This window comes from Vidua macroura, chromosome 17 (assembly GCF_024509145.1).
Source record: "Vidua macroura isolate BioBank_ID:100142 chromosome 17, ASM2450914v1, whole genome shotgun sequence".
Taxonomy (NCBI): Eukaryota; Metazoa; Chordata; class Aves; order Passeriformes; family Viduidae; genus Vidua; species Vidua macroura.
In genome coordinates this window covers 7609437-7849857 of record NC_071587.1, presented here as the reverse complement: position 1 = coordinate 7849857, position 240421 = coordinate 7609437, and the positions used below count along the sequence as shown (strand labels likewise).

Below are 240421 nucleotides of genomic sequence, written 5' to 3'. Positions count from 1 at the left end.
TTGCCAGAGATGGAGGGTTATGATCATCTCTCCTGCTTATGTGTTCCACAGCAGTGCCCCATCAGCACCAATAAACTTCCTCCCAGAGTGGTTTGGCTGCCAGCAATGAACATCACCAGGTCCATGGTGCACTGACTGAGATGCAGGCCAGGAACTGAGGGTACTTAACAACAAAAAGCCCCTTTAAAACAGAATTTGACTTGGTTGGTTTTGTTTGTTTGTTTTTTAACACAGGTTTTTTTCCCTAGTTAAGTGAAAAATATTTATTGTGAAATTCAGCTGAAATTCTCAGAAATTTATCTGCTAGCTTCACAACCCAAGTATTGCAACAGCAGAAACCTGAGAACGCAACTGATTTGTCATTACAAGAGTTGAGAGAAACAGAAACAGCAAATAGCACTACAAAAATGACAAGCAAAAATACGATTATTATTCTTTCAGTCTTAGTCATGTAAAGAGCAAGCAGAAGCATAGGTAAGGCAATTTCCCTTAGATGTGACTTATATTGATGGTGCTCTCCTATGAAATGCCTCTAAATTAACTCTTCTAACAAGATGTGGTCACTGGTATTACTTGTTACAGCACTGTGTCCTGTCAGCTTCAGCCCAATATTTCACATGGTGCCACTGGGGACAGTTTTATTTCAAATGAACAAATAAATTAAGCTCATTTCTGGTCTGGAATAGCTCTAATGTGCACAATCTACTATGTTCACAGCCTCAAACAAAATTACTGCTAAGGCAGCCTGCAGGTAAAGGGCCAAAGTAACTTCAGTTAGTCAGGAAAGAAATTAATTGGAATGAAAGTCCTTGATGTCATCACAGTGCTGCTGGGCTCTCAGAGAGATATCTGAACACTCTGCTGGGAACCTGTTCCCTGCAGACACCCACATCTGCAATTAAAAAGGGTTAATGATCATTCTGTGAATCTTCCTTAGCACTTACTGCTTCAGCATGATTTTTTTTTTTTCTTTTCTTTCTGGAAGCCAAAGGGATTTTTTTTTTTCTTTAGTATCATCAAGAACAGGAATAGAAACTTTGCAACAAGCTCAGAATGTTCTTTGGCTCAGCATATGGGAAAGAGATTTAGGGTTGGATTTCCTATTGCTTCACACTCACTCCTGCCTGCTAGCAGGGTAATGATTTTGTGGTCAGGCATTTTTCTTAATGAGCCATTGGTAAAACTGCCTGTTTCTCCCTAATTTACTGTTATATCTCCTCAGCTGGGTTCTGGAGGTAAACACTTCACCTTCGCGCACTGCCAGCTGCCAGGGAGACTCTGAACTCAAGTTCATCTTCTGAAAGACTCACTTTGCATTGTGAACAGAGAGAGCAGGGGGGTGAAGATGTTTATCACTTTCTGAGGGGTTTTATTACACTGTTTGGGATGGATGGTCTGGTTTCATGATTTTCTTGGCAACTGATCATAATCCTCTAACCTTCATAGTGATTAAATGATGAATATCCAGAAGCAGAGCAAAGTAAGGAAGCAAGTTGCCCCTTCAGAGTGGGAAAACAAGGCAGCATGGGGCTGCCAAGGGACTGGAGCCCATGTTGGAGCCAGGACTTGCACAAGAGCTCTCTGACAGAGGTCCTTGTGCACTGTGCCTCCCACTCATGCTGCTGCTGGAGCACTCTGTTCCCAGCAGCTGGTCTTGCAGCATTTTGTCATTGACTATAGAACTGTGCTAACCCCAGATATTAATAGCAGAGAGATGTCCCCTGCTTTCAGCTGTTCAGCTGTGTCCCTGGTTGTCTGGGAGTTGATTCCTGCATGCAGCTGGGGTATTGTCATTGCTCAGGTACTTCAGTCCATGAGTTTGATGCTGCAGGCTGACAGGGAAGGAGCAGCATGGTGGAGGCTTTGACCTGGTCTGGAATGAGAGGCCTGTCAGCAGAGGGGGAGATCTGGGTGTTCTGTGAATGAGAACGTCATGGCAAACACACATTTAGGTGCAGAATTCATCCAGTGCTGGCAGGTGTCCTGCTGGGTCCTGAAGCTGTTGGCACAGGAGGGGAATGCACATCTTCACTGGGGAGCAAGAAAGGGTGTGGGAGCTCTTATGGAATTAGGAGACCAAAAGGACCAAATGTTTTCTGAAATGACTCTGCAGGCTCTGTGGTAACTGTTTATTGGGCACTTTCCTGAAGCTAGTTGTGTATTTTACTGATGGGAAGCAATACTTGGATTCTCTGTACTTGGAGAAGCTGACCCACATTGTTCCTTTTGCCATGCACACCTCAGTGTGTCCAGCATCATCTCTGGCTGTGGATTCTAACTAACAACCCATGAGTAGAGCCTCACCTGAAAGTGAAACATCACCTTGCCTCTACAGGCAGGAAGAGGAAGATGCTGTGTAACTTGCCTGTTAATGCTTTCATTGTGGCTGCTGTGTCCTAGGAAGAAACAGATAAGAAACAGGAATTTGGCTGCACAGCAGCAAGTGTGGTGCTGATCCCAAGCCTGGGGTGGGAGACACCCTCATGGATGAAGTTCACTCTCCCCTCGTGTCGGGCAGCAGCAGCTCCCACTTCTCTCTGGACACCACTGGCACAAGGCACTGGCTGCCTTGCTTCTGAGAGTTTCCTAGTTTGGAAGCTGCAGTGGGCTGGAATGAGGAATTTTAGCTGACACAGGGATGCTTGGCTGCTCAGCTGGCCCTCTGCACTGCAGAGCTTAATTCTGTTCCATGTAAGAAAACAAAGGGGCTAAACACATTCTGCACAGCAAAACAAAGCTTTTAGGGCAGGCAGGCAGGCAACTGATCCTCCTCCTGCTACTACTATGGAAACATGTCAGAGCAGAAAACCTGTTGCCATGAGACTGTAAAAATAACCCTGCCATCACATTATGGAGACACGGACTGGCTGCACCACATGGCTTATGTAAGAGCAGCTCCAGCACTGGGATGTGGCACTGTGAGCTGCCTCCTGCTCCCAGGAGACAGGCAAGCTTCTGAAAAAGCTGCAGGCAAGACAGTTTGGGTAGTAAGTCTGTTATTTTTAGTCTGTGTATCTGAAATATAAGCCTGAAGTGGACAGAGACACATTAAGGGTATGTAATGTCAGCAGCAGAATTTTAAGTTACACCAGGCAATGGTAGTTGGGTTTTTTGGTTTAAAGAAATCACACCTTGGTTTTAAGGGGTCAGATACAGGGTATTTTTTGGAACTTTATGTAATTTGAAGTGTGTTGGAACTGGCCAGGGCAGGAGAAGGCCTTGCTAAGTTGGAAGGTGGTCAGGGAGCCAGGGAAATGGTGGTGCTGTGTTTGATGTTGTCATGGCTGGGAAAAAGGAAAGAGAGCAAGGGACCACACCCAGGAGCCAGGCCCAGCTCTGTTGCTCATGCAAGATTTGGTAGAATAGGTGAGCAGCCTCAGGGCTGGAGAAAGGACAACAGCCATGTTTACCGTTCTGAAACTCTGCCCAGAAATATCTCTACAGAAGATGAAAAAATTAAGGGCTTGGCTGGACCCAGACACTTCCCTGTATGGAGGAAAAAAACCAAACTCACTGTGCAGTCATGTACTAGTAATCACTAATTTTTTAAAAAACGTATGCTCTTGACCAAGTTAAGCACTTGGGGGAGCACAGAAAACAGCAAATTTTAAACCTTTGCAGAAACTACTACTAGTTACATCAATTGTCCTTTTACTACAAGACAAACTCAGCGACTATTCCTGCTCAGCCCTCCTCAGGCTGCTTTTTAAAACATACCCAAGTTTTATCCCTTCATCCAGTCCTGAAAGCCTCATTTCTGTCGTCTCCTGCCTTCCAACAGTGGAACATGTTTTCCCAGCAAGACTGAAAGGATGCTGTCTCCTCCTGCTCCTCCCTACACATCCTTAGAGATTCCTGACGTGCCTCAGATGTACAGCTTTGCTTTGTTTGAATGCCACGGGCGTGCACAACTCCTCTTCTGTGCTTCAGGCATGTGGAGGATTCCCAATCCCTCCTACTCCTGTTCCTAGCGTGACAAAGGAGCAGCTCTGAAGCCGAACCCCAGAAGCCTTCACATAAACCCCCGACAAGGAACACACACACGGAGTCAGGAATGTCCCACTGCTCTGATTTTAATGATCCCACTTCCACCCCAGCCGTGGGCCTTTGCCCAGCACTGTGTCAAGATCCAGCACAGAGCAGGAAAGGGTTTGTGGTCCAAAGAAACTGCAGAGCTGCAGCTGAGGAGCCAAACAATTCCCAGGGCCCTCACCTGGGTGGGCTCTGGACACACCAACGTCCTGCAAATCCCAAGGGCTGTGGCTACTGCAACGTGAGCCCGCAGTGACAGCCAAACACGCAGTGACAACGGCACGGCCACCTCAGCCCTCCAGGATGCGGCTGATGAGCTTCATTTCCTCAGCAGACATGGGATTCAGGTTAAACCCTTTCAGCTCAGGCTTACCTGAGAAAACACATTGAAAACATTGGGATTTTGTCACCAAAGAAGTGCAGCTGTTCATGGTAAACTCGAGAGGGGCTGTGGGGAGGGCAGGGACAGCCCTGGAAGCTGAAGTGGGGCCACCCCAGCACAGGGTCGCAGGGGGTTTAGGGTGCTGCTGGGTGACAGCTCCACACAGAGACAGACAACGCTGCTGGGACAGGGAGGGAACTGCAAAACCAGTGGAAAAGAGGCTGCAGGAACACATGGAACTAAGGAATCTCCTGATACACGAGTCAGCTCCCAGGCACTGAGCAGGTTCCAGTGGGAGAGTTTACCTTGAGCTTCATAGAGGCGGTTGACCTTCACCCGCAGCTCTTTCCGGAGGTTGTTTATCTCCTCATCCAGCTCTTCCTGGTCTGGGATAAGAGGCGGGAGTGAGGAGGACTGCGGTGGGCTCTGGGATGAAGGCTCCATTTCCCACGGGACAGAACTCAGGCACAGGGGAGTCCCACCCGGCCTCCACCACCCCCGGGGCCGAGCAGCTTCCACAAGTGCTTCCCAAGGCACAGCGCGGGCCAGAATCAGCCCCTCGAGAGGTTCTGGGCACCTCAAACCCATCCCTGGACACAAGTCCGTTAATTGAGCCAACGTCTTGTTAATTATGGTGCTGATTAAAACACTTATAACTGCACGGAGCCCCCGGGGTGAGCTCACCCTGCTGCAGCATCTCCCGGGTCTTCGCCTTCGGCAGCTCGATGAACATGCCCCCGAAGCAGACCATGGCCTTCTCTGCGGGAGAGGGGGAACGGAAGGGAACGGAAGGGAACGGAAGGGAAGCGGCTGTCAGCGGAGCCGTTCCCCGACCCGCGTCCACGAGGTCACGGTGGGCGCAGCCAGCCCGGCCTCACCGTCGGGCTCCGGGTCCTTATGCAGCGCCCGCAGGGCCTCGCGGTTGCGGTTCCGCTTCACGTCCAGGTCCACGATCTGCAACGGGAGCGAGAGAGGCAGGAGCGGCCGGGACTCGGGGCTACCGGCGGCGGGACAGAGCGGGGAGGCCCGCCGGAGCTGGGCCGTACCTGCTGCCGTGCCGCCAGCACGTCCTCGGCCAGCTCCTCCACCTCGGCCAGGTAGCGCAGCACGAAGGCCGGGTCCCGGGCCATGGCGGGGCCGAGCGGGGCCGCCACCGGGGGCCGCTCCGGGTCCGCCGCCGTTCGACTCCGGGCCGCAGCCGCAGCCGAGCGGGCGGGTTCCGCGGCGGGAGGGGCCGGGCTCAGCGCGCCCTCTCGCGGCCGCCGCCGGGAGCGCCGCCCGGTTCGGGCCCGCGGGGGGTCGCGGCGGGGACCGAGCGGGGCTGCGAACAGGCGAGGCCGGGGGCGCGAGAGCGGCCGTGAATGGCCGTGGGCTGGGAAGGACGTGCCCGGTGCCAGCGTGGGATCTCGTCCGTAGTGCGGACTGACGGCGCCGGGGCTGGCTCCGGGCCGCCTCTGTGCCCACGGGACTCCCCGCCCGGCCAAAGGATGGAGGGTTCAGTGTGGCCGTGTGGCGCTGAGCCCCTGAGTGGCGGTCCTGGCCCCGCAGCCGGCCCCCGACCCACCCCGCTCGGCACAGCCCTGAGGGACAGGGGCTGAGAGCCCTGCCTCGCCTGGTCCCCTTGTGTGTGAATTATTTATCACTTTTCACAGCCCATCCCCTCGCCCCCAGCACCACCGTCTGTCTCCTCTTCCTCGCTGCTTCCCAGCACGGTGCCGCTGTTGGCAGCTGGGCCCTTGGAGCAGCAGGTGACCTCTCTGTCATCCCAGAAAGCAATAAAGGGCACTCAAAGCGCGGGGCGATTAGCTCAGGTTTCCTTTCGTGCAGCTGGTGGCTCATCTGTAGCTCAGCGTCCAGGACCTGCCATCTCCAGGGACCGGAGCCAATTGTGGTCCCGGCAGCTTGACTCACCCTCAGCCAGCCCTGGTGCCCCCCAGTCTGTGTCAGGCAAGGGCTGGTCCCGGGAATGCTCTGGCAGGGGACCATATCCATCTGCTGCCCTGAACGACCCTGCCTGCAGGAAGGCAAATATGTTGCTCCTCAAAACTCTTTTTATCCCTTTCTTTCTGCCCCACCCAGCCATGAGCAAGAGGAGCTGGAAAAATGGGGTGTGGGAGATGCAGAGAGACACAGCACTGGTGATGAGGACTGGCAGACCCTCACCGTGTGCACTCTGCAATGGGAAAGGGGCCCCAGGAGCACACCCAGGGCTGGTGGGTAACGGGGGACACAGGTTCTCATGTCCCATGTCCCTTCTCTGGACAGAGCCCTGAAACAGCATCTCAAGTTTCTCAATGCAGCCCTGTCCCCAGCTGTCCATCTCTGCCACCCTGGCTGTGCCACACAGCTGCTGCTTACCTGGTGATGGTGAGGGGACCTCTGATCTGGTTTAGATCAGTGCTTTGAAGGGAGGGAGCCTCAAGAACCTGCCTGAAGCAGCAAACAGGGGCCGGGGAGAGGAGAAGCCCCAGCACTTGGGGGCCCTGGCACATGCACTTCGTGAAACTCATTTGACAAGGAGCTCCCCAAAGGTGGTGACCCCAGTGCTGTGGCCCCTCTGCGCTGCCAGAGATGAGGACCACAGGGGACGGGGATGGAGGGAGTGAGGCAGCAGCTGGCTGGTGGTCACCACACTTCTGTGGGCAAATAATCCCTTAAGGGAGATTACCCAGATCGGAAGATTACTGGCCCTAATCCCATAAGGTCATTTGTTTCAGTTAACTGAGATCTCTCTCTGTGGCAGCATCGAATGAAGTACGGCAGCTTCAGGGGAGCAGTGGGAGCCAGTGCTAGGGCACACACAGGCACTCCAGGCTGGGAATAATCCACACTCAGGTTAGATTCCTTCCTGACATCAACCAGAAAATGTACTGGGATTGGGGCTGGATGCCAATGCTGGGAAATGCTCATTTGTCGGTGGGAGCAGCTGGCTGGAGATCTGAAAAAGCAGGAAGGAGGGAGGGCTTTCAGAGTCTGGGCAGGAGGAATGGAGATGGGGATGGGGATGGGGAAGGGGAAGGGGAAGGGGCTGGGAAGGGGATGGGATGAGATGTGGCATGGGAACAGGGATGGGAGCAGGCTGACTGTGTCCTGGCAGCAGTGGAAGGAAGCGGTGACTCTGGGGTTGCCAATGACAGTGCAGTGAAGGCAGGGTTTTGCCAGGAATGTTGGGCTGCATGGAAGGGCGGGGGCTGCTCTCCCTGGGAAGGTGGGGTCCAGCTCAGCACAGGCATGGGGGAAGCACAGCTGAGGGATTGCCAAGCCATGGGCATCTGGAAAACATTTTCAGGGCAGTGAGAAGTAGCTGGTGCTGCACTCTGCGGCCTCTCCCCAGCCAAGCTCTGAGCCAGCCACAAATCATCATGGATTTCTCCTCCTGGAGCCAGTGCCAGGGGCAGACATTCTGCTTGGAAGCTGGACTCAGACTGGAACCAGAGGTCCATTTGGACCAGTTCCCCTGGGAAGTGGGCAGTCAGAGGAAGCAGCCACCCGCCCGCTGCCGGGAGCTGCTTTGCTTTGCTGTGTGTTTTGTGGAAAGAGCAGGTTTGGTTTCATCATGTTCCTTTTTCTTCCTTGCAGCCCTTTTCTGTATGCAGCCAGAAACCCTCCCTGCCTGCTGGCAGCTGCACAGGAAGCTTCAGGGATGTTTATAAGGTTTTTTTTCTCTCTTCTCTTTTCATGTGGCTGCTGGGGCCTGTTGTTAAGATAAATCAGACTTCAAACCACGGTCTCCATGTTCTCAGGCTGTGGATCTTTAACTGCTGCTTCAGAGGGGGTGTTTCAGGGTCAGGGGAGAAAGGTGGGTCTGTCTCTCCCTGATTTCCAAATCCCCTCTCCCTGGTGCTGTGCCCACTGTCATGGTAACGTGGTCTGTGCTCCATCACCCAGCCAAGACAGAGTGTCCCCAGGGACCAAGCCCAAAGAGGTCTGGAGTGGCCAAATGTTGATAGGGGCTCTGGCCAGTGGACTCCATTCTTGGAAGGGGCCCTGCCCTGCCTGGTTGTTGATGAAAGGCTGCTTTCTTCAGGCTTTGGGATGCTGGGAGCATCCCCTCCCCCAGGCAGGCATTTGTGGAGGGGATCTGTCAGGAGCATCTCAAGGTGAGGTGTTTCATTATCAATGCTAATACATGCAGCACGGGGAGAGCCTTGCCGAGGGCCCGGCGGCTCCCTTGTGCTGAGTAACATCTTCACCCCCTGGATTTCATCCCAGGAATGCAGGCTTACCCCACCCTCGGTTTGTGCTCATCCCTCTGGGCACCCTGCAAGGCAGAATTTGGAAGTTAGCTGTGTTCCCCGGGATCAGACACGCCCCCCCTCTCAATGTGGCACAGTGTGCTGACCACGGGCCAGGCTCCAGCCAGGCTCCTCCGCAGGCCGACGCACCAGGCTGAGCCTCGGGGGCTGAGCCGCAGAGCCAGAGCCCGGCCCCGTGGGCTGGGGGCTGGGGCTGCCTCCAGGAGGCAGCTGCCTGTATGCAGTCACCCTCCCTGGAGACCCGCCACAAAGGACAGAAAGCCCTTTCCCTCGCAGCCCTTTCCCCCCCCAGCAGTGCCAGGGATGCCGGCACAGCGCTGCTCCTCCTTTGAGCGCGTGTCCCGGGGTGCGGCCCCTCGCTCTGCCATTGTGTCCGAACTCCCGCGGGCAAGAAGCGGAGGAGAGGTGGAGCGGCAGAGCAGGGCAGCATCAGGGCTCTTGTGCACCCAAGGCTCCAGTGCCCTCGGTACTTCACTTTCAGGGACATTCCCAAGGCTGGGGAATAACATATGTAACTCTTTCACGAGTTTCATTTCGGTAACAACAAAAGCCTACTCCCAAATCCCCATCTTTGGTCTTCTCAAAGAGGATACAACTTCTTCGAGCAGCCTGGTCTAGTGGAAGATGTCCCTGCCCTTGGCAAGGGGTTGGCACAAATTGATCTTTGAGGTCCCTTCTAACCCAAACCATCCTACGATGATTCCATGACTCTCCCTCCAAAGCAGGGCTCAGGTCCAGCCCAGCCAGTCCCTGCCGGGTCTCTCTCTGGCTGCATCGGGCAGGGTTTTGGTGGTCTGTGGTCCTGTCTCAGCCCAAGGGAAGAAGAGGCACCCACATCTCCACCCACCCGGACCTCGGCCCAAGCCTGTACCCACGGGCAGGGTCTTGCCTGGGCTGAGCCTCGGGGCTGGGGGGCCGCGGGGCCCAGGATCTTCCCGGGAAGCTCCGGTACTCGGTGGGCTGGGAAGGGGTGGTCGGACAGCACGGACAACGTGGTTCCGCCGGGACGGGGTGGGGCGCACCGTGCGGGGCTCGGCGGGTCCGGGCGGTCCTTGCCGGCGGGGACCCGGGGGGTGGGGGCCGCTCGGGGGAGGGGCCGGTTGCCCTTCCCAGCGCGGGGCGGCGCCCAGCGGCACCGAGCGCTCCTCCGGGACCCCGCGGCGCCGGCGGGGGGGCGGCTGCCCCTTCCGGCGGGGGAGCGGCGGGACCCGCCGGGCGCTCCCGGCGCCGGGCGGGGGGGAGCCGGTGTCGGCGGGCGCGGGGCGAGGCCGGCGGGGGCGGGCGCTGCCGGGGCGGGCTCCATCCCTCCGGAAGTCTCTCCCGCTCCCTCCTTTCTCCTCCTTTCCCCCGACAACATGGCCGCGAAGTCGGACGGCGGCGGCGGCGGCCCGGCCGTGCTGCTGGAGAGCCCCGAGGACGGCGGCGGGCGGCGGGAGGCGGGCGCGGAGCCCCCGGCGCGGCGGGTACCGGCTGCGGGACGGGTGCTGGGTGTTCTGCGCGCTCCTCGTCTGCTTCGCGGACGGTGCCTCGGACCTGTGGCTGGCGGCCCATTACTACGTGCGGGGGCAGCGCTGGTGGTTCGGGCTGACGCTGCTGTTCGTGCTGCTGCCCTCGCTCGTGGTGCAGATGCTCAGCCTCAGGTGGTTCGTCTACGACTTCGCCGCCAGCACCAAGGACAGCGGCGGCGGCACCAAGGACAGCGGCCCCCGCGGCTGCTGCCGCCTCTGCGTCTGGCTGCTGCAGGGCCTGATCCACCTGCTGCAGCTGGGGCAGGTCTGGAGGTACGGGGGTACCCGGGGCGTGGGGGTGCCTAGGGGGTGGGGGCACAGCGGGGATGCAGCGGCTGCAGGGCCTGATTCACCTGCTGCTGCTGGGGCAGGTCTGGCTGTATGGGAAGCTATGGGAGTACAGGGGGCATGGGGGTATCGGGGTGATAGGGGTGTGAGGGGATGGGGATGCTTCTGGGCTTGACACACCTGCTGCAGCTGGGGCAGGTCTGGAGGTACGAGGGTACCTGGGGGTGAGGGTACAGGGGGCTGGGATGGGACTGCTGCAGGGCCTGATCCACCTGCTAAAGCTCAGGCAGGGCTGGAGGTACAGCGGGAGGGGGGCACATGGGGGTCATGGAGCCAGGCGGGGCCTGGAGGGAGCGGCACAGTGCAGCAGGGACATGGGTGGGGATAACAGCATGGAGACTTCAGGAGGGGCTGGCAGGGCATGGGGAAATGGGTGGGGATGGAGAGGTGAAGAAGGGGCCCAGACAGCTGGGGGAGGCACAGGGATCAATCTCTCTGCAGCCCCAGAAAGATGGGTGGTAGAGAAGAGCTCTCAGCCATGGGCACAGGGGAGTTTGGGTAGCAGCTGTGGGTGTGGGTAGGAGCTGTGGGTGTGGGTGAGGAGCCGCAGCCCAGCTCGGTGCCACAGCCTTACCATCCCTGCTGCCAGGTGGTGCTGGGCCTGGTGGGGACTTGCCTAGCCATGGCAGTATGGTCCTGGGGGTGTGAAGTGATTATGCTGGGCCCTGAACACCTCGAGGCTCCTGTCCTGATCTCACTTGTATTTGTGGAGTGGTGGGCAAGGAGGTGCTGGTGGTTCCCAGCCTGTTCAGTCTCTGTTGCTGCCCCATGGCAGTCCTGAGGACATGCTGGTGGTGTGGGCAGGGCAAGCAGCAGACATACAGGCTGGGACAGCTCAAGGCCCTTCATCCTCCTCTCTGCAGACCCCCCAGCTGCACAAGGTGATGTTTTCTTGGCACCTTCCTCCTCTGTGCCGCAGACCCAGCCCCACACCCTCCCAGCTCCAACCCCACGCGCTGGGGGAGAGCCGGGTGCTGGCACCGAGCGGCTCTCGAGGAGCTGGTGCCGGGAGGGCAGACAAAGGCAATGCCCGGAACAATGCGTGGAGCCAGCAGCACTCCCCGCTCGGGTTTCCATCCTGTTTCCCCTCCCAGGTGCTGTAGTAGAGGCTCTTTGCTCGTTCCCTCTTGGTGTTTGCATGTTCATTCCTCTGCTGCTCCTTCTGGGATGCTCCGGGCTGTTTAACTTTGTTTGACAGCCGTGCTCAGCACACCTGCCAGCACACCTGCCCTCCCCCATCCCCCTGACCGTGGGGCCACTCTCAGGGTACTCTGGCTGCAGGGTGGGTGCAAAACCTGCTTTGGTGTGCGAGGGGAGCTGGTGAGGGAGAGGACAGGAACTCTCTGGCCCTGCCTGCAGCTGGCATGAGCCTGACACACCTGATTCCGTCCCAAGCTGGAGCTGAGCCGCAGCCGGGGGCTTTGCTCCTGGGGGTGTCAGTCCCGCTCTTGGATCGGCTGCGCCATGGAGACTCCTAAGCCAATTAAAGCGGTAACTCTCAGCACTCACCCTCCAGGACATGTTGGTCTCAAGCAGCAGCTGAGGCTCTTTCTAATCTCTGGATTTGGGATTAGTTCGGGTGACCAGTTAAATGCAGTTTGTTAAACCCATTAGTGGGGTTGGATCCGGTGCAGGAGGATGTGGCAGTTAGAGAAGGCTTGGATAAATGCTGCAGGTGAAAGAAAGGATTTTTCCTGGTCAGAGCACTGTGCCCCTTGCCAAACATCTCCCCCTTCCTGATTTACCTGCCTCCTCCCTGACTTCTGCAGATGTTACCTCTACCAATATCACTGCACAGTGCCGAGCCACACCTTTGATAAAGACCCCCAGTCCCCAAAAAGAAAGCTACTTCCCACTGCAAAAGCAGCTCTGAGCACTGGCTCTGTGGTTATCCCTAATTAAAGCTGTTGAAGTTTGCTGTCGCTGGTATGTTCATGGTGCACATGCACAAGCTCCATCACGGGTGGTCTCTGGAGATGCTGCCGGTGGCATGACCATGTGCCCGTGTAAGCAGCAGCAGCATGGGCCTGTCCCCAGCTGGTTCCACACCACCACTGTGCTTCTGGGCCATGCTTGGGTGGTTTTGCAGCTCAGGAATTGTTTTCCGCTCACAAAGTCCTCAGCTTCTTCACCAAAGCAGCTATGCAGGGCAGGGGTGCTGCACATGCCAGTGTGCCTCCTGCCCAGAAGTGTGTCAGGGTCCCCTGCCACCTCCGTGGGCTGGCAGCTGGCCAGAGTGTGCTGCAGGTCCCACTGGGCTGGGGACAGCCCTATCTGTGCCTGTGTCTGTGTTAGCTCAGGGTCACACAGGGTTTGGCTGCCTGGGGTCACTGGGGCCAGTCTGGCCATTCCCTCTCTTCCTGAAATCTCCCATCAGCCTGTGTACCCCAATCCTCTGCTGGCTTGGGGACCCAGTGCCACCCCTCAGTCCTGGTGCCAGTCTGGTAGTAGTGCAGGAGGGCAAGGTCATCCTGGGTGGGCTCATGAGGGGTGGCAGAGCTGCAACCTGCAGGTTTCCCCACCACTCTGCTCTCTAGAGCTTTGCTCTGTCTGTGTGGGGGCAGGAGCCCTCCCAGTGCTTGGGGCCCCCAGCTTCGGGGTCATCTTGTCCTGCTGCAGGACCCAGTGCTGGCAGTTCCCACCTGGCCCCGGTGCAAAGGACAAGGGGTTTTTAGGGCCAGACAAAACCTTTCCCTGAGCACAGGTGCCCTCAGGTACTTCCATCTGCCCCGAGTAGCCAGGGCATCTTGGGCTGTGGGGCTGGTGGGACACAGTGAGTGCAGTGACATTGGCACATGTGCAGCTCTCCCTGATGGCCTGACTTGGTAGGATGTGTAAGGGATTAAAATGGCTGTAACAGAGAAGCAATTTTCTCCTTGTTTAAATACAGGATTAAGGGATGAGATCCCAAATTATCTTCTAGGAAAATCACACTTCCTATTGCTCACTCTGGGACCAGAGGGTCCCTCATCCTTTTCTGTCTGAGGATGATGATTAGGGGATTTGTTTGTAACCAGAGTGGGGCTTTTCTCCTCATTCATTTTTTTTCAACACCTGAAAACTGGGCTCAGTAGTTGGGAGCTGGGGGCAAACAGTGACACTGGTGACAAATCCAGCTTGTCACCAGTAGTGGGGCTCTGACAAAACCAGTGCCCAACCAAGCCACCACCTTCCTGCTGCAGGGTTTTTGTTAGATCACTCTTTGCAATACAAAGGAGGGAGCAATTAGCCCTGAGAGCTCTCGCTGTCGGTTTCTGCCTCATCATCAGTTTTTTTGAAAATTAAATGATTTTTTTTTCAAGTGATTGATTCTGTGTTTCCCGTGCAGCTGCCGTGGCGCAGGGCTGGGGAGTGCCCGCCGTGCTGGCAGCGCCGGGATCACTCGCTGGGCTGAAACACCACGGGATGATCAAATGCAGAACAAATAAGAATCAACATTTCATTCGGGCGAGTTGATGGGAGATGAAATCTCGTTTTAATGAGACTTACGGAGCTGGCAGACAGAGGCATAATTGTGCCCTTGCTGAAAGCTAGGGAGGCCATGGGTCACTTGTTGAGCAGTGCAGGACCCAGGGCTGGGGCTCTGGAGTGTATGTGCGGGGGCTGCTCTGTGCCATGGACAGTGGGATCACTGATGAGCCCAATTACCAAGACTAATTACAGGGACAGGATGAGGTCACCAGCTCCCAAGCCTGGTTCATGCATGGGTGCCCTGGGACAGCAGTGGCCAAAGCCCTACAGCAGCCAGGGCTTTGCATTGATTCCCCTGTTTTTTCCCCCTATGCTGTGCCTTCCACCCCTGGGCTGCCCACCGGTTTGCTCCCCACCAGAGAGGAGGGTCCTTCACCGGGCCCTTCTGAAGGGCTGTGGCCCTGGTGGTGCCACAATGGCAGCACTGGCCTGGCTGCCGTGAGCAGGTGGCACTGGGATGCAGATCTGTGCCAGGAGCCAGGAGCCAGGTGGCCACAGCCTCTCCCCACCCCAAGCAGTGAGGGACAGGCTGCAGCAAAGGCTAAAATTAGGTGCTGCCCCGGAGGTGGAGGTTAAAACGTCACTTTGACACCAGCACAGAGAAGCCAGTGAGAGCTGGGAGTGGGGCTGTCAGGGCAGAGCAGATGGCAGCCGTGTCCTGAGGGCTCGGTGGCCCCAGCTGATGGCCCTCACTGTGCTCTCCGGGCTGTGCAGCCCCGGGGGTGGGAGCACTCTGCTGTCCCTGCAGCGGGAGCAGGGCTGGCTCCTGCCTCCTCCTGCTGACGGATGAGCTGAAAGTGCTGCGATCAGGTTTTCTGCCATGCTCTGGGCTGATGGAGTTGTCTGGCAGCACATTCTGGAGCTGATGGAGAAGCTGTTGCTCTGCCAGAGGATTTTATTCTCTGGGAGGAATCTGTGGCCTGATGTCCTCCTGCTGCACCTGTTTTCCTCCTCACCCAGCTCCTCCTCCTTGCCAGCAGAGCCCTGGCTGTGGTGCAGGCAGGACTGCCCGGGAAAGCCCTGCCTGGCCAGCCCTGTGTCCCCTCCTGTGGTGCCAGATCTGGCCCGGTGCCGTGGGGAGGGTCCCTGGTGGCGGTGACTCAGCCGGGCGTGCGTCGGTGCCACGCACACCTCCCCTGACCCCCGGCCGACGACCAGATGGCCAGGGCCAGCGTGTGGCTGCACCCACAGCCCTGCCAAGAGCCCAGGCAACACCGGCATGAGCTCCAGGAGCTTCCTGTGGGCAGCACGGCACAACCAGCTGGTTCCTCCATCCTGGCCGGGGCAGGAGGAAGCAGGGTGGGCACTGCGCCAGCTGGGACCAAAATATCCCTTTTGAGAAGCAGCCGGATGTGGTGCTGGGTTGGGGCAGCCTGAATCCATGGGTGGCCGGAAAGTGAAGCTGGGGATGGGATCCCTGGCTGGGGGAAGCCAGACCCTGCATGGGTGGTTAAGGATGAGTAGGGGATGGATGGGTAGGCAGTGTATGGCTGGGTGGGCAGCGTGGTGATAGCCTGGGGTTCTGGGGTTCTGAGCTGGCTTTGCACAAGCTGCCCCTTCCCAAACTGGAACCCTGGCCTGGGACAGGGATGCGTTCGTCATTGCTGCTGCCCTGCAGCTCCAGGCACCCCTGGCCTAGGGGGCATTCCATGGTCCCAAATCAGCAGGAACAGGTGGGTAGGAGTCACAGGGCATTGCCTGGAGTGGACAGAGTGGGGTGAGCTCACCTGGCAGCGTGGGCTGATCTCACCCTTCCCCTGCCTCGCACAGGTACCTCCGCACGCTGTACCTGGGGCTGCAGAGCCGGTGGCAGGCCGAGCACCGCCGCCGCCACTTCTACTGGCGGATGATGTTCGAGAGCGCAGACATCAGCATGCTGCGGCTGCTGGAGGCCTTCCTCAAGAGCGCGCCCCAGCTCGTGCTGCAGCTCAGCATCATGGTGCAGCAGAACAGCATCGAGCCGTTGCAGGGTAAGGGACTGTGCTGGCAGGGGACAGGGTGGGGGGAGGGAGGTCCCTGGCTTCTGTGGGCTCTCATGGCGCTCCCTGCAGGACTCTCAGCCTCAGCCTCTCTGGTCTCGCTGGCCTGGATGATCGCGTCCTACCAGAAAGTGCTGCGGGACTCGCGGGAGGACAAGATGCCCATGTCCTACAAGGGCGCCGTGGTGCAGATCCTCTGGCACCTCTTCACCATCGCCGCCCGTGCCATCGCCTTTGCCCTCTTCGCCTCCGTGTTCCAGCTCTACTTCGGCATCTTCATCGTCACCCACTGGTGCATCATGACCTTCTGGATCATCCAGGGTGAGACGGATTTCTGCATGTCCAAGTGGGAGGAGATCATCTACAACATGGTGGTGGGCATCATCTACATCTTCTGCTGGTTCAACGTCAAGGAGGGACGGAGCCGTTACCGCATGTGCATCTACTACATCATCACGCTGTCAGAGAACGCCGCCCTCACCATCCTCTGGTTCCTGTACTACGACCGCAAGGCCACCTCCGACTTCAACGCCTTAATCCTCGTCTGCGTGGTTAGCTCCAGCTTCGCCCTCGGCATCTTCTTCATGTTCATCTACTACTGCCTCTTGCACCCCAACGGCCCCATCTTCAGCCACCGCTCCGTGGGCTGCATCTTCCGGCAGGAGCCACCCCCGGTGCCGGTGTCCCCCGTGGAAGCCGTCACCAGCCCCCCGCGCTCGCTGCCGCGGACTACAGGGGGGGAGCGGGACGGGGCGCCGGGGGAGCGGGACAGCTGCGTGCCCGTCTTCCAGGTGAGACCCTGTGCCCCGCCGGCGCCGGCCGCCCGCGCCCCGCGGACAGAGGGGCCCGTCATCCGCATTGACCTGCCCAGGAAGAAGTACCCGGCCTGGGATGCCCACTTCATCGACCGGCGCCTCCGGAAGACCATCCTGGCGCTGGAGTACGCGTCGCCCACCACCCCCCGCCTGCAGTACCGCACCCCCGGCGCCCCGCAGGAGGTGCTGGAGTACGAGACCACCGTGTAGGTTGCGGGGCGTGAGGCTGCGGCGGGAGCGCCGGTGCCACCAGGCCACCCTGTGTCTCCAGAGCTGTTTGCCTTCCTTCGGGTTTGCCGGCGCTGCCGTGTCGCCATGCCAAGCATCTCGTGGGCGGTGGCCGGGGAGGTCTCTTGGTGCTATCCCCTCCCCGCGCTGCCTTTCCGCAGTCCAGACCCGTCCCACCCGACGGCGGCCGCCCCCACACTCTCCAGGGCTCGTCCTTGCCAAAATACCTCACCGGTGCCTGAGCCCAGGCGGTGGGTGCTGTGGCCCGTATCAGTGGTGCACGATGGGGACCGGGGGCACCCTGGGATGGGGGCTGGCAGCTGCCAGAGGCACGGTGGGGCACGGTGGGGCACGGTGGGCAGCACACGGGAACAGAGGTGCCTGTGCCACGGCAGAGCCGTGGGGATGGAACATGGCTGCACTGGGGTGTGCATGGGGCTTGTGACCCCCAGGGAGCTGGGGCAGGGACAGCCGGGGCTCCATTCAGTCCCCCATGTTTCCCACTTCCCCCACACTCTGCCACGCCAACACGAAGTGAGCCCCTTCATATCTATCCTCAGTCCCCCTGGCTTAGGGTTGAGCCATGTCCCCAACTCCATGGGGTCTCCAGTATCCTGTGGGGTGTAGACCCTGGCCTGGGGGGGCCCCTCATGGGTGGGCATGAACCTTGCACCCCAGCTGCGGCCAGGATGGCTGCACCCCATCCTCTCCCCCATCCCCACAGGAACTGCTTCATCTCATTGGGTTTGTTTTCACCTGAATGGTGACATTTTGTGTGACATTTTCTACCTCCGCTGGGGCCGGGGGTGGCAGGGCCTGTCTGGCACCACTGAGGGGTTTGTGCGGGGCCGCCGGCGTTCCCCGGATTCCCCAAAGTGGGATTCACCCCCAGCCGTTCTCCTCTCCTGGGCTGGCATCCCTTCCCACCCAGGAGCATTTCCATTCACTCCTTCATCAGCATCACCCCGCTCCAGCTCCGCAGTATAAACCTGAGCTGGGACCTTCCCTCCCCTGACCTCACCCTGTGCCCCCCCTGCCTCTCCCCTGCCTGTCCCCGGTCCCTGCCCCGCCTGCCCCTGTCTGCTCCTGCCTCCCCAGAGGAGTGGGGCTGCTTGGGCTCTGGGTTTGAATGTGTCCCTGGTCCTGCCCAGATCCACCGGCCCCCACCGAGGGGCTGTGCTGAATGTACCCTGTGCCCCCCAGGCTGGGACTGTCCTGGGGGGTTGTGTGTGTGTGTCTCTGTGTGTGTGTGTGTGTGTGTGTGTGTATGTGAGCAGGGGCTGGCAGGGGTTGGCAGGGCAGAGGAGCTGTTGGACCCCTCAGCCTTGTGCTGCTCCCCCTTGCCCCCCACACCCATGGCCCCTGTGCCTTCCCTGCCTCCCCTGTGCCCCTGCCATGGCTCCAAAGGGTTCTGGCCTCTGGCTGCCCCGAGCCACAGTGCCAAGCCCTGCCCGGGCTGGGGAGCGTGGGCAGCACTGAGAGCCCCTCTGTGCCATGGGGCACCGTGTGAGGCACTAGAGGATGGGAGGAGTGGGATGGGAGAGCTGCAGCTGGGAACGGCTGGGATGTGGGGTCCCTGAGGGCCAGTGTGGGTGCCCGGCCCTGTGACACGGCCTGGGTGGGAGGGTGTGTGGTGGCAGTGGTGGTGGCATCACGTTGCTTTTGTTTCCCATTTCTTGGTAGCTGGGGTGACAGCAGGCTGGGCTGGCCATCGCTGGGTTCACTGGTGCTAACTGGTGCTAACTGGAAGCCTTGGAAACCCTTTAGGAGGAGGGTGCAGAGCATGGCAGAGGCTGGGCAGTGGGCTGGGCCCCTGCCACCTGCACCCCTCCTTCACTGCCGTCACGGCAGCCCCCGGTGGTGTGTGCTGGTCGTGCTGGGGCAGCCCCGGCGTGGGGCGGCTCTAGGGCGGGGTCTCTTTTCCTCAGGGAAGGTGGGGGCAGCAGCCAGGGGTGCCAGGCTGGCCCGGGGGCTCACCACTGCAGTGTCACCGCAGCCCCTGAACGGTGCCCAGGTGGTGGCAGCTCCTCCCTGGGTCCAGCTCACAGAGGATCTGGGGATGGGCCAGATGGGGACTGTGTGCCAGCACGGGGCGGCTCCTCTGGGCTCCCCCTGCCCCTGCCCCTGTCCACCCCAGGTCAGAGATGCCATTTGGGCATGCCCTTCATGCCGGGGTTTGTGTGGGGACCCCAGGGCCACGCTGGTGGGTCAAAGGGACACTTTTCTATGCACTCAAGCCACGGTACCCTCAGCTCTGGGCTGCTCTGGGCAGAGGAGTCTGGCCACGTGTGGGGTTTGGGGGGACCCCTCAGTCTCACTCCTGCCCCAGGTCACCCCCCTGCCCCCCACCCAGCCTGTGCCACAGCGGCAGCCAAACCCAGCACCCTGTCCCCCCCGCCTACCGGGGTGGCAGCTCCTGCCCTCTGGGATGACAGGGGGGCACGACCAGGGGCCAGGATGGGCACAGCTCCAGTGGTGCTCGAGCTCCCACTGGGGATGGCGGGGTTCTGGCCCCTGGGGGTGTCACCCAGGGGTGGCAGCAGGGCTGCTCCAGCTTCAGGGAGTGAGAGAAGTTCGTTCTGGCAGGGGCTGCCGCGGGGTCTCAGCCGCATCCCTGAACCCCCCCAGCGCTGGGACCCGGCGGCTGCTGTCACGTACTGTAAATACTCTGTGTGCCACCTTCTTCTCTGCGACCCTCGGCGCGGGCGGGGGCGAGCGGGAGGCCGGGGTCCGTCCCGAGACTTTTTTGTATACCACAAACTTTTTGTATATTTTTAATTTTGCTGCAACATGAGATATTAAATTCATTTCAATAAGCCCTGCCTGTGGGATCCTGTCCTTGTCGGCACCTCCAGCTCACAGCTGGAGCTCCAAAGCAGGGCAGGATGATGCCTCCCTGTCCCGGACTGCTCGGGGACATCATTAGCAGAGCAGGATGGCTGTAGCAGCGCTGGTGTCGGTGGCCCTGGCCGGTGCCTGGCCCTGGCGCGGTGGCCGGCAGGGAAGGGGTGCACAGGCAGGATGCAGCATCTCGGGGAGGAAGCTGCCGGACACGGCCACTGCTGGGCCAGCCTCCTCCCTGCCGGAGGCCCTGATCCCTCGGCCAACCCCCAGACTCACGGTGGGTTTAGACCCCATGGGCAGCTGTGGGGACGGAGTGCTGGATGCAGCTGTGTGAGCTCCTGCCAGTGCTGCTCCCAGTGCCAGGGCCGTTCCCAGTGCCAGGGCCCCGGGTAAGCAGGACAGCATGTGGGCAGTGAGGGCTGGAAGCCCCCAGGACTGCCCCATGTGGATGGGGCTGATGTGGGATCATAGGGAAGCAGAACCAGCCCCACGAAAGAGCCCCACAGTGAGGGGCAGGGGCTGCTCCATAGCGAAGTCCCACAGGCACCATCAGCACCTGCTTTGGTCCCAGCACCTGCTCCAGTCCCATCTCAGCCCACTTCAACCCCAGTCTGCCAAATCCCAGCCCCAGTCTCGGTATAAGTATGAACCCCAGTCCCAGCACCAGTCCCAGCACCAGCATAGTCCAAGTCCCTGCTCCAGTCCCATCTCAGCCAACTTCAGCCCCTGCTTCTGCTCAAGTAACAGCTCAGTCCGTATCCCAGTGCCAGTCCTGTCCCAGTCCCAGTGCCAGCCCAGTCCCAGTCTCAGTGCCAGCCCAGCCCAGCCCGGTCCCAGCAGCCCCCAGGAGAGGCAGGAACTCACATCCCAGCTATCCTGGTGGAGTTTCCGACACAGGAAAGCGCCGCGGCGCCGAGCGGGGCAGTGGGGGCGGCCGCAGCACCGCGTCCTGCCATGGACAGCGAGGCCAAGAAGGGGAAGAAGGTGCGTGGGGCCGGGGCTGGTGTCCGGGGGGCTGGCAGGAGGGTGGGAGCGGGTGAGATGCACATGTTTGAGAGGCTCCGCACCCCTCCCACGGCACAGTGGGGAGAAGTGGATCCACCCAAATAGTGCGAAGAGCCAGCAGAGAGGTGCTCAGCTGTTACCCACCGCCCCTCCCAGGGGCTGGGTGCCACGAACCCCGTGTGTGGGGCCAGGGTTGGGTGCCCGGTGCTGACCCGTCCCCGTGCCCGTTCCCCTGCCAGGGTTTCGTGTCGCCCATCAAGCGGCTGGTTTTCCCGAAGGCTGCGCGGAGGGCGGCGCTCCGCAGCAGCGTCTATCGGCGCCCGCTGCACTCCGTGCCCCTCTACCCCCCCGACTACCTGATCGACCCCCAGATCCTGCTGCACGACTACGTGGAGAAGGAGGTGAAGGTAAAGGGATCCCCCAAAAATGCCCGGGGTCACTGCTTGCTTGGGGTGGGGTTATGAGGCCACTATACCATGCTGAGATCCACACACAGAGTGGCCAGAAGGGTCCGGGTCCCCTCCCTGCCCTGGCAAACACCCAGGGAGGAGGAGGGTGCGCTGGCGGTGCAGGGAGGACCCCCTAGCTGCGGGGTGTCCCTGAACCCCAGGGAGATGTGTCCTGACCTTGGGGCCATGCCTCCCCAGGCTGCCCTCGGCTTTTCCCTCCCCAGTTTTTAGGTCATCTGACATGGGTGACATCGTCCCTGAACCCCTCCAGCCGGGATGAGGTGCTGCAGCTGCTGGACACGGCCAGGGTAAAAGGGGTCCCCACTCCCCAGAGGGTGGGCACCGGGTACCCCACACTGCCGGGTGCCCCACGCACGCCCCTGCACTCTGTCCATGCAGCAGCTGAAGGAGCTGCCGCTGCAGACGACGCCAGAGCAGGACAGCATCCTCAGCCTCTCGGCGCGCTGCCTCCTGCTTACCTGGCGCGACAACGAGGAGCTGATCCTGCGAATTCCCACACACGAGATCGCAGCGGCCTCCTACTTGCGCGACGATGCCCTGCACCTCCTCATCCTCAAAACCGGTGCGGGCGGCCGGCCGGGGGCCACCAGCCGAGGCACAGCCGGCGCCGAGTGGCTGTGAGGGGCTGGAGCACTGCGGGTGATGGGTGTCAGAGTCTGTCAGGGTGACAAAACCCTGCGTTGTCCCCGTCTTGGTGTGTCCCATCCCCTCCTACATACAGAGTCCCGGAGGAGTGTCCCCAACCTACTGGGCCTTCCACATCCCTATCCCACACCCCCATCCCTCTGTATCCCACTGGGCTGGAGGGACGGGGAGGCCAGGGCAGGGGCTGGGGGCCAGGCAGGGTGGGCAGCGCAGCCCCCCGCCCTGACGCCCTGCGTGTCCCCGTCCCCTCAGGCCTGGGAGTGGACCCGGTCCCCGCCGGGGCGCACCCCGAGGCAGCCCCGGCCGGCTTGCCGGAGGCGTTTCCCGCAGAGAAGCGTGCGGGGGGCTCGTGGCCGGAGGGGCGGCTCGGGGGCCCGATGGAGCGGCGGCACACGATCTGCAGCCTGGACTGGCGGGCGGCGCGGGGCGGGCAGGAGGGCCGGCAGGGCGGCAGCCTGGAGCGGCGGCGAGGCGGCAGCTGGGAGCGGCGGCAGCGCGGGCGGCCCTCGGGCAGCTGGGAGCGGCGGCAGCCGTGCGGCGGCAGCTGGGAGCGGCGGCGGGCCGGCACCGCCGGCGGCAGCTGGGAGCGCGGCACCGGCTTCGGCAGCTGGGAGCGGCGGCACGCCGGCAGCAACCCCCTGGACCCCCAGGAGCCCTGCCCTGACGCTTACTCCAACCTCATTATCCTCGCCGTGCCCAACAGGGTGAGAGGTCCCGGCGTGTGCCACCCACCGGCCGCTCGCCCACCCACCGGCACTCACTGCCCGCGTCCCTCCCCGCTGCAGGATGCTGGGGAGGAGTCCTGTGCGCTCATCTGCCAGGTGTTCCAGATCATCTACGGCGACCAGAGCATCGAGTGCGTGGACCGCGCCGGGTACCACTACACCTCCACACCCACACGGCCCTGGCTCTCCAGCAGGAGTGAGTGGCTGCGGACAGGAGTGGGAACATCAAGTGGGATATCATGGGGCTGATGGGTGGGGGTACGTGGACACATCGTGGGGAGTTTGTCTCTGCTATGAGGTCTCAGCTCTCCCTCCCCAGGCGAGAGCTGCCGCACAGATGGGACATACGGCTACGATGCCGACTACAGCTGCTGCAGCTCCTTGTGAGTCTGGCTTCCCCAGGGTGTCCTTGGACTGGGGTGGGTCCCACCGAACCGGTGTGGGATCCCCCTGCCCCTGTGTGCCAGTCCCCACTGCAGTGATGTCCCAGCCCTACCTGATGGTGGGTGCTGTGCAGTGGGTGGGGAGCAGCTGGGCACACAAGGGGTGCAGGGACCCACTGACCCGTGTCCTCCCACAGCAATGGCTCCCACGAGACCTTTGAAGCGTATTATAGTGGCACCTCCTCGCCCTCCTTCCACCGCTCCCACCACAGCCTGGCCACCGCTTGCAGTGGCAGTGACCAGAGCGGCGCAGGGCTGGAGCAGCTGCAGGACTACATGGTGACGGTGAGGGCACAGGGATGGGCACAGGGACAAGCAGCAGGCCAGCAGTGCCAGCAGCTGGGGCAGGGGCAGAAGGCAGGTGTGGGCTCCCTGTGCCAGAGAGCAGCAGCGGGACACACTGTGGGGCTGGGGGCTGTGTGCAGCTGGTGTCCCAAAGCCCAAACCTGTCCCCGTGTCACCACAGCTGCGCAACAAGTTGTCACCACAGGAGATCCAGCAGTTTGCCATCCTGCTCCGTGAGTACCGGCTGGGCACGCCGGTGCAGGAATACTGCACAGAGCTCCTGCGCCTCTATGGGGACCGCAGGAAGTTCCTCCTCCTGGGTGAGTGTCTGCAGCCACCCTGTGTCACCCTGGTGATGTCTGTGCATCCCTTGGGGACATGGGGCTGGTGCTGGGTGTGCTTCAGGGGACGTCAGGACCCTGTTGCTTACTGGGGGCAGGATGGGACAAACCAGTAGGGCTGGCATTGCTCCCCAGTGCTGCCCAGCTGGGCAGCCTCCCAAGGCTTACGGTGCCTATGACAGGAATGAGGCCCTTCATCCCTGACCAAGACATTGGGTACTTTGAGACGTTCCTGGAGAGCATCGGGATCCGGGAGGGCGGGATCCTCACCGACAGCTTCGGCCGCATCAAGCGCAGCATGAGCAACACGTCGGCCTCGGCCGTGCGCAGCTACGACAGCTGGTCCCTGCGCTCCGAGTCCGAGTCCTTCAACCGCATGATCACGGACATCACCCACGACATCGAGGCGCTGGCACGGGATGAGGAAGAGGAGGAGGAGGAAGAGGACAACTACCTGTAAGCCAGTGCCAAAACTCAGCTCCTCTCCCTGCTCGTTGGTGTGGTGCTGCACCTCCAGGACCAGACTCAGCAGGTGCCTGGCTCTGCCCCTGAACCATGGGGAGTGAATTTGTCACCATGGGAGGGGACAGGCCTCTGCGCTGCCCTGTCAGCTCTTGTCAAGGCTGTTGGAATCACAGGGCAGCTGTGGCTGTGGGAGAGACACGTGTTGTAATTTTTGCAGATTTCAATTAAATGCTGGGGCTGGGAGCAGAGCAGTTTCTTCTGTAGGGGTTGCTGCAGTGTGGGGGTGAGCTGAGGCAGGGGGCTGCTGGGCTGGGCTGGGCTGGGCACCTGCCCACTCCAGTGTCACCTGGAGGTCACCACCAGTGTCAGGGTGCTGCCAGCTGTTCCTGGCTGGCTCCAGGGGATGCTCAGAGCCATGGAGGGGGTCAGCAGAAATGTGCTGCGGGAGTAAAGGGCTGGTGGCTGCAGCTGGCCCGCTGCTGCCTGCGACGCCTGTGCAGGACTCGTCCGGCAGCGGGCTGCGGGTGTTTCACAAAAGGAAGTTCCTGCCCCGGGACCCGGCTTCCTGCAGTCCCGCCCTGCAGCCCCTCCGCCGCCGAGGGACAGGCCGTGCTCCCCGCCGCCCGATGGACCTCAGCTGATGTTCCCTGGCCACCGTCCCCGAGCCGATTCCCCCCGGCCACTGTACCCCACTGTACCCCACGGCTGCTGGCCCTTGGCTGATGGCCCTGAGCCAACGTTCCCTGGCCCAATGTCCCTTGGCGGGGACTACGGTTCGATGCTGCAGCCCCAGGGTGCTGTGTGGGCAGCAGACGCTGGGGCTACCGGATCAAATTATTTTTTCTACAAAAAAAAATTTACATATGCAAACCCTCATGAGGTGAGACGCTCTCCCACCCTGGCTGCTTCCTCTGAACCCGAGCAGCCCATGGTCAGGGTCACACAGAGCCGTGGGTCCCCTTGCTGATGCTGCCTCCATCCCGAATTCAGGGGCTGTCCAGGCAATCCAGAAGAAAGGCTGGAACACTGCGGGGCTGGGTAGGGCGCCAAGAGGGGCTTTGGCACGGGAATACCAGGGCCAGCAGGGACACCACAAAGGCCAGGGATACCCAGACCTCTCTGAGCTGTGCTTCACAAAGCCAGTCCCATGCACCCCAGTGTGTCCTGGGTGCCCTCATGTCCTGCACCCCAGCACGGATGCTCAGGGCTTTCTTTCCTCCTTCCTGGGACAGAGAACCAGGCTGACACCGTGTCCTGTGCTCCCCCCGTGCCCCCCCGCCCCCGCTCTCCGTGGCCCTGCAGCAGGCGGGGAAACATCCTGGGGGCTGCTCTGGGGTGCGGGACCCAAACCCGTCCGGTGTCCCGGGGACGGCAGATGGACAGACGGGCTCTGGCACCCGTCGGGGGTCCCTAAGGGCAGTGGGGTCACCCAGGGCTGGGATGTCCTTGCTGGTGCGGTTCGTGGGATGGTGATCTCCGTTCCTAGCGCGGCACAGGAGGCACCGGCCGCACCCGCCCCGTCGCAGTCGGGGGCGGGACCGCACCGGGAGGGGCGTGGCCGTACCGGGCAGGCGGCGGGAGAGCAGCCGGGCAGAGCGGAGCGGCAGCGGCAGCCGGGGCTCCGCGACGGGGACTGGGAGCGGGACCGGCGACAGGGACGTGCCTCAGGGCGGCAGCGAAGGTGAGAGCTCCGGGGTCGGAACCGTGCGCGGAGCCCCGAGGGCGGCGAGGGAGCCCCGCAGCCAGTCCCGGGCAGCCCGGTGGGTCCGACCCCGCGCCGGGCCGGTCGCGGTCAGAGCGGCGGACCCTGGGTGACCGGGATGAGGCGATGGCCGGGAATCTCACGGGTCCCGGTGCAGCCCCGGTTGGGCACAGTGTAGCCCCGACGAGGGGGTCCTTGCCGGTGGCTTTGCAGGGGCTGTCGGGGACTGAAGGCACGGGCTGCGGGCAGCAAGAGCAGGGGGCTGCGGGCAGCCTTGCTCTGGGAACGAAGGCACCTTCATCCAACCTGGTCCTCATGGCTGGGGACACCACATGAGCCTCGGGACCTGGCTCTCCAGGGTGGGACACATCAGGAATGCCAGCTATGCCACAGGAGCCAGCGGGAATGACCCTTGGACCACCCCGGGTGTTTGTGCTCTGTAGGGCTGGATGCGCTGAGGCGGTGTGGGAACAGCAAATACCTGCAGTGGTGATGGTGTGAGCCACGTCTGAGTTTAAGCTGGGCACCAGTGGGTTTGCCAGGATGGATCTGGCACAGCCCCCAGCCTGTGCCCAGTGAGGGTGATGGGCTGTCGTGGCTGCCACCGCTGCTCCTGCTCTGCCCTCGGGAGCAAGGCTGGCCCAGGCTTTGGAAGGACAAGGAGTGACCATGGCGTGTTACGTGACAGTGATGTTCCTCAAGAGCTGTGCTATGCACATCGAGGCTTCAGCCCTGAGCTTCCTCCTTCACTGTCACCACCAGCACCTTCTGCTTTCTCTGCACCCAGGTCTCCCTGGCCAAGGGAAGTACATTTGCAAGGGGTTTACCACTCTTGCTGCTTCTTGCAGCTTTTGTTTTCCCACTGAATTTCTTGGCGTACTGGAGCAAGTTGAGCATTTGTCTTTGCCCTGGACTGGCTGTTTGGGGCAGCTCCCACCCAGCAGAGATCAGGGGAGCACAGTGTGGAGTGGTGACCTGTGGTGATGGGGGGGCCATGGGCACCAGGGGTGCTGTGTGGGGACCCCCAAGCTGCAGCAAAGCTCACCATGATCAGGGCCCCTCTTTGCAAGAAGATGCCGAGTGTGACTCTCTGCTGCAATGGTGCCCAGTGCCTGCACCTTGTCCTGCATCCCACAAGGGCAGAGAAGCTGCTCCATGGCTGTGGCTCTTGTCTCCCCAAACTTTATCTGATATGATGTCTCCAGGAGATCCTTTTTCCTCTGAAGTGTCCCTGGGCACCCCAGTAACCTGAAGCTGTGGGAGGAGCAAAGTTTCTCTGTCACAGCAGAGAACTGGGGTGGGCACTGGGGCCCTGTGCTGGGTGGGAGCTGATGGGAACGGGGCTGGACTGGGGTTGGAACGGGACTTTCACCTCTGTTGCAATGGCCTCACTTCCCCTTCCTTGGCTGCAGCATGGGTTGTGTGAAGTCAAAGGAAGCTGGTGTCCAAGAGAAGATGATAAAAACTGATCCCGACCCTGATCCTGGCCCCACCATCCAGCAGGGCCACTATGTGAGGGACCCCACAGCCACCAACAAGAGGGTGAGTGATGAGAGATTTGAGGGCTGAGCTGTCACAAGGGGTTCAGCCCCTCTTCTCACAGTGCCACCAGCACTGAGAGTGGAGCCAGCTGAAGGTACTGGCAGTACCCATGCCCCAGGACAAGGACTTGGCTATGGGGTGGAAGAAGCCCAGGCCTCACTGAGACAAAGCATGGAGTGGACCTGATGGGAATCCAGGAATTATGGAGAAAGAGAGAAAAATGAAGGTGTTGGGAAGGGGTGGAGATGCTTGTGCTGGGCGGGTTGTCGTGTCAGGTGGTGCTGGTGCTGCCCCTTGGGTCCCCTCCTGCTCCTGCCATTACTGTTGGGGCCAAGACCCACCATGGGAAACGGGTCTCTGCCACCTGTGATGTCACTCTGTGGTTTTGTTGCACTTTCCAGAACAATAATGTCCCCAGCATGGCTGTGCCCCTGCCCGAGGATGGTAGGTACAAAGGGGCTGCCAAGTGGGTGCAGGGGGTTGGAGTGTGTGGGGGCAGCATGGCCAGATCCTCTCTGACCTAGGGGTGAACATCTTGGAGGGATGGGAGCTCTGGGTTCCCCTGAAGGGCCAGATGTGACACGATGAAGATGGAGGTGCTGGGTGCTGTGGGGGTCCTGGCCAATGTCCTGGTCAGTGTTCATGGCAGGAGTGGCCAGGCACCCCATCCCAGCATGGGGAGGGGTGCCCAGGCAGCTCCCTCACTGCAGGCCTGGGGGACAGCGTGGTGCTGGCACTCTACGACTACGAGGCGATGAATGTTGGGGACCTCAGCTTCCAGAAGGGGGAGAGGATGAAGGTCCTGGAGAAGTAAGTGCTGCTGGCAGACTCCTGTCCAGGGTCTCCTGATGGCTTGTGTGACCCTGTTGGGATTTTTTTCTGGAATTTGCCCTGGAGGAGCTGCTGATGCCCAGGTCCAGGTGCCAATGCCACTTCTGTCATAGGTCAGGGGAATGGTGGCAAGCACGGTCGCTGGTGACAGGTCGTGAAGGCTTCATCCCCAGCAATTACGTTGCCCAAGAAAACTCTCTGGAGACAGAGGAGTGAGTCCACCCCTGCATGCCAGATCCTGGCCCCATGCTGTCCCACACTTCCCCACTGCCACTGTTCCCACTCCTGCCTCATGTCCTGCCCCCAGCCCTGCCCCACTCCAGCATTCCTTGGTTCATTTGGTTCTGCTGCAGGTGGTTTTTCAAGGACATCAGCCGGAAGGATGCGGAGCGGCAGCTCCTTGGCCCTGGGAACATGATTGGGTCCTTCATGATAAGGGACAGCGAGACAACGAAAGGTGTGGAGAGTGGTGGGGGAACAGCTGCCCAAAGGGCTTCCCTCATCCACCTTTGCCTGGAAGAGGAGCTCCTTCCCCAGCCCTGGGGATCTGCTGTGCTGCAGGGAGGGACGGGGGGGGCCATGCTCTGGCTGGAAGTGCCCCTGCAATGTGGTGCTGCCACATGTCTGAATCCCACAGCAGGGATAGGGTGATGTGTCCCTTTGAGGCTGCTTTGGGTGTTGGGGGCTGGCCTGGGGCTGAAGGGGTGGTGGCAGCACAGTGGGATGGGTGCTGCTGGCTCTGCTGGGCGATGGCTCTGTGCGTGCCAGGATGGCCAGGTGCAGCAGGAATGTGCTCCCGTGGGAGATGCCAGCTCACCCCTTCCTGCCCAGGCTCTTACTCGCTCTCGGTGCGGGACGGGGACGAGCTGCGGGGCGGGGCAGTGAAGCATTACAAGATCCGGACCCTGGACAGCGGTGGCTTCTACATCTCCCCACGAAACAACTTCAACACGCTGCAGGAGCTGGTCCAGCACTACAAGGGTGAGCCCTGGGGTGGTTGGCCCCCCTTCCCAAATGGGGCTTTGTCCCTGAGCCAAGCGGCCGGGCAGCTGGGGGTGTGCAGAGGCTGAGGGGCTCCTGCCCATCACCCCTGGGCTCCTGCTGCGACTCTGCAACATGCAGTGACTTCCAGACCTTCCCCTATTGCCATGGCTGGCCTGCTGGCTGTCACAGCTGTGGTGCTGGTGTCCCTGAACACCCAGGTGGCCAGAACTCCTCCTTGAAGCACAGTGTGGCCAATGAGACAGGCTGGCTGATGGCCCTGGATCTCTCCTCAGGTCAGAGTGATGGGCTGTGCCAGAAGCTCACCCACCCCTGCTGTGTACCCAAACCAGAGAAGCCCTGGGAGAAAGATGCCTGGGAGATCCCTCGGGAGTCACTGAGTCTGGAGAGGAAGCTGGGAGCCGGGCAGTTTGGAGAAGTGTGGATGGGTGAGAGTGAGGGGGAGGTGGCAGGGATGATGATGAAGGTGATGGTGGAGGAGGAAGGGTGAGGGATGTGTGAGAAGGTAGAGGGGTGGTGGGGTGGGAAAGACAAGGAAGGAGTGACCTGAGGGAGGGAAGCAGAGGGACATGGAGGTGACCCTGCTTTAATGCAGGGGATGTTGGGGCTGGGCATGTGGGGACAGCCCTGGGCTGTGTGTGGCCTTCAACCTTCCCACAGCAGCTCTGTCTGCAGGGCTGGGACTTTGGCTGCAAAGCTCAGTGCTCCCAGGGCAGTGTGGGAATGATCTGTTGTGGCACCCCCAGCTACCTACAACAAGCACACCAAGGTGGCGGTGAAGACGATGAAGCCGGGCAGCATGTCCGTGGAAGCCTTCCTGGAGGAGGCAAACCTGATGAAGACGCTGCAGCATGACAAGCTGGTGAAGCTGCACGCGGTGGTCACCAGGGAGGAACCCATCTTCATCATCACCGAATTCATGGAGAAAGGTGCAATCCGCATCCCTGAGTGATGTCTGTGGCCCAGGCCAAGTGGCAGCACTCGGGTTCCCTGAGTGCAGGATCAATCCCTTCCACATCCCCAGGCTCAGCTGTGGGCTCTGCACCAGCTCCCAGGACTCTGGGAGCAGTTCTGGCTCCTACCACAGCGTGTCAGTGCTCTGGGGCAGGGTGCTGGGAGAGGGGATGTGATGACAGCACTGGGACAGGAGGAACACCTAAGAGGGGATAAATGAGTACAAGCACTCTGCAAGGCAGGAGGGAGCCTGTGGAGGTGTTCCGCCCATGGCCTAGCCATGGGAGTGGGATGGGGGATCAGGTGTGTTTCCAGAGTTCCCTTGTCCTGCTTGGCTCCTCAGGACCCTGTGCCACCCAAAGGATGGGTGCAGGCTCCAGTTAAACCAACAGCCCTGGCACCTTTCCCTGTCTGCAGGGAGCTTGCTGGATTTCCTGAAGAGTGATGAGGGGAACAAGCTGCTGCTCCCGAAGCTGATTGACTTCTCTGCCCAGGTGAGGAAGGAGCAGACCTCCCCTAGCTCCGAGTGCCCCTTGTCCCCCTGAAAAGGGTGAGTGAGGAGCCTGGGAACTTACCTGGGGCTTGTGCAGCACCAGCCAGGAGCCTGGACTGAACAGTGCTGGGGGTGCAGTGAGGTTTTCCTGTGGGCAGCCACTGCCTGCTCACCATCCCCATCCCACTGACCTCGCAGGAGCAGGGGTGTGTGAAAAGAGAAGTGGCAGCTTCCCCCTCACCACACCAATATCTGCAGCACTCAGCTAGCCCACCTGCACCTAAGCTGTGCACAGCAGAGCTGCACAGATCCTGGAGAGGATTGGTTATTGACTTCTATGTCTGCCACGGTTCCTGTAGCCCCCACAGCCCATGGGGTGACTGTGCTTTGTGCAGAAAGTAAGGATGAGGATGGGGTTGGTTTCCACAGCTCACATTGGCACAGTCCCTTCTCTGGAATGTGCCAGTGCTGGTTGGTGTGGCCCAACCAAACCCAGGGCAATGTTGTCAATTTCTATAATTGATAAATATTGATACTGATAACTGATAATTTCTAATTTGCTGCTGCTGTGACAGTTACCTGCAAACCTTACCTGCAAACCTGGCCAAAGCCCCACAAACCCAGCAGGGCCACACGCCCACCCCATCCCACCCCACTCCCAGCACTGCTTCAGGACAGTGCCACGGGGGTGTGAAGCCCTGTGGGTTTAACAGGAATCCTGCAGCATGATCCTGTGTGCTGCCAACACCCGAGAGGCTGAGCCAGGCACGGTTCCCAGTCTCCTGGAGGGAGCATAGCAGGCTGTGTTGCCCTAGGAGAATGCCTATGGGAGGGCTGTGGTTCAGTAAAGTCACCAGAGGGCTGTCATGGGCAGGGGAAGGCAGCTGGAGGGGCAGGAGGACTCCGAGATAATTATTTCTGAGCTGACTTTGAGTACAGCAGAACAGGCTGCTAAACACCTCACTCCATGTGCAACCATTTGCACAACCACTGAGTCCCTGCTGCCTCTCCAGTGGCCCTGGGTGAGGACTGAACCCAGAGACCCTTTGTGCTGAGCTCAAATATTTCATAGAAGCACCTGAGCAACAGGAAAGCCAGGATGGGAGCCCTGTGGGCTTAGACCAGGTCACTGGCTGCTGGAGCTGGCTGTGCTGGGGTCTGTGGATCAGCTGTGCACTCCTGCACCATCTGTTCTCAGCAAGCTGGCTTGTGCCAAGCCTGGCTCAGCTCACGGCTCTGAGGGGCTGCTCGGAGAAGCTCTGGGGAGCAAAGGCTGAAGGGCTGTCACGGGCAGGCAGCAGCCTGGCCCTTGTGCTGGGGCTGAGTCACTGCGGGCAGAAATGCATCTGTGGTCATGGAAATGATCCTTCCGCTCTTGCGCTGCCTGGTTACTTCTGTATTTAGTGGGGAGAGCTCTGTGAGAGCTGCACCTCACCCAGGCCAGCTTGTGTGGGTGTGATAAGGAGGGGAGGGTCTCCCCTCTGGCTGCTCCAGCCCCTTCACGTTCTGGATTCTGTTATGGGGCAACAGTACAGCTTTGGGGTTTGGTTGTGCACACACTGGGTCACCTCTGCCTGATCAGGGCTGAGACCTGCACACACAGCACTGAGTGCGGAGACTTCAGAAGGCAGAGTGGTGAGGGGGGATTGTCAGGGGCCATCACAGCCCCATCTCCACAGGCAGAGATGACTTCAAAAACTAGTCTGGAAGAACTCAGGCATCTTCCCCTATGCTTTTCTGCCCTGGCTAAGGAAGCTCTGGAATGCCAACCTTCACTGCAGCAATTAGTGAGCCATTGTGGGTGTATTGGAGACTGGTCTCATGTCTTCCCTGAGAAGAGAATTATTTGCTCCTCCTCCACATCCTCATGCCTGTGGATGAAGCACTTACACCTTGCCCTGCAAACACTCACAGGCACTCTCTGGTGATCACTTGAGCTCCTCAGCTGCCAATTCTCACAGATTTTCTCACACAGCATCTTAAAGGTGTCATGTTGGGCTGGTCACCCAAACCCCAACCTCTTCTGCAAGGGATTCCCAGCTTGGAGAGCAGTTTCCATGCAGGAAAGTCACAGAATGGTTTTGATTGGAAGGAACCTTGAAGCTCATCTCATCCCAACCCCTTGCCATGGGCAGGGACACTTTCCACTAGACCAGGTTGCTCCAAGCCCTGTCCAGCCTGACCTTGAACACTTCCAGGGATGGGATATTCATCTCCTGCTGTGGCTCAGCCTCCTTTCACCATTTTCTGAGTGATGGCCAGAAGCAGTTGACTTCTTTGGTGTTGAGGGGGTGTGTGTTATTTCAAGCAGCCTGTTTGCATTTGCTTTTTTCCCCTGTGGCAGATTGCAGAAGGAATGGCTTTTATTGAGAAGAGGAACTACATCCACAGAGACCTGAGAGCTGCCAACATCCTGGTGTCAGCAGTGCTGGTGTGCAAGATTGCAGACTTCGGGCTGGCCAGGGTGATCGAGGACACCGAGTACACGGCCCGGGAAGGTGCTGGGGGCAAAAGTTGAGGGGGTTCTCTTAGGGCCACTTGCCACCATGGTGGTCCCAACCCTGGGAGGGATGTGCTGGGTACATGGGCAGAGGGAAGCTCCTCTCATTTGCATCACTTCATTTGTTCCTCTTCTGTTTGTGTCTTGTTCCCCATATTTCACCACCCATTTCTCAGCAGTTGGGGTTGAGCTCATGTTTCCATTGGATGTCTTTGTCCAGGTGCCAAGTTTCCCATTAAATGGACTGCACCTGAGGCCATCAACTACGGATCTTTCACTATAAAATCGGATGTCTGGTCCTTTGGGATCCTCCTGACTGAGATCATTACCTATGGACGCATCCCCTACCCAGGTAAGGAGGTGAAATGTCTCCTCTAATCTGGTTCCAAAAGACACATTCCACCTTCTGGGCCCCATGCATGTGACCTGAGGTTCTTCAGCTCCATGGGAAAACCCTGTAAATCCTTATCATTAGGGACCATCCTATATCTTATTCTAATAATTATTTTGGTACTGTTTTTTCAATGGGAAATTACTCTGTAAATGCTACCACAAATGGACCATGAAGGATCTGGGTGGCACAACAGGCTGTTCTGAGGAGCAGCTCTGCCCTCACACTGACTTTTCATTGGAAGCAATGGTCATCACAGACTTAGCATTTTAATTTATACAAAGCGATTTTAACTTATACAAAGTAATTATAAACCCCATCTGTCCTGGGGCACAAAACTCCATCCTGCAATAACCCAGCATCTCCTTTGTCCATGTTTCCCTGACCAGGAACAGCAGTTCCCCCTTCCCAGCCCCTCTAACCACTTTACCCTTCCTGGAGACATTGCCCAAAGGGAGAGAAGCTCTGGGTTTGGGGATTTTATGACTTTTAAAGACACCAATGATAAACCAGGTGATGTTCACCTGTCCCACCCCGTCTCCCCAGGGATGTCGAGCGTGGAGGTGATCAGGGCGCTGGAGCGTGGATACCGGATGCCGCGCACGGACAACTGCCCCGAGGAGCTGTACGACATCATGATGAGGTGCTGGAAGATCAAACCCGAGGATCGCCCCACTTTTGAGTACATACAAAGTGTTTTGGAGGATTTCTTCACTGCAACAGAGAGCCAGTACCAGCAGCAGCCATAGCACGGGATGCTCGGGGCGGACACTGCCAGCTCTTCCCTGTCTCACCTGTGCCCTGCTTTCTCTGCCAGCCTGGTCCAGGAACCACAGCCTTCCTGGAGTGGCTGGGCTGGAGGAAGCACATGATGGAGGGAGAAGAGACGTGGCCGTACCTTGTGCCTTTCCCAGGAGCTTGAATGTCGGTGGGGCAGTGGCTCCAGGAAGTGCTGGCTGGACAGTGGATGCTCAGACCCCAGGAGGATGGACAGGGATGGGGCCAGGTCTGCTTTTGCTGCAAGGAAAAACCCAGATCCGTATTTTTTTAATCCTTCTGAGATCTTATCACATTGTTCTGCAGAAGTAAGTGCCTTAGTGTGCTGGCCTTGGCAAAATGCCCTGCAGTGCCTGCCTGTGCTCCCTGTGTGATTGATCCCAGGGGATCTCCCCGGGGCACGCTGCAGTGCAGCCCGTGGGCTCATCATCAGCTCAGGATTCTGGGGTTTGGATGTCGAGTGTCACAGACCCTTGTCCTCCTCCTTCTCTCCCTCCTGGGTTTCCTTCCCCAGTATTTTCATGGCAGCCCCTGTGCAGAGTGCAGGTTTGGTGAGGCTGTGCCGCAGGGGCAGGTGGACATAGACAGCGCTTTTCCAGGCCATCCCTGCATGGATCCCCCTCCACTTGCCTTGGGAGGAACCTCTGGAGCCCAAAGCCATGGCAAAAGGAGCCTTCTCCCCCATGGCAAAGCTTACAGGCAACATTCGTTGTCTGCTGGGGCATTTGCAGTGTCAGCAGGGGCCAGGTGCTCCCTGCACACTTACTTGATGTTATTGTTTATTTTTAGTATTTCACAAGGTTATTTGGGGAAAAGGAATAAACAATATTTTTTTCTAAGATAGCCCTGTACCTCTTATAGCAGGGAGACTGGTGCCTGTGATTATTTTTGATACCAAGAAGCAAATGCCGTCGCTTCTGCTTTGGGATCTTTCTCTTTGTGGGGTTTTTTTTTTTTTTTGTAATCAATAAAGTATTTATCAGCCTTTCCACTTCTGGCCGGTCCTGCTCCTCCGCAGCCCGGGCGGGGGAGACGCGGATCAGTTGGGGCCCGCAGCGCCCCTCGGAACGGGGGCTCCAGAGCCGGGCAGCGCCCTTTAAGCAGGCCCCGGGCCGCGGACCGCCCGGGTGGGGCCGCAGGGAGCGGGAGGCTCGGGACGGTCCGGGCGCCTCCCGGCCCCGCCGCCCCGGCGCCCTCACCAAACATGGCGGCCGCAGCGTCGCGCCCGCTCTCCGTCCAAAGGCCGCTGCCCTCAGCAAAGATGTCGGTGCGGACCGCCCCTTCCCCGGCCGGCTTCGCGGAGCCGGAGACCCCCGGGAGCGGAGACCCCCGCCTCGGCCTGTCCGGCGGGAGAGCTGTGCCGATCCGAGCTGCGCTGGGCCCGGCCCCGGCAGCGCGGAGCGCGGCCGCCCGGCGCGGTCCTGCCCGGCCGCCGCGGTCGCCATGGCGATCGGCCCCGCAGCCAACCGTGAGCTGCTTCCGGTGGCGTCAGCGCCGACACGTGGATCCAAGATGGCGGCGTCGGCGGCGATGGTGAGTGCGGCGGGGCCCGGCCCGGCCCCGCGTCCCGCCCGCTGTGCCCCGGCCCGGCCCGGCGGCCGTCCCGCCGCGGAGCTCGGTTCGGGGGCTGCGGTCGGGCCTGCACCGCGCTGGGAGGGATGCGGGCTCGGCCTCTGGGGGGAGGAGGCTCCTCGGTCCCGCCCGGGGCCTTGCAGCTGCCCCGCGTCTCCCGGAGGTGTCACCTGTGGAGGGCAGGGCTCGGGCCGCTGCTCGGTGCCCAGGGGAGCCCAGCGGGTTCCTGTCCCGCCTGCCCGGCGCTCCCTCGGCAGCAAAATTGGCTCCCTTATGCGGTTCACGGCGGTGTCTGGGCAGGAGGGGCCGGGCGGGGGGCTCGGAGCGGTGTGGGTTGTAGGGAGCACCGGCACGTCCTTTTGCCTTCCCTTGCGAGGTGTCAGCCTGGGCCCGGGGCTGGTGCCAAGCACGGAGGCTGTTGCTCTGTGTGGTTTTCACAAATGTTTGGTGGTGGTTGTCGGGTCCGGGTTTGAGCAGCTTCTTCAGCTTCCCGCGTCCCAGCATCCCTGTTATTACTCTTGAATGATTCCTTGGATCCTCAGAGAACTGAAGGTGTTCCTGGTGAGCATCAGTGCTACCTCACAGAGGAGAAAACAAGCTGCTGAGACATTTGTTATCTGCCTTGAAGTCTTGTAGGAGTCAAACGGATTTCCTCCTTGCTTTCACAGGAGGATATTTTTGTGGCAGTGCATTGCAGGACTAGTGATGTGGATAAAGGATGTGTACTGATACAAAGGTCGCTGCTGGCTGGGCTGTGAGGTGACTCACTGAGAGATTGGGAGAGCCAAGGTTTTCCTTTAATTTGCTTTAAGCATCTTCACTCCCTGCTGGCTTTCCCCCAGGCAGGAGGGAGGGAGTGCTCAGCTGGCTCTGAGAGCTAGGGATGGTCCTACTGGGAATTTCCTCGTGGCTCTCTTGTTGTGTGAAGGGCAGAGAAGGCTGCCAGCAGCTCTTCTGGTGTCAGAGGATCTCTGAAGTCAATGTGAATGCAGCACTTGCCCCCTTCTGAAGGGCTCTTGGTGTTTCTTCCAGTGCAAGGTGAGAGGGGCAGGGATGTAATAAAGATGAGCTTATCCAAACAGTTGTCAGGATCATCCCAGGAGGCAGCCCTGGAAGAGGGGATGAGTGTCAGGGTAGCATTAGCACTGTTCTGTCCTGCTAATGTGCCTGAGGGCAGAATGAAGGTTACATGTGTGAGAGAGCTTGTTGGTTTTTTTTGCTCCCACAGAGTAGTGGGCTGTAGCTTTCCTCCCTTTCTGTCACCATTGTAAAAAAGTTTCAGTAAATTGAATGGGATGGGAGAGCTGTGTGAATCCATTTGGACAAATGGCTCTGCACAGGTAGTTTTCCTTGTTTTTCTTCAGAGCTGTCTTTGAAAGTTAAAAAGCTCTTGATTATGGCTCTTTGATGTCCCTCCTGCCTTTCTCTGCCAAAAAGAGATGGGACAAGTCATGATATCCATCACTGTCATTTCCTATTTCCTTTTCTTCTCTTTGAACAAATCCTGTGTTCTGTTCTTCAGTTCCTATGTGGATTGGGAAACCCTTAAGACCTAAACCAGCCCTGGTACAGCACCAGCTCAGTTCAGATGCTTGAAATTGCTGCTGCTTGAGGGTCTCTTCGAGTTGTTGGCAGTAACCTGGGCAGGAATATCCTGGGTGCACATGGCCAGGCCATGGACCCTCTGGAGCATGCTGGAGCTGTTGCAGAGTGCCCCAGGGAACAGCTGCTGTTTCTCCTTTCCCTTAAATAAATGTCAGACTCTGGCAGTGGTAGCTGGAGGGACCACGAGTCCGAGGGAGGGACAAGTGTGGTAATAACTGGATGTTTTAGGGCTTTTTCATGCTGGGTCAGACTGGGGTTTAGAGAACAAGTCCTCTGTTTTGGCAGCGTGGTTTGTGAACCTTCTGTGAATTCACAGAAAGTGGCAAGTCACAGAAAATTATAAGTCTTTCTGAATGGGATAAATCTGGGATTGTCTGCAAGCCCCAAGACTGGTGATAATTATCCAGAAGTGCCTTCTTGGAGAGGGTTTGTGTGTGAACTTTTGATCTGAGGGACAGGAATGGGGGTGATAGTTCTCCTGCAGTTACTTCTTTTATTTAGATCATATTCTCCTAAGAAAGGGTGTCTCTGCATGTCTGCAGATAGGAAAATAATCAGGCTTAGACAATCTGAACTATTTTTGCCTACTTGGAGCTGGGTTTTTCTCAGTCTGGGGTTGTGCATATTTGTTATGCTAGTTGTTGCACCATTACACGATTTTCTAGCACCTCAGATGCAAGACTATAATTTGAGGGGGCTTTTTGCATGTTTTTCAAATGTAAATGGAAAAGGCTGTGAAGCTGTGTGTCCTGTTTGCTGGAAGTCTGGGCTTGCCAGGGCTCCGTGACCGCACCAAAACAGAGCTCCCTTCTGGAAGTTCTGACCTGGCACAGGAGAGAACTCAGCTTGCAGGCATCCCCTGTGTGAGACAATCACCTGGCCAGGCCCATGAGTTACACAGGTGTTTTGAGGGGTGTCCATGTTGCCATTTCTGAGCTGCTGCCTTTGTTTGGAGAAAATGAGGCACATTTGTCAGTACAAGAGCAAAGGTCCTGATGAGTAAGGCCCCTGGCTGCAGCTTCCCTGTGCTCTGCCAGCTCAGGAGCCTGCACTGGGCATTTCTTCATATTTCGCTTCCAAAGCTTCCCACACCTGTTGCATAGCAGCTTCCCCCTTTCTTGCTACCAACTGTTCTTTCCTGGCAAGGCTTTACAGAGTCGCCCTCTTGTCTTTCCTGTTGCCTGGTGCTGTCTGAGTCATCATCATCTGTATGCAAAGACAACCTGATTTCTGCCAAAATTGTCATCAAAAATGCCATCTTCTTCATGCTCATGTGTCTCCTGAGTGTCTGCCAAAGTTCTGTCTTGGTCTTTTCACCTCCCAGCCTGCTGGGGCATGGGTGGCAGTGGTGTGGTTTTGATTTTTGAGTAACATTGTGTAGGTCTGTCACTTCAGTGACAAATGAGATAAGGGCTGCAGGTTGCTGGAGTGCAGTGTGGGACAAGAGTGCAGATTCCTTCCACTGCTTCCCCTGTGCAGAAGACCTTTTCCTACTCTGTGGAGAGCCAATGAACACTCCCTTTAAAGACTGTAAAGGCAAAATTTAGTGGAGCACAGAAAATAAGCCCCATGTTGCCTCAAGGCAGATCAGTATTGAAGGTCAGGCAGTTTTAGCAAGAGTGTTTCCTGGGGCTTTATGCCTGCTCCAAGTGTATTTGGCTATGCTTAGAATAGATCTGAAAATCCCCTTTGTAAGCAAAAAAGATCACAGAATCACAGCATGGTGTGGGTTGGCAGGGTCCTTAAAACTCATCTCATTCCATGGACAGGGAAACGTTCCACTATCCCAGGCTGCTCCAAACTCCATCCAACCTGGTCTTGAACAATTCCAGGGATGGGGCAGCCACAGCTTCTCTGGGCAGTCTGTGCCAATGCCTCACCACCCTCACAAGGAAGAATTTCTTCCTAATATACAATCTAACCCTACTCTGTCAGTTTAAAGCTGTTCCCCCTTGTCCTGTACTCCATGGTCTTGTAAATAGTCTCTCTCAATTTTTCTTGTAGGCTCCCTTCAGGTACTGGAAGGCCATATGTATCTGATTATTCAGTTTTCATATTTTCTGTAGGTGCCTAGCATTTGCATCTTAAATACATTTTAGGCTTTCAACCCCCTGATATTTCTCCCTTTTTTTTTTTTTCCTCTCCATCCTGCTCAGTTCCACTAATTCTGCGTGCTCTGGTTGGCCCTCACAGGTGTCCAGGCCAAATATATTTTCCTTGCCTTAGAATGAGACAGGAGGAAGGTGATGAAGAAGAAGAGGTGTGGGGGCAATAAACACAGATTTTTTTTTTTTCTCCCCCTCCAACCTGAGGAAAGGTTTCCATGATAGAGCTGTCATTTGTCACACCTGGCCTGTGGTGTGTTCCCTCTGGTATTGTCTGACTGATGGTGCTGAGGACACACAGGGACAGTGGGGATTTTGTTTCTTATGTCTGCAGCATTAGCTCAAGAGTTGTCCCAAACCAAACCAGGTTTTGTGTGGTTTTCCAGTGGTGTCATACACACAGGGAGTTCAAGAGAGGGGACTGAAACTAGTGAGACTATACCAGAGCTGATGTCCTAATCCAGGCAGGCTGCTGCTGGCTAATACTCTTTAAAGCTGAATTTTCATTTCACAGCCTTCCTGCCCATGCTCAGCTGGGTTACCTGCGGTAATGGGAGGGGCTGAGGAGGCAGCAAGGTGTGTTAAAGAAAGGGTTTGCTGTGGCTGTCTTAGGGTCTGGGTTCTCCTGGAACCCTCATAGAGTTAATTGAACCTTCCAGCCTGACTTGTCACCCTGCTCCCTAAAAAAGGGCTGAAAAAGTTTTTGCCATGTTACTGAGCTGTGCTGTGGCCTGGAGGGGCAAGGAGAGCAGAGTGGTGATGGAGCAGGAGGGAGGGGTGATGTGACTGTCCCTTTGGGTGCAGTTACTGCTGTCACACCTGACTCTGCAGTAACTACTCCTCTGCTGGTAGTGGCCTGTGAGCATCTATCTGTAATCAGCTCCAGGGTAACTGCTGCTGTGCAGAGCTGACACACATCCAGTGCCAGGGCTACAGCCCTCTTCTCTACTAGTCCATGGAGTTTTCTAACACAGGAAGCTCAGTGGGGGTGAGCAGAAAAGTAAAATGATGGCCTGCTTGATGCCCCAAGGTGCAGATAAAAATGGCATTTTTCTTATGGTTGAGCAAAGCCAAAGTTTTCCTAATTGCAGATGAAGAGGCAGAGACATGCTGAGTGGAAGGTGACTTGATGAGGATCACAAAACAAAGCTAAGAACAGCTTTTGTGAATTTAATTTCTGTTTAGTCACCTGACTTTGCAGCCTTTCTGATGTCTGGGATGAACATTTCCAGTGTTATTGCCCATCTCTGATGTTGTTCCAGTGTTTCTGTTGTATTTTACCGTTCCTTCTCCTTTTTGCAGGAAAGGCTGAGATATGTGCTGGGCCTGCTGTTGTTGCTGCACAGCACAGACTCGTTCTATGTACCTGGGGTGGCTCCCATCAACTTCCACCGCAATGATCCCGTAGAAATAAAGGTAGGATAAACTCAGTGCTGTTAATCTGTTTGGTTTGGGGTATTTTGTCTTTTGGGTTTTTTCTTTTTTATACCATAGCAGCAAAGATGGGCTGGAAAGTTAAGTTTGGGGATCCTGTTGCTCAAGTTTTGTGTTCAGATATGTCCCCTGCTTCACAGCACTCGGGTCTCAACACAATTCCTGTTCTTGCCCCTGATCTCTTCTACCAAATTCCTTCAGCAGTTGCCCCGAAGTCCTCAAGATGTTGCTTTGTTTGGGAAAAGGGTTCCTTTCTCATAGTGACTTTGAAGTGAATTTATTTTCTCCAGCATTATACTGACTCTAAATGTGCTTATGCAGAGTGTGCCTTTAGGTGGAAGGTGAATGGTGGAATAAGGTCTGAATCAGACCTTCTCAATACCCAGTTTGCTCATGTTGTGCCTTCAGGGAAATCCATGAGAAGCTCTTCCCAGGTGGAGGTGTTTGTGCTTGAGCCTTGCAGGTCTTTCAGCCCAACCTTGCTGAGAGCTGTTCCTGTGCAGCGTTGCTAGTACTCAATGACAGAGCTGCTACACCTATCCACGAGGAAGCCAGGCTTTGCTTTCAGACATCAGTGATTTATAGCTCATTTCATTTATTTTCTTAAGCTGTGGCCTCTGTCTCAGCAAATCCAGCACCCTTGGGACTGCTGAGGTTGGCTGCTCTCACGTGAAGCTCCAGCACAGCTTTTTCTTTGGCCACAGACTGCCAGACGTAGGCTATTTTTAAGCAAATGAGACTTGCCTGTGGCTACAGTAAGCTTCCCAGCAGAAGAGGGTTTTGGAATAGCTGTTCTCAAAGGGATTTCAGGAGCTAAATGCTTCCTCAAGTGCCTAGGCAAGTCAGTGTGTTTGCCAGCACTCTTCCAATAAACAAGCTTGGCTGTGTGACAAAACACTTCTGTTTTTCAGAGGAACTGTGGTCTTGGCTGTTGTGGTATGTCTCTGCACTTCCCTTGTACCCTGTGATTTGTGGAAACTCTCCAGGAATGTTTGTGGTTGGTCACCTTGTCTTCCCAGACTGATGGCTCTCTTGCTTTCCTTGCAGAGATTAAAACTGTTGAACTCTTCATAGCACTGGAGGCCAGACCTCTAGGTCCAGTGGGATATGAATTTTTGTTTGAGGAAATCTTGTATGAAATGTGACTCTTGAATCTCTTTTGAGCTCTTTGTTGTTTCTTAGGACTCCACTGAGACATAAATTTGTGAAACCACCATGTTTTGTTCTTTGAATGTTTCTCTGCGAATGAATTGCTACTGGAAGTCTCTCAGGAACATCTGTCTCTGTTACTATTTTTAATATTAGTAGTAGTAATAGTATCTTCTGGAAGTGAGCTTTATGGAAGGTGTCTTGAAGAAAGCATCAGCTTCAGGATGATGCTGAGAGGACAGGAAATTATCTGGAGTTTTTTCCTGGGGATAATCCTTCCATTCTTCCTGCAGGCTGTGAAGCTGACGAGCTCCCGAACCCAGCTGCCCTATGAGTACTACTCACTGCCCTTCTGCCAGCCCAGCAAGATCACATACAAGGCTGAGAACCTCGGTGTGTACCTGTCAGACAGTGTGGGGGGGGTGTTTAAAGGGGTAAAAGCAATTGCAAGTGTCACTTCTGCTGAGCTGAGAGAAGCTGCTTCCTCTGATTCACTGCATGCTGGCTGTCTGCAAATGGCAGTGTCCATGTGTTGGACAGAGGAAGTGCCTGTCCTGAAGGAGAGCGTGTATCCTGCTTCATAAGCAGGGCTTGATACTTCCAACAAAGTATCCATGCTCGCAAGTATACTGACTTGCAATCTTATCCTTGCAGCTTGGCAGCAAAGGAGACTTGCTGTGGTCCCTGCAGCTGCACAATGCCTGGCAGCAGGATCAGCAGCAGGAAACCTGGCAGTCTCCAACCCTGCTCATGTTTTCCTGTTTTCCAGGTGAGGTTCTTCGAGGGGACCGAATTGTAAATACACCTTTCCAGGTTTCCATGAATGTGGAGAAGAAATGTGAAGTTCTGTGCAACTTTCCCAACAAGCCAGTCACTCTGACAGTGGAGCAGAGCAAGCTCATCGCCGAGCGCATCAGGGAGGATTACTACGTCCACCTGTGAGTCACTCGAGCATGGGTTTGTGTCGGGGGAGTTTGGTGCTGTGGACAAATTTGATCTGAAATCTGTGTTTTCAGCATTGCTGATAACCTCCCTGTGGCAACACGGCTGGAGTTTTATTCCAATCGTGAGGAAGAGGAGAAGAAGAAGGAGAAGGATGTGCAGTTCGAGCATGGATATAGGCTTGGGTTTATGGACGGTAACAAGGTAGAGAACTGAGGTGCTGTGTGAGGGTGCCTGGAGGAGATGTGGGTGTCTGTTAGAGGTCTGTCAGAGAGTATCAGAATTGGGAATGCAACCAAAAGGTTTTATTAATAGTGTAAATATGAGAGAGGGGTCTCTTGTGGGCAGGAGAGGGTGGGTGGGAAGGTGGGAAAGCCAGGAGTCCTTGCTTTTATTCACTGTGTAACTTTGGACAGGCTCATGCAGTGGTTTCCTCTCAACAGAGCAAAGGCACTGTGCCCCCAAGACTGGCTGATCTCTGGTGTTGGAGTCTTTAGTTTTCCCCCACTGAAGCTGTTTTCTGCAGTTGTTGCTTCTCAGCTTTGCCTCTTCCTCCCATAGGGTGCTGATGTTTTACTTTATGTCACTATTTCAGTTCTACCTGCACAACCACCTCTCCTTCATCCTTTACTACCACAGAGAGGATGTGGAAGAGAGCCAGGAGCACACCTACAGGGTGGTGCGCTTTGAGGTGATTCCCCAGAGCATTAAACTGGAAGGTAAGAGACCCTTGAGGAGGGGAGCAAGGGGGAAGAATCTCCTGTATGGACAAAAGGCAGATGCCACTGATGTAGCAGGGTGCCAGTTGTTGCCTCACAGGGCACAGAAATGAGTCTAAATTACAAGAATAATAAACCACTTTGTTATTAAGGAAGTACCAACAACAGAGACATATCCATGAACTGCAATCCATGGAAAATCAATTCCTGTAAAAAGATCTGAGTTTGAGGTTTTGGGGTTGGATTTTTTTGCACTGTGTCATCTGGTATGAGGCATGTCTGGCATTCTAGCTATTAGCTGTGGCACAGATCTCCCTGACTGGGACACTCTGTGCTGGTTCAGGGACACACAGGATGTTTGGAACTGTTCTGGGGGATTGAAATTTAAAAATAATGCTTAGGGGAAAACACTCCTACTTCAGTGAGCCCAATGGAAAAGGGTGTCTAGAAGGGCAGTTGCTCATGCTGTAGATCACCCCATGCAGCTCCCCTCTGGCAGGGCAAGCACTGCTGCAGAGGTCTTGTTTCTCACCATATCATGTGGAATAGAGGATTTGTTCATGGTCTAGATCCTTGGCTTCAGAACCTCTGGCTTTTATCCTTCCAGTTAAGGAGAGCCCTGTGCATAGCTTTCCTGAAAGCTTGTTAATGGTGCTCCACTGCTGGTCAGGAGAATAGTTTTGCAAACTGCAGAGCAGAGCAGGTAATTCCCCACCTGGAATTACTGCAACCCGATGCCCTCAGAGTGATGCTCAGTAGGAGAGGTGGTCCCTGAGGGAAGGGCTCACTGTGTGCTCTGCTTTCCCTTACAGACTTGAAGGCTGATGAGAAGAGCATGTGCACCCTGCCCGAAGCCACGGGCTCTGCCCCTCAGGAAATAGATCCTACTAAAGAGAATCAGTTGCTCTTCACCTACTCTGTGCACTGGGAGGTGAGGCAGTACTGGGGAGCTGGCTGGCAGTGATGCTCCAAGTGTCTGTCACTGGAGTTGTGGAAGACATTGGGAATGTGCTGGTGTGAGAACTCTCCTGTTCTTTCAGGAAAGTGACATTAAGTGGGCTTCCCGCTGGGACACATACCTGACCATGAGTGACGTGCAGATCCACTGGTTTTCTATCATTAACTCGGTTGTGGTCGTCTTTTTCCTTTCAGGTGAGAGTGTGTGTGGGGAGAGGAAGGCTTTACCATTATCTGCAGGGAATTTTCTTTAAGCCTTAGCTGCAGGTAGCTCAAGGAGCATGTGGCCACATCTGAACCTGGTCAGAAGGAGCGGGAAACAAATTTAAGCCCCCCCGTTCAAGCAGTGTCCTGTGGGGTCAGGCAGTTACCAGCCTTTCTCATACTGGGGTTATTAAGGGAGTAAAAAAACCCATACGAAAGCCACAATGCCCCATTTCTGCTGGAATACTGCCTTCCCTGCTCCTTGGGGTTTTGTTTCTGTCTTTGCTGATGACTCAAGACCTCCTGTCCCAGCCAGAACAGAGTGCTGGTGCATGAAAGCAGCACAGCCATGTGGGAGCCTTGGAGCTGAACTCTGTGCTTGTTTTCAGGGATTCTCAGCATGATCATCATCCGGACTCTGCGGAAGGACATTGCCAACTACAACAAAGAAGATGACATTGTATGTGTTTGTTCCTTGGGCTGGGATTAGAGGGAGGGAAGCACAGGCCAGGAGGGCTCTAGTGTGCAGATTTGGCTGTATTGTCTCTTCCCTTGCCCCTGTTTTCCTTTGAGCCCTGGCCATGGGATGGGCAGTTGTGTTGTGCTGTCACACACCTTTTTCTGCCTGAACAGTCACATGCTAGTTAGGATGTCTTCAGACCTAAGGAGTGACTGCAAATGTAAATGCTGAAGCTCTGTAAATGTGTGTCCTGACACTGACAATTCAGGTCTCAGAGGTTTTTTAGCCCAAGAACAAAGAAGTTTCTCGGCTAGAATGGTAAAATTCAGTAGAAAAACAGGATCCAGGAAAGTTAACTTCTTAGACTGGCTGTCTAGGACCTTAATTTCCACTGGTGTATCACATCTAAATAACCTCCTTTTTCTGTTGTTGCTATAGGAAGATACCATGGAGGAATCTGGTTGGAAACTTGTGCATGGAGATGTCTTCAGGCCTCCACAGTACCCTATGATCCTCAGCTCTCTTCTGGGTTCTGGAATTCAGCTCTTCTGTATGATCCTGATTGTCATCTGTAAGTGGCACATGTTGCATGGGGTGGCTGTAACATGAATGATGCTTGAGGATGTTTGACTTCACCCTGTGCTCACCTTAGCTGGAGTGAAGCCCATGAAGCTGCTTCCTGTTGCCACCAGCCTGGGCTGCAGAGCTGCTGGATGACATTGCCCAGCTGAAGGCAGCTTTGTGTGATTTTATTTCCTTTGCCAAGCTGTGAGCCCTGGCTTATAGTGGGCGGGGAGACTTTTGTACAGGTGTGCCTTGCCTGCTGAGCTGCACCTACTCCCATTCCTGGGGAAGCTGAGGCTGAAGCATGGTCTGTAGCTGAGATCAAAGCTGTGCCTTCCTCTCTGGCCAGTGCTGGAGGCTATGGATTCATTATGCTGTGGAGGAAACCAGGCCTGTGCAGGCATTACAGGCAGCTATGGGCTGCAGATGGGACAGGCCCCTGTCCTTGAGCTGCTGCAGCACATGTCCCTCAGAGCTGCTGTTCCTTGTCCTGTTTCCCTCTGCAGTTGTTGCTATGCTGGGGATGCTGTCGCCTTCGAGCCGGGGCGCGCTGATGACAACTGCCTGCTTCCTCTTCATGTTCATGGGGTAGGTGTCTCCACGGCTTCCCCCTGTGCTGTCCTGCCTCTCCCCAGCAACAGCAGCTCATTTTTGTTGACTTGGCTTGTTTCTGTCCAGGGTTTTTGGTGGATTCTTTGCTGGCCGCTTATACCGGACTCTGAAAGGCCATCGATGGAAGAAGGGAGCCTTTTGTGTGAGTCTTGGATGTTCTGTGCTGTTTATCCAGGTGTGCTGATGGCAAAATGTGTGGCTAAGCTCCACACATTTGTGGTAGCTGGACACAGTCTGGCTGTGCTGCACATTTACTGTGGGTTGAGTCCTTGTAGCTGTACAGAAAAGGCACCACCAGAGCACATACTAGAGCAAAGAGGATTGTCCAAGATCCTCCCCACAGCCCAGCTCTGTGTCCTTGTCCTGTAACAAAAGGGGCACTTCTCCACATGTGCCTTGTCTCAGGGATAGACTCATTCCATAGGAACATGTGGCTGATGAATCAGGTGCTTTCTCTTATGCTGTGGTTTCCTCTTGCAGACAGCGACGCTGTACCCAGGTGTTGTCTTTGGCATCTGCTTTGTCCTCAACTGCTTCATCTGGGGGAAACACTCCTCTGGTGCGGTAGGTGCCACCCTCAGCCTGGGGCCTGCTGGGTGGGAGAGGGTCACTGGGCTGATAGGGACTCACTTGGCTTCCCAGACCTTTCCAAGTGGGTGACTGGAGGTTTGGCTTGGCCAATGACATCCGTCCCCAGGACAAGAGAGCTGTCAGCCTCACTTCTGTGGCTCTTGGTGTGATTCCAGGTGCCTTTCCCTACCATGGTGGCCTTGCTCTGCATGTGGTTTGGGATCTCCTTGCCTTTGGTCTACCTGGGTTACTACTTTGGATTTCGCAAGCAGCCGTATGACAATCCTGTACGGACAAATCAGATTCCCAGGCAGATCCCGGAGCAGAGGTGGTATATGAACAAATTTGTGGGGTGAGTGATAAGTGTCTGGGAAATATGGTGAGTTAAGCCCTCTCCCCTTGGTCCCCTTGGGTTGCTGAATGTCACCTGCTGCTCTTGGGACATGGACAGATGGCAGATCGGGTTCCTTGAGACCACATCAATAATTTGGATGTGGTATGAGGGGTACTTGTAGCCGTGGTACGTGCTCAACAGTGGGAGCAGCTGTGCCATTGCCTGTGAAATGTAGTAATCTGGAAATGTAGAGCCTTTGCTTGGAGTGTTCAAGGAATTTTTAATGTCCAGACAGTTATATTGTGCTGCTTATGGTTTTTGTTTCTGCTCTGTAGGATCCTCATGGCTGGTATTCTGCCTTTCGGAGCCATGTTCATCGAACTGTTCTTCATTTTCAGTGTAAGCATTTAACCCACTTTCCTCCTCAATAGGATCACTTTCATGCCAAAGCTTTTGAAAGGGAGGGGGCTTCCACTGGAGCAGTCTCCTGTTCCTTTGTTCTCTGAAACGGGTAGCTGGTTTCTTCCAGGCCATTCAGTAGTTTCCAGAGAGAGCTGTGGGGCTCTCCTGGTGGTTTTGTGGTAAAGACAAGATTTACTGTAACATTACATCAAGGAGGGGTCCTGGTCTTGAGACAGTCACTCAGGTTCTGCTGCTACCCGTTTTCACCTTGTGTGGATGGGGAAGAATTTGCTGTTCCATTGCTTGGGAGATGCCGGGGAATGAACAAGCTATCTCAGAGGTGTCCTTGTGCACCTTTTTGCAACCTGAATCCTCTGAAGTGATATTGTGAAATGCATTAGATTTGTGGTTTCATCTAGGTGAGGCTGAGGGGCTCCTCATCTTCCCCTGGCTGGCTGCCAGAAGTTAGTCTCATGTTCAGTGATTGATCACAGTAACATGGAAATAAATTCATGCTGTGTGTTTATTTCAGGCAATCTGGGAGAACCAGTTCTATTACCTTTTTGGCTTCCTCTTCCTGGTGTTTATAATTCTGGTGGTATCCTGCTCCCAGATCAGCATTGTCATGGTGTATTTCCAGCTCTGTGCTGAGGTGAGATTTCCATGTTTGTAATTTGGGTAGCATGGGGTACTTGCTTCTGGAAAAGCACAGATCCCATTATTGCTGCTGCTAGCAAAGATTAGTGTGGCCCAGCTTCACAGGTGTGATTGTCCCCAATGTCTCTTCACTCTAAAGGGAATTAAAGCTCCTTGGTTATCTGTTAGGCTGGGAACTGTGGTTTCATACCAGGAATTTTGCTGGGCACAGGGTGTTTTGAGCTGTTCCCAAACTGTTCCATTCCATCCACATACAAAACAAACTGCAGGACCAAAGGTGAGCCATGTCGTTGTGCAGCAGGTGCTTTGAGCCTGACTGTCAGCATCACATCTCTTGCTTTAGAAACACTTTTGTGACAGAAAAAGTTCCCCAGTCCCAAATTGTGGATTTCCTTTGAAGGAAGATGGGTGGTGTTCTCCCTGTCCTGGAATGGTCACAGCTTCCCTGAGGCAGTGCCTGGGGAGAAGAAAGTCAGGGGGATAATGAGGCTCTTTATCCTGTCAGGATTACCGCTGGTGGTGGAGGACCTTCCTGGTGTCTGGAGGATCTGCCTTCTACGTGCTGATCTATGCTGTCTTCTACTTTGTGAACAAGGTATTCCTCCTGGGTGAAAGTGCCACGTTTTTGGGGGTGACTGTGGGATTTGGGAAAGGAAATGGTGGGCCTGCTAAGTCCCAGTCTGCCTATGTCAGCCCAAGGCAGGGCTCACAGACCTTCCAGACAGGAGAGGAGGGTGTAGGTGCCCCAGGACTTGCACAGAGCAGCATTCCCTGACCCCACCTCAAAGGGGATCTCCCGCCAGCTGGACAAAAATGAAAGTTTTCCTCCCTCTGCCAGAGCTCCCCTTGCAGAGGTTGGTTTGTCATCTCTGTGTGTTATTTCGCTGACTTTTTTCATCCTCTTCTGTTTCAGCTGGATATTGTTGAGTTCATTCCCTCCTTACTGTACTTTGGCTACACTGCCCTCATGGTCCTGTCCTTCTGGCTCCTGACGGGCACCATTGGCTTCTACGCAGCCTACATGTTCGTGAGGAAGATCTACGCTGCCGTGAAAATCGACTGAAGCTGGAATCCCCCAGCAGGAATCAGACACCTCTGAACACGTGTCCTCCTGGGAGGGACAGGGACATCTTCTCCCAGCTCTTTTTAAGGAAACAAAAATCCAGTGGGAGAGTCACAAGAGAAATAATTAACTCCTCGATTTGGAATGTAACTTTGGCACAGTGTACATGGATTCTGGGCTACTTCTGCGGGGAAAAGGGGTCTGTAGATAACTTACATTTTAACTTTATTATCCTGTTCCATATTTGAGGGAGTTTTTTAGCAGAGAAATATCCCTCTGTATAAGTAAACCCCCTTTTTGCTAATCCATCCTTTTTTTTATGTTGATGATGAACGGATTTGAGACAGCAGTGGAAACACTTGTGAAAACGTTTTCTTCCAGCCCCTGGGGTGCTCTAGGATTCAGGGAGACTCTTCAGACAAGTATCAGACTGGGTTTTTTTCTCCTGCCTTCGTGTCTGCACAGAAGAGGGAGCTTGACTACGGCAGAATAACCGGAGCCTAAAGGCTCACCCAGCGGGAGTCCGGCGCACTCCGATCACTGAAGTCCCGGCTTCGGCTTGTTTACAATTTGCTGGAGGTGCCATTCAGAGCCTGGGAAGTGCAATTTCACCCTGAGAGAGCTTCAGCAACCTTCAGCATCACTTCTTCCTCCCTCCAGCCTCGGACAGCACAGGCCGCTGTGGGAGGGTGGGATTGCCTCTCCTTCAGAAGGCAGGACAAAAGGTCCTGGTGGAAGTGACGTGGTTGTGCTGGAATACAGGACTGGAAGGAGGTGTGAGGTAACTACAGGAGTTTGTTCTGTCAATAGCTCTGCTCTGGATGTGAGGAATCAGGTCAGGCTCCTTCCTGGGAATGCCACTGGGATCCTGAAGAGCCTGCAGGAGATGGCTGTGGTGCCGCGGTGTCAGTGCCAAGTGATCTGAGGCAGTGTTGGGCCCGAGCTGCCCAAGGGTGGTGCAGGCCATGCTGAAGGGGCTGGCACAGGCAGGTGGCCCCGTGAGCTGTCCCATGGCTGGGAGCGGGGCTCTCTCACTGGCCCTGTGCTCCGGCTGCCCTTGCTGCTCTCTGCTCCTCCTCTGAAATTCTCTACCTCCAGGGAACAGGAAAAGTGTACACCCCATAGCTGTATTTTGTTCTTCTCCACAAAAAACAGTCCAGGCTCTCCTGGATAGCTGACATGGGCTCTTCTTTTCCCATGGCTGGATGCCTGAATCGGCCCATGGGAAGCTCTTTTTAAAAGAGGTTGAAGTTGGGTTGTGGGTTTTTTTTTTTTTTTTTTTGGTCTCTTCAGTGATGTTTATCAGTAAAAAGGTTCCACGTTGCAATGTTGCAATGAAGGTTCCCTCCATCCCCAGACTCACTGGATTCAGCCAAGACTACAGAGGAGAGTTTTTTTTAGTGAGAGCTATGAAAATTTTTCTTCTTCGAGTAAGGTCTTCCAATGACCAGCTGCCACAGGTCACATCATTCCAACCCAAAACTGTCCAAAGCCCTCCTTGCTCCCAGGGAGGGCTTTGGGGCCTTTTTAAACCCCAACTTCCGTAAGTTTCCAACAGGTCCATGGAAGGGCCTGTGTCCCTTCCTTTGACATGCCCTGCCTGTCATGCCGAAGTCTAATCAGCCAGGAATCATGGATGGAAAAAAGGAGGAGGGGATGTGTGAGCCAACTGTGATGTGGAATTCTGTGTCAGTTCTGATTTGAGGTCCCTCTCTGAGATTTTAGTTGATTTTTTTTTTTTTTTCTTCTGCCCCTGCCCCAGTGGAGAGGCTCAGCCAGCATTGATTTCTCTCCCTTCCCTGAAGTGTTTTCTCTGTATTCTTTGTAATTTTTAATTAATGTATGTATTCTTTGTGTCCTATTGTAAATAAATCTGCCATTGTCCTGTCATCCTGCTCTCTTGGGTTCTCCTAAGCCACTTCTGGAGAATTTATTTTTGTAACACTTGGCCTGTTTGACACCCGTGTGTGTGATGTGTGGCTTCAGCCAGAAGCAGAGCTTGGACTACTCTGGCTTGCTTTGTAATATTTTTCTCCTGGTAAGCTAAGTTTCTCCCAGTGTGGCATGCCCTGAATGCTGCCATATATTGTAATTATGCCACCAGTTGAGGCATTTGGATCTGCTGCTGCTGTGCTGCTGGGTAAGATCACTTGAACAACTCGTGTCTTGTGTGAGACACATTGTTTGATGTGTGGCACTGATGGGCAGAGCAGCAGTACTGTTGGATGGCAGTGCTGGGCAGTGCTTTAGAGCAGCAGAGGGGAGAGGACAGCTCGGAAGGGAGATTGAGGAGTGCTGCTGCTGCAGAAGCTGAGCCCTCAGCGTTGGCTTCCAGCTCCATTGGCTTCCCAGGGCTTGTGTGTTTCTGCAGGGGGGGTGTGTGGCAGATCAATGAGTCCCTGTTGGAGAGCTGGTCGAGGGAGGCAAAGCAAATTCCCTTTTCCTGAGATGGTTTGCCTGGCAGAGCAATGGATGTGATTCCCCCAGGTTACAGAGTCCAGTGTCGGGGGCTGCTGAGTGTCTGAGTGAGACCAGAGCTACAAATACTTGAATTAAAACTCAGAAATTATCAGAATAATCCCTTCTCCCTTTAAAAAGGCAAAGGAAGCTTCAGCTCCAGCACCAGGACAATCCATGCTGAACTTATTTCTCGTTTTTGGCAGATGAGTGTACTCACGTTCTGTCACAGTCCTCAGCGCCAGGGGAAAGCTGCTGAGGAAAGGGCACGTTTAAATGGTGGCTGAATTAGGAATGAAAACTAGAACTGAAAACTAGATCATTCTTAGACAAGCACCTAACACTGATCATGGCTGTCAGCTTTTAATCCATGTTCTGAAGGAGAATCCCAAGAGGGCCCTGTGTGCTTTGCCCTGTTTCATCTACAAATGCTGCTGGTGCCTGCAGCCAGTTGTAGCTTAAGCTGAGGTTTGGTCCTTGTTCTCCTGCCTGTGGGGAGCAGAGCATGTTGGGGTTATTTGGGAGGGGGAATGGGCTGAACTTGTCTGAAATGCTGCCACATGGGCTGGAAATTTTAGTGAAACCAAGCGACCAGAACTTTCTGTCTAACAAACATTCTCCTTGACAGGGGATAATGGTGTCTGCTGTGGCTGCCTCCCCAGTGGGGTGCTGGGTTTTTTTCTTGTGGGTCTATTTCTTTGCTTGGCAGAAATTTAAAAACCTCTGTGGCTTCATGTAGAGAACTGTGTCTTTGACCTGCTTCATGATTCTATCCTGTCTTAATCCAACCAAAACTGAACTCCCCTCCATGAAGACATCTGGGGTAGGTGATCCAAATGCTTTTAATAAACAACTTCATTATAAAAGATGCTCTCAATTTGAACTTCATTTTGCAAGAGCTAATTTTAGTGATGAACCATACATTTCCTAATGGCACTTAATTACAATTTAAAAACCTTGTTTACAGCCCCCAAAACACTCCTTTAAAAAAGGTTATTCACTCTGTGTAAAAGTGCTAGAAAGTTTGTTTTTAGAAAACCAGTTGAGCTTTAACAATGGGAAGTTTCTGGCTTTGGCAGCTGTAGCTGCAGGGAGGGAGGTCAGGCACGGGGCCTGTCCAGAACCAGTGCAAGAAGGGACAGTGTGAATGGAGGGACACTGTGGCTTTCCCATCCCCTCCCATGGCTAATTCCAAACCCTTCACGTTCCAATGGGATGTTTACAGGCTCCTGTGGGAGATGGCAGAGCTTGTGCTGGGAGAGGGTTCTTGGCATGACTTGTGGCTGCAAAGGCCACTCGGTAGCTTTTCTTCCAGCAGCAGTTTTGGAGCTTGGCTGCTCCCAGAGGTTCCACAGGTTCTTCTTTGTCCTGCTTGTAGCCACCCTGGGTCTCAAGAGTACATCAGTAGCCAGCTCCGTGTTCTTCAATATCCTCATTTAAGGAAAACACTGGTTCAAATGTTACAAAACAGTCTTTCTAAAAATTGCTCCTAGATATCAGGAATCACTAAAGTGGGAAAGCTCCACAAAGCATCAAGGCTGAGGCACTCAGTAGGGTGAGGAGATCTGAGACTCCAGAGCAGCTTCTAGCAGAAGTTCTGGGATGCAGTGTTCTGTAGCAGCGTGCAAGCTGCTACATCCTTGTGTGGCACCCTGAAGTGGGCTCTGAGGGCTGTGAGCAAAGCTCATGTGTTACCTTCAAGTGCAAGACACTGACTACAGAGGGAGAAGGGCTGCAGACAAGTCCCTGGCCTGTTCACCTGGACACTCAGGCAGCCTGGCCTGTCCCAGGTGTTGGAGGCTGTCCCTGTCCTGCAGGCCCTGGAGCTGTCCCCAATCCACTCAGTGCATTCCATGCTAGAGCTGGTTATCCCCTTGCACAGTAGTTCAAAACAAAGACACAAAAGTGGGGGATGGTTGGTTTGTAACAAGACACTTCAATATTGAGGGTTCTTCCCCCAGCTGAAGAGCTGACCTATTTGTAGTAATAAAAAAAATTAATTCCAAATTCCCCGGTTATCTTTTGCAATGCTTTTAACTTCCCTTGTCTGTGTGATCTGATAGAGAGAAGCTCCCTCTCTCTCATGTATGCTCTATTTCCATGCTGGTATTTAGGCACTGGTGGAAAGGACCACACAGACCTGGCTTCAACCACAAGCACAAAGTGAGGAAGGTGCTTCAGGCTCCTCCTGCAGCCCACCTGTGCACATGGAAATAAAATGTACCTTGAACAGGAAAGCCAAGCTCATCTCCTGGTGTGGATTTGTGAGAAGCAGAATGTGATCTGTTTTCTGGTCTCATTTCTGAACACCAGTTCTGTTTTTCCTCGACCTGTTTGCGTGCTAGTGTGATTAGTGGTGTGTGGCCTGTGGGAAGACGTAGAGCTGGCTCCAGGTAGAAATTGCAGACAGTACCCCAGGAGAAAACTCCTTACCTGCAGCCACAAGAACAGCTCAAACCTGTAGGATTCCTAGGGGATCCCAGTTATTCACTAGAAGGAAGCAAGTCCATCACTGGGAATAGCCAGAGGTGAGCCTAATGTGAGTGTGCATGGATTGTGCAGCAGGGACAACAGAACCTGAGAGGTGGTGGGGAATAGGAATAGTGGTCCTATAAGGCAGCTGGATTAGTGGTAATGGCATTACCCTGGAAGCTTCCAGCTGCTTTCCAAGAGGCTTAGTATGGCTGTGGCATGTTGAGTAAACAGGCATGGAAAGGGTGAGAGGTGCCAGAGCTGGGGATTGGGTTGAAAAGACTCTGGGCTTGCCATTTCCAGCAGACCAGGCTAAACCAAACCACCTTCTCCTGCTGCACAGGGGTTGGCCAGGATGGGATTCAGAGCTTCAGGTGGCAGCTCCCATCTCTAGGAACTGGGAAAAATACAAGAAGTAAGTTATGGAAAAGACACAAATTTTGTATGGGGATAGAAACCTGAAGTGGTTCTGTTCGAACCGTTCAGCCACTTCACTGTTCAGTGGCAGAATAGCTCCAGGGCTTGGGCAGGCAATTAACTAAAAATAGGCACCTGAGGGAGAATTCAGTCAGCCTGACTAACTGGGATTAGAGGATAAGCAAGAAGGTAGGGTGATGGGAAGCACATCTTTGAAGATTTATTTGTGGAAATTTTAATTGCAGGCAGCAGAAAGTACCTCTGTGGAGTTGTTCTGTCCAGAGAGCAAAGGTGGTGCAATGGTAGAGAAAGGAAAAGGGGATTTTTTCAGTGAACTGCAGGAAATCTTCCCAGCAGCTGCTGTTCACCTGTCAGCAAGGAAGGAATTAAAGAACAAAGAGCTGAGCTCAACAAAAGTACTGAAATCATCAATCTACCAGAGGCAAAAAAAGGATTCCAGTTGAAGTGACACCATTTTTCAACACTGAGGCTAAAGAGCAGCAATGTTGCGAGACAGAGAACGGGGTCTGTCACAATGTGGTGTGTGGGTATTCTGTCATGTGAAATTCAGTGGAAGCAAATGCAAGATAACATGTTGTTCCTTCCTACAAATGGATTTTGAGTGAGCTGTAATCCCAGAGGGGAAAAAAGATCTTCAGCCTTTCACAGGGTTCTGACAATCTGAGCCTGGAAGGATGGGCAAGAGTTAACCCTCTGCTGCCAGGGAGTGCTTTGGCTATTTGTTAGTTTTTATTTCTAGGGAGCATTAGGTCCTTGGCTTTCTGAGAATCCAGGGTCTGATTTATAAGGGCTGGCAAGTTCATGTCCTGTTCTTTTACTGACTGGAGGTCTATGGGTTTATTATCTTAGTTGACTGCACTGTTCCTATTGCTTTGGACACCCCCAAGCCAGCCAGTTTAAAACATTCCTTTATTTAACTAAACCCTCCTGTACAATTATGTGCTGTAGTTGCTGCCCTTGGGCTCAATCTGGTGCAGTCTTCCTGCTACAGGTGTGCCAGGAAGAGAGGGATCACAGTGGAATGGTTTGCTGGGCTCTGCCTGCCTGACTCTTAGCTGTGTCCTGGACCTGCAGCCCCAAACTCGTGGTCCAAAACAAAAACCAAACCCAAACTCTTTCTGGGATGACTTTTTTTATATTACATAACCAGCAGAGTGGCTGCCACAAAGCCCTGCACATACACCACAGAACAGACTGCAGGCTGTGCTGCCTCACAGCATGACAGAGTTACCCTTGTCCCTCACTTGAGCTGCATCAGCAAGAGCTTAGTTAAGATGACTTTCACTGACTTGCCTAAGAGCTTGGTACACACATCCTAGTGGACTGGGATTCCCAAGTGCTGTAAGCTTGGATGCTCAAAGTATTTTCTTATAAACAGGTAGAAGTTGTTCACTATATTTGTTCTGTGCATTGCATACTTGCTATTTCAAATGGAATTAGTCTCTGGTAAAATATTTTCTGATTACAAGCTGTTGTGGTAGAGGAACTTCGAATCCATTTTTCCTGTGCAAACACCTGGAATCAGCTCCAATGCTGTCTCTCACCATGCTGCCATTGCTGGGTTAGATTTTCCTTGTATTGACAAAGGTTACTGCAGTTCTGCTTGTTAAAGTAGCTGTGGAAAGCAAATCACACGTGCAAATCATAGCAAAATGAATTCCATTTATTCTTTGACAGACTACTGGTAGGAAAAAGATGCCTGGCTCTAAGTTTAGCTACCACTGCTAAAGGAATTCCAGTGATGACATCTGTTCAGAGTACAATGCAGGCAGGAAGCAAAAAAGCTGAATGTTCTGCAGTGGGAGAAGGTGTGTGATGGCATTGCATAAATCTGATCATCCTCACTGGCAGTGAGTGATCAGTTATGACCATTTACTTCTCAAAAAATAATAATCCTCTCAACTGAAGACAGGGATAAGGCTTGCATATCATTGATAACAGTGTGAAACTCTTTTAATTTGCAAAGAGCAAAGCAATAGAAGACAGGCCTGAGGTATTCAATGCTGGTAAACAGACTGGCTGCAATGCCCTGTTTACCTTTGCTAGGTTAGAGAACAAGAAGGCACTCGTTGGACTTGGAAAGGCAACATTTTCCAGTGGAGAAAAGGAAAAAGTACTGCATTCAACTAGGGGAGATCATTGCCACAGGATATTGCTGAGGTAAATAAATCTTATATTACATTTTGATACAAAAGTCTTATTTGCAGCATTGCTGGCTAACCTAAAAAACCGATCTATGTTCTGGAGAATCAATGGATTGCTAAAGAGTCATTCTGGGAAGAATTACTAAGCTAAATTAAAATTAAAATTCTGGAGTAAAATGGAAGGGGGACAAGCCTGTGACCAAAAGAGGCACAGCTGATGTCACAGAGTGGGATCATGGCTCAGCAGGAAGGAATCTGCATCAACTGAGGTGGATGTGCTGTGGGGAGACAAGGGAGGACAGCATCTGGCTTCACCCAAGGAGCTGAGATAACAGAGTAGAGGTAGATTTTGCATTTCCTAGATTTATGGAGAACAATATTGACAGATTTCCTGGTTTATACTGGCCTACAATGGTTCCTCCATGCTGAGGTATGAAGATCTGCCCATCCATAGTCATAAACATGCACCAGTGCAGAGTAACCTCTGTATGTCCCCATCTGCAGTATAAGCCCCAGGAGAACAGGAGCAGGAGACAATACAGGTGCTAAGTGACACCAGCAGCTGGCTGCCTCTTCCCAGCATAACCCTTCTGCCCTGGTAGGTAGACAGCCCATGGAAGAGTTGAAGAGGTAGGGCAGGGAGCAAGGGAAGCAGGACTTTAACTTCAGGAGGCAAGGCTCAAACAGGAGAGAACAAAAAAAAGGCCAGTGGAACCAAATCCAAAGTGAAAAGTTGACTGCAGGCCCCAAACCTCAGCATTTGTTAGAACTATTGGTGTTGGGAGAAATGCTTCAAATACACTGATAGTATGTACATGAAGCTGGGACCAATTTTTCCTTGATTCTTGGATGTTATCACCATTGAGGTTAAAATATACCTTTGAGATTGCTTCCTGCATAAGCCAAAAAGGGTACTGACCTCAATGAGTGGTTAAAAAACTCCAAACCCCAGAAACTCATACTCTGTTTCTCATCCCAAGGGAACCTATGGAGCAGGGCCTGCAGCTTGTTCTCACCCATGCCTGGTGTGCCAGTGCTTGATGTGCTGAGCTCCTCACCCAGCTCTCTCACGTGCTTTGGTTTCCAGATCTGTTTGCCTGGGGGAGATATTTGAAAGGGCTCTGTCCATACATCGCACACCAAGCTAAGCTGTGAGAGCTGCTCCGTCCCCTTCACTCGGGACAGCCAGCGAGAAAAGGCAGGAAGCTGCTGCCTACAGGGGCAGAGGCTGAAGTGGTCCAAAAGCAGTGTATTTCCCCATGGGGGAAGAACATGATAAGTGAAGAGAAATCAGTGCAACCTGACTTCGTTGTGTAAACAGTGTTCTAGCTACACCAGAGATGAACCCAGTGTATTCTGGTGCCTCCTATTTTTGCAATGGCAGAAACAGATTTGTGTTGTGTAAACAATGTTCACCATAAGGAGTTTATCCTAACAGCTCCAAAGAGGTGATGTTGAATTCACTATGTAAACGGGCTTGTTGCTTAACACTGATGTGGAGTAAGCTGTGTTGGGTGATGGGATGAGAGGTAGCAGGGAAGGACAGCCTCTTCCCCATTGGCTTCATACAGAGCGGTATCAGGACTTCTTCTCCATGTGGAGGTGTTGGCTGGTTTGCCAGAATTGCAGTGTGGTAACATGAAATGGAAGCTGGACTCTTCAAAAGTTTAGCCCAGGATGAAAGAGTCTCAACTCCTTCTGAGGGACAGTCCCTTCCCAGAGAGGAATACAGCTCCAGCATTCTCAGGGAAGGTCAGTGCTAAGCGCGGCTCCTGATTCACAGATTAAAAATTAGATAAAATATATCCAGTCTATCAGCTGAAATCTTTCTGCTGTACAGGACTGGGACTTGCACAGGTTCCAGTCTACAAGTGCTCCCTCCGAGATCAGAAACCTCCTGTCTGACCCAGCTCTGCCAGAGCTTTCACACCCCCAAGGAAGGAAGAGTTGTGCGTTTTTAAGGCTCTCCACAAAAGGGTGACTGAAAGATCTGTTCTCCAGTGCTATTTCCAGCCTATTGGAATGCCTGGTGGAACCGTGGCAGCGTGGTTGTGCTCAAGCTGGAGGTGAAGACGGGGGGCAGTGAATGAAGGGGCCCAAAGTTCAGCGAGGCCCCGGCTCCGGGAGACTCTTGAGGTTGATGTTGCAAAGTGGTGAGCAGTGGCTGCGCCTCCCCCTGCGAGTAGCCCATGACCAATCCCCCCGATGAGACAGGTGGATTGCAAGGAGGAAGATTTAGGGGAAGGAAGCCAAGAAGATGAGAAAAGTCCATGTTAGCAGCACAGAGAGCCTCTGAGAGGTTAGCAGGGCTCTTGGAAAGCAAAGCCTCATCCAGGGCGGGTGGCTGAGGCGAAGAGGACTGAGGATCACCAGATGAGAGAGACAGACTGCCAGGGAAGTCTGACAAAAAGCTGTCCACCTCTACTTTGGGTAGTTTCTCAGGCAAATATGAGGTAGATCCAAGCTGATACTTTGGAGGAGGTTGCGGTGGGGAGGAGATGGGAGAAGAAGACTCCAGAGGATAGCTCATTCCCATTGGAAGAGAATTAGGAACCAAAGAATGGGGCATCCCTGAGCTTGGCATGGTTTGGAGATGTGTGCTGTACATGCCCACCGGCAGCATGCCAGGGAAGCTCTTACCACCCATCATGTCTCTGGATGCCATACACAGGACAGGACTCAGCTCTTCCTTCACTGCCACAGAGGAGCTGCAGCTGAGCAGACCCAACATGTCCACTGGCTCCGTCTTAATCTTCAGCAGTTCCTGGGAGTGGCTTTTCTTCATGTGCCTGGTCAAGTGGTCCTTCCTCCCAAACCTCTGAGCACAGTACTGGCACAAGAAGTCCTTCCGCCCCGTGTGCACTACCAGGTGTCTCCGCACGTCCTTCCGGGTGTAGAAGCGCCGATCGCAGTGGTCACACGGATGCTTCTTCTCCTTCGCCCCGCCGGAAGCCCGCCTGGAATGAGCTTTGAGGTGCTCCAGCAGGACCTGGGTGCTCTCAAAGGTCTGGAGGCACACCTTGCAGCTGAGGTCACCGCTGGCAGCCGCGTGCATGGCCAGGTGTCGCCTGAAGCCCAGTTTGGTGTTGTAGTTCTTGCCGCACTCGGGACAGTGCAGGGCCTCCTTGTTGGGATCGTGGGTCTGCAGGTGGTTCCGAAGGTGATCCTTCCGGTGGAACATCTTCTCGCAGTACATGCACTGGTGGGGCTTCTGAGCAGAGTGCGTGGCCATATGCCTTAGGAAAAAAGGCAGGAAAGGTCAAACATCCAGCCCCTGAGGGAACACATGCTAGTTTTCCAACATTATCCTTGTGTCCTACACTTTATGCCACAAAAATCCCAGATTTACCTCCATTAAACAAGGAGCACAGGAGCACAATGCTTTAGACAAAACCTACAGTCTGTCCCAGCAGCTGTGTCTCCTCAGCTCCTGCTCTCTGCTGAGGCTGCCAAAGAAAACCTCCCTAGTTTGTGACACTAGGTGAGAAAACTTCAGTTCATCAGGAGGGTCAGGCTGTGCCCAAGTCTGCTGACAGCCACTGTGGTCAGATTTCACCTTGGTATCTCACACTCTCCCACACTGTGGTTCACCTCGTTTCAAGTTCTCAGCCATCACAGTTTAATTATTTTGTGTTGTACTTCACTACATAAATGGGAACTCTACTTCTCCATACTGGAGCAACAGCTGCCATGGAATTATCCCTGTGGTTAGAAGCAGGATTTATGAATGCAAACGCTATTCTTGCTTTTCATTTTGTTTTTTAATCTGTGGACTTCACTTTCTGTTTCTATTTCCTCCTCAATGAAACATAAAACAGCTTGAGCTCAGGATACAGCATTAGCTGAAGCTCTCTGGAAGGCACCTAAAGAGATGCCAAGTATGGTAATGTCTAGGACTCAACTGCTTTGCAAGGTAAAAGGGCATTTCCCCTCCTCCAGCTTCTCAGAAATTCAAGCAAAGACACATGAAGGAGGGGATTTCCCCTCTCTTCTGGCAGTTCTGGGCAGAGGCACTTACAGATACCTACCTATAGAGCTTGTACTTGGAGGCAAAGGCCTTGCCACAGTGCAGCTGGGGGCAGTTGTAGGGCCTCTGCTCCGAATGGGAAAGTGTGTGAGTTCTCAGCTTGTCCACGTGAGGGAAGGAGGGCTCTGATAGTTCACACTGGCATTTTCCCTGACTTTCGGTTTCTTCACCTCTTGGTCTGGGGACTAATTTCCAGCCTGTCTCTTCCTCCTCCTGCTTTGCATCTTGAATCCAGTTGGGAACAGTGGGAAAAAATGCCGTCATGGCAGGTCTAGTAGAACATGGCCATGTCAAGCAGAACTCGAGCCTGTGGGTGTCTCGCTGTGATGTTGTCCCGGTGCAGTTTTCTGTTGGAGCCTCCTGTGACCAAACTGCTTTAATAGCAAAACTTCTTCATCTGAAATCACAGAAGGCTGGTGGTAAGATACTGCAACCTTCACCTGTGTACACAGTGAACATGTGAAGATGTGTGTTCCCAGTCATGGGGACCTCCAATCAATAATGTTTTTCTGTCTCTTCCCCCTTAACCTGTTACCTGAGTAACAGTTGAACTTTTTCTGAATTGCATTTTTTGCCACTATTAAGAGCCAGTGTTACATGTTGGATGTATTTTCTCCTGAGATATCATAAAAGGTGTCTATTGTAGCTCTAAATACCTTTCTCTGTGTGTTTTGCAGATCACTTCTCATCCCATTTTTTATATTCTCACTTGCTCTTGGTCTCTGCCTACATGGAATTCCCTCTCAGAGATTCTCAGAGAAACCAAGGTTCTCTTGTATTTTCTTTTCCCATCCTTTCTGCTACCAACCTGGTGCACTGGGCAAAACCATCTCCAGAGCAAATAATTCTGAACCCCCACATGTGGCTGAACAGGGCTGAGGAAGAAAACTCACAGTTATCATCAACATCACACCTTTTTCTGGAAGGCAACGGATGCTGCTCCTCTTCAGGGTGGGATTACTCATTGTATTTTCACTTTTCGATTGTGAGGCAGATTCTGCCTCTCTGGATCAGCAAGTTTTGTACTGTAATGAGCAATTTTTAACACTTTTTTTTTTTTCTTTGATGCTCTCATCCATTAATAATGGAAGCTCAAACTGTTTCCTGTTCAAATACACCTCCTGTAAGCTCTTCTGGCTTTCATGTTGATGAGGTTCTCTCAATAAATCTCTCTTAGCAGGTTGTTCTTGAGTTGTTGGTTTTTATAGGGTTCTACTGCCAGCTCAACTGGTAAACGGTCAGCTGAAATAAAACCAACCTCTTTCACTCAATTTGGCTGCCTGAGAAACTCTACTTAAAAATAGCATCAAACCCTCACTCCATGATTGCTTCAGAGGAGGAACTTCCTGCTGCACATCAACATGAGTGCGAGTTGTGGGCAGGATGTGCAACTGCGAGGGAACAAACCAACCCCCAAGAAAGTGCTCAGGGAACGTTACAAAGAGCTGAAATAACAACTACTGTGACTGTACCATCACCCCAGATACCATGGATGGCTCCCTCAGGGTGGAAAACACTGGGAAACAGGATGACTCCAAGAAAACAGATCACTGTGAGCTTGGGGAATGCCTGTTAAGAACAAAACTTGGTTTTGTGCAGGCTAAATCTACGTGGTCAGAGCAGAACAATAAAGGACCAGAACTGCTGAGGTGCCACTTTGGGACAAACCATCGTGATGTGACAGCTGCTCTGACCCCTCAGGGTGCAGGAGGCCTGTGGTTCAGAGCAATCTGTCTTTCTGTGTGCTAAAAGCATGACTATTTCACCTCTCTATGAAATACGTCCCAGAAAAGATCAGTGTTCCCTACCTCTTGCTCCAGAGCTGTGCAGGTGTCCCGAGAGTCTCCACCACTGCTCCTTTCCCTCCGAAAAAGCCTGGCCATCTGGGCCAGTTTCAGAGCTACCTGGAAGAAGACAAGAGTTTGAACGTTGATGTTTTTAACAGTAAGGTGTGTAAACGATCACGCTGGAATTTTAGGGAGTTCAGAGGTGCTGCTTCAACCGCCTTGCAAACGGCGGAGGTGCCGGGGGGTGGCCGCGAGGGGCAACTCGCTCCTCCCTCCGGCACCTCCGCCGTTCGCCTCGGAAGCCAGCCGGGAGACCCCCACCCCCGGGAGCGCTCCGTGGATAATGCAGCCCCGGTGGAGCGGGATCACACATCCCACCCCCGCCCCGCAGCCCTGAGGGGAGGGAGGCGGGCCCGGCCTACGCCCCCCGCTACTCCCCGCATCCTCCTCCTCCTCACACGCCCCCCTGTCCCCTGAGGGGACCCCGCCACCGAGGGGAGGGTACGGCCGTGCCACCGCCCCTCGCTGCGGTGCCGCCTCCCTGCCTCGCCCCCCCGCGCTCACCCCGTTCCCCCGGGCCCCGCCAAGCGCGGCTCCGCTCCCGGCCCCGGCGGCGCCATTGCGCGGGGCCTTGTGGGAGTGACGTCACGCCTCGGTGGTGGCCGCCAGAGCGGCGCGCCGCGGGGCATGCCGGGATGGTGGCGCCGGGCTCTGGCAGCCGACGAGCCGCCATGGCGGTGCCGCCGGCCCCGGTGCTCCTCGTCCTCCTCCTGCTCCTCCCGGTGATGGCGGCGGGAGGCGGCGCGGCACCCGCCTGGGACGAGGCCGGGTACCTGCTCTACTGTCCCTGCATGGGTGAGGCTCTCCGGGTGCAGGCCCCTGTGCATCTCCCGGTTGCATCCCCCGGTGCTGCAGACCCCGTTTCATCCCCCGGCGCGGTCCGCGGCTCGTTCCCCGCTGCGTCCCCTGGTCCGTTCCCCGCTGCGTCTCCCGGTCCGTTCCCCGCTGCATTCCCCGGTCCGTTCCCCGCTGCATTCCCCGGTCCGTTCCCCGCTGCATCTCCCGGTCCGTGCCCGATCCGTCCCCGGCGCGGTCCCCGCCTGAGCCCCGTCTCTCGCAGGCCGCTTCGGGAACCAAGCCGAGCACTTCCTGGGAGCCCTGGCCTTCGCCCGCGCCCTCAACCGGACCCTGGCCGTGCCGCCCTGGATCGAGTACCGGCACCACCGCCCGCCCTACACCAACGTGAGCCCCCGGCGGGCGCGGGGAGGGAGCGGGGGCGCGGCGGGCAGGGCTGGGAGCTCTCCGGGCCCCGGGTAAGGGGACCCCCGGCCCACGGGCTCTGTTCCCCCACAGCTGCACGTCCCCTACTCGGAGCACTTCAGGCTGGAGCCGCTCCGGCGGTACCACCGCGTGATCAGCCTGGAGCAGTTCATGGAGCATCTGGCGCCCCGGCACTGGCCGCCCGGCAGGAGAGTGGCTTATTGCTTCGAGGCTGCTGCCCAGAGAAGCGCGGACAAAAGCACGTGTCCCATGAAGGTGAGCTCCTCCTCAGCCCCGCGGGCACGGCTTTATTCCAAAGGCTATGACTGACTCATTCAGGTCGCCATTGATTTGCAAATTTAGGAGTTACCCACCGCAAATCGGTCTGTGTGGCATTGCTTTCACCACTCGTGGAGTGTGCCGTCATCAGTTTTCTTTGTCTACAAGTGCTTGGGGATCAGGGATACGGTCTGTGCAAGTGCACTTTATCACTTCAGATTTAATTGAGACTGTAGCTTATATCCTGCTCTCTGTTTTCCAGCTGGTGTTAAAGCAACCTCTCTTAACTACAAGTTTGGAAGCTGTGGTGTCCTTGTTCTTTAAGACAACCTTTGCAACCTTCTCAGTGAACTTCCCTTAATGTATTTCGCTGTCTCCTTCCTGTGGAGCTGGTGTGTCAAACAGGCAATTCCAGCTGCTTCCATCCTGGAACAGGCTTCTGCTTTGCACTTCAGGATCTTGCTACATCCATCTTTCAGGCTCTGTGTGTGCACTAAATGAACACTTGTCTTTTCTTTGCAGGATGGAAATCCATTTGGTCCCTTCTGGGATCAGTTCCAAGTGGATTTTGATAAGTCTGAGCTCTTCAAGGGCATTTCCTTCAGTCCTGCATACAAGGACCATTGGATCCAAAGGTAGCAAAAAGATGGAAAAGTGCTGGCAAAATGTCACTGTGGGCATTTAGAGTCATTCATGAAAGCAGCTGGGACTTTATGTTTTGGGGGAGAGATTGAAGTGGTTAGTTAGTAATATAGTTAAAAATATTAATGCTTTTTTCATTAAATATTTGCTGAGCACTTCATGTGGGCATTATTTTAGGTAAGAACTCTGTTTAGGCTGATTGACTTCTGAGCCAGGAATAGTTAATTTATCGAGTATTCATTAAATATGTAATTAATCATCAAAGAGAATTTGGTTCTCATTTGGGGGTTATGAACTGTATTTTGCTGCTTACCGTGTGTTTTCAGAACCATGAGTGACTTTAGTGGTTATCAGTTAGTTTGGGTGACGGAATTGGTCTAGTTTGGGCCGAAAATGTAACATCCCATTGCTTGGTGGCTCCTCACTGCATGTTTGAGGTTCTTCTCCTATTGTCTGTCAGATAAAAGGTCTGAGGTAAAATACAGTCCCTGAGATTTCTTCAGTTCAGATGGCAAACCAGCTAAAATTATCTCAATTTGGAGCAATAAATGCTGCATTTTTTAGGGTGTTCTTGGTTTCTACTCTGACCTTCACAGCAGCCTTCGTGCAGGTTCGGTCCCATTTCAGACTGCTGGGGTTTGGTTTTCTGTAGGTTTCCAGCCTCTGAGCACCCTGTTCTCGCCTTACCTGGAGCTCCAGCCCAGTTTCCTGTCCTGGAGGAGCACCGGCCCCTGCAGAAGTACATGGAGTGGTCGGATGCAATGGTGAAGAAGGGAGAAGCCTATATCCAGTCTCTGCTGCTCCGGCCCTACGTCGGAATTCACCTGAGGATCGGCTCCGACTGGGTACGGCAGCGCCTGGGGGCTGGTGACAACGGGATGTGGGCAAAGCTACTCAAAAAAGGAGCTGTGCTGGGAGAGCCACCTGATGCCTGCTGGCATCCAGGAGCTCCCTGTGTGTTAGCACTGGTGCTGGGATTCTTTCAGACAGGCAGAGGTGGGGGATGTGGTGGTGTTTTCTCACTTGAATGTGGTACGAAAAAAACAAAAATGTTCTGGTGAGGTGGGGTTCAGCCTCTCCTCCCAGGGACAGAACAAAGGGAAATGGCCTCAGGTTGCACCAGGGGAGGTTCAGGTTGAATATTAGGGGAAAATTCTTCACTGAAAGAATGCTTGAACACTAGCCCAGCCTGCTCAGGGCTGTGGTGGAATTGCCATTCCTGGAAGTATCCAGAACACAAGTAGAGGTTGTGCTTTCTAGTAAGGTGTAGTAGGCATGGGGTATCTGTTCCAAGTTTGGAGCTGATAATCTCAGAGGTCTTCAACTTTGATGATTCTGTGATTCTCTTTTCCTCTTCCAATAGAAAAATGCCTGCAACATGTTAAAGGACGGGACGGCCGGGCCACACTTCATGGCTTCACCACAGTGTGTGGGCTACGACCGCAGTGCTGCCGTGCCTCTCACCATGGACATGTGCCTGCCAGACCTCCGAGAGATCAAACGGGCTCTCAAGCTCTGGGTGGCAAAGATTGAAGCTAAATCTGTTTATATTGCTACTGATTCCGAGCCCTACACAACGGAAATACAGCAGTTCTTCCAGGAAAAGGTGAGTCTTCCAGAAACATCTTCTGGCAGGAGTGCTTGGATGAAAACCTTCTTTGGCTTCTGGCCCGAGGCTGTCATGGATAGCAGACAGGCAGTTGTGGAACAGGTTATTCACAGCCAAATATTGGCATCTCAAAGTGAATTTGGCTCATAGCGATAAAAATTATCCTGTAAAATTCTTTTTTTTCCCAGGAGATTGAAGAGCATTGTCTGGCATGGTAGTAAATATTTCCATGAAAAGGGTTTAAATTAAATAAACCTAAGTGATTTTCAGAAATGCTCTGACATTGATCTAATCATAAATGAGTTATAGGGCAGAGAAAGACAAAACTCATTCTCCTTCTGTTGTGTATTCCATTTCTAATATTATGCCAAGACATTGGATTGTGATAATAGCTGACTGGATTCACCTGCTCTCCTCGTTTCTCTGCAGCTCAAGGTTGTCAGCTTGCAGCCAGAAGTGCCTCAGATTGATCTGTACATCCTTGGCCAGTCTGACCACTTCATCGGGAACTGTGTCTCTTCCTTCACTGCCTTTGTGAAAAGAGAACGTGACATCCATGGGAAACCCTCCTCGTTTTTTGGCATGGACCACCCACCGAGGCTGCGGGATGAGTTCTGACCGACGGAGGAAGAGGCTCCGTGGTTCCAGGGCTCTGAGCTGGGTCTTTGGTGCTGCAGCATTCCCTGTGGGCAGTGAGAGAGCTCCTGCCCTCCAATGCTCCTCACAGCCCCTTCCAGACTGTTCTGTCTGATCTCTCCTGTGTTTCCAGTGTGAGCTCAGATAGAAATTTAAATCGTGTAGTTTATAGGAAACTATAAACTATATATAGTTTTTTAAGATGTAGCTTTTATAGCTCTCGATTCTCACTACTTGGGATTCACCAGCAATCATGATGAAGCAGCTGCTCAGATTTCCTCCTCTTTTCTTTCTCTGTTAATTCTAAATTCTCACCTGGAGATGTTTTGAAGTTTTGTGTCCAAAACTGACCATAGTTAGTTCTCTTTGAGTGTAAAACTTCTGTCAGGCATATCAGGTTCCCTGGAAAGGGTGTGCAAGGTGAAGCTCAGGACTGAAAAAGCTCTGGAGTTTATCAAGGACCACAGTTTTCTTACTAGACTTGTCACCACAGTGCCTCAGTGTCCCTTCTCCTGTGCAGAGAGATTCCATCCCCTGTCCTATGGGGCCCTGGATCTCTTTGGTGGTGCTGGAGGAGTGCAGTGGGACATGGTGTGACGTGGCAGCTGCCTGTTCAGCTTCTCTGCATCAGCCTGGGCAAGGTGTGTGCAGGGACATGGGAGGAGATTTGTCACAGCCAGGCCAGAACTGGAATTGAGGGCTCATAGCTTTGTAGCTGTTGATGTCAGTGAGGTCTGTGGTAGAGGAGAAACTTTGAGCCAAGGTTATTAAAATAGCTATAGTGGGGTTGGGTATGTCATACCTGGGTCTATGGTATTGTATTGTTTTTGTACTTTATAAGATAACCCCTCTGAGAGCATTACCCTTGTCTGGGGCAGTTCTCAGTGGAGGTAACCCTGGATAATTATTCACTGATGGGGGAGCAACAGCCCAAACCCTTCTGTTTGGCCTGGTGTGGTTTGCTGCTGGTAACACTGATAATCCCAACATGGTGAGACTCAACTTGACCAATGCCTTTTGGTGCTTCTGTGACTTCATTTTCTGGTCCAAAGATTGAGTACAGAATGGTTCACTTTTCAAAAATGCCACTTAGGTGAGTCTGTGGTACCAGAGCTGCTGCCTCTAGTGCACTGCTACAGTCCAGGCAAGGCTGTTATGAGCAGTTAACTCCAAATGTCTCTTTTTATGGTGGTCTTTTTCTCCTTGGAATGTTTCTGAGCTTTTAAGGAGTTTGAGGGCTCAGGGGAGAGGCCAAAATGAGAAGGTCCCCAGTTGTCAGGGTGGCAATAACTCATCTCTTGTTTCCTCAGGGCTGGCTTCAAAAATCATGGGGTTTGGGGGAAAATTACCTGGTTTTGGGCCTTTGGAAGCCGGGCTTTTGAAGACTGAATCTCCTTGTGTCATACAGTTTACTGATCTTGGGTGATGCCCTTGGGGCTGCCTTGCCTTGCTGTGGAGCAGGGGAAGCCTTTCCCCACACTGTTGGGAAGACAAAGTATTAAAACAAAATGTTGGGGTGGGGTGGGTTTGTTTTTTGTTTTAAATAAGGTATTTTTGTAGTAATAAAAACTTGATTTTGTATTCACTCGTAGTGCACCAACATTCCTTCCTCCACTGCAGGAGCTGCAGCCTGCACTGCACTGCTGCGGTCCAGACAGCTCTGATTAAGGGGCTTTAACTCTGAAATGTCTTCTTTATGATGGTCTTTTTCTCCTTGGAAATACTCCCGAGCTTTGCAGGATTTTGAAAACCGCAGCCTGGGTGCGGCAGAGCGGCGGGGCCCACCCGGCTGGGGCAAAACCCGGCATTTTCGGGATCGGCGGCGTGCGGGGATGCCCGCGGCGGGGCCCCTTTGTCCCGGCTGCATCCGGGAGCGGCGGCGCGGGGCGGGCGCGCCCGTTGCCAGGGAAGCGCGTCACGGGCGGGCGGAGCGGCCGCGCCGCTTCCGGGGCCGCGGGAGGAGCGGCCGAGCGGCTCCATGGTGACGGCGCAGGTGAGTCCGGCCCGGCCCCGCACCCCGCCCCGAGCATCCCCCGCAGCCCGGCCCCGGGCTGGCACACCGCGGGCCGCTGGCAGCCCGCTGCCCCCGGTGCCGGCCGTGGGCACGGCCCGGACCGCGCTGGGGCGGCCGGGGCAGCGGGAGCGGGAGGCGGCGGGACCCGCCCGCGGCCGGGCTGCGGGGGCGATGCCGCGGGCGGGTGGCCCCGTTCGGGTGGGTGTCCCCCGCTCCCGGTGCTTCTCCCCCGCGGTCCTTCCCCCTCTCCACGGGCGCTCTCCGCTGTCCCCGGGCTCCCTTCCCTGCAGCGCCCGGTGTCGCAGCCGCGAGGGCGGTGGGTGATGCTCGGGTGAATCCGCGGTGCCGGCTCTCCGGGGGAGGGAGCACCCGTGGGGTGCCGCGCTGAGGCGACAGCGGTGACGCAGGTGACCACAGGTGACCCCAGGCGCCGAGTGAAATCAGGGCTCACAGGTGGCACCGCCGGCCCTGCTCCAGCGGCAGCACCGGGATGTCCTGCCCGGCCTGCGGAGCGTTTGGCAGGGAGGCGAGAGGAAAACAGCAGCACCGAGGGTGGTTTGGCTTGGGACGGAGGGAAGGACACCATTCAACCGTGACATTATGAAACCACAAATATTTGAAAGATTTGAATGGCGAGAAGCAATGGAATGTTTTGAGTGGTATGTGCAGAGATGCAAGGGAAGGGTTTGGGCAGTTCCAAGAAAATCTTTCAGAGATATTTAGGGCAGGAAGCAGAGCAGCTTCGGGATGTCACCTGTCAGGGCAGGTGGCTGGGTGAGCACAGTGCCTGGGGTACAGCTGTCCAAGACAGCACCTCCCAGTCCTGGAAATTTCTGAAGAAAAGTGGTTGCCCCAGCTTGTATTCAAGTTGTGGCATTGCTCCTTTTTTCAGACATAACCTTTGTGTTGGCTGAAATAAAAAAAAAAAAAAAAGCTTCAATTTCTGCCCATCCTCCCCTCTTGGTCATCAGGGACACATTTGCAAGTGTATCCATCTCAGCTTTGACCTTGACCTTGACTTGCAGAGACCTGGCCCAGGTCACTTGAGGCTGAACTAATTTCATGAAAAAATTCCCATCTTTGATGGAGAAGAATCGGTGGCACAGCAGCATTCCCAGCTTTCTTGCCATTCATGTCCAGCCACTCTGGCAGTTCAAACATTGCCCAGGAGTTTCTGGGGAATACAAACGCTGCCAACTAATTGGTTTTATTTTCCAGTTACACACTTGGATAAATCTGAGAAGAACCATAATTTGTTATGCTTCCAGTAAACTTCACTGCAGTAGCTAAAATAATTGGAGATGATTCAGGATGGGTTGTTATGAAAATAGCCCACATCAGGGGTAAAATCAGTTGTTTGTGACTATAAAAAGAGGCTTGCAAGTGTAGTGGGGAAAGGTGTCAAAAGCTGATGGCGAGGAGGTACACCCAGAGGAGCAGCAAATGTGCAGCATCATTTTTGTTCAAGGTGTACCTCTGGCAAGGCTAACTTAACTCTGATCATTTAATATTTGTCATAGTTGCTTACAAAAGTGGCACTTCTCATCAGAATAGTATTTTAGATACTCAATATATAAAATAAATCCATGCTTTCCTTGTCAGAACTTGTGCCTAATTTGAGTATTTGCCAGTGTGAACATGCAGATACGTGACACATTGGTTGTCATGTGACCTTGTCAGAAAATTGTCTCTTGTGAACTTGAATTTCTGGAATGTCTCTCAGAGCTGTGGAAGGGGAAGCGTGTGTTAATGTATACAACTCCTCAGGATGAACAGAAGAAGAGGTGTTCTTTGTGATTCTGCCAAGACTTGTCCTCATTTCACTCATTCTTTCTGTGTTTGTGCTCCAGAATTCGTGTTTGCTGTGGGTCAGACAGGAAGGTCACCTTTATCTGGAGCTGTCAGTTAGGAGGGAAATGGTTTTATTCAGTAGCTACCCAAAATTCCTGTAACAGTTTGAGCTCACTGTGCAGGGTGTGGTGTGAATTCTGAATGAGTGTCCAGTTCAGTGCTTTCATGGGGAGAGCGACAAGCAAAGAGTTTCCCCCCACAGACCCAAGGAAATTCCCAGGGCCATATTGAGGTTTCTGTACAATTCTTAACCATGTTTATCTGTTACTTCTCTTACTTTTTTGCCAGTCTGACTGTCTGTATATTGAGATGGAATTGTGCTTCCTTTTCCATCCAGTAGCTCTAGCCCTGCAGTTCTCTGCCACCTTGTTGGAGAAGCTCTCCTGAGACATGCAATTATCAAGTGAAAAAACAATTAGACAAAAATTCCTGTTTCCTGCTGATCCAGCTGGGAAGGGAACAGTGAACACATTCCAAGGAGGCCACACCTGAACCTGTGCCAGCACTACCTGGACTTCCCTGTGTGTATTAGTTTTACACTTAGTTCTAGTTGGCAGAGGGACCTCAGGGCTCTTCTTGGAAGACATTTTGGAAATAAAAAGGGTTCTTAGAAATTGCATGGCATTCCCCAAGTTGTGCCATTGAGATCTGCCATGTGAGGCTTTAGCAGTGACTGTTTCAGCAGTTTAGGACCCCAGGCTTTTTGCTCCATTTTCAATGGCAGCTCATCTTGCTGATGACTGGAGGATGCACCAGTGTGTTCTCCCTCTCTACCCAGAGTCATGAACAAGTTGGATCTGTGATCTGGGTTTATGCAACATGAATTTAGGTTGATGGTGATCCTGTAAACCTGATGCAGCTGGAACACCAGAGCAGGAGTGATGTCAGTAGGTCAGTGTAGCTGAGCAGGGCTGGCTTTTGTGGGGAATCCTGATAGAAGTATATTGCCAAAAGAAAAGATAATAGCAGACTTGTGCTCCAGAGAGAGCAAGGCTGTACTATATTTTCAGAATGGGAGATTTAAAACAAAAGGCCTGACTGCAAAGAAAATGATTGGCAAAATACTTCTCAAAAATAGTTTAAAAAGGTTTATTGTTATTTTTAAGGGTCAAGAAAAGGATCTTTATCAGCTGTAAAGATGTGATCTGATTATGAGTTTTTGCAGCAGAGCTTGTAAAAATGATACCATTTGATGCACAGCCTTTGGTAAAATAATTCTCAGTCAGGCCTTTACAGGGTTTTCATGTTGTACATTATTTTAGTACTTCAAAATCCCTTGCAACTTAATGAACGCAAAATGCTGCTCAAATTGATGAGGCGAGTCTTTGGCTTTGTGAAAAGCTGTCCCCTGCAGAAAACTGCCTTCAGACAATTCCTGCTTTGTTTTTGTTTCAGGTTTGTAGCACGGGATCATCCATCAATAGGATCACACCAGGCACAGCCCCGCCGTCATGTCCAAGTCAAAGAGCTCCGAGTCCGTGCGGGTGGTCGTGCGCTGCCGGCCCATGAACAGCAAAGAGCAAACTGCTTCCTATGAAAAGGTTGTCAATGTGGATGTCAAGTTAGGGCAGGTCTCAGTGAAGAATCCACGGGGATCATCTCATGAACTGCCTAAAACATTCACCTTTGATGCTGTGTATGACTGGAATTCCAAACAGGTCGAACTCTACGATGAGACCTTCAGACCTCTCGTGGACTCTGTTCTGCAAGGGTTTAATGGGACAATCTTTGCCTATGGGCAGACTGGGACAGGGAAAACATATACGATGGAAGGGGTGCGTGGTGATCCCGAAAAGAGAGGGGTCATCCCCAATTCATTCGACCACATCTTCACCCACATCTCTAGATCTCAAAATCAGCAATACTTAGTTAGAGCGTCTTATTTGGAAATATACCAAGAAGAAATCAGAGACTTGTTATCAAAGGATCAGTCCAAGCGGCTGGAGTTGAAGGAGAGACCAGACACAGGGGTTTTTGTTAAGGATCTGACCACCATTGTTACGAAAAGTGTCAAAGAGATAGAGCACATCATGAATTTGGGAAACCAGAACCGCTCCGTTGGTGCCACCAACATGAACGAGCACAGCTCTCGATCTCACGCCATTTTCCAGATCACTATCGAGTGCAGCGAGTTGGGACTGGATGGAGAGAACCACATCCGTGTTGGGAAGCTCAACCTGGTCGACCTGGCAGGCAGCGAGCGGCAAGCAAAGACTGGAGCACAGGGGGAAAGGCTGAAGGAAGCCACTAAAATCAATCTGTCCCTCTCAGCTTTGGGCAATGTTATCTCTGCCCTGGTAGATGGCAAAAGCACGCACATACCCTACCGGGACTCCAAGCTGACCAGGCTACTTCAGGACTCATTAGGTGGCAATGCCAAAACTGTGATGGTGGCCAATATAGGCCCTGCCTCTTACAATGTAGAGGAGACCCTGACCACACTGAGATATGCCAACCGTGCCAAAAACATCAAGAACAAGCCACAAGTGAATGAGGATCCTAAGGAGGCTCTGCTGCGGGAATTCCAGGAAGAGATTGCTCGACTCAAGGCACAGTTGGAAAAACGGTCTATTGGCAAAAGAAGGAGGAGGGAAAGGAGGAGGGAGGGTGGGGAAGAGGAGGAGGACACTGAAGAGGGTGAGGATGAAGGAGATGACAAAGATGACTATTGGAGGGAGCAGCAAGAAAAGTTGGAGATTGAGAAGAAAGCTATAGTCGAGGATCACAGCTTGGTAGCAGAAGAAAAGATGAGGCTGCTGAAAGAGAAGGAGAAGAAAATGGAGGACCTGAAGCGAGAGAAAGAAGCAACAGAGATGCTGAGTGCTAAAATCAAGGTAGAATTCTTCCTCGTCATACCCTTGGAAAGCAATTTCCTTAGGCTGTGGGGAAAATAAAGGGTTTCCCAATTTGGAAAGATATTTCATAGAAAGTTTCCAAGATAGTGATTTGTGTTTAGGTTGGAAGATTTTGAAATAAACCATTTCTAGCAAGAAGTTGAAATTTCCACCATTAATCACATATTTCAATATTCATGAGTTGTTTCATTGTTCTTACGTGCTGATCTTAAGCATTGGCACAGTAAAAGACAACGCATCTTTTCACAAGCTGTGGCACTAAAAATGTTTCCTTCTGTCACAGATCATTAACAAGTTATTTACAGGGGAGCACATATTTTGATTTTCCAGCTTTGCCACACATTGCAGTGGTGCCTTATTCTAAACAAGTTACTGTTGCGTTAATCCCACAGTTTTATAGGAATTTTAAGAAATAGTGATTCCTGTAGAAGCTGTCTTGAAAGAGAAGGTTAAATAAGGGAGCTGCCCTGAAGAAGTTGTATCCATAGGAGAGAAAATTACCCTCTGAGTAGTCACTGAGACAAACTTCTGACCCTGGTTTTTCTTTTCAGACAATGGAAAGCAAGCTGCTGGTGGGAGGGAAAAATATTGTGGATCATACAAATGAACAGCAGAAAATCCTGGAACAGAAACGACAGGAAATTGCAGAACAGGTACAAGGAAGGAGATTTGTTATTTTGTATAAAATGCCTTGCTCCTGAACTTTTGTAAAACATTGTGTCAGGGAAATTACCAGAAAGTTTTCCCAGGGTTAACCCTAAAATTGGTTTAATGGCAATCATTTATTGAAAAGAAGGGGGAAGGGCTTGTGTCATATTTGTCATTATTTGAAATATGTAAAGAAGGTTTATAAAAGTTTTCTTCTAGCTCTTCATGGTAAAGATTTACCTCCTATCTTGATTAGAGCTGTTTGTAAGTGAAGAAATGTTTGTAAGACCTCTAAGAGTACCAGTTCAGCCTTTAGCTCAAGGGAGGGGTCTTTATTCTGTACTAAAAATTTATTTTCTGTTATTCAAATTCTGTTGGTGATTCTTAAACGTAATAACCAGTTCGAACTGATAAAAAGGAAAGAAAAAAAATTCTAAAAATGACATTTGATTCCTTTAATTGAAGCTTGAACCTTGTTCACACTACCTGATTTTAATAGCAAAATAAGGACAAATAAGATGTTTCTGGTATTTCTATAGCAAGAGATATGAAGAACTGGAAGGCAGGGAAGAAAACCCATCCTGAGCATGGCTGTCAGCTGGAGGTGACAAGGTAATTGAGGTCTTTAATGCCATATTTTCACATTCTTCAGAAACGTCGAGAGCGAGAAATCCAGCAACAGATGGAAAGTCAGGATGAGGAAACACTAGAACTGAAGGAGACCTACAGTTCTCTTCAGCAAGAGGTGGACATAAAGACCAAAAAACTCAAAAAGGTAAAAAGAAAATGATTCCCTGTCTGCCAGGCTGGGAATAAAATCAACTTGTGTGTGAAAGTGAGAGGAGCTTTGGCAAGTGATGGATTTTGGCTCTTGTTGTGTGCTCCAGTTATTTTCCAAGCTGCAAGCTGTGAAGGCAGAGATCCATGATCTCCAAGAAGAGCACATCAAGGGGCGCCAGGAAATGGAACAGACCCAGAATGAACTCACCAGGGAACTAAAGCTAAAGTAAGCCCCATCACTTAAGTCAGCTATTAACTGTAACAGAGAGGGTTTCTCAGGGCAGGGAGTGGAGGGACTGCCTTGCACATCCTTGTGGAATAAGATTTAACCATGAGAAAACGAAACCATTCCTCCTTTTCCAGGGTTGTATTACATCAGTGGGAGAGGAGCAGTGAGGAAAGTCATTGCTAATTTTGTTTCTTATATATTTCTCATTTTTCTGGTTGCATGTAGGCACCTGATTATTGAAAACTTTATTCCCTTGGAAGAAAAGAATAAGATCATGAACAGATCATTCCTTGATGAAGAGGAAGACAACTGGAAACTACATCCCATAACCCGTCTGGAGTGAGTGTACTTCTGCTCTTGGGATGGAAATACATGTCACAGGAAACCCTCTAGCTGTCAAGAACAAAAGAGGGATTGGATTGGGGATTTAAACTGACCCTCTAGAGTTCACAGCTTCTTGATGCATAATAAAATAAAATAAATAAATTTATTCCTCTTAATAGGTGCTATAAAATACGAATGTACAGTTAGGAGAATTCTTGAGATATTATGATTTTTCTAATAGGCAAACCTAATAATTATATGTAAAATACATGTAATAGTGCATTCACCCTTAAAATAGCAGTGCATTCCTATCATACTTCTTTCCTGCTCCTACAAACGCAGCCTGGGTGGTTTCTGCTGCATTGAAACAGATTTCTGCATGGAATTTGCAGATGTTGTAGCTCATAAACTCCAAGAGGAGCCTTTGGTTTTAGGGTATAACAGCCTGAGTCTGTTTTTCTCCAGTAACCAGCAGATGATGAAAAGACCAGTGTCTGCTGTGGGGTACAAAAGGCCCCTGAGCCAACACGCCAGGACGTCCATGATGAATCACACAGCAGCTCGGTACAGGGTAAGCCCAGATGTGGTTGAACCTTTGCCTCTTCACCCTGTGATCCGGGGAATGTGAATTCCAGAGGGGATTGTGTGTTCTTCTTTGAGATGTAAATTTGTAGTGTCCTGCATACATTTATAAAGTACTTCAGATTAAGTTTCTGGAGGGCAAAGTAACAGTTTGTGTGAAAATATGGAGACTTTGGTTCTGCTTTTCCTGTCTCAGGCAGAGAACATCGTGTTACTGGAAATGGACGTGCCCAGCCGGACGACGAGGAACTATGAGGGTCCAGCCATCGCTCCCAAGGTTCAGGCAGCTCTGGAAGCAGCTCTGCAGGATGAAGATGAGATTCAAGTGGACGCCTCAACTTTTGAGAGCTCTTCAAATAAAAAATCAAAACCCAGGTGAGTTGGACTTTCCCTGAGCAGACTGGTCCACAGGAGAGGTGCAAGTACAGTTGGCTGTCGGTCAGCACTTCTCATCAGTGAAGTGAAGCTGAGCTTCATAGTAAAGCAGAGAGAAAAAGGAGCATAGAATCGTTAAGGTTAGAAAAGACCTTTAAGATTTGAGTCCAACCTCCAACTGAATCCCACCATGTTACTAAACCTTATCTTGAAGTGCTACATCTTCTCATTTTTTGAACACTGCAGGGGATGGAGATTCCACCCCTGCCTTGAGCAGCCTGTGCCGGGGCTCAACCACTCTTTTAGTGACGAAATTTTTCCTAATATCCAGCCTCAACCTCCCCTTGTAGAACTTGAAGCTGTTTAACCTTGGCCTGTCACTTGCTACTTGGAAGAAGAGGCCAACCCCTACCTCACACAACCTTCTTTCAGGGTGTAGGACATAGGACAGAAGAAAAAGCTGAAACTGTTTATTAGAGAATAACTCCAGTTTAAAAAAATCAGCTTTTTGCAGATTAATTTTGGAAAGTAACAGGTGACATTGTTAGAGCTTCTCTTGTTTATATTTTAATTTTTCCTTCAGACCGAAAACTGGAAGGAAATCGGTGGGATCCGCATCAGGATCAGGCACCCCCAGTTCTCAGCTCTACCCACAGTCACGAGGGCTGGTTCCAAAATAAAACCAGCAATGGCTCTCCAGGGAGGGAACAGCCTTTACCTTCTGGGAGCAGAGACAAGGACAAACCTGCAGAGAGAGCTCCTGGCCAGCCTCCAGCCCCTTTCCCTGGAGATGGCTTTGTTGCTGTTTAACTGACTCGGGCCAGTCCAGGGGCACTGAGCCATGGGAAGATCCATGCTTGCAATTCAGCATTTGGCCTCTGTGGGAAATGGATTTTAGTTAGGAAATCAAAAATGCATGAGGTACGTTACAGTGTGTTAGGAGCAATGGGAAGCATGGGGATCACCTCACAGCGTCACCGTCCTCCTCCTGCACCAGCCCTTCCGCTGCACGGCGCTTTTTGGCTGTTGGGCACTAAGAAGACAGAGTTGAAAGTCATCTCCACAGAACCATCACTCTGCAGCTCCACAGTGAGAACCAAAAGAGGCTAAAAAGCAGAGGATCTGTTCAAACTCGACAAGGTGTAAGGTTCTTCCTCTTCCTGCTTGAGAGACTGGCATCACCACCTGGGGTTCAGGCATTGGCCTGAACAGGCAGGATGGCAGTGGCCAGCGTGTCCTCACCACCACACAGCTGTGCCTCCCCAAAGGGCTGTAGAACAGAAAAGGGTCTCAAAACAGCTCTGTGGTCTCTAGAAAGGAAGCAGTAGAATCTGAAGTCCTTTCTTTGTTTACAGGCATAAGTGAGAGCTCCTCTAAGCTGACCTACAGACCTCCCCCCTACCAACAGGAGCCACCTTGTCAAGGAACACCTCTGCATGCCAGTGTTGGCTCCACAGCTTTCCTCCTCTCTCTTGCCTCCATCTTTACCCCTGGCATTTAAAACCAGTGTCCATATGACATCTTTAATGGCATATGACCATTTTTTCTCATGCCTCCCACTGTTGATGGAAAACATAGCACTGGCTCAGAGCGCTCCCTGCCAGGCTCAGACTCTCAGCTGGGCAGAGCACTGGAACTTGGAGCTGCCTTTGAATGCACTCCTGGGAATTTGGTCCCTTCCCTTGGTGTCTAAGGAGGTTTAGCATTCAGTGCCTCTTGTGCCTCACCTGTTCCATGTTAAGCAGCTTTCTCTCTGCACCTCCCAGCCCACTCAGAGCCTGCTGGGAGTGAACCTGACCTAACTGAGGCTGGTGATGGAAGCTGGTGTTAATTCCAGGGGTTTTACTCTGAAAACAAGGGAGGGTGAACTCCTGCTTTTGACAGTCTCATTGCAAAGCTGCCCTATGACTAAAGCAGGCTTGTGTAGCAGGGCAGAGGGAGGTGGAACTCCACACTAAGGACAGAGTAAGGTGTCCCAGTCTAGTGTCCCACAGCTCATTCGTAAGTTTTAGTTCACTGTATATTGAGACTTGGGATGTTACTTTTTCTGGTTGCTCTTGGCTGTCATCCTGTGAACGTTTTTACCTGTTTTCCCTCACTGATGACTCCCTCCAGACTGACACGTGTGAGTGTGTGAGGACTTGCCTGGCTGTAGACATGCTCTGATGTGTGGACTCTGCCTTGTGCTCGTTAAGTGTCCACGGAGTGACTTCATCCAGGCTGGAGAGCTCCTTTCTACTGACCCCCTGAGCAGGAGGAACTGAGTGCTCAGCACAGCTCACCTGTGCATCCTGCAGGCATGGTGCCCAGGTGAGCCAGGTGGGCCCCTTAAACACCAACTTGGCTGCTGCATTCCACGGACTGCTTTCCTGGGCCACAAGGTTAAAATATGTATACACATATATGCACACATACATATATATAATAGTTTTGGTGGAGGAAGGAGGGATTTACTTATAACTGAGAGAGCAGACACATGACCTATTTCTTTCAACCTGAACATGGAAACCCAGCATAATATTTGTTTTCACAAAGCACTGTTCATATCCAGAGAGCCTTTTAACTGGCTTTTGTTGCATAGTATAACATCACCTTCTCTTCCCTCTCTTCCTTCTTTCTCTCCAGCACATAATCTTCTGTACTATGATATTTTAAAAGATGATTGTATGGTTTAAGTGCTCAGAGAATTGAAATTAAATGGCGGGGGGGAGGTTTAAAACCCTGAGACAGCAGCACAATATATAACCACACGTTTGTACATACCTATGTACATGTTTTATGTGAATAATGCATACACAGACACATCTGTGTCTGCACATGTGCACACTTTTCCTCAGTTGCTACTATTCCATCGGGAATTCTATTCTATATTAAACTCATATGCTGGAAACTGCCTTTGTGGCAGGGCTGGTACCATGGAGCTCTGCAGTGCAAACCTGTTTTCATGTTGATGAGCCAGTGTCAGAAAGGCTCTGCTTTTAACTCTGTAGAAATTCATTAGCAAGGTGAAAGAAACTCAGTAGAGTGGAAAAGAATAAATCTGCATATTTAGTCATTGTATGTAAACTGGGGCTTTGGTGGAGATTTGGTCAGTGTATTCATGGGCAATCTCGGCCTGTTACAGAAGCCTTTGGATTCTCATTCCAAAGGACTTAACCCTCACCAGGTGCTCAGTGGCACTGATATTAAGATACATTGTCTTAAGCTGTACAAAACATACTGAGCTCTGGGTTGAAGCTTTTAAGAAACATTCCTGCCGAGTTTGCCCTTCTTTGGTGTTATCTGAACCATCTGGGCTTCCTGCTGGTTAACCAAAGGCAGGAAATCCAGCTGGACTCCTGGAAGAGGCCCTGGGACAACCTTGCACCATCACCTTTTCTTCACAGGAATGTTTAACATTCAACATAATCGTCTTTGCTCTGATCTGTATAATGGGATCTTTTTTTTAAAAAAGTGGCATGGAGCAGGAGTCAGCCGTGGGAGCAAGCACACCAGACACTGAAGCATAGGAATTAAAGCACTTTCTTAAATCCTTAACTTAGGTCTAGCGCCTTTTTAAAAATATTTGCATGCTGCTTGAATCTTCTAAAACACATACCTCTGCCAGAGCACCTGGGGCTGTGCAGGTGCCTTATACAGATCAGAGCAGGCAGTGTTCAGTCACTTTGAGGTGTGTAAGTCTGCCCTCGCTGAACACGCAGCGCTGGAGTTTCAGTGAAACACCTGGACCTGTCCTCTCTCCTGTCTGTGCTGGGCAACGTGCACCAGTCTTTAAACAGTTCAGTGGAATTCCTGGGGGTCTGTTCCTGCTGTGTTCAAACACAGACTGGAAAAGAGAACCTGCAAAAGCCATAATTAGCTACAGAGATGGAACTGAAATGAGAACACTGGTGCTGCCTGCTGCACTGTGCAGTGGGGGGTTGACTCGCTGCGATCCAGGTGCTTACTGCCTTCTCCAGGCCCCTTTCTTTTTGAAGAGGTGACCCAGGATCCTTCTATGGGCACAGCTGTCAATGACAACTCTCAGCTCCTTGGAGATACACCCACCTCCACCTTCTCTTAGGTGATCTGTAGAAAAAGAATCTGTCCATAGTTCTGTCCATAGTTTTACAGCTTATATTTATTTGTATCATCTCTTTTGTCTAGGAATGTAAAGTGATCCTAAAATACAATGTGTAATAAAGTCAATAAGATTTATTGCATCTATCAAAACGTGTGGTTTTCATTGTTAATTTGGGGCGGGGCTCAGTGACTTCATGTTTTACAAAGCCTCATGTTATTTTTCTTTCATAAAAAAAAAGTCTCCACAAAGTTAGTGGAAAAATGTAATTATGAGTAGAATCACAATGAGTATTGTAATATATATTTGTGTGTGTGTGTGTGTGTATGTGAGCAGAAGGTGCTGATGCCTTCATGTGGCACCTTGGGAACCAGAAGTGCTAGTGAAACCCTGCTAGAATCCCAGTCCAGGGTGGGCCCCTGGCCTCGGTTTTTCCTTACTTACTGCAATGGCTGGTGCTGATTTAAACCAGTCTTTTATTGGTGCCGTGGGGAGAAGGAGCCTCAGAATATAACCATGATGTCCAGAGAATGGAAACAAAGATGGGGAAGAGTCTGTAGCACATGTCCTGTGAGGAGCGGCTGAAGGACCCAGGAGTGTTTACCCTGGAAAAGGAGGCTCCAGGGTGACCTTAGCTCTCTCCACCTCTGTGAAAGGAGGCTGTAGCCACAGGGGAGTCAGGCTCTTCTGCCAACCAGTGACAAGAGAACACAGTGTTAAACTGTGCCAGGGGAGGTGTAGTTTGGACGTCAGGAAGAATTTCTTAACAGGAAGGGTCATTAGGTATTGCAAGGCGCTGGCCAGGGAGGTGGGGGAGTCACCGTCCCTGCAGGGGTTTAAGGAAAGCCTGGACGTGGCCCTCAGCGCCCTGGTCTGGGGGACATGGTGGTGCTGGGTCATAGGTTGGACTCGCTGATCTCAGAGGTCTTTTCCAGCCTAATTGATTCTGTGATAGCCGGGGTGCTGGAACACCAATAGCCGCAGCCCTCAGCCGCGGGGGCTCAATCTCGAGCCCTCAGCTCCAGCTCGGTCCCACAGCCGCCCCCGGCCCGGGCGGTGCCACTTCCCCGCCGCGGCCATGCGGCGGCAGCGGCCTCTCCCGCCATGCGACGCGGCGGCCGCCGGGACTTGTAGTCCGCGGGCCACAGCGGTGCCGCGCCGGGGTTACGCAGGAAAACTACAACTCCCGGCGGTCGTTGCGGTTTGTTTTCCTTCAAACCAGCCCCAGGCCCGCCCCTCCAGCCCCTCCCCTCCGGTCGCTCCGTGTCCCGCCGCGGCCACCGTCGCCGGGCCCCGCCGCCCCGCCCCGCTCCCGGCCCTTTGACCCCGTTGTTATGCCGGGCCCGAGCCGCCGCCGCCGCCGCCGTCTCCCGTAGCGCCCGGAGTCGCCCCCGCCTCGCGCCCCGCCCGCCGCGCCCGCCGCGCCCACCCCGCCCCGGTCGCCGCCGCCCGCCTGCCGCCCGCGCGCCCAACGGTCCGCGCCCGCCGCGCCCGCCCGCGCGGGAGGAGGAGGAGGAGGAGGAGGAGGAGGATGAAGGAGATGAAGCAGAGGAGGAAGAAGGAGCGCACGTGGGCCGAGGCCGCCCGCCTGGTGAGGCCGGGGGGGCGTCCAGGGAGGGGGCGCGGGGGCTCCACCGTGCTCCGGGGCCTCCCCGCCGCGTCCGGCCCCTCCCCGAGTAACGGGGTCGGCGGCGCCGCCATCGCTTTCGAGGGGGTAAAAGCGGGGGCCGGGTCCGCCTGGAGGGCGCGGGCGGTGTTGCCGTTTCCCCGCTCGGTCCCGCGGCTTCCCGCAGTTCCCCCACCGGCCGCTGTGGCCGGGGTCTCCTGCACGGTTGTTTTTCTTCCTCAGCCCGGTGGGACGGAGATGCGCCCCGGGGCGGTGCGAGCGCGGCCCCCGGCCCTCAGTGGCGAGCTGCCCGCCCCCCGGGGGTCCCAGCGGCCTCCGCCGCCTCCCGCCGGGCGGGGCTGCAGCGGCTCCCGGGACGGGACGCGGGAGGTGCCGTCCCGCAGCGGTTCCCTGCGTGCCGGGCAGGGCTGCGGGAGCGGTCCCGCTCATTCTCTTCCTTTCAGATGGTTTTAAAGCTCTTTGGGAGGAACCGGAGCCTCCGGAGAGGGCACGGCCGCTGTCAAAAGTTTCTGGTTTAATTACCGAGGGTGCGGGGTCCTTCTGTGCACCGGCAGCGCCTGAGGGCCGGTGGCGTGTGCTGGGCTGCTGTAGCAGCAGCTGGACTGAACATCCCTGAATCAGCCCGTATTTGGTCACTTTTGGGTTTAGGAGACGTGGCCACGGAGATGTCTCAGTCCTTTTGTCTTAAAGAATATCCTTGTTGAAGGCTTCAACTTCCAAGCCCAGCTCTGCTCTGGTGGTGTCTGTGGGAATGCTGCTGTCATTGGACTGTTGCAGTGGGAGGAAGGTGACTTCCCTCTGTGAAGCCTTTGAGCTGGATCTGTCCCGAACCTCAGTTATGAAGTAGGAAATCTAAAAAAGAAGAAGAACTTCCGTTTCTTTCAGTGAGCTAGTCAGAGGTTTGATTTAAGGGCTGCATGCTGAGGTGTTTAGGCTGGCTGGCATTTGGGTGGAAGGAGCTGGCTCTCTCCTGGTGACCCAGTGACACAGGTACAGCAGTGCCAGGGATGGAGTGAGGGATGATCGAGCTACTTGGATGTAAATGGATCCCGTGGTTCCTCCGCATACCCTGTCAGCAGTGTACAACTCGTTAGGATACATGTGCTCCTTCTTTGTAACCCCTGGACTTCTGCAGAAATGGATTTATAGAGCTTGAGGGTGGTTTGTTTCCTTGTTTTTTCTGTTGTGTGTGTTTGTTTTGGTTTTGCCAGCCCAGGTTATGTATTGAAGCATGTAAACATTCAGAAGGAGCAGTGTGGGTGAGTCCAATGAGGCTCATGTCTTGTACTGAGGATGTTCAGGATAACTCTTGGTGCTTCTGAGTAAGATTTCTTTTGGCTATTGGAGTGTTTTCTTACTGCTTGCCAGGAGAAAACCTAATCAGAAAAGCATCTGACTTCCAGCAACTTGCATCATCTTTTGTGTGTGAATGATAATATTTTAGACCCATGTGGCTTTGCTTGAAAAACTGGAGAAGGGCATAAGGCAGCTACTGTGGAACTTCACAGCAGGAGCCTGGTGGTTTCGTTCTCCATCCTGCATTTCTTCTTGGGATCCAGGTTCTTTGAACCAGGTGTGTCACTGCAGATGGCAGGGATGCTTTCCTGGCAGGTGACCCTGGGGGCAGAGGCTGTGTTATGTGACCTTGCACAAAGTCAGCTCATTGAAACCTCCTGAGCCCTGACAGGTAAAAAAAAAATCAGTATTTCTAGGCTGCCTAAAGCAGCACATGAGACTGTAACTCTAAAGCAGTCACCTAATACACCTCCTCACGCTTGTGTGATGGGGAAGGCATTTCTTCACACACTTCCTCTCACCTGTCTTCTGGCCAGGACCTCGGGCACAGTGGGTGCATGAGATGTCTAAGCCTCAACAGCATCTTAGAGCCATTGATGAACCAGAAATAGAACGATCTCATACTAGATTATCCACTTAAAGAGACCTACAGTTGCGTAGCTGCACTCCAGCTTGCAGGACTGATTGTAAATCCACTAAAAATAGATCTTTATTTCACACTAGGCTTACACATGCTCCCTGTCAAATGCTTTTAATTTCCCTCTCTGACGTGTGCTGGTGTATTTTGTATTCTGCTCAACGTTTCTGAGAATCACAGGCAAAAATGTTCTTCAGTCTTGCTCCTCCTACAGTGCCAAAACTCTGCACGTTCCATAAAATAAACTTTAAAGGTTCATGTGGATGCCCAAAGCCATGGCAGGATCCCACAAGGGCTGTCAGAGCTAAATGACCTGTAAATTGAGGAAGTGATAGAAACTTCCATAATTAGGGGCATAGGAACCGTCAGCTACCACCGCTATAAATAGTGGAGGGGGAAAATTCTGTTTTGGAGGTAAAGTATAGCCAATATTGAAGTTGTAGCTCTGGGTGGAAGGCTGATGTGGTGCTGGAAGTGTCAGGTTGGAGAGGGATAGAAGGGGCAGTGCTGGAGACTGGGATTTGGTGTCTAAAGCTTGCAGAATCCTCTCCTCCAGTTCTTCCATTAAGTGCTCTGTATACTTACTACAGCTCTTGATTGGAAATTGTTCCCCTGAGCATAGATTCTTTTATCCGTATGTAAATGCTCCTTTGTGCTCAGTTTTAGGCCACATACTTCACTTGCTGTGTCTGTCACTGGAGAGAGGTTTGAATAATTCCCTGATTTTTTGGAGCAGATATGTTGTATTTTGCAGATCTCCCTGGGCTCGGGAGCAATGAGTTTCCCTGTGTCAGCTGTCTGCAGCCTTTGAGTGATGGGTGATAGCTCAGGAGGGAGGCATGGAGACCTCATAACCTTTGGAGGGAGGAAAAAGTGTGATGGAGCTGTATGGAATTTAATTAGTTTACTCTCTCTGAATATGGCTCATCACTTGCTTTCATTTTTCTTTACACTCTTTGTGTTTTCATTGGGTTTTAACTCAAATTAGTTCTCTAATTCTCTTCCCCATGAGATTCTTACCTCATTCTCAGAAGCTTGTGAGCTTCAAGCATCTGCAGAATACCTGTTGGGTGGATATGATTTGAGAAATTCCATTTGTAGAATCAAGGTTTAGATTGGAAGGACCTTTAAAGATCATCTTGTTCCACCCCCCTGCCACAGGCAGGGACAATTTCCACTAGTCCAGGCTGCTCCAAGCCCTGTCCAGCCCAGCCATATCACAAGACACAGTTGAAATGCAGAACTGCAATTGGGTTTTTCGTTACTTTTAGAGTCTGGGGTGTAAACGTTGGCCTGCACAACTTTGGGGTGATTTTGCTCATGTCCCATTGGTGTGGCTGCTGCAGTGACTCACTTCTAGATGTTACTGATAGAAATGGGCATCTAGGTCCTTCCTCTGGCTTCCCACACGAGTCAGACTGAGAGACAGCACCATGTTGCTGACTCCTAAGACGTGGGGATAAATGACACCAGGGCTGTACGTTGTGTGGCCATGATGCTGGGGAAATTTAGACCACGGTTATGATCAAAAAGTTCCTGAGTGAATTCCTGTTGCTGCTTTCCATGTCTGTTCCAGGCTATGGCCTGTGCCTGTCTCAGCCTCTTTTTGCTCGTGGCCCCAGGTCTGTGGAGCTGGGTGCCTTTGCATTCCAAGAGCAGCGCTGTCTGCTGCCGCGGAAGGCGCAGGAGCCGGCGCGTGGTCGGCAGCTGTAGGGTAATCTGCTCCCAAAGAAACTGCGCGGTTTACATCTACTGCAGCTTATTTTTGCTCATTGTTTCCTGTTTATGTGGATAAGCTTCTTATCCACAGAAATGTCCGGTCCTCTCTTTGAATCCTTGAGTTTTTGCTTCTAGACATTTCGGAGCAGTAAGTTCCACAGGCTTAAAAAAAAAGAAAGTAATAACCTCTCTACTTCTTTGTATATAAGTGACAATTCTATTCTTGATATAATATATGAAAGGATGAGTTGTTACTTATTGTGTTGCCTTTTAATATCTGATTTTCTTCATTTTATGTCAAAGGCAAGCCCTCTTAAGTCTTTTTAGTGTCTCTAGCCAGATTTTTTTTTCCCAAATCCTTTACTGTTTTTTTGTCCTTTTCTGAATTCTGTCCTTCTCTGACACGAATTCTGACTCTTAACTTGTGGTTCCTTTCTTGGGATGGAGTGAAGATGAAAGTAATTCGGTAATCTAAGGAAGGTACAGTATTGGATTGTATAGCTGCACAGTAATACTTTTAGTGACAAAAAACCACTGGATGCTTTGTGGAGAGGTAGGAAAAGGTTTTACACTGTTACGGGTCACTGACCACTGTTCAGTTTGGAAGGTTTATGTGGCAGCAGCTCCATCTAATGTGTAGTGAAGTCTGGTAAAGCTTCCACTGGGGTCAAGGCCAAATTCTGCTGCTTTTTCTCCTCCATGTTTATATTTCAGTTAGTTGGGGAAGAGATGAAGGTGAAGCCTTTTGTGGCTTTGACCCATGTTCAGCAGGATCTTGAGGTAGCCTGAAATTTTACTGTGTGTCTTTGCAGGTGAATGAAGTTTGAAGGGGCACATTATTGGGTCTGGGCCACAGCTGATGGAGTAGTTCTGGGAATGCACAAGCCAATTCTATAATGACACTTGGTCTTTCTGTCTTTTCAGGTGCTGGAAAATTACTCAGATGCTCCTATGACCCCAAAACAGATTCTGCAGGTCATAGAGGCTGAAGGTCTAAAGGAAATGAGGTTAGTATTGATGATTTTGTCTAAACCAGTGTGCAGCATGGGGGAGGCAGTGTATGAAGGCTGGTGTTGCTTCATACAGTTCTGCCTCATCCCCAGCCCACTTTGCTTCCCTTTTTCTCTTTTCAGCCTGGTAATTTCAGATGACAGTACAGACATTTATATACAGATTGTGAGGGTTTTGTTTTTTTTTTTTCACTGATAATAACTGGAAGATGTTCTTGGATTTTTAGGTAATATACAGAGTCCCTTCATCCATCTATTGTGCAGTAAATGCCTCTTGCAGATCAGGCCCCTGCATTGTGCTGTACTAACCACTCACTCCCATGGTTCTCACATAAGTAGCTCCCAGCAGTTTCTGCTATTGTGACTTGAGTTTGAGAACAGTTTAAGTTTTATCTCCTCTGATTCATTTCTAGAGGAGACATTATGTTTTAGAAGAGACTTGTCACTGGCTTGTGCTCAGATTCTTGAGCACCAGGAGAGTGCAGCTCACATCACACGGTTGTGGCTCTTGACATTGTATGAGGAGATGCCCATCTCAGAGTGGATTTCATGTGGAAAAGAACCTGATACAAAGCCTTGGAAAGGGCAAAAGTGGGAGACTGCTTTCCTTGCTTAAGTTCCTGTGAGCTTCTATCTGTTTCCATGACAGTAGTAGAAATACAGAGTGTCTTGCAGCTCAAAGAAAGTGGGTAACTGTGATAGTCCAAATGCCTCAGTTACTGCTGCCTAGCAAAAAAAAAAAAAAAAAGGAAGTTTGAAAAGCTGCTGTCCAGGGAGGGACTTCTGACAAATCCAGATGCAAGGACTGTTTCTAGTCTTGCTTCTCCCTCCCTTTGTTTCTGTGGACTGTTTTTCACTGTGGTTTTTGCATTTCCCGAACCTGTAATTTACCCAGCTACAGAAGGTAAACTGATTTTTTCTGGGACCTAAATGTTAGCTTGTTTCTGCTCCTTGTTTGTGTGAAATCAGGAAACAGCTGGGGTGTTTTGAATAGTGAAAATCAGTGACGTGTACAGAGGTGTTGGGTGTGGGACCTGCTGTTGTTTGGAGAGGCATGAGGCTGACGTGTGCTGCTGCATCAGATTTGGAACTGTTGGAACACCCACCTTCCATGGGCTTTCAAGAAGGCTGGGGAGGGACTTTTCACAGGGCCATGTAGTGGTAGGACAAGGGGCAATGGACTTCAGGTGAAGGAGAATAGATTTAGATTGGATGTTAGGAAGAAATTCTTCCCTGTGAGGGTGGTGAGGTCATGGTACAAGTTGCCCAGAGAAGCTGGGGCTACTCCATTCTTGGAAGTTTCCAAGGCCAGGCTGGACAGGGCTTGGAGCAACCTGATCTGGTGGAAGGTGTCTCCCCTGTTCTGTGATTCTGTGATGCTTTCTGAGATCTTCTCTGGTTTGGATATGGGCAGTGGTTTCAGTAGAATTCAGAGAGGTTTTAATGAGGATCTTCATAAGAGGAGCTTTGCTTTAATCAATCTTCTACAACTCTCTCACATAAGTCCTGTTACCTAAGCAGGCAGTTGAAGGTCTCTGTGCACAGGCTGTCCCCTGCCAAAGATAATAGCAGGGCTCTTCACACACATAAATTATCCTGTGCTTTCCCAGATTTTACAAGTGACCTGTCACACTGTGTAAGTAAAGACCAGACTTTGGAACATGTGTCATGTTAAATCCCACAAACCTAACTCATTCCTTTAAAGGTCGATGGTTTCCCTTGGGATATCTGCTTTTCCTTCCCTGGTCATTAATTCTCTGCTTTAAGAAAAGATTGTTTTTTTCAGAGCGTGATTGTTTGCAGAATAAAGGCAGTGAGCCTGCCTGGCTGAACGTGCAGCCGGCTTTGCTGGTGCTTGTATAGAAGCTCTTCCTGAAACTCCATTTCCTGAAGGAAATAGCTCAGTGCCTTGAGATGTTTTTCCTTCTGAATCAATTCTGAGGTGGGGCTCCTTGGTTGGGGGGTCATGCTGCTCTGCTGGGAGGGCTGTGTTCCATACCAGGCACTGACATTCCCATGAGCCAGTACCATGCTGAGTTTAGCTCCTGGTAGAGTTTTAACTGCTTGGTTTTTTTCTTGTTTTGGGGAAAATTACTTAGTTTGCTGTTTTAAGAGAGCTCTGTGGCTGGTGAGTGTGCTTGGAGTGTCTGGTAAACACAGAGGGGAAAACACTGTCTAGCAGGAGAGAAGGCTGGAAATTTTGTTCACATGATCTGAAAGTGATACAGGGAAACTTTGCCTGTTGCTGTGGCATGTGAAGAAATGTCCAAAACCCAAGCACATACACCATGGAAACAGAAATTATTCTATGTTTTCAATTTGACAGTGGTTTTCTTTGAAATATTTTATCTCAGTCCAGTTTTCAGTTTCACTTTTAGTAGGAATGCAGTCAATAGTGCTGTAATGTGTCTTCCAGACAACTTTCCGCCTGTATGTGTGGGACTTACTGGAAAACACCGTATTACATGGCATAGCAGTTCCATCAGTGTGAGTGTAGGATAGGGCTTTAACCAGGAAGTTATGTAGGAATTAACAAATGAGAGCATAAGAGCCTTTGTATCGAGCTCTGCTCAAGTAGCTTGGTCAGTGACATAACAGGGAGACATTCCAGTAACATGTGTATCTACAGTTTATGACATCTTTCTACTGCTGAATAAATCTGGGGGTTTTATAAAATCAATCCAACATTGAAGGATTCCAGGAAAGGAGGGGAGGAAACAGGTAATAAAAGTTAGAAATGTCTAAAACAGACGAGGATAGCTTTAAAATTAGTATCATGTTTATTGTTCGCTGTGATGTGCAAGGCTGATGTACAGGTCAGCATGAAACCAGTGACACTGTTCTGACTGAAGTGCCTGTCCCATAAAGTTAATAGCATCACCTCTGTTCCCCTCATCAGCTAAGGGATGCCCATTTAATCAGGCTGTTTTCTTGATAATCTGTTTCTTAAGCGCTCTCCTTTCTCTGTCTCTGTTGCAGTGGCACATCTCCCCTGGCCTGCCTCAACGCCATGCTCCACTCCAATTCCCGGGGAGGGGATGGGCTCTTTTACAAACTGCCTGGACGCATCAGCCTTTTCACACTCAAGGTAAATGCTGAGCTCTGCTCCCAGCTGAGAGCCCAGGGGTGAGTTCTGCTCCTTGTGCAGGGCTCGGTGTTACCCTGTCTTTGAGCATCATGAGCAGTGAAATCATCATGTGAGAGAGGGTCTGGAATTCATTCTTTTCTTGGAGCTTGTACCTTTCAGCTGTGTTCAGCCATCTATGATAAATTCCTTAAAAAAAACCCAAGTATTATTTCTTGAATTGCACAGGCAAGATGAAGCCTCTTACTGCAGTACCTGGTGTCCAGGTCAGGTGGCTGTTCATCAGAACAGATCTGTGCACTCCCTTGCTGCCTGCCACAAGGGAAAACAGCCAACCAAGGATTTGGTCCAAGAGCTTGTAGCAACAAGTAAAATCTTGATAGGAAAATGTATATTCATTCTTTTGGCTGCTTGTTCTGTGTTCTGCTACATTCAGTGTTACTTTACATTAGTATTTTCCTCAGATCTTGAAATCTCTCTGGAATACTTTTTTATTTTTAGTTTATTGTTATAGTAATATTAAATATTGAAAATGTTTCTAGTCTTGAGCTTTTCTTTTGCATTGTTTTGTACTGTTGGATTCCCTGATAAATATTAACTTGATAGATCTCAGCTACTTCATTTCCATCTTTTTTCTGCTGTTAGAAAATCCTGTTGAATTGACACATTTTGCTGAAAATAGATGGCATTGAAATTACTTTTATTGTACACGTAGGAAATACATCTCCTAAGCTTGCTGTCTTAGTGTTTGGCCACTCTGATGTTACTTGTTCTTTCATAGTGAGATGCTTCTCTTTAATATGAACTCATTACTTACAGAAAATGATGACATATTATGAACCTTTCTATTAAATTAATTATTATTAACCTGGTATTTTGGATATGTACTTGTCTAGGAAGGGGCTATGAAGTGCTCCTAGTTTAGCTGACTTCTGTTCCGCTATGGGCCCAAATATACTAAAATACCTTTCTGCATCAAGGGAAAAACTTGAAGGTTAAAGTATATCCAGTAAACTGTCTGGTCCCATTGGTGTAGATTTGGGAGAGAGGGAGGGCTGTAGCCACCCCAGTTCTGTTCCCCCTCTAGAAAGATGCCTTGCAGTGGTCCCGGAACCTGTCAGTGCCAGAAGGGGAGGAGCTGGAGGACACAGCAGATGCAGAAAGCTGTGGGTCCAACGAAGCCAGCACTGTGAGTGGTGACAATGATGGTAAGTGTCTGGTGACATTAACCTTAAACTCCAGGACCTACTTCTGTGTCTGACTGAGAGCTCATCTCTTTCAGTGTCTCTTGATGAAACTTCTTCTAACGCCTCGTGTTCCACTGAATCTCAGAGCAAGGGACCTGCTACCAGAGAGAGCTACAGAACTGCTTCCCAGGTAGGAAAAAGTGGGACTAATGGGAAGCTTCCATTACTATTGGGGTGGTAAGACAGGGATTATTTGTACATAAGTGCCTCAGAGATACTTACGAGTCTATCTCATTGGAGAAGAAGTGGCAGGATGGTGAGGGATCCTGTATGGGAACACAATTTTGAATTCTCTGCTAGTCCTAAATGTAGTGTTGCCTGAAGATTCAGCTAGGAGGAATCAGGCAGCTCTTTAACTGAGGAACATGCTGCTTAGAAGATTACTATACTCTTCCATAATGCCTTCATTCCCTTGTTTTGTTTTTGGTTTCTCTCTGGTCTGCAGACAACCAAACAGAAGAAAAAGACAGGTGTGATGCTGCCACGGGTGGTGTTAACCCCACTGAAAGTAAATGGGGCACACATGGAGTCTGCCTCAGGTGAGCATGGCTTTGGGGAGGGTCCTAATGACCTCACAGATTTCTCTCAGTCAGTCCCCAGTCATCTGTGTTTGCTTGAGGATTTCTGTAGCACCTGCTGAGAAATGAGTGAGACTGCAGAGTTGTGTGTGTGTTTAACTCACTCAAAATAGTTGGTACCTGGACAATACCCTGTAGCAGATTTGTTAGTAACAGAGAATTCCCGTATGTTAAACCACTCTCCCAGCTGGGCTTTGACTGTTCTTTGCATATTTGTATGATGTTGTTTTGCATTTAGGCTTCACAGGAAGGCATGCTGATGGGGAGAGCAGCAGCACATCCAGCAGCAGCAGCAGCTCCTTGGCCCTGTGCAAAACCAGCCTGCGCAGCAGGACAGAGATAAACAGGGATCCTCCACAGCTGCTGAGGGGCATCCGAAAGCCCACAGCTGGTATGTGCTCCTGGGTAAAGGTGGGAGAATAATTGGTGATGGTGAAGTCCACGAGTATCTGAGAAAAGAGCCCCAGGAGGCATTTGATGACCTGAGGTCACAAACCAGGCTTTCCACCTTGAGTGTTAGTGATAGAATTGTTTAAAAGTTTGCCTGGTCTGAAGAGCAGCATTGAGAATCATACCTGAATATGGCAAAACTGTGACCTCATGTCAGAATTCCAGATGTGGGTTTATTAATTACTGCGCTGGAGAATCATTCTTCACACTTGAATACTGCAGTCTTTATCATCTCTCTCGCTTCTTTTGTTGTTGTAGCTTGACACAAATTTCAGCCCATAATGCTGAAATACTTTTGTACAACAATTTTAATTTTATTTGCCTGTTCTTAAACTCCAGGACAAATGAAACGGAACAGGGGTGAGGATATTGACTTTGAAACCCCAGGCTCCATCCTTGTCAACACAAACCTGCGAGCGCTGATCAACTCCAGGACCTTTAACGCGCTTCCATCACACTTCCAGCAGCAGCTGCTTTACCTCCTGCCTGAAGTTGATAGACAGGTATGAGCACTCAGGTGTTTTCCCTTCCCTGATTACCTCTTCAGTGTGGAACAGCTGGAGCAGATGTGTTCTCTTTGTCCTGGGTCTGTCTTGCTAGGTGGGGGCTGATGGGCTGATGCGCCTCAGTGGCAGCGCTCTGAACAACGAGTTCTTCACCCACGCTGCGCAGAGCTGGAGGGAGCGGCTCGCTGACGGTGAGTGGCTTTGCTTTCCTGAGTGCCTGGGGAATAGCTGCTCATTTGGTAGGATTTTTGGTTTTCTTTTGCAGCTAATGAGCGGGAACTTAGTACAGTTTTGCTGCATATCTAGCTGTGTTGCACCCAACTTTTTTTGTCTTTAAAATCAAAGATAAAATTTCTTTTGGTACCATAGGACTTTCAGCACCTAGGGCCAGAAGTAGTGCCAGACTTATTTTTCATTAAATAGTGGCCTGTCTGTTAAAACATGATTTTTTTTCTGGAGCCAGAGGCAGCACATGGATCCAGAGTGGGATGGGGAGCAGGGTGTTAACAGCAGGTCTGTCTTTCATATATTTAGCTGCTGTACTGTTCAAACACTAGAGGCTGCATTTGCAGAATGAGTTTTGTTTGGAACTGAATTCTAGTCTCTTGCTTCCATATAGGTGAATTCACCCATGAGATGCAAGTTCGAATCCGGCAGGAGATGGAAAAGGAAAAGAGAGTGGAGCAATGGAAAGAGAAGTTCTTCGAGGACTACTATGGGCAAAAGTGAGAAATGTCCTGTTTTATCCACGTTCATGCAGGTGGCAGAGTGTGTTTCTGTTTGTGGATACCTGAGCAGTTGCAGCATAAACTCCTTGAAAAACACAGGTTGTGGGGTGAATTGTTCCAACTGTTGGTCTGGGAAAATCCTTAGTGGAATTGGCTGGGTTCAGCAGAATTTTGTAGCCCATTTCTTTTGTTTCCAAGAAAAGCTGATGGTGTTTTCCATCACAAATTTTTGGTTTTTTTTTCTCATTCCATGTGATAGCAATGTGGAATGTGTGGGTTCTCCCCTTGCAGGGTGAGTTAATAAGGCTTTGATGACTCTCTTCCATGTTGGCACTATTCAGTAACACTGAAAATGGGGTGATCTTTATCTTTTAGCTGGCTTTTGTGTTTGCCTTATAGGTTGGGCTTGACCCAGGAAGAATCCCAGGCGCAGAATTCGGTGCAGGAGGACGCTGAGAACAGGACAGAGCTGTCTGTTAAAGGAGAAGCAAGGCTGCCGCGCGGGCCGACCACGCGCCAGAGGGATGGGCGCTTCCGGAAACGCTCCCGGGCCGACCTGCGGTGCCGGGCCAGGAGGAGCCTGTACAGACTGCGGGAACCTGAGCACACGGAGACTCCCAAAGAGCCTGCTCCCGTGGGGCCAGATCCCTCACTTCATAAAGAGCCAAAGCCCGAGACAGACCTAAAGAAAGATGATCTGACCAGCCCCTCGCCTGCAGGATTGAAGGCAGAGAGTACCGAACTACACCGCTCTCCCGAGACTTCCAAATCAAACAGCAAATCAGAAGATCCATCATTGGCAGCTGCCAGCAGAATTCCCAGTTTGCCCCAGGAGAACTCTGCTCAGGAGTCCAAGGAGCAGAAGAGGAAAAGCTTTGAGGAGGCTGCCTCTGCGTCCTTCCCCGAAAAGAAGCCCCGGCTTGAAGATCGTCAGTCCTTTCGTAACACAATTGAAAGTGTTCACCCAGAAAAGCCACAGCCTACTAAAGAGGAGCCCAAAGTCCCACCCATCCGGGTAAGTAAAAGAGCTTTAGAGCTGCAGTGTCTCAGGGCTGCCATGCTCAGTAGCATCAAAACGTTATTAAAATGTCAAGTGTTGCCATCTTATAAGGGAAGGAGTCGAAGGGTTTCATTGGTAGAGCTGGTGAAGTGCCTCTGACTGCCACGGTTTGCTGTTGTATTTAGACAGGCAAAGAATGGAAAATCATCCCAAGGTCTTTGCACAAGAGCACATGGTAACCTTGACTTACTCCCTTCATTTGCATTTCTGTGGCTACAGAAACACTGCCTGAAATGAGCTGACTGACTGCAAAAGACCTTGAAATCGTGTTCTTTATCCTGTATAGTTTCTGAGTTCTTTTCCTTTGCTTTTGGACAGAATCTCAGTGTTCCTGACTTTTCCCATTTTGACCAGGATAACCATTTTGGTAGCTTCAGGGCAGTCATCCTGGTGTAGAGAAGACCAGTTTGATCTCTGAAGACATGAATATAAATAACTTATTTCATATTTGCCTGCAGGCTCTGGTAAAACAATATTAGTGTGAACTGAGCTTTACAGATCACAGAGCAGAGCTTGTGGGACCATGCTACTTCTCTGCCCAAATTAGTTTCTAAGTTGAAATTTTTGTTGAATTTTTGTGCTAAGAATGGTGATGAGCAGTTTCCAGTAAGACACATTTCGCTGGAGATGGTTGGTGTTAGAACTTACCGCATTTCCCTTTCTTTCAGATTCAACTTTCACGTATTAAACCACCCTGGGTGGTTAAAGGTCAGCCCACTTACCAGATCTGCCCCCGGATCATCCCCAGCACGGAGCCCTCCGGCCGGGGCCGCCCCGGGGCCCGGACCCTCGCAGACATTAAGGCCCGTGCTCTGCAAGCCCGAGCCCAGCGCGAAGCCGCCACCGCCGCCATCGGAGGAGGGGGCGGCCCAGGCGGGGGGAGAGGCACCGATGAAGGAGGCGGTGGAGGAGAATCCAGCAGCCGTTCCCAGCACAGGAGATCCAAGAGAGCTCATGGAAAACGTGCGTCAGATCTACAGCGAGCACAACTACAGTTGTCTGTTCATCTGAGCAGAGGGAAGGCTGACTCCAAAGCGGCTGCTCAGGAAGCCAGCGTGAATTCCTGCCTCTCTTCCAGACAAGATCACTCTCCTTCAAAAAGCGAAAGGAGCAGCATTCCAGGCTGTGCCACAGGCTCAGGGGACACTCAGCCTGGTGATGGGTCACCTAGGAGGCCGTTCTATGGTTCTCTGAGTGTGTCATCCTTGGACAAAGCAACTCCTGAGAGGCAGGAGGAGAGTCCTGAACAGCTCCTCCATGACCCAAGGACCAAGCTCCCATCTTGTGCTGCATCACAGGAGAGCACAAAGCTGGGATGTGTGGTTCCTGTGGTGACCAGTCTGTCGTGTTCTGTGGGGCAGGGAGCTGGGGTCAGTCCCACGGGACACAGGGCTGTGGTGGAACTCGGAGATGTTGGTGCTCCCACCATACAGCTGGATTATCCTTCTGATGTAAAGCAAAATTCCTCCAGTTGTCCTTTTCCACCAGAATTGTCATCGTGTGTCACAGAATGCCATGATACAGAAAAGGTGTCTGGTTTTAGATATAACAACTCCCAAACATTTCTGGAAAAATGTGGTGCTGATAATACCTCCAAAACAGTGACTGTTGGAGTGAAGAAAGTGATCCCTGCAGTGTATGATGCTGCACAGCTGCAGACAGGGAAAGGCAGTGATGGCAAACTGAGTAATGAGGACCAAAAGGCAGAGGCTCTACTGCAGCCCTCTGTGCATGGTGACTTTGTTTCTCAGAACAGGATAGATACCTCTGAAAAACTCCTGCAGCCAAGGGAGCGGTGCCCCAGAACCGAACCAGAAAACACACATCAGCCCCTGGGAGAGACTCGGGAGTTGAAGAGAAGTGGAGATGAAGAAATACAGAGTACACACAGTGAAACAACAGACACTGCTTCCGATTGGGAAGGGGACATGGCTGATGAGAATGTGGAGGTGGAGATGTGTTTCAGAAGTGTCAGCTGTAGGGAGGTGGCTGAGAAAGGCTCTTCCTGTCACAGCAGCAGTGAGAAGCGCAGTGGGATTAGGTCAAAATTGTCTGTGGAGACGGAGAGTCCAGCCTGTTCTGGGGACTTCGTTGCACCCCCACCTCAGAAGTGGGGACCCCAAAAAGCCGAGCATCCGGCCAGCTCTGCTCGGCCCGTGTCCTCCATCGAGACAAACAACCCTTTAGTGATGCAGTTGCTGAAAGGGAAGCTTCCACTGGAAGAAGTTCTCCCAGTGTCTCACGTCAACATCAAGCTGGAAATTGCACAGCCAGTGCTGCAGAAGCAGTCAGAAAACCTCTCCCTACAACTGGACGGCGGTCACTGTTTTGGCAAAGAATCTTCTCCAGATGTAGGAATAAAGACGAGTGCCCCAAGCAGGAGCGATGATGTTAGCTCAGTGAGATCTTCCATAGATTCCCAGGAAAAAACCTGTGGATCAGGAGCAGCATTGCCTAGAGCAGAGGGTGTAGAGGATCAGGCTGTCCCAGAAAAACATTCCAAAGTTGGTTCGACTTTAAGCTGCCAAGACCAACTGGCAAACGTGGCAAGTGCCTCTCTGAAGTCTGAAGATGTGGACCCTCGGGAAAGAGCATTTTCTTCCTGTAGCTTTGAGGAGCAGAAGGAGTTGCCCAAGGTCCACCGGATGCCACAGCTCAACCCATTAGCAAGTGTCACGGCAAGTAAAAGCCCGGAGAAGCTGAATGCCTCTACAGAGCCTCGGTTTTTATCTCCAGGTGTAACTTCTCTTGGACCAAACCAGACAGGAGGTGCATTAGTCAATAAAAACTATGGTGGGGTTCAAGGCAAAAAGCTCTTTGGTTCTGGTTTTTCTTCCAGCCCCAGCGTGAGGCTGCATCACTCCAGGGCTTTGGAACACAGTTCAGCCATGGAAACCTTGTCCCCTGGCAAACAGATTCCCTTGGACAAGGGCTGTGCACTGGGAGAAGGAATCCCAGCTGCCAGGGAGGAATGGACTTCAAAGCAGCACAGCAGCAATCCGGGAGGGATCAGAAGTGAGAAAGTGCTGGTGTGTGGCAGCCCAGCCAAGAGTAATGCGGAGAACCGGGGGGATGTGGCCCAGCAGCCCACGGAACTGGCTGGGCACACACAGAGAGAGCCACTGGTCATGGACTGGCCTTTCTTTAAGTTTTCAAGGGATCCAGGAAAAGGACAGTGTCACCCTTTGGAGCCTTCATCCATCCCCTCTCAGCTCAATATCAAGCAAGCGTTTTATGGGAAGCTTTCAAAGCTGCAGCTTAATTCCACCAGCTTTAATTATTCATCCAACACTCCGGCTTTCCCCCGAGGCCTTGCTGGGAGTGTGGTGCAGCTCACCCACAAAGCGAACTTTGCTGCGAGCCGGAACACGGCCCTGGCTGTGCAGATGTTTGCTGACAGCAGCAGCGTCGACGAGATCTCGTTCCAGTGCTCCTGCAGCCTCAAAGCCATGATCATGTGCAAAGGCTGCGGCGCCTTCTGCCACGACGACTGTATAGGACCCTCTAAGCTCTGTGTATTGTGCCTTGTGGTGAGATAATAAATTATGGCCATGGGACAGGTTGTATATTCAGTGTGTGTATTTTGATAAGGACTGATCCTAACGCCTGTACACAAAGTACACAAAGTACTCTCTGTTCATAGTAGAAACGCTGTTACACTTTGTTTTGGTGAGGAACCTTGAGCTGCCTTCCCACGGAGGTCGACAGTGCAGAGCTCATTCCTGCTCATGGGGACACCCTGCTCTGGGTGGGCTGTGCCCCATGGGAGCGATCCTGCTGCTTCCTGCTATCGTGGAAATTCCAGCTGTGCTCTGGTATCGCGCTGAGGCTGACGCCGGGGGGAGAGGCCGTTCACTGTGGCAATCCCTGGACCTTCTGTGGAGGAAATCCTTACATCCAAAGGAACTGGAAGATGGTGTTTGCTATTTCAGGGCTGCACAAGGTGAGGCCCTACAGTCTTCCACTCTCCCCTTCTGCCATCTCCATTCCCAGTTTGTGTGGGAAGTGCTGCTGTGCAGTGAGTGTAAGCAGAAGAGCTGCCCTGCAGGGATGGTCCCATGCAGTCTTTGGATGCTACAGCAGGATGTGGTGCCCAGGGATGTGCTCTGCAGGTGGTTGTGGAGCCATGTACAGCCCACCATGTGCCACATGGAACCCACGTGGAGGATGCAAGATGAAGAGGAAAAAAAATTTTGGGGCAAGTGCCAAGCAAATGCCTTCTGCTGGCCTGCAGGAAGCTGTGTGGCCAGGGAACTGTTCCTGGCTGAACTGGCCCAGCGGCTCTGCCTGCCTCCTTTGGCCAACTTCCACAAACTGCTGTGGAACACTGGAGGTTCCCTGGAGCTCAGTGATAGGGTCAGTGAGCTCTGCACTGCAGCTTTGTGGTGAGGACCTGAAACCCCACAGCAGCTGAGCACCTGCGAGCATCGAGCTGTGCATCTGTGTGACCATCACCTAACATTTAAAGCAGTGTTCTTTCCTCTTTTTTATTTTCCTTTTTTTTTTTTATATATTTTCATTCTTGGATGTATAAAGTGAGTTATTTGGCTCCTGTAAGTATCCTCTCTGCATCTGTTTGATCATATATTTATATGTTGTACACAGTACTGGCCAACTTTGTAAATGGATGTAATGTACATAGAGCATAAAGGGGTCTTTTTTTTTCCTTGGATTTCCAGGCTCTACAGCAGTATTGCATTAAAGTGGTGTTAGTTATTGTCAGAGCCACTGTATTCCGTCTTGCCTGACGTGAGGCTCACCACACTGGGGTCTTGGTTCCAACAGCCTCCCCGTGCCCGTGGTGCCCGGCTGGACTGTGCTGTGCAGGCTCAAGGATGACCAGGTGGGATTTGCTGAGCCGAGCTCACTCCCCCGTTGCTCATTTAAGCTCTTGCCAGTTGTTGCTGCACCTGAGCTCCCAGGGCATGGCTGTACCTGCACTGCAAGGAGGTGAATGAACATCCATGTGCATCCAGAGAGGGAGAGCAAAACTGCAGTTCTCTTCCTCCTTGGAGCAATTCCTAATCAAGAGTTAATTGCTTCAGCGAGGGGGAGAAGCCGCTGGCTTATTCAAGCGGGCAGTAGCAAGAATTTTAGGGAGTTTCTTTTCATTTTTTTCTTCTTGTCCCTTTTCCAGCTCCATCCTACCTCCCTTCACCATGCACTTTCTTTCAGCCGTGCAAGTTCCTCGTTCAGCCACAATTGTGAGGGGTGGAACGAGTTCAGTCCCTGAGACGGTTTTATCCTCAATGCATCCACCAGCCTCATCCCATGAGAATGAGAGCCCGGTGCAGCGGCACCCCGGCCTGGGCAGGGCTGCGGTGCCGGTGGGGGCGAGCGGAGGTGTGGAACCTGCTTACCAAAGATGGGGAGCGGAGCAGGGGGCTGGCTCTGCCTCCTGGGGGGCCACTGCAGTGTTCAGCTCGGACTGGTCTGGGGGGCAGAGCCCTCGGGGGGGCCTGCTCGTGTCTGTCCCTTGTGCTATTGGAAAAATAAACACTGTAAAATCTGCTTGTGTGGTTTCAGTCCTTTCTCTGAAATCCTCCTCCATTCTAAGGCAGTGTGGCTTTTCCTTTCCTCTCTTTTAACTGCAGCTGTTCGAGTGCTGCTCAAGTCACTAAGGGCTGTGTTGCTGCTTGACTTTGTTAAATCTGGTTTTATGCATTTAGAGAGCACTGAAGATGGTGCAGCTCCTGCAGAGATGCTGTGTGGCTCTTGGGGAATGGACACCCTGGAGGCTCTGAGAGCCACGGGGCTTGTGGGACACTGCAGGGGCCCCCCACAGTCCCAGGGGCTCCCTGTCCTCCTGGGGTGATATCTGTGGGCAGCAGCACTGAGACTTTTCCCAGTCTCAGGGCAGGTCCTGCTGTTACTGCCCTCATTGTTGGATAAATGGACTAAAAATGTTTCTCAAGAGCATAAATGCGATACCAATTGCAGTTGATTGAAACTACTTGGAAACTCACTTTATGGCTGAGTCCTTTCTCTTTTCTGGGCAGTAAGGAAATAACATGAATTATGATTCATGTGTCTGGGTTCTGCAGGGCGAGCAGGGATCTCCTGCCTGGGGCTGTGGGGGTGCTGAGATCTGTGTGGTGACACAATCCCTGACTTCCTGGCATTCCACAGCGCTGCCATTGCAGAACAGCAGCGATGGCCTCACACACGAGCTGGGGCTGGGGCAGCAGATGGTCTGGCACCAGCATTTGGGGTGAAAAAGGACTTCTGTGGTTTTTGGTGGTTCACTGATGTTCTGACTCTGGCAGGCTATCTGCACACAGAATACCTGGATAATCTAAAAAAGCTAAATACAGGGAATGCAAAAAAATGAGTAGAGTTGTTACTTAGCCAAGCTTTAAAACTCAGTATTTAATCCTTTCCTGTTTTATTGCGGTGGGGGGGGTGATGGCTTCAGGATTAGCTGTTTCTGGAATAGGGGAGCTTGGGGGTTTCAAGAGTAAAACCCATTAACATCAGAATTTCATGAAGAGCAATACACTTTTTTCCTTTTTTTTCTCTCTATGGTACTTGTTTGCCATGTAACAGATTTTCTCTCTCCCAGCCTGGCTGCTGTTTGGCTCTGGCTCTGCCATTTTTGGCGGGGCCATCTGCAGGCATGGGGACATCCTGAATCAGTCTGGCCACGGGGCTGTGGAAGCCTCAGCAGGTGATGCCAACTGGTTTGCAGCTGGTGTGGCCCAGCATTGCTTATCCCTGTGGCTCCCATGCTCCCTTGGAAATGTGGAAGCAAAGCTCAGTCATAGACACAACGGTGTCAGGGACACAGGGCCGCTGGTGCTGTGCTGTCAGACATAAATGAATTCTGTGGATGCTCCATTTGGGATGTGCTGTCCCAGGTGGTCGTTTACAAGCACAAACATTCAGGTGGGTCCTCCTGGCCTCGCTCCCGGCTGCAGCCACAAGAAATCCCAGGAAGGGGCAGCCCACCCGCCTGCCCGGCCAGCATCCCCACACCCTTGGCAGCTGCATTTCCACGGAAGCTGCAAACCCCTTGGACCCTCTGGGTCTCCTGATGACCAAACCAGGAGATGGTATCTATACAGCGCTTGAAGAGGAACAGTTATGGATGCAAAGGTTTATTATACTTAGTGAATAAAGCTGATAACGAAAAATCAGTATTTTCCATGAGGGAGAACTTTGCACAAACTTCAATGAAAACTTTTTTTTTCTTTTTTCTTTTTTTTTTTCTCACAAAAACCAGACACTTCACAAAATTAATTTTGTCAAAATATAAGTTAAGCATAAAACTGGTGCCTTGCCCCCTTTGTGAGTGCTGCCACTGCTCTCTCTGGTACCCGCGCTGTCTGTTACGGAATGGAAAGCACAGCTTATGTCAACAGGAATGAGACATGTTTTGGTTTGGTTTTTTTTTTCTTCCTTTTAACACCTAAATTTAGATCCCGCTCTGGTGACTGATGGCACCAACCTCTCGCACAGGGCCTGGGACGAGGGGCAGCGCTGGGGCCAGCAGCACCCAGCGGGGCTCGACAGTGGAGGAGAAAGCCCTTTTTGTTATACAGTGTTTATTAAGTAGATTCAGTCTTATATATGATATACAGATTCAAAAAAAAAAAAAAAAAGGATTCCACATACTTATGAAATCAGTGCATTTAGCAAGTAATACCATGGAGATAACAGCTCGATTAACAGCTCATTGGTCTTTGTTAAGTGAGGGGACAGGGAGTTGGCCTGTGCTAATCATTCCACAAACAGAACAGAATTAAGTTGCATCACATATATAATAGACACACATTCTAAGAATTAAAATATTAAGCCACATTTACTGGAAAAATCCACAGTATATAACACAAATAACTCTTATCAAGCTCGTTGAGGAGGAAGTGCTCATCTGCTTAAGAGCCACATGAAGTTGCATAGGTGCCTATCTGCAAAAATATCATTTCCAAAGGAATCAATTGATTAAGCAATAAAGTGTCACCTTAGAAGCTGGATTAAGTGCCATACGCTTTCTCTCTGAGCCCTCGGGAAAGCACCAGCTTCCCAAAGAGCCTCTTCTGCCTCGCTGGGAGCCTCCCGTGGGACCGCGCTCCCACCTCCACCCCAAGCCAGCAGCTGGCTTGGGTGAGCTCACCCCCTTCCCTAAAATATTCCCAATTCTGCTCAGGAGTGTTTTTCCCCTGCTCCCCCCACTGCTCCCCTACATCAGCTGGACCCCACGGGCAGCACCGCCCTCCCGCCCGTGTGGGAGGAGGAGGACGGGGAGGCAGCAGCACTGCCCAGATCTGGTGCTTCAGAGCTCCGGATCAGCTCCCAATTGGAATTGCAGCCGATCTGCAAAATTACTGGGGGAAAAAAAATACAACAGCTTGTGCAAAACCCAAAATTGCTTAAAGGGTGTCTGGGTTTGGTGGGGTGTCCCTCGGGGCGGGCGCATGGCGGTGGGTGGGTGAGGCTGTGGCTGGGTTAAGCAGACGAACTGGGTGAGGGGCAGCTTCCTCTTCAACAGCAGGTCTGGCAGAACACACGGGGTCGGGAGTTCTGTACATGTAAACAGTACACTTTCACTGAGTCCAAAATTAGGAGCAAAAATACAAAGGTTCACATTGGTCTTAGGTAGATACAGGCGAAGAACTGAGCTGTGCAGCTCTGAAACAACCGAACAAAAGTTTCTAAAGCACCACTAAATTATATAAAAATCAGACCATGGACGGATTGTAGTTGGTGTCTGGTGAAATACTATGCTACCTTGTAAAAAGTTTTACAAAAAATTACAAATCAAATGTATATTAACCCTCTGAGTTCAAAGCAGCATTTTTTTTTTTCATGAACTGGTACTAAATCCGACGGCCGCTCCGGGAGGGAAGTGGCCCTTGGGATCGGGGAGGTACAAGTTACATCTGCTCACAACCCTGGGGAACGCTCCCCCATAGAGAAACAGTGTCACGGGAACCGCACATCCAGGGCAGGATGGGTGTGTTGAAATAAAATAAAATTTAAAAAAAAATCTCTTTTTTTCGACCAGTGATCAGCTTTTCTTAACCAAACCCAAGACCATCCAGACCGTTTGCTAACCCAGCATTCTCCTTCCACCTCTCAGATATCCGGAAAGCCGGTCTATTCTGCTCCTGCTTGTTCCTTCTTCTTGAGAACCTGGACTAGCAATTCCTGACCCCGTTCTGCCCAGTGAGAGTGCAGGAATGTGGCTGTGAACAGTCCTGGAGCACAGGGAGCCACGGTGGAACACGGAGCAGCTGCAGAGCATGGAGATGTCTGTGGAGCTCATGTCAAAGGAACCAGAACACTGTGGCTCACCAAAAAAAAAAAAAAAAAAAAAAAAAAAAAAAAAAAAAAAAAAAAAAAAAAAAAAAAAAGGGAAAAAAAAGATCCCTGACAGAAATTCGGAGTCAATCCCGTTTGTTTTACAACTTGTCCCAGATTTGGCTGTCACCAGGGCTTTGGGAATCTGAGTCTGTACCATTCAGCTGCAGGTTATGAACATCAGGTGCTGGGACAGGGCGGTGTTGGGCACCCTCCTTCACGACGTGGCCTCGGTGTCCTCTACAGCAGTTTGACCACGTGTGAGAGCTCCTGAACTTCCACATGTGCCGAGACAGGTTCAGAGGTGATCAGGAATGACTTGGATAAATGAAACTTAACCCAACTGTGGCTGTTGGTGGTCTGTCCATGTGCCCCCGGGTTACCTCTGTTTCAGTACAAGCTGATGGCAAACTTATGGCTAAAGGTTCCGCTGCCTCTGCCGAGGAGGGAGGCACCGGCGTGGGTGGGAGACCACGGAGAGGGAGAATCCCAGGACAGCGATTGTCTCTGCCTCTCCTGCCTGAACGGTAAGACTTTCACAAATGGCTGCAGTTACAGATTTTGTCAAAGGTTTGTTACTTCATGGTATTCACACAAAAATAAATATTTACATAAATTCCAAGTATGGGAGGATGCAGTGGACAAACCAAGCAGGCTTCTGAAGTGCTGGGGAAAGCGTTAAGTCTGAACCCTGGCCGGGGGCTGGCATCCCCGGGGCCCCCTCCCCACGCTCCGCTGCTGCGGGCAGGAGGGGATGGGTGTGGCCACGATGCTCCTGGTTCCAGCATCAGGTCAGGTCTAAGAGCCACCATCACCTCGTCTCTGCACTGACCCCTCAGCTGCACCCGTGGTGAGGGGCTGGGTCCCTTTTCTCCAAATGCTACGGAAAGTTTAAGGTTTGGGGAAAACAGTCAATGCAACGGTTGATCCCTTCTGCTGTGGGGCCAGGCACACCTGGCCTCAGGAGCCAGCAGCTTTTTTCTGTTCTGAGACTAAGAGCAGGGTAAAGTTTTGCTTTTCTTCCAGTGTGTGGAGCATCATGGGGTACAGAGGGTACAGGGGAACTGCCCAGGCCTGCTCCTGGCCAGACCGGCGGCTGCTCAAGCCTGTGCCACCAGTGTTGGCCACCGGAGCAGCAGCCCCCAGCCACTGGCTCCAAGTAGTCAAAAAATAAGATAAAAACCGGCTCCAAACCAAGAAAGTTTCTACCTACAAAACAGCTTTACACTTATCGAGTTTCTATCTCATGGTGTGGACTTCAGCCAAGCGGGGGGGGCTGCAGGGGACAGGGAGCAGCGGGACCCTCGCTGGTCTCTGCACAGCTCCAGAGCACGTTGCATTGCTGGGCTGGGCTCAGCACCCCTGGCCGGAGCGAGGTCCCTGGGTTAGCAGCACTGGCAGTAGGTATTGCACTGAGCAAAACGAAGTGCATCGTTGTGGGGGGGGTGGAAATAGGGCAGAATGGTCATTGGACTACGGTTCTTCCACACTTTGGGAACTGCGGGCTTGTTCCAGGACTGTGAGCAGGGAGGGGGAAGGATCCTGGGCCCCAGAGAGGACTTGGTCAGTTCTGCTGCTCAGTGCTGCCGGTCTCTCCCTCAGAAGCCGGCTGTCACCACTCCAGCTCACCTCTGGGGTGAGCCCTGGGGCTGCCGTGCCTCACACCCCGCGGGATGTTCATCTCCCCTGCTCCCCGGGCTGGCTGCAGACGGAGCGGAGCGCACGGCCGGGCGCAGCAGGACCCAGCCGGAGGTTCCAGCCTCCTCGGCACGATCCCCATGTCTGCAACACTCACTGACCCCCGGGACCGGCGCCGCCAGTCCTGGAAGAAGCCCACAATGGAGTGTGAGGTAGAGTACGGATGGTGACCGCAATACAGTGTTTCTCAGGTATCTCCTTCCTTTCTTCCTTCCTTCTCTTATCTGCAATGACTTTAATGAGTGCGAGATGTCCTTCCAGCCGGAGGTCTGCTGAGCTTGCCGAGTCTCTGCAGGAGGTTCAGACCCCACTGCTGCTACGGGACCTCTTAGAACAAAGGCCTAAGCAGGACGCTTGCGCTGCTGTTCAGCTCCCACCTACGCTCACTGGAGGCTGAGCAGCCTCGATGTCAAGGGCTGGATGGCAAACTTGCTCCCTGTGGGACAAGGGTTCACCAGAGAAACAGGCAGAGCTGCCTGGAAATTAGTAGTGTAGTGATATGGAATGTGTTATTTCACAGGAATAAATTCCTTCTGATCAGACAGACAAAAAACTGGCAATCTGTACAAACTCAAAAGAATCCATTTTCAGAAAAATAAATTACTAAGGGGAGAGGAGGGTCCATTTCTCAATAAATATGTGATTCAGCTCACCTAAGACTTGGAAATTATCCAGGGATGGGAATCTAACATTTGGGTCCACAAAGGTTATTCTAAATACATCTGCAGCCCCAAACCTCCCCAGGCTCCCTTTTGCCCTTCAAAGTCCCACATCCTTCCAAGCTCCAGGGTTGGCTTCTGGTCGGCCGGAGGCACGGGTGTTGGTACGGATCCAAAACGTGTCCTTGTGCCTGAAGTCCCAGGTGCTTGGAGTGTAAAAGAAAACAGGTCTTTTGGATCCCACCTTCTAAAACTACATGTGCCCACCACGTGGTGGGAGGACGATGGTGGTCCTGAGCAGGACACCGCTGGGAGCCTCTTTCTAGCAGGTATAAATTGTCTTGTTGACCGAGGAGCGACGCAGACACGGGGAGTCAGTTCTGCTGTAAAATGAGGTTTTCCAGTTCGTCTGCAGAGCGGAGCAGGAATGCCGCCGACTCCCGGTATCCGGCGATGAGCTGCCGCACGGCGCTGATCTCCGTGGGGCTGAGCTGGGCCGCCTGCATGCCCCGGCTGGTGCTGTTGGAAGGGGCTGTGCTGGAGGCCCCACCTTTCATGCTGAGATCGGTCGGACCTGCCAAGGAAAAGTGAGAGGGAAACTCAGGCACAACAACCTTTTCCATGCTCATCCTGTTGTGATTCCAGACCTCTGCACCACTTGGAAGGCCCCCGCTGTGCCCAGATAACGTGAGGAGCTCCTGCTCCCACAGACACCAGAGCAGCCACTCACTGCCTCTGCAACAGGAACACAGGTCCAGAGGAGCCCACAGAGGTGCTACAAAGGTTGGAGCACCTCTGCTAGGGAGACAGGCTGAGGGAATTGTGGTTGTTCAGCCCGAAGAGAAGGCTCTGGGGAGACCTCAGAGCTCCTTTCAGTGCCTAAAGGGGCTCCAAGAGAGCTGGAGAGGGATTTTGGACAAGGGCATGGAATGACAGAACAAGGGGCAATGGCTTCAACCTTACAGAGGGCAGGCTTAGATGGATACTGGGAAGAAATTCTTCTCTGTGAGATTGGTGAATTTCTGGCACAGGTTGCCCAGAGAAGCTGTGGCTGCCCCATCTCTGGAAGTGTTCAAGGCCAGGTTGGACAGGGCTTGGAGCAATCTGCTCTAGTGGAAATTGTCCCTGCCTGTGGCAGGGGGTTGGAGTGAAGTCAACTTCAAGGCTTCTTCCAAACCAAACAATTTTGCAATTCTATAAAAGAGGTCTCAGAGCCAATATTACAAAATCCTATCCTGCAGCCTGGTTCACAGTTCTGTGAAGAGAGGGTCTGCTGGGAGGCAAGCCAGCTCCTGTTGGCACCTGCACCATCAAAATCACCTTCCAGGTTCTGGTTTTCCCTCTGCATATGGGGACTAACATCCCACAAGGGCTGTGCTTCCCTGGTTTATCTTGATGAGTGACACCAGAAAGTTAAGGCAGGGGAAAGAGTGGACTTAGCTTTATGTTGGACAAAGTAAGAGAAGCAAAACAAAGAGCAAGAAACACACAATCAATTGGAAATGAGGAGAGAAGTGCCAAGAGATGTATTACAGATGAGATAGTAGTCAGGGAGAGGAGGCTGCTGAGGCTGCAGCCTGGAGGGAAGGTGAGAAGACACTGAACTAATCCCTGGGCTGTGAGCTGAAATGCTGCAGGCGGATGCAGCAGTTGATGATGCTGGAGAAAGGCTTTGGGATGGCTGAGTCCCTGCTGGGTGGCCTGATGCAGCCATGGGACACCAGGGACACGGAGCAAGGACTGAGAGTTGTGGCTGTTGCAAACGAGGATGGGAGAATTCAGCTGCCCCCAAGTCCAGGTGGTGGCAGTGGTGATGGCGGCAGGGAGGGAAGCTCATTGCCCCGGGTGGAATGGAAAGCATTCAAGGAAAGCAATGCTGGAGCTGCGGGAGGAGCAGCACCAGCAGAAGTGTTCCATGCCAAGAGAACCAGAGCTTCAAAGCGGGGGAGGAGGAGGAGAAGGAGGAGGAGGAGGAGAAGGAGGAGGCTCTCATGCGAAAGCAATTTCACTGGGCAGAAAAGGCAGCAGTAAACTGAGCCTGAGCTTGTTTCCCAGCTCACCAAGGGGGAAGGAGCTGGGAACAGGGATGTGGGCTTGAGCAAGAATTGCCTGAGGTGGGGGATGGAGGGTGAAGACACTTCTGGGCAGCAAAGCCCTGTGGGGCCTCTGCTCAGAGGGAGGAGAAGACGCAACTCCTTGCAGAGTGTTCTTCCCTCTGAAGGACTGGGCAAGAGCTTGGGAAAAAGACAACTGCAAAACAGAGGTTTAAAAATCCCCTAGAAAGAAAAAAGGCTGGGTGCCGCACCTGGGACCTGTTTGTTCCTCCAGGGACCTTCCTGCATGTTCACTGTCTCACATGGAGGAGCCGAAGGAGGGTGCCTGGCAGTGGGGACCGGGTGCCTGTGCTGCTCTGGGGAGGAACCATTGCTGTGAGGATTAGGTCTCAGCAGCTGGAGGCCGGGACAGGATCTTTATTCAGGGTTAAGAAGCATTAGGAAGGGATGATAAGAGTTAATCCCAGACAGGCATCTCTCAGGCCTCCGGAAATCACATCCTTCCAAATCCTGGCTCCGGTCGGGGTGGGCTGGGGCAGGAGCCCAGAGCGCACCAGGACAGACAATGGCAACCCGGGGACTGCAGAAGGCCTGGACAAGGACTGGCAAGGGATCCAGCCCCTCCTGCCACCACTGCTGCAGGACAGAGCCAGAGGGAGCACTTGGTCTCATCCCATACCTCTTGCTCCAGGTGTGGGTGAGTCACCAGGTACCTTGGGGCCTTCCTGTGTGCCCTGCTCTGGCCCAGGATTCTCTGCTCTGTTCACTTGCTCCTAATCTCAATCTCTGCCTAAGCTCTCCTTCCACCTTCCTGCCCTGCAGCATCAGTCCTGTTTTCTCAGCTGTTCCCAGGCAGTCCCCAGCCCCTCAGAGCCCTCCTGAGCTATGGCTGTGCCCCCCACCCTGTCCCCATCCCAGAGAGCAGAACGGCTCATACCAGCACGAGATCAGGGCAGTGATAGGCGCCCGCCCCTGTTAATAATTAACAGAGAATCTGGTATGAATTCTCCTTTTTTTTTTAAGTGACACTCCTTCCCTCCACCAGTGCCACCCAAACCGTCCTTCCAAGTGCAGTTCAACAATTAACCACCTGCTGATGACGTGAGCAGAGCCACCAGACAGAAGGGACAAGAGGAGATTTTGGAGCAGCAGCTCTTTGCAGCCATGAGAGAGGTGCTGCCAGGACTGGGAGCTCTGTGGGAGCAGCCTCTGCCTCTCCTCCAGCAACCAGCTCAATCCCGCAGTGGGAGATGCCAGGAGCCCCTGGTGCACTGGGGCAGAGGCGAAGCCAGGGTGGGCTCCTGTGCCCCCCGCACAGCCACTCACCATTACTGTGGTTGCCCGTCTGGAGGGATGCAGGGGGCTGCAGGCTGCCCCCCAGGGACCCGTAGCCACGGTAGCTGTAGTTCAGGCTTCCATTGATGTAGACTGGGTCTTGGGAGTAAGATGAAGCTGGCAGTGAGTAGGAGGAGTGCGTGATGGCTGTGGAGTCTCTGGAGTGCTGCTTGTCTAGAGCGATGGGTTCGTCCTGCACAGGGGAAACACAGACCTACTCCAGCGAGGAGCCTGGCTGTCCTCTGTGTGCAGCAGGATGGACAGTGCAAGGATGCCTGGTGTCCTGCAGCTGCAGTGTGCCCAACCCAAACCAGCATTCCCATCCCCACTGGCCTGAGTCTCAGGATACACCAGAGGGTTCTGTTCTGCAGCCCTTCAGACTTTCAGACTTTTGACTCCACCATAGGACACTACCAGTTCTGTTCCCCGCCCACCTCCAGCTGCCAGCACTGTACCTGGGAGGTCTGGTAGATCTCCAGCCGCATCCTCTTGGCTGCTTTCCGCGTTTCGCTCTCGCAGGCGGCGGCCAGGATGTTCTCTGCCATGGCTGAGGTCAGGTGAGGCGGCGTGGGCCTGGTCTGCAGGGACACAAGCAGAGAGGATGCTCAGGGATGTGTTGCCCTGGGCACTGGGACTAAGGGCAGGGCACTGGGGTGGCCAGTCACCATCTCCATCCCGTTCTTCTTCATGCGACGGCAGGACTTGAGGTAGGTGCGGATGCGCTTGCGTGCCCGCTCCTGGAACTCGGGGAACTGCCGGCTGCAGGACTCAATGATGGCCTGGATCTTCTCCTTGGGCTGCTTGGAGATGGGAACCATCCGGTCCAGGTTCTCGTCCACAAAAAGGCGCACGAACATCTGCAAATGAGAAGACAAGTGGTGGGAACCCTGAGATGGAAGGCAGGCGGGCTCACCCTCCCTGTGGAGCTCTCCTTACATTGAAGGCCTTTAGCCTCTCCGGGTCCATCCCCTCCGAGTCATTGATCTTATCATTGTCTTCATGGTCGTCGTGGTCATCATCATCTTCATCAGCTGTGGGGGCCCTGCCGACAGTCAGGTCCTCGGGACAGCCGCTCACCTCTGTCTTGATGGAGTCATAGCTGCCAGAGCTGTATGGCGGGGACTGAAAGGAGACAGGGGTTACCACCAGCGGCTCTCACCTCATGCCCCTGTCCTTTCTCCTTGTCTCACCATGTCTGTCCCCTCTCCTGAAGGTCCCCCTGCAACCCAAGGGAGATGAACCCATGGCCAGGCTCCCCTGCGTGCTTTGGGCACGGGGGAGCATGGTGACCTCAACAAGCCTGGTGGCCCAATGACAGCTCTGGCTGCTGGGGCCATGACTCTGCCTGATCCTGTGGGAATCACTGCCTGAGCCAGCGTGAATGGACTCCTTGTCACATGGTGGCTGTGGCACAGCTAGTCAGGGGTGAGGTGAGCCCACTGCAGTGCCCAGCTCTGGGGCGGCTGGGGTGTGGGCCATGTCCCTGGCTCTCCCAGAGCATCCCAGGCCGTACCTCTGCTGTGGTCTTCACCCCGTACTTGACCCTGCTGCGCAGCCCGTCGGCACTGCAGCTGTCAGACTGGTAGGAAGGGGTGATGTGGGCAGGCGTGAGCTTGTCGCAGAGGTTGATGGGCTGGTCGTCAGCAGAGGCAGTGAAGTCCATGGGGGCTGTGGTGCCATTGCCGTTCATTTCGGGGAAGGCGCTGTCGCCCTGCGTGCTGCTGGAGGTGGAGGGGTTCAGGGTGGAGGAGCCATTCCCGCTGCAGCTCTCTGACGAGGAGTCATCTGCAAGGAGGGATATGTGTCACACTCTTGGCACCCTACCACCACCTTCCCGAAGCTGCTCTGGGTTCACTTGGTGGCTGAGTTGCCACTGGGAGCCAGGCTGGCACTGCTGCGCTCTGGGCCCTGGGAGGCAGCAGATGGAAGTACAGGTGCTGGTGTCCATGCCTGCAAGACCATTGTCACAGGGATCCACTCCCTCATCCTCAAAGCACACCAGGTGCTGCCGTGCCCCATGCCCGGGCCACCCGTCCCTCTGCAGGTGACAGTCCCCACGCCTCCGCCCTTGGCCATGGTGCCTGGGCTTGAATAAGAACTTTGGAATTTGGTCCTTTTCAGTTTCTGTTTGCATTGCAGGGAGGAGAAAGGGGCACTGCCTCTCCCTGCCAGGTCCCCTGCCATCCTCCTGGCCCAGTTTGGGGCTGGGTGCAGTGGGAAGTGACAAGTTCCAGCACTGGTGGTTAAGGGACATGCAGTTCTGCAGAGTGCTGGGCCATGGGGATGACACACGAGGACAGGCTCATTTGGGTGGGAAAACCCTGAATCCATGGTGCCTGGAAGCAGCATTAGGAGCTCTGCTCACAGCTGACACCACCCAGCAAGGTTCCTCCTTGACATGCTGCTGCAGGGAGGGGACAGGGGCTGCATGATGTCCTTCCTGTCTCACTCAAAGCCCAAGTAACCTATACCCTACATGGACACTCCTGTTCCCAGTTTCCACACGCCCTAGAGCCATCCCCACAGCACATGCAAGGCCTTTTCTCCACCATACAAACAGGTCAGGGCCCTGGCAATGGCGCTGCCACGCACACCCAGTGCACAGATCTTGGCTGCATTCACACCCCAGGCCCTTGCACCATCCCCCTGCCTGTGCCTGCTCCCACCACAGCGGCTCCTGAAGAACAGCCCAGCAGTGGCAGAGAGCCCAGCACTGCCTGCACCCACCCTGCCTGCACCTGGCCAGGGAGCCCAGCCCTGGGGCCAGGCACGACATTTCAAACTGCTCAGCCTGTTCCCTTCCCTCCCCCTTGCCGCAGTAAATCCTTTATTTCATTAGGTGCCTCCGCGAGAGGGAAAGGGCGAAGCACGTGGGAGCCGCTTCCTGCGCCAGCGTGCGCCGGGCGGTGAACAAAGAAGCTGTCGGCAGCGACGAGCAGATGGCCGTCCCCGCGCCCGGCCCGGCCACCGTGGGACAATGGGCCGGGGCTGTGGGGTGGCCACAGCCCTGCGCCGATGGCTCCTGGCACACGAGCGCCAGGTCCAAAGGTGTGCAGGCACAGGGCGGCGGGATGGTGCCCGGCTGCTGCCATCCACCCTCCTCCTCCTCCTCCCCCTGCCAGCACCTGCGGGAAACTTTCCTGCGAGGCTGGGCGAGTGCTGTGGTGACCCTGCAGTGGCCCAGGACTTTGTATCCCTTAAAATAAACACACTTGAGGACACTTGGGCACCCCAGCCGACCATGGGGCCGGCCGGGGCTGCCGCCGCGTGTCCCCAGTCACCCCGCCACGGGCGCCAGCGCTCGCTGCCCAGCCTCGCGCCTGCGCCAAGGCGGCTCCTGGCCCCATGAGCCCCTAAATTAAAAGGTCCCTGCTGGAGCTCCCTGCTCAACAGAGCTCCCTCCCCCTCCTTTCCCTTGTGCTGATCCACTTATTCGTCTGAGCGATGACCAGAGCTGACCTAATCCCGGGGTGGTGTTTATGTGCCGGGTGCTCCAGGCCGGTGGCAGGCGTCACCCGCCCCACCACGGGGCTGGGTCCTGGCAAAAGCCCTCTCTGTGCCAACTCTCTGTGCCAGGGAGTGCGGGGCTCCAGAGGGGCTCAGCAGCCAGCACTTATCCAGGGGCACCCTCCAAGCCACCTCTCCAAAATAAGCTCCAGTCTCCTGTCCCAGTGTTTGCAATGGTGGGGCTGCAGTGGGCGGCTGCATCCCAGACCACATCCACATGTTCCTGCTGCATCTGGAGGGGCAGGATGTTGGGGGGCATTGCCACCTCCTGCCCCCACACCCCTCCTGGCCCAGGGCACTGGTCTGGTGCTGAGGACCCCAGGGTTTTTCTGTCCTTCAGCACGGGTGCAGGAGCAATGCTGGCTTGGCTGTGGCCCCAGCAGCAGTGGGCAGGTGGCTGGGGGCACAGAGGCCTCCCTGCCCAGGATGGCGGCTGTCCCTCCCCCAGCACTGCTCTCTGCGCCAGGGGAGATGGGGCTCCCAGAGGGAGGCTCCAGTCTCATCCAGCGATGCCTCTCGGAAGGATTAAGGAGAATTATTCCCGTGCACGGAGGCACGAGCTGTAGGCCAGGCCCCACCATCGGCCCGGGCACAGCCACAGCAACAGCGCTGGGCCAATCGGCACCGTGGCCAGGATGATGGTGGGGACCTCCTCCCTCGGCTCCCCCTGGCATGGCCGTCTGCACCAGCAGGGCTGGGGGCCCACCATGGCACAAAATCCCTGCCAGGCAAGGGCACCAAGAGAGGTGTCACCTGGGAGAAGAATGTGCACGTGCCCTGAACATCCCCAACCTGACCTGCACATCCCCAAACCTGTCCTGGGCATCCCCAACCTTCTCCGGGCACCCCTGCAGGGATGAAAGCATCCTCAACCTGCTATGAACAACCCCAGACATCCCCAGTCTGCCTTAACTACCCCCACTCCACCTGGGCATCCCATTCTGCCCTTGCCCATCCATCTCCAGCCTCCTCACAGCCTCCAACTCTGGCCCCCCATTCCTGTAGGCAGTGACAGTCCTGCACTGGCTGCTGACACCAGACAGGATCCTGGGGGTGACACCTGGACCGCCCCGATTCCTCCATGTCTCAGGTTTTCTTTTGTGTCACACAAAACACACATAGCAGCAGCTGCACGTCAGGTTTCCACTCGATGCTGCTGCATTTACGAACCCTGGGTTTGCTACAGGCAAAAGATATTGCAAACAAAGAGGAAGATGTCTCTAGGAACCTGCCAGGTGGGATAAGGAAATGAAATGGGAATCTAGTATCAGTAGCCAGCACCTAATAAAAAAACAATTTAATTTATACAAGGATGGATGTACGTAAATAATGATGTTTTGAAACCCATGAGCTACAGATGTTTTCTTATTTCTGTATTTTTACATGTTATGCTCTCCCAGAAGCCCACACACAAAGTGGTGGGTTAATCTCACTATTGCGAGTAGAGAAATGGCCACAAATTCAAATTGGTGAGTCCTTGGGTCCAAGTGGGAATGGCCTCAGCCAGCTTGAAAATGCAGATGGGCTCGGGAGGGAGCTGCAGTCTCCTTGTTGGATGGATGGGCCAGGAATGGAGATGGGGCTACTCCCTGGGCAGGTTCACTGGGGTATCTCCAGCCCACAGTCATTCCTGAGAGGAGCTGGGGAGCAGGACCTGGGGGAGAGGTAGGAGGAGCATTCCCACCTTGGGTGCTGGGACCAGGTTTAGGCTCCTGTGTTGCTTTGGCAGTCGTGTCAGGACTCTGAGCAGTGATGGGGCTGTGTTGACCACACTCCATTTCAGCAAAACCCACCAAGCTCCGGAGCTTGGAGAGGTTTTCCGCATCTCCCAGCAGTGCCCAAAGCACATGTCAGGAGCAGGGCTCCAGCAGCAGCAGGCGAGCAAGGCCAGGCTGCGCAGCCATGAATATATTCATTATCAACCAGCACGAGCCTGGTGAGCTCCCTGCTCGCGGCTGGAGCTTGGCTGCACGAGGAGCCCCTCTAATGAGGATAATTGGGAGCCCCCCTGCTCCACCCCCGTGCCCTAATTGAAGCAGATGGAACTGCAAAAACAATGTCACTTCTAACGGGTTTGATCTTTCGGTTGGAAAACGGGACTATTTCGTTCTCCTGTTTAATCCCCTCGAGCTGGGGCTCCACGGGCTGCATGGAGCTGGAGCAGCCCCTGGCACTGTGCAGGAGAAGTGAGGCTGGAGAGACCAACAGAGGCAGCTGGCCCTGAGGTCCATGGAGTGCTGCCCTCTTCGGCCCCTCTGCAGAGGCCAGACCATGACAAGACACGTGGTGAGGCTGGTGAGGTGGCTGTGGGGGAGCAGCCTTGTGCCTCAGCCCAGGAGAGCAAGAAGCAAAATGGCTTCTTGGGCCGTGGTGCTGGGGGAGGAGGGGATCAGTCACTTATTAAATGAATTAATCAGGGCTCAGCGTTTTCATTTTGAAGAGGCTGCTGGATTATCCTTGATTTCTGTGGCGCTGGATTTGAGGAGATCAGGAGGGGAAGGGGCGATTTCCAACACCTGCTCCCCGGGAGATTTTATGGCGGGGAAGTGGTTGGGTTTAACGTCTCTGCCGGCGCAGGGCACCGCACCACTCTCCAGAGCAGAGTTAAAGATGAATGGGGCAAATTGTTCCTCCTCCTGTCACATCTCCAGAGCGGAGACAAAAACTCTTTTGACTCAGGAAACAATGAGCTTATGTAAGAGCCAGCGGCCCACGGAAACCTCGCCGCAGCCCCGCACCATGCAGTGGGCCAGGGTCCTCCCAGCTCTGCCCACATCCCGCTGCCATGGGACCCCTGGCTGGCCTTGGGGCAGCCCTCCCTCGGCTGCTGCCCACCTGCCTGGGCGGTTGTGGGTGTCACAGCCATGCCAGGTCCCACCAGTGACCCTTGGTGCCTCATGGGCCATCATGGACCCACCAGCCATTGCCCTGCCTGCTATGGCTCCACGGGTGATGGCAGTGGTTCTGCCACACCTGAGTCTTCCTGCGGCTCGCGGGTGGGTCTGTCCCATTTCCAGCCTGCTGTGGCACCGGAAAAGGATGGAGCTGCACACCCAGCCTGGGAGTGGCTGTCAGGAGGGCACAGAGCATCCCACCGCCGCCCGCCTGGAACAACAGCCAGGAAGATGAAAAGTGCCATAAATTATTCACTCACAAAAGAGACAAGAAGGGAGAAGAAGGGGAGGAGGAAAGCCTGCGAGGAAGGGATACTTAATACAAATTAGAGAAACCGAGTGGGAATGGGGGCCCCGTGGGGGGGCCACTGCCGGGTGTTAGAGCCATGCTCATTTTAGGGGCAAGGGACCACCACTGCAGGGATCCCGCACCCATGACTGGATGGTGAGTGGCAGGAGAGGCCCTGGCCCCACACTGTTCACACAGTCAGAGCACGGAGCCCATTTTCTCCAGGTCCTGCCCAGCATTTGCCTCCAAGATGCATAAGAAAGAAAAAAGCAACGTGGCTGAGGGCTGCAGTGCACTGGGGCTGGCCAGGTTCCAGTTAAGACGCTCTATTTCCTGTCTTCCTTTGCTAACGCAAACCTCGTTATGTCCCAGACAAAGTGTCCACCCTCCACACTCCCTCCCTGGGTCCCTGCCTCGACCAGAGCCCTTGACGAGCCAGACATCTGGCAGGGCCGGACACAATGCACGTCTGCAGGGACAGCTTGGCCGGACAAGGCAGCGCTGTGCGGCCGCCTCCCTGTCCCCTGCCATGAAAGGTGCCCCCCAGTGCCGTCTCCCCCCGGCTCCACTGCCCAGCCCGAGGGAGCAGCTCCCTCCGGCACTGGGATCTCACCGCGCCAGCCTCGTGCTGGACATTTTCCCATGCACCAAAGCTCGTCAGTTCCCACTGCACAGAGAAGCCTTGTCACAAACGCTCTCTGTCCCTCGGTTTTCCCTTCTCCTCCCAAACACTGTTCCTTCCCTCCCACTGCTGCTCCTCCAGCCACCTTGCAGCTCGAGGAATGCTTGAGCAAGGAGCTGGCCCTTGCTCACATTGAGGAAGGAGGTGGCACAAACCAAGCCTCTCCTTGTGCCACTGCTGCTGGCAGCCACCCGGATCCTGCTGCAGGGAGGGGACATGCCCTGGCCCCATGCTGCCTGGGCACTGCCTCTCCCCACGCCAAACAAACGAGTTTGGTGGGTCTGGGCTGGATTCATGCCAAGCTGGTGCCTCCAACACAGATCTACCACCAGAAAGACCATGCTGTGCACCCCCAATCCTTTAGGGACTGTCCTTTAGCACTGTGGGGCTCACCCTGCTGTCTCCACTCACCCCTCTGGTTGGGGGTCCTCAATTTGGGGAGGAAGGGAGGGGCACAGGTGGTGCTGGCTGCCCATAGCCTGGTGATCATCTCTTCTCCAGATTAAGGAAGAGACCCCCAAAACCCTGCTCCGTGCACCAGCAGGATGAACTGACTGACTCAGCAGTGCCTGCACCAGTCATGAGAGAGCTGGAGCCGAGCTCAGTGTACCAGGCTGGGAAAGCCACCACAGTCTCACAGCGTCCCTGCTGCACTCCTCAGCCTGGCAGCAGGGAAGGACAACTTTCAAAGGACACCAAAAGGAGGGTGTTTATCACGGGCCAGGGCCTTTGCTTGGGAGGAGCAGATGTGCCCCTGGAAGAGGTGACGGGAATGGAGTCACCAGCCCAGACCGCTCAGGCGAGGCAGGTACACACGTTTGTTGACTCCTGCTGTGGAGCCAGCATGGCATGGGGACACCCTGGAGAAGGAGGAAATATATCCCTAATGAAAATGAGATAAGGTTGTGTCTAGCTGTAGTAAGGCCTGGCAGCTGATCCTACTCGTGTTTAAAGCTGAGGCTTTAGGGGGCCAAAATTCAACACTGGTTCAAGAAGGCCTGGAAAGAGTAAGGATTTTGCATCCTGGGCTAAGCAAGTGTCTTGGGGCTCACAGGCCACCTGCTGCACTAGCCAGCCAACAGACAGCTGCCCATGGCCTGCTGGGCTATACCCTGTGGCTTACAAAAGGTATTTGTATTCACCTGGAGCAGGGCTAGGCTGGCTGAGGAAAGCCCTGGGAGCTGTGTGACACCCAATGCTGCAGCAGTGACCCTGTGAAGGCACAGTTAGGTGGGCACCACTGCCCCATGGTCGGGTGCCAGCTGTCAGAAGTGCAGCTGTGGAGTAGGACATCACTTGGGGATGGAGCCTGGCTTCTGGTCAGCAGTGGGCAAGAGGCTGCTCCTCCCCAAAAAGCTCTGCTAGACTGGTGGCTCAGGGGAGCTGGTGATGTGCAGCACATCGTGGGCATCTCATCAAGTGCCAGCAGTGTGACCCAGAGCTGTGGACATGTGCCATACCAGCAGAGAGACTGCTGTGCTGGGGACAGCTCTATGCCATCCCTGACATCCCAAGGCAAGGTGTCCAGAGGAGTGACACACCCTACCAGCCCCTGGGACAGAATCTGGAAATAATGCTTGTCCACATGTCCTTGAGGTCCCTCCTTGTAGCACTCCTGAGGAATGTCCCCAACACCCAGAAGCCTCCCCAGCCAGCTGCCTCAAGGGATGCCTCCAAGAAGTATGTGCCTTCACAGTTAAGTAGGTTAAGAAAGTCCTTTCTCCAAGGTCTGGATTAGCCACTGCTGCTCCGGGCAGAACAGACTCAGCAGGGACACTGCCAGTCAAGCGAGGATGGCATGTGGGAATCTCAGCAGAAGGGGATCAGAACAACATGGTGCCATGAAGCAACCCCATGTTCCCCACACAGAGTAAGCACACGATACATCCAGGAGTTTTCCCTGCTCTTCAAAAGAGGCTGGGGAGCAGCAAGCCCTGCCTGTGGGCTGAGCACTGCTCCTGGGCAGTGGAGCAGGATGTACAGCAGGATGTACAGGGACCAGGCAAGGTGGATCCCGTTAGCGGGCAGGACAGAGGCTCTTCTGTGTGAGTTCAAGCACTTTGCCATGTCACACACTGAGGTTTGGGGTCTGACTCCTGCTTTACTTTTGAGGGCATTGCACTCACCAGAAAGTCACAGCAGGCCTGGGTGGAGTACCCAGCACCCCTGTGGTGGGATACCCCACCCAACTCCTCACACCAGACCGAACTGGGAGGTTTGTAATGCAGTGCTCGCCAGTGGAAGCAGACAGGCTCTGAAGATGGACAGAGCCCAGCTCAAACTGCCACAGCAAAACAGTGCCACAGCCTAGGACCTGCGCTCAGCTGGGACTGTGCATGGGGTGCCTTCAGGAATGGAGACGGGCTCAGACAGCAGGATGAGGCAGTATTCAGGGTCCCTTTGCTCCCAGTGTGTGCTGGCTCCCGCAGATGTGTCCCTCCAGGATGTCCGGCACAATAGCTCCGCTTCAGCAGCAGAGTTTGTGTTGATCTTGCTGCTGCTTTGGGCAGCCGTCGGCTTCCTGCGGGCACGTAGGCTGTGAGCAACATCCGACTGGGAAGGGATGTCGCTGGGAGCTTCATGTTTTCCGTGCTGGGGCCCGCAGGATGAGTAACAAAGGAAAATGGAAGGAGTGAGTGTGTGTGCTCAGTGCCGCTGCTCAGGGCTGGCTGGTGTGTCCTAAGTCCCACCGTGTGCCCACTGACCCAGCAGAGACCCCGGCTCTCCTGTCAGTGCCTGCTCTGTCCATGACCCGCCCAAGTCTTTAGGTGTATTTTGTTCTCCCTGCAGTTCCAGGGCTGACACCAGCTGTAGCACGGCTGTACTGGGCTAAGGCTTCTGAGCACCCAGGACAATGAAGGTGTTGGCTTTTGTCCCAGCTGCTTTTTAGGCCTCTGATGATTTAGCAGGTACCTGTTTATCAAAGCATGGGACGACAATTCCCTGCTCTCCCGCCTCTCTGGATTTCAAACAGCACTACTCTATGCCACAGAAGAGCACTTGCCACTCCCAGGCCTTGAAAAGACCTGGAGCTGGTGCTTTGGTCCTTTAAACAAGACTTTTTTAACAAGCGTGTCAGACGATACTGCTCTCCTACTAGGCAGCTCTTCATTAAAACTTTATACTTTAGCAAGCCTTTCACTGAAGACACACTCCAAGTATCGCACCCGTCAAACAGCAGCAGGCAGGACCAATTTAGTAACTCAAAATGTTTTCCTGAAGGCGGAGAGTATCCAGTCCTGAACAAGCTCCCAACTGAAGGACGTGGTGTGCAACCAGATCCCTCTGCAGCTCCAGGATGCCCAGAGCCCAGCCTGAGCTGCAGAGGATGAGCCGGAGCTGAGCCCAGCCTGGCTGCAGGGGATGTGTGGGGCTCACTTTACCACCGACTGGAGCTCTGCAGGACCCCTGCAGGGCACAGAGGACAACTGAGCACAGGAGGTGTGGGCAAACCTCAAGCTTGGGCAGCTTGGGCTGCCCCAGTGCAGGCACACTGCACTGGCAACTTGGCCAATTAGGCTCCAAGGAGGCTCCACAGCTTATGTGGGCTGGTTGCTCACATTTTTTGCACAGCTTTAGCAAGCTCTTGTGAACCCGGAAAACACATTTGTTTCCAAAAAAAAAAAAGAGCTTTCATAGGTTGAGAGAAGAGGAAACTGAAGAGTGGTGGAGACTTTGATTGTGCACGTTCATTTCCCCACAGCAGTAATCTGCTTTTCCTACAACATGCTCCTCTGCTCCGTGCTCCTTTCCCTTAACCACCCACTGCCCTCCTGGGTTACTCCATTGTTCTTCTTCCTTTCCCACTCTTGTGTGTGCTCCATTCCTGGGTGGGAGCATCAGTTTGGCAGAGGGATTGACATGAGGCAGCATCATTCTGTATTTAGAGCTCTAATACAGATCATGGACATTCCCATAGGCACAAAACCTCAGTCCATAAAATGCTTCTGAAGTGTGACAGCCTGGTGAAAATTGCAATTCCTGTTTTTTTTTTTGTATGGGTCTCATTTGTCACCCTGAGCTTGACTTGCTTATTTTTTTGACACCATCACTTCTGATCCACCAAAGTCTACCCAGTTCAGCTGATGCTGACACCAGGGACACTTGCATTCCTATGGGTCTATTTCTGCTTTATTTCTCATCACTGAACCTTACAAAAGAAATTAAAGGAGCCAAGAAGAGCCCCAAAGAGGACACCTGCTTCTGAAGGAAAACCACAGGGCATGAAAAATTGGAAGCAATTCCTAAGAGGGTGCAGAGAGAGAGAGGATTTAGATTTAGTGAGAACATCTTGATTTGCCTAAATACGTGAGTCCCTTATTAAATTACTGTCCTGTTGAATAACAGTGTTCAGCAAAGGGATCAAAACTGTGTCATTCTAGATTGTAAATGAGACTTGGGAATTCAGTGGTGAGGGCTAAGTGACAAGCCTGAAATGTCCCAATGGGAGAATGGTAAAGTTCAGGGGGTACAGAGAGACCCAGTCAGGTTGCAGGGATGAGACGCCGAGCTTGCTGGGGTGGAGGCTGCAGCCTAATCCTGAAGAGCCAAAAGCGTCCATGGGAGCAACTGTGTCACCACCAAAACGATCTTCTTCCTGCCAAGACACAGGCCCCTGGGCCCCTGGGCAAGCAGAAGTGCCCATCCCACCACTGGGATGCAGTGCTGTGCAGTCAGGTTTCACATCCTCACCAAGGCTGCCTGGCTCCGGGGTTGGGGCTGGCTAGGGAAAACCAGCAGTTTCCCAAAACTGCAGATTTGCAATGGAAACGGAAATGCCACAACTCACTGGACTGAAGAAAGCAGTGGCCTTGCTGTCCCCTGGGACTGAAGAGAGCAGTGTCCCTCTTGCCCCTTCTGTCTCTACCATCCCTGGCACTAGCCACACCACCAGCTAAAAGCCACCCCAGGGAGACCTGCCAGCACAAAAGCCTTTTCCTCCTTTAGGGGTGGTTTTCCAGTCCCCTTTCTTAAAGCAGGACCAACCCAGTCTCAGTTGTTCCTCAGATTCCTCTGCTCCTCCCTGCACTCCGAGCAGCAGCCAGGCTGGGACAATGAGGGATTCAACCTCTTGAGCAAAAGCCAGTAACAGCCCAACCACTAAATCCTCCCAAGCATCACAGCGATGAACTCTGACCTGAACTCGTACTTCTACCACTTATTTACTTGCTCTTGTATTTTAAGTTTGCATGTTTCACAGACGCAACACACCACCGCTCTTCACAAAACTCTTCCTCCCACCCAGCCCACGTGTGCTGCTTTCAGCCCTTCCAACCACCCGCCCCGAGGGAGGAGACACCCACGTTCACCCTGCACAACATCGCTGTGGCTGCTGCAGATTATTCACAATTTCTTGCCTGGGGGATGCAAGACCTGTCAAAGGTGCAGCATTCCAAACACAGAAACCTGTGACTGCTGCAAAACCTTGGCATCCTCCCTGTGTTCAGAACTAACAGTGCTCTCCTCATCACCTGGGAAGAGGATGTGGGGAACGGAGTCCTCCCCTTAGAAGGGGGTTTAGTGACCGCTTTCTGGAGGGGCTGGGAGACAGCTCCAGGCACAAGGACCATCAGCTATGAGCTGGACAGGGCCCTGGCTGAGCAGGAACCCAGAGGCTAAATTGGAAGGACTGGAAGCCAGCTCTGAGCTGATATGAAATCCATCCCACAGGTGGGACACCTGATCAGAAAGGACTGGTTAATGTTTAATCAGTCACAAAAACATCCTGTGGCAGAGGCGTGGGGCTCTTCCCGCCTGCCGGGGGACTCACCGTCCTCGTGGCCGTGCAGGTTCTGCGGGCTGCGCATGCTCTCGTCCTGGCTGGGGCTCAGGCTGGAGTTCAGGTGCTGGTCAGCTGAGATCCATGTGGAGTCGTTCATATCAAAGTCCTCGCTGCTCACCGATGTCTCATCCTGGAGGCAAGCAGGAAAGGGTTAACTCGTGGAGCTATTTCCTTTTCTCCTTTCTCTGGCTTTAACATCTCCTCACCACACTCCTTCCTAAAAACAATTGGGTGGGCAGCTCCTGTTCCCCGCCCTGAGAAGCCTTGCTGGCCCCTTGGGCTTCCCAAGGCCACAGCAAGCAGCCCTTCCCTGTGCAGGGCGAGGTGGCTACCCCAGCGGGGACCAGGGCTCTGCTTCCTGCCTGAAGACTTGCCTGAGCAATGGCACTGTCTCTAATTGAGGACAATTAGAAAGAGCTCACATCCTGTAGGAGCGGATGGCTGAGCCCTGGAGTTTACCCTTTAATCTCCATCCACCCCAGCGTGCTCCTGGTGAGGCAGCGGTGTGGGGGAGCTGAGGACAGGCAAGAAATGGCTCCACAAAACAACAACTTGGACTTTTCTGAGATCAAATCATCTGCTACACAAGGAATCACCAGAGCACTGGCAGCAGCAGGAGCAGCTTCTGGGGCATATCTGGACACAGGTATGGATCCCCCAAGATCTGCACTGCCTAAAGCTGCAGAGAAGGCTCCTCCAGACCTCTCCAGGGGGATATTGCCTCTTCCCTGATCAAAAATGACAGCACACACCTTAGGAAGGGGCTGGGGGAGTGAGGTCCCCAGTGAGACAAGGACACCCCAGCTCGGGCCAGGGACCCCAGCCAGCCGCCTGTTCCCTGACGATGGCATAGATGACATTCCTCGCTCCCACTTCTGCAGCTCAAAGGACATTTTCTCTCTCCCTCTCTCCCTTCTCACTAACCTTTACAGTACTTCGAGACACAGCCCTTGGATCGCTTCCAGTGCCGGAAAGGTCAGCCACAGGATTTCAAAACCATCATCATAAAGGCAGCACTGAGATCCTGAATGAGAGGAGGGGCTGTGGGACCTCCCCAGGCTGAACTCTCCCAATGCAAAGCTTGGGAGGAAGCAGATACGTGTTCCCGTATGGACACGGTCCTGCTGGTGATCCCTTTATCTGCCTTCCTCTCCCTGCTCCCCTCCCAAAGCCAGGGGCACAGACAGCCCTGGGGTGCAGAGGAACACCGAAAATGTTTCCAGAACCGCTTTCAACTCTGCTTTCCTTTGATTGAAACATTTCAAAGGCTTGTAAACCTCTCTGCTCTTGTTTTTTTTACCCTCCCCCTGGTCCTGAGATAAAATACAATCCCCGCTCCTTTTCCGTGTAAGCAGTAATTGGCAGCACCCCTCCAACCTACGCCTGCTCCTCATAAAAACGGCCCTGTCTGGCTGCCGCTGGCTGATAGTTTTTTATTGTGAACAAACAAATGTCTTTAAAGACAGGTTTGTGCTTTTCCTCCCAGCTCCTCGTCCCTGCAGACACATCTGCTGGCTCAGGGCTCGTGCTGGCCCCAGCCCGCTCCCTCCATGTGCCTCCCAGGGAGTTTCCTGGAATTTACAGCTTGTGAAACCCTGCACGCACCAAGGGACGGACTGATGGACAGACAGACAGGGCTCAGCAGCCCCGTGCATGCCCCCCCCAGGGACACCCTGACCCCAGAGCCACCAGGTGTCCCTGAGCAGCCCCCCTGTGCCCAGGTGGAGCTGAGCATGAGGGCAGAAAGTAGGGACAGGCACATTGTCCCTGGCTCAGCACAGCTCCACTGCCATGCAAGCCACAAAGCAATCCTGCCTCTCCAGAAACTCCATCTTGTAGGTAGAGGAACAGAACTGCAAAGGTCTCCCTGTTGCAAACTATAAATAGTCTCTTTATTGTAAGCATTTGCAGGGAAGCAGCCACCCTAATATCTGGCCTTCTTCACAAGGCTTACTCAAGATTACTGTCAGGCTTAAGAGACAAATGCAAATGCCAAGGTCCTTGCTGCCCACAGTCTCTCACCTGTCCAGTGAGGAGGAGGAGCCCAATGTTTTCAGGTTGTTCAGGCTCAGGTGCAGAGGATATCCAGCCTCAGCACCCAAACCACAACCCAGGAGGCATCACGTTCTCTGTGCACTCACACACGGGGGAGAAGCAGTGACACGAAGGATGCCTCGCATGCACATGCGATGTAAAGTGCTTTATAAATGTGTACAATTCTCTCGAGGTGCAATAACATTCGCCTATTATTAGAAATACTCTGGCTATCAAACCAGAAACTGATAAGCTATAAATGACTCAAGTTAAACAAGGCTGTCACACATTCACCAGTCCAGGATTCAGCCACCAGCAGAAAGTCACCCCCTGCTTTCCAGCCAGAGCTTTCTGCTTTCCAGCACTAATATCCATGGCCAAAATGCCAACAGGATGAACTTCCCGGCATCTCACAGCTCCCACTGCACAGCCCACCCCAACAGAATGCAAAGCCAAACGTGCAGGTGGCAGCAGGAGAACCCCTCCTGGCAGTGGGAACTGTGGAGGGAGCATCCACTGCCTGCTGAGTCTGGGCAGCCACCTGGCTCTGCCCACACCACAGTGCCCCAGGAACTCCTCACACCTTTGTGCCTCTCCACTAAAGAAAGAGAAAAGCCCCAGCCTCAAGAGTGGCTCTGGCCGTCCCCATCACTCTGGCTCTGGCATCCTGCACTAGCCCTTGGCTGCATTCCTCACTGCTTGTAGGGACACCAGAGGCCACCAGCAAACTCCTGCCTCAGCACAACCCTCGGAGACCAAAGGCTGAACACTGTGACCTCCAAGTGCTGCCCATGAACTGCTGGCACTGCCTCCTCATACCAGGGACAATCCCAGGGACAGGAGGCCCCAGCAGGAGCATCCAGAGCACCGGCTGCCCAGCCACAGCCAGGAGCAGAGAGACAGCAGCACAGCACAGAACAAACCCAGCCTCAAAGCACAGGACACCAGAGCACGATCAAAACTTCTGGCTAGGTGGGAGCTCTGAATCTCCCTGGATGCCAGTAACCTGGCTGAAGGCTGAGCCTTGCAGTGGGCTCCCCATCCAGCCAAACAAGGAAGCGTTTCTCAACAGCAGCAACAGCCACGACTCGGAGCAATACGGTAAATGTAATCTACCCTTCCACCCTCTTTTGGCTTGCAAGTCAGGCAGCTCATTCTTTTTCCTCTCTGGGTTCTCAGGAGAATTCCCTCTGCTAATTTCTTCTTTCCTGTAAACAAACTTCAAATGAAACTTTCATTAGAAAACAGAATGCAATCCATTACCAGTGCCTGTCTCAGGACCTGCTGCCTTTTCCCCAGTTCCACACCACTTGTGGCACAGATGGAAGTGCCAGTGGCGCCCCAAGCAGCCAGCCCAGAGCCAAACCCTGAACCTCAGCGCTGCTGCTGCCGCCCTCCTCCTTCCTGCCTTTCCCAGCTCTCCAGAGAGATCTCCTCACCCCGCAGTAAAGTCCCATCGCTTTGTTTCCAATGTTCAAGGGACTGAGCGATCAAGGGTCAGGCAGCAGAGCTCCTCTCTGCAAGGGGAAGTCAGATCCTGCTGCTGCACTCACAGGGCACACCCAAACATTGGAGCAGGGTTCCCAGCACCACTCAGGGTTTGGAAAACAAAATCCTTGCTTCTCTCCTTATCTACAGTCCAACATTCACAGCTGCTCTACAGACATTCACAGCCACTATTTTCTACCCAGCAGAAGCAGACACTCACATGTGCAGGGCTCACACTCCACATTTCTGTCCCACTTTCCATTCAAGATCTTCAAGCACTGTGCCTGCAAGTGTCCGCTGAGCTTCCCAACTTCTCTGCGAGTTAGAAAACTACTACTTATATTATACAGCTGGAAACCCCGGGTAGTGACAGCCACCCTGGCTGGTCCAAGAATACAGTGAGTTGCTGGCAGATCCAGGAACCTAATCAAGCCCCCTGGACTGCAAGGTTGTAATTGCTAGACAATGTTTCTTCACCAAAGCTCTTCCTCCTGGAGAACAACCTCCCACACCAAGGGCTGGAGCAGGGCAGGGGGGGAAGCTACTCTTATAACCTCGTAAATATATGCAACACTATCGGTAACCTGCTTATTTTACAGCCAGGCTCAGTTTCTCGGGGACCGCCTTCCAATCTCTCTCCAGTCATTTACATGCTGTGCCTCACGTTTAATATTCCAAGCTCCGAGTCTCAGGACGGTTTATTTTGTCTCTTTAAGTCCTTTTATTTTAAAGCATGTCCTTTCACGCCACAGCCTACTATCCCGATGGGATTTCCTTCCGCAGAGCAGGAACCGAGGCTGTGTGCCGTGCAACCTCCCCGGCACACAGCCACGCTCAGCTTCCCACCAGAACCAGCCGTGTTTTTAGAATCAACAAAAGGCAACGCGTGACTACCAGCCCCCAGAGCTGCTCCACTGCCACGCCGGTGCCGTGCACGACCTGCCCGGCACAGGCAGCCCCCAGACCTGCCAAACCTGGCCAGGGCAGAGCTCCTTGCGCCGTGACCCCCGGCAGCGGCGCGCAGGGACGAGCTCTCAGGAAGGCAGCCTCATCTCCGTCTCAGCCACTGTTTAAACCCAGCCCTCTGAGCATGCCAAGAAGGTATTGAACCAGATTTGACCCTAACTTAACCAGTTCCGCGCAGAGAAAGGCTTACTAATGGAAGATAAAACACTCCGGGTCAAAGATTGGTACTGCAGCCACAAATACTGTGGTGGACATCGCTTCAAAGACCCGAGAAGCCTCACAGCACACGGGTGTACGCGGGCTGTGGCGGCGGTGAGCTGTGACTGCGCTGCCTACTCGTGTGTACAATTCCCACACCAAAGGGAACATCCCCGGCGCTCTTTGTCAGGTCACTTACGTCCTTATTTACCGCGATTGCTGCTGATTTCTACGGGACCCGGCCATACCCAAGTAATTTCCCAGTTCCCGAAAATGGGCAAAACAGTTAATTTTAACGGCAAACGGCAAATGGAAGAGGAAGGGAAGCTCATCCCCTTCGCCCCCTCCCCCTTCTCTAAGAGCTCTTCTGGGAACCCCCCGAGCATTCCCAAAGCCCAGAGACGCGGGGAGCTGCCAGGGCGGGGGGCGGCCCCGCAGCCCCTTCCCGGAGCCGCTGCCCCGTTCCTGCTGTTCAGCGGGGAGGTGCTGAACGCGGGGCAGGGGGGACCGGGCTGCACGATTCCCACCACCACCCCGGAGCCCCGCACCTGCCTCCCCCGCACCTGAACTTGCTCACAGGCGTTTGCTTTTCCATGCGAGGTGGGGACGGTGACTGATACCGCGCGGTGTGAAAGGGCACTTTGCTCTTCCCCCAGCACCGGGAAGCGAGTGTCGGGGGGGGGGGGGGGGGGGGGGGGGGACGGACCCGGTTTTGGAGGCGGTGGCCAAGAGGAGCAGCGCTGTGGGCTGAGCGGCCTGGGGTCCCCCTGTCCCCACCCTCCCCGACGGCCACGGGACCCCGGTGGGACGCGGTTCCCACGCGTGTGTCCCCGCAGCAGCGAGGTGCGAGGCGCCGGGCGAGAGTCCCCGTCCCCGTCCTACCCCCGCCCGCAGGTAAATAGATACACCCGCGACGGAGCCCTGCCCGCGCGTGTGCGGGGCTCAGCGTGCGGCGAGGATTGACACGTAAGTAGGGCTTTACCTCCAGGGAGGCGGCTATTTCCAGCACAATCCCCTCCCGGGGTCGGGGCTGGTGGTGATGGCGGCGCGGGGCCGGTGCCCGGGGATGGTTGGGGCCGGTGCCCGGGGATGGCCGGGGACGGAGCGCTCCCGCCGACGCCTCCTCCCACTTTCTTCGGCGCTTTTGTGCTCTTCCGGGCGCGGGGGAGCCGCGCCGGGCGCGGGGAAGGACGCGCCGCCCTCCCCCCCCCCGCCGCCGGGCAGCCGGGCGGGCGACCCGCAACTTCCCGGGGCCGCGGGGCGGCCGCTCCCCCCGGAGTTGGAGCCGGGCCCCGCGGCCACCGCCCCCCCCCCGCCCCGCCCCGCCCCGCCCGCCGGTGGCCCCCCCCCCTTCTCCCCAGCCCCGCAGCGCCGCGGCCGCGTGGAGCCCCCGCGCATCTCCCCCCGCCCGCCGCCCCGGGGCCGGTACCGGAGCCCCCCGCGGGCGGGCGCCTACCTGGAGCGGAGCCCGGGGCCTGCCGGCCTGCGCCAGCCCGGCGGCGCGGCGGGGAGCGCGGGGCGGAGGGACGGAGGGACGGAGGGAGGGGGCCCGGGCTGGCGGCGCTCCGGAGAGGCTGACAGCCAGCTGCTGCCCGGGGAGAGGGGCCGGCGCTGCGGAGCGCGTCACTCCCGGCTCCCGGGGGGGGTGGGGGGGCCGGGGAGGCGGAGGGGGGCGAGCGGGGCCCGGCCGCGGGCGGAGGGGGGGGGGGAGGCGGGGGAAGGGGAGCGGGGCCGCGGGGGGCGGGCGCACCGGGCCGGGCGCGGCGGGGGGCGCGGAGCCGCGCCTGGAAGAGCACATTGTGGAGGGCCGGGAGGGCCCTTCCCCGGGAGGAGACAATGTCCAGGGCCGGGAGCCTGCTGGAGAGCGCGAGAATGCGCGGCCGGGGCACGGTTCGGATCGACCAGGAGGGCCGCTACCCGCCCGGGCATCATCCGCTCCGCACGGCTCGGGGGGCTGCAGCCGATCCGGGGACCCTCTGCTCGGCACAGCACCGGGGGCTGCCGGCCGTCACGGCCCGGCCCGGGGACCCTCTGCCCGCCCGGCTCGGTGCGGCCCCGGGAGCTCCGTCCCCGGGTCCGCCCGTGCGCGGGTTTAAGTGCGGAGCCCCTGCAGCGAGCCCCGGGCGCGGTGGGTCCCGCAGCCCCTTCCCCGCGCGGTGGGTGCCGCGGTGCCGAATCCTTTTGTTCCCGAGGATTCTCCCTCGCTCCGCGGGAGCAAAAGGACCCCGCGCTGCCGGCAGCACCATCACCCACCGCCGCAGCCTCCGAACGCTGGAGCAGGGCTGTTGGGAAAACAGCGGCTTGCCCAGCAGATCTCTGGGCAGGGCACCGGCTGCCAGATCCCCGGGATGATGGGGATGCTGCGGCCCAGGTCTGGCAGGGCAGCGCTGGGGGTCCCGGCATCCCCCAGGCTGGTACACGCTGCCAGGCTGGGCTCCGAGGGCAGTGGGTCAATGACCTCTATCTCAGGTTGGGATCACCACGATGGGCTGGTGATCCCCACCACAGTGATGGGTGCCAGCATTGCAGCATCCCCCTCCCAGCCCACCTCATGTTTCACGATTTAATGGTTACAAAGGAAATGGTTTATGAAATAAACCAAGTGTAGCAGTTCAGTGTTGAGCCTACAATAGGCTGGTACCAGAAATGGTGCCAGAGCCAGGATGGAACTGCCAGGTTTGGGTTTATGGCTTGTTAGTGAGGATGTCCAATTATGATGTTATCTGTTCCAGCGTTAACCACCTCACTGCCAGCGAAGAGGCAAGGGAAGAGGGTGCCTCAGGAAGATGTGAGGCCAGAGGTGAAAATGGGCATCACTCACTACTACATTTCCATCTCCTCCATGCTGGTCCCTCAGCCAGAGGCTGAAATGCAAGCACGGAAACCCTGGGGGCTTTCCTCATGAGGCGGATGGCTGAGAGGCCAGAGGGCTGTGAGCCCCCAGCCACAGGGACTTCTCTGCACTCCCAGCTCCATGGCTGCTGCTCCTCCCTGAAGCTAAAGTAAAATCCTGACCATTTAAGGTGAACAGGAGCCTTGCCGAGAACCTCAGCAGAGCGGGCTTTAACCCCTTCCCATTGCTGGGCTTTGTTTACTCCTTGCACTTCCTTTGGCTTCAAGCTAGACCGGCTTAAAGCCATTTGAAAGAGCACATCCCCTGGGACTGAAGTGCCTGTCCCTCCATTTGGTGAGCTTGCAGAGGACACAAACTAGCCAGGATGCGAGTTTGAAGCACAGTCACTGTTCCGTGCTGCCTCACCATGTGGACACTCTTATTTTATACTAAGTGCCTTTGTGTGGGTTAGCTTAATCCACTTTGGAAATGGATTAACCTAAATTTCACATCGGCAAACTTAGCGTGGAACAGCCGGGTCCATGCAGGGAGTGAGGGAGGAAGAGGCATTCAGCAAGAGCTGCTGGGCAGGAGCTGTTCCCCGCGCAGGAGAGGGGTCCTGACCCCAAGGGGGGTCACTGCCGTTACAAGTGGGGTCACGAGCCCGACAGAAATGCAATTGTTTGTGCCAGCGCACGGGGTCACGAGGCTGGCAGAAGTGGGGCTCACCAGCGGAAGAGGGGCTGCCTCCAGAAACAGCCAGGGAGGCTCTGGGAAACAGCCCACCAAGCGCCTTTCTAGTGCGTATTTTTCCGATTCAAATTGTCTAGGGGGAAATAACTGGCAATTAGATATAGAATTGGTAATAATAATTTATCGAGTTGTCAGGAATGGGGTAAGTGCCTTATGAGATTACACATTAAAAAAAATGCACACCATAACAAACCAGTGCTGCTCTTACTATATCATATATATAATATACATCAAATATATTATTTATAAGTCGCTTCCTTCCTTCTCTCTTCACAATGTGTTCATTACTTCTGGTACCTGCCAGCCCTCTCACATGGACACAGATCTGCCCATGCAGAGAGCTTGGGGCTCCCTGTCTGACTGTGTTGGTCCAGCAGGGTCCTGCTGGATGCCACCAGAGCCGAGCTGCAGGTCCTGGGAAAAGCCATGTCCCAGCTGTGACAGCACCCACACCACAGAGCCTGCCTGAGCACCAGGCAGTGATGCTTCCAAGGGCATCGCTAACAACGACCTGACCTCATCTGTTGTCATTTCCTAAGGCAAGGCTCCGCAAGAATGCCAGGACTGCTGTCAAACCCAGGAATACACGACATTTAAGGCGCTGCAGGAGCTTAATTGAATGGTTGTGGTGCTATGGATTGTGGGCACAGGGATCTAGTGGTGGGAGCAGGGACTGCAGGCTCTGGCCATCACGCCAGAGGAGTCACTGACTCATGGACGACCTTGTGCGAGTCACTTGATGTTCTTGTGCCTCTGAAAAGTAGGTTAAATAACAAACGGGACCTCCTGCATTGGGTCCTCCGTGACCATCAAACCCTGCTGAGGAATAAGCAGTGAAATCCGATTCTCTCAGGGGCGAGGCCAGGAAGGAAATGGGCAGGAGGGACTGAAGGAGGGCATGGTATGAGGGGCAGACACAGCTTTTATCCACACAGTACCTTATCTGCCATCCAGAGCAGAGTCAGGGAAAAAATGGAGAGTAAAGATTTGGGAAACTTCATTATAGACCAGGTTCCTTGTGGGCTAAGGACTGTATTCGCACTTCATCCTGATCACTCCTTCCTTAGAATCAGCAGTAGTTAGCATCTGGAATGGGCATGAATAAAAGGGGTTTTCTCCTCCCAGGAGCCAAGACCAAGAGAAGGAAAGGAAATACAGCTCTGTACTTCACAGGGTACACCAGTCACTGCCAAATACAGGAGCAGGAAAGGAGTTGTTTCTGTGGATAGAATTTTCTTCTGGAGTACAGGGAATGGATGTTTGAAGGGACAGGTCCCTGGCAGTCAAATATCCCCTAACATTCCTTTCCACTGCCCAAACCCACAGCCCCAGTAGCGATGTCTGCACTGCTCTATACAGTGAGGACAACCCTCACAGCTTATCTCTTGGTCCCCCAAATCAGAATTAACCATACACAGAACCCCCACTAAACCCATTTTTGGCCATTCTCAAGTATTCCACACGATTCAGAATCCATCCTTGTGAGTAAAACTGACTCCTCAGCTCCTTCTGTGCACACACAACTCCTGGTGTGGGTGTGAGGGGTGTGTGCAAGCAGACAAGGTGCAAACCTGCCCACGCAGGTTGAACAGCAGCAGAAACAAAAGCAAGCACACAATTCAAGGTTAAAAAGCTGAACCACACAGCTGCATCTTCTGTAATAACGGAAATCATTAATAACAGTTTGCACTCTCAAAGTAGTTGCCATCCAAGCTCTTGAAGAGCTTTATTAGTGAGCAAGACCTCAGAAGTCTCTCTAAGGTATTATCCCCTTTTTAAAGGGAGAAGGCAATTAAGAAACAGCCATTTGTGTGACTTGATCAAAGTCAGTGTACAGCACATCAGCACCTGAGCTTTGAGATGATGCAGAACAGCCCACCATGCACAGCTTTCCACAGGAACAGGACAGATCCAACCGGATCCATGAGACCACTCCATGGACATTGCAATAGTGTTTTCCTTACTCTGAGGTTGACATCTTTACTTTTTCCCCTGGAAATATTTCCCAGCCCCACTTTACAGGCCCTGAACCAAAACCTTGTTTCCAGTTCTGCTGGGAACAGCTGCCTTTGATGCTGGTTAGCACACAAGGAACTGGGCAGCAGCTCTCCATGCCAAACAGGGAATGTACTGGGACAAATGAGGAATTAAAGAGAGGTAGTGTGGCTTCTGGCCCTGCTTATTCAGTGTTCCCAGACACAAGCTCATGCAGCATGGCTGCAGCAGGCTTCTGATACCAGATAATAGCCACCAGGATAGGTGTGTGTGGTGGAGAGTAATCAGTCCCAATTTCATTTCCCATGGATGGAGCTGCATGACAACCATAGCCCCACCAAGAGCCAGAGAAACTTCTAAATATCCCCCAGCCACTTCTCCAGGACCTTATCTGAGCTGCACAACACCATAAGGAAGTGAAGAGAGAGTGGGGAAGGGACCACCGGTGCATGAGAACAGACTGGAGCTGTCACATGGAGCAACTAAATACACCTGAGTACTTCAGGGGGGTGAATTGTCCCCAGCACCACTAGAAATGGGCAATGCCACCTCCTTTCTTATAGAAAACAGCATGATTAGCCCCAAAACAGCAAAGAGTCAGAGCCTTGGCATCACTTCTCACTGGAAGACAAGAGCTACAGTGGCAGGACTGACCCCAGCCAGCCCACGTCGGTCTCACACTGTTTGCTCGCAGCACACGTCATACTGAACAAACACAGAGCTCACCTGGAGCACTGGGAAAAGTACTGACAGATCCACACAGCGGGAAATAAAAGCTGCCGAGTTTTTACTAGCTGGGAATGCCAGAGTTAATTCCCAGTAAAAAAAAATGAGCTGCCCTTCACTGAAAGCCACCCATTCACACCAGGCTAAATGGATCGGTCATCTGACCTCCTGCATCTCATGAGCCTTTAGGCCAAGGATGAAAGTTTTGCTAAAGCATCTTTGCCAGTAAAGAACACTGGTGTGACAGCTGGACCTGGCTTTGCCTGGACTAACTCTGTCGTTAAGAGCAGATCCGAAGTTTCCCAGGCAAAGCCGGCTCCCGGCGGCAGAAGCTCTGTCCCCACTAGAGGGCTGCGCAGCCGAGCCCGCCGAGCAGCGAGCAAATCTGTTCCTAACTCGGTGTCTCCCTGTGCCTACGGCCGGTGGTCCCTTCTGTGCCTAAGGGTGCGTTTAGGGAACTTCTCCAGTGCTCAAAAATTAACTTAAAAGTCAGCAGCAGGAAACAAAGATCTTCCCAAAATACACAAAGCCTCTTGAATGAGAGCTATCTAGAGCTCAAGTCAAGTTGATCTAGAGATGTTTAACACCCTCTTTAATGGACTGGGAAGTACCTTATCATCCTCATGTGATGCAAACGCATCATCCCACTTCCTTTCAAGTACTGCCTGTTTCTGCCTTCCTCACCTCTGTGAACACACACAGCGGTTCTTCAGGATACTTTCATGAAACACTGAGCTAAATCCAGGTCCCAGGGCTTGTCCAGCAGCTGCCAGCTCTGCCAAATTTGCTCCTGGTCTCTGGACTGTGTAGAATGAGATGTCTGCAATTCTCACTACTGAACTTCCAGACTGAAAGTAAAAACCTAGTGTGCCATCCTCTGCGGCTGCAGGCTCCCCTCCCTGCCTTCTGCACCCCCAGGACTGGCTGGAGATGGCTCCAAAGCAGAAGGAAGCGAGTGAGCTGCCAGGGGAAGATGCATCTTATTTGCCCTCAGAGCCTCTGAGACACTGAAGTGAGCAAGCACAGTAATGGGTAGGCCAGAGAAAAAGGAGGAGGAATTCACATTGCCAACCAGCCTCTGGCCATGAGGCTCTGTGAGCTCTCAAATCCTGCAGAGGCTTGATCCTCACCAGCACCAGACAAGACCAACTCCATGCACATCGGTGGGATTTAAGCCCCTGCACCCCCCTTCCAGGATTATCCAGCTATCTGAGCTAAAACATTGCTTGAAACAGTGTTCTGAAAACCACCTCACATCCACGCACCGTCACACACTCCAGGCTTACAGGGAAATTACTGGATGGATGGGATGTGTGATGGTGTAGGACAAGGCTCTGTCCCTCTCAAACACAAGTCAGTGCAGCAAAGCCATAGCAACAAGGAAAACACTCTTCTTATTTCCCATCCAAGAGCAGCTCCTGCCATTCACTGATTGCGTGACCTTCTGCCAGCAGCCACTGAAGCAATCTTTGAAAACGTTTCTGTATCATTTAAACCTGGTTACTCGGCCCTGGACTGTTCCTGCCAAGGTACCAGCAACAACTCTGGAGCAGAGAGAGAGAGCCTGGCATTTCAGTGCTGGATTTGTCCTCTTAAAATCTTTCTATTCTTCCTGTCACCAGTGGAAACCCTGCCCAACAGCAGCATAAAAAATAAATCCAAGGCTGAGGTTGAGTAACACAGAAAAGACTGTCTGAAAAATGGCTGCAATAGAATAACTAATCATTTAAAAATGCTAATATTTAGTATTTGAAAATGAGGTGGAAGGATCATTATAGATAAATATCAAATATCTTCTATTCATTCCTTTTTGCTGCTAGATTGGGAAGGTCAGGAGTTCAGAGATGTTTTAATGCCTTGGAAGATACCATGAAATGGGGCTCTTTGGAAAGGGTAAGGGGCCTGATTTTTCACATATGTAAGAACTGGTAAAAAAAATGGGGATAAGGGAAGATTCCCACCCCAGAAGAGCCTGCATGTCCTATTGAACCCAGTATAAGCAACACGGGCCTCTGCTGTTTTCCACTGTCCCAGAACAGATGTTCTCCAAAAAATATATAGAAATATATTCTGTGGGAACTTTTCATTTTGTGAGCAATCATGTAAAAAGCTTCTCTTCTGGCATTTTTTTGTCCCTAAGCAGAGATAAAATGCTTTCTTTAAGGTTCTTCTGCCTGTGCTTCCTTCTGGAGACACTGGTGCCCTAATACTGATGTGCTTAGCAGCACTAATAGATTACACTTACATGTACTGTTGTTTTTTTTCTCTCTGAATAATGAAGTTAAAAGGCCACTTTGGCATAAATTCACTCATTGTTACCCCAAGTGAAGTGAGTTTCTCCTGGTGCTGCTGCATACAAATAATTGCTTTTGGCCAAAGCCAAGGGAAACATGAGTCCATTGCTTAATTTATTTCTATTAACACAATCAAATGTTAGTGAGAGGAAGGCAGCAAAGTGGCACAATGGCAGCGCTCAGCGAGAGCAGCCTGGATATGCTGGTAGATAAAACCCTTGCAGGGGATATCTGCGTAGAGCAAATTTTAAAAGCAGGTTGCATTTTCTGCCTGTTTTGCATTCGCATAGAAGTCAGAATTATTTCTACTGTCTTTAGAGGGCTCTTTCAGTTGGCAAACACCTGGAACTCCAAAAGCTGCAACACCTGAACTGTGCAACCCTAACCCTGGGGAAGGGACAGCAGCAGCCGGTGTCACACAGCCCCTGTTCCACAGACCACGCTCCACACAGACTGCCAGGTTCCTCCAGGAAAAAGGAATGGCACTGTTTTCTTTCCAGTGCAAAGTATGAAGAATAAAATTAGCAGGAGAATGCTTGTGGAGGGATCTGACCCCTCTTATTTGCATTATTACACACATTATCTTCAGGTAGCCTCAGCATTAGCAGCTCCAGGTCCAGCCACAGCTGCCTCAGGAGTGTGGCACTTGTTTTCATTCAAGTAACACCAGGGGAGGTTTAGGTTGAATCAGGAAAAATTCCTTCACCAAAGGGGTTGTCCAGCCCTGGAACAGGCTGCCCACCATCCCTGGAGGGATTTAAGCCATGTCAATGTGGCACTTGGGGACATGGTTTAGTGGTGGGCTTGGCAGTGCTGGGGGAATGGTTGGACTCAATGATCCTGAAGATCTTTTCAACCTAAACAATTCTATTAATTCCCCAGGGGAAGCCAGGGAATGTCCCATGTCAGAAGGGACTGCACTCAAATCCTGCTGGATTTTCCCCAGCAGGTCCAACCATCTGAATCCTCTCCAGACTTTTGTCATGATGGAAAATTTCAATGCTTCAGAAGTCTGAGCAATAGGACTGATCCTTTTTTTACTTTGCTCTCAGGAATCAGTTTCAGTAACATAGTGAACAGCAATTTTTACTTCTTCCAAACAGGTTTTTCCCTTGGCTGCTATGGCTTGAAAGCTTTGAAAGCTGCGCTGCAGTGTAACGACAGGAGCACAGGAGAAGGAAAACTTTAGAGGCAGGGAATAACATCAAATCATTTGATTTATGATCTAAACCAACAACTGCTGGTTGCCTCAGCTGGTCCCTTTTTGTTCCCGCATGACATACGCTTCTATTCCAATCTCTGCAAGCTTCAGGAGTATTCATGTTAGCAGCACGTTATATCGATCTAGTGACAGTTCCAGTGCAAACTGCTGCACCAAAATTCAGGGTATGAACTCTAAATTACCAACCAGAGTTCTCAAAACAAGCATCCCTAAGCAGGCAGCTCAAAAACTCAAGATCCACTACTGAAGCCTCCCAGCTTCTGGGTGGTTTGCTATCCTGGGAGTAAGATCAAACTGCAAGGTCAGTTTGCTACCTGTATAAACTGGATACAGGAGTTTAATGAAGCTTTGTAGCACGCTTCCCTTAAGCAGCTTCAGAGCCAAGAGGAACTGGTTGAAAATGCATAAATGGCTACAAGTCAAACCACTCGGTCCTCTGTATGCAGCAAACTTAACTTGAAGCAACCACTTCAAATGCTGAAAAGCACAGCCAGTTTTCATGGCCCTGAGTCCTTGGCCTTGGTGAAGAAAAGGATTGCAGGGTCTGCCACACCAATGCCACTCTGCCAGGAGGTGCACCAAGACCCAGCAAACAGTGCACGACCCAAAGGTGGTTGGAACATGTTGGCCTATTTATCCAGAAGTGGTCCCAAAGTAGCAATGAGGTGGCACAAAGGGGTACATCCATCCACTCCATGTGCACAGCCCAGTTCAGCCCAGTCCAGTTCAGCTCAGCTGCCCCCTAAATTGTCCACAGTTCTACTGCCTGACCCATCATGAGCACAAAACCTGGCACATCAGCCTTTAACCTTTCAAAACCTGAAACAAATCCTGAAAGTCACTCAAGTGTCAAAAAAGTGCAAAGGAAAAAGCTCTGAGATGCAGGAGTGCTTCCCACCAGATGCCATTTTGGCCTCCAGTAACAAGGTTTCACAACAGAAGTGATGGAGGAGCTCGGTATCCCTCCAGCAAACCCACACTTGGCACTTTACACCCTGGCAGTGATGCTCTAACCCACATCCCTTTAGGAAGCTGCTGGATAAAAGCCCCCATCGGGTGCTCAGACTCCCAGCAATGTTTTCCACCACAGCACCATGCAAACGCTGTCACATCTTGCCACTGGCAGCAATGTGTGAAATCAAGTTCAGGTTTCAGTGTGCTGGAAAGAAATTCCAGCACTGGCTTCCAGTGCAGATTGTGGGGAGCAAGTAAAACATACTTTTCTTTTTATAGACTGTTTCCATGGTGCACAGAGGTTCCCATAGCTAATTCTGCAGCTGCAGAACTTCAGAAAATTGCACAGCCTGGGTATAATCCTGTGGCAGGGTGCCCCATACATCCCCAAAGCAAAATCCAGTGGCTTAACACTGTCACCAAACAACAGAGCCGTGTCCCACTTTGATGTGGGAGCAGAGCGGCTGCTGCTGAACCCCCTCAAGTTGCTGAGCAGTTTAAGAGAGCCCCAGAGCAACCAAAGCCAGGTCTGGGCTTCAGACCCCATCTGCTAAAGCTCCCAGACATCAGTGGGAGATAAACAAATTACTACTTGCCATATATATTTTTAAAACAATTTCTTAGAAGTGTCGTATGTCTAAAGAACAAGCAGACTGTTACAAGCAATAACTTAATCAATCCCATCTCTGCCTCTCTCTGCTGGCACAACTCTGAAGCAGCTCAGCTTCCAGGAGATCCAGGATACACTGCCTACCAACTTCCTGTGCTTGGTCAGAGCCTGACCAGCTCAGACAAACCAGCCATTCCCAAAAACATCCTCCTGGAATCAAAGTGTCCCTCCCCATTGCTCCGTTCAGCCCCTCGGCACAGGCAGATCCTGGCGCATCACTCACCTGCTCCTGGGAATTCATCACCCGCAGCTTCATCTGCTTCAGGTAGGTTGAGGTGAGGGGCATGTTGTAGTCAATGATCCCAGAAACCAAGGAGGAAGGTGGCTCACTCTCTGAAGAACAGAGGAAAAGCTTTATTTAGATGAGGGACCTGCAGGTATGTTCTTGTAACTCAGGGGTATTTAGGAGAACTTCAAATCCCTGGCAAAAGCCACCCGCTGAGAGAAGGTTCCTCTAAGAACACGACCCCACCAAGAACATAATTACAGAACAGATGTTGTCTTGGGAAAAAAAATAAAGAAAAAAAAAAAAAAAAAAAGCATTGCTGTAATCTGTGAAAAAAATGACACATAATGTGTAATTTTTCAGTGTCCCCCAAATTTGAGAAAGAAATCGAGTCTTGCTGAAGCCTCAGAAGTGCTTCCATGCACATGGGATTTATGCAGGGGGTGTTGAACAAGGATCTATTTGCAGCTTGCTTCAGCATTGCGAAGTCTTGCCAATTTTGCTGGGATTCCCTCAGGTAGGAGTTAACATTAAGGCAACGTATTAAGTATCTCTATCTGGTGATGAAGATTATTTTTAACATCCTCATTAAAACACAAACTTAATTTTAGAGATCTTTAATTTAAATTGTTCCTGTTGATTCCTCTGGCTGCATCACATTGAGCTCTAGAGATGGCTCCAGGTTTGGATGCTCCTGCAAATCACTCTCTCTGGCCGGGTCGAGTCCACAAAGTAAATTCTCAGTGATTTCTCTGAATTCTCAAAGATTTTTTTGCTCTGCCACCACCACTACGGATCCTGCAGGACACAGAGCATGGAGGCTGCTGGAATGGTCTGTTGTAACACTGAATTTGCAGGCTCACACAGTGGGTTTGTCCAGGAGAAAAGCTGCCATTGTCCACAGGGATGGCCGATGGCTACAAGCAAGATTTCTTTGCCCTCAGCACAGGCAGATGCAAGTCTGGAGAATTAATCCAGCCTTCAGCACATGCTGAAGAGATGTGTGGTACCCGCTGGACAGGGACCTTAAGCAGCAATGGGGGAAGAAAGATTCCCAGGAGCTGAAGGTGAACTTATGGTGGGAGGTTTCCATTCCTGGTTCTGCATCTCCCTGGCTGGCTTGCATTTTCTGGGGTCACTGGTTTCACAGGCATGTGTGACAGAGCCCCTTGAAAAAGAGCCTTCACAAAATGTTTTACAGCACCTCAGAAAAGCCATCAACCCAATCCTAATGGACCTGCTTCTCAGAAATGCTGAGTATAAAAAAATCCTGTTGGAACTCAGCAGACCTGAAGATGCTCCACACCTCTGGAAACACATCTATCATGCCTGATTAAGAAATTACCTGACCCCAAAACTGCCTGTAATTGACTTAAACATCACAAAGGTCTCTGCAAATCTTCTCTATCAAGACATTGACTGGGTCCATGGATATACAATGCTTTTTTCTCAGGCTCATCTAGTCCATTCCTGGGCAGATAGAGCATTCCTGCCTGTGGGTGCAGGGAAGGGTGGCTAGCGCCACTCAAGACATCCATTTGCCCAAATATGAACGTCCAAAGCTTTTAGGAACCTTGTAAACTGACTCCTCCATCTTTTCTCATGGCTGTATGTCAGCAGTCTCTGTCACGCTTTGACCTACAGATTAGGAGCACTTATATGTCTCTATAACACCCAAAGTAAACCTTTATTGTGCTGTGCACAGATGCTGTGCTGTGATGAAAAGATGCTAAAATCCCAGTGCAAGGGGAGCTTTTCACAGGAACAAAACCTGCCACCTTCCCCAGCTGGCTGAGTCCCTAAGAGTTTGGGAAAGCATTTGCTTAGAGTAACATGGATCGAGCTGCTCTCTGCTGAAGCACAGGCACGGATGAGGTGAGTGCTTGGGATCTCTGAGGATGATAAGTTGCTCTCCTGCCATTCCCCACTCCACTGCTCAGCACTGCAGAGATGAATGAAGCTGAACAGGAGCAGCTCAGCAACTTCAGATGGGGAGGAAGAGGGAGGTAAGTGATCTTTTAGTGCTTGGATTCTGCCTGAAACCATTCTGATGTAAATTTGGAACAATCCCATTAGAGGCCACAAATTTAATGTGAATTTGTGCAACTGCACCACATAAGGGTTTGAGCCTAAGAAACCAAACCCTTTTTTTTTTTTTTTCTTTTTCTAAGTTATCTGGGAAAGAAAGAAAACCTTTGTTTTAAAAGGCCTGGGGGCTCCACAGGAACAATCCTCACACCCTATGTCACAAGAGGAAGCTCCTGGAATCCTTTAGCTCATTTTTCAGTTATCTCTATCACATGCCCCACATCCTGGACACACAGATGCAACAGGCAGAAATGGTTTTGATCCTAGTTCCACATTTTTATCACTCCACAATAATTACTCCTAATTTAATAACACTGTAAAGAGATCCCAGTGAAGTCCAGTGACGTTCAAACTTTCCCACAAGCAAGACAATTTGCTTTTATGAATGATGTGGGTGCCCTGCAGGGTTTGATGTCAGATATGTTTAATTAGGGATTTCTGTGATCACAAATTAAATGTGTTCAGATTTCTTTCACAGACAAGAGAAGTAGAAAGAGATGGGAATGGCTCAAATTTTGTCATCTTACTGAGTTAAACTTTACCTGTATGTGCCTCTGTGTGTGTATGCAAGTGCATACACCTCAGTAATTCTTCTATGACCCCAGTGGTTTTTTTAGGTGATTCACTCCTGATAAATTCCTGAATACGTGTTAGTGAAATCAGACACCTTTCCACAGGAAAAGTAACCTTATCTAATCTACTTAATGCATTTTCACATGTACTTAGTCACTATTTAGGTGCTATTCAGGCAGAGAAGCACTTCTGTCCTTTCATTCAGGGTGGGTAAGGCTTTTTACCTGTGGGATCCTTTGTATTCCTGATTTATTTATTTTTAAGAGAACTGCTAAGGGGAGAAGCTTTATGAAAATAATCAATAACTGATATTAATATAGAAATTTGTTCAGGACAGATGGATGTCAGCCTTGATCATGTTTCCCACAGCTAGGACCACAGTGGGAGGGATATCCAGAACCAGGTGTTCCCTGAGCTGCCTCTGAACTGGGATGGGTGTGTGTTGCTGGGAAAGGCACAGGAGATGCAGGATGGTGGGTGGGTGGAAGTCCCTGAAGGAAGACCAGGTTGGACAGGGCTTTGAGGAACCTGATTTAATGGAACGTGTCCCTGCCCTTGGCAAGGGGTTGGGATGAGATTGACATTAAGGCTCCGTCCAAACCTAACCAGGCTGTGAATCTGTGAAGGGACAACAACCCTTTTTATCAGCTGCCTCCTGAAAATGGATCCCAAGCTCTGGAACTGGCAGCTCAGCTACTGCCAGGCATTTCGGAAGATGTCCTGGTGTGGGTGAAGCCAACAAGTGACATCCCTGTTGGCCTGGCTCATGCCATCACCCTTCCTGTTCATGAGCTGGCTGCTGCTCAGAACGTCATCCGTGACGGACGCGGTGCAATCCGTGTGAAGGTCAGGTTTGCTCCCAGCAAGGCCAAAGGCCAAAATTTTCTGGATGTAATTGGAAAGAGGGATCAGGCCCTTAGCTGGCAGAGTGGGAAGTGGTGTGGTAATGGAGCTTCAACTAATAGAATTCACATGGAGCTATTTGAGAGAGTTTTTGACAGTTTTTAAAAAATCTAAAGAGTGCAAAACATTTCAGCCACTACCTTTGGCTAGATGGCACATAATCCACTTACACAAAACCTCTGGGATGTCCATAGCTCTGCTCCCAGCAGTAACAGTTGGCAATCAGCATTTAATACTAGAAATTCTCTATTGTTGCACCTTTTGTTCCTTAAATTCTGCTTCCCCTCCTGATAAGAGCTGCCAAATGAGCCACTTTCCCTTGCCACTTTTGAAACAGACCAACTCCCTGCACTTTGCTTAGGTTTTTTTTAAAAGAAGCAACTTTAATGGCTGAAATCAACATCACTTTGCACTTGCTTTGCACTTGATCATGAAAACAAGTTTGTAATTCAAAAAACAACTACACAAACATTTAACCAGCTGCTCTGGAAGAGAACCTGGTCCCATCTTCTTCCCACTCCTGCTCTCTCTTAGACCTAAGAAGCTACAGATTGGATCTGTCCACAAAAGAACTATAAGGAGTCAACCACCTCAGTGGCCACACTAACTGTGTGTGTACACAGGCACAGCGTAAATGTGATTGCCAAAACACTTGCCATTATCTAACTCAGGATCATGTGCTTATCTATTAAGTGTAAATTGCTTCTTTATCAGAAACTTCAGCTATTCAGACATATTCTGTGTCTTTCAATACAAAATTAGCAGTTCCAGGGAAAAACCTGAGGTTATTTTTTTAAGACATTGAGGTTTCCACCCTCACATGGTGGGTGATTGCAGCCATATCTGTGGTATTTCTGACCCATGTTTTGGGCGGCACTGGGGAAGCTCGGAAAGAAAGCCAGGCTGCTTCTGCTCCCTAAGCTGTAAGAAGCAGGTTTAAGCAATTCCTTCAGCTTGGCTATAAGATGAAAAATAGCCCAGGTTAGGCAAACCCTTAGGTGATGATGTATCTCCTGGGCAGGACAGTATCTGGCAGCTCTCGGTGGCACTGTGCTGCTGCAAAATGCAGAGTCAGCTCTGCTGGCAGAAGTCACTCGCCTTTACCTTTGGGCTCCAGGCCATTGGAGTTGAAATGCATCCTCTTCTGGCATTCAGTGCAACTCATCAGGAACCTGGTCACAGCTTCTCTCGGGAGGAAAGCATAGGTCTCTGCAATCTGAGGAAACAACAGAGAGCTGTAAGTCCTGGGAGAGGGAGAACGGGGTGGAGAGCGCAGGACCACGGGCACAACTCGTAGCCACACGTTGTCGCCTCCAGCCCTAAATTCCTCCCACTTTGGGAGGGTAACTGGTGTGCCAGAGAGGCCCCAAGACACAAATGAACAGACCTTTGGTATCCCTCCATACCTATGCCTTCTCAGAAACTCCTTCCCATTCCCTCTGGAAGTCTGGGAAGAGCAAAGCTATGAATGTGTAAGAATCAAATGTGAAAGTAAGGCCTCGTCAGCTCTGTTTGCATTGTTAATTACCATCACATCACTAACCTGAAGAATCCATTAATCTTTTGTAAGGGCAGGTCACTTTTTCCCACAATGACAATCAATTACTGTTAATAATACTTTGCACTTCTGTGACATATTTTATCTAGGGAATTGAAAACATTTTCCCAAACAGTAATGAATTAAGTCTCCTGAACCTTTGTGGGATATATATTTTACAGATGAGGAAAAGCTAAGGATAAATATTTTGAAACTTGAATGCTTGAAGTTAAACACTAGATCCAGACCTAAGCACCCACAGAAGGAGTCTGGTAATCCCTGTTATTGAAATTAATTCCTGCCAGCAGTAATTTTATGGTATTTCTAAAGATCAAGACTAGGTTATTTGGAGAAGGAATGAGTCAATTTTAATGTGGACAAAGTTCTTTAAGGCCATAAAAGACCATCAAATCTTGGAGTCTGACCTGTGTAGCATAAGTCACGAAACTTCACCCAGGTTGTCCTGCAGCCCAGTGGCCTGTGGTTTGCCTAAAACATCATCCAGGAAGCCATCTGGTCTTAATTGGAAGGCATTAAAAGGTGGAGAGCCCACCTCTTACTTTGGGCTGGCTCCTATGGTTAATCACCCATCCTGTTTGGTCTAAGTGACTTGTGAGCACTGCGGTTCCCAAACCAGGGGCCGTGACCCCCACAGGGGTCACAGCACTTACAAGTGGGGTCATAAAGCAGACAGAAATTCAATTGTTTGTGCCAGTCCTCGGGGCTGTGAGCCCGGCAGAAGTGGGGCTCAGGACGGGAAGTGGGGCTGCAATCAGACACCTCGTGGGTGAGGGCTGGTGACGGGGCTGAGCTGGGAGGACGGCCCAGGATGTCCTGATCCCCCTCCTCTGGCCGGTGGGCATTGTCCTCCTGCCTGACATAGTTAGCAAATAATTCCGAAATTCTAAAAGTCCACATTAAATACAAAAATACCTAAATTCCACACATTTTTCTACCCGAGGGGGTGCTGTTCTAGAAGCGAAGCAGCGGGGCAGGGGCAGAGGCTTTGCTGGATCATGGCTAAGGCAGCGCCGTGCCCGGCTCTGCGGTGGGAGGGAGCCGCATCCATCTCCACTGCGCGGCAGCAGAGCCCGGGCTTTCACACGCACAGAATGCCAGATGGGTGGAAAGTTCAGGCGGGGACCTTGTCCCAGCGCTCAAATGGAGGCTGCACTGCCTGGTCCTCATGGGATTCTCCTCCTATTTAGCTGAAGCCCCAGCGAGCTCTGTTGTGGCCGAGCGGATGCCAGCTCAGTCTTTGCCTCGGTGCGATTTTATTGATGCATGAGCACAAGGGATTCCCGCAGAAACGCTGAAATGAGGGGCCTGGAAATTGCTGGTGGCAGCCGTGGTGGGGTGTCGCAGGCAGGGAACTGTCCCCGCCTGCTGCCTGCCAGGCTCAGCCACCTCCCTGCCTCTTTGGCTCCAGCAAGCCCACAGTCTCTGCTGCAAATGTTCGGCTAATTTTAGTGATACAGTTGTTATTTCTCAGCTGATTTGATGCTCTGCAGAGCAGACAGCTTCCTTGATGAGTTATCTCCCATCCAAACTCCCTTTCTGATTGCCTCCCTCCGGAGGTCATGGACAAGGGCAAACTCTCCAGTGTCTCTAATCAGAAGTGGTGGGGAAAGGGAGCAGGGAGAAGGAGGCAGGGGACCCTGGAGCCTCCCAACTGGCTACACAGCAGCGTCCCTTTGTGCACCCGTGCCAGGCGTGGCGTGTGCTCTGCACCATTTCACCTTCCAGCTCAGGCTACAAAGGTGCTCTGGGCAGCAAGGGCAGGAGTGAGGGCAGGAGCGGGGCTGGGCAGCCCAGCCAGCAGCGTCCTGCCAGGTCAGGAGGGGATACACGCTGCTAATGTGATGATCTCAGCTCAAGAGGGAGATGAGGGGTGGAGCGTGAAGCTCTCTGACTGCTGTGAGCAGGCCTGGGAAAACAGACGGATCCAGCCTGCTCCCCTGGGGCTGTGCAGGGCACAGATTAGTCCTCCAGAGAGATGAATTGAAGGAATTAGGGAAGGGTCGGAGTGGTCTGCTGGGGAAATGAGCAGAAAGTTTTTGAATTGTGGTCATGCTGCTGGGGCTGCCCCCCCTGGACCATAGAAAGGTCAGTGCATGCCCCAGCCCCCAGCCCCACGTTCTGCCGCAGGGACAGGACTGGAGTGCTCAGGGCACTCAGAGCTCATGCCATGAGCTCTGTGTGCAGAGCCCTGCTCCCTGGGGACTCCCACCACATGTGGGAGGCTGCAGGGCACTGGGCTGCCTCAACAGCACTGCCAGCACCACAGTGTGGATGGAGCAGGGACACGGGCAGGACAGACTCCAACCCTGTGCTGACTCTGGCAGCACACTGAGCTGTGCAGAACCTCAGGCATCATCACGGAGATGAGGGCAGTCTGCAAAGACCTCTCTGTGACATTGTATACACCAGAGAGATGAGCTGCCAGCAAGCCGCTTCTGTCTCTAAGCGACCTGGTCCTTAGGGCTGTGGGATTCAAGGGAGTAGCTTGGTTCTGGACAGTAAATTCAGCTCTTCTTGTAAAAGGAGAGCCCAAACATTTGCATCGAAGGGCTGTGCAGAGTCAGGAGAAACAGCAAGCTCCCTGGAGAAGCACACTTCAAGCTAAATTATTCCTGACCTAACTAGAGTGGTGTTTCAGGGTGGATAGAGCTGATTCTTGGCATCCATAGAACCAAGGAACCAAGACAAGCCTTAGCTTGGTGCCTGCCTCCATTTTGTAACTGAGGAAACCCACGATGGGTAGGAGAGGAGGGAAAGGCCACGGCCATGCCCCAGTCCCCCTGTCTGGCTGCTCCTGACCTTCAAGGCCCACACGAGACATTTCCCTCTGGCTGAGGAAGACATGGAGGCAGATGACCAAGAGCAAGCAAGTGACTGGACAAGCATTCTCTCATCCATCACTAATACGGAGGATTTCTCTTCCTTTTCCCTTCAGACATGCACAGTGTCTTTGTATGATTCCCCTGCTCTCTCCTCTCCCGGCAGCCGCGCTGTGCTGCCGCTGCAGCCCGGATTCCCATCCCCGAGCACAGCTGCTCTGCCTTTAAACCCCTCCTTCCTCACGCCTCCCCGCACAGGCACACTGGGCTCTCTGCCTCGCCTCTGCCTCCCGCCAGTGGCTCTGCTTCTACCTGCCCTGTCGTCCCCATTCCCGAGGGACTGTCCCTCCCGCAGCCCCTCCGCTCCAGTGCCCGCCCTGCCCGGGGCACGGGGGGACTCTCACCGCTCGGTAGGTTTTCTTCTGCCCGGCATGTTTGGGTGCTTTGCCCGGCTCCGACGAGCTTTCCACATGCATCGAGTAGATGATGTCAAAGAAATCTTCCACCACAGCCACGCGTTTGAGAGAGATGCCCTCGGGCTCCGACAGTCCATCTGCCCCCTACAACAGTGCAGGCAAGTTGAGTTAGTGTCAGCGATGGGTGACAGGGGTGACGAGATCGGCCCGGGGCTAATGTGGTTGGAGGGGGCAGAGTGGCTGTGCTCCCGCCTCGGGCTGCCTTGGGCACGGGGGATGTGGGGGATAAATTAAACATCGCTTCAGGGAGGATCCTGCTGTAGCCAGGGCAGTGGCGGCTGCTGCTGTCGTGCTGCTAAAGCTGGCAATGAAATTGGGCCAGGAATAAAAACAAGGGAAGAGTCCAGAGTGGAGTCACAACTGATCAAGAAATTCAATTTCTGTAATGTGGGATGGTTTTGCTAGGCGGGGAACAGGCGGGGGAAGCTCTTTAGACCTGCACATGGTGTTAAACCATCCTGGGAAGCCCTGAGATGTGAGGTACTCTTGCTGGCTGCAGTCCCTGTGGACATGGATCAGCCAGCAGGACAAGGTTTCACTGTGATGCCAGGATACAGCCCCTAAAGGAAGGAGCCAGCATCCCCTCCTTCCCTGCACTGACCTTTCCAAGGCTCCCTCCCTCTCACAGACGCAGAGCAGCTGAGCGCTGGCAGCAGCAGCACAGCTCTTTGTGTGTTCGGATGTGCTGGAGAGCAGGAGGCAGTAATTCTGCCACACGACAGTGGTGACAGACTGATGGGAGTGGGAAGTGTGGGGAGCAGTGCTCCTCCGAGCTGACTGGCACCAACGGTGTCAGCTCACACTGGCAGGGTATGCCGTGGGAAGGGGAGGCAGCCTCTGGGACCCAGCAGCTGCTATCAGCACTTGGCACAAAGCACCAGGGCAGGAAGGGCTAGTGGGAGGTGGTCAGTGGCTACTGTAATGGCAGGGGAGACCGAGAAAAGGCCAGACTTTGGGAGGTCATTTAGCTTGCTCCTTGAAAAAATGCCATTTTTGCATAGACAAAAAAAATTAAATTATCTATCTGTCTATCTATCTATCTATCTATCTATCTATCTATCTATATTACATCCCTTTAAGGGCTGCTTTCCAAAAGGAATGCATGGATGTTTTCCAGTGGGTACCCACCAGGCTGCTAAGCAGCAACCTGCACATCTAAATTACCTGCAAACTACCTTTTTCACCTGCATTCACACGTCCCTGAGGGCAGGCAGAAGCTGGCAGGGAGCTGTGGGCAGGGTTTGTGGGCAGGGTCTGGCAGGGGTCTGCATGCAAAGGGAACAGCCAGTCTCCTAACCTGCATTTGTGTTGTCCTTGGTTGGGCTCTGTGTATCTTACACAGTCTATAGATTGAATAAATGCTGTTCTTTAAGCCACCAGTGAAGGGCCTCTCAAAAATCAATCACTTAGTGGGCCCACCTTCTGCTAAAGCTACCCAACATCTCAGAGGAGCAGTCATTTAATGTACAGCGCTGCCTATTAGAGTTGGCTCCTCACCCCAATTTCGGAACAGAGACTGCCTGTCCTGGGCACACGCTGCAGCGGGACGGTCGCTGAGCTCACCCGGGACACGGGCACGAGGATTTTCCAAAACAAACCACCTCTCCCCTCCCCGGGGAGCCCCAAGCCGGGTCTGAAGGTGGCTGTAACAAAGAGAATATTGAGAGCGAACACAAGGGGCAGGGTGGCAGGGCTGCGTGGTGGGGGTCGGGAAACTTCGCCCCAGGGAGTGTCTTTGAGGAATATAGATCTAATTTCTTCTGTCACCGTTCAGAGAGTTTCAGTTTAATCGAGGGCATGGGTATTCCCCTGCCAAGGAGGAGCGGGCATTAGGAGGCTTCCTACTGACCAATAATCCTCAGAGCAGGGTTGAAATGAGGATAATTACAGAAACAGGACAAAGGAAAATGCAGCAGGGGAAAAGCACAGTCAGATCTACAAGCAGAGCCCTCAAAATTAAGGCTGCAACCAACCCTGTATGCAAATCATTGTTTCCAACCAGCTAATATCCTCCTCCTGCACGGCCAGCAGTTCCCCGTTTCCTCCACGGTTTCAGAAGGAATGCAGTGAAGGTAACCTCAGGGTCTGGGCATTGCTACAGCTCCCTGCACACCCAGCAGCGCTCTCCTCTCCACCCCGGCTGGATGCCGGATGCCGGAGCTGCCTCCTCAGCATCCCACTCCCTGCAGCGATCCTCCCCTGACTCCTTGCAGCGATCCTCCATCCCCTCCTCAGCCTTGTGACTGCTCTCCCCGTGATGATTATTTAGCTTTGGGAAGCAGGTGAGATGCAAGCCGTATCAAAGCCACTGGGTATAAGAAGCTGTATCAAGTCAGTGCCTCCAGGATTAGGGAGGTTTATATCTGGCAATATATCCAAATGTTGACCTAGGATTTAAGAGGACACGTGTGCTGTAAAGTACCTCTCCGAGGGGCCCACGCCCCTCGGGTTCCTCCTTCCACACCCAGCATTGCTCACCAGTATTCAAGGCATGAGTCAGAGCCCCATAATATCTCAGAAAGGCTTTAAAACCCTCAGGTTTAAATAGCAATAAAAATTCAGTTGGGAAGCAGAATGGGAAGAAGGGATGCTTTTACCCTGTCCTGGTGTTGGGGCTTTATTGGAAGTCATCTGCCCCCACAAGGAGTAAAAGATTTCAGGAGCAAAGCTCAGCCCTGACAGAGGTGCTTGGAAGCGGGTGGCATTTCAGGTGCTGAGGAGTCCCTCTACCACCTTCCAGCCATCCTCCTTTCCCCTGTATTTGCCCAGCACCGGTCTGTCTCTCCCCCTTCCCAGTCTCTCCTTCTCTGTCTCTGTGCACTGTGCCCCATAGTTCTTATCCCCCCTTTCCTGTCATCCTCCCCACCTTCCCAGAGCTGTGAGCACTCTCTCCTCTCAGCTCCTCTCCTCCATCAGGTCTTTTTCCTCCCAAGTGTCCTTTGTCTTCCCCACCTCCTCTAATTCCACATCTCTGAGCACCCGTACCCCCGGGACCCTCTGCCCAAGGACCACTCTCCTGGGCCTCGCTGCCCCTGCACCTCCTCTGTCCCTGCTCCATCCCGCCGACCCCGGCCACCTCCAGCACCCGCGGATCAGTGCCGGGAGGCGCCTCTGCGGGCCGAGGTCGCCTCCCATGCCCGGCCCCGGGCGGCGACAGCCATTTCAGGCAGCGCTGTCCCGGGTGCGCCACGGGCCGGGCAGCGCTTCCCAGGGGCCGGCCATGGCGCTGGCAGCGCCGAGCCCCGGCACCTTTGTTCTCGGCAGCCGCCCCGGGCACGCTCGGCCCCCGCCCGGCCCGGGACGGGGGCGGTGCTGCGGGAGGGGACGGGGAACGCCCGGGCAGCCCCGAGCGGCGGCGCGGGGTGACATCTGCCGCGGCGGGGAGGGAGGCAGGGCCGGGCGAGCCCCCCCGCCCGGGCCGGGCTGGGGCCCGCCGGCAGGTAGCGGGTAACCACGGCAACCGGCGGTAATCCGCTCCCCCGGGCCCGCCGCCGCCGCCCCGCGCCCGCTGCCCCCGCGCCCCGCCCGGCGCGGACCGGCCCGGGGCAGGCACCGGCGGCGGCGGGGCCCGCTGTGGCCGGTCCCGCACCTCGCCGAGCCTGGGACGGGCGGGCAGGGGCAGGGGCGGGCTCCTACCACCCACAGGCACCGCCATCCCGCCGGAGCTCTGCTCACTTGTCCAGCCCCACTGCAGCCCTGCCGCACTTCCACAGCCCCGCCACACCCCCACACGGACCTGCCCTGGCTCCCGCAGCCCTGTCAGGCTCCCATCCCACACGGACCTGCCCTGGCTCCCGCAGCCCTGTCAGGCTCCCATCCCACACGGACCTGCCCTGGCTCCCGCAGCCCTGTCAGGCTCCCACACGGACTTGCCACAGTTCCCCCATGGACCTGGCATGTTCCCACATGGAGCTGCCGTGGCTCCCACATGGACCTGTCACGGCTCCCTCAAGGACCTGCCATGGCTCCCAAAGCCCTCCCATGCTCCTGGGGCCCGGCCATGCTCCCACACATGGACCTGCCTTGTTCCCACATGGACCTGCTGTGGCTCCCACACAGACCTGCCATGGCTCCCACAGTCCTGCCATGGCTCCACAGCTCTGCCATGCTCCCACACAGCCCTGCCATCGCTCCTACACAGCCCGGTCCTGCCTTGGAGCCTGGCAGCAGCACCCACACATCTCCATGACCCGCCTCCTCCACCCACCCAGCTCCCTCTGCTCCCAGAAACCTGCTGTGTCTTCACCAGTCCCTGCGGTCATTCCTGAGCAGCCCAACCTGGGTGTGAAAACTGCCATAATGGGAGATTTTCACAGCCAAACTGTAGCACTGATGAGTTAGCCCTGTTTTCTGTGGGGCAGCAGATCCACGGCCAGCAGCTGCCACCTGATCCAGTCCATGCTGCCCGTGGTGACCTCCCCCCCAAGCACCGGTGAGCTGCCACCACCCCAGCGAAACCAGACTCCCAACCCAGGCAGCTCCAGAGAGGCCAAGGGATGACAGCAGGCTTCATGCACAGGACTTCTCAACCCTGCAAGCCCTTCCCCAATTTGGACTTGGGTTTGGGAGAATCTGGGAGCATTTAACCTGAGATCTCCAAAGCCTGCATGCTCGTCTTGAGACTGACTGGGGTAGACACTGCCAGAAGAACTGGAAACTGCCTGTTCTGGGCTCAGCAGGATGGAGGGTCTTGGCTCTGCCCTTGCATTGCCTGGCAGGGCAATATCTGCCTTCTCCAGTGGCACTGGCAGTTCTCCTGGGGCCCAGGAAGCTACCCCGCTTCACAGCTCTGCAGGGAAGCATCCCTTCTCCAAGGGGGTTATACTGGAGGGCCATCAGACTGGGACTGCTGGAGCAGGAGTGGGATGGGAGGGAGTGCCGACTGCCTCCCCATCTGCTGTGCTCAACGGCAGATAAAACACTGCCCCGGCCCTCGCGCGAGGGGCCGATACCAGCCGAATTCAGCTTCCTGTGAGTCAGAAGCCGCTTCCTGCCAGCAGAGCCCTGTCTGATAATGGCTGTGTTCTGCTCTCTGCCCGGGAGCAGACCCTCTGCCCTCGCCTCTCCTTGCACTTCCCACATGAAAGCGTTCCCTTCTGTATCTCCCAACCACAGCATCTCCCCACCCCAGCACAGAGGCGCACGTTAAACTAATTTCCTGCTGCTGGCTGGAAGGGCTGGCCACTGTCACCCTCAGCCCTGGGACAGCCGAGCTGGATGTTTGGGGCCAGCCGTATCGAGCTGTCCCTCAAGGTCACCTCCCTTGTACACAGAGACAGGCCACATCGCTTGCTCCGCCTGTGCTCCAGCTGCTGCTGGCTGTGGGACACAGCCACTGTCCCCATCCAGGTCAGGATCAGAATTCCCCTGTCCCCCACTGGACTCACCCCATGGCATGACCGTGGGTTCCCCAGCTGACACCAGAAGCATTCCTGTGGCACTCTCCCATCCCTCGCCCTTTCTTCCAGCCCTGCATGGTTCCTTCTGCTGCACAAAGGAGGATCCCTTTTTTGATATGAGCAAAAGTGGGGTTTGGGTTTTATCTGAGCACTCTGCTGCTCTTTCCTCTTTGAAATGTCTATCTAATTTTCTACAAATTGTATTTTGTTGTAAGGGAATTTTTGGTCTTCTGACAAAAAATGCTCAGCTGGACAAGGGAGTGGATGTGCACAGGACAAAGCGATTGGGACCTACTGGGATCAGAAACTGAGCCATACAGTACGGGATGTAATCCTGCCATGATGCCAGAGACTTCCTATCAAGCGCTCCAGAGATCATAGAAACATAGAATGGTTTGGATTAGAAGGGACCTTAAAAACCATCTTGTTCCAATCCCTCTGCCAAGGGCAGGGACACCTTCCACTAGACCAGATTTCTCCAAGTCCCATCCAACCTGGCCTTGAACACTTCCAGGGACGGGGCAGCCACAGCTTCTCTGGGCAGCCTGTGCCAGGGCCTCACCACCCTCACAGGGAAGAATTTCCTCTGAACACCATGATTCCTCAAGTGCATCTCTCTAGGCAGCCCATGGCCCCCCAGTGTCCACCTGCACCAGCGCTGTGGCCACCACCAGCCCACAGCCCACAGCCCACCTCTGCAAATACTCCTCCTGCACAGGCTTCAGCACCAAAACAGACGTTTTATTTCAATATGGACTCTTACAACTTTTGATCAAGAAACTGTTCTTGGTACTTCTCATCTCTGGGAAGTCAGCCCTTGATTGGCTTCTATATTTAGACTTCTCCAGGGCTTTAGGAAGTTCACTCCTCATGGTATTTAGGTGTAGGATGAAAGCAGCTTTTGCGGGGGATATGTTAAACCACAGCAGGCTCCCTCTGCTAATGCTGCGAGGAGAAAGAGGAGCTAGATTCCTCGAACTTCCCTCTTCCTCTTGCCCCTCATGCCAGGGGCACAGAGCGTGCCTTAGAAATAGGCACCAGGAAGACACCGGGCTGAAAACAGTATCAGCTGTATGGCTCATAATAAAAGAACCCACAAGAAGACGATGGGAAATGCTCTGACTGACAGATTTTGCTCTTTTTTCTCCTGGAAATATTTTGCTAGGATTTTTTTCTGATCATTTCTGGTTGAAAAATGGGAGAAAAGCAGTTGCTAAAATGCTGATGGTGCTTCCTGTGCTGAGCATTTCGTCTTGTGTCTTGTTGCACCAAGCAAACAGGAGCCCTATCCTGCACTTAGAGCTCCAGCTCCACTCACTGCAGTGAAAACAGCCCCAGCCCTCCTGAGCAGCTGAGCATCCCTCTGGCCCAAGAGAGCTCATTTCTCCTGGGGAAACTGAGGCACAGGAAGAAATTATTTTCCCAATACTCTGTGCTGAGTTAGGCAAAGACTGGGGGCATTCACATTGTTTCTCTAGCCAGAACTGTACACAATACTTTTTTTTTTCCCCAAAGTAAATACTTCCTCATGAGGGGAGCCGGGTGCTTTATTTTTAGCTGGCAAACACAGCTGAGGTGCGTGTCTTTCACGGGGCACAGGCGCCTCCTCAGAGCGAGCCGCTCTTTCAGCTGCCGCAGCTGAGCCATGGGGATGGGTCCAGGCCTTTGCTCTGACCTCGGCTTATTCCTCTCCTGCCTCCCAAGCCTGGGAATGAAAACAGAGCAGCCTGGGAGGGGCGAGCCTGGAAATGGTAGCCCTGCCTCCAGCTGTGGAGAGGGCCCAGGTGCCAAGGGGAGGTTGCTGTGCTCAGGGTCTGGTGGGTGGCTGGGGATGGGGCTGCCATCCATCCCAGGGCTGCCACCCACCCCAGGGCTGCCTGAAGGACAGAGGAGAAGCCCAGCAGGAAGACATTCTTGCTCAGATGCCTGCTTAGAGACTCCTTGGATGCCTGCTCTGCCTGGGAGGCAGAGGACATTTTGCACGGCACAAGAGAGCAGAGCTGCCTCCCTGCCAGCACCAGGCTGAGCGCCGGCAGGGACGCTGCAGGAGCAGCTGGATCTGGCAGGCAAAGGCAAGCACAGTGCTCCCCAATAAATGTGACCCTGCACCTGCTGCATGGGAGCAAGGGGGATCTGGCTCTTTCAGGGATAACAAAATACTGGGTGCTGTGGGGCAGCCCGAGCACTGTTTCACTTGGGTTTGGTGAGAAAGGTTCCTGCAGCCTCGTGAGTGGAGCACCTGGCTGGCCTTCCTGGGAAATTGCTCCCTGGGACTGTGGACTTCCCACTCCCTGTCAGCTAGTGAGCATCACCCTCCTCTCCAAGGTGTGAGGGACCTGGGCGGGAGAAGTGCCACTCTGCGGGTGCCAGCAGGAAAGAGATCACGAGCATTATTATCTGGCAATTATTCTAATGTTGCAGTGTTTCTTACTATTTTGAAATAGGCAGGGTTTGCACAGAGGAACTGTGGATGCTGTGTCGCTGCAAGTGCTCAAGGTCAGGTTGGACAGGGCTTGGAGCAACCTGGTCTAGTGGAAGGTGTCCCTGCAGGAGGTTGGATTGAGATGATCCTTAAGGTCCATTCCTACCCAAACCCTTCTAGGAATCTATGATTCTAAAATGTAAGTTTGGTAGTTTTTAAAAAATATATCTGCAAAGGTGGACAGTGATTTCTTAATGTTATTTGGATCTTGATTTAGGTGATTTAATGGAGAATGCTATTGGAATGGAAAAAAAGGGGGGAAATGGTGCTAAACTGCATTTACAATCAGAAGAGTTTTTATATTCCATAGCATCCTGAAAAAATATAAAACTAGGACTCTAAAGAATATTGGCAATATGTAGCTGTAACACAAACTCAGAACATGTCTAGAGGTGGCTCTTCCTTGAAGTAACTTATCACTGTGAGTGATCTCCCCAGCACCAAGCACTAATCTAGTAAAAATCACAACCAAAGCAAAATCCTTTGAGTCAGAGGGGGGCCAAGGCACTGTAACAAGTGATGAGATGACCTGTCACAGCAAGGTGACCCCTCTATGCCTAGGAATAGACCCAGCAGTGTCAGGGCAGCCAGGTGACATCATCACACCTACGGAGAGAACGTGGTGATGTCAAAATGAAACTGAGGAGGAGGAGATACGGAGCAGCAGCAGTTCAGCTCGTCAGTGGTAAGAAAAATTATGTAAAATCAGTTACAAATGATGCTACAGTGAATCAAGGTCAGGCAGGGCTGAGAAGCTGAGCCCTGGATGTGTGGCATCCCGGTGCCAGCTCCCTGTGCCCTGGCAGCTCCCAGTATGTGGGCCACTGTCGGAGACTCCCACAGGAACAATGTGATGTGCCTCTAGGGAAATGCTGACAGCTCAGCGGATGTTGGAGGGGGGGTAACAGGCCTGCACACCCTCCCCTTCCAAACCAGCCTCCTCTCCAGGTCAGGGCACAGCAGGGATTGAGATGCACCACACCACAGTGGCTTCAGCACAGCCCAGCCCTGACACCGGAGCCTGGAAACGCCGGTTGCCACAGCCAAGCACCACCATGTCTGCTCCCCATGAGCCCACGCTGGGTTCAAGAAATGGGGACATTGTGAAACCATAAGGGTCATGCTAGACTCCATCATGCCTTTTCCCAACATGGGAACCCAGGAAAACAGATGTCCACTGCCCTCAGTGAGAGCAGGCACTTGTATTTATCCTGGGCTCACTTGTATTTATCCTGGGCTCTGGCTCTGCAAGGCTGGAGGGTCCTATACAGGCAGTCAGGGGAGGGGCCACAGGGGACAGACACAGATGGAACTCTGTTCTCTCCTTGCATTTAGGTAAACCCGCTCTGTATTCTGATTTGTGTCCATCATAACCACTCCAGGTGAACCCCAACCCTTCCAAAAGCCAAACTCGGACTTTTAAGATAAGGCCGGAATGATTCCCCACTAACCTGGGATGACCAAGTGGAATTTTTTTGAGCTCTTAACTGAGACTACATGTGGGGAGAGCAGAAGTCAAGCCTGGTCTTAAAAACTGTGTCGTGGTAATCCATCCACAGAGATCCCTCTCCCAGGTGTGACACTTCATCCCATCACATGTGGTCTCGGTGCCACAGCACTGCAGGCTGGACACATGGGGCATATGTAGTGGCCTCACATCTGGCTCACCCTGGTTTTTTGTGAGTCTGTGTCTCCAAACAGGGATGCTTTTGGGAGCAGAAGACAGGAGGGGCAAAGCAAGCGGGGCAGGAAAGGCAGACAATTAATACAACCTGCCCTCTGTGTGAGGAATAAATTGGCAGCTGACAGGTTATAATCTGTGCAAGCAGGATCTTCACAGGAGAGGTGAAGGCTCCATTGGGGGCCAATTGGATGGTTAATTAGGAGGACAAAGCAGAGGATTTGTGAAAATGTTTATGAAACAGTGCTTGGCAAGGGAGCCCCTGAGAAACACACAGCAGAGGGGAGCTGCTTTGGGCCGAGAGAGGAAACACGAGGGTGAAACAGCAGAACAAGCACTGAGAGGGAAAACAGCCATGCAAATGTCTGCGAGAGGACGGGGATTCCCAGGTGCCCTGTGGAGGAGTTCAGCGGAGGACCCGAGGACACCTAATTTTTCTAGAAATACACGGGCTGTGTCCTCCCTCTCCTTCCTCCCTTTGCCGTCCCCACCCTGGTGCGGTGGGGAGCAGGCTCTGGGTGCCGGCAGGCACCGCTGCCGCAGCCAATCGGCACTGCTGGCCGGGCAGAGAAGGGCACGAGGAAAGCAATTAAACCAGAGCTTTGATTGGGCTCACAGATGACTGCTTGTGCTAGAAATGCCTGAGCTTCTGTAAGCACCTCGGCGGTGGCTGGAGCCGGCCTGATCCCCCATCCCCTCCTTGGCGCGTCGCTGCTGCGGCAGCGGGAGCGTGACTGATGCTCTCTGTCCCACACACGGCTCCGAGAGCTCAGAGGTAGGAACCAGTTGCTAAGAGACAGGACTGTACTTTCCAGCCCACATCCAGACCTTTGTCACCAGCTCAAGGGCTTTCTGCCGGATCCAAATGCCGGGCGCAGGTGAGCGGGAGCAGGTCTCCTCCCAGCCTCCTCCCAGCTCCGGGAGCCACACGACCAGCGTTCAAACTGAGGATGGAAATGACAAACCCAAAAGCATCCCCAAGGGACCAGCTTCCCTGGAGTGGCTGCTTGTCCCAGTGCTGTGAGACTGCAAACTGGAACAGCCTGCAGCACCTGGGAACCAGCATGGGTGGTACCTGCAGCACCAACACCCAGAAGGTTTAGGATGTCACCAGTGTGGATGAGTGGATGACTCGGTATTTGCTTTGAGATCCTTCCTTCAAATGCAAGCCAGGAGAGGAGTCCCAAACTTTAGTCTCCGTTTTTTTGGGGGGGGGTTCCTGGTGAGTTTGGATTCTCAGCTCAAAGACTCCCATAAAATCAAACCACTACCAACTGGAAAGCCTGAACTTGAGCCACAGAGACTGAGTGACCCTATCTTTTCCAGAGCACTCCCTCCCTCTTGGTGAGGAGCAAATCCATCAGAGCCTTTGCCCGTCTGTTGGAAGGGAAATACATTCTCTGGGGCTGCCAAGCCAAAGAAGAGCAAGGACAGAGAGAAACCACTCACACAGCATTGTCTTCCTGGCTGTCGCTCCGTGGAGGGCCCTGCTCCGTGCCAGGAAGACACAACCAGCCTCCACTCCACTTCCAGAGGCTGCTGCCTTAACCTGAGACGTGGACACTGTTACCCAAACCTCTGCTCTGCTCTCTGCTCTCACACACAGCACAGACTGTCTGCAGTTATTTCTCCTCAAATAAATTGCTATTCTTTGGCACCAGCCATAAAAGTGGAAGTCGGTAGCTTTCCAACAAAGACAATGATTTTGGCCAACAGGTACCTGCCCTTGCTACAATCAGCTAATTAAAGCAGACATTGAAGCTCAGGGGTGGCTCTGGCCCATTCTCAATGTGATTCTTTAGAGGTGGGCACAGCTGATACGAGATCAGGGAAAGATAATTAATGATTTCACTAAAGCAAGGTATATTAATATGCATCCCTCTGTCATGGCAATTCCAGAGCATCCATGCTGGCCAGGCTGGGTGGATGGACACTCTACCAATGCTCCTCCACACCCCTGGGCTTTCCCTGCCATTTGCTTGTCCACAGTGTAAGTTCACAGACTGCTCATATCAAGCCTAACATAATAATAAAACTAAAACTGAACAAGTTGTATCAGAAGGAGATTATTGCTGAGAATGGTTCTGAGAAAGTTCCCACTGACAGGACTGTGGCTGCCTCTCTGGGCTCTGCTGCAGACTTTAGTCACTGACTGAATTCCCCCTTCTGCCTGTGGTCAGAGCAAGCCCCTCTGAGCAATGGCCCACCAAGAGAGCTGAGAACAGCCATGTACTGTCCTTACACCAGTCCTCTCTGCTCCTCATTAACAAGGTCCTGAGTGCTCAGACCCTCTTCCTGCGCAAAGGTGGGACATAGCCTGGAGTGTGGGAACAACAGCCCCTTGTTAGACCTGGGCTTCTTTCCGTTTCAGCCTCATTGACCAAGACCTGGCAGAGCTGTGCTTTGGTTGTTTGCTTTTGGACCTTCTTCAGAGTGACACCCTTTGAGAATTACAAATATGAAAACAATTGTAGGTGAAAGAGATAACTTTCAGATAAATGTTATGCGAAAAACACTTCTCTCAAATCAGCAATGCCATGCCTGTTTCTGGAATCATGTAGGATGTGCAGTGTAAATGGCAGAGACTTACTTTTTCACAAACTGTTTGGTCAGACGTGCATTGGGAACTGGAACTTTTGCTGGTGGAGCTCCAGGTCTCACAAACGCTGGTGACTGAAGCCAGCACCCAAGGATGAGGGTGGCTGGGATGGTGGGATCTCTGGGACTGGGACATGGGACTAACAACCACAGTGGGACTGCCTCTAATCAGGCTTGTAGGCTTGGCAGAAATAAAGCAAGGACTGAATGAGATGCTGGTCTCCCCCTTATCATTAGAAGTGGCTTCAGCGGGCTGTCCTGAAAGGGTAGGAGTGAGCAGGGAGTGGGCTTTGCTGCCAGATCTGCTCCCAGCAGTGAGGAACTTCATTCTGCCAGTCTGTGTAAGTGCAGATCACAAGAGCTCTTTAAATTCACCTTGCTAAGGCTTTAGCAACTGCCTGGTGAGGCTAAGCCAGCTCTTGGGCCCAGGGGATTGGGTGTCACTGCTCTCTCTGACTCCTAGTATGAGCAGCTTCAGATGTGAAATCTGTGACGGATGCTGTGCAAATTTGGAGCTGAATCTGGAGGGATGCTAATGTGGGAGATTTTCTTTAGATGGAGTTGAATGGGACCATACACCCAGGTCAGAATTGCTCCAGTCTCCTAAGGGCACATTTAAATGTAAACCTGCCATCAGTTCCACTCCTTGGAAAAGCTGGTGCTGCCCTGTGTGCTCAGGGTGGGATCTCTCCACAGGTGAAAGCTCTGCATGCTCTAAGTAAGGCTGGTGCAATGGGAGTAATAGACAATTTCTCAGATAATACCCTCAGGCCCATCTGCCTTGTCTAAGGCTCTTCTGAATGGTCTTGATTTATTTTTTTTATCACTTGAAGTCCCCAGAAAGTCTGAGTGGTTATTCACGCCGTGAAAACCTTCTGTTGACTGATGTTCTTAGAGGTTATAGATGTGCAGCTTTTTGGGGCACTGAATATGGGCATTGAAGGGTACTTGTATCAGGAAAAATGTAGCCTCTATTAGCTGTTGGAGCAGCATCTTTCTGACATGCCTGGCTCCTCAGCTCCGGCATTCTGCCACTGTGCTGTGCTGTCCCACGGCCTGGCACCGCAGCTTTCACAGCACAACACTCCCTGTCTCTGGAGCTAAAACGAATTTAAGGATAGGCTGTGCTGTGAGATTTATCTGCTGTCCCGTGGGATAGTTTTCCTGCTGTCCGCGAAAGCCTCCATCCATTTTGCATTTTGGACTCGCCAATTATATTTCCAGTGCTCCCCCCACCCCAGCATCATTCCTCGGGTGAGTTTCACCAGGCAGAATCCTGAAATAATTTTGAACATCTGGCTCCAGGGGAGCTGGCACAGGTGAGCTGTACCTGTACAATAGCAGCAACCCACTCGAGCAATGCCCTCATCCTGTTAGCGATGCCTACAGAGCCCCAGAGCCTCATGTCAGCGCTGCGGGGGACGGGGAGAGAGCAGCAAAGCAGAATCAAACGTGGGCAGTGCTGCAGAGCCTGCCTGGTCCCCACGGCTCCGCACAGCCCCCGAAGGGCCGGGCTGACGCCAGGCTTCCCCTGCTCGTCCCGCAGCCCCCCAGCCTGCACCACGGCCTGCCAGCACCAATCTGTCCTGGCCGCCACACCGGAGTTGTGACAAGCTCCCACCACACACGGCCAAGTACAGCATCGATTTAGAGAGCAGCTAACGCCCGAGCCGAAGTCTGAGGAGAACCCTCCCCTGCACACCCGCTGCTCCGGCCACAGCCATCTGCTCCGCCGGTTGTCACCCAGCGCTGTCCATTTCCCTGCACCGTGGCTCCATCTCACTCCACGTTTGTCTGGGAAAGACTGTCTAAATGATGCTAAATGCTTAGGACAAGAAGGACGTGAGATTATAATGAACTGCATCTTAGCACCTTGTCATGGACAAATTCTCCCACAGTTCTTAGCAAAGATGGGGAGAAGAATGAGTGCTGCCCATCCAGTGCCAGGATTCGGTCCAGCTCATCGATAATGATGGGGTTCACACCTTAGAGTGTGTCAGCCATAGGAAAGAAGGGCAGATCTGAGCACTTTGGGCTGTATCCATTGTCTGTGCTGCAGCAGCACACAATGATACCCTCCTCCTCCTCTTCCGTACAGACTAAATGTATTTTTTTCCAATACCCTGACCTAAAGGATGCAAAGTCCAGCCTACGTGTGAATAGGGCTGTCAGGCAACAATGTCCTACACCGCTAACTGCCTGTGTTTTTCTGCGTAGGGCTTTTTTAATTGTATGTGTTAAACGTCCAGCATCTTTGGGACGTTCATCTGGGAAAAAGAAATGTGAACAGTCTCTGTGCCAGACATCCGTCCGCACTGCTGTTCCTATTCCCAGTGCATTCTTTGAGAAGACCACCATCTGCTCTGACCACCACCTAAGGCAGATGCCCCCTTCTCAGTGCACAGTCCCTGCTCTCAAGCCACCCAAATCTGATTAGGCCTGTTCTGATGAGAGGCCTGGAGGAGGGCAAGGGAAAGTTACTCAGGAGAGAAAATAATAACCACATGTTAATTAATTTTTCACTACGGATGCGCAGAAAATACACAAACCAGCTCAGGGTGCATAAGCCAAAAGGAACAACTCTACTGGCTTGCTAGGTGGGGGGGGGTGTGATTATTTTGAGGGTTTGGGATTATCATTATTATTATTTTCCAGAGGAGGAGTGGCCCCAGCCCTGTCAGGGAAAGGAAATCTTATCCCCACTGCTGCCCTCTACACGCTCTTTACCACCTCTTTTCCAGCTTTCCCTCCTGGTCCCTTGGATTTCCTGTGGTGTCCTGCAGTGAGAGCAGAGCGAGATGCACCCCCTGCCACCCCCTCACTGCACTCGGGGTGGGGGCTCTGCCTGTCCCTGCAGCAGGGGACATCCCCAGAACGGTGCTCGCCCAGCAGATGTGCTTGGGGAAGGGCGAGCGGACAGGACGAGCGGGATCAGATTGCTGAGGAGCACAGCCACGGGAAAGCAACCAAAACACTGCTCCAGAAGTATCTGGGAAAAGCAGCTGAACAGACATTAAACCAGAATCCAGGAGTTAATGTCCAGCAAAAGCCACATATCGGCTTCATGAATTATTTGACTGTGTGCCTGAGAGCAAGGAAATACACCCCAAACCCAGCCCAAACCACCAAGGATGCGGAGAGCACTGAATTACAAGGAGCTGAAGAAAATCCCTGACAAGTTATCTCTAAATCTGAGAGCCACTTCAGGCAAAACCAAACTCTCAACTGCACCCATCTGAAATGGTCCATGGGATTCCTGGCCAAGGGGGACCAGGACCAAAGCAGCAGGAGGCAACAACTTCTACAGACCCCACTCTGGAAGGTTTTGGGGACTGTGATGACTGGTCTCCCTTTGCAGTGGCTCTGCAAAGTGTTCCCAGTCCTAACATCTGGCAGGCACTGGGAAATAAGCTGTATTGCCCCTTGGAAAATTCAGTTGTCCCCTAGGGTATATCTGCTTGTGTTTGCTGGTTTAGGGGAGTCTGGGTGTAACGCCTGTCTGTAGCCTGCAGGGACTCTGCCAGGGAAGATGCGGGGGCCTAGGCATGCTCCTCGCTGAAACTTCATCTGTGCAGAGGCCCTTTGGGAATATGCGGGCTTGTGCCGGCCTGGTTGAGCCGCTGACCCTCGGGACTGCCTCCCGGACAAAGGGGAGGGGGCGTCTAGCGAGCAGCGGGGTCGAGGGAGTCTGGCTCGGCCTCTCTGGGGTACCATGACTCTGCAGCATTTGGAAGATCTGGGATAGAGTCGCTGACTGCATGGAGAGGACCCGGGAGGGAAGGCTGGATCTTTGGAAGGGGGTACAGCTCCTAATCCGCCCTCCTCAGGGGCTCCTGGCACAGGGGGAGTGATAGAGGAGGGCTGCTAAGAGGTCTTTAAAAAAAAAAAATCGCGAAGAATTTTTTTGGGGCATTGCATGGGGGAGGGGGGCTGAGAGGGGAGAAAGAAAGGAGCCTCTGAGCACCACGAAGGGAGAGGGAGAAATAATGACCCTTCCCCCTCCCCCCAATAATCAGGCGGACCAGATGGGAGGTAAATAGTGCGTTTAGAAGCATTTGCCACAGATGGGCTGCCCTCAATGGAAGCATCCTCCAGCCACATCAATGCTGGAGTCTGTGTGCACAGAAAACACTGCACCCTTCAGAGCAGCAGCAGCGGCAGCAGCAGCAGCAGCGGGAGAGGCGGGGAGGGACAGGGGGAAAAAAATCCCTGCCAGAGCCCGCCGGTGCCCGCGGTCCCGGCGGGGCGGAGAGGGGCGCGGGGGATGGCGGGGGGCGCGGGGCCGGGGTCGGGGCAGCCCCGCCGGGCGCTCCCTGCTCGGGGCCGGGGCCGCCAAAGTTGCGCGTTTCCCCCCGCGCCGGGGAGCGGGACACGCTCGGGACGGGAACAATGGGGCGGCGGGGCAGCCCCGGGCGGCGGCAGGAGGAGGGAGGGAGGCGGCGGCCGGTGCCCCGCTCCCCGGCCCGGCCGGGCGCCGAACAATGAGGCTCCAGCGGGGGAGTTCCCGGGACAGCGGCCCGCGACCGGGCGGGGGGGGGCTGCCCTAATCCGGGCTCTGCCGCTGCCCGCACCCCCCGGGGCACCGGCTGCGGCGGCCGCGCCGGGCGGGCAGCGCCGCGGGACGCCGGGGCCGGGCTCAGCGCGGCGGCCGGGCTCGCCCCGCTCCGCTCGGCTCGGCAAGACTCGCCCCGCTCCGCTCCGCTCGGCACGGCGCGGCAGCGGGGCGGGCAGGGCGCGGCGGCGCGGCGGGGGGGCGGGGGGTGCCGGCGCCCCCTCCCCGCCGCCCGCTGCCCTTGACTGCAGCCCTGTCCCCGGCCGTGGGGCGGATGGGAAATGCCGGGCGAACGTGATCGGACAGGGCGGGGGGGCGGCGGGGCCCGCACCGGGCGGCGGCGCGGCCCCCCCGCGGGGGCAGGTGCACGGCGGCGGGCGCGGGGCACCGCCGCCCCCCTACCTCCCCCGCGCCGGCAGCGCTCGGGGAAGGCGGCAGCACCGGATGGGACGGGGACGGGGATGGGGATCGGGGGGGCAGCGGAAGGTGCGAGGCTCCGGGCGGGCGCCTCACCCCATCCGCATCCCGGGCGGGTCGGGGCGGCGGGGGCGCGGCGGCTGCCCCGGGAGCGGCGGGGGCTGCGGGAGCGGCCGGGCCCCGCGTCGCGCCCCGCATGGGGCATGCGCGCTCCCGGCGGCCGGCGGGGCTGGGCCGCCCGGTGCTGACGGGACAGGGCCGGCGCGGCGGTGGAGGGGACCGGGGCCCCGGGGGTGCCCGCCCCCACCCCGGGCACTTCCCCCCCCCCTCCCCGCCCGCACCCCCGGGGAGGACAAACAGACACGGACAGGCAGGCAGACAGACAGACACAGAGCCCCCGGGGCACGGAGCGCACTAACCGTTCCCGTTTTCACCGGCACATATACCACCACTTGACCCATCTTCGTCGCCTCCCTGGTGCCGTTTCCCAGGCGGAAGCCCTTGGACCGGACCCAGAACTGGAACTTGCCTTTCTCCCCCCCGCCGGAGCCGCCGCCGGAGCCGGTTCCCCCCTGCAGCACCTCGGCGATGCGCTGGTACTTGCTCCGGGTCACCGTCTTGGTTTTGGCCGAGTCCCCGTAGGTGCGCAGGCACCAGTCCCGGAACTGCCGCCCCAGCTCGCTGTCCCCGGGGCGGCTCCCCCGCAGCAGTAACGGCGGCTTCGGCATCGCCCGACCGGCGGCGGCGGCGGTAACGGCGGCGGTAGCAGCAGCAGCGGCGGCGCCCGGCCCCGCGCCCTGTCCCGGAGCGGGCGGAGGGGCAGCGGCGCTCCCGGGACGGGCTGCGTGGGCGACGGGCGGGATGGAGCGGGGAGCAAGAGGCGCAGGAGGGGTGGCGGCCGCTGTAACGGGGAGAGGGGGGGAGCACCGGGGCTCGGACAGCGACCGGAGGGAGGTACCGGCGGCGCCAGCAGCAGCAGCAGCCGCTCCTGTCACAGGATCACAGGCGGCTCCGGCTCGTCCCCCTCCCTCCCTCCCTCCGCCCGCCCGCCCGCCCGCCCGTCCCTGCCTCCTCCGCCCCCCTCCGGCCGCCTCCTCCTCTCAGCGGGATCCCACCTGTTAGAGCGGCCTCGCCGCCACCGACGGGTCGTTCCCCCCCCCACTTCAACCCCCGGCCCCGGGCCAGCTGCTCCCCCCGCCCCGGCTCCGGTGGGATGCGCTCCCCTGGCTGGGCCGCCTCTTCCCCCCCCCCCCCCCACCCCGCTTCCCCGCTCCCCGGCCATACGGCCCCGTACGGCCGGGGAACGGGATAGCGGAGCGGGGGGGAGAGCGGCCGAGGCGGGGTAGGGGGTGTCGGTGGGCGCGGGTCCCGGTGCCGGTCCCAGACAAAGGGCCGGCGGGGCGCGGGCGCACGTGTGCGGCGGGACGGGCCGGCGGGGGCGGAGGCGGGCACCTGCCGAGCCGCCGCAGAGCCGGGGAGGAGCCGCGGGGGCAGCGGGAGCGGCGGTGGGAAGGTGAAGCGGGGGGGGTCCGCCACCCGCCGCGAGGACCGGGATCGCCCCGCAGCGCCCTCGGTTGACCGGAGCGGCTGCGGCTTGTCCCGCCGGACCGGGAGAGCCGCACCCCGCCCCAAGCCCGGCCCCGGGGCAGCCGCGGTCCTGCCGGCCCCTGGAGCGGGAGACAAAGGCCGGACCCCGGCCCCGGTGCTTCGCTCCGCTCCCCCGCCCTCCGCATCCGCCTCGCGCCCCGCAGCCGCGGCTGTCCCGCGGCGGGACCGAGCGCCGCCACTGCGGGGCGAGCGGGGGGGGGGGGGTCGGGACACGGTCCCGATGCTCCGGCCCCGAGGGGGCGGAGGCGAGGGCGGCCACGGCGGGCCCCGGGGGGGTGAGATGGGGCGGCCCGTCCCGGCCGGCGGCTGCGGCTCGGGCTCTGCCCGGCGCTCACACGCATGTGCCGAGATGCTGGCGGTGCCACACGTGTGCTCGCGGTCTGTCCGTCGGTGTCACATGTGTGCTCCATGCCCACCTGGCAGTGCCACGCGTGTGCTCTAAGTCTGCCCATCAATGCCACACATATGCCCTCGGTCTGTTCGTTGGTCCCACGCGTGTGCTGCTTGTCCGTCAGTGCCATACGCGTGCTCCTGGTCTGTCCGTCAGTGCCACATGCATGTTCCATGTCCACTCAGCAGTGTCACAGGTGTGCTCTTCTTCTGTCTGTTAGTGTCATATGTGTTCCCTGTCTGTCCATCAATGCCACATATGTGCTCCTGGCATGTCCATTAGTGCCACATGCATGCTCCATGCTCACCCAGAAGTGCCACGTTTCTGTTTCTCGTCTGTCTGTTGGTGCCACCACACCAGTTCCTTGTCTGTCCATCACTGCCACGCATGTAGTCTCAGTCAGTCCTTGAGTGCCACACGTGTGTTCCATCTGTCCATCTGTCCCATACCTGTGCTCCCATCAGTGACCTGCATGCTCCCAGTCTGTCCATCACTGCCACACCTGTGTTTTCTGCCTGTCCATCAGTGCAGACATGTGGTCCCAGTCTGCCCATTGGTGCCACTTATGTGCTCCATGCCCACCTGGCAGTGCCATTCACGTGCTCCTGCTTTGTCCACCAGTGCCACGTGTGCTCCATGCCCACCTGGCAGTGCCACACGTGTGCTCCATGCCCAGCTGGCAGTGCCACACACTTGCTCCATCCGCAGTCAGGGGCACAGTAGTGGTCCATGGCCAGCAGTAGTACGGCTGCCATGAGGATGTAGAAGCAGGAGCTGGGAGACTGTTGGAACCTGGAAGAGGCATTTGATGTGTCAGGGAGTTCTCTGAGGCCAGTGCTGGAGGTGCTGGGCGTGGCATCAGAGCAGCCAGGGTGCAGCTGGCCACAGTGCCACGTGCCAAGGCTGGAGACAGGGGAAGATGAGGGCATTTGATGGCTGAAGGGCAATTTTCTTCACTGTCTCTTGCTCTGTGCCAGTCAGATGGTGCCCATCCAAAAGATCTTGAAGTGAGAATGGAATGCTGCAGGAGCTGAGCCATGGGTTGGCCATGCCAGAGGGGGGTATGGTGAAACCAGGGGATGTCCATGACACTGGAGCATTGGCATTGCTTGTTGCAATATGCCATGGTAGGTCGTGTTGACTGCCCCTAGGCAGACAACTCTCAAAAAATTCTCAGTGTCACCATCCAGTTTGCTCTGGGCCCAGCATGACACCATTGGAGAGGGACTTGGGCAGCTCAGAGGGTCTTCGCTGTTGTGGATTTTCACCCCCAGGCACGTTGTGCAGGATGCCTACAGGAACTCGCTGGTGTGCTGTGGTATTTCTGATGGTCACTACAAACAGGATGGACATCATCTGAAGCCTCAGCCAGCCATGGAAGCATGGCTTTATCCAGAGATGGCTGTGAGGAGCAGTGAGTGGATGGAAATGGAAGAAAAGGAAAGGATGTTCTGCAGAATTTGTGTTCAGTGGGTAAATTTCTTTCAATCAATTTGTGGATAAAGTCAGGCTCAGCTCTCAGCCTGCTCCAGCCCCTGGGCATACACTTGTCCCAAACAAAGCAGTGACTGGCTGAGCTGCTGTTCAGAGCTGTCTGGAACAGGTGAGCATATGGGGGATCCTATAAGAATTTGAATCAGCATTGGGAGAGATGTGGAGACCATTGGATGGTCAGGAGAGCCAGGGTAAATCCTTTTTTCTGGAGTCCAGCCACTTTGCAGAAAATGTTGAGCAAGGAAGGGAGTAAAAGAACATTTTGCTTCTGCTGAGGAGTTGGTCTACCCAAGATTGATGCTGCATTTTTCACCATGACCAGACTTCCTCACTGAGGTCACCACTGAATTCCCCACCTTGCAGTTGAGCTATTGAGGAGCCGGTGCAAAGGAAATGTCCTCTTGCAGCACCATAGGGGCAGAAGTCTTCTCCTACCTCAGCCCAACCATGGAAGGTTTTGGGGTCCACTTATAAAGCAATGCAGAGGGTCCCTCTCTGGTGAGCATGTTCATGAGTTTCCCCAGTTTGTGGATGCAAAGCCAGTCACACCAAGAACTGATGTCCTCTGAGTGAGGATTCAGGGCAGACCATTCACACCTGGCCTGAAGGTTCAGATCAATATTTTAGATCAAATCCAGCATGGACTCAGTGAGGGTTTAACTTGCACTGCATGAGCAATCTCATGACACTCCAGATTAGGATGCATGATGTTGAGGCACCCTTGTCCTTAAAGGTAGGGGAAGAAGAAAGTGGAATTGTTTGGTGGCACTGGACTTTCAGCTGTTGGTTCAGGCTGTCAGATACTGGGTGTGTTCAGCAAGGGGTCTCTGCTGATGGCTTTTGTGTAGACAAACCTGGTGACTCCAGGGCCATTGCTATTTATACTGCATTAAAAAAAAAAGTTGGATTTGAGTTTTATCTAAGCATTCTGCTGCTCTTCCCTCTTTTAGGTTCCTTTCTAATTTCTTACAAGTTGTGTTTTGTTCTAAAGAAATTTTTGGTCTTCTGACAAAAATGCTCTGTTGGACTAGGGATTGGACATGCACAGGGCAAAGCAGTTGGCACCTACTGAGATCTGAACAACATACAAGATGGGAAGAAATCCTGCCATGCTGCCAGAGACATCCCATCAAATACTCCAGCGATCATAGAAACATGGAATGGTTTGGGTTGGAAGGGACCTTAAAGACCACCTTGTACCAACACCCTTCACTGGGCAGGGACACCTTCCACTAGACCAGGTTGCTCCAAGCCCCGTCCAACGTGGCCTGGAACACCTGGTCTCCTTGGTCAGCATCTGGATTCTTACTCGAGTAGAGCCAAAACTGGAACTATTTACTGGCTGCCCCTGAGAGTTGCTGGGTGGGATCAGAGCCAGGCAGAGGGGTGGGCAAGACAGCACCCAACCCATCCTTAGACATCATTTAGTGCCAAGCCGCACAAAGGGAACTCAGGCGTTAATAACCATCCCTTCTGCTGGCATCCAGGAGTGCTTCCTTGAGGAGGGACAGAGAATTTTGAGGTACTTATGGCATCACCATGGATGATGTTTGGCTATGGTAACTTTACATTCACAGCTGGACAGCCAGTGGTACCTGGGTGTCTCAGCTGTCTCTACAGACAGTGTGAGACAATGAGCACCACAGAAACCATTCATCCCCATCCTCTCAACACTCCCTGTGGAGTGAGATGAATTGCTCACTGGAACTGCCTTATTCTTCCCATCAAACACAAAGGGAGCCTGTGTGTCTCTGTCTGCATCTGAGATGTTCACCTGCCCAAGGCTGGGTGGGAGATATGTGATCTACCAAGGGGAGACCAGTGATCCACCAGCTTGGTAACTGTGATCCACCAGCAGGATGGAAAGGGGAAATGATCCCAAGTTGTCCTAGGAGAGTAATTTCAAGGGAGGCACAGAAAAGTATGAGGGGTCTGGCAACACTTTGGACTGCCACCTGGTTCTGGTGAGCCACATTGAGAGAATTTAGCCTGAAACTAGTGCAGAGAGAGTTTGCTGGATTGTTCAGGAGAGAGGAGAGTGTCTTACAGAGATGACTCAGCTCCCTGATCTCTGAGAAATGGATGCTGAGAGAAGACACATTTGTGGAAAACCAGAGATAGACACCAGGGAGGGACACAGGCTAAACCCTGGCACCACCTTAGGGCAAGATGAGTAAGAATGAACAGACCATGAATATCCCTGTGTCTGAAACAAGGAGATGCTGACCAAGTATTGGAACCGTCAGGGTCCACAGAAATGACCTCAGAGAAGAATTGGGAAAAGAACCTGGTGGCTGCAAAAAAGAGCTTGGTCATGTTTTGGGTGACAAGGCCCAGTGTGGCTGCCTCTCACAGTGGGCACTGGGCACTGCCAGGGGTCCCATCGGGGTCTCTGTGCCCAGTGTGAGAAATCGGATTAAATTCTCCTGTAGCTTTTGCTAACTCTGAGCCTAAACAATGAGGTTTCCCCAAGTAGAATTATTCTTGACTTTAATCAAAACCCAATTTAGATCCAGGTCAGATAATAAGTCAAAGCAGCTCAGGAAAGTCAGCAAGGAGCGTGGATTCCTTCTGGAACCTCTTGGATTTCTGTCTGTATCACAGCACCAAACATCATTTGGTTGGACTTCTGCTTGGGAGAGGCCTGGGACTAAGAGAAGCAGAGCAACCAGAGTCACAGATTGAGAGGGGATTTGTGAAAATAATAGACATTTTTCCCACCTTCTTATTCAGTCTCCAGCGTCTCTTCAGTGGGCTGGGAATCAAACCACGTGGCCACTGGATTGATGTGCTTGGAGGAAGAGCCACAGAAGGAGTGGGGTAGCCTGGCGCTGTGGGGAAGAACCGAAATACCCAGCAGCTGCCAGAGCTGTGTGGGAGCCTGGGCAGGAACAGCCAGGGAGCTGCAGAGCAGGGCTGAGCTCCATTCCCAGAGCTGCGTGGGGAAGGCTGATGGCACCTGCCCACATCCTCTGTGACTGCACATGATGCCACGTCTCCCTCAGTTTCAAGACCAGCAAATTCACCCTTCCCTGCTTTTTCTCTTCAGGAGAAAGAAAGCGGGGGGGGGGGGGGGGGGGAAGAACCAACCGGGAGACCACAGATTTCCAGGCTGGGCTGTGCTAAGGCGGCACAAGCTGTCAGCAGGCGCGCCGGGAGCAGCCAGGAGCAGCCAGGAGGAGCTGGGGTGCCCTCGGCAAGCTGGAGATCTCATTGTCTGCATGGCAGAGGACAAGAGGGAAGGATTGTGAACCAAAAATAGTCTTGCAGTTTAAGAAGTAAGACTGTTCCTGTGACCTCTCACAGTTGTGTTGGGTTAACAGTTGGACTCGATGATCTTAGAGGTCTTTTCCGCCCTTTGCAGCTCTGTGGTTCCTTGGTTCTCTGATTCTGTGCTGGGGGGTCTGTCTTCCTCCACCAGTCCAGAGCAAGGTCCTCTCCATTTTTCCAGGTGTGATCTGTTACTCCAGGCACATCTGCTCAGGCCAACCTACCCAGCCCCTTCGCCCTCCTTTGAAATCCTCACCATGGGTACACTCCAGCAGCATCTCCAGATGCAAACATCTGGATGGGGCTTTCCAATGAGCCTGCTCTGAAATCAGGGCATTGCTTTCTGCAGGACCCCTGGGCACAGCTGGCACAGGAGGGGAAAGCTGGGATGGGCAGCTCTGATCCTTCCAGAAGACCCACCCGTAGGGGTCTGGCCTTTACCTTACAATATTTAAATGCCAATGCTGGAAGGAATTCCTGGTAGGTGGAGAAGACACCTTGTGCCTGGGGAGTGCTGCCTGCTCAACAGGCCCCAGGAAAAGCTGGGTTTACATCTTTGGTGTGTTGGGGGACACTGGTGATATTTCTGGGTGAGATTTAATGGACTGAGGCTGAATCCTGGGAACTTGTACAGCAGCAGAAAATGAAATGCTAGCTATTCCTCAGTCTGGCTGCATCCCACCTCCAAATACTTTAAAGGCTTTGACCTAGCTGTTAACTCAGAAGTGGACACTGGTCCATGTGTCTCATCCATCCCTCCTGCTTAGCTGGGTGCCCAACAGAGTCTGTGCTGAGGGCACTTTGTGGCTGTTGATGGCAGAGCTGCTTGTGGCTGTCCCTGAGCAAGTTCCTGGTGCCATCCATCTCCCTCCAAAGGCTGGTTACCAGCAGAGCTGAAAAGCTCATCTGCAGCATTACCCCCAGGAGATGCTGAGCTTTAGCCAGGCTACTTCCATGTGGGACAGGAGACAGCAGAGCCCTCCCAGAGCCATACTCCATCCCATGGGATGCTGCTGATTCTCATCCAACTTTCTGTGTCAGACAGCACTGGGGCAATTTCTCCTGGATTAATTTGGGGACCATGTGATTGGGTTTTTGCCTGATTTTCTCAGGGATGTCCCAAGTGTGGGATGGTCCCAGGTTAAAGTGGATTCTGTGCCATCCTAGGGCTGAACGGGTTAATTTTTGTGCTTCCCTCCCCAGCTCGCTGCGGACTCTGGCTGGGACAGAACATCTGTCTGTTGCTATGGCTGCAGTACACTTGAAGGGGATGACTGGATAATTATTGCAAACATCCATCCTGCCTGGTGTGCTCCCGGACCCTCCCTGCCCCAGCCAGGGCAGCGGCCGCTGCTCGGGCCCAACTTCCCTCACATGGACCCTACCGAGGAATGGTGAGTTGGCATCACCTTTTCATTTGCATAATTAATGTGGCCGAGGCTGCAGGGCTCCTGGGAAATCCGACGCAGAGCAGCAGAGATGAAGTGGCACGGAGGGCTCCAGCCTTCTCGAGGCTCGTTAGAGCTCGGCTCATTGCTGACGCCCCACTTTGGAGCTACCGGGGAGTCGTTCTTCCATTGCCGTTAATTTACCACCCACATCTAACCGAACAGATTGCTCCGGGCTGATCCTGCCGTGCCTCCTCCAGGCACAGGGTCCCACCTGGCTGCTGCTGAGCAGGACCCTCAGCACAAACTGAGACCCCTGCAGACCCCTGGGTTGTCACACCATCAGGGGCTTGGGAAGCAGCAAGGTCCTGGGTCACAGCGTGGACCCAAGGCTTTCCCTGGTTCTCCCCTCGGTAGGCTGCTGCTGCTGCTGGCACTGTTGCCTGTGTTCCCTGCCTGCACACCCTGCCTCTGTTCCCCTGCTTGTGCTCCCTGCCTGGGCTTCCTTCCTGCTCTCCCTGCCCGTGCTGTTGCTGTCTGCAGCTCAGTGACTTGCTGGGTTCAGCTGTGCCCACTGCTCACTCTGCAGCAGCTGGACACTGCCCTGTGTGTGTGGCTGTGATGCCAGAGCTGGATCCTCAGCAGAGCCTGCTGCCAGTTGCTGCCTGGTGATCCAGGCAGGGTCCCTGGCCTCTGGTGGAGCCCATTGCCACTCAGCACCTGGGGATCCATCTGGGATCCATGGCCTCACCTTGCAGCTGCATGTGCTGGAACTTGGCATGGCCTAGCCACTTCTCCCAGTAATTCCTCCCCCGGCTCCTAAGAGTCAGCCTGCCCCAAAATACCCGTGTCCCCTTTGTTCCTGGGGCTGCTGCTGTTCTTTTGCCTACTGGCATTTAACCCTGCCCGAGATCTCACACTGGGGGTGTTCAAAAATCCAGATCTTGCCTTGTGGATTGTCCCTGTTTCAGCAAGTCCCACCTCTGAATTAAAAGAGCAAAAGATAATGCAGAAGTTCCCCTTCTGAGCAGCCACTGCTGTTCTGTTTAATTGGTAACTTCAATGCAGCCATTGTACATTTTTTTTTTCTGTTTATCAACACGTGGTGGGTAAGAAGCCCAAGTGGAGCTGGGACCAGATGAAGGCAGACCTCCACAGCCACTGGTCAGCAAACAGCACCACAGCTGGGACCCTCTGCCATGTTCACTTTCGCTCCGCAGGGATCCAGGTAGGCTGTGCAGGACAAGGCTGCCTCTTGCTTTTCTCATTACCTCTAACATTGTCAATAAATAATACTATTTTCACACAGTGCTTTGGATCTTCAGAACAGCTGTCAAGCACTCATTGGTGTGGAGCATTCCCAGAGGATCCATAGTTAAGGCAGACAAGATGGAGCCAGGTCATGGGAGCATAGATAGGTAGGGATGGAGCCAGGTCATGACACACACACATCAGGCAGTGCTGCCTCTTTAAAGTAGGAAACAGGATGGCACAGAGATGGAGAGATCTGTGGGCTACTCCTGGGTCCTGTCTGATCCTTATCATCCCAACATTTTTGTGTATGATTCAACAAAGTCCTTTGCTTGCACAACTTACTTGATTCTCATCTCTGTGACTCAGGTGCAAATGATCTGCTCACATTTGCAGTGAGAGAGTTGAGCCCTGTGGCTACAAAACCTCAAACACAAAAGAGCTCCTCACTTTGATTCAACCTGGAGGACAGAGCCAGGTGTTTGACTTTTGGAGGCCCTTGCAGAGGGAATGGGGTGAATGAGGGTGGCAGGTGGGTAGGTGTCACATGAGCTCTGTGACCTGGCTCCCAGGCACAGATGAGGCTGGCATCTGCTTGCCACACATGCAGAAGGTCTGTTAGAATGTGAAGGGCTCCTGGAGTTCCCCTCTTCCCCCAGGAGCTCATCATATCCTGCCCCCAAGGAAACTCTGGGATCTGCTGTCCTGAGTCAGGCCTCGGGCAGCCAGGGCAGGCTGGGTTTTCGGCCGGAGGTGTTCTGCTCCACAGAGCAGGCTGCAGGGAATTGCAGGCGCTCAACACCTCTGAAAGCCCTGCCATAGGGTGCCCAAATCTCCTGGGAGGTACCTCACTGCTGGGTGCCTGTGCTTGGAGGTGAAAACACACAGGGTATCCAGGAGCTGCAGGGCTGTGGGAGGATGCAGGCAGGAGGATTGCTGTGACAGGCAGAAAGATGGTGCCACTTTCTTCTTGCAGCGGGGTATCTGCAGCAGCCTGGAGCAGGTGGGAGGCTACTCCTCCAGCCCCTTTGGGGACAAGCTATCTGTGGTCCCCACTCCTGTTAGTAATTCTGGGGGAGAGGTAGTAGAGTGTCCTATCCTGTGGCAGGGTGCAGGGCATTATCTCCTGACAACAGTGTCAGTCCAGCAGTGACACCTGTGTCCCCGGGCCACTTTTTCCTTTAGAGGAAAAAGTGCTCTCGGGGACAGCTTTGGTTTCCGTGCTCCCCTAGGACTGCAGGCAAAGCCATGGCTGAAATGCAGAGCTGTGACTGGCAGCGGGGCAGTGGCTGCAGGGGGAAGGAGGAGGAGTGGGCACAGGGCTCTCCCCCAAGGACAGCCCTGGCTTGGAGCTGGCGATGGGGACTGGTGTGGGGATGGAGGCTTGCCACCTCCCCTACCTCCTGGGCTTGGCCCCATTTCCAGCGTGTCTTGGCACCATATGGCGCTTGCTTTATTTGTTCTGCTGCGACTTGGGAAGGAGGGCAGTGTTTCATTGTCTGGCAGAGGAGGTGGGACGCAGGCACAGGAATATGCCCGTGTCCCGTGGGATCACTGCCTGAGCCAGGCGCTCCACATCTCGTCCGAGCTGCAGGTCGGTGTCCTCATCCTTCCAAACAGAGGGGTTTCCCCGGAGAGTCGCTGCCGGAGATTCACCCACCCACGTGGCGTCGGAGCTGAAGCAGCACCGCGTGTGCGGGCGCGTCCCGGTGCGGAGCACGACCGACCCGCCACGGGACGCTGCCTGTAGGAGGAAAACGTGGCAGCGCTGCTCCTGACTCATTGCATAGGCAGGAATCCTGCGACAGCGATGCCGGGCTTGCCCAGCACCAAAAAGTGACAGCATGCTCCACCCACCCCGGCTGCGGGAGCAGGAGCCTTCTCCGCATGCCCGCGGTCTGGAGGAGCCGCTATCCCGTGCACATCTCCCCGTCCTGCTCCGTGACACACCAAATCTCATCCTGCTGCCTCGCCTGCCGCCCCCGCGCTCCCCCGGCGCTGCCTTTCCCTTCCCTCGGTTGCCCAGGGCGCAGCTCGCCCCACGGAGCTCTGGGATGGGGAGGAAGGGGAGAAAGGCTGCTCAGAGGCTGAGGCCCAGCCCTCCCAGATTTGCATATTTTTTACTGGCTCCCAAACAACACATTTCTCCGGGGAAGTGAATGCGTCGCCTGCCGTCCCCGAGGGTGCTGTGTGCTGGGACAGCAGCCGCTCTGCGTGGAGGGGCCGCGGTCCCGGCACCCACCGCGCCCCTGCTCCACACGCCCGCACTTCCCTGCTGCCGCAGGAAAAGCCTTTTCCTTGGTGGTTTCAGAATTCACGGGCTTTAATGCTGCTGCTGCCCTGGGACTAGGTCCCGTCCCTCTTGGCTCACAGGAGTCCCGGAGGCGGCCGGGCTGCAGCCGCCTGCGCAAATCTGCTCATTTCTATTTTGCCACTAGAATTTCCAGCATGTCCCTCCTCTCGTGTATAATTTAGTTGCATGAAAAGGAACCGCGCGAGGAGGGGAAGAGGATGGGGAAACTTGCAAAGTCAGCCATGGAGAGGGAATCTGTGTCAGGAAGCATCACAAAGAGAGCCGGGGGATTGGCTCCGGTCGCTTCCAGCGGCTGTGTGTGTGCCAGCCCCTCAGGAATCGCCCGGCGGCTCCTTCCCTCCCTGCGTCCCTCTCGCCTTCACTGCGCTGCGGCCGGGCTGGGACAGCCCATCTCCGTTGCCATGGCTGCGGTGTGCGGAGGGGGGGCTCGGCCGGGTGCCCCCGCCGGAGCATCCCGCGCCTTCCTCCCCGCCGGCCCCATCGGATACGCTCCGGCCCCGCCACGGCCAAAGCCGCACCGTGGATTTGACACCCGTGGGATTAGACAGGGCTGTGCCCGCGGGAGGAGGAGAAGTAGAAGAGGAGGAGGGAGGAGGGAGCAGGGCAGCTCCGGGCTGGGCGGCCGCCAGCCGCCCCGGGGAGGGCCGGGAGGGCGGCGGGCAGGTAGGGCGGGCAGGGCGGGCGGTGCGGGGGGGGCCCGGGCCGCTCCCCAGGGAGCGGGGGGGCCCCGGCGGGGCGGCGCGGGGCACAGCTGATCCCCGGCCGCAGCTGATCTCCGCCGCCCCCCGCCAGCTGCCGCAGCGTGGGCGCAGCCGCGGTCCCGCGTGTCCCCGCCGGCACCGCGCACCCCGGCCCGGCCGAGCGTGGAGCCCCCGCGGCGGGGGGAGCAGCAGAGCCCCGCGGCGGGGAGCGGCCAGTCCCGGTGTCCCTGCGCTCTGCGGGACCGGCGAGGCGGCGGCGGGAGGAACCTCTCGGTCCTGCCCGCGGCCGGGGCCGAGGAGGAGGGAGTGGGGGCTGCTCCGTCCCCCAGCCCGGACCGCTCAGCAGGGAGCGGCCGGAGCGGCTCCTGCCTGAGAAAGGGGGGCCGCGGGCAGCGGGAGGGGGAGGCCCGCGCTGCGGGCAGCTGCCTCCAATCCCGCCAGCTGCGGCCCGGGAATGGCCCTGCCCGGCTGTGCCCTCCCCGAGCTCTCCTTGGGGCGGCGGCTGCAGCCCGGACACTGGCCTTGCTGCGAGGAGGTTCGGGGAGCGGCCGTGGGACCGACCATCTCCCGAGCCGGGACGCCGGGAGCGTGGGCGGCAGCAGCACAGCGGGCCCGGGACCGCGGGTGTCGGTTCACCCAACCCTCGGTGGGAGCCATCCCCCCCGCACGCCCACGGCTGCCGGGGACAGGCAGTGGTGTGCCCCAACGGGGCTGCACCGAACCGCGGTGTGTTCCCTGCCGCGGGGACCCTGCGCACGCACTCGGGGATAAGCGAGCAGCGGTTCCGCCGGGGGCGGGGAGCTCCCGTTCGCCCGGGGCGCGCTGGGTCGCTGTGCTGTGTGGGGTCGGGACGCAGCGAGCCCCGGCAGTCCTGCAGTGCAGGAGAGGGTGTCATGGCCTCTGCGGTGCCACCAGGCTCCCGGTGCTCCCCGCCGTGCAGGCAGGATGCAGGCAGGGTGCCTCCGTGCTCCCGATTACCATCTTGTTTGGAGCCGAGGCAGCGGCTGTAATCTGATGCTCTCAAAGTTGGTGTTTACAAGGGACATGGCAGCCATCAGAGGCTCTTCTTGTTCTCCTGGTGAAAGCATATTCCTGTCTCCGCCGCGTGTGGCTGCTCCGTGTGCCAAGCACTGCCCGGGTCACACTGAGCATCCTGCAGAAACACCTTGGAGGGTCAGAGCCTCCAGAGCTGCTGTGCTGTCCGGCCAGTGGGGTCGGGGCCCCCACACTGGGGGCATTGGTGGGACAGTGGGTTCAGACCCTCTGGTGCAGTCGGCACTTGGGACCAGCCTGCTCTGGGTGTCTGCAATGGCCGTGTGCTGTCAGGAGCCCACCTGCCGGACAGGGGGTGCTGGGAGGAGGGCGAGCTGGCTGCCCTCGGGACTCATCAGCTCCCTGTTGACAAATCCTTTCACTCTTAAGCAAGCAGAGCGGGACAGAGCCCAGCCCGAGGCTTCCCAATGCCACTCCAGCCCTGCAACTACTGCGTCCTTGCTGGGAGCCCACAGGGCACCCATCTCCCCAGCTGGGGGGGCGGTCTGGCGAGATGCCCCCCACCTGAGCCCTGGCACTCCCCCAAGCTGTCCCCACAACCTGAGCACCCGCAGCCCCACCCGACAGGGCTCATCTCCAGAGCCAGGAAACGCCGCTGGCATCTGTGCCCTCATCTTTTCACCGGGACTGCAAATCGCATCGGTCGCGGCACTCAGAGCCCGGTTCCAGTGCGGGTGCTCCAGCAGGGTCCGGGAGCTTTGGCACGGCTCCCACAGCACAGCGTGACACGGGACTGTGCCTGATGAACAGATGGCACCAGTGCAGCCACAGCCAGGTTTGGTGGCAGAGGAGAACCTGCTGCCCTGTATCCGGGCTGCTGCGGGAGTGGGGACGTGCGCCCCGGCCCTGGGGAGGGCCCCGGGGATGCTGTTTGCAGAATGCTGGCTCCAAGGGCAGGCTCTGCTCCAGGCAGGTCTGGGAGAGCCGTGCAGGATCAGCAGCAATAAAAGCTCCATGAGCCCTTTGTGCTGCACCATGTCTGGGCAGCACTGCCTGTCACAGGGCAGCAGAGTCCCTGTTTGGGGGTTTTGTGTCCCCAGTCCATGGGGGTCCTGCTGGGAGGAGAACACAGGTCAAAGCCAAACCAGCTGCAATGGGGGAAGTGCTGATGGGAGCTTGTGGGTGGGTGTGGGGACTGCAGATACCTGGGCCAAGGCAGGAGGTTATAAGGCAGGTTGCAAACCAGGGCACGTCATGGCAGGGAACAGCCTTGGGAGGGGATGAGGCTGGAGCTGGAGCACACTGAGCTTGGAGGCCACAGTGAGTGAGCTGCGGTTATTCACGGCGCCATTATTACAGCCACCCATTTCCAACACCCTCGGCAAGGCGGGAGCACAATGTGCTCCAAGGAAATGTGATTGTGGGTCCTGCCCCTTGGCCCGGTGCTCGCTGCACTGTGCAGATGGAGCTGGCAGCGCCTCGGCTCCGCTGCCTGGAGGGAGAGCGAGATGGTGGAGAGGAGGCAGGACTCGTCCTCACAGGCACAGGCAGAGCTCTGCGGGAGGGGGACAGAGCTGGTGCCATGGGGGACAGAGATAGCGACAGGGAGAGGAGAGGCGAGGCAGCCCAGGGCTGGCTGCGGTGGCCACTCTCCCTAATGATCCCTGCCCCAGCCAGGAGTGCTTTCTCCTTCCTGGAGTGGAAGGAGTGATGGGCGCATCACCTGCACGGGCTGGATGTGTCACCTGCCAGCTGCAATAGTTGATGTGCTTGCATCTCTGTGTCCCACAACTGTCCACGGCTGGCCTGGCTTTCCCCTCTGATCTCTCTGCTCCTGGCTCAGAGGTTGGTTTCTAGGCAGAGCCTTAAAAACCACATGCATACAAGTACTAAAAAAAGCATAATTTTATTCAATAACTGCATTGTGTGCTCAGAATTTGCTATATGTGAGATGGAGCAAGTGGAAAAACTGGTGGAAAGGTGGGTGCTCCCCCTCTCCTTCACCTGCTCTGATGGTGCTCTGTCGAGCTGCTCCACGCCCGCAGCCGGCGGAGGGGGGCTCTGGCTCCCCCCCAAGTCCCACCCCATGCAGCCTGGCCAGCACGTTGGGCTCTGCCTGAGACCGGGTTTCTCTGCACCCAGGGGGGCTCCAGAGAGCCCAGCATCCCGTGCTCCTGCCGCCTCCCTGGAACCTGGCCCTGCTGAGGCCACCTGCAGTGGGACAGGCACCCTCCGGCATCCCCCGGGGTGTGTGTGGGGGGAGGGGGGTGGGCTAACATCGATAAATCCATAAATACAGCTAATTCCCCGGTAGTGGAAGCTGAAAGTCCCAGCCTGCCTGGCTGGGAGCAGGCGCCATGAGGTGCCCCCCAGAGAGGTGACGGGTCTCCTCGTTATTGTTATGATTATTTTTAATCTGCTCTTATCACAGCCAGCCCGACTGAAGAACTGCTTGACCCAGCGCAGCACAGGGCGTGTGCGGTGGGATGGGAGCTCACTCCAGTACGAGCCGCGGGTGACAGAACGGAGCAGGGACGCTTGGGTTCAGTTTTATTGCTTTTGAATAAGTCCGGGGGCTCCTGCCCTCAACCCGGAGCTGAGCCAGCGTGGGGGACGCTGCCGGAGGCGAGGGGAGCCGGTGCTCGGGGCTGGGGCTGCTGCAGGGGCAGTCCAGGGGAGGCTGGGGTGGGATGACGGGGGTGACGCCCGGCTTTGGGGTGGGCGAGGAAAAGTGTGGCTCCGGGGCTCCCGACTGGAAAAGCGCTTGTGGGAACTGCGGGGGAGATGGTGCTGCTGGCAGCGAGAGGCGGGGGGGTCGAGGCCGGGGGGCTGCCTGCCGGGTGCGGGGAGGGAGGGTCCATGGGGCCAAGAGGAGGATTGGGGCTGAGGAAGGGATGAGGGAGAGGAATGGGTTGAGGAAAGGGGACGGGGGAGGGAGGGAGGGAGGGAGGGATGCTCGGGGATTGAGGATGCAGAGAGATATCCTGGAGGAGGGCGGGCAGGATGCCCCGGGGAGAGAGGGCGGGGGACGGGAGCGGTGGATGCGGGAGCGAAGCCTGGAGAATGGAGGGCGCGGGGCGGGGTGTCCGGAGGGTGGGACCGGGTGGGTGCGGGGATCGATGGGGGTGTCCGGAGGGTGGGACCGGGTGGGTGCGGGGATCGATGGGGGTGTCCGGAGGGTGGGACGGGGTGGGTGCGGGGAGCGATGGGGGTGTCCGGAGGGTGGGACCGGGTGGGTGCGGGGAGCGATGGGGGTGTCCGGAGGGTGGGACGGGGTGGGTGCGGGGAGCGATGGGGGTGTCCGGAGGGTGGGACCGGGTGGGTGCGGGGAGCGATGGGGGGAGCGCGGGGCCCTGCGCGGTGCTCTGGCGCCCTCTGCTGCCCCGCACCGCGCACCGCAACGGGGGCGGGCCGGGGGGGCACCGCCCGGCAGTGCCGTGAGTTTGTCGGGTCTCAGCAGCGGGGGTGGAAACGGAGGCCGCCTGCCTGGCGATCCCACCCCATTCCCGGCCCCGCGGGGGTTGCTGAGCCGGACGAACAGGGCTGCCCGCGTTGGTGGTCCCTGGGGAGCGTTGCCAGCCCCCACCCGTGTCCCAGCCAGCCCTGCAGATGAGGGGCGGTGGGGTGAGGGTGCAGGGACAGCCCCGCGGGACGGCGGGTCTGGCCACCCGGGTGCTGGCGTGGCGCCGAATTCCAGCAAGGGAAGGGCCCTTGACCTTGCTTTCAGCCTTCACATTTTCCCGCAGGAATGTGAGCGGTGCTGTGTCCCTGTGGGCAGCAATGGCCTCGGCTACCCAGCGTCTCCTGCCCGCACCCTGGCTGCATCCTGCTCCTTATCCACATCCCAGCTGTCGATGTGAAACAAAGCTGAGAGGTGGGGACATGATGGGGGTCGTGCACCGTCCTTTCTATGCTGCTGCCATGGACACCGGCTGCAAGGTGTAGCCTCAGGGCTTGGTGCTGCTGTCATGGATATGGGACTGCTCCGAGAGGAGGGATGCTGTGGTGCTGGGGCTGGCATGGGAATGGCATGGGAATCCTCCCCTGGTGTTTCATAGCTTTCCATCCCCACTGGGGCTTGTTAAAATCTCGTTTCCAAGCAAAGCTGTTCCCCAGTGCTGTGGGATGTGGCAGTGGCACAAGGGTTAACCCTGCTTTCCCTTTCTGTCAGTGCCTGGTCTGGGATAACCTCATTAGCGGTGGCAGTGATGCCCCTGGGACAGAGCAGCCCTATAAACTGGAGCTGAGTGCTGGGAAATGGGCTGAGATGCCTCAGTGGGGGGCTGGTGGGTGCTCCCACTGCCAAGCACCAGCCCGTGGCTGCTCAGGGTGTCATGGAGAGGAAAGCTGTATCAAGCTCTTGGGGACAGGATGGATTTGTCACCGCAGGGCTTGGCATCTTTTGTGAAGCTGTGCCTGCAAGGAAGCAAATGCCATCAGCCCTGGATAGGACACCCCGAAGGTGCTGGGTGCTGAGAGGGGCTGGACAAGCCCTGATCCCACAGCCTGGGGGCTCCTCTCTGTCCCCCAGGATTCAGCTCTTCCTCCTCAGCCCCTTGCAGTGCAGGATCACACAGGGACCATGTCACCATGGCTGTGCCAACCATGCCTACCCCAGCCCCACATGGGGCCTGGGGATGCCCAGCCCCTCCCTCCCATTGGGTTGTTCCTTGGATGGGCTGGGGAGCACCCACCCCCTTCCCGAGGCTGGCACTGGCATGGGTGCCCGGGCATTGTTTGTGCCTGTGCTGTTGTGCCACAGGCTGGTTTCTGGTGGCCACCTCCCCTTGCTGTGGGAGAAGATGGGTTCCGTATGCTGGAGCATTCATTCCCTCTGCTGATCGACAGCCTGCGGTCTGGCTGAGCAACCCCAATTGTTCCCAGTGTGCTTGGACAAAGAACTGCCTAGAGAGATGGCAAGGCTTAGGAGCAGACGACATGCTAGGAATATTTCCACTGCCTTGGACACCACCAGTCTCTTCCCCACCTCCTGCAAGAATGGGAGGCAGCAGCTCCGTTTCACAGGCAGGCTGGGACGCCTTCCCCCTGTTCCGAGCAGAGTGGGTGCAGAATCCTGTCCCAAGGCAGGCTGAGGACTCGTCCCTGGGAGTGTGTCCTCAGCTGCATGGTGCTGTGCCGAGTGCCACCCTCGCCTGTCCGCTCTGGTGAGGAGACAGCAAGCACCACGGGAACCCCAGGGAGCCCCACGCAGGCCCTGCAGGTCCCTGTCCCCAGAGATCCATGTGGCACAGCAGGGTGGTGGTGCTGCCCTGGGGCCCTCCAGCGTGCTCAGGGCTGCTGTTCCCAGGCAGACAGAGCAATTTGGGGAGCTGCAGTTCACAGCTGGTGTTTTTGCTGGGTGCTGCATCACCTCAAAACCAGGAGGAATTGGGGAGGAGGATGGCATGGGGTGAGGAAGGGCAGGATTGCCTTCAGTACTGGGCTGAGCTCCAGCTGCCTTGGGGCCCTCACCTGCCATTTCTGCTCTTTGGCTTGTCTCACCTGCTATGGCTCCCTCCTAGCTGTGGGCCAGCCCTGAGATTTGTCACTCTGTTTTGCAAATGGGAAGGTTGGGACAGGATTACACACCAAGCTGGAAGTCCTTGGCATGGAGCAGCTCCTAGTGTTCTCTGGAAACCAGGATGTCCCAGGGGAGCTCTGTCAGTTCCCACATGACCTGCTCAAGGTCAGGCAGAGCCAGCAGTGAGAAGCCCCAGTTCCTTCCCTGCCTGCCCGTGGACTCACAGGCATGAGTGGAGTCCACATCTGCTCTGCTCCCTCAGAGCAGAGGCTTTTGTTCTCAGGGTTTGGAGGATTCCTTCACATGTGAAAGGAGCAGCAGCACCGGCATTTCCAGCAGGGAGAAGATGCTTCATTTGAAAACATCCCAGTTCCCTTGGTCATCAGCATCTGACATGGCTGAGAATCACAACATCATTGAATCCATGCTGGGAATTGACAGAGCCCAGAGTGCAGCCCCTGTTCTCTGCTGCGCTGCTGGTGCTGGCGGGGATGAGCGGGAGGACGCCTGGGAGCACAGGATCCCCACTGCAGCCTGGCTGCTGGGGCCACTCTGCCATCTCCCCTGCGCCCGGGAGACACTGCCTGGCGGCCCGGGGCGTGCTAAGGTGGCCCGAGGCAGCAGAGAGGGGGCCTGCACACGCAGGGAGGTGACCGCGTGTGACTTCGGCGTGGCCGCGCTGCCCCTGCCCCGCCGCAGCCGGGAGGGCCCACGTGTCCCCCCGCAGCAGGGACAGGGATGGGGGGGCTGCGGCACGGCCGCCCCGGAGGAAATGGGCCGGGAAAGGCCTTGGGGAGGCAAACGGCTGCGGGAGGAGTACGGTTAGCTGCACCCCAGGCTGGTGAGAGGCCCCTGTTTCCCCCGCGCCCGCTGTCCCGCCGAGATTAGCTCTCGGCTGGCTGGGCTTGACGGGCAGGCGGAAGGGGCCGCGCACACGAGCATGGCGGGGCCGCCCGGAAACACGGGCAAAACGGGCACCGGGCCGCTCCTTCCCTCCCCGCTCAGCCCTCCCGGTGGCTGTGCCAGCTGTGCCCGCCGCCTGCCAGGTCCCGGCGCAGGGCTCTGGACATTGGCCATCACCCCCTGTGCTGTGCGGGAGGGCCGGGGCTGCCACGCTGCCTCCCAGAGCCGTCCTTGCTCCTGGCCGGCCCCGCTGGGAGGGTGACCCGATTCCCTCGCGGTTGGCGTCACCCCGTGCCGGCACTGCCAGAGCTGGCTCCCCCTCCAGCCCTTCCCCATGGCGCTGCCAGCTCGGCTCCAGCACAGCCAAGCGCGTGGGATGAAAGGGCGCTGCCGGGTCCCCGGGAGCGCTGGTGGCAGCAGCAAGGTCACACCGCGGCGCAAATGCCGCCGATCCGAGCTGCCCGTGGGGACCGCGGAGCAGCATGGAGGTGACCCCTGCACTCGGGGTCAGCGGGCTCGGCGTGCGTCAGCCCCGAGCGGCTTAATCCCAACCGGGCAGGGGGAGGAGCACGGGGGGATGGCGGATTCCTGACCCACAACCGAGCCTGGCATCTTCTCCGCAGCGCCGTGGCCACGTCCCGACATAACCGGATAGGGCTGAGTGGTGTCGCCCTGGCACTGGGAGGGTGAGAAATAATGGGAACAGGCAGCAGAAAACGTAAAGCAAAAAAATTGCTTTTGTCTTGAGAAAGCAGCAGCCATTTGGACTGCTTCTTCCTCCCTGAAATAGCTTTTTCTGCCACCCAAAAGGAGACAGAATATTCTGTAGGACATTACTTCAGAGGTTTTTGGTTTTGTTTTTTCATTTTTACAGTAAGCATGTGACAAAGCTTGAAATGCTTGTGACTGACCTGATATGTGGGAAAATAAATAAATCCATTCCCGGGTTTGCCAGCAGGATTCCCCAGTTCCCAAATATATGGCTCAGCCTGTGCCTGCTGTCGTTTTCAGTCACTCCTGCAGCACCACAGGAAATGCAGTGCAGGGACACTCGATGCTGGGTTTGCTGCAGCTGGAAACCCACACGTGAAGCTGTGAGTTGCAGGGAGCTTTGTGATGCTTTTCTCACAGAAATGATCTGTTTGGGATGGGTTTAACTGGAAGCAGCTGCTGCTGCAGGGAGCCCCACAGCAGACTGGCAGGATGCCATGGGACAGTGAATCCCTTCAGGTGGAGGCTGGAAACAGAGTATCTTACTGGGATATTCCCTGGTAATGTGGTTTGTTCCCTTCACTGGAACTGCCGAGTGTGCCAGGGACACAGAGATGCTTTGGATGCTCTGTAAGAAGAGCTTTCTTCATCCCTGTGCTGTGGGAGAGGCTTCAGCCAGCTCAGGCTGCTGGACCACTCAACAGTGTGGACATGAGAGGAGCCTCGGTGACTGTAACATTGCCCCAGGTGGGTTGGAGCACCCCTCTGCTTCCTGATGAAGAGCTCATCCCTGCCCTCAGACAACTGAAGAGTCGAGCTAATGGCACTTCGTGGGGTTTGGACATATGTCCACCAGGAAACCACTGGGTCTGACTGTGCCATGTCACACAGGCTGCAGATTAAAGAGCAGCACATCCAAATGAGATTTATCTTGTCACCCCCCGAGATGTCCTCCCCCTCCCATGCACAGAGGCAGCTGTTTGGTTGTTTAAGATTTAAAATCACCTACCACTGAGATATTTTTCCATAATGAGGCACAATTGGGAAGAAGCTAATCAACATATTTCTCAATAGAAGAGAAGGGAGAGGCTTGAAGGGAGCACTGAGTGATTCCCCACATTAGATGCTCTCCTTGCTTTCGTCATCCTCTCTGCTTAATCCCTCCAAGTTTCAAAATGATTCTTTGCTCCTGTTTCTCTTTTTCTCACAAAATCAGATGCTGATACAAATGGAGCAGGATGGGAATGGGTTTATTTCTTTGCTATTTTAGTAACGGTATCCACATTACTTCTGACCACAGTTTCTCATAATAGTATAGTAAAAAAAAAAAAAAAAAAAAAAAAGAGTGGACTTGTAGGTGCTTTGAAAAAGCTGAAACTTAGCCCAAGTTTCAGGTTCTAAAGGATTGATGGGTCCTGCTGGGCCATGACACCACTGCTCATTGCACAGCTTGTCTTCTTTTATCAGGGTGTGAAGAGTCAGCTGGGAAAGAGCAGATCTTCAGGCCCATGAGGAGGAATTAAACATCCCAGACAGATGTCAGCTCAGGTCTGTGCAGTTTCAGCTGAAGCTTTCCAGGCTGGTTTTGACCCGTTCCATTTCATGCAGAAAACTGTAGAACTGGGGCAAAGTTAACTCTGAAGAAAAAAAAAAAAAAGAGGCATGAAGTCTTAGATTTCAGGTTACACTTCCAACATTGGCAAAGCTGTTCTGGTGCTACCATGGAGCAACTCACGTTCACCTAAGCTGGGCAGGATTAGCCACTGTGATCCCCAGCAGCTGGTCCTTATGCTAGCCCGGCTGCCAGGGGGACAGGCTGGGATCTCCCCCTGGGATGGGATCTCCCAACAGTACTCCATGCTTGGAAATCATTTATTTTCCTCCTCTGCCCTGCTGTTCTGACTGCTCTGCACTGCTCTGTGGCAGATCTGTGTTTACTGAGGCACAGATGTGAAGGTGCCCAAAAGTCAGTGTTCCTAAACATTTTTGGAGTGCCTGTGACAGGGAGAGACTGGGGCAAGAACAGCCACAGTGATGGAGAGGCTGAGGCAGGAGTAACCACAGTGATGCTCTTGCAGTTATCCCACCCTGGTTCTGCCCCCAGACTCCCCCACCCCCAGCAACACCCCGAGCCCCAAATTGCAGCTTTCCCATCCTTCCGTCTTGTCAGAAATGTTGACTCACCGACATACACATTTTCCAGTTGGGTCCCTTTTTTAACCACCAGCTTCAGCTTGGGGAAAAGAAAAGCAGAAGTATTTTAGTTCAGAGACCTGTATCTGAGCACTAGGAGAGGACAGCAGAGCAAGAGTCTGCTGTGAGTTTGACTGCTGCACAGCACACGCGTCTTTGACAGGCTTTTCAAAAAGTGCCACTGTAGGAATAGATACCCTGGGCATTGGAAGATCTCTGGAAGTCCTTGATCCCACTTTCCCGCCTCCCCAAGATGGTTGATCTTTGCTAAACTGAGCTTTATGAACAGCTTTTCTGAATGGGCCACGTTCCTGTGATACCTCGTATCTTCAGAGGAGAACAAACAGCAGCGTGTCTGCTCTCGGCTGGCAGCAGCACTGGGAGACTGAAGATGCAGTCACAGAGCCTGTTCCTGTGAGACCCACAGAGCTTCCCTCTCCTTCCCTCACAGCCAGTGCTTCCCACATGCCTGGCTGGAGCTTGTTCCTCAATTGCCCTACAAGCTGAACTCTGTGATGTGGGAGATTTACCTGTAAGAAGATACTTCCCACTTTTTCCAGCTCACTGCTCCCAGCAGTCACTGTGAATCAGAAAGAAGAGAAGGCAGATAATCTGTTAGTTAAGTGGTGAAATAAAACCTTATTTAGCCAAGAGCTGCTGCTGGGTTTCCCAGCCCCTCCAGTTTATGTTGTAGCTCTATTACCTCCAAACTTCCACTCCATGTCTATCAGCTGGTTAATCATCAGTGTCTGACCTACAGCCAGGCGTGTTAGGGTGGGGGAATTCACCTTCCACTACAAGAGCAAAAGACACACCAGCAATTAATTCAGAGAGGCCTCTGTTTGTACCTGAATCTTCAGCAAGAGTCAGAACGAAGGCAGAGGATGGCAGAAGCCCAGAGTAAAGAGAGAACTAATGTGGTCAGGAGGGCTTTCATAGGTGTTTGAGTCCTGCTAGGATTTCCATCTGCCCTGTCACTTCTGCAGATGAAACTCACTGGTTTTGTTTTAGCACTGGTTCAGTGTAACAATATCTGTGCAAAAAGCCCTGTGTTCATGTAACTGCATGACCTCAGGGCTCAAAGCATGGGAAGCACAAAAACATCACATGAAAGCCACACAGCAGTGCAGGAACTGTGACACTGATGGGGGAGAGGCCCTGGCATACCAGAGGTATCATCAGACAAAGTGCTCCTTATTAGTTCTCTGAGGATCTTCAGTTCAAAATCCCAAGCTGGTTTTGAAGAAAATACCCAACGTGCCGACGCATCTCAGGAGCACAGTGGGGTTTTACGAGTTCTCACTCACAGAACTGACATTTTGTTAGCTTAGAAACAAGCAAAAATATATGAATACCTGTTCTGCAAAATAACTGGCTTTCTCTTCACTGAGGCCTGTGGAGGGAAACCATATGAGATTACTATATGTGATAAATATTAATTATCTTTTATTTAGTGGAAATCACATGACCTACCTAGAGCAATAAAATCTGCTCTGACTTGTTCAGAAGACAAATTCCTCTTCAGGGCACCTGAATAAATACCACAATGAAGAAAAAAAAAAAATCAGTTTTTAATGAGTCAAACCAATTTTTACTGAGTCAAATAGAAGCAGGGACGGGACCGACGCTGGAAAGCCTCTGTTTCTGAGCTGCGTTTTGAAGCAAACCACAGCTCCTCGGAGATTGGAAACCCAGTCGTGCCTGCCAGTATCTCTGCAGATGCCCGGTGCTTTAAAAGTCCGGGCTCTGGGAGTGCCTGGGAGAGGGCGAGATCCCATTGCAGGTATCCATGGGAACAGCGGCAGCGGTTATGTTTTGAAGCTGCTGCTTTCTCTCCTGTAGCCGCTTTGCTTGTTAAAGGAGAACTGTTAAGGCTGGCGGGCTGCTAATTTGACCTACCTGCTGTGTTTGGGATGATGGGTGTGAACGTGTGCATATAACACTTTCCCCCGCTGCGCCTTCCCCCTTTGTTCTGGGGCCCAGGCAGCGCAGGGACCTTTACAAGGATTCTGCTCTCTGAAGCCAAGAGCAGGAATCTCATAAATTCAAGGAGACTGCCAGCCCCACGTGGCTTTCCGGCTGTGTAGCACAAAATTATCTGCTGTGATCTGTTCTGATATCGTCAGTGGCATCCCAGAGCTGAGGGAAAGTTACAACGGGATTGAAGCCAGAGCACACACTCACAGGAACGACAAGATGGGGGCACCCAGGCCTGAATCAGGATGGGGAAAAATGCAAATTCCGCACTAAATCCCCACAAGACGGTTGCAGGAAAAGAAAATTGTTGCTACTCCTGGATAGCAAAAGTTGCTTGAAGCAGTAGAACAAGTTTAAGACAAATTCAGAAAACAGTTGTGCTCAGCATCAGGGCTGTGAAGGAAGCTACGGGGAACCAAGGGCTGAAGGGTAATAGCAGGGGACTATTAATAACAGGAAGGATCAATGGGATGAATGTGCCGTGGAGTATTTGATGCATTATCGTGTCAAACAGCAGCCACAACATCACAGTAATCCTATAAAGTGGCAGAGTCTGGGGTATTCCAGTGGAATCCCCCCGAACCTCTTCGTCACTGTTTATGAACGAGAAAGAGCTGGACGCGGTGTTTCTCTGCAAGATCAGCTGTCTCCTTCACATGGCCTGGAACTGCACCAGTCCCAGCCCGCTCCAAACGCGTGTGCCCTGTCTTATTTCTCTCCAACAGCGCTTGGCCTTGGAGGAATTACAGCACTGGGTCACTTGGGTGGAAGTTCCTGCAGAGACTCGGTGCCAACACGAGGCTGCCCTGATCTGGCAAAAGGGATTTACAGGTACTGCTTAAACCAAGCACTGTCACGATGTTGTGCTGCATTTAATGCACAGATATTTAAGGGAGTTTACTTAAGCCCGTGAAATGTGCATGCAGGCAGGGTATAAAGAATACAAAGAGCCACCAAACAGGGGAACTTTTGATTCTTAAGTGCTAAGCACTGTATTAGCTACCATTAACACTTATTGTGCAAACCAAGCCCTGCGGGAATGGCTGGGACAGATTGGCCTCAGGGCAGGATATGCAAATACATCACTTACCGTTGGGTACCAGAAGAATACTTTTGACAATGTTTTTCAGGGGGCCCAAGCTGATTTTATTCATGGTGGCAAAGTCTGAGAGCTGCGTCAGAAATCTTTCTACCTGCTCAAGAGAAAGAGCAGTGACAAAACCTTTTCTCTGTTTCTGACCAGAGCTGCACTCACATCTCTCCAGTTCCACCTTACCTCCTTGGGCTCTGTCAGAAAGCGGAAAAGCACTTCAGTCAGCTCTGAGAATTGCTGTGAAGAAACGGGAGAGTGTTAGACACAGATATCAGCACCTCACCACCCCACCAGCACCACGATGAGGTGGTGATGTCCTGACCCAGCTCCACCCGCCTCCACAACACTGGTTCCAGAGCTGGACCTGTGCTGGTGCCCTGTCCTTGGCATTATGTGATGCCTGTGGATGGGACTTGCTCAGGATGCTTTTCAGAGCCTCTCAAGGGGTCTGTGCAGCTGGTAGCTGGCACTGCACAGGGCTTTTGTGACTTGTGGCTAATCGGAAGCTGCTGTTCTATCTTGTGCAATCCAAAAACTGCGAGTGGGAAAAGTTGTGAACATCCAGTCTCATGTTTCACAAACCCCATGGGGTAACCAGGCTGAGTCGGGAAAGGAAGAGAACTGGTTAAGGGTCTAGTTGCTGCTTTCAGTGTTCTGGGTGTGCAGCTGGCAGGCAGGGATGGAGAGACTGCCCGAGTGGCAGAACACTACCAGCATCCTCCTCTGCTAGCACCAGCAGCAGCGCTGGCTGTGACCTTCTGGGTATGGCCAAAAGTGGTGCTGGCTGCTTTGTGGCTGCAGATCCTGCCCTGCCCTCGGCCTCGGCCATGTAACAGAGATGGCACCGGGCTGTTACCAGTCTGATATCCTCAGTCCTGGCAAGCTGAGCTGGAAAAGCCTCAGCGTTTCCACTAACTTCAGTCCAAGCTGCACACCCGGTGTCGGTGGCCTGGAGGCAGATGGTACCAATGACCAGAACCATTCAGCTTGAGGCAGGAAGTGCAGGGTGGGAACTGTGTGGTCCCACCACAAACCCCAGTTCTTGACAGGACCCCACTGCCCACCAGGCACGATCTGAGCCCTCCACCAGGAACTCCACCAGTGTCCCTGCCCATGGCAGGCAGGTGGGACTAGATGGTGTTTAAGGTCCCTTCCAGACGAAACCTTTCTGGGATTCCGTGACTCTATAAACATCCTTCAAACAGCTCCGGCGTGCGCGGGGCTCGCCCGGCTGGATCGGGGCCGTGCCGTCCCCAGCAGGGACCCGGGCACGTGGGCCTGGAGACGCGGTGGGACCGGCACACCCGGGACTGCGCTGCCGGCCGGCTCCAGCTCCCGGTGCCGGCCCGCCCCGCCCGGCCGCCGCTGCCGCGGAGCCGCCGCCCCGCCGGCTCCGTGTCCGGGGCTGCCCCCGCCGCCAAACGCGCCCATCCCCGTCCCGGCGCACCTGGGCGCTGAGCTGGTTGAGGTTGTGCATGTCGCCGCTCACCGCCTCCGGCACCGGGTCGCGGGTGAAGTTGAGCAGCCCCATGGCGGCGGCGGCTCCGCCCGCCCGGCCCCGGCCCTGCCGCCGCCTCAGCCTGAGCATTGGCGGCCGCACTTTCCGCACCGCCGCGGTCCCGGACCGCGCTGAGGGCATCCGGGGGGCCCGTCCGGCCCAGGCAGCACCCCGGGGTGGCCCCTTGGCCCCCGCAGCCCGAGCGCCCGCCGGGGGTCGGTGGAGCCGGGGGCTGGAGAGCTGGCTGGCAGCTGAGTACTGTAAGATTTTTTACTCTACAAAAACCTAAAAAAAAAAAAAAAGCTTAAAACCATGGTTTATAGGGTGAATAATGGGGTTTTAACTTTTTTTTTTTGTTGTTGTTGTTGTTTGGGTTTTTTGTTTTTTCCTCCGAAAATTCCACTTGGGAACTGAAACTTCAATTTGCTTTTCACTCTCCGACTGCTGTTCCCAGCACTGCTCGCTGCCTAACTCGGGGTGATGAGTGGCCAGGGGACAAGCAGCCCACATCCTAGTACTGGACTCCGTGGAATGAGATGTTGGGCAAGGAAGCAGCAGCCCTAGGATGAGCCAGCCCATGGGCAGAAAGTGCCCAGATGTCCATGGGGTCAGGGTTCCATAGGGGAATTTCAAACTTGATTCTCGACATAATCCATATGCAGGAGGTCTCACTGACTCAAAGAAGTGTTGTAGGAAGGCAGAGGAATTGTCTTCTTATGCCCTGTGACAGTCTTGTTTCTGTTCGGTCCTGGGAGGAAGGCCTTGGTCCAAGAATATTGAAACTTGATTTATTCCCGCAGAGGACAATGGAACTGATTCCATCCTGAAGGACTCTCTCGCCTTAAATTGCTATTTCACAGCTTCCCTTGAGCAGGAGCAGGAGCTCTCCAGGATTCCACTATCAGTGTGAAGTGTCTGATCCATTTTATCAGGGAAGGTGTTCCCTGTCTGTCGGACCAGAGGACAGTGTGTAAAAACCTTTGTGGAAGGTAAAACCTCGACAGCCCCCAGGTGTTCTGGTTTATTACTGACACTTCCAATTGCAAATGAGAATATAGGAAATTTTATAGTGCTTTCATTGTGAGACTATCCCAGCACTGGTATAAACAAGGAGATAAGCAGCTAAGTACCACTAATGATGGGGAGTTAAGAGATATTTCCTGGTTGTCTGGCTGGAAATAGCTTCCAACTTCATTTTCTTCCCCCTCTACCTCCCAGACAAGCTGGGAAAGTTTCTGTTTCATAGATCCAAGGTGGGACTGTGCACCTCCTCGATTTTTGGGGTGAAAAATTTTGATCCTAAATATTTAGGACACCTTTAAACAAGGTAGATTTTTCATATTGGAACAATGTATTCGTTTCTGTGGTGAACCGTCCAAGTCAGCATGTTTAAACCATGGGAAATCCTTGTGTCTAAAAATGAGTTAATCTGAACTAAAACTCCTCCAGGGAATGGGATGCAGGGGGTAGCACTGGATACCAGTATGTGTGAACACAAAATTTCCCTCTGGCTTTAAAATGCTGCATACAGCCCTATGCAATCTTCCCCAAGTGTAAATTAGTAGTTGCAGTTAATTATCGCACATTTTCACAGCTACCACATTTTCCCCTGTACTCTGTGTCCGAAAACTTGAAACCAGGCACGAGTCAGCCTTCTGCCTGGTTTGCAGCCAAGGTGAGGAGCAGTCTGTGGCGGATCTTTCCTTCCCCTGGTCTTCCCGGGGTGATGCTTTAGGAGCTAAAGAAGGGCGGTGTGGGTGCGCGCGTGTGCGAGCACGCCGGAGGTACGGCAGGACGGTGACGCCACCGCTGTTAAACAATTTCTCGGGCAGCGAACCAAATTCTTGAGGAAAGTTGAGTGACGGGATTCAAGAAGAAGAGTCTCGGCTGACGTACGTGATCACAACATCCTGTTCAAACAATCACCAGGAAATTCGGTGGTCCTTCCTCCTGCGATATGAGCTGTGCGCCATGCGGGTGCCATGAACCCAGCTATGGCACGGGCGGCTCTGCGCTGCCAGAATTACTCAGTTCTCAAATCAAGAAGGATTTATTCAAATAAAAGAGCAGGTTGCAGGGTGATGACCGTAGTTATGGGGGTGTCTGGCGGGGGATGGTGCTCAGCGTCCCGGGCAGAGCCCCAGGGCTGCCGTAGGGGTGCAGGCAGCCATCAGCCCATGGGTGCTCCTGCCAGGCCATTCTCATGCAGAGCGCGTTGCTGATGGACTCATCAGAGCTGAGGACAGGCCAAGGACAGCAGTTTGGAGTTGCAGGTATGTGCCCTTGTTCACCATAAATACCCAAGTAAAAACAGCAGCCAAAAAGCAATGGGGACACATACCCACAGGAAAAGTCTGAAAACAAACCGTGCTCTCCAAACTGAGCAGAGGATCCATGTGCCCTACTTGAGATGCATTTTTCAGTTTCATTTCACGTATCAACCTGGAAAAGCTTCCTCAGCACTTGGAGAGTGTAACCTCGGGAAGGATCCTTATTATGTATTCCAAAGAGATCAAATCCTGGGGTGTCCCCATCCTGTTCTTTGATGCCATTATCTATGCCAAGCTCTCCCAGCCCTTTGCAGTTGCTCCCAGGTCAGCCTTGAAGCTGAAGTGGGCAACATTGCCTGCATTTGCCAGCCTGAGAAAGGCCTGGAAAAGGCAAGATTGTGTAAAGAAGCCAGGGGGGCTTTCACCCAGCTGGTCAGAGCCCACCTGCTCTCTGGGTGTTCTGCCCACCTGCAGTGTCTGCCTTGGGCTGGAAGCACTAACAGAACATCTCTAGACACAGTCTGACGGATGCTGTGACTCCTCCTGGCTGCCCAGCTGAAACTTCTGAGGAGTTAGTTCTGTCCCCCTGGATAAATGAGATCTTTGAGACCAGGATTTCAGTTTCTTCTGCAGTTTAATGCCCCTTCCTCTCCCCATCACACTCCTCAGCCTTTGGTCCGAGGCAGACACTGCTGCAGGAGCAAGTGGCTGTCAGCCTTTCATGCAGAGGTGGAACAGGGCTGGGAGCTCCACTGCTGGGCTCTGGCACACTCCTGCCTTGCAGCCACAGGCAAAACACTCCCTCTCTGCACCAGCTCCTCTGCTCCTGAGCTCCTGACCCGGGCAGGCAAGAGCAGCTCTGGATCTGGCATGGAGGGAGGGGGCTCTGCAGGCAGCCACCCCCTGGGAGCAGCGTTCCTCTAGGTAAAAGTATATGTGCTGAGGAGGGTGGTTTGGGGAGGCCTCGTCACTTCAGATTAGGCTGTAGCAGGCGTATCCTGTTTTCTAGGAAAAAGAGGATTTTGTGGCCAGCTTTGTTAGAGAGGCATTGAAGATTTTTCTTTGTGTGCCTTGGCGTTTGAAGTTTGCAGGCAGTAGCTGCAGACTTTCTAGATGTTCTGGTTACACGGATGACACTTATTTTTAACCTTATTTTTATTAGAGGTTTGTATCATGTGGGCCTGGCCAGCCCACAGGAAGGGCTAGAAACTTCTTGTAGGAGGGATAACATTTCCTATCTCTGTGTAAACAGCAATTCCCCCCAGATGGGAAAAGCTAGCCCAGCTGTAAGGCAGGCTGGGGCTGTATTCCCACATGTGGCAGCAGGATGAGGCTCTCCCACAACGGGAACAGACCTTGCTTCCAGCAGCCAGAGCCCTGCTGAGTGGCACAGCTCTCCCTGGACTCAGGAGAGGTGCCAGGAACAGGAGATCTGCTCTGGGGAGTTGTGGTGAGGAGTGACTGGTTGCTGAGAGCTGTGATGGAGCAGCACCGGTGGAGCTGGTGGCGGGGCAGGCGGCCAGCGCAGGGCTGGGGTGAGGGCTCAGACAATGAAGATACTCATGGAAGAGGAGGAGACATCCTGTGGGACGTGCTCCGATGGGGTCTTGCAGTGAAGAATGCTGTACAGTGAGAATGATATTACTGTGGGCTGGGAAAGAGCCTCTGAGCTGTGTGTACATCATGGGAACCGCAAAGCCTGAACGCAGCAGGAGCATCGCTGCCGACTTCGGTGGAAAGAGAAGTTCCTTCTGCTCTCAGCCCCAGCTTGCAAGTGTCCAAGTTGATTTAATGGTGCTGGTGCTCCTCCCAACCTGCAAGAAGACTAAACAAGTTCTCAGCCGTTACTGGGATATGGGAATCTGGGACCCACAAGATCTGGAGGTGACAAGGTTACACTGCTGACAGCTGTAGGTAATGACACACATTTATTTATTTGTGGAGGATCTCCAGGAGCGCTGCTGTGATACATGGAGCAGGTCCCAAATCAAACCCCTGGGTGTAAAGCAAAAGATGGGAGATAGTAGCAGCCAGAGCAGAGCTCTGAGCAGGGTGTGGCATTAGTTTGCCTGGCCAAGGTGACAAAGGAGAATTTTAGGAAGAAATTAGAAGTGGGAGAACTGGGTGGACAGGGAGGAGCTGGGCCTGGTGCCATACCCCAGGTGTACTTCAGAGAAGGCACTGGCTGAGCAGCCTTCAGTGAAGAGAAGGATTCAGGGTTGGGAGTGAGGAGTTATGTGTGGAAGAGCTGGCATGGTTGCTGGGAAGCATGTGAAAAATGAGGAGTCACTTCCAATGTGAATGGATGTTGCCAGTCCCGACCGTGTGATAGTGACAGGGAATGGCTCCTTCAGCTGGTTGGTCACTGGCTCCATGAATTTGGGATGCCAGCCAGCCAAAGGAGCACAGCCAGGTGGGGGAATGGTTCTTGCTGGAACGACATTTTGCAGAAAGGACATGCTGCTTGTGCCCAGGGGTGGTGAGGGACCCCCCAGTTCTCCCTCCCCGCTCACATGAGCCCTGGCCATGCTGCCTGCTCCTTGCAGCTGCTCCAGCTCTGGAGTGGAGGAGCTTTGCCCACCCAGCTGTGTCCCATCATTGGTCTGTGCTGGAAAGCCACAGGGCTGGTGGGAAGCAGTGAGGGAGCTGCTTTGGTACTCTCCTGACAGAGGCTGCTGATGCCAGCCCTGGCTCAACAGGAGAGCCTGGTGTAGGTACCTGGAATGCATGGCAGGAGCCTGGGTATAAAATCCTCTGTAAAGGTACCTTGTTTCCCATGAAATGACAGACACATTCTCTTGATTGTTATGAAATAAACTCTCAGCATCTCTCTGTGGTATGTGTAGCAGAGATAGGAAAAGGATCAGGCTTTGGCTCATCGTCTACCAGAGCTGCTTTGTCTGGTACCAGACCTTTCCCACAAGCAGTTTGCAGAGCCTTGCTCTCCTGAATTAAATGATAACTGAGGGGCAGAGAGGGAAAGAGGGCGTTTCGGCTGGCGGGAGATTGATGGCAGGTCAGTGAGGCCAACAGCAGCAGGAAGGTTTCCGTAGAAAGGGAGAGGAACCAGTGGATACTGGAAGGGCTGATTCCACCCTCATAGTGCTCTGGAAAGCCTCATGAGCACAGTTCTCAAAAGCATTTCCCTTTCCTAAATCTGGAAAAACAAATGGGAGTAAAATATATTTATTTGTTTTAATCTACTTGCCCGAGCTGTGAATTGGCTTTAGGTTTATGTGGTGCATGTTTGTTTGAATGGTGATGTTTAGTATCCTCAGGGGCTTATTCAGAGTCGGTTTCTCAGCTCCTCCTGTTCACTTGCAGAGCATTTTTTACATTTGCTGCCAAATTTTTCATGCTTGTGTTCTGCAGGGATGGAGGTGTGGTTTGGGGGAACCTGCTGTACAGGCCTGGGGCTGGTCCTGCAGATTTCAGACACTTTGGCTAACTAAGATTTCCTCCTGACCTTGAAAGCTCATTTCTATCACACCAGGATAATCTTATTTCTTTTCTTACTGTTATACACTTTTCTGCTGAATCTAGAAGTAATAACAGGCAAGCAGGGAAGATTATACCCCACGTGGACTCCGGATGCTTTGTCTGGGGCAGGAGAGGCGCGGGCTGTGTCCCTGGCCCCGGCACAGCCCTGCAAGTGCCTTGCCTCTGGACGGGAAAGGGAAAGAACAAACAAAAACTGAATGTAAAACTTGTGGGGCTTTGTCTGCTCATGGTGCGCTGCACAGGGTTGTGCTGCATGGGGCTGTGTAGGCCACGGTGCTGCTGGAAACCGGTGGGCAGAGTGGTGGCTCGGTGGGCGAGGGCTCTGCCCGGCCCTGGGGAGCCAAGGGAGTCTCCTCTGCCTCGGGGATTGAGCTGCATGGGGCTCCAAGCCCCGGAGAAATGATGAACCCTGGGGATGCTGGGCAGTGGACGTGATACCAGGATGCCGGCGGGTACCAGGGGATGGGGAGCCCCGGTAGGGTGTGAGACACCAGAGGAATGTGGAACCCCCGGAGAGGGATGCTGAGCCCCGCGGGGGTGATGCAGAGCACCGGGGAGGCATCGCTGCCGAGCATGCGGGGAGCCGAGGCAAGGGGGATGTGGGGCGCCAGGCGGTGGTCCCAGGCGATGTGGGGCAGTGGATGGAACACATTGGGGCACCGGCGGGTGTGGAGTCGCGGCGGGGGAGGATGTGGCGCCCCGGGGGATGCGGGCCCTGGGAGAATGCGGGACCCCGAGGGCTGCGCGCCCGATGGGCTTGGGGGGCCTGGCGGGTGCAGTGGCGGTGCGGGCCCCGCGCTCCCCTCCCCCGCCATGGGGCGGCGAAGGAGGAGGAGGAGGAGGAGGGGCTGCCCAGCACGGGCAGGGTTAAAGCGCCATGTAACCGGAGCGCGGGGCTGTCGGGGGCCGGCCGGGGCGCGGGCAGCGGCGAGCGGCGGCGCGGCCCCGCTGGACGGCGCGTCCCGCCGCGGCGCAGGTGAGCGCTGGACCAGGGGGACCGGAGGGTCCGAGCCGGAGCCGTGGCACATCCTCGTGGGCGGCTTTGTTGTCCGCGGCGGTGGCGGGGTACAATGAGGCGGGAGGGGAAGGCGGCACCGGGCGCACCGGAGAGCCGCGGCGGGAGCGCCCCGGCCGGTCTGGCGGCCCCGGTGCCCGGTAACCGGGGACTCGCGGCTTCGCCCCGGGGGCTCGGACAGGGGGCAGAGGGTGATGGGCCCGACCGCCACTTGTTGCCGGCCCTCGGCTCTGGGGGGTCTTGTAGGGTTCGTTGCTCCCACAGCTTCGGGCATGGTCCCCTAAGTCCCCCTGGTCCCGCCCACCCCTCCGGTCCCGTTGCAACTTTGGGAGTTTCCCGCGGAAGCGCCGCGAGCCCCGGGGGCGCGTCCCGGGACTGTCACGGCGGGGCCGGTGCGGCACCTCCCGCGACCCGCGGGGCCGGGCCGGGGCTGAGCCAGGGACTGCGGCGGGAGGGTCCCCTCGCTGATACGGCGAGTGATGGCTGCGGGGCGGGGGTGGTTCGGGGGGGCCGGGGACCCCTGCCTGGCTCGGTCGTCCCGGGCAGCGCCGCCTCCAGGCCGGGGGCACTGTGGGGAGCTGCCGGGGGTACCGGGACACGGTGGCGCTGCTGCCCCGGGCCGAACACCTTTGTTTTCGGTTATCGGTCGGGGATCTGACAGCGCATCTTCCCTCTCTGTTGGCAGGAAAAAGAGGTTCCTGGCGGCGCCTCGGGCGCGAAGCCTCCCGGGGGCCGATCCGGAGGGACGGGGTGGCCGGAGCAGGTATCGACCGGAGGGCTGTGCTGGCATCCGCCTCCTGCCGAGCCCGCGGGGAGCCTCCGGGGAGGGGAGATCATCGGAGAAGGAGGAATGAACTCTTCGGAGTGGCCCCAGCGTGGGGCACAAGTCCCGGGAAGCCGGGAGAGGGCAGCGGCGGGGGGACTCCTGGGCGAGTGGTGGTCCTGGGGCAAGAGGTGGTCCTGCACCGACCTCCCTCGGAACGGGAGAGGGCAAGGAGGGGGTGGCTGGAGTGTGCTGCCCTGAGCAATACTAGTACTCTCCTGCCTCAGTTTCCAGTTTCCAAATTTTTAATCAGCTGAGGAGGAGTGAGGCCGGGTATCCCAGTCCCGCCTCTGGGGCTGCACGGGGCTGGACGGGCGGCCATGGGGACAGCGGGGTGTCATTGTCATCTTTTCGTCCTCTTGTTCGGGGGGAGAATGAACCGGTGACGACTCGGGACAGAAGACTGGCCACCTCTGAGCGGGCCTCACCTGTGCACCGCAGCCCCCACAGCCCCCAGCCCTGCCCCCAGCTACTGCGCGCCGGCAGCCCCTGCCCCACGCCGGGGGGCTCGGCCCGGCTGGATCCCACCGGGATGAACATGGTAAAGAGCCCGGAGCCGCTGGAGCAGCGCTTGGCGGGGATGGTGGCTGTCCGGGAGACGTCTCCAGCCTGGTCTGCGCTGGGAGAGGAGGGGCCGGTTTGTGTTTTGTTTCTTTTCTTTAACCCAGCTTTGCTGAGAGGCAGCGGGGAGAGCCGGGGTGGGCGCCGAGGGCTGCGGGGGGAGCGGAACGGGGCAGGAGGAAACCGGGGGAAATGGAGGGAAGTGCCGGAGCGGGAGAGCAGAGAGGCCAGGCACAGGAAGCGGGCAGGGGGAGCCTGCCCTTCGCCCCCTGCCCTTCCCAACGAGCACATCTGCGAAATCGGCGCCTTTCTTACGGAACTGCCAACCCAGCAACTCCTTTCTTCCCAGGATTAGAGGGAAATGTGCGGTTTGGGGAGACTTAAAGGCCATTAGTGTGCACCACAGCCCAGAGCCAGCCCGGCCATTAGGGTCCTTTATTTCTTTTTGTTATTCAAACAGGGCTTGGGCGATGGCTCCATCCCAGCCATGGGTAAAGCTTCCCTCCAGCCTTTTGATATGCATGCCCCTGTCTGGAGGCAAAGTCCGAAACCTCCCCACCTCCTGGGGACATGCACCTGATAACAGGGCGGCCTCTTTTCTCAGCAAGGAAAACTGAAACCAGCCTGGGCCAGGCTGGAGGAGCAGCCCCGGGAGCAGGGGCAGGGGTCCAGTCCAGAGCATGGCCCAGCCAGGTGAGCCCTGCCCACCCTGCCCTCTCTGCCAGGTGAGCCCAGCCATCCTGCCCACTCTGCCCACTCCGCTCCAGGGTGGCCGGCAGTTGTGGCCAGGCAGGGACCAGAATTCTCTAAGCAGTTAATACTGTGGCATGGTCTTTAACCAGTTTGGCAAATCTTAAAGAAACTGGTATTGCAAAATGAGGGCGGGCTGTGGAGTCAGCGGGTTCATTGTCTTCTCGGATGGGATTTGGCTGCAGGGCACGTACTGGTCACCAGGCAGTGCCGGGGCTGCCGCTGGTGCCGGGCTCTTGGGGAGCGTGTGGCAATGGAGCTGGAATTGTGCATTATTTGCCTCCTCATGGATTCCCGTCTGTAGTACATGACTGTGGAGCACCCGGTGTGTTTGCAGGGCGCTGGGCAATGCAAACACTGCAGGGTTGGTCTCCCGTGAGCCAGCCCATGTGAGGGCAGTGCTCTGTTTCTTATTATTAATGCCCTGAGTGCACATGTTGGTGTGTTTTTGCGAGGGGAGGTGAGGACAAAGAACCAAGCCTTCCTCCTGAGCAGGAGGGGCTGAGCTCACAAGGATGTGGCTCCTGCAGGGGACTCTGGGTGGTCAGTGGGCAGCAGGATGGGCTCCTGTGGCTTCAGCACTTGGTGCAAAGTGCAGGAGGAGAATGGGATGGGAATTGCAGTCCTGCTGCATAGGTTTAGGATTTTGGGAGAGGCACTTTTAATGAGCAGTTTGTGCTATGGTCTGCTGTTCCCTTTCCTGTCAGAGGATGGTGATGGGATGTCCTCAAGTGATCCTGGGCAGCGCAGCTGGAGAAGGGCACGGACCACGCAGGGAGCTGACGTGCCTGTGCTCACGGCAGGGCCTGTGGCCTGTGCAATGCACCCACAGAGCTGTGACCTGTGTGTCTCTGCTCTGCCAGCGAGCAGTTCCTTCCAAAGGGATAACCCTTTTTTTCCCACTTATAACTGGAATAAAGGCCATGGGGGAGCTCCCTAAGCTCGTGGCAAAGCTGAGCTTGGGGCATCAGATGTTCAGTCCCGGCTGTGTCCCTGGCGAGACCTGGCAACTGTGTCACCTTAGCCCTTCACCTCCCCAGTGCTGGGCTGACAGGACACCCTTGCCTGGTGTGCTGGACATGAGGCAGTTGTGGGGCTGAGGAAGGAAAAGCCATTTTGAAGTGCAAGTTTGAACTTCCTGGACTCAGGTTCCTGACAAAGGAATGAATGCAGAGGTCATCTGAGAGTCCCAGTGGAGTTTTGTGGGTGCAGATGTTTGGGAGGGCTGGGAGGTATCCTTGCCTGCTTCTGTCCTCCCTGAACCTTACCTGCCTCATGCAGCTCCATCTCCTTGTACCCTTTGGTTCAGATCACCCTCTTGCTGGGAGAGCAGCCTCCCTGTAGGTATTCCCAAGGGAGATTCACTTTTTGGTGAGTTATTCTGGTTTTGGTGGCAGCATTGCTGCCAGTCATGGCTGCTGCTGCTCTGCAGCATTGTGGGCTGGGGAGAGGGAGCAGACCAGGAGGAGCTGGCCCTGACCTGGCTGTGCTGTGCTGTGGTGGATTGCTGCATCCTGGAGCATCTTGGGGCCATGTGGGACCATCCGCCTGGGCCGGGGGCAGGCGGCGAGTCTGGGCAGCTCCCAGGAATTGTTTGCTGGGTCTGGGAGCAGATGTGCTGCAGCAGAGGGATTTCTGCACACACAGCTGTGGGGGGTTATGCAGCGTCTGGTGCCATTCCTCCCCTCCTCCCTTTGTCCAGGGGAGAGGCAGTATGTGCACTGAGGTTTCTGCCTGTGGAGGTGGGTGCTGGACACCTGTTTTCCTTTGTGTTTGAGTGTTACCAGGTTTTTAACTTTGCCCTCTTCGTCCAAAACATCAAACTCCAACTGGTCTTTGTTTGTCAGAGGTGCTGACAGATGATTTCAAAGCAGAAATCTCAATTGCTGGGGCAGTGGTTGGAGGTGATGCAGAACGAGAATGACACAGAAGGGGCGGTGGGCTGGAGCTGGGGTCTCTGGAGCTGAGGGGGGTGTTACTTTGGCTTCCTAACAGGGCTGTAGGTGGGCAAAGCGCTGCGAGCTTCTCAGCTCTTGAGTTACGTGCTGCTGAAATGACTGTGCTGCTGAAGAGACAAGTTGCAGCACAGACCCATAGCCCGGCAATGAGGCAGCATAGTTCATGGCATCCGGGTGCCTCTGGGAGAGCTGGGAGCTTCTACTACAGAAAACAGGAGCCAGGGAGGGCACCCAAGGGAAGGCAGCAAGCAAGGCAAGCCCCAGCTCTGCAGGGGACACCAGGGCAGGGGCTGCCAGGATGCACAGCCCCCTGCTCTGCCCCTTCACCCTGGGGCAGGGCAGCTGAGGCCAAGAGCGGGGGGCAGGAGGAGTTTTCTCCCTCGGTGAGAGTTTAGTGCAGGCTCCAGGACTTTGCTCCCCCGTGGCGGGCTGCCTGCCTGTCCTACTGCTGCAGGAACAGCCCACCCACCTGTGGGCGTGCTGGGCAGCTGGAATACAGGGAGGCCAGGGAGGCTGGTGGCCCAGGGGTGGGCTCTCCCCAGGGGTGGGCTGGCCCCAGGGGTGGGCTGGCCCCTGGTTTCTACAGGGTGGCCAGGAAGTGCAACTCCCCTCCAGACAGGGTCTGTCAGAGTGAGCTGGGGCTCGGCAGCTCTGAGCCAGCGTACAAATGTTGGGGAAAAACCTGGTGTTTCCTAAGGATAAGTGGGTTTCATCTGGGACCTCATTTAGATGGAGCTGGTTGGCCTTTAGGGCCACCACATTTGTGTGGAGGTTATGTGCAAGTGCTGTTTATTTCCCAGGACCTTTAGTTGCATCTCCAGTCAGATCCCTCTGCTAAGGGCACAAAGTTAAAGCTGGCTCAAGGACCTCACTCTGTCTGCTTTGCCCTCCCCAGGGCTTCCTTGCACATCTGAATTTCCTTTCCATTCTGGCTTCTACAGGCGACTATGAAAAAGGACAAGAGCCATGGGCAGGATGAGGCAGACTGTAGGGCAAAGCTGATCCTCATCAACGGGGACAATGCACCTGGTGTGGTACTGGAGGCGAATGGGAAGCCCAGCACTCCAGGTGAGGGTCACCACGCTGAGCCCAGAGTGCTCCAAGGATGCTCAGGGTTGGGGATGTCACAGCCTCTGTCCCAGGCCTTGCTGGGGGATGAAGCGCTGTGGCTGTGGCCAGAGTTCCCCCATGACCCCAGTGGATTTCTGTGATCCAGGAGCACATCGAGGCCAAGGTATGGTTGTGGGAGTGGGGGCCACACTGGGATACTGGCTCTGCCCCCATGGAGTGAGGGAAGTGGGGGAGGCCCTCCAACCTGAGGGGTGCCATTGACCCGAGGGGTTGCGTAGCTGCTCCTGAGATTCTCCAAATCCCACCTCTTGGGTTCACAAGGTCCTGCTTTAAATGACCTGGTGACAAGCCTGGAAGAGCTGGCATGTGGCCTCCTTGTGCCTCTGAGCTTTCAGGAACAAGGGAGTAGATAAGAATCTGCCCATGCTTGCTGCTGGTCCCTCCCAGTTTTAGGGACAGGTGTGTGATCTGGGGCTGTGGTGCCACAGTGGGGAGCCCTGGGGACACCACTTGGCCCTGCCTCCAGCCACATCTCTCTGAGATGAGGTTTAGGTGTCTCCAAATTGTGCTGTGGGAGCAGTGGGAGGCTGGGGCATGCAAGGACATGGCCAGGTGGGCTTGCAGAGCCTGAGGCTGCTCTGTCTTTGCAGATTCCAGGGGCCTGGGGCTGCTGCCTGTGAAGAAGAAGGACAGCAATGGAGACCTCTCCAAGGAGGACCTGGCCTGGCCACTCGATCTGCCAGTGCAGAGGGTAAGTGAACACCTAGGGTGTTTTTTGGGTACTGTGTGTGGACAGCATCTGGTGCCAGGATCCTCATCTCTTCCCCTCTGGGCTTTTCTTGTGCTCAGTGCCAGAGGAACAATCCAGTGGTGAATGCAATACTCACAACGTAATGTTTTAATTTTTAAATTCCAGCTTCTCATGATACAACAGTAGGAGGGGGTGGTGTGGGATGCAGTGATGCCCATTACATGTTGCAGCAGCCTAATAAAATAATTTTGCTGATATTTTCTTTAAAGTCTTGACGGTATTGATAGACTGAAACATCTCGTGCCTCCCACTGTTGGGGTGAGCTGCTTTTAGCTGCCATGGGGCTGGACCCCAATTTCACCCACCCTCTTTTGTTGACTAGGTTGACAAGCCTCCAGGGTCTGGAAGCATTTTTGCCTTCTGGCTTTATTGTTTTGAGTTAGAATTAAAACCCAAGGTTGGAGATCTGCCTGAGATGAGGCAGCTTCCAAAAGAAAGAGCCATAAATCCAGTGGGTGAAAATTGAGCTTTCCCACTATGTTTAGTATGGGGGCTCTTCACTGCAAAATCTCATTTAATTTTGAACCTCTGTAATGCTGGGTGCAGGCAGCAAGTCTGGGCTGTACTGTACCTCTGACCACCAGGGAAGGGCTGCCCTGGGTGCTGCTGCAGGGCTGGCATGGGAAAGAGCACCCATGGGAGTGTGAGAGCATCCAGGGTGTGTAAGAGGGTCCATGCCTGGGACAGTGCTCTGCTGTGGTCTGTGGTTCTCCTGGCATCCCAGTCCTCCCAGCTGTGGCTCCTGCTCTCTCTATCATTCTGAGTGCAGTGGGCTGCAGCAATGGGGCTCCTGAGCCTTGCAGAGATGCTGTGGAGCAGAAAGTTGCCCAAAGGGGCTCAGCACAAGGTGCTTCCAGCATCCATCTGTCTCCTCTCACCTTCCCCAGGGCACTGCCTGTGGTGCTCAGCCCCATGAGGCACAGAGTGCCCATGTCCCCATATGAGGAGGGCACCCATGCTGTGGCCCCTCTCTGTTCTGGTAGCAGGTGCAACCCTGGGGCAGTGCTGGGTGGGAGAGCAGCCTCAGGCAGAAGCCCACCCTGTGCCTCATGTTCCAGGCAGGGCGGACCCGGCAGGAGATGCGGATCAAGGAACCAGCACGCAGTGTGGAGACTCTCAGGGACCTGCCAACTCCTGTGCGGGTGAGGGTCTGGCAGGGCCAGGGCTTCCCTGGGGCTTCCCGTGGGCTCCAGGGACTTGCACTGCTGCTATGCCCTGGTCAAGTGTCTTCAGAGATGGTGTAGCCTCCCTGTGCCTCAGTTTCTCCTGTGAAAGGGGTTGTGTTTGTGCTGTATTTTGCCCCTGCTATGAACTGGATGCATTGAGCACCCTGGGGGGCATTTGGGACAGGAAAAAGGGAGGGGGCAGTGGTGCACCATTTGCTCTGGGTCTGGCAGGTAAAAGCAGAGCAGTTCTCTTGCAGATGCCCCTGTTAAGGGCTCTCCTCTCTATTCATGGCTGCAGTGGTGCCCTCATTCCCTGGCTCCCCCTCTCCCATCCCGATTGCAGGGCTGGGGAGTGACACGGGGCTGTGTGTGATGTGGGGAGTGGGGGTGATGTGGGGCAGGTCTCTGCTCCCCCTGTCCCTCTCCCTGCTGCATTCACACTCTTCTGCCTCCACCATGCAGAGCTCCAGGCGCCGCTCTGCCGTGTCCACACCCGTGACCATCGACCTGACAGAGGAGGACTCCCAGGACTCATCCCGGAGCAGCAGCACACTCTCTGGAAGCAGCTCCCAGGAGGGGCAGAACGGCTCTGCTGACCTGGGGGCCGAGGAGGCAGAGGGCAGAGACACGGGCACGGCGCTGGAATACCAGGTACGGAGGGGCTGAACTCTGCTCCTGCACCCAGCATGGTGGGGGGCAAGGATGAACCTCTGTGACTTGTCCAAAACAAACTTGGAAACCTCAGTGCTGTTTCTCCTGCCCACCTATCCCTGCATGCCTTCCCTGCGTGCCTGATGTTGCCAGGCTGTCTCCATCTATCAGGCTTGGATGCTTTGGGGACCAGCCCCACCAAACTGCCACTGGTGCCACACGTGGCCCCCCCGAGACACACATGAGTGTGCCGTGTGCCATGCCCTGCTCAGACAGGCAGTTGCATGTGCAGAAAACATTTCTGTCGGGGATGCTGGAGAGAACCGAAGCTGCTGGGGCTGCAGAGCAGGATTCGGTGCCTGCGGGCCGCAGGGCAGGGCCCCAGACTTGCAGGAATTGGGCAATTGCATCTTGCTGCATAATTAAGTATGTAATTGCAGAACAAAGCTGGAAAGGAGGGCAGAGAGGTGACTTTTCTCCGTGTGAGGTTCCTTGCTGTGCACAGCACCCAGCGTGGCCTGCGATGGGTCCCATCAAAACTCTTTTCTTTTCCTTCTCTGTTTTGGCTCTGCCACATTTCGTGCTCTCTGCAGCAGGAACAAGAGGAGGGTGGGTGTCCTCTCCCTGGGGTGCGGCCACACAGCACAGGCTGAGCTGTGAGCCCTGTGAAGGGGCTGCCCCGTGCCAAGGAGGATCCTCATCTGCTGAGGGCACCCGGGGAACAGCCTTGGTGCAAGGCTTCCCTGTCTTTGCAGAGACCCTGGGAGGGCAGGCAGGAGTGGACACGCACGGGGCCCGGTGCCAGGTGGGCTGTGCAGGACGGAGCATGCACCACACTGTGTGCCAGGCATGGGCTCAGCATGGGGCTGGCACACACAGGCCTCCCCACCAAGCTTCAGCATGGATCGGGGCTGGGATACAGTGCTGCCAGGGGGGGATGGTTGGCTCTGTGCTTGAGGGAGTGGTTGCAGTTTTTGGACATCACTGCACAGAGGTTCTACACGCGTGACACACGTGGCAACGCACCAGGGCTATCCCCTGTGCTCCAGGGCTCTCCTGCACAGCTGCCCAGACAAAATGGAGAGTTTGTAATTTCGGCTGATGTGTTGTGCTTTCAGGATGGGAAGGAATTTGGAATTGGGGAGCTTGTCTGGGGAAAGATCAAAGGTTTTTCCTGGTGGCCTGCGATCGTCGTCTCCCACAGAGCCACGGCCAAGCGCCAGGCAGTCTCGGGCATGCGGTGGGTGCAGTGGTTTGGAGACGGAAAGTTCTCAGAGGTAAGCCTGCTGCCCAGCCCAAGACACCCTTCCCAGCACGTTTCTGCCCCACTCCTGAGGCTGGCTGTGGGGGGTGTGTGTGCTCCTGCAGCCTCCCAGGCCTCCCCTCCCAGTGTTAAGCATAGCCAGGCCCTGGCAGGTTCTCATGGCTCTGGTGTCTGTAACTAATCACTGTAGGCTGGTGACAGCATCCAGACATGGGGACATCTGCCTGACCACTTCACAGGGTCCATGCTCCAGAGCTTGCCTTGTCACTCCCTGCCTGGGGAGGGATGTCCCCTCAGAGCCCTGTCACCCTCACAGAATCAGTATCCTGAGTTGGAAGGGACCCACAAGGATCTTCAAGTCGCACTCCTTCCCTGCACAGGCAGCCCTAAAGTCCCACTGTATGTGTCATCCGAACACTCCTTGAGCTCTGTCAGGCTCCTGCCATGACCACTTCCCTGGGGAGTGTGTTCTAGTGCCCAGCCATGAACCTTTTCCTAATATCCGACGAGGATATCCAGCCCCTCCCATGCTGCAGGCAGGAGGGAGGAAGTGCCGTGCTGGTGTCACACCAGCAGTGCCGGCAGAGGGTGCAACCCACCCGTCCTTGTCACACTGCTGCTCCTGGCAATGCTGCCACTGGGCTTCCTCCCGTGGGGACTGCACAGTGCTGGGGGGATATGGCCCAGCAGGGCATTCCCATCTCACAGGTGAGGTCTTGGTGCTCTGTCCCAGGTTTCTGCAGACAAACTGGTGGGACTGATGGCCTTTAGGCAGCATTTCAATTCCTCCACGTTCAACAAGCTGGTGTCCTACCGCCGTGCCATTTACCACGCTCTGGAGGTAACCACCAGGGGTGGGTGGATGGGTGAAGAGGTGCCAGCTGAACCAGCTGGGCTGTGGGTGGCTGGTGGGATGGGATGCAGTAAAACCCTCCTTTCACTGCTGAGATGATTTCCAAGTGCAGCTGTGGGGCCAGACCCTGCTTATCCTGAGGGTTTGGGGGTAGCTGCTGCTGCCCAGGGTCTCACTGCTCCAGAACCCCAGGCCAGACTCCCTGTGAGGGCTTGGACGTGGCAGCATCATTGCAGCAGGGCAGTGCCAGGCTGGCCAGAGGTGTCCTGGGTCAGTGCCAGATGCCCTTTGAAGTCAGGGCTAGTGCTGAGCACCTCTGAATCCAGTTCCCATCCAAGGGATGTACCACATGCCAGCCTGTGGGGCTGCAGACCCACAGGCACCTCTTCTGCCTTTTCTTCCTGCCACTTGCCATGGAGCAGAATCTGGGCAGGAGCTTTGGCTGGGCTGTCTCTGCTTCTGGCTCCACTGGGGCTGGTGGAGGACAGATGGGCTCATTGTAGGGATGGAGGCACCCTTGGCTGTGGCCAAGGGCACACCCAGAGCGGGAATCCATCAGCTGCCACCATCCTGGGGCCACCAAGCCCCGTGTGTGTGTGTGTGTGTGTGTGTGTGTGTGCTGGGTGGGCAGGGGGCCTGGGGCTGTGGCTCTGGCAAGCTGTGGCTGCTCCCCTGACAGAGACCACCCTGTAACCCTCTCTGTCCCCTGCTGCCCATCCCCATCAGGTGGCCCGGAGCCGGTCGGGGAAGACGTTTACAACTGGCCCCAGGGAGTCACTGGAGGAGCAGCTGAAGCCCATGATCGACTGGGCAATCACTGGCTTCAAACCCCTGGGGCTCAAGGGACTGCAGCCACCCAAAGGCTCAGGTGAGGTGGTGGCATCAGCTGGCTGGGGGCTGGTGGAGGGCTGGCATGGGCAGTGGCCACTGGGGGCTGGCCCCGGCTGAGCCTGCTCACCCTGTGCTGTGGCCATACCAGTCTAGTCCCAAGGTGATCCTGGGGCTTCTCACTGGGACCCTCAGTAGCATTGCAAAAAGTTGGAGTGGCCTCCAAGCCCCATGGAAATCGGACCTGGCAGAGCCTTGTGCCATGTGTGACGACCCGGGTGGCCAGGAAGGGTCCTGCTGTGGCTGGGGTGAGACCTGGCAGGCCTTGGCAGGAGGTGCCCAGGGCCAATCCTGAGGCTGGAGGCTTGTCCTTAAGGAGGTTCCTTTTCCTTGCAGAGAATGGGGTGCTGAGGAATGGGACAGAGGAGGTGGTGTCCTTTGAACAGTGTCCCCCCACCAAGAGGCTGAAGACCTATCCCTGCAACAGCAGCAAGGAGCAGCGTGTGGAAGAGGACCAGACCCGAGGTAACCAACAGAGAGAGCTGGGGAGTGGCTTGGCCTGGGCTGTGCACCCCAAGAGCACTGGGAAACCATTCTGGCAAAGGGCTTGGCTCTTCCCTGGAGCCATAAACCTGGTTTCTGAAGGCAAAAGCTTTTGTGGTCTGGTGGTGCTGACTAGTGCCTTACAAGACACCAGCAAACCCAACTGCAAGACATGGGCTGGGCCCCACCAGTGGCTCAGCTTGGAGCATGACCATGTGCTGCTACACTGAGCTCTAATATCTCCATCAGTGAAAAGATGTGGGCTTTGCACCAAAATCTCTCAGCAAAGCTGGAGTAGTTCTAATGCAAGAAATAAGGCACCTGTAAGAAGAGTGCATTTAGAGTTTGTAACATAAGAAATGATAATGTCTTTTTTTCTTTTCCTTTTCAAATTTATAAAGAGCAAATGGTTTCTGAAGTTACGAGCAACAGCGGGAAGCTGGAAGGTAAACGCTGGCTCTGTCTCTCCTTGCAAGAGGTGTGAGGTGCTGGGGGTGCCCAGCAAGGGTCATGGGTCCTCTTTCAACTGCACCATGTAGGAAGGGGGACAGGGTGCTGAGGGGAACAGGGTGCTCAGAGGGAGAGGGTGCTGAGGGGAACAGGGTGCTCAGGGGGAGAGGGTGCTGAGGGGAACAGGGTGCTCAGGGGGAGAGGGTGCTGAAGGGAACAGGGTGCTCAGGGGGAGAGGGTGCTGAGCAGATCTTCCATGGGAGCCACAGCCATATCTGGATGCGGTTCCAAGGGCAGGCCCCATTTGGGTGCAGTTCTGAGCGCAGGCTTTATCCAGACACGGCTCCAAGGCGAGGCTCCAGCCTCTGCAGCCTGGGGTGGGGTGTAAGGGGGCCCTGCCCTGGGTGCTCCCTGCCCTGGGTGAGCAGAGCTCTTTCTGTCCCACAGAGAGCTGTTTGTCCTGCGGGAGGAGGAACCCGGCCACCTTCCATCCACTGTTCAAGGGGGGCCTCTGCCAGACATGCAGGGTAAGTGCTGCTGTGCTTGGGCTGAGTGGGAGCCTGGGGCCAGAGGATGGGGCTGGGGCCCAGCCAGTGCTGCTGGGACAGGGGCTGGCTGTGCCAGGTGCTGGCTGTGCCAGGTGCTGGCCATGCTGTGTTTCCCACGGGGCCTCGCCACCTTGAAACACTGAGGATGTGCATCTCCAAAATCTTGGCATGTACTGAGAATGGAGCAAAGCTGTGTTTTCCACTGTCTGAGCACGGTTCCTGATCCTCTGTCCTTCTCTGCTCTTGGATGTCCTTTTGCTAGGATAGATTCCTGGAGTACTTCTACATGTATGACGAAGATGGGTATCAGTCCTACTGCACTGTCTGCTGTGCAGGCAAGGAGCTGCTGCTCTGCAGCAACGCCAGCTGCTGCAGGTGAGCCTCAAGTCTCTGCTCCTGGGGCTGAGGGCCTGGCATCCTTCCCAGGGAGCTGCAGGAAGCAGGGTCCTCCATGAGCCTGGGCAGAGGCTGTGCTTCTCCCCTGTTGGCTGCCATGCAGCATCTCCCAATGCAGCCTACCTACCCTTACTGAGCCAGGTATCACCTGAATAAGCCCTGTGGAGGCTGGCAGGAGACTTACCCATGCCTTGGTCACCAGCTTGTGTTAGCAGCTCTAATAACCAGGGTACTGCCTGCAAAAATATCCTGTAAAATGGTGGGGGCTCCAGTCCATGGCAGGGGAGACTCCAGGAGAAGCTGGGGTGACCTAAAGGGGTTTCTGGGGTGACAAGCACAAGCTGTTGTGGTTTGGGCAGGTGCTTCTGTGTGGAGTGTCTGGACGTGCTGGTGGGGCGAGGGACGTCGGCCAGAGTAAAAGAGCAGGAGCCCTGGAACTGCTACATGTGCCAGCCCTATCAGAACCACGGCGTGCTGCAGCGCCGGCAGGACTGGAACACTCGCCTGCAGGACTTCTTCACCAGTGACAAGGGACAGGAATATGTAAGGGGTGGGGGCAGGGAGCCTCTTGTGCTGGGATGTGGGGAAGAGGGTTAGTGAGGGCAGGGCAAATGACCTGGACTTCCTCTTCCCTCTGCCTTGGTCTTGTTCACCCACCCTTTCCAAGGGTGCCAGGCTCTTGGTCCCACAGATGCTCTCCTGAAGGTGGAGGTGCTGCATTCAGAGCCTAATGGGACAATGCAGTACTGTCAGGGCTGGGGCTTCATGGCTGTCTCCATTGCAGGCTGCACCCAAAATCTACCCAACAGTTCCTCCAGCGAAGAGGAGGCCAATTCGAGTGCTCTCGTTGTTCGATGGGGTGACAACAGGTGAGGCAGTAGGGAAGCACTGCTGGGCAGCTCTTAGCACTGGGCATTGGGGATGAATCATTCCGTGGGCTCAAACCTGTCTCTAAAAGCATGGTGGGGAGGAGGGGGTGAAAGCAGGGAGATCCCCATCAGAAGAGGGATGAGGGCAGGGTCTCCCTTTCCTGCTGCACAAGGCTGTGGAGGAGGGGAGGGATGGAGGGAGGGCATGGAAGGGGAAGGGATAGAGGGGAGGGCATGTGTGGGCACCTCACAGAGGTGTTCCTGCTGTGCCGAGTGTGATCTGGGGTGGCTGGTTCCCTTGAGAAGCCAGAGCTGTGGGGACACCAGTAACCAGTAGTCTGAAGTGCCTGAGGGCAACTGGTTTGGCTCAGTTCACTCAGCTCTGGCATTCTGCTTTCTGGGAGCAAACCTGCCTGGAGGAATGGGTCAAATAAAAGTTTACTCACCCTGAAGTGCTGTTTGACTACACCCACCTAGGACATCCAGGAGCGGCCACATCAAGCGGTGCTGACGAAGGAGACTTGGAGGCTAAAGAGAGCAGTGCCACCTCAGACCTCTGTCCGTTGGCAGGGTACACAGTGCTGAAGGACTTGGGCATCCAAGTGGAGAAGTACATTGCCTCAGAGATCTGTGAGAACCCCATTGCCACGGGCAAAGTGCGGCCCGAGGGCAACATCACCTACGTGCGTGATGTCAGGAACATAACCAAGAGACATGTGAGCTCTGCTTCTGTGGGAGCCTGAGGGACATGGCACCATGGGGGCATGGGTCTCACCCCACCAGCTCTGGGACAAGCTTGTGCCCTGCCCCATTGGGGAGGAGAGACCCATTTCTGTGCCATTCCCTAACGATCTGGGTTGTCTGTTCTCTGTAGATTGAGGAGTGGGGTCCTTTTGACCTGGTGATTGGTGGAACCCCCTGTGACGATGTCTCCCTTGTGAATCCAACCAGGAAGGCGCTGTTTGGTAAGTCTGCTTTGCCTCTGCTGGGCTGCATACCTTGGGATGTTCCTGGGCCGTGGAGCCTCCTTACAGCCTGGGAAGTGGTTCAGCCCCAGGCTGTATTGGTGATGGGCTGTCTCCATACTCATCTTGGCGGGGAGGGCAGCCAGGCCCCCCAGCCCCACACCCCATGCCCCAGCTGGTCCCAACCTGCTGCTCGGCTTTTTCCTCGCAGAAGGAACCGGGAGGCTGTTCTTCGAGTTCTACCACCTGCTCAACTACGCTCGTCCCAAGGCAGGCGAGGAGCGGCCCTTCTTCTGGATGTTTGAGAATGTGGTGGCCATGAGGATCAACGACAAGAGGGACATTTCCCGGTTTCTGGAGGTAGGGATTGCTGACAGCTGTGGGAAAGGCGTTGGAGCAGGTGACATTTGCTGGGCTGTGCAGGGTGTGCCGGGTGTGAGGGTCTGGCTATGGTTTCCTGTGGCCCTGATGCTGGAAAACCCCCTGCCTGGTGCACATGCCAAGGAATCAAGTTTAGTCTTGGCTCTGGATCCTCCCCTCTGGCTTTCATCAGGTCAAACCCAAGCACAAGTCCTCTGGGGGAGGGGTTTTGCCAGCCTTGCAGAAAGCATCTGTTCCTAGCAATGCCTGTTATTTCTAGGGGGAGGGGGGTCAGGACTGGGAATGAGTTTTAACTCTGTGGTAGCCAGGATGGGTTGTGGGTCAGCAGGGACCACTGGTGTAAAATCACCAGTGAAGGCTGGTCCTGGTCCATGGGAACCAGCACTAAGCACCCTGTGGTGGTCAATAGCTGCTGGCCATGGCCATGGCCTGGGAGCTCATGTGGCTGCACAGGCTGTTCTCTGGTATGAACCAGGGTTTGTGGGAGCTACATAATTTTGAGGATTTCCTGACGACTTTTAAGTCCCTGCACTGCAGTGGGAAGGGCTGTCCATGCAGGAGAGAATCAAGCCAACATTTCCTCTAACTTTCATTTCCCCTCTTTTTGGCTCACAGTGTAACCCAGTTATGATTGATGCGATCAAGATATCAGCTGCCCACCGAGCTCGTTACTTCTGGGGCAACCTCCCTGGGATGGACAGGTCAGTCAGTCTGCTCTCCTTGGATCTCTCACAGTGCTTTTGGTTTGTTTTATAGTGCCCATTTGTGTGGGTTTTTTTGTCTCCCTGGCTCTAAGCCCAGCTCCTGGGACCAAGAAGCCACAGCTCCTGCATGGGGCAGCTTCCCTGCAGTGATGTGCACACGATAATTAATGCTCTTACTAATAAGCAATGATGAGACTGCAGGGGTGAAGTGTAGCAGCATCCCCTGCCCTGACCCTGAAGGTTTTGGAGGGAGGAGTGATGGGGCTTGCTCAGGATGCTGTGGTGAGTCTGGCTGTGGGTGCACATGTGGACTGCCTTTGGGGTAGGGCCCAGGCTGATGTGGGGGTGCTGTATGGCAGCCCTGTGCCCCGGTAAGTGCAGTGGTTGTGGGTTTATGGAGGGGAACTGAGTGGCTGCTGTGGCTGTGGTGGGTGGTGTGGGGGAGCTCACACAACAGCCAGCAGCTGCTGTGGCAAAGCATGAATGCACCCTGCTCCACAATTCACACCCGTAGCACCCTGAATTCATGGCAAAACACAGCAGAAGGTCTGGGAGAGATAAATCCAATTACAAGCAGTCCATTACACCAAGTATGTGTGACAAAACTTGAAGGTTTTGCACGTGGATGCTTCTGGCCGGTAAACACAAGACTAGGATTAAATACTTCTGCTTGCTTATATTTAAATTGCCAGTATTTGTTGGAGTTAACACTAAGCTAAAGGCATTTGAAAGTAAAATAACAATTCCAAGCCTTTGTCATGTGAAATGGCTGTTGGACTTTCATCTGTCTGATTGTAAGGGAAGTGCCCAGCCCATGACTCAGAGCTACTCAGTCCTATCTCCAGGGAGTAGCCCTGGGGCAATGCTTGCAGAGGTGCTGCTGAGCAGAGGCAGGTGGGATGCCCAGGCACAGGAGCCTTGCCAGGAAATCCTACAAGGTGCAGGGCACTGGGGATGGTGGGAAGCCACGGCCTGGCCCCATCCAGAACTGCTTAGGTCGCGTGGGACTGGAGAGCTGAATCCCCTCCCATAGGAGACTCCCGATGCTCATTGTCTTTGGGTGGCCTGGGAGCAGTGCTGGTGCTGCCCAGGGAAAGGGATTCCTGCTCCTGCTCTGCCTCACCTGCCCTCTTCTGCCTCTGCTCCGCAGGATCTTTGGCTTCCCCCTCCCCTACACCGATGTCTCCAACATCAGCCGCGGGACTCGCCAGAAGCTGCTGGGGGGATCATGGAGCGTCCCTGTCATCCGGCACCTCTTCTCCCCACTCAAGGATTACTTTGCCTGTGAATAGCAAACGGAGCGTCCCTCGTCTCTCTGGTAAAGATGCACAGCACCGCTGCTGTGGCGGGAGAGGGACGGGCACGGCCACCTGACCGCCAGGGCCCCGTCCCTCCCCGGCCACGTGCCGCGGGATGGCAGCCTGGCCCCGCCGGGAGAGCCGAGGAATGTCTGTAACCAAAGAACCTGGCAGGGCAACTTCTTTAAAGGGACTAACAGTGATACGTAGGAAATGATGGACGAAGCTTTAATTACCCAGCACACGAAGCTCTATGCATCACTGATGAGATGGGAGTCTCATCCTCCAGAGCATTAACTATTCCTGTTTAGCCTGGAGCCGGGAAGTCACCACTTGCTGAGCAGCCAGTGTGCGGGCAGCTGCTGGGGAGCTGCAGGCAAACCTGAACTACAGTGAATTGGTGCTTTTCCTAAACAAACAAAACCTCTTGAAGTAACTGCCAAAAAACCCCCAAACCGTAGCAGCAGGTGTAAGGGACCCTGCTCAGGTTACACACTGAACACAGGATCATACAGAAACCAAATCTTTTTTGTTTTTATTCTTTTTGATAAAATTTAATTTTGTTGTTTTAATGTCTATTGCTGCTTTAAGGCATTACGTAAGAATGTGGAGATTCCTAGACCTGAATGTAGCTGAAACTGAACTGTGAGGTGATAGAATTACTTTTCTAGGTAGAACTAAAGAAATATTGTTTTATATGTTTGGTTGTAGTTTACAAATATTCACTACTTCCTTTTTAAAGCATCTAAATCCTCTCCTTACATTTTAAAATCCTGCTGAATGGTTTGAAAGCTTACACAGTAACTGGAGCAGGGAGGATTTGGGCTCCAGGGTCTGTAAAGGAAAATATTCTTGGAGCATCCATTTCCCCAGTGAATGTGGTATGTCAGCAGGAAGGACAATGGCACCCTCAAATCTCAGCACCCCAAATGTCATGTAGGATGTCATGAACCCAAGCAGTGGTGGCAGGGCATTCCTTCCAGGGAAAATCCCACCCAGCCCTCGTGGAGTGCAGGGACCAGGAGTGCAGCACTGCTCTTGCCTGTGCCCTTCTCATGCTGTGCACAGGGAATGGGACAGTGAGGCAGGAAAGTACTGCCACTGCTGGGGGGTCTTGGGGCTGTACCTCTCCTCCCCTGTGCTCCCATCTCCCTGTGCATCCCTGTGCACAGAGATGGGATTGTGTGCCTGGCCCCAGCCTGGCAGCACCCTGGGGGCTCCTGGGGCTGTACCCCCGAACTGGGAGCTCCTGTGGCCACCACTGTGCTCACTTTTGATTGCCTTCCTCTACTCCCCAGCTTTGCCAGAGTGATTATCATGCTTTCCATGAAGTCCTGGGCACACTGAGCCTGTGGCCAGCGGGAAGGTGCAGGTGCCAAAACCTTTCGCCAGGTTTTCCGTAGCCACTAGGCTACTGTTCCAGCAGGCATCTTTGAGGATTCTGAATTCCAATGCACATTTCAATGCACTGAAACGACTCCCCCCTTGGTCCCTCTGTCCTCTCCTACCTCTGCTGTCACCTGGCTCTGGGAGAGCCCTTGGGCATCATCTCAAAATTATTCAGGTTCAAACCATGAGCCAACCCTCCACCCAATCAATGCCAGGCTGCCTTGCTCTCTTGCAAGGTGCTGTACAGCATCACTGGGAAGAACTTCTCTCCCAGCTCCTTCTACCTCTCTGGCACCCCTGTCCTTGTGGTGGAGGACAGCAGCCTCCCATTTTCCACCCTTGTGTGCAGTTTTCCATCCCAGCTCTGAGAACCCTCTTCTCTTGGTCTCCAGTCCAAGGCTGGGCTTGGGAATGGACAGCAAGGGAAGCCCAGGTAGTTTAAAAGATTTTTTTTCCCCTGTTTTAAGCTGGAGGTTACTCTTTAGAGAGAACTCCTTGGGGGTTCATTCTTGGTGACTTGTTCAAGCCACATGCCTTAGTTAAGAAAACTCTTGAGGAAAGCCAAGCAGGCTGGTCCAAGTCATTGCTGGCACCTCCCATGCTTGACCAAGTGCTTGGGGACACGTAGCACCCTCTTGCCACCAGCCCCTGGACTGGGAAGATGGCAGGGTGGGTTCTGTGCATGCTGGAGGTGTTTGGGAAGCCTTGGCATTGCCAGTGCTGCACCAGCTGCTGTTGGACTCCTTGCCAGTCTGTGATCCTTATGTCCAGCTGGACCCCAGCCACAACACTAATTGCTCATCCCAGGTCCTTGCAGTCCCAGTTTGGAGCCCCAGCGTGGGGCCTGAGGGCCAACAGCCATCCAGTGCAGGGGCTCAGGGTGACAGCCATCCTCTGCTCTGGTGGGCTTGATTTTTCCAGACTGGGCCAACACGTGCCCTCCACTCCATGGCATCCCTGATCTTATGTACTCCAGATCTCACATCCTTTCCTATCTGATCAAAAGGAAAACAAATAGATGAGGGAAAAAAAGGACTTGGGGAAAGTAAACAAAGATAAAACAGGAATGAGAATTGTCTTGGCATTAAGCTCTCTTGATGAGAATTGTAGTAGACAAGTCTTCCTTGAAATGTTTTTCCCTCTAAGAGCTGCCTTTTATTTTGAGTTTATAAAATGTTAAGGGAGGGGGATCTCAGAAATTCCTTTTTAATACTTTTTAAAGGTTTCTAACTCTCCCTGGTGCTATTTTTTTAGGTTAAGGATTTCTAATGTTGAACATGTTGCGGGTTTTTATACAATCTTTTAAAAATGAGAGAAATGTATCATTTTTAACACATTTCACAGTTTTTGTATCCTGGAGTGTGGAAACTCGCAACTTTGCCTTGTCCACATGATTTCACTGGTTTCCATGTGGGAAAAAAAATGTCGACAGTTTACCATTTATCGTGTCTGATTAAAAATGAGTATTTCTGTATGGCTGGACAGTCTTATTGGGTAAATAAAGGGGGTTCACAGTGGGAGGAGGGGCACAGCCCGAGCTGCCCCTCTCCTGCTGCCGCTGAGGTGACACCAGTAACACCAAGGTGGCCGGTGCTGGTGTGCCAGGAGAGCTGGAGCCGTGCCGGGCTGTGCCGGGGTTTCAGGGCCGGGCTGTGCCGGGGTTTCAGGGCCGGGCTGTGCCGGGGTTCGGGGCCGGGCTGTGCCGGGGTTTCAGGGCCGGGCTGTGCCGGGGTTTGGGTCCGGGCTGTGCCGAGGTTCGGGGCCGGGCTGTGCCGGGGTTCGGGTCCGGGCTGTGCCGGGGTTTCAGGTCCGGGCTGTGCCGGGGTTCGGGGCCGGGCTGTGCCGGGGTTCGGGTCCGGGCTGTGCCGGGGTTCGGGGCCGGGCTGTGCCGGGGTTCGGGTCCGGGCTGTGCCGGGGTTCGGGTCCGGGCTGTGCCGGGGTTCAGGGCCGGGCTGTGCCGGGGTTCGGGTCCGGGCTGTGCCGGGGTTCGGGGCCGGGCTGTGCCGGGGTTCAGGGCCGGGCTGTGCCGGGGTTTCAGGGCCGGGCTGTGCCGGGGTTCGGGGCCGGGCTGTGCCGGGGTTCGGGTCCGGGCTGTGCCGGGGTTTCAGGGCCGGGCTGTGCCGGGGTTCAGGGCCGGGCTGTGCCGGGGTTCGGGGCCGGGCTGTGCCGGGGTTCGGGGCCGGGCTGTGCCGGGGTTTCGGGGCCGGGCTGTGCCGGGGTTCGGGGCCGGGCTGTGCCGGGGTTCGGGGCCGGGCTGTGCCGGGGTTCAGGTCCGGCCGCCCCTGTGCTCGCGGCCGCAGCGGCCCCGTCGCACCCTCGGGCCCGAGCCTTGCGCGGCCTCTCTGGCACGCGGGACCCCCGCTGTGGGCGGGGCCAGCGGATCGGCCAATGGCGGGCGAGCCCTCGGGCGGGGTGGGCGTGACGTCTCCATAGCAACGGAGCCGCTCGCCCCGCCCCCTGACAGCCGTTCCCCTCCCCGTGCCGGCGCGCGGCGCTCCCCGCGCGGGCCGTGACGTGCGCGTGACGCAGGCGCGCAGCGAGCGCGTGACGCGGTCCCGGTCAGGGCGGGCGGGGCCGGTTTGAACGCGGGGCCGACCGGGCGAGCGCGGCGCAGGTACCGGGCCGGGGCCGCGGCGGGGCCGCCGGGCGGGAGCGGGGAGGGCCCCGGGGTCGGGGAGCGGCCCGGCGGGGCGCCGCCGCCGTGAGGGCACTGGCGCGAGGCCTGCACGGCCGGGCCGCGCCCCTCGGCGGGCGGAGGTGCGGCGGTGACCGGGGGTGGCGGGGCGGAGGGACCGGCGGGGGGTGGTGAGGAGTAGGAGCGGGGAGAGCTCGGGCCGTGCCCCGCCCGCAGCGCGGGCGGCCCTGCCCGGCGGCAGCTGCACCGGCGGCTCCGCTTTGTGCCGGCGGGGCTGGGCGGGGACCGGCCGCTCGGTATTGATCCCCGGGGAGATACCGTGGCCGCGCAGGAAGTGCTTCAGCCCTTCCCGGGGGCGCGGGGGAGAGGGATGAGTAACTTGCCGCAGCCGTGGTTCCTTTCAGCGGTTCCCACGTGAGCGCCTCGGTGCTAATTTTTCGTCAGAAATCCCCGAAGCCGAGCCCTTTGCAGGGGTGGTGCGGGAGGGTCCTCCCGGCTGCTGGCAGCCCGCGGTTGCGGCGCGATTCACTCGCTGATGGCTCGGCAAGGCTCAAAAGGAGCGGCTCCACCGCAGCCCAGCGTCTGTGGCGCTCACACCTCTGGTTCTGTGTTTCAGAAAATGGCAGTGAATGTGTATTCTACTTCAGTGACCAGCGATAACTTGAGCCGACATGACATGCTGGCGTGGATCAATGAGTCTCTGCAGCTGACGCTGACCAAGATTGAACAGCTGTGCTCAGGTACGGGGGTTCTCCCCGCGGGCACTTCCACATGGGATGTGCACCCTGGTTCTGTAGAGGTGCAGCTGCACCCTCTGTGCTGCCCTGCTGCAGCTGTGCTCCTGGCTTAGTTCCTGGTGTGAACAGATTCATGGTCAGTGTTATGATCCAGTTATGGTTGGAGTATTATTGAAGTGGTTGTTAATAACGTCAGTGTAATGAAAAGGCACATTCTCGTGACTCACTACAGCATAGATGCTATAAGGAATGGGTGTTAATGTGAAAAAAAGAGTCTGAGGAAGAGAGTGTTTTCTCATGAGGAATTAAGTGTTTAGTCTTCATGGACAGAGTAAGTCTTACACGTGTAACTGGCAAAAACAATTATGATTTGTTCTGGAAGAGTACTGGCGTGTGAGGAAGACAGAGTGGTGACTCGTGGGGTCATCTGCAGGGCTTTAAAACTCCTCTTGGTTCTGGACCACATCCAGTCTGTGTCAGCCCAGCTTACCTGGGCTCGAACCAACTTCAGCACAGCTGAATCTCATATACAGTAGTAGGCAGGAAAGGGGAAGTGTCTGTGGTACAGAAATGGAGTCAAGTGTCATCGTAGGGAGGAGTGTGTGGGAGGAGGAGGCTTGTAAGAACAAATAAAAGATAATAGTCTGTGGAATAAGAGCTGAGAAAAAACCCAAGGCTAAGAATGCAGCCTGGGTACAAGATAATTTGGATAATACAACAGGCAGTCGGTGAAAAGTGGAAGTTTGGCTCACACAGTGACTTCAAGATAAGGTGTTGCTCATGGAAGAGATGTGGAAGTTGGAGGTGAAATAAAAGGAGGGGTTAATTAAAAGTGAGTTTTTGGACTGTCAATATAGGCTGTGGCTGCGTCTATGGAAGAAACAATCCCAAAGATTACAGAGAAGCAAGGGACTCACAACAGGCATTTGACAGGTATTTGTAGTGGCTTTTGTCTAGTGAGATGATGGACAAGAAGTGCAAGGGTGAGGGAGCTAAAGGTCTAAGACCACAGGAGGAAGGGAAGTGATAAGCACTGTCTGCTTTCAGATAGGCAGGTTAAACCCTGTGGTGTGCAGGGTTGATTTGCATGGGATTGGTGTGAGCCTTGAATGCTGTGAGAGCTCTGTGCTGAAGTGAGGATAATTAATACTGGCTCTGCAGAATTCCAACTCAACTGTTTTTGGGAAAAGACTGAGAGCTGTTGATGTGGTATGTCCTGAGTAACATCCCTTTTCTGCATCTGCAATAATGCTTCGTGCCTTGGCGGGGATGAAGTGGCTTTTGCTGTCATAGTCCTGTGGAAGCTGGAGTTCCCAAGCTTGTTTTGCTGTCTTTGGCAAGGGCAGCACTGACAGCAGCAGTCTGAGGTTGCATAAATGCACAAAAACTGCCCTTTGACTTATGCTGTGATCCCTCTGTTTTTATCACACTTATCTCTCCAACTGCCAATAGTGAGCAAACCCCTGGTTTCTGGCAAGTCCTTTGTGTTTGAGCTGGGATTGGAGCTCTGCAGCAAGTGAACTGAGACAGTGGAGAGCAAACAGCAAGAGCTGGTTTGTTGTTTTTATTTTTAATTTGCACCAGTGGATGACTTCTGGTAGCAGGTGAAAGTGGGAGCACCTGCAAAGTATCTTGATAAGAGAGTGAGCAGTTATGGGATGTGGTTGAGAGGAACAGAGTAGGTGAGGGCAGTGCCCTTCTATATTCCTGCTTGGCCTTCAGATAGCTCCCAACAGCTTGTTGTGTAGCTGTTGGATGATTTAGGTTAGGGTTCCCATTGCCACTTAATTCATTAGTGTTGGTGTGGGAATAATGCTCTGAATGTTGTGCTTGTGCTTTTAATGGTTGTGTATCATCACTGCAGAGTGAGGATCTAGTTTAAAACCACTTTTTATTTTTAATGTGTATATTCTACAAATATGGAGGTGGTTGTCCACTAGTGGTAGTCCACTGTGGCTGGACTGAATCGCTCTTTTCCTCTTACTTCAGCAAATGCTGAATTGGAGGACATGCAGGATTTAAATTAATAGGGAGAAACACTTATTTTGGATTTTTGATTAAGGCCTGCTTTAAATATAATTCAGCTTAATTAGCCTGCTATTTCGGAGAGCACCTTGAATCGTGTATAGGTTTTGTTTGTAGGAGGTAAATGTTTCAATAATGGTTAAGTAAAATTTTTAGAATAATGCTTTTTCTGATTTAGTTCTATTAGTATTGTTAAGAGAAGATTATATGCCTGTTAGACACATGTAATGTCTCAGATCTGTACTGATATCCATGAAGAAAGGAAAGTCAAGTTATTCATTAGATTTTTTTTCCCCTTGGAATTATGGAGGCGGGTTTGTTCTTATTCATAAGAGTTCAAGTCATGAGCCCAACAGTTTGGTTCTCCAGCTGCTTTAAGCTTATTTATGGCCATGCTGCACCAAAAATGAGATTGAAGGTTCCTGTTTTCTTGCCTTTGTTGCCTTTAAAGGGCCTGTGTGACTGAGGAGTGAGTCAGGTCAGTTTGCTGACCTGACTGGAAAGAAACTCATGAAGGTTAGTGAGCTGAGCTGACTTAATTCATCGAGGATTTGTGTTCTTTTCCTTTTGGCAGGTGCTGCATACTGTCAGTTCATGGACATGCTCTTCCCAGGTTCTGTAGCACTCAAGAAAGTGAAGTTTCAAGCAAAATTGGAACATGAGTACATTCAAAACTTCAAGGTTCTACAAGCAGGTTTTAAACGAATGGGTGTTGACAAAGTAAGCTGGGCTATAACTGATTCTCTGCTTTCAGTGTTAATGTAGATGGGATGAACTTTAAAACTGAATAAATCTGGGAACAGAGTTTGATTTTGGTTTGTAAATCTCAAAACCTTTTGTTTTGGTTTGCCTTGGGGTCCTCACATGAGTTAGGACACATTTTGCTTTATTCTAGGCAAGGTCAGGTTTCCAGTTCTTAATGATGAGATGAATGTTACCCTTTTAATTCTGGGAAACTTCTGTGGCACAAAATAATACTGAAATTTCTATGAGATAAGGTTTGCCTGAGCTTCTTCTTTGGACCATCTTTGTAGGAGGTATGCTCCCATAACCTAGTGCTGTGATAGTCCTAAGGATTCCACATTCCTCTTTACAAGTGTATAGAATTATATACTCTAAGACCATCAAATCCAGTTGTTCCCCCAGTATTGCCAAGCCCACCACTAAACCATGTCCCCAAGTGCCACATCTACATGGCTTTTAAATGCCTCCAGATATTAAAATACGTGATTTTTAGTAGTGAAAATGAAATTGTGAAAAAACTTGTTCAGGTGGAATGACAGTTCTGCTGATGGAAGGGGGATTTATTCAGGTAATAGTTATAGACAGTGTGTTTGGTAGGATGCAGAACATGCAGGGTGGAACTTTCTTCCTTCTTTAAGATGTCTCATTCCATGGCTGGCAGCTACAACACAGAGTCAGTCTCTGCTTGGGGACAGTGGCTTGTGCAGTCTGTCCACACAACCCATCTGGACAATCAGCCTGGCTTCCAAAGGCTTTATGAAGAAAAATTTTCTCTCCAAATAAAACTTCACTATTTTCTGCATTTTTAATAGTCTTTAGTTATACACCTCATCCCAGAGAAGGTGGAGTCTGCTATGACAGTGATGTTTAGCTCTTGTAGCAGTTCTGGAGTTGGTCAGTTCAGATTCTTCAGAGCCAGCTTCATGTGGACAGGAAGAAGTTTTGTCTGTAAACTTGGTCTAGCAGAAACTTTGCTGCAGAATTATTTAAAATTATTTGGACTCTAAAAGGCAAAGCATGGTTGGTTCTTCATTCCAATAATTACAGAAATTCTGTTATTTGACATAGTTGTGGTCAAGGGGGATTTTCCCTAGACTGGACAAGAATTAAATTTGCATATCTTTTGAGTATGTTAACTTTAAATCTTTATATAAAATACCAGAGAGGTTCTTTACCCATAATATAAGTGTGACTATTTTTTTTTTCTTTTTTTCATCTTCAGATAATTCCTGTGGACAAACTAGTGAAAGGAAAATTTCAAGACAACTTTGAATTTGTTCAGTGGTTCAAAAAATTTTTTGATGCAAACTATGACGGGAAGGAGTATGATCCTGTTGCTGCTCGACAAGGCCAAGACACAATAGCACCAAACCTTGTTACTCCAGTTGTGAACAAAACCAGGAAATCTCTCGGTACTGGCAGTGCAGGTAGAGAAAATACTTGAAAGATTATCTAGATCATGAAAAACTCTGGGGAAATGAAGACTGGGTTGCGATTTAAAATATGTGTATGGGATTCTAGTACTTTGCATCTTGTTTCAGAGATGCCAGGCTCAAAGACTGAGGCTGCTGTAGCACCCGGGTGTCTGGAGGCTACAGAAAGAACAGTCTTCTATAAAAGAGAGGATGGCAAGGAATGGTGCCAAGTGTGCCAAAAAGAAAGGACATGTTACATGGAGTTAAGCAAGAAACATATCTTCAAACTCTTTCATGCCTAAGCATATTTGGAGGGGGGATAGTTACTTTATGGGAGGGAGAATTTGAATTAATTGGTGAATTGATCTTGCAGCCCCGCAGAGGCCCATTGTTGCACAGAGGACCCCAGCAGGTCCCAAAGCTGGGCCTGGGATGGGCAAAAAGGGTGGAGGAGATGATGAATCGGCGGGATTGATCGAGCAGGTGTGTAAGGACAGCCCTGTGACTGACCTCTGCTTGATAGAGTTATGTGCAGGTTTGTTTTTCCAATACCACGGAATGTCTGGGTCAGGCAGATAGAAGAATATTATCTGAATCAGCTCATTTAAAATCACTTAATTGGAACCCTTTGTTATAATGGTCTTGCTCCCTTGATGGAAGCAAAACCCCTCCTGTAGCACGTGAGTGCCCAGACATTTCACCCCAGTGTAGGCTGTGTCACACATAGCAGGGTTTGTAAGTATTCCCACAGCTGTGTTGCAGCTCTCCCAGCATTCCAACGGAGCTATGAGCAGCTGCTCCCTCACTGAAATCCGGAGTGCAACACAACTGAACCTGCTGTCAGCAGGAGAGTTGTCATGAAAGAATGTGTGAGCAGAGAGAGCTGCAGGCAGCCAGTGCTTTACCTATCTCATGGAATCAGCCTTTAGTCTTTCCAAGTGGATCTGTGTGTGTTTGACTGGATGTTTGTTGTGGCAGTGGTACTAAAATTTGAGAAATGGCCCTTTTCCTCCTCTCACAGTCCCCTCTCCCCCATATCTTGGTTTCTGCTGAACTGCTTTGCATATCAACACCCTTCTGAGAACTTTTGGGACACCCCTTTTACATAGATCCTACTGAATTCTGTCTCTGGTGGATATAATTGTTATTGATGCCCTTTGGCAGATCAATGTATTAAAAATTACTGTTGAAGATCTGGAGAAGGAGAGAGACTTCTACTTTGGCAAATTGAGGAACATTGAATTGATCTGCCAGGAGAATGAAGGGGAGAATGATCCAGTGTTGCAGAGGATTGTGGAAATTCTTTATGCCACAGATGTAAGTAATCTGTTATAGACTGGGTTGCACAGTTCTTCCTGCCCTTGTAATTGGAAGCTGGTTTGCTTTCCAGGCCTCCCTCTAGTTCTGCCTTTTTCCCTGTGAGGTTTATGGCCTAGCTTTTTCCTGTAATAAAGCATCAGATAACTTAATTATAGTCAGACAGCAGACAAGGTAGACCTTTCATGAGTAGTATGTAACAAATAGATCAAAGATGAGGAAAATACTTCTGGTAATACATCTTGACACTGTAAACAGTGACTTAAGGGTGTCTTACCTGAAGTAAGAGGAAAAAAAAAAGTACCTACAGAATAGCCAGGAGGTGGTTTGACAGATTTTCATTAAAGCACTTGTTTTCTCCCCCTTCAGGAAGGCTTTGTGATACCTGACGAAGGAGCACCGCAGGAGGAACAAGAAGAGTATTAACAGACCACATACTGTACCAGCAGAGCAGCAACATCAGAATTCTTTGCCCCAGATCATGTGCTTAACTGTAAAATACTCCACTTTATTCTTAGAGGACTCACTGGTTTCTTTTCATAAGCAAAAAGTACCTCTTCTTAAAGTGCACTTTGCGGAAGTTTCACTTTTACAGTGGGTTTGAGTTAGGAGCTCTTTCTCACGCTGTAGCAGAGCAGTATTCACATCGAGGTGGTATATTTAGGGAGCAAGAGGCTGGATATTTGCAACTTGTTGCAGAATGGTTTGCTGGTAAAACACTGGTTTGTGGGAAGACTCTTTTGTATCTAAGGCGGTGTGCAGTAGAGAAATTAAAGACTGACTCACAGAAAGATTGAGTTAATGTGAAATTGCAGAACAGAAATTATAATAAATGCCTTAAGAGTATTTAAAATATGCTTCCATATGCCAAATTGAAGTAATGTGATGGGAGATTTTATGTGCTTCATATTGGGGTAGACGTTTGTTTAACTCCATTCACTGCTGTCCGAGAGGCCTTGTGTGGCAGTCTCACTGTGTCAGCAAGTGCTCAAAAGGGGCTATTAAAACAAAACTCCATTCCTATGTAAAGCTGCTTACTAAGTGATTAGTTCTCGATGAAATGGGCCTTAACGTTGCCTGTCACAAGATTAGAGGGAGTATGAACAGCTGAGACACATAAATTACCTTGAAGAGTGCTGAAGCCTTTTTCTGTGGCATTGTGGCTTTGCCAAAATGTACTGTGTTTTCTGTAAGAAAAGCAAAACAAAGCAAAGGGCACACAGTCTTACTGCCTAAAATGTCCTTCAGAAGTGATTTTTCTTCCTGGCTCTTGTTTTTATTTGTTCTGTTTATTTTCATTTCTGTTGGAATCCCTTTTGTTCTCTCACTTTTCCCTTTCCCATCCCAAGGAATGCTGAACACGCCCAATAGTTGTAACAGGACTTGCACTGTGCAACTGGCTTTGAATGAAAGTGAATTGAGCACATGAGGATGATATTTTTGTCTGCTTTCTTTTTTTTTTTTCCCTTTGAACCAGGGCATATTAGTAATAACACTTGCCAGTTCAGTAATCTTCTGGGGTAAAAACTAAAAGATGCTGGCTAACAGAGCTAATGTTATTGCAGAAAATACAGTACTGAGACTAACTTAAATATTAATATTTAAAATACTTTCCTTAACTGTCCTTTTTTGCTATCATGCCCCTCATTTCTGTTGTGTTTGGCAAGATCCTGCAAGACTTCTGACCCCCCTTCACTACTGAGATTGATCAGTCCTGTTGTGCTTGTATTCATTTGTTTCTGGTGGTAGCTTGTCCTAAAACGTGTGTAGGAGAGCATTTTATGGTAATTGTGTAGTGCATGAATCTTTGTGAAGTTCAGAGAAAAACCCAAATTCAGTGAATGCCAAAAATGCAAGTATCTAGCCATTGTTTAAAATTGCAGTGGTGCTATTTCTCTTGTGGCCTTTTAGACTTCTGTTGCCCTAAAACTCCATTTTACTGAGAAACCATATTTGACTTGGATTTTTCTTGACAGGGTTTTTCTATTTTAAGCAGTTTCTAAATAAAGTTCTGTATTTCAAGAGTGTCATGTCTGCTGGAGTCTCTCATGCTTTCAGATACGATTAGGGAGAGCTGAAGCCCCTGATAGTTTCATGATGAAGCTTGCAGGACCTGGAATTTCAGCTTCCATTCCCCAGCCCCAGGCATTGCTAACCTCAGTAGCAGTAGTCTTGGAACTTTGTTTGGAGTGTGCTGGCACAAATGGTTGTTTTATTTTTTGGGTTTTTTTTGTAATTTTTTTTTCTTTCTGTGTTTTCCCTCCCACAAGTTGATGGGATGCGAGTGTGGTGTTGACTTCCTCCTCCTCCTCTTGCTGTGGGAATAGGGATGTGTTGCAGGAATGCTGTCACATGACTTTACGTGTGTTTAACATGTTTTGAAACTGCCAGAACACTGGTTATGAGTTACAGACAAACGAGATGTTAATTGTTTCTGTCACCAGGCTCTGTGAGCAGACTGACTGTAAACTGACTTGAATTGTGTTTCTTAGATGAGCTTAAATGTTCCTGTCACAGCTGTGTGCACAGACCAGCATCTGCAGAGAAGTGCTCATGGGATGTATCTGATCTTGGAATGGGAAGTGATCCCTCCAGGGCTGCTCCTGTGCTGGGCAGCACCCTCCCTGCCCCTGAGGGCTCTGTAGGTGCCTTACTGAGAACAGGCACTGCTGGCACTGCCTGCTGGTGTGGCACAGCTGGGGCTGGACATAGACCCAGGGTTTGATGCACATAAAATCTTCTTTCCCATTACTTCCTTCCTTTGAAGTCGGAAGCATATTTTTTTTCGACTCTAAATATTCCATTATTCCAGCAACTCAAAGCAAAAGGTGGCAGCAGGATGTGGCTGAAGGTGAAGATGACTTTTGGGAGGTCAGAAGTTGTGCACTGGGACCTGGTTGCTTCAAGTCTCTTTCCAAGAGGATTGCGTGTGTGAAACTGGGAAGCAACAGGTCATCAGATGGGTTGATTTTGGTCAAAGCAAGTAAATGGCCTTTCCTGCTAAGGGAAGGCTGAGTCAGAATTGCTGCTGGTGTGCCTCGGGAGGCCAATGGATGTGTGGACATACTGAACGTGCATTATAAAGCTGAATTGCAGTGGCAATCTGGTCAGCCACACACTGCTCAGATTTCCAGTTGCTTACATCACTTCTTTGCTACCAAGATGAGTCATAAATAGAATGGGGACAAACTCATGTAGCCAAGTTATGGCTCCACTATAACATCTTGGCATAATCTGGTTTTTAATGTCCTTTTTGGGAAGCAAATTACAATAGGCTCAACTCAAACCCATAGACTTAACATAGCTACTCTGTTACCCTGGTACAGTATATGCTGTTAAATGCTCACCTGCTGGAATGATTCTGATAGCATCCAACCTTTCCTAGTATCTTAGTTCTATCAGTTCTTTGAAAAACAAACAGAATGGAAGAAGCAAAAGCTCATGTCTCCTTTCTGTACCAACATGTCTTACTTGCAGGTGGACTCGTGGATGTTTTTTTTAACTTTTATTATTCATTTTTTAAAAAAATTCCTGGTTTGCAATGACAATTCTTACTGTAACTGGTAAAAAGCCTTCAAATAAAGGCCAGAAACTTTCTTGTTGTCATATCATATCACAGTTTAATGTGGCTGCTTGAGCACTCAGTCATCTAGTAGGCTGTCTGGTGGAATGTCCTTTCACAGGAACAGGCTCAGGGGTGGGAGTTGAGGGCATCTTGTCAAGGATAAGGCAGGAATCTGCTGCTTACAAGGGAAAATATTTTTTGCAAGATGGAGTGTAAACTTGAAGAGCTGTACCATAGATTTCTGATGTTGCACACCCTGTGTCTCTAATCCTGTACTAGTACAAGAAAAAGGGGATAATAATGTGGGCTGTTATTGCAGGTTGCTGGCAGAGGAGAGGGAATTTGTCAGGACAGCTGAGGAATTACTGATCTTCTAATGTGGAGAAAGTGAAGTGAGATGGAGCCATTGCCAATTCATAATAACCACACCTGGTCGGTGGCAGTGTGAAATGGCAGCGGGAGTGGAGGGAGTGCAGCACTGCTCTGGTGATGCTCTGAATGCAGGCAGCAAACCCAAAGCATGATCTGCAGGAAGGAAATCTGAGTGGCCTCATGAGTGAGAGCTTTTGGGGTGAGAAGTGTCTGGGCCTCTTGGTTCCTCTCAGAAATTCCATTTGGAGTGTTAATGGGCCTGGAGTGAGTGGAAGGAGGGATGTTAAATGTGTGACCAGAGAAAGTGGTGGGTGTGTATGGGAGGAGAAATTCAAGAAGGTTGCAGCAGAGGATAAGTGCATAGGAACAAAATGGTGCCATGGAGTGGTACAGGGAAAACTGCAAACAGGAAAATTGATGTGGGAAACCCTGGGGAAAGGAAGGAAGCCACACTGTTGTGTGGCTAGAGAGGAGGGATGGGTGCACGAGCACTGGGCAGGATGGAGTGGTCCTGTGCTGCAGGAAGGGGGCTGGGTTTGATGTGGGCAAAGTCCAGCCAAAGAAAGGCAAAACAAATGGGCTTTCTCTTTTGAGTAACACCTGTTAAGCTGAAGGCTCTCTGGAAGAAAATGGTCTTTTTGAGGCCGTGCAGATGTAAACTGTCAATTAGACAATCTTTATCTTCCATTCAATCTTTTCCTTTTAATAGAGAAGGAACAAAGTTAAACTAAACCAAAACTTTTAAGATCAAAAAATAAGTTTTCACAAGGCAACCCCAGCTTTGAGGAGGCAAAAGCTGCTCTCTGTAAAAATGATTCTTCTCTTTTTCAACACAGCTGGCTGGCTTTGTGAACTGTGGCCTTTAAATAATATATCTTTAACTTTGATATATATTATTATAGGTATAAATATTTATTTAAATTGTATAAATATTAAAACAGTATGACAACATACAATAATATTAAATAGTAGATATAGCTATGTTATATACATTTCTATTATTTATATATAAATATATATATGTGTATTTATATATAAAAATTCTTTTGTCTGACCTCTCAGAGCTGTAGGATACAGGAACCGGTGTAATTTTTGTTTTCAAGTCCAACAGATGTTTTGCAGACATTTTCCTTTTCAAAATATTTCATAAAATGGTTGCCTGTCAATCTTCTCTGACTCTGATTTTGTCCCCAGGGTATGCATAAGGATGAATGGACATTCAGGAGGCATTAAATCTCAGGGGACAGCATGGATATAAATCTTAACATGTCCAAAGCTCTGCAGGTTGATATTTATGGAGTGATGAGCAGATGAGATTAAAATGAGGGATGGTGGAGGTGGGTCCATTTCCAAGACCCGAATATAAACCTGTGTTTAATCTTGGCTTTTCTCTCAAGGAAGGGCGTTCTGGGAGAGTGGGGAGGAAATGGCAGGAGAGGTTTGTGACAGTGGCTGTCAGCCCCACAGCCACCTTGGAGCCTCTCCCTGCGAGCTGTGGATGCACAGGGAGGTGGGAACAGATGGAATGTGCTGCTGCAAGGGTGAGTGGCACCACAGCAAGTGACAGCCTCTGACACGGTGCTGCAACGTGGGACACGAGGAGCTGGTGGTAACTGGTTTCCCACTGTTTCAGGTAAGGCTGATCTGTGTAAAAGCATCTTCACGCTGGCAGGACCTGTGAGGGCTTACCTGGGGTGGTAAAGCTTTGCAAGCAGAGGCCTTTCCTCAGAGAGAGGGTCAGAAAGAGTGACCTTGGAAAAATCACTGAATTGTTTGGGTTGAAAAAGCCCTCCAGGATTATTGAGTCCCATTGTCCCCCCAGCACTGCCAAGGCTACTATGTCCCCAGGTGCTGCATCCACACAGCTTTTAAGTTCCACCACTGACCTGGGACACCTGTGTCAGTGCCTGACGACCCTGTCAGGGAAAAAATTTTCCCTAATATCCAACCTAAACCTCCCCTGACATAATTAGAAGCCATTTTCAGCACATTTACTGTACTGCTGCTGTTTCCCCTTTTCTACAGTGATGAGATTCCCTCATCTTTTGAGTTTGCTGTCAAACTCCACGTAATCCATTCAGGAATCAGACTGTTTTTTAGTCAAGGAAACTCTCAGGGGTCAATGACTGCCTTTCACAGATACCTCTCATGCTCAAAATGATAAAAACACTATTTCTGATCATTTACAGTAAGCAACAAACTGGCTGGGAAACATCTCTGGAAATACTTGAGGAAGTTAATTTCCTCTCCTCCTAATTTATTATATGCTTCTTATGAAAAATGTTCCTTTGCTTCCTCCTTCAAACATTCAATATTTAAAGGCAATAGCATTCAGGCTCAAGGCTTCCAGTAGTAAGGCAAGATAAGAGCTGCAACCTGTGATTCCCTTTTGACCAATTTAGGAAAGTTTTTATTAGTGAGCAGTAATCACAATGCAAGTTGAATACTTCAGAGTTACATAGTGGTTTGTGCTATGTGCAAAATCACTGCAGATATGTGTGCAAACTGGAAAGCAGCATGTCCAAATAGCCAATTTAAAAATAACTGTTTGTCATACCTGTCTAGGTGTGTAATGGCCATGAACTGCACCATTCAGGCTTCTAATAAATGGTTTGGAAACTCTGGAAGTGTGCCGCAGGGCTCTTTTGGGGTTCACTTTTGATTCATCTGTTACAGTCAGCCATTTCTATGACCTTTTTTTCTCAGTTATGAATTACCTAGTTAAGTCTAGGTCTGAATTTACTATGCTTGTTTCCACAGGTTTGAATGGGTTCTGCAGGCAATGAAAGAAATTATAGATAATATTAATGATAGAGGCATCGATGACACTTTCTGAAGGCTGGCATTGACTGTGACGCTTCACATCCTGGCTAATGACACTGTCCTCTGGAATGAAAGATGAAGCTGAAGGAGTAGCAGTTGCAAAAGTAATTTCCTGATGTATTAAAAGAAAAAAAAAAAAAAAGGAAGAAAAGGAGCACTATTTGTTACCAGTGGTAGGGAATGTTTATTTTCATGGCCTTCTTCCATAGTTCCTCCTGTCAGCACAACAGAACCTCAGTAATTAATTCTGCTCCCTTTGGTACTGTGCACATGATGTCACTGTCTGTCCTGCAGGAAGGGTCTGGACTATGTGCAACCTAAATTCAGAAGCAGGGATCTTGTCCTGGAAAGTCATTCTGACTCTAGGGTATTTCTGAGACCCAACCCTGCATCCAGAGCTGCTGGGATTTGTCTTCCACTTTAACTGGTTCTCTTCTGCTGCCAGTAAATGTGTCTGCTCCTTAAGCATTCATTTCTCCATCAAATAGAAAACATGAGCATCCTCCCTGATGGAATTGGCTTAATAAACCAGTTCCTCATTTAAGAATGTCTCTTATAAAGTAATGGATTTGGTGATAAATGACTCCTTCCTATGGAGTTCTCTTTTGGGTTTAACCAGTCTGGTTAGGCTATTGTATATGAGACCATGAATGTAGAAGATTGTGCCTGTTACAAAGGCAAATCAGGATATAAGTTATGACAGCTATTCTCCTTCATGGGGTCTGGATTTAGAGGTAAAATGGCCTATTCAGGAAGATTGAAAGAACTGAGGTTAATCCAGCCTGGAGAGAGACTGCACCGGGGCTGGAGGAGGAGACTGAAGGTGTAAGAGCCTCTTGCAAAAGCAGTCTATGTCCATGGTGAAATGAACTCATGGAAATAAATTCCACACTGAACACTTCTTTTCCCTTTCTAAAGGCAGGGCAGGCCTAGAGCATGAATTTCTAAGGAAAAGTGCAAGTTTGATAGACATTTAGCAGAAGGATAAAGATTCCAGCTCCACCATAAGTAGGTGTTGGATTGCATCCCCCCTCTGCTGCAAGGCCCTTCCATTTCCATTTTTGATCCTGTGCTTCAAAAACCAAACATTTCTGATTCTTTATGGATTATAAGGGTTTCCAGTGAGGTAAAATATGATGATATGATATATCCCCTCTCCTACTTCATCCCACCCCCAGCTTTTTCCTTGGCCTTGTACCTCTCTCTTCTTTATCCAGAGTGGAACCCTTCAAGGAGATTTCAGGGTTTGCACACCTGGGTGCTGAGATAGCAGGGACAGGGCAGTGTCACAAGGTGGGAGTGTGCATGGATTGATGGTTGAATATGTCTGAGAGAAATGCTTTTTGTTTGTATTTCTGCCTTTTAGGAACTGAGATGGAGAACAAACAATTTTTCATTAATTTCCTAGGAGGGTCTGTTTAAACAGGATCATCTAATCCTCACTCAGGTTCCTACTGCCTGACTGAAGCATTCTAGGCTGAGCACAAGGTCACAAGGTTGAATTTTGGAGAGGTGCAGTTGAACCCTTGATTCCCGTTTCTCTCCTTTTTGGCACCATTGAGCTTCAAGCTAACATTATTTGTGGAGTTTTTCTTCAACTTTTAGTTTGTCTCTAAAGGTTACTGTGGCTGAAAAACATTTGACTTACAGCTCTTTTGGGACAGAGCTCATCCAAGAGCAGAGGCACGAGGAAACCTGTTTGTCACTTCAGGTGACAGTGAAGTCTAAAGAGGCAGATGGTGGCAGCCTTTGCCCGAATTCTGAAAACAACCTGTTTCTGCTCTGTAGCCTGGGGACATTAATCAAGGGCTACATCGAAAGATGTGGGTCTGAGCAATGCCAGTTTGCTGGGTGGAACATTGCCCAGAGAAGCTGTGGCTGCCCCATTCCTGGAAGTGCACAAGGCCAGGTTGGATGGGGTTTGGAGGAACCTGGGACAGTGGAAGGTGTCCCTGGCCATAGCAGGGGAGTTGAAACTAGCTGAGGTTTAAGGTTCCTTCCAACCCAAACCAGACAGTGATTCTGTGATATTTACAAAAATTTCTGCATGTTCTGGGGTCATGCAGTGTCCTTTTCTCGGAAGCCAAAGGAATGTTACCTTTTTCAGTTGGTTTGTGATTTAGGGATGTTACCAGCACATCCAATACCCTGAATGCTCTGGAAATTGCTGTGGGTGCCTGAGGTTAAAAGTGTGTGAAGCCACCATGGTGTTACTCCTGTGTCACAGGATCTCCCTCTGCAGACCTGGGACCAAATTCTTTGATATCTGTGACAACAAATGTGTCAGGATCTCCTCCCTCGCTGTGGGACAGCTGTGCCATGGCCTTGGATTATGGGTGAGATGCTGCTCCAAGGGGGTAAATGCCTCCTTTACTCCAGGACTCTGGGAGTCTGTGCCTTCCTTCTGGGAAAGGGTCCCTGGGAGTGCCCTGAGGATTCCTTGGTGTAAAGCAATTCTGGTAGCTCCTGGGAACTCTGCAAATTTCTTACTCATGGAGTATTTCAGGTCACCACTCATTTCTCATCTGTGCTTTGCAGGTTATAAGTTTATTTAATTTTTTACTATTTTCTGTGAAATGATGTGGAGACAAATATATCTAAAATATATTTATTTTATGCAGAAATTATGTTTATCAACCTTTTGTAGCTTTCTTCTAAGCTTACAGCTATGCATTTATCTCTGGCCAGGAGACAATCTTTCATAGATTCTCTCCAAGAGCCCTGGACTTTGAAGGCCTCATGTAAGACAGTGTAACAAACTGATATTGTGGCTGTGTCTCAAATGGGCTGTGAATCTGGTCTATAAAATTGTCCTTGGATATTTTTATTGCTCATAAGATACTAGCATAATATAAATATGGATAGCAGTCAATAAGTGGGACTCCTACTGCTCTCCTTGCCCTGTACCTTCCCATATCAAAATGGGAATTGTACTTTGCTGCTGCTGCTGCTGCTCCTGCATCTTCTGTGTCCCTGGGAGATGGTGGCTGCACCCCAGGCCAGCAGGGCAGCAGGGCCTTGGTCATGATCCTTCTGTAGCTCTGGGCTCTACCCAGACTTGGGACTGCCCCTGGAGGCTCGTGGATTCTTACACAACCTTTGCTCTCTGGGCTGTAGAGAGGAACCCTGGGGGAATGTTTCTGCTCTGATGGCCTTTCTTCAGTGCCAGGGATGCACCTTCAGCTTCTGTCTGTCCCAAGCCTCTGTATGCACAGAAATACTGTAGCTCCTCTATTCCCCTTTGGCTTTTTATTCTGTTTTTCCTTTCTCCACTTTCAGTGGTCAGTCCCCTCCATGCCCTCCTGTTTTCTGTTTTCCCTCAGACTCCCCCTGTGCTGTTTATGTCCCACTGGATTCTCCTGAGGAAGCAGAAGCAGTGGACTAAACCAAAGGGCCTCCCATGCCATATCCTCCCCTGAAAACAAGGCATTCACAGGCACTGAGGCTCCAACCACAACATCCTTCTGTGGGATCCTTCCTCTTTTGCAGGCGTTCCTTGGAACTGGTAAAGTTCCACCAGATGAAGTTCATTCCTCAGGTCTGCCTTGTCTCCTGCTCAGCCACTGATAAGATCTATGATGCTTCCTTTGCTCCCATTAAAATCACACAGGCAGGCTCCTGCAGGACAGGTCTGTGCCTCAGATCTGGGATTTTCGCAGTGCACAATGGGATCAGGCCATGCTGCTGGGATTTTAATATTATCCTCCTTCCAAGTCGAACATTCTAGTACTAAACTTTCCCACCATTTGAGCTTCCCCCTTTTGTTTCTTATTTTTGTCTTTCCAATTCACACTCTTTGATTGTGTCTGTCTTTATTTGCATCTCATTCCTATTTCTTACTTTTTCCCTTCTCCCATCCCCCTTCCGTGCTGTTTTCAGCCATCCACCAGCTCCCAAATGCTGATGAGATCCAGCAAGGATCCAGCCCCATGGTTGCTGTTTAAGATGCTTTAAACCACTCAGACAGGGTTCTGTATCTGGACTGTCATAAAGCTGGGAGATATCTGACTTTTTTTGCTCTATTGTTTGTGCTGTTTTCCTTGCTATTTCCTCCCTGTTTTCCCTCTTTGGGCTGTGCTCAGCAGTTCAGCAACACAGGCTGAACAATGTGAAATGTGAATGTGAACACAGACTGAACAATGTGAAACGTGAATGTGAACACAGGCTGAACAATGTGAATGTGTCATGAGACACATCCTGCGCTGTTTCACAGGGAAAAGGGCCGGTGTTTGTGTTCAGGGGCCTGTGGCCCTGAGTGGGTGGTTACCTCCTGAAATTCCAAATGGCGCAGGATGTGTCCCAGACCCAGGCTGCCACCACATGAAATTTTGCTGCCCTGACAGTCCCAAGCGCACCCTGCAAACTGACATCAGGAACCTGGGGTGGCAAGTTTTGTTTCACAGAGAAAAGGGCTGGCATTTGTCTCCAGGGGCCCTGTGGCCCTGAGTGGGTGGCAGCCTCAAAAAATCTGAACGGTGCAGGATGTGTCCCAGACCCAACTGCCCCCACCTCAAACCTGTGCTGCTCTGAAAGTCCCAAGGGCACCCTGCAAACTGACGTCAGGAACCTGGGGTGGCCAGTTTTCTTTCACAGGGAAAAGGGCTGCCATTTGTGGTCAGGGGCCTGTGGCTCTGAGTGAGTGGTTGCCTCCTGAAATTCCAAATGGTGAAGGACGTGTCCCAGACCCAACCTGCCACCACCTCAAACTTGTGCTCAAATGTGTGCCTGGTAATTGGGGATCTCTGCAACGAGGGAGGTTCCCCTGTCCAAACAATTTTGCAATAACAAAAGATGTGAATGTTAAATCACTGCTTCCAAGAGTCAAAATCCTGGCATCTGGGCTCCTAAATGGCTGTGTTTGATGGTGATGGATAGTGTAATGTTGAGTCTTCTGTGGCTGTCATGTTTTATCTACCTGTAAGTTTTGTGTTATCTTACTAAAAAAATCCTTGTGCGTCTTCTCTGGCATCTGTATATGTGGACTCAAGGGAAATGACATGGGCAAATGGAGGCTGCTTTGCATGTGGACTTGTTGCCTTTCTCTCTGAAAGAGTAATTTTTCTGTGCTGCCAAACTTGTGGTTTTTTAAACCCAAAGCCCCTGGTGGGCCCTTGGTGTGCAGGACTGAGCTCGACATTGGTGTAACACTGCCACTGTCTAAACCCAGCTTCTTTTACTCTGCAAAATGAATGTAATGACTTTTCTCCTTGTGGCTGTAGCAGAAGAGGATTTCCACCAGGTGGTAATGTTGGGCTTTGCTTTGTGCTCTGACCAGCCCGGGGTTTGCGTCAGGCTTTCAGTGAAGGAGCTGGGAAATGGGATTATATGGTGGAATTAACCTGGGTCATCTCTGTGGAATTTTTTTGGTTTGTTTTGTTATTTGCACATAAGCTTTGCATATGGGGGAATTTCAGCCCACGAGCGGCTTGCAAATTCTTGACTACTCACAAATATTTAGAATTTGGTTGTTAAAATTGTTTCTTTGGGCTCCCTTTGCTGCTGTTAATGTGTGCTCCTGGATCCTTTCAAACCACAGGTTGTTTTGGGGTTTGTAGGAACTGAGCAAACCTGGGAAGGTGCTGCAGGGCCAGAGCTGCTCCTCAGTCACCCCCACTTTGTGCTCCATGGCAAGGGAATGGAGGAAATGTCAAAAGAGGTTCCGTTTAGAAATATCTTTTCTGTTTGCAAAGCAGTTTTCTCTAGTACAGGGAGGCACTAATTTCCAGGTATTTTGGTACATGGCTAAGGTGTGAAGTTCTTGCCTGGGCCCCTTTTCAAAGCCAAAATTTGATCTTGGTTTTTAATCAGTTGTTTAATCAGTTGCTTCCTTCTCCACCTGTACTTACAGCAGTCACCTCATTTTTCACTGATATTCTTGTTTTTAGCAGAAACTGTGTTTCTTCCATTAGAGTACCAGGTGCTGATCTCAAGAGCACTGCTGGGTGTCTGAGCATCCTGCTCAGGGGGTTGTCCAGGACCTGTAAATCAGAGAAATCCCCATCTCTCCTGGTAGAACAGCCTGTTTTCTCCTGGTCATTGCCATTCCTTGGCAGGTCGTGGTGAGCAGCTGCTCCAGGAGGCTGGCAGGCCTCTGCAAGCACCATCACTTACACTGACAGGCTGTTATTTTTCTATTAGCACTCTCTGATTTCAGGCTGTAAATCACTGACTTGCCAGAGCCCAGGCCTGGCTGCTGTCCTGTCCGAGGGATTGTATGAAGAGCAGCTGCATTTGACTTCTGCTTCTCAGATTTTCCTGCTTGCAGGAGGAGCACATGGTGCATCCTTCTCCTGAGTGACCCTTTCCAAATCTTGTTTCTTTGCTGCCTTTTCTGTATGGATTATGTGATCATGCATCTTTGTCTGCCCTTCTCCTTGCAGTTTTTAACAGCTCCCAAAATTCTACTGCCTCCCACTGCAAAAGGAGATTTCCTCTCCATCCCATATTCCTTAGCAAAGAGCGGCAGCTCTGTGCCAGGTTTCTCTGGTTTTCCTTCTGGAAGCAGAGTGGAGGATTTGCAGAGCACTTGTGTGTAGCACAGGCTTTGCATGGAAGGGAGGCCAGGAATGGCCCTTGCTCTTCTGAAATCTTGTTTAACCTGGATGTGGATCTAATTGATTGAGCTTCACTGTCTAAATCTGTTTAAGTCAGGAATTTGTGACCACTGCAGAGGTTCAAAGTTTGGATATTTTTATAAATTCCTCTCCTCTGATCCTTTCTTTGCCTTTTTTTAATCGAACCTCTCCTCTTTAATAGTCTCTGTTTTTCTATAACTTTCCCTGTTGCGTGCTCTTTATTTGCCCTGGAATTCCTTTCCTCCATGCAGCCTGTCAGGCACAGGGACCTGTCCCACTCAGGCTTGGCTGAGGATCTGCTCCATGGCTCATGCCCTGCTGTCATTGTCATGCAGAGCTGGAGATTTTCTCTGCTCAGAGGCCATCAGTGATTGCTTTACAGAAAGGCATCCTCTGTTTTCATGGATCCCCAGAGATGAATTTATTGGCAAGACACTATAAAAGTTCTTTTTTCTTCTGCAGCTGAAACTGAACATGCTCATAGTGCCTATTATTTCTGGCACTTGCTGTTTTATTAGTAATATTGAGATTTGTGTCTTAAT

The 240421-nt window shown here is 53.5% G+C and overlaps 13 protein-coding genes and 1 long non-coding RNA gene across 25 annotated transcripts; 10 read left to right on the top strand and 4 right to left on the bottom strand.

The window, feature by feature from the left end:
• Nucleotides 1–4055: 4055 nt before the first annotated feature.
• Nucleotides 4056–5630, bottom strand: PDRG1 (p53 and DNA damage regulated 1). The gene is made up of 5 exons (XM_053992625.1): nucleotides 5461–5630; nucleotides 5293–5368; nucleotides 5099–5173; nucleotides 4720–4800; nucleotides 4056–4405 (listed from the first exon to the last, which is right to left on the bottom strand). The coding sequence occupies exons 1-5, from the start codon at nucleotides 5542–5544 to the stop codon at nucleotides 4323–4325; spliced, it is 399 nt and encodes a 132-aa protein (XP_053848600.1). The 5' UTR covers nucleotides 5545–5630; the 3' UTR covers nucleotides 4056–4322.
• LOC128815700 (uncharacterized) lies at nucleotides 5420–8144 on the top strand. The gene is made up of 3 exons (XR_008439707.1): nucleotides 5420–5511; nucleotides 7158–7249; nucleotides 7994–8144. It is a non-coding gene; the product is annotated as an uncharacterized LOC128815700 (long non-coding RNA).
• Nucleotides 8145–10025: 1881 nt separating this feature from the next.
• XKR7 (XK related 7) lies at nucleotides 10026–17397 on the top strand. The gene is given in 4 exon segments (XM_053992626.1): nucleotides 10026–10133; nucleotides 10135–10451; nucleotides 15768–15967; nucleotides 16049–17397. Coding segments are annotated over 4 exon segments (1578 nt in total). The 3' UTR covers nucleotides 17002–17397.
• Nucleotides 17398–20763: 3366 nt separating this feature from the next.
• On the top strand, nucleotides 20764–24473 carry CCM2L (CCM2 like scaffold protein). The gene is made up of 10 exons (XM_053993086.1): nucleotides 20764–20847; nucleotides 21108–21275; nucleotides 21542–21625; nucleotides 21717–21900; nucleotides 22236–22687; nucleotides 22769–22904; nucleotides 23028–23091; nucleotides 23289–23436; nucleotides 23618–23756; nucleotides 23960–24473. The coding sequence occupies exons 1-10, from the start codon at nucleotides 20818–20820 to the stop codon at nucleotides 24235–24237; spliced, it is 1683 nt and encodes a 560-aa protein (XP_053849061.1). The 5' UTR covers nucleotides 20764–20817; the 3' UTR covers nucleotides 24238–24473.
• A 1367-nt stretch (nucleotides 24474–25840) lies between these two features.
• Nucleotides 25841–35422, top strand: HCK (HCK proto-oncogene, Src family tyrosine kinase). 4 transcript variants are annotated; one of them, XM_053993087.1, is made up of 13 exons: nucleotides 25841–25923; nucleotides 27357–27486; nucleotides 27888–27930; nucleotides 28179–28296; nucleotides 28431–28529; nucleotides 28671–28774; nucleotides 29149–29298; nucleotides 29595–29747; nucleotides 30066–30248; nucleotides 30691–30767; nucleotides 33111–33264; nucleotides 33487–33618; nucleotides 34204–35422. In XM_053993087.1, exons 2-13 carry the CDS (start codon nucleotides 27358–27360, stop codon nucleotides 34404–34406), a joined length of 1545 nt encoding a protein of 514 aa, XP_053849062.1. In that variant the 5' UTR covers nucleotides 25841–25923; nucleotide 27357; the 3' UTR covers nucleotides 34407–35422. The 4 variants fall into 4 exon arrangements, with proteins under 4 accessions (XP_053849062.1, XP_053849063.1, XP_053849065.1 ...); XM_053993088.1 differs by lacking the exon at nucleotides 25841–25923 and adding an exon at nucleotides 26394–26439; XM_053993090.1 differs by lacking the exon at nucleotides 25841–25923 and having other exon boundaries at nucleotides 27028–27486; nucleotides 28197–28296.
• Nucleotides 35423–35877: 455 nt separating this feature from the next.
• Nucleotides 35878–51673, top strand: TM9SF4 (transmembrane 9 superfamily member 4). The gene is made up of 18 exons (XM_053993082.1): nucleotides 35878–35967; nucleotides 41019–41132; nucleotides 42593–42692; nucleotides 43069–43237; nucleotides 43316–43445; nucleotides 43837–43960; nucleotides 44773–44891; nucleotides 45001–45112; nucleotides 45511–45581; nucleotides 46020–46152; nucleotides 46652–46733; nucleotides 46824–46899; nucleotides 47238–47321; nucleotides 47504–47679; nucleotides 47997–48060; nucleotides 48596–48715; nucleotides 49226–49315; nucleotides 49634–51673. The coding sequence occupies exons 1-18, from the start codon at nucleotides 35878–35880 to the stop codon at nucleotides 49781–49783; spliced, it is 2004 nt and encodes a 667-aa protein (XP_053849057.1). The 3' UTR covers nucleotides 49784–51673.
• Nucleotides 51674–56792: 5119 nt separating this feature from the next.
• On the bottom strand, nucleotides 56793–63746 carry PLAGL2 (PLAG1 like zinc finger 2). Of its 2 annotated transcripts, XM_053993083.1 has the most exons (4): nucleotides 63673–63746; nucleotides 63130–63225; nucleotides 61323–61718; nucleotides 56793–60530 (listed from the first exon to the last, which is right to left on the bottom strand). In XM_053993083.1, the coding sequence occupies exons 3-4, from the start codon at nucleotides 61583–61585 to the stop codon at nucleotides 59309–59311; spliced, it is 1485 nt and encodes a 494-aa protein (XP_053849058.1). In that variant the 5' UTR covers nucleotides 61586–61718; nucleotides 63130–63225; nucleotides 63673–63746; the 3' UTR covers nucleotides 56793–59308. The 2 variants fall into 2 exon arrangements, with proteins under 2 accessions (XP_053849058.1, XP_053849059.1); XM_053993084.1 differs by lacking the exon at nucleotides 61323–61718.
• Nucleotides 63747–63760: 14 nt separating this feature from the next.
• On the top strand, nucleotides 63761–69119 carry POFUT1 (protein O-fucosyltransferase 1). Its single transcript, XM_053993085.1, has 7 exons — nucleotides 63761–63963; nucleotides 64229–64350; nucleotides 64462–64644; nucleotides 65170–65282; nucleotides 65942–66134; nucleotides 66653–66895; nucleotides 67328–69119. The coding sequence occupies exons 1-7, from the start codon at nucleotides 63804–63806 to the stop codon at nucleotides 67514–67516; spliced, it is 1203 nt and encodes a 400-aa protein (XP_053849060.1). The 5' UTR covers nucleotides 63761–63803; the 3' UTR covers nucleotides 67517–69119.
• Nucleotides 69120–69461: 342 nt separating this feature from the next.
• Nucleotides 69462–80258, top strand: KIF3B (kinesin family member 3B). Of its 4 annotated transcripts, none has more exons than XM_053992963.1 (9): nucleotides 69462–69527; nucleotides 72795–74233; nucleotides 74806–74907; nucleotides 75555–75677; nucleotides 75790–75908; nucleotides 76137–76250; nucleotides 76701–76806; nucleotides 77014–77192; nucleotides 77776–80258. In XM_053992963.1, exons 2-9 carry the CDS (start codon nucleotides 72851–72853, stop codon nucleotides 77870–77872), a joined length of 2223 nt encoding a protein of 740 aa, XP_053848938.1. In that variant the 5' UTR covers nucleotides 69462–69527; nucleotides 72795–72850; the 3' UTR covers nucleotides 77873–80258. The 4 variants fall into 4 exon arrangements, with proteins under 4 accessions (XP_053848938.1, XP_053848940.1, XP_053848939.1 ...); XM_053992965.1 differs by lacking the exon at nucleotides 69462–69527 and adding an exon at nucleotides 69691–69746; XM_053992964.1 differs by lacking the exon at nucleotides 69462–69527 and adding an exon at nucleotides 69771–69955.
• Nucleotides 80259–82743: 2485 nt separating this feature from the next.
• Nucleotides 82744–100706, top strand: ASXL1 (ASXL transcriptional regulator 1). The gene is made up of 12 exons (XM_053992872.1): nucleotides 82744–82843; nucleotides 87456–87538; nucleotides 90521–90629; nucleotides 91714–91834; nucleotides 91909–92003; nucleotides 92319–92412; nucleotides 92690–92842; nucleotides 93241–93404; nucleotides 93502–93598; nucleotides 94027–94132; nucleotides 94535–95150; nucleotides 95864–100706. Exons 1-12 carry the CDS (start codon nucleotides 82784–82786, stop codon nucleotides 98732–98734), a joined length of 4569 nt encoding a protein of 1522 aa, XP_053848847.1. The 5' UTR covers nucleotides 82744–82783; the 3' UTR covers nucleotides 98735–100706.
• A 1570-nt stretch (nucleotides 100707–102276) lies between these two features.
• NOL4L (nucleolar protein 4 like) lies at nucleotides 102277–148698 on the bottom strand. Of its 3 annotated transcripts, XM_053992910.1 has the most exons (10): nucleotides 148100–148698; nucleotides 144423–144534; nucleotides 139752–139861; nucleotides 123384–123525; nucleotides 111755–112026; nucleotides 111178–111363; nucleotides 110907–111098; nucleotides 110697–110819; nucleotides 110233–110434; nucleotides 102277–107426 (listed from the first exon to the last, which is right to left on the bottom strand). In XM_053992910.1, the coding sequence occupies exons 1-10, from the start codon at nucleotides 148169–148171 to the stop codon at nucleotides 107227–107229; spliced, it is 1611 nt and encodes a 536-aa protein (XP_053848885.1). In that variant the 5' UTR covers nucleotides 148172–148698; the 3' UTR covers nucleotides 102277–107226. The 3 variants fall into 3 exon arrangements, with proteins under 3 accessions (XP_053848885.1, XP_053848887.1, XP_053848886.1); XM_053992912.1 differs by lacking the exons at nucleotides 139752–139861; nucleotides 144423–144534; nucleotides 148100–148698 and adding an exon at nucleotides 129538–129611; XM_053992911.1 differs by lacking the exons at nucleotides 139752–139861; nucleotides 144423–144534; nucleotides 148100–148698 and adding an exon at nucleotides 129064–129216.
• A 38378-nt stretch (nucleotides 148699–187076) lies between these two features.
• Nucleotides 187077–192692, bottom strand: COMMD7 (COMM domain containing 7). The gene is made up of 9 exons (XM_053992892.1): nucleotides 192556–192692; nucleotides 191292–191345; nucleotides 191106–191208; nucleotides 189512–189568; nucleotides 189394–189431; nucleotides 188742–188832; nucleotides 188569–188618; nucleotides 188030–188078; nucleotides 187077–187482 (listed from the first exon to the last, which is right to left on the bottom strand). Exons 1-9 carry the CDS (start codon nucleotides 192637–192639, stop codon nucleotides 187406–187408), a joined length of 603 nt encoding a protein of 200 aa, XP_053848867.1. The 5' UTR covers nucleotides 192640–192692; the 3' UTR covers nucleotides 187077–187405.
• A 3997-nt stretch (nucleotides 192693–196689) lies between these two features.
• On the top strand, nucleotides 196690–219039 carry DNMT3B (DNA methyltransferase 3 beta). Its single transcript, XM_053992679.1, has 21 exons — nucleotides 196690–196790; nucleotides 200078–200155; nucleotides 200589–200852; nucleotides 204426–204552; nucleotides 205206–205306; nucleotides 206425–206508; nucleotides 206995–207183; nucleotides 208302–208460; nucleotides 209181–209288; nucleotides 210027–210168; nucleotides 210525–210653; nucleotides 211073–211117; nucleotides 211569–211648; nucleotides 211932–212044; nucleotides 212425–212608; nucleotides 212850–212934; nucleotides 213412–213650; nucleotides 213809–213899; nucleotides 214111–214259; nucleotides 214896–214981; nucleotides 216135–219039. Exons 3-21 carry the CDS (start codon nucleotides 200748–200750, stop codon nucleotides 216274–216276), a joined length of 2358 nt encoding a protein of 785 aa, XP_053848654.1. The 5' UTR covers nucleotides 196690–196790; nucleotides 200078–200155; nucleotides 200589–200747; the 3' UTR covers nucleotides 216277–219039.
• A 1127-nt stretch (nucleotides 219040–220166) lies between these two features.
• MAPRE1 (microtubule associated protein RP/EB family member 1) lies at nucleotides 220167–230150 on the top strand. 3 transcript variants are annotated; one of them, XM_053992678.1, is made up of 7 exons: nucleotides 220167–220185; nucleotides 220923–221046; nucleotides 223643–223788; nucleotides 225035–225239; nucleotides 225601–225710; nucleotides 226392–226544; nucleotides 226914–230150. In XM_053992678.1, the coding sequence occupies exons 2-7, from the start codon at nucleotides 220926–220928 to the stop codon at nucleotides 226968–226970; spliced, it is 792 nt and encodes a 263-aa protein (XP_053848653.1). In that variant the 5' UTR covers nucleotides 220167–220185; nucleotides 220923–220925; the 3' UTR covers nucleotides 226971–230150. The 3 variants fall into 3 exon arrangements, with proteins under 3 accessions (XP_053848653.1, XP_053848651.1, XP_053848652.1); XM_053992676.1 differs by lacking the exon at nucleotides 220167–220185 and adding an exon at nucleotides 220192–220285; XM_053992677.1 differs by lacking the exon at nucleotides 220167–220185 and adding an exon at nucleotides 220400–220428.
• Nucleotides 230151–240421: the final 10271 nt, after the last annotated feature.

Coding starts and splice junctions, on each gene's coding strand:
- PDRG1 (XM_053992625.1), bottom strand. CDS start 5,544: ATGGCCCGGGACCCGGCCTTCGTGCTGCGCTACCTGGCCGAGGTGGAG. Junction 5,369..5,460: donor TGCTGGCGGCACGGCAGCAG/GTACGGCCCAGC, acceptor CTCCCGTTGCAG/ATCGTGGACCTGGACGTGAA. Junction 5,174..5,292: donor TAAGGACCCGGAGCCCGACG/GTGAGGCCGGGC, acceptor CCTCTCCCGCAG/AGAAGGCCATGGTCTGCTTC.
- CCM2L (XM_053993086.1), top strand. CDS start 20,818: ATGGACAGCGAGGCCAAGAAGGGGAAGAAG. Junction 20,848..21,107: donor AGGCCAAGAAGGGGAAGAAG/GTGCGTGGGGCC, acceptor TTCCCCTGCCAG/GGTTTCGTGTCGCCCATCAA. Junction 22,688..22,768: donor TCCTCGCCGTGCCCAACAGG/GTGAGAGGTCCC, acceptor TCCCCGCTGCAG/GATGCTGGGGAGGAGTCCTG.
- HCK (XM_053993087.1), top strand. CDS start 27,358: ATGGGTTGTGTGAAGTCAAAGGAAGCTGGTGTCCAAGAGAAGATGATA. Junction 27,931..28,178: donor TGTGCCCCTGCCCGAGGATG/GTAGGTACAAAG, acceptor AGGGGTGCCCAG/GCAGCTCCCTCACTGCAGGC. Junction 30,768..33,110: donor TGATTGACTTCTCTGCCCAG/GTGAGGAAGGAG, acceptor CCCCTGTGGCAG/ATTGCAGAAGGAATGGCTTT.
- TM9SF4 (XM_053993082.1), top strand. CDS start 35,878: ATGGCGATCGGCCCCGCAGCCAACCGTGAGCTGCTTCCGGTGGCGTCA. Junction 43,238..43,315: donor GAGGATTACTACGTCCACCT/GTGAGTCACTCG, acceptor CTGTGTTTTCAG/CATTGCTGATAACCTCCCTG. Junction 43,446..43,836: donor GGTTTATGGACGGTAACAAG/GTAGAGAACTGA, acceptor TCACTATTTCAG/TTCTACCTGCACAACCACCT.
- PLAGL2 (XM_053993083.1), bottom strand. CDS start 61,585: ATGACGGCATTTTTTCCCACTGTTCCCAACTGGATTCAAGATGCAAAG. Junction 60,531..61,322: donor TCCAAGTACAAGCTCTATAG/GTAGGTATCTGT, acceptor TTTTTTCCTAAG/GCATATGGCCACGCACTCTG.
- POFUT1 (XM_053993085.1), top strand. CDS start 63,804: ATGGTGGCGCCGGGCTCTGGCAGCCGACGAGCCGCCATGGCGGTGCCG. Junction 63,964..64,228: donor GCTCTACTGTCCCTGCATGG/GTGAGGCTCTCC, acceptor CGTCTCTCGCAG/GCCGCTTCGGGAACCAAGCC. Junction 65,283..65,941: donor AAGGACCATTGGATCCAAAG/GTAGCAAAAAGA, acceptor GGTTTTCTGTAG/GTTTCCAGCCTCTGAGCACC.
- KIF3B (XM_053992963.1), top strand. CDS start 72,851: ATGTCCAAGTCAAAGAGCTCCGAGTCCGTGCGGGTGGTCGTGCGCTGC. Junction 76,251..76,700: donor CATCCCATAACCCGTCTGGA/GTGAGTGTACTT, acceptor GTTTTTCTCCAG/TAACCAGCAGATGATGAAAA. Junction 77,193..77,775: donor AATAAAAAATCAAAACCCAG/GTGAGTTGGACT, acceptor TTTTTCCTTCAG/ACCGAAAACTGGAAGGAAAT.
- ASXL1 (XM_053992872.1), top strand. CDS start 82,784: ATGAAGGAGATGAAGCAGAGGAGGAAGAAGGAGCGCACGTGGGCCGAG. Junction 92,004..92,318: donor GCTACAGAACTGCTTCCCAG/GTAGGAAAAAGT, acceptor TCTGGTCTGCAG/ACAACCAAACAGAAGAAAAA. Junction 92,843..93,240: donor CATCCGAAAGCCCACAGCTG/GTATGTGCTCCT, acceptor CTTAAACTCCAG/GACAAATGAAACGGAACAGG.
- NOL4L (XM_053992910.1), bottom strand. CDS start 148,171: ATGCATGTGGAAAGCTCGTCGGAGCCGGGCAAAGCACCCAAACATGCC. Junction 144,535..148,099: donor AGAAGAAAACCTACCGAGCG/GTGAGAGTCCCC, acceptor TTGTTTCCTCAG/ATTGCAGAGACCTATGCTTT. Junction 111,364..111,754: donor GGGTGAAGACCACAGCAGAG/GTACGGCCTGGG, acceptor GTCTCCTTTCAG/TCCCCGCCATACAGCTCTGG.
- COMMD7 (XM_053992892.1), bottom strand. CDS start 192,639: ATGGGGCTGCTCAACTTCACCCGCGACCCGGTGCCGGAGGCGGTGAGC. Junction 191,346..192,555: donor TCAACCAGCTCAGCGCCCAG/GTGCGCCGGGAC, acceptor GTTTCTTCACAG/CAATTCTCAGAGCTGACTGA. Junction 189,432..189,511: donor AGCAGATTTTATTGCTCTAG/GTAGGTCATGTG, acceptor TTCCCTCCACAG/GCCTCAGTGAAGAGAAAGCC.
- DNMT3B (XM_053992679.1), top strand. CDS start 200,748: ATGAACATGGTAAAGAGCCCGGAGCCGCTGGAGCAGCGCTTGGCGGGG. Junction 204,553..205,205: donor TGGGAAGCCCAGCACTCCAG/GTGAGGGTCACC, acceptor CTGTCTTTGCAG/ATTCCAGGGGCCTGGGGCTG. Junction 208,461..209,180: donor GAGACGGAAAGTTCTCAGAG/GTAAGCCTGCTG, acceptor GCTCTGTCCCAG/GTTTCTGCAGACAAACTGGT.
- MAPRE1 (XM_053992678.1), top strand. CDS start 220,926: ATGGCAGTGAATGTGTATTCTACTTCAGTGACCAGCGATAACTTGAGC. Junction 223,789..225,034: donor AACGAATGGGTGTTGACAAA/GTAAGCTGGGCT, acceptor TTTCATCTTCAG/ATAATTCCTGTGGACAAACT. Junction 225,240..225,600: donor TCTCGGTACTGGCAGTGCAG/GTAGAGAAAATA, acceptor TTGATCTTGCAG/CCCCGCAGAGGCCCATTGTT.